General features: G+C 40.3%; 6 protein-coding genes across 10 annotated transcripts; 4 read left to right on the top strand and 2 right to left on the bottom strand.

Annotated features, from left to right (window-relative positions):
* Positions 1-19,430: 19,430 nt before the first annotated feature.
* Positions 19,431-20,111, bottom strand: LOC115764251. The gene has a single exon (XM_030707170.1). The coding sequence runs from the start codon at positions 20,109-20,111 to the stop codon at positions 19,431-19,433; it is 681 nt and encodes a 226-aa protein (XP_030563030.1).
* A 6,673-nt stretch (positions 20,112-26,784) lies between these two features.
* On the top strand, positions 26,785-129,495 carry LOC115764253. Its single transcript, XM_030707171.1, has 9 exons — positions 26,785-26,831; positions 64,958-65,000; positions 97,977-98,279; positions 98,463-98,950; positions 103,593-104,037; positions 104,127-104,422; positions 127,349-127,718; positions 127,809-128,221; positions 128,376-129,495. Exons 3-9 carry the CDS (start codon positions 98,020-98,022, stop codon positions 128,723-128,725), a joined length of 2,622 nt encoding a protein of 873 aa, XP_030563031.1. The 5' UTR covers positions 26,785-26,831; positions 64,958-65,000; positions 97,977-98,019; the 3' UTR covers positions 128,726-129,495.
* On the top strand, positions 30,595-32,402 carry LOC115764433 (exopolyphosphatase PRUNE1-like). 2 transcript variants are annotated; one of them, XM_030707434.1, is made up of 2 exons: positions 30,595-30,742; positions 30,797-32,402. In XM_030707434.1, exons 1-2 carry the CDS (start codon positions 30,676-30,678, stop codon positions 31,954-31,956), a joined length of 1,227 nt encoding a protein of 408 aa, XP_030563294.1. In that variant the 5' UTR covers positions 30,595-30,675; the 3' UTR covers positions 31,957-32,402. The 2 variants fall into 2 exon arrangements, with proteins under 2 accessions (XP_030563294.1, XP_030563295.1); XM_030707435.1 differs by having other exon boundaries at positions 30,817-32,402.
* A 7,840-nt stretch (positions 129,496-137,335) lies between the features above and the next one.
* Positions 137,336-156,105, top strand: LOC115764382 (homeobox protein 5). 4 transcript variants are annotated; one of them, XM_030707347.1, is made up of 7 exons: positions 137,336-137,824; positions 137,950-138,239; positions 149,502-150,896; positions 151,556-152,098; positions 153,155-154,027; positions 154,741-154,938; positions 155,003-156,105. In XM_030707347.1, exons 3-7 carry the CDS (start codon positions 149,503-149,505, stop codon positions 155,631-155,633), a joined length of 3,639 nt encoding a protein of 1,212 aa, XP_030563207.1. In that variant the 5' UTR covers positions 137,336-137,824; positions 137,950-138,239; position 149,502; the 3' UTR covers positions 155,634-156,105. The 4 variants fall into 4 exon arrangements, with proteins under 4 accessions (XP_030563207.1, XP_030563206.1, XP_030563208.1 ...); XM_030707346.1 differs by having other exon boundaries at positions 137,336-138,239; XM_030707345.1 differs by lacking the exons at positions 137,336-137,824; positions 137,950-138,239 and adding an exon at positions 144,144-144,223.
* Positions 156,106-167,619: 11,514 nt separating this feature from the next.
* LOC115764254 (homeobox protein cut) lies at positions 167,620-252,598 on the bottom strand. The gene is made up of 12 exons (XM_030707172.1): positions 252,403-252,598; positions 202,209-202,760; positions 201,984-202,118; positions 201,567-201,890; positions 183,040-183,587; positions 182,456-182,634; positions 182,155-182,162; positions 180,902-181,003; positions 179,932-180,715; positions 171,262-171,563; positions 171,077-171,225; positions 167,620-170,854 (listed from the first exon to the last, which is right to left on the bottom strand). Exons 1-12 carry the CDS (start codon positions 252,523-252,525, stop codon positions 167,704-167,706), a joined length of 6,357 nt encoding a protein of 2,118 aa, XP_030563032.1. The 5' UTR covers positions 252,526-252,598; the 3' UTR covers positions 167,620-167,703.
* Positions 252,599-285,451: 32,853 nt separating this feature from the next.
* LOC115764429 lies at positions 285,452-286,376 on the top strand. Its single transcript, XM_030707430.1, has 2 exons — positions 285,452-286,193; positions 286,254-286,376. Exon 1 carries the CDS (start codon positions 285,615-285,617, stop codon positions 286,173-286,175), a length of 561 nt encoding a protein of 186 aa, XP_030563290.1. The 5' UTR covers positions 285,452-285,614; the 3' UTR covers positions 286,176-286,193; positions 286,254-286,376.
* Positions 286,377-288,358: the final 1,982 nt, after the last annotated feature.

Below are 288,358 nucleotides of genomic sequence, written 5' to 3' on the forward strand. Positions count from 1 at the left end.
CACATAAGGCAATTACAGTAAATAATTCAGGCAGTGCGTTGCATATATATATCAATGTAACCCGGGCAGCAGGTAAAGCTGCTGTAGAGCAGCGTTTTTAAAATAAAAGAAAAGCTTTTATAACTTTTAAATCTAATACAGATGTACGCAATGAGTTATACCTTTAACCATACAATGGTTAGTGGTTATACACTCTTTGCTGTCATCGAATTTGAAGCTCGATTAATTACCTGCCACTGAAAGTTTGTTTTGTAATCGATTGCTAGACTGTCGGCTGCCAATCGATTGTCAGCTACAGTCGATTACGCGGCCAGTGCCAATCGAGCAACTTTTGTGGCTTTACCTGCTGCCTGGGTTATTGTCCAATTCACGCTTCATTTCGGCCAAAAGCAACGACCACAGCAACAGCGACAGCGACACAGCATCCGCAGCGAGACTCGATTAATTATGTGAGCTAAGGGCACCCCAACAGGCTGCACTCTAGCCACACACGCATACACATACACACTTATGTGGACGCACACATGTACTATGGGGAATTAGAGGCGTTGTTCTGGCAAAAACCCAATTGTTAAAAGTGCTCAAGATATATATATATATATATATCTTTTTTTCATTTTTGTAATTTGATCAGCGTAATGAGATCTTATATAATATGTGTGTTAATGTTCGCCAGGTTTGAGATTGTCTGTAAGTTAATTAATAATTGAATTTAATTTATTAAGTTAATTTTTTCTATTGAATTTTCCTATTAGGTAGGTCGGCGGTTCTGAATCTTTTCAGTCTTCTTGAGGATGGTGTTTGTAGCAGTTTTCTTGCAGCTGCGTTGGCGGGTGCTCAAGATAAAAAAAATATAAATAAATAAAACAAGCCCATTAGAACTAGGTTTGGTAAGAATCTCAATCTTTGGCAAGGGCTGCAAAAAAAAGGGGTATCATTTGGCAGACCGGAAATCATTGACATTTTAAGAGTAATCAATTGTGAATACCGGGATGGTAATATTTTTAAGCATATTGAAACCTAACTTTTTAGCCGCTAACCTAGCTTTGGGCCATGTTTGGCAAAACTGTGTTTAGCTTTATAAAATATAAAGCGGGGTGCAATGTCTATTCTCCAAAAATGCTTTATTAAAATACACTGAATTGATTTAAGAGAAAAAAAAAAATACAGTGCCCAAAAAGCAGCTCCTAGTTATAAGTTTTATCCATAAGAAAAGTTGAGATTCCCCATAGTGACATGGAGAGACTCATGTGTGTTGGCGTTGGCATAATATATGCGTTCTTATTAACAATTTCGTCGCCATCGCAGAGCGCAGATGAGTTGCGTGAGTGGGGGGCGTGTGTGTAGTGGGTTTTGTAAGGGGTTGGAAGGTTGTGGGAGACGCCATTATAACTCTCAACAACTGGAGCTTCATTTGGATGTGTAAACGTGTTATTTATTTCGAAAACTGAATGTTGCCTTTTAAGTGGCAATAAATCAAATTGAATGCCCCCAACATGGCCAAAAAGGGCGTCCATGTGGCTGACGTGGGCGCGGGCGTGGCCCTGTTAGTCAGTCAAGCAGCCAGGCAGAAGCCAAGCAGCAACAGCAACAGCAGCAGCAGCAGGCAGCGCAGTAACTTACTTTCATATTTGACTTAGTCATAAAAGCAGGGCATCCCATCAAGCGCCACAACCCGCCGTCGTATGTTAACCAAAAGAAATAAAGCTTCCAAAGCGTCAGCATAGAAAAAGCCAGCGACAAGTCAGGGTAAGAGCGCCAGAAGCAGGAACAGGAGCATGAGCAGGAGCAGGACCCGGGCCAAGACCAGTACCAGGACCAAGACCAGTACCACAAACACGAACCCCAAGTCAGTCAGCTGTAAGCCAGTTGACGACGATGACGTTGAGAGTCTCAGACTATGCCAACGCCTTCACCCGCTGCTTTCGGCTGAGCTCCTCTGCCCCTGGCTCTGAGGCGCTGCCGTCGTCGACTTCGTCGCGGATTTTGTGCGCTGCGTTGTTTGTTTAGCGCTCCTTAAGCTCTTAAGCTCATTTCGGTTGCGTTTTATTTGTAACTTGAGGCATACACATACACACACACACACACACACACACACACAGGCACATACAAAAATTCCCACACGCACACACACACATTCATAGCCAGTTGGCCTTATTTTTTTTTAAATAGAGCTGCCAAGCTGTGAAAAACATTTAGTCCAACAACTGCCAGACTACAGCTGGCAATGCAGTAGCACAAGGACTCAATCAAATAGAACCCATCTTTCACTCAGGTATAAACTGGGCTTGCACTGAGGTCTGGCTCTGAACACTTAGTCGACTAGGTTTAGCTTTAAGACAGCTGTAAAAAGGTTAGTTGATTGAATTAATATAATAAGCAAATATTAGCAAGACTTTTTTTAAGGATTCTTAAAGATAATACCCAATTCTAATGGACTCTATCACAAGGAAACGCGAAAGAATCCAAAAGGAAAGAGGAAAAAGAATCCCGAGATCAAGTTTTTATTAGAATATGATATTATTGTGATTGTTGGTAACATCGATGCAAAATAAAATCTTAATTGGCATCGATAGTTTTTGTGAAGACCCGGTGATAGGGTATATTATAGTTGCGCACTTTCGCTTAAAGCACTCTAGTTTTGATGAAGAAATTGTAGTTTTTTTTATAGCAGTTGAATTTTACGCTCTGTTGTTGTGCGTTTGAGCGAAACAATGACAGAATCCTTACTCCTTAGCTTGTATCAGATATCTTCTATCAACTATCGAGCATCTGCTCGATGTGGCTCTGTAGCTTCTTTTGTTTCTAGCTTGTCTCTTGGGTGTTCACTCTGCTGCCCTGATGTCTGACTTGCATATCAAGTTGCTGGTTCGCTTTAGCTGTTTCCTAATCGTCTGTCTAAGTGTCAGTCCGTTTTGTTTGATTGATTTTGCGTGCCCTCAGCGAAGTGCCCTCGACACCATCAACATTCCCAGCCATATTCACATCCACATCGGCATCCACATCCCGATCCACAAAACGACTTTCAGTTGGTCTCTAGCAAGATTCTTGTGTGCATTTATTGGCGTAGGAAATTCAATTTTCAATTCAAGTAAGAACGAAAGCCGATTGACAGCAGGCAACAGTGAGAACGAGTGTGCAGGGGCTGCTTGGATCATGCATATTTGCATAGTCCTTTAATCTTAAGATGTTGCCACTTCAATGCGGTTTCCAGAAGTTGCAAAATAAGCAGCCGACATGACCTTTCATCGACTCAAGCTGTCAATTCTCTTGGGGCTTAGCGGCCAAGGTTGCGGTTAATTTGTTGTTAACTTGTGAAATCCAATAAATTATAAAAACTTTCTTTCTATGCATGCTTAAACATTTCCCTTTGACTCGCTTCCTACTCGGATTCGTATGAATCGTATGAAAAGGCGATACATTGAATGAAAATGTGAGCGAGCGAATGTGCATGAGTGAAATGGAATGCAATATCAGCCTACACGTTGGCACCAAAATTATCGATTTCACTAATTAAGTCAACTGTTTCCGTGCTACTTAACGCTGCTTAAATGCACTTATCGCTTTGCAGCTGTGCGAATACTGAGTAATTCGCAACATACACATCATTTGCAGAATTAGCTAATGAACATATGACCGCGTGCTTGCGTGTGGGTGGGTGTGTGTGCATATCGCAACAGTATTCGGGTGTTTTGCCATAATTAGCATTTCATCTTATTTCACTCAAGCGCGCAGCCGTGCGTACAAAATTTCATCATCAACAAAAACAACAAGAGTGCAAGCTGCAAGCAGCGACGCGAGCAGCAGTGCCAACTGCATTCCAATTGTCCGTCCGTGCGTATCCGGTAGACAGCAAACAGGGCGCCGGGCAAGCTAACATACCATACCGCATGCCACATGCCGCATGCCCCATGACTGATGCATCGCTGGTGACTTCTTGGCTCACGCTTTGTCAGCTGCCCACCCGCTGATGATGGCGTATTAATGACCTGAATGCGGAATGTAACAGAAATTTTTTAGTTGCATTGCAAAGCCCAAGGATGACTCTGGTCGGTCGTGGGCGGCCCGGCGTGAGCGGGGCACATTCCCGACACGCTGCCGGAATGCATAATTGAATTGCGAAGGGGCCGAACGTAACGAACGAAGCGAATGGAGCGGATGGAGCAAATGTCGAATGATGCGAATGAAGCTTCGGCGGCGAGTGGTGCGGGCGGCTCTCCTTTTCGCAGGGGAGGGCCCCAGAAATATGACAAGCAGCGAGGCAGCGTGCATTCAGGCAAACCCATTGGCTGCGATTGCAACTGAAGAAAGTCAAAAAAAAATATATAAATAAAAAAACTTAGTGCGGGTTTAACATTTCCAGTTACTCATAATGGCAACAAGCTTTCGGGCTGGCTGCTCGATGCATTTTATTTAATTCGTTTAATACCAGTTTGGACCGTTAGCATTTCAATTCGAGTTGGGTAGGTCATATAGACCGATAACAGATATATTTCAGATTTGCGATTCAATGCGGGAGTTTAATGTATCTTTTAAAATAATGCGTGTAAGTCCGTTTAAAATTTGTGAAAATATTATGAAAGTGTGTTCTTATGCCCAATTTTGAATCATATTTGTACATGTATATTTTACATAAATATGAAGATATGTCTCATATTAGAGGAAAGCAATGTGGCATAGCTTTTCTTCAAACCAATTCAGAACAGGTTTGAGGGCGATTCAACCCTAGCTTTATTAAAATCATATGAAATCCAAGCAGGTTTTTGGTACAATTCATCAGCAAAGTCTTCTGACACCTATTCGCCATGCCACGAACCCGAACAAGTTCACGGCCTTGATTTTTGGCCTATTTGTAGGGGCCGGATTAAGTTGTCAAATCATTTGACCTTCATGCCGATACAAATACCAAGAAGGCACATTTTGCTCTCGCATGCCCTTACATACAAGCATATGTTGTCCGCCTTATTTTACTTAGCAGCCATCTGTATTTTAGCGTCTCTTTTTTATACATATTGCTCATACGCCGTGTTGCATGTGGCACGTTGTCGATCTAAACACTGATAAGACGCAGCAACAGCTGCTAGCTGCCAGCTGCTAGCTATGTATGTGGTATGTTATATGGTGTACGGCTGTGTGTATGTGAGTGTGCGTTTGTGTGCGTGTGCAAGTGTTTTCTCACTGATGTATATGTTTATATAATTCCCACATACCGCTGCTACACATGAGTACAAGTTTATTGGTGTTTTTGTCGCTGCTGCTGCTGCTGCTGCTGCTACTGCTGCTTTTGGCTCAATGTTTGGCTTTTATTTGCCGTGTGTACTTTAGTCCTATACGCTTGCATATACATATTGAAGGGGGTTGAAGGACGGTCCCACCTTCCAAAGGGAAAGTAAAGCAAACCGAAAACCAGGCAAAATGAAAATTATGCTCTTTTTGGCATTAAGTTTATGAATAACGAGCTGCTCCACACGAATGTCTGCGGGCTGCTGTTATGCGCTCTCCAGAAAGCTTACAGGAATTTATTCTGTGCCATAACTACACGCACACACACAAACACACGCGCACACACACACACACATATATACATATTTGAGCGCGGCTACCATCGTGTTTTGCCGCTGCCTGCCGATCAAAAGGTGTTAAGTTCTGTTGTTATAGTTAAGCGCCTGAAAAACCACAAAGACATGCACAGCAAGCAACAGCACGTTGACAGCAGCGGAGCTTTACTCCAGTGGCAGGACGAACGGACTGCCTGCCGCTTCAGCCAGGCGCCATACTTTTGGAGGGGCCGAAGATTTGCCGTCTTAATAGTACCTGATGTTGGTATTCTGTGTGTATATTCACGACAAAGTTCAAAGACTGTTGAAAGACACGAGATTCCTTAGGTTCCATTTGTTGTGCTTGTTAAAGTAATTCATAAGCCATATCTATATACATTGTAGCGAGTACTACCCGGCTTTACCCGAGGATGTCCGCTTTTCTCAAATTTTATACATAACTTATCCATCCTTATTCCACCCGTGGAAAGTTAACATTTTGTTGTTCTATTGTGCACCCTAATTACCATATAGCAATCGATGAATCACATTTTAGCGGGTTTTCATAGATTTTTTATGTGTCTAAATTATATCTAACTCTCTGAATACTCAACTAAGTCATTTAACTATACAACCACAATAGCCATTAAGTTTCCAAATGTTTATATTCTGAAAAGTATTTGAAACATTTCCAACTCATTTTCATTAAACGATATGGCCTTGTCGAAAAGTTTTGAACCCAATAAATTTTATAGATTTTCATTAGCTCAGAAAAGCATATCTATGTCTATGTCTATCTATATCTTAATATGATACATATTTAAATTCTTGAATTCTTATCTAGCATATATATACAGAAAATGTAGCTCTGTTGTCGGCTAGGGAAACCAACAACAAGCCAATATAAATTAGAGCAATTGGATCGTGTATCCATGGCCCAACAGCTGCCCGGAAACAACATCTCAGTCAAGCTTAAGGCAAATGTCCGTGGACATCACAACATTTGATAGTCTCCCGACACGAACAAGACCAACGACAGTATGAGGATATCAGACAATCGACAAAGCGACAACTAGTTTCAGCAAAGCGAAGATAAGATACTCTTACAAATATAATACTATATAGTTATACTAAACTAAAACAGCCGCAATGTTTATACTTGTAGATAGTTGAAGTGACCTCAACTTGTAGCAAGTACTGTGGTGAAGCTACTCTAGCAATACATATCGGGTAGCAACGGTGACGGCGGTTGGCAGCCAATCTTCACAAAATAATTCGGGAAGTAGTCACCGAGGCCCCTCGTGGTTGAGTTAGCATGGCAGGGCGGGATCCTCTTGTTCCCTAGCTCTTTCGGGTGGGGGGGTTCTTTTTGCCATGTCTCGACCTGCATACACAATTTTATTTTAGGATCCCTACAGAATCTAAATTGGAGACCGATACTCCGCAGAAACAAAATCTCAAACAGGCATAACTTAACGAGCACTTAAAGTGCCAATACAATGGTGATAGCTTTCATTAGGGCATATATATTCCGAAGAGGCGAAGTCTTGGATGTAAGCTGACTCTCGCGTTCGATACCCTCCCAACCATGATCTTCAGCGTTTAAGGTTTTGAAGATCCCAAAAAAAACATTCTTCTACTACATTATATCACCATGTCACCAGGAAAGAAAACTTAGCAATTCATAATCAAAATCCGTAATTAATATTTATTATAAACAAAAGCATTATTCAATGAAACTGAATCCTTCCGTTAGATAATCTGCATCTTATTACAAGTGGCATTAATGATTCAACAATAATTCAGTAACTAAAACTAGTCCGTTAATATTTTTACAATGTCTCAAAGATTCTTCAAAAATAATTCATTTTATAAACTATTCAGTTAATATTTTTTTTTCTTATTGATCAAAAAGAAACTCTCCAAATTTCGCTAAAGTGCATTTTAATAATTATAGAATATAGCTAGGTAAGAAAAAAATGACATTCGTAAATTGAACTAAAGTGTATTCGGCAAAAGCAAAAAAAAAAGTTATTATAATAGAGTCAATACAATTGTAGTTGATGGTTAATTGTATGGTCGAAAAAAATATGGGCAACAGAAGGTTAAGCTCAAAGCGCATGGGCAAATCGGAGCGCAGCGCAACCAGCTGATCGGTGAATACGATGATACATCTTTGTGTACATATATTTGATTCTGTTAAAAATCTTTTCTTTTAGGTTGCTTCTGTTTCAGCTAGTAATTGAGCGGGGTGTAGGTAGAATCAAAGATGATAAGCATTCACCAGACTGACACGGTCATAAACATATTGATCGGAGCTAAAGCGTAATGTGAAACAGAAAGTAAAAAAAACTCAGCAGGTGCGCATGTCAGTTTGGCTGTGCTTATCTGTGCCAAAATAAGAAAATATACTCAAAACAAAAGGTTAAAAACTTACATGTATTCCTCGATGAAAGGCCTTCCAGCGGAGAGTTTGCAGCAAATTTTATTTATTTTTTTTTTCATTTGTTTTCTTTTGTCTTCTGTGGGGCTTTAAATTGTTTTGATTATATTATTATGGCACAGGAGGGTTTTTAAATTGTGAGTACTAAGAAGATACTCTCCGAAAATAAGTGGGAAAAAAAAATATAAAAAAAATTCTGAAATGACTTTGGACTCTACAAGAAGGGGGATAGATTTATACTAGTATTCCTTTCTATATATATAAAGCTATGTATATAGATGTCAATTTTGCTTTTTCACTGCACTTGCACGCGGTTTTTTGAGGGCCTAATAAATGCACTTTTCACAAACTTTTGGAAGTCTCTCACAAGATTTAGTTAACAATTTTTTTACTAAAAACATTTAACAGCAATTTTCATGCATCTGCACGCTCCGGCCAACTTAATTGGCGATGTCATCTGGGCTTCTGATCAGCGGCGCGTCAATGGGGCCCAGAAGGCTACTGCCTCTTCCGGATTCCAAACTGTGGAAACGGCGCCTGCCCTTGCTGGCATGAGCAAGGGTATGGCAGCTGATCCGCCGTTGAGGCTGACGTCTATTTAATGGGGGCAGAAATGTCATTGCCGTCCCAAGAAATTACAGTGCCGTCCAATTGGCACACGTGGCGGCTGCCTCAAAATAAGTGGGTTTTTCTGTCAGAGACGGCGGCGGCAAGATTTATTCCTCCAAAAATTACTTTCGGCAGGCAAGCAAGAACTGGTTAAAACTGTGACCAGATCTTGGCACAAAGAAATATATGCCGGTGAGGTGCTGGTGGCCGGGTGGCGGAGCGAAAGGTTATCATCAAATGAACAAAAAAAATTTATTTCGCCAATCGGTTACTTTTAGGGTTTTTCTTTTTATTTTTTTGTTGTTTTTGGTTCAATTTAGTTGGAATTTAAATTAAACGAATTAAACGACTGATGCCCGAACTTGTTGCTTTTAGATTAATATTTTGGTGGGGCTATGTCCGCACCGCCGTAGCCAGACCTTCGATGGTAAAGTAACTTTTGAAAAAAAAAAGGGTTATATCCGGGACCTGCAGGCTTATATAGGGTCTCAGAGCTTTTTTCTTTCCCGGATTAGATGGAAGATAGCTGCGCTGCCAACGTGCACGCAGGCGGTTTATAGCAGCGGCTGACTCATTCGCAGCTGACCATGACAGACAAAAGCTGATCGCTATAGCGTCGTTACACAAACGCAAGCTGTTAGGATCGCTTACGCGGTTTAATTTAAATAGGAAAACTGCGACCATTACACCACCCGATAATATCCTACCGTTAGACGGGTATATTAGCGGGAATTAGACTCTAATGTCCTTGGCATGAAAAGTACCAATTTCTTTTCCTTGCTGATTTTCAAGGGAATAAAAACAATTTCCGAGTTTCTTTTTGACACGGCATTTAATAAACTGGGGAGCCAGTTTAGCATTAAAATTGTGTGAGAATTTACTAAGCGCAAAATTTCGACAGAACACCTCCTGTCCTTCACGAAAAGAAACAGGCTTGCTGCGTAAATTATATTGAGCCGCATTGCGCTCATAGGCTTTCCTGATGTTTTTCTGAATATCTGTCCTTAGCAATGCCAAATGGTCAGACCGCAACAGGGGGGCCTGCGGTTCTTCCAATAAGGACAACTCCTTCAATAATTTGTAATCGGTACCATGAGTGATCATATCCACCCCGAATAGGGCACGGTATGGAGAACACCCAATCGATTGGTGCAGAGCAGACCTTAAGGAGCATGAAATCCCTGTAATATGTTCATCCCAATGGGTCTGATCCTGTTTTAAATACGAGCGAATGGCGGCGAGTATTGAGCGGTTAACTCGTTCTGCAGCATTGCTCTGCGGTGAATATAGAGCTGTATACAGATGTTTAATGCCAAGTTCGGCTAAGAAGGCATTGAACTCACGAGCTTTGAACTGGGTGCCGTTGTCACTTATTATAGTTTGTGGCACACCAAAACAATGGAAAATTTGTTCAAGAAGAAATTTTTGTATCACAGCTGAGGTGAATTTCTTCAGGGGCTGCAACCAATGATACTTGCTAAAGTGATCTAAGACTATTAACAATCCCACATGACCGCTTTTGCTTCTAGGGTATGGCCCAAGCAGGTCAATATAAAGCCTTTGAAATGGTCTGCAAGTTGGGATGTGAGCACCCATAGGTGGCCGAAGGGTATAATTTGGAGCCTTAGTTTCTTTACATATCTCGCAATTTCGTATGTATTCACGTACATCTTTAACTAATCCTGGCCAGAACAAATGTCTGCGGATTCTCTCAATGGTTTTTTGCATGCCGGCGTGAGACGACGTTATGCTGTCATGGGCTTGTTTGAGCACATCGACTTTAAGTCGATCAGGCACCCATAGTTTCCACGAAGGACTTTCTTGTGACGAGTCTCCCCTCGAATGTTCGGTGCGTACATACAAAAACTTATCAACTATTTTTATGTCCGGAAACTGAGTAAAATTTTGGGAAAATTTGTCTTTAATTTGTACATAGCTGGCGTCCATAAATGTATCGGACTCAAGATCTATTACAGGACCCATGTCTAATTGAGCGATTTCCTTCTCAGGCAACCGAGACAAAGCGTCGGGAACAATGTGGTCTTTGCCTTTCCGATGGGAGACGGAAAATTTAAATTGTTGCAGTCTAAAAACCCATCGTGCCAGTCTACCCGATATATTTTGCTGGCGCATAAGCCATAGCAAACTAGAATGGTCGGTAACCACTTCAAATTCCTGGAGTTCCAAATAACATCGGAACTTTTCGATGGCTAATATGACTGCTAGGCATTCACGCTCGGTAACACTATAGTTTCGCTGCGCACGGTTTAATTTTTTTGACATGAAAGCTATCGGTTGTTCTTCATTATCTTCAGACATCTGTACTAAAACGGCGCCAATGCCAAAATCACTAGCGTCACAATGTAAGAAAAATTTCTTCTTAAAGTCAGCATTTTTTAAAACCGGCGAGGATGTTAGCACTGTTTTTAAGTTGTCCATTGCGGTCTGTGCTTCAGGGGTCCACTCAAACTTTTTCTTTGTCGATAATACGTCCGTTATGGGGCAAGTGAGATCGGAAAAGTTGCATATAAACCGACGATACCAACCGCAAACTCCTAGAAATCCTCGAACTTGCTTCAAGTTTTTTGGCGGCGGCCAATTTACAATACAAGCTACTTTTTCCGGATCTGTGCAAATACCTCCGCTACCAATCACGTAACCAAGATAATTGATACTTGTTACACAGAATTGACTTTTCGAAATATTTAAAGTCAAGTTGGCTTTTCTAAACTGCTCAGCGATGCGAACCAATACCGCCAGATGTGAACTGAAATCTTCGGACACAATACACAGATCATCTAAATATCCAAACACGCAATAGCGCAGGTCAGAAGGAATTATCTCGTCCATTAACCGACACATGGTAGAAGGCGCGTTACAAAGGCCAAAGGGCATGACCTTAAACTGATATAGCGGTCTTCCGGGGACCGTAAAAGCAGTGAGAGGCTTTGAATCCTCGGAAAGTTCTATTTGCCAATAGGCGTCTTTCAAATCTAGTTTGGAAATTATATTCGCCTTAGGTAGCCGCGAAAAAATGCCATCGATGCTCGGCAAAGGATAAGCATCTTTTTTTGTGGCGTCATTCAGTCTTCGAGCATCCAGACAAAGGCGAACCTTGTTGGGCTTAAGGACGAGTCGCATAGGCGAGCTCCAGGCGCTTACCGACGGCTCAATAACTCCAAGCTGCAACATGCGATCAATTTCTGCATATAACAACTTTTCTACGGCCGGACTTACAGGATAGAATCTTTGTTTCACTGGACGTGCGTCTCCTATATCTATACGGTGTTGGATCAATGTTGTGCGGCCTAATCTATCAACAGCGTTGGGGAACAACTGCTTTACTACGTGCAGCTGTTGCGTTTGCTGGCTATCTAAAGGGTATGCAATCGACTCTGTTTCCTGCTCTTTTTCCATTGATTTTAGTTCTACAGAATTTATAATGCTTGGTGCGAGCTCAAAGGCTCTCCAAAAATCATGACCCAAAATTAGATTTTGGTTTATAGAAGGAATCACATACAGTTTCAAGGACTTGGTAGCCGATTTATACTGCATTTTAACTTCAAGCACTCCGATGACTTTCTGACTATGGCCATCTGCTGTTCTGACATGCGATTTAATAGGCTTAAATTCCGGCATTACGGTAAAATCTTGTTGCGCAAGCGTAGAACCTATGCAGCTAATATTCGCGCCTGTATCCAATAGACCAAGCTCGGTAAAGGTTAAAAACGACACTTCGGCATAGCTGCGCATATCGGTGGGATTGCAAAAAACGGTCGAAACTAAAAGCTTGCTATGTTGCTTGATTTTTGAATAATAATTTTTCAAGCGCTGCGTACGCTGAGAAATACGGGGTTTTTCTTCATAAAAAATCTTATTTCGGACATGCAAATAATTAGCTAACCGTTCATGATACGGTAAAAATCGTAATTTAATAGTTTTAGCTATTTCTAAATTGTTGGAATGTGACTTTAAAGTCGGTGTAGGGACCAAGCTTTTGCTTCGGTCCACAGTTACAAAGTTCGTATGGGAATTAATTAGATTTTTGGGGGCATCCGACTGCTGCTGGATGCACCCTTCTGTTGGTTTTCCGAAGCTTTACGGATACAGTTTTGGCACTGGGGCTTATAAATGTTGGGTGCCCCGCATCCGTAACAAAATATACGGCGGTCAGCAAGGCAATTTTCCCACAGATGCCCTTGCTCTTCGCAGTTCCAACATTTAAGGTTGGTATGACATCTACGAATTGCTGCGATGTCAAAGTTTGTATCTTCTGAATTTTCTACCTCCGGTTCATTAAAAGACTCTTCTAGTCCATATACTTGGCGACGGCCAATAGTTCTGGATTTATTCATACCATCAGTGCGACAACTGAGCTCATGAACTAAATTCTCGTTCATTTGGACCAATCTACGTAGATGGCCAACTGAACTTATTGGCTGGTATAGCAGTTTATGTCGGGTTTCGGGTAATAAATTATTTTTTAAAATTTCGATTAACTCCTCCTCGTCAATTTTAATTGCAAATTTATCGATCAGTGACGCTACAGCGTCATGGAACGACACAAATGATTCCCCAGGGTTTTGCTTTCTAGCTCTTACCAGTTCTTTGCTCATAAAATCGGACCGATAATCTTTGTACTGATGGCGAAGTGCAGTACAAAATTCAGTCCAGACTATGTGGTCTACCTGCTTGTGGTACCGCCAGTACCAGTCACGGGCTTTGCCTAAAAATAGCACATGTAAGTGCTTACAGAGACCCATAAAGTCGCTGTCCAAAGTTTCATCAGTCAATGTTTTGACTCTATACAGAAATTCTTCTACCCCTAATCCTTCGGTAGACCCATCAAAATGAAGATTCCATTTTTGCATGGTGTCAGCAATTTTCCCATTTCGGAATGACGAACTACTAGGCGACACCTGGATCGGGGTTGGCAACACTCTTGGAAAGGGTGGTGCTTGTATTTGCAGTGATGACATAACGCGAGTAATTGATTGTTCGATCATCTCCTGAATTATCCTATAGTCCACTCCCAGATTTTGGCGGGTATAATTGGACTGAGTGGGTCTTCCTCTTCTTCTTACACCAGGAGCTGGTCGTGCAGGAGCGATTTCAGGTGGATTCGTGCTATTGCTAGCGTCGAGTCCTGATTGTGGTACATCACTAACATCTAATAACCTTGCTGTTGGATTCTCGCCACTCTGGGTCGGACCAGGATTAAGAGATTTTGCTAGACTGCGCGTTACCGTTCTCCCTATGTTAGTAGGTGGAGGTGGGGCAGATTGTTTTCCTCTCGGCGAGCAATCTCCAACAACTAATTTAATTGAGGCTGGATCAATCACAGCACTACAACTGGGACATTTAGCATGGTTTACCAACCAACCTTCCAAGCAAAGTTTGTGGAAAACATGCCTACAAGGGGTGCAATAGCAAGACTGTGTATTGTCCATTACTAACTGGCATAGAACACAGTGGTTATCAGCGGTCTCTGACGACGGCTGTACATTTTGTGGGCTGCGTAAAGGCAACATGCTTCATTCATATTTTCCTGATTCGTGACATTGGTTTGGTAATATAATAAAGTAGAAGTTATTTGTTTTTTTTTTTTTTTTTTTTTTTTTTTTTTTTTTTAATTACGAAATATAATCGCCTCAATGAAAGTAGGTAATTTATCTGGTTTATTGAAACTACTATAGAAAGCGGTTTGTAATATTCAACATTTTAATCTAATCAGAAATGTTCGGCAAGGATATGCAAAGCAGCATATGGCCAAGTTCCGGGCAACATTCTAACTATCTTTGATAGTATCGTTAATACAAAACCATTCAATCTAACTTTATAACTTTTGGCTCCACGAAGACTGAGATTTACTTAACCATCAACAAGCTATCAAGTAGCAATCAGTACTGATATCTTAGCAAAATATGCAGTATTCTAAAATTGCATTTGAAAGTATTTCTACCTAAGCAAACCTAATCTGTTGTTTCTCCAAAATTATAAGAAAGAAAACGAGCAAATGTATGGGACCGATTGTATAGCTGGTGTTAATAACTATAGTCGTGTTTATATATAGGCACTCAACAATATAGTAAGGTCAGATTCTCGGCATAATTCAAGCTCTGAATTGTAAGCATCGTAGTCCTAATTACTATCTTGTATACTACCAGTATCTGCGCATGCGGAAGATAGACTAAACCAGTCACATCGACGTCAGCGTGCGTGGACAATAATATAAAGACTCATTTTTTTTTTTTTTTTTTTATTTTTTTTTTTTTTTATAGACAACCTCGGGCCCCATGATTGGGCGCCAAAAATTTATGTAGCATGTACTGTGGTGAAGCTACTCTAGCAATACATATCGGGTAGCAACGGTGACGGCGGTTGGCAGCCAATCTTCACAAAATAATTCGGGAAGTAGTCACCGAGGCCCCTCGTGGTTGAGTTAGCATGGCAGGGCGGGATCCTCTTGTTCCCTAGCTCTTTCGGGTGGGGGGGTTCTTTTTGCCATGTCTCGACCTGCATACACAATTTTATTTTAGGATCCCTACAGAATCTAAATTGGAGACCGATACTCCGCAGAAACAAAATCTCAAACAGGCATAACTTAACGAGCACTTAAAGTGCCAATACAATGGTGATAGCTTTCATTAGGGCATATATATTCCGAAGAGGCGAAGTCTTGGATGTAAGCTGACTCTCGCGTTCGATACCCTCCCAACCATGATCTTCAGCGTTTAAGGTTTTGAAGATCCCAAAAAAAACATTCTTCTACTACATTATATCACCATGTCACCAGGAAAGAAAACTTAGCAATTCATAATCAAAATCCGTAATTAATATTTATTATAAACAAAAGCATTATTCAATGAAACTGAATCCTTCCGTTAGATAATCTGCATCTTATTACAAGTGGCATTAATGATTCAACAATAATTCAGTAACTAAAACTAGTCCGTTAATATTTTTACAATGTCTCAAAGATTCTTCAAAAATAATTCATTTTATAAACTATTCAGTTAATATTTTTTTTTCTTATTGATCAAAAAGAAACTCTCCAAATTTCGCTAAAGTGCATTTTAATAATTATAGAATATAGCTAGGTAAGAAAAAAATGACATTCGTAAATTGAACTAAAGTGTATTCGGCAAAAGCAAAAAAAAAAGTTATTATAATAGAGTCAATACAATTGTAGTTGATGGTTAATTGTATGGTCGAAAAAAATATGGGCAACAGAAGGTTAAGCTCAAAGCGCATGGGCAAATCGGAGCGCAGCGCAACCAGCTGATCGGTGAATACGATGATACATCTTTGTGTACATATATTTGATTCTGTTAAAAATCTTTTCTTTTAGGTTGCTTCTGTTTCAGCTAGTAATTGAGCGGGGTGTAGGTAGAATCAAAGATGATAAGCATTCACCAGACTGACACGGTCATAAACATATTGATCGGAGCTAAAGCGTAATGTGAAACAGAAAGTAAAAAAAACTCAGCAGGTGCGCATGTCAGTTTGGCTGTGCTTATCTGTGCCAAAATAAGAAAATATACTCAAAACAAAAGGTTAAAAACTTACATGTATTCCTCGATGAAAGGCCTTCCAGCGGAGAGTTTGCAGCAAATTTTATTTATTTTTTTTTTTCATTTGTTTTCTTTTGTCTTCTGTGGGGCTTTAAATTGTTTTGATTATATTATTATGGCACAGGAGGGTTTTTAAATTGTGAGTACTAAGAAGATACTCTCCGAAAATAAGTGGGAAAAAAAAATATAAAAAAAATTCTGAAATGACTTTGGACTCTACAAGAAGGGGGATAGATTTATACTAGTATTCCTTTCTATATATATAAAGCTATGTATATAGATGTCAATTTTGCTTTTTCACTGCACTTGCACGCGGTTTTTTGAGGGCCTAATAAATGCACTTTTCACAAACTTTTGGAAGTCTCTCACAAGATTTAGTTAACAATTTTTTTACTAAAAACATTTAACAGCAATTTTCATGCATCTGCACGCTCCGGCCAACTTAATTGGCGATGTCATCTGGGCTTCTGATCAGCGGCGCGTCAATGGGGCCCAGAAGGCTACTGCCTCTTCCGGATTCCAAACTGTGGAAACGGCGCCTGCCCTTGCTGGCATGAGCAAGGGTATGGCAGCTGATCCGCCGTTGAGGCTGACGTCTATTTAATGGGGGCAGAAATGTCATTGCCGTCCCAAGAAATTACAGTGCCGTCCAATTGGCACACGTGGCGGCTGCCTCAAAATAAGTGGGTTTTTCTGTCAGAGACGGCGGCGGCAAGATTTATTCCTCCAAAAATTACTTTCGGCAGGCAAGCAAGAACTGGTTAAAACTGTGACCAGATCTTGGCACAAAGAAATATATGCCGGTGAGGTGCTGGTGGCCGGGTGGCGGAGCGAAAGGTTATCATCAAATGAACAAAAAAAATTTATTTCGCCAATCGGTTACTTTTAGGGTTTTTCTTTTTATTTTTTTGTTGTTTTTGGTTCAATTTAGTTGGAATTTAAATTAAACGAATTAAACGACTGATGCCCGAACTTGTTGCTTTTAGATTAATATTTTGGTGGGGCTATGTCCGCACCGCCGTAGCCAGACCTTCGATGGTAAAGTAACTTTTGAAAAAAAAAAGGGTTATATCCGGGACCTGCAGGCTTATATAGGGTCTCAGAGCTTTTTTCTTTCCCGGATTAGATGGAAGATAGCTGCGCTGCCAACGTGCACGCAGGCGGTTTATAGCAGCGGCTGACTCATTCGCAGCTGACCATGACAGACAAAAGCTGATCGCTATAGCGTCGTTACACAAACGCAAGCTGTTAGGATCGCTTACGCGGTTTAATTTAAATAGGAAAACTGCGACCATTACAAACTCAACTCTTCTTATGTTTTTTAAATGTATTATATTATGTCGGATAAGCCCAACGAATAATCAGACAAAGGATGAGGTCGCTATACGTGCCTTCATTTACGCATTCACCGGCTGGAACTGTGGCCTATTGCCGCCACTCAGCTTGAGAGCTAGATTCGCATTTTTAAGTGCGTAGTGGCGTTCCAGAGTTCTGAGTCGCACTGTTTCCGTAATTATGCACTTGTCGGTTCAATTGAATCCCATCGAGTTTTCCAATTGAATAGCCGTGTGCGATTCGGGTATATTTTAACAAGCGCTAAATGACTGAAGTGGTTCGTCCACTGGCCGGCGTTGTCAGTTATTTCCATCTGCCATCAAAGCATGGCTTCTAACAACCCCTCACCTGGCAGCATGTGCCACTCGGCGCTCGTTCAAGTTCCATTTAGCCTTTATGTCTCGGTGTCAGACTCGATATCAGCATTGGCATTGGCATTGGCGTCGCCCCACCGAAGGGATGTTGTCGTTTTGGAGCACGCACCGACACACACATCTTTGCCAACAAAAGGCCTAGGGGATATAAATGGATAGCGAGCCAGGGTTTTTTGTGATTTCTGCTCAATGAGAACATGCCAACAGGCTTTCACATAAAACTATGCAGTAAAAGAAGCGGATACGGATGCGGATGTGAATGTGTATACATATACAAATGCATCGTAAACATGTCGCCGTGTTATATTAGTATTTCAAGTAGCGAATATGAGAATCGCTGTCAACGCTGATGTCGCATCTGCTTTTGTTGTTCTCTGCGTGGTTGTGGTCCACTAGGCATAAGCGCACGCTTGGCGATTCAGTAGGTGGGTAAAGTGTGTTTGGCTTATTGAGCGAGCTACTTGGCTTGTGAGCTTGTCAGTAGGGACATCTCATCCGATACATCCTGCCAGTCTAAAAATAACCTTAAAAAAATTACCCTGAGGGAATGTCACTAATAAAAGCTGTTTATGTTTTAATCAACTATTTAAAAATGTTTATTTAAGATATTTGGTTTTCACAAAATGTGGCTCCGTACTTTACGAAATGATTTACCAGCTCTTTTGGATTTTGAGTAGCGAAATAAATTTAAATGAACAAAGCTCGCCGTTCCATTTAAGCCATTTAAACAAGAACGATTCTACTATAAAAGAACTAGTTCACAAATTCTTTTTGAATTCACGGCAATAAAAATGGGCATATATTGAAAAACGAATATATTAAGCACGCTCTTGAGCCAGCTTGAACTTAGGCACAACACGGAACAGCTAAAACCCCTGCAGTATTGGGAAATCACTTATATTCTGTTCGGAAATCAGATCTGATTTGATCTGTGTGTGTGTGTGTTTGTATGTCTGTCTGACTGACTGCCAAGACATAAAACACCGTAATTTATGGCACATTTCCAGCTTCACGGCGTGCCATCGTCTGTTGCGCTCATAAAATGGGCCTCGGCCCGAGCCCAAAAAGAGGCAACGGGTCAAAATGGCGCAACGAGGCAAGTGGCAATAAAGTGCCAACCGAAATCAATAATGCGCGCGCCTCACAAATGTGGCAATAAACTTGCAAAATTCGTGCTTAAAAAATAAAAATGAAAACGAAAAAAAAGCATGGAAAACTAAATAAGAAGAAGCGACCGGGACTGAGCTCAAGTCAACTCCAAATTGATTTTGGCTTATTAACAGAACTAAGTGCCGTAAACTGCACTAAGCGGAAAAGTTTTGGCTCATTATGTGAGCCCAGCTGACAAGTGCCGCCCCCAACTACCCGTCCCCACACGGCCATCAGGACATCCAAAGCCAAAATCAAATGAAACTTGCTGATTACATTTCTTTTTCTTGTTTTTTGTTGTTTTCATCTTTTATAATCAAATGTAATTTGCATAAATTTACAAATATTCAAATGCGTGCAAAGCAAAAGTTTTCCAGGTTTCGCTCGTTCCATTTCGTTTCAATTCTGGCTAATAGCCGCCATCTACAATGACCACCTCAAGGAAGGAACCACCCTCGTTGGGGCTGCACATCTGATCCATCTGGCTCTCGCTCAACGTCAGATAGTGCCTATCCGCGCCCAGCAGGAACTGATTGATGTGCATGCGGGTGGCAAAATTGCGCAGCTGGCGACAAACGCGCAGCCCACATTGCAGCTCCCGGTTGAGGAAGCCTAGCGTGGCGCAGACAGGGCGCTGTGTCGCAGGTGCCACTAGCCAGAACACATACAGATAGCCCATGCTGGAGCCATCATTATCAAACTGTTCGGAATTCAAGAGCAGTCCCGGCCATGTGGTCTTGCAGACCATTACCAACACTGGCAAACAGCTGCACAATGATCGATGACACAGCGGCAGATTGAGCTGTGGCGGCGACAGATTTCGACTGCCATCACCCGTCCAGTTAAGCACTCCCAGGCAATGATCGTGGCCAGCAACCAGCTGCTGATGCACCATCAGCAGCAAGGTGCACTCCCCAGTTCGCACCTTGCGCATGCGCAGCCCGAAATTAGCCGCCATCGTAGGCGTTTCCACTAGGTGCTCGCTAAACAGGTGGCCCAGCAACTCCGACTGTCCCAGCAGAGCCTGGCAGTCGCCCAGCGGACAAACTGCTCTGCTCTGCTCACCCTGCCGCACTGCATCTCCCATCATTTTGTTGCTGTTTTTGTTGTTTTTTTTTTTTTTTTTTTTTTTTTTTTGGTTATTTTATATGTTTTCTTTTGTTTTATAAATGTAAAACTTAATCGAAATTCAAAACTGAGAGCATAGATTACTATTTCGAATACCTCTTCTTACTATTTGGAAACAGAAATCGCAAAGCAAAAAAGAACAACAAATGCTCTCCTCAGTGAAATATCTTAATGCAAACTTCACAGAAATTGACCATCAATCTGAGAACAGGTGACGAACAAGCGGAAATGCAAGCTGAGTCGTAGCGTCAGTTTATACGTATTTATAGACACGTGTATGTGAATACAAAACGCAGACCAAGTTTTCTTCTGGCTGCTTTGCATATTCTCATGAATTCAAGTAAGACTTACAGATTTACATGCTTTGATTATAAGCGATAAGTAAACAATATAGTTTTTAGGTTTCAATCTCCTTCTTTCCTTTCTTTGCTGCTCTTGTTCTCTAACACGCTCTATACTTCTTGCTTTCTTTCAGCTGTGGTAAAAAAGTCAACCTCCCTCCTACATCTTAATGGCAATAGAATAATCGGGATTATTTATGTGAATTCTTGGGTAAGTACATAACAACATATATTTTAATATACACATAAAAATATAAATATTGAGATTCAGACCTGGGCACTGTCTAATATATATCATAAATGTTTATGAAACCATCGGCTATAAAAACTATTATCTGAGCGATCGATAAGTCGTTAAATTGTCGTTGATTAGAGTGAAAAAGATAGAGCAAGCTAAAAAGATAGGAGTAGACGTGGCGATCAGTGTCCCAAATACAGATGCCGTTTATAATTGCAATGCAACGCTGCGCACACATCATTATAGTCAGTACTTGAGCGCCAAGAACCTCTACGCAGGCAGTGGGTGGACCAGGAGCTGCGGTAGGAGGAGTAACACCAGAAGGTGGACGTTCATTAAATGTGCAAATTGTGTGCACTGCCGAAAAGATTTTTAATAGATTGCAAGCGTTTGAGACGCGAACCAACTATGGGGCTATGGCATTCCAATATACAGCAGACGCGAATGGGGTAGCGAATGTGATGTGCAAGCTTGGTGCTTAAAGCGACGCATACTCTTAACTTAATGCATATTTTTGGCCTTTGGGGCAAGAGTAGGGTAAATAGGGGTGCAAGATGGTGGCCAGATGGTGGGTAAGCAGTGGGTAGGTGGATGGGCGGCAACGTCACAGTCTGTTTGCGCAACTTTTAGCCGACTTTGTGGACTAAAAGTCAAATATTTCATTTGGAAATTCCAGGCACTAAGGCGGGAATGAAATGTGAATATTTACAAATACATAGATAGAGGAACGCACACATATATATAGGCAAAGGAGAGTGTGTGTGTGTGTGTGTGTGTGTGTGTGTGTGGGTGTGTGGTGACACGCCTACAGCAACACCCAAACGATAGCAGCAAAACACATTTTTCGAGCTGCGCCCTCAACCCGGAGCACAACTCCAGCCGGCGGCTGCTTAAAAACTATAAATTAAGTTTACAACTTTTCCGCAAAAAACTTTTTTTGCAGCCGGTCATTTTTGTTGCTTTTATTGTTCCATTTGGCTGTTGCTATTGTTGTTGCTACTATTATTTTAGTGTTTTATCACAGTGTGACAAAATAGCATTGTAGCAGCAAAGACACAATAAAAAATGTGTGTCAAGTTGCTTGGCGACCGAACAACTTTGACATCCATCATTGCGGCGCTCGACACTTGTTGACCCTAAATGGGACAGACAGGACAGGATCGCTGGAGTAGCTATCGGAGTGCAAGGGGGGCAGACATTACCAGCCCTGCAGCCAACAACTGACAGCTAATCAAAATGTCGCACAAAGTTCATTAACAACATTTTCCAGTCAATTGTCTTGCCAAGGTAGCCAACAGCATATTTCTGCAAGAAGTCGCTGGCTCTGTTTGCGTTTTGCATAGACAGGCAGAAGCTGCCGAAGGTCCTTGTCGGAGGAGGTCGTTTAGGTCATGGCAGCACTTTGTTAACAACTTGGCATCAAGTTGTTTGTCTTTCACCTCAGCGTGTCGATGACACGACTCCTACTTACGGCATGCCCAGATGGGTGGGTGTGACCAATTTTATTGCCAGGCAAATCAACAAAACTTAACGAACTGTTCCCACATTGCTGCCACTTAGAAGGCATAGACCGAGCTCCAGCTTTCACTTTGGTTAGCCAATGAACTTGAAATTGGCAACAGAAGGCTAAGCAAACAGACCGTAAATTGTTTATGGCCTTATACAATTGCAACCCATACCATGCCTCAACAAATCAAAAATCATCCATTCAAATAGATACAAATCATGCTTTGGAAATTTGGTAAAATTTTAAATGCTCTTCATAGATTGCCAGCTCACATTACTTATTCGCGACTAAACCAATTACCATTAGTACTTCATTTTTGGTCACGGTTTCTTATGCACTTTGGTTGTACATTAGAGTTGTTTTAAATTTTACAATATAAGAATAAGAAATTGTCATTCTATTTGATGGTGGGTCTATTAAGCAATTAAGAATTTTAGCTTTAATTTTAACTAAAAATAATTTGATATTTATTAAAAAAGAGTAATTTTAATTGACGTTTAGTTGAATACGCAATTTACGCATTTTAATTGATTAATGCATTATGATTCGCAATTAGTATCAATCAATATTGTTAATAATAATAACAGCCCCGTTAGTCAACTAGATTAGGGTAGACTTAGACGAGCTTCCACAAAAACTTGTAAGTTTTTAAGTTTTAATTTGTGTCCACGATGTGCTTTCTGAGCTTCACGCTGCTCTTTAATTCGAATTTGTTGTGCTTCCTAATAAAAAGAAATTCTAGAGTCTAAGAAAGCAGACATTTAATTACATAAATGCTTGATTTTAATTAAAGTAAGCATAAGTTCATGGCCTGGCTTGACACTATGTTTTATATTTTGCCTTTTTCATGTCAGCTTCAACTTTAATTACTTTGGTTCTGCTTTGAGAGCGTTTAATCCGCCCTCTCATCGTGTCTTTTGCTTTAAGGAATGCTTCTGTTTTGTTTAGCTGTATTTTGCTTGCTGTGTTGTGCTTGGGCTCAGGCGAGCTTTAAGATTTCTCAATATTTATGTGAAAGTCGTTAACTGCATGGATTGTTTGCATATCAAATGGGCATAAGACCTGTGTGGGTATCCGTGGGCGTGTGTGTGTACGTGTTTTATGTAAAATATGCGAGTAGTGTGGCCCGGCTGCAGGCACGCTCTGCCTGCCAATGGCTAGGCCTTTGCCTGTTTAACTTCCTGGCACGCACAAAAGCGCAAGACACGCAAACGGGTCAAGGATATTATGCATATGAATATACAGAACGTAATCACAACAGAACCAAACCAAACCGAACCCAGCCAAATAGAACAAAACAAAGCCAAAAGCAGTTGGCAGCAATCGTAGGCAAACGTTTCATCAACCTCAAAGCAGTCGCTGCCGCCATTTTAGCTGCCATTGTCGCTGTCGCGGCGGCCATTGTAATCAAAGTGTGCGTGCGTGTGTGTAAGTGTGGGTGTGCCACTCAAAAGTCGCAAAAATGAACGCGTAATTGTTTGCACATAAATGCATTGGATAAACATGTATTACGCACACACACACGCACACACACACACAGACGTACACATTCAGACAACGCTCGTTGCTGCTGCGGCTGTTGTTGCATGCAACGCGCATTCATTTGCATGCAAGGACTAGATGAGCGTCTAGATTGCTGCACATTGCCAAGTCAAAGGCGTTTTAATCTGCTTACCTTGGCGACATTTCCTTTTCTATTTTTTTTTATTTTCCTGTGCCACAGTGAAAAATTCATTTGCATGATTACGGGCGACGATTCGGGTGCCCGAGGGTTCGAGGGCCGAGCGAGGCGACTGTCTGGGTTAGCTGCTGAGTGTGCGTTGCTGGAGCTGCAGCAGCTTTGCTTTAATTACGAGCCAGGCTTCACTTTGAGCACATAAACAAATTGAAAATTGTTTATGGCATGCAAATTAATCAAATCTCTTTCTCAATTAAGTCGCCTGCCGTGGTGGGGGGAAACTGAGCGGTTCCTGGTCTGGTTCTGGTCTGGTTAGGACAGGCAGACGGCAAAGCGCATCGAGATAAAGCACGACGGAAATTTCATCTTGTAAGCAGCAAATGCAGCCGCCCTTGAGCACAATTTACATTGTTAGGCATTAGTCCCAGGACAATAATTATTATAATTAAACTCAAAATACATACGCAAATCTTTTTGCAATTATGTTAGTTTATTTGCACTCGCCGAGGGTCGTATAACCTATTACCGAGAATGTGGAACATCATTTCATATTTTGATGAAATCAAATTTACAAAATACATATCGATATCCTAAAATCGACACATTAGAATATTATCATTGCTTGACAAGTATCAATTATATTTTACAAATCTAATTAAAAAATGCATTAATATCGATGTTGATATGATGATAAATATCGATTCGTTTAAAATCGATAAGTATCGATTTTCTTGAAACCGATTTATATCAAATTCATCAAATTAATCGAATCAAATGAAATCTCGTTTTGAGCAACTATTTTTACAATTGGCTCGATTTTAATGAGTTGTGTTAATAAGTCTTGAAAATTCTAATATCTCACCATTTCAAGAAAGCTTAAAATCAAATTAAATAATTAGTTAATAATCACAGCAGTGTGTATTGTACCTTCGAAAGATTTATAAGAACAATAACCACAAATCTGTTGTTTTCATGTGCTCCCGTTCTTGTCAGCCAATTAGCAAACTAGCGCCTTGCCTCGGTTTCTTGGACCTGCCACATACAGCTGTTTGCAGTAAGTGTCAAATTTTCGGTCACTTGTGTTGGCAAAACGTATGCTCATGCGCCGAGAATGAGTTGGCTCATTAAAAACTAAAGTGTAATTATTGTGCAGTAATGAATATAACGACAGCAAATCCATTAATCATAGCTAAATGGATTTTGATGGGGCAGCCAGTTGTAGTTAAATTTCAGACAATTGTCTGTGTTTGCCTACTCCAATAATAATGATTATTATGTCATATGGGCATTTACATATAAATATTAATAAGTAAATATATTTATATAACAGCTGCAAATTAATTTGAGTTCTTCAAGCATGCTTGCTCCGCGGTCACTAAACAAACATATTTATTTATTGTGGCTTTAATAAGTTCTCTTAAGTAAAGTTGACTTTCATATGCTTCATTTGCGGTTTATTTTAATTTTATAATCGCTTGCATAATTTGTGGTTAAACGTTATACTCAAGATAATAATTAAAAACAATGTATTTATATTATTCTTAAGCTTCCTTGTTCATATATTAATGTAATATATTCTAAATATGCAAGTGACATTTAAGTTCTAATGACAATGATAAATACTTGGCAAGTTTAACAAGTTCCATTGAAATGGGTTGCTAACTCTTATACCCTGTGATGGTCGCAAAAATGATTGCAGTTATGCCAATGTTTAGTTTTTTTTTCGTATATGCACACATTTTAAAGCAATAGGAAGGCCCTAATTTCAGATTTCAATACAAAAGGTTGCGTAGAAATTTTGCCAGAATGTTTGTTCTTAATTAGAACTGCAGTGCGATGTAATGTCGCTCGAAGCTAGCTTATGAGAGTTAAGCACTTCAATCTTTATAAAGCTTCTCAGCACCACCAATGTGACTGGAGCAGCCGCAGCGTCGAATATTCCATTTCCAGTGCCATTTGCAACAGTTGCTTTAGTATAGCATGCACAGGAGCTGCGCCTGGAAACACTCACCAAAAGTAGTGATAAGGGATACACGGGGACAGGACGTTGGACTGACACTTGCACGTGTATGCCCCGCACTGCCGCCTCTTCCCACCCTCCCGCTCTCCCTCACCATTCCTCACACCACCCACAACGCATATCAATTATGAGACAGATTCAGTGTAACCGATTCTGGCTTCAAGCTGAAGCGATTAGCGCCTCGCATCGAGGACGAAGAGAAAAGTGCTGCAAATCAACAGCTGGCAAAGAGCATGGCTTTTGCCAAGGTCGCTCTCTCGCACGCCGCCGCTCAATTCACCACACTCACGCATGGAGTGCAGGCAAGAAACTCACCACGGCGGCTGCTCCGTGCTGCTCGTCATCGCCAGCAGACAAAGCCGCCATTCAGTCTATCGTTGAACTCTGCTGCTATTTGTTGCCCCAGTGGCTGCTCTCAGTGGCTTTCCCAGTGGCAAACGGTACGTGCGTTCGACAACGGCGTCAACGGCGACGACGACAACAGCTACGCGACGCGTCTTACGCCTGCCCTGCACGGCCCGGCCCTCTCTCAACAAATAGTTGCCGCAGCACACGACATACGGCTTTCAGTATTGTTAAGTTGTAATTCAAAAACGCGCCAGCATTTTTTGTGATCATATTTTTTTTTGTCGTTTTTTGAATCTGCAAACATCTCAACGAATTTACTGAAACGTACAAAGTTGGTTTATTCAACGGCGTTCAGGCGCAGGCAACTTAGAAAAATGCCGGCACAACAGTGCGTATGAATAATGTTTGCCAGTGCTCAATAATGCAACAAATACAAGTCGAGATCCAATTCAAAAGCCATTTATTAATGCACAAGCGAGTGTGAAATATTGCATAAACTTTTTACACTTCCACGCAGGAAATAGCCAACAGTTAAATTCCAGCTGAAACGGTTAGTAAAAATATTTAATTAATTGAAAAAATCAAGGAATCTAAATTAACTTATTTGCTGGCAGCGCTAATTAATTATTGCTGTTTTCATTCAATTTGACACCATTTACATAACGCACAATTGAGCGTTATTTTTTATATTCAGATATATTGGTATATAAATTAACTAGACGAATCAAACCATTTGATTAATAATCTATTATATTTTATTCCGTCGTTAAAAGATGTGTGACCGAACACTCAGTGCAGCTGAACCACTTGGTTACGGTTAATCAGTCGGTGGAAAATTAAGAGCATGCCCCAAGACTATTTAATTTAAATTAATTATTTTACTCTCTTTTTAACGCTTTTAACACATAAATTATTAATTTTTGCATTATATCGCTGTACTTATATTGCTCGGCGCCTCCATGAACTCTTTAAAGTAGCTTTCAATTAAAATAACTTCGATTGCGGCTTAAGAAAGTTCACAATAAAAAAACTCCTTAAAGCACAGACAAGGTAAACTTAAATGTAATATGTGTTGGCTTTCAGTTTACATTTGTCTTTCATTAGAACTTTTTATTTGTTATATTTTGAAAATATTGATCAGAAAACTATTTTTGTAATTTCTTTATTTCTATATTTGATTTTAAGTCTTACTATTTAAACTATCACTTTCACTATAAACGATATCAATACAATTGATCCTACTTATCTAACTGCTTAGTGCCCCACATGTAAATAGCAGGACCAGTAAGTTACGGTCAGCCAGGTCAAGAACTTGTAAGCAAGCTTCATGGCTATTTATTTTTATTTTTTGGCAGACACAAAGTTGGCTCAGACGTAATTTCTAGTCCAATCGATGTCGCATTACGTCCGCAAAGGTTTTGCAATCAATCGCAATTTTATCAATTTTTTAATTGTTAAATTAATTAGTTGTCTGCATTGTTACTTTATTTTAATAGCCAGTGAAATATATATATATATATATATATTTGCTTTTTATTATTCAACTTTGCTCAATTTAATAGCAACTACAACGAGTCGGGCCACGTCGGTTGTCGCAGACCCGCTACAAATCGGTGCCAGTTGGTCGCACTAAACAATTATCTGCACTGACAGCTTACTAACCGACATGACAGACTCGATTCGGCAGACGTTTGTGTATCAATTTGTTAGACTAATTTTTTCCATGTTAGCGTGTCGCCAAACCAATTGTCGGTTTGTCATATTCATTTGTTCTAACAGGTTCTACCAGGTTTTACTCAGATATCACAAATCAGCCCTAGACACAAGACGTCAATGGCATAAAGATCCTGAGTAATAAACTTCTAGAAATTGAAATGCTCGAATATTTAAAAAATAAACAAGCTTATCTTATCTTAAGGCTTAGCTCAAGAACTAATTACCCCATCTTAAAATTGTCTTCTGTTTGTGCTGATTAAGTAGCACCGGATTCAACATAACATGATTAGTGCTTCATAACACTCTATGTTAGTGTTGGTAAATGCTTTGCTAGTTGTGACGCCTTGGGCAGCGTTGCCAGCTCGTTATACAGAGGACGGAGACCAGCAGTTAATCAATCTTGGGTTTGAAACCGATAAGCAGTTATAAATATGTGTGAGCATAAAACAAAACGGAGCGAAAAAAAAGAAAGGGAAATAACTGTCCCTTGAGCGAGATGATAAAGAAACTACTTGTATTTGAAAGTGCCTAAGAGCATTCAGCAAAAACTGTGACAAACACGAAACGCCAAAGCCAAGAAACGAAAGCTCAGCAAAGACGGGAAGAAAAACACGAGAGGGGAACAGTGGCCGGCAGAGGCGTTAAGCAGTTGCTGGCATTGCCGGGCAGCAGAAAAAGGATCTACATGATTTATAAGGTACATTAAATTGAATATTCAACATAATGTAGCATTTAAATGGGCAAGCATACAGCAACTATCAGCATATGTAAGTATATATACATATGTGTGTGTGTGTGTGTGTGTACACAAACGCATGCATAACATAACATATAGATACATATACATACGCACATATAATACATAAGTGCGTTGCCATCTCAAGGTCATTTGACTCGCAATAGCATTTTTGGCTCAGAGCTGCCCACTTGGCGCGGCTTGGGTTGGCTTGGCTAATGTCTAAGTGACTTTTGGCTGCGCCCGAGCCACAAAACCAAAATACTTAGCCAGCACCTAATGGCATGCCTTGTTGATCCGTGTCCTTTTGCTGCTTCCTTGTTTGCCGATTTTTTTATTAAAGTTCGCGCATCTTCAAGTTCAGCCAAAAATTGAGTTTTTCTCGATAAATGCCAAATATAATAACAGCAACAACAAATCAAGAGGAGGAAATAAAATAAAAACGCACAACTTTTAGCGTAAAAAATTATCGAAGTTCAACGTGTGCAAAAGTAATTTACCAAACCAGAACGTAGCGAGCATTATAAATCACACGTTCTGCCCCACAGCAGAGTGGCAACTATAACTGCAAATACGTACAAAGACACACGCATATTAATTCAAACGCTCACACACACTAGCAGTATGTGGGCACGCGTTACGTGTGCAGGTCAAATGTGAAGAGTCAGCCAATTTGGGCCACATTTGACAGACAAAGCGGCGTCGTGACCAGCTCTCTGGCAGCTATACGCTGCACTACACCTACTCCGCCCAAAACCCCAACCCGTTCCGCGTTTAGCAACACTTGAAAACATGCAATAACGTGATCACACACACCTTTCAAGTCGAAATTAACTTAAATATTATTGCATACGTTTTTTAACTTTATGACATCGGCAATGTTGATCAATTTTAACCAATTTCTTTTAAATTCGTAAACACTATAACGATAAGAACTATCGAACACTGTTATATTTAAAATATATTTTTATCGATTTCCCCAAAGAAACAAACTTTAATTAATTTCCTTTTCGTTCATTTTTAATGCAAACATTTTAAAGATAAAATATATAGATGCTTACATTCAGTCTAAAGTTTTCTCATTCTGCTGTGATAGTTTACGAACATGATATAATGAATTACATGGATGGAAATCCAAATTTACTCAGTCTTAGAATAACATTTAATATCTAGGTTCAAAATAACCACACGAATACCTAAGCTAAGCTATAAAGCAAATTGGTTCATGGGAAAAACTTTTTGACCGTTTAACTGGTTCCCAAAAGTACCTTCTGTGGATGCCTAAATAAAGTTTCTAATCCTTCTGATACTGATCTACATCGTTTGCTTGTATTTAGCCTTTCAAGAATCTGTAATATTCAACTTCGCCTACTTTCTAGTCTGTAGAAGTTAGTTAGATTCGTATGCAACCGACTGCGCTATATTCTATACACAGTGTGCTAAGAACTGAATACTAATATGAAAAGTTTTGACTCTAAAATTGCAATTCCCAAACAAAGGCATTCATACTGTGACGGTAGAAAATATGAATGATTGCAATATGTGGGTAGAGATAATAGTCTTGCTCTGATCTTTGAGGGAATTTGGGAATTGCAGATTATAGTGGATAGATTGGCGGACATTATTAAAATATTGATTTTAATATGAGATTCACAATTAATTAGGCAAATCAGCAAATAGCTTACCCCCCACGAGACGTTCGGTTAATAATTATGTTGTGTCAATGTGCCATTCTATGCTGTCAGTAACACCTGTGCGTAAAAGTCGTAGCTGTTAAAGTAATGAAAAAATAATAGAAAAAAAATAACAAAAACAAAACAAAAAATGAGCAAAACAAAAGGAAAACAGAACATCAAATAATAACAACAATAATATCTGACAAATATAGCAGCTGAGAAAAGAGAAAACTAGAAATCTAAAGCTATTGGGCTGTGATGAATAGATGCCGCGAGCAGTGGAGCATGGACTTCATGAGCTTTTTGGTCAACGCACAGCGGCTGACCCAGTGGGTGAGTAGATGTATATGTAGACGTTGTCGTGCCACAACATCAAGGCAACCTAAGCTGCACGGCTGCACTTACAGCGCCCCACCGGCGGTCCGGAGCTAATGTATATCGCCCTCTCACACGAGAGCTGCGATCTGGACTCGGTGGTTAGTACATTGGCCATTGCATATTTGCGCTATCGCAATCCTGGCACACTGCAGCATAACTATATGCCCGTATTAAATATGCTGCGACGCGATTATCCCAGCAAGTCGGAGGTGCGCTTTCTGCTTGACAAGCAGCACATCAAACCCGATAGGCACCTGGTCTTTCGCGATGATGTTCCCGAGGAGCTGCTGTTGCGCAGTCGCTTCATTTTGGTCAATCATCATGTCAGTCCCTTCCACTATTGCACCGAGGAGGTCTACGACTATCGGCCCTATCAATGCGAGGCCGCCCGTCTGCCAATCTACTGCCAGCGCATCATGCATCCGATGCGCTCCTGTGCCGCCCTAATAACCGAACGCTACGACAGCCCCATCTATAACTATGCGAATGTGCGCTGTTTGCGCGTCTTTGAGCTGCTCCATGCTGCACTCCTCCTGCAAAACAGCAACTATGCGCAGTACACGCCGGAGCAGCTGCCCAATGTGCGCGACTATCAGCTTTTGGTCTATCTGGAGAAGCAGCTGGGACAGCTGGATACACCGCAGCGCACCATTCTATATGACACGCTGGTCAGTGCGATGTTCGATCTAAATGAGCTGACGTTGCCGCAGATTCTGCGGCGCGAGTTCAAACTGCTGCGCGCCAACAATGGCAGCCATTTAGTACGCATTGCCCAGTGCTGCTTCCCGATGGCAGTCACACGTTTCATATCGTTCGAGTTTGCTCAGCTGGCAATCCAACAGTTTGCCGCAGAGCACAGCTGCGACTTTATAATGCTGCTGGGCACCAGCATGCAACCCAAGGGCGGACTGGTCATCAAAGAGCTCGGTCTCATACCGCTCGACTCACTGAGAGACGTGGAGGATAGACGCCTATTTGATCACATGATTATTAATCTTAGTGCAGCCGTAGAGCCCTTGCTTGCACTAGAGCCGTATCGTGGGCTCAACTTCATGCAGGGCGCTTTCTTTTTTATTAATGTCTGGAACGTTCAGTTCTACGATATGCTGTACCTTATGCAGCGCGTCATCTACAACTGGGTATCTGAGGACAAATTCTCGCCCACCTAGCCCTACTCCCTACATTTATTTCAAATAAGGCCTAACAAAATTGCACTGGCCCCATGACCCCCGCCCCACCCCCTTTCAGTTGTCCACTGTCTCATGTGCTCAAGTTGGCGCAACCAAACCAGCATCACTCGTTTCGGTGGAACCCACTTATCAATTCCTTGGCAAGCCAAACCATACGCGACTTGATTCATGCCCTACGCTTCAATTTAATTACAAAATATTCAAATCTATTTCATCAAAAACTTTCAGTTACAATTCTATTTAGCTTCGAGAAATATCCCTTGTAGGCAAACCATATAAGTGATTTTATTTTTTTTTTATTATTTTTATACATTAACTAGAAAAAAATTAAGTTCTTAGTTTGGACACCAGGCTAGATCTTAGGCGCTGTGATATCTCTTATTTTTGTACCTTAAAGAACAAATTAACCGAAAATATCAACTTTTTTTCTACTGTTGTCGCAATAATGTTTATTATATATGGAAAATATAGATAAAACCTTGGAATTTTGTAATGTATATGACCAGTTAAAAGCACATTTCATTAATACAATTAAAATCAAATTCAAAATCTTTTATAAATGTAATGTGATCTGGTTCAATGTGCTAAATTAGCATCTACCAATATGGTTTAGTTCGGGTTTTGGTTCGGCTATTTGAACTGATTAGCTTTTGGCTTACAGTCCATATAAAAAAGCTCAATTGGATTCGAAACGTAGTATTTTATTAAGTTAACTTTCAACCATCAATCCACAATTTACCCAACTTACGTTTGTTATTAGCATATATGCCGACATTATCGGAATATTTATATTCAAAAATTGTAATCAAAAATTATGATGGATGTGTAAACAGTTTATTAGGGTATGAAACATGAGTGTTTAACCCAAACGCAAGCATTGAAATTATGATTTACGCACACACACGAACACACACACGCAATAAGCGTGAGCGATTGCTTGTTCTATGCGCAGTCAATGACAGAGGGGCAGCGCTGTGGGGTGAGGGCGGACTGTTTAAACCATTACACAATGCATTAATCTAATCATACGAGAAAATGTGCCAGTTACCCGCAACGCAGCCAGTTGCCAAATTCATGAACTCTAAAATGAAGTTTTATATACGAATGTGACCCCCGTTTTTTGTGTTGTTGCTGCCATACACACCACACACGCGCACACACACCTGCAGACACACACACACACACGCACATGGGCAGGCAAAAGTATTTGCAACTTGATTTATAAGCGCGCTGATGTCAGTTACGTGCACGCACTCAATAATGGCGGTAGCAAAAGCTTGCTGCGAGCGTGGAGGGTGGGGAGGAGGCTGGGGGAGGAGGTCAGAGCGGGTGGTGTTGTTGTCTGTTGTTGTCTTTCTGCTGTGGCAACAAGAATTGGCAAAGGACTCGCCACCATTGCGCAAATTGCTTGCAACACTTTTATTTTTTTGCCGTCGCCATTTGCTGTTTGGCTTTTATAAATCGCTTAGACCCCCGGCTACACAAACCCCCCCCCCTCACTCTCCGCTACACACCTTTTCCACTGCCACCCTCCACCAACCGTAATGCTGATAACGGCGACAAGTCAAAGACGCCAAAAACAGGAAATTCTCTGACGTCAGTCGAGATTTGAGAGTCGAGAGTCGACATTATTCTCTGGCGCCACTCGAAACACATCCATCAGCGCCGCATTTATATGAAGCGCTTAATGCTCTGAGTACACCCAGAGCTGCTGCCGAGAAAAAGCATTGCTTGGGACAGGTGAAGGGGCTTTGCCTCTGAGTCTGCCCACCTAATTGTCAGACTGCACGTCTTTTTTTCATTTTCATTTGATATACACTTGCTGGGGGCAATAAAACTTCAGCACGAAATGTGTAAAGCTTTATTCGACATTTCACACGTTAAAGACCGACACATATATATGCTTGATCCTCGTGTTATTTTAACGCGCTATGGATATATTCACAAGTATAAGAAACCAATAGAAAAACTATTAACTAAATAATTTATAATTAATAACATTCTATCAACCCATTCTAATGTAACATTTTTGCATTCCAATTATTTTAATGCTAAAAGTATAAGTAGATATTTTCAATTATTTATATATATATTTAGCAGGAATCGTGCTAAATTTTTGTAAATTTTTTAATTTCATATCCTTCTTTTTCTGTATAACTATACATTGCCACAAGTTCAAGGCTTATGGCTGCAAGGATATCAAATCGTCGCTATTCCGTTGAAAGCGCGTTTATTCTGTTGTCTTCAGTTGTTTTGTCTGTTTTGTTCGTTTTATTTTTTGCGTTTCTTGTTTACCATTGCATACTTTTGTGCGCAGGGCGCGTAATGAAGATAATTGCTGTTAAGCGCATCTCTAGGCGGATTTAAGAGCCACGCCTTGCATCAGACTGCCTGCCCCACAGCCTGTACGGCATTTACTTGTCTGAATTGTCAACGAAAGTTTAAGCATTTGACTTTTATTCGTCTACCCTATGGGAAAAGGCACATTGCTTGAATGAGAATGCCAGTAGATATACCTTCTCCTATACAGGAGAAACAATTGGTAAATCTTGATACTCAAATGATAACTATTGTAAATATTTGAATCGCAATTTAAAATTTTAGTTTGCTTCACATTATTTTGCAAAAAGGGCATTTAATAGTCGACTACAACACCTTGGCCTTAATGCCTTTATTTATTAAATTTTTTAGTTGCGTTGCTTTTTACGTTTCCCTTTTTAATTTGCACTTGCCGTGGGTATGTTGGGTGTGACTGGGGCGTGGCATGGATATTATTTCAAAGAGCGCACGAGACTTGCATTAATTAAATTCTTCAGACGGCTAAAATGTGTTGCCTTGTTTGCTGTTGTTCCCGTTGTTGTTCTTATTACGCTTATTGTAGCTGCAGCAGCTGAAACGGCAGCTAATTGGCAAACTGCTTATAGCAGGTGGCACACAAGGCGTATGGGTAATGCGGCCAGATGAAGCAATCAGTGCTGCAATAACTTGACTGAAAGACAATAGTCGACTTAAGTGAAAGAATTTAAATTGCAATTAAATATCATGCGATTCTACCCGCAAATCAACCACTTGACCAAGAGAAAGAAGGAAGGGCAGACAGCGGGGGCAGCTCCATTGTCCGGCTATTCCAAGCAACTCGCCATTTGCTCAGCTCGCGCTGGCTTTGCATATTTCCGGCTTCCGTTTTGGCTGCGACATTGTCACAAAATTCTATGCCACCATTTTTGTAGCGAACTTTTCTATTTCTACATACATTTATTTTGCGGTTCTTTTTTCTTCTTTTGTCAAAAACTTGTTTACAGGCACCAAATTATTGTGACAGACGCCAACATTTATGACAAATATAATAATAATGCGAAAGAGATTGGCTTTTCCATGTAACAGGTAATTGTTTTCGTGCCTGTCGCTACGCTTCATTTGGTTTTGTTTTTCGTCTGGCTTCGTCTTTACCTTGCTTACCTATTTGTTTCGGCTTTTTTCTCCGCTGCTGTGGCATAATTTATTGTATTCTTTGCCTCGCATTTGCATAAATATTTTAATTTGCATTTTAACAAAATGGGAATTTTGTTGGGGCCTGCGCAACATTATCTATTATATACATATCAAGTTTTATCTTTATAAATATATATATGCGCTATAGAAAATTCGGCGAGGGTTTCTTTTACCCAGCTTTGGCCTAAAAATATTAAAATAATAACAACAAAATACTGAACTTCAAAGAATTGAATTTAAATGTTATTATACGAAAGCCTTAAAACATAAAAAGCTTGCAATATGCTCCGCTGATGCATAACATTTCTTAGCGTATAATTTCTTAGCCATGTACACAAATTGCAAACAGTTATTGCATATTTAAGTAAGAAAAGCATCAACTTAATTCATAAAATATCTCATGCAAACTTGTGGAGCGCAAATCAGAAATTAAATAAAAGTAATTTATAATTACAATTGCCTCCCATGTAATTTTAATTGAAAGTAATTTTCATAATATTCAATGGCAAAACAAGCTTAATGGCTGCCTAATTGAGCTTAAATTAAATATCTATAAAATAACATTGTTTTTTAACTTAACATTTATTGCGTTCGGTTTTCATGAGTATTGCATTTATATGGGGATTTTATTATGTTGCGCATACGCCACATGTACCCTTTTGTTGGCTTACTAAACAAAGAGCCCTCGCATATGCAAATATGTTGTGTTCCATGACTATAAGCAAAACTTTTTACTATAAAAAAAAAATTTCTACCATGCCACGCAATGCTCGTGCCATTTATCCTTTGCCATTGCCACTGTATAACATGAATACTTAAATTTAAACATTTTGTATAAAAACAGTTAAAGACATCTTCGATTGATGATAAAAATCAAGCTTTGAATATCCTACGCAATCTCAAATTTATAAGAACCACAATCTGCTTTTATGAACATTATTTGAAAGTGGAATCTTAAAAAAGGGTAATGGCCGCATTATAATCAACTACGCAGAACATTTCAGGCATATGTAAGCATGTTAAGTCTTGGATACAGCACATTTTTTACTCAATCCCTCTTATCCCAAGCATTCTTGTATTGTTTTGTGTTTGTAGCCTTTTGAACCTTTTATTTGTAATTTTCCAATTAAATTAGATGAAGAAAAATTTATGTATATATTAAAAAAATCTTTTCCATATTTCTTCTTTAGTTTTGCCTCAACTCAAACAATTGCCAAGTTGTGGGCGGGTAAGTGGTGGCGAATGGTATTTTGTGAGAAGTTTGATAGATGTTCAACCTTGCCTGAGGTACATCTTTTAAAGCAAATAGCAAAAAGCCTACAATCTGTGGCGTACATTAAGAGAATTACCTAATAGCCATATAAAAGATATATATGTATGTATCTGATACAGTTAAATAGCTGTATTTCTTGCTTGCATTCGAATTCTTGGCAGTTATTGGTACCCGTTCCTATAAGTGCACCCAACTTTGATTCAAATATCATTAAAAAGTATGTAAAAAAATCGATTGTATATATTTGAGGTCAACTACGGACTGTCGATTATCGATTTTTAATGTTCACTGCTATGTTACAGATATTGCTATTAAATTATAAATGATACGAGTTAAATAAAACTGAATTTGTGTGGCATCAAACGCGCATAATTTAATAAAGTCGAAGCACTCCGGGGTCGTGGCGCTGCCCAACGGCGGTTGTGCCCCAAAGTAGGCAATCACTTTATTATTAAGCCACACACACACACACACACACACACACACACACACACACACAAACACACACACATACACAAGCGCACACATGTAAATTGAGCAGACACAGTTCATAAAAAAGCAACACAATAATGGCATCAAATTTGAAGATTTGATGCGGGAAAATGCTTTTCACGTTTTCAGCATTTTGGTGGCTTTTGTGTATGTCTAGGCAGCTTATTGATAGATAATATATTTATGTTTAAATAACACTTCATCATGCTGTTGTCGCTGACGTTCTCGGGGCCGCACTGGATTGTGCTGTGCAAACGAACATCGCTGCGTATGCGTAATATTGTTTGCCTTGATGTTACGAGCTGAAGCTGGGCGTATACATGTGAACTGAAGCCAAGCGGTTGAGGCAGCCTTATAAATAAACTTGATCCATTACACACATACCATTTGACTTGGCTGCTTTCTGGAGTGCCATAAATTTGGGCTTATGATTTTATCCCTTTTATTATTGGCAACGTCCATTGGGCCTACTGGCTCAGCGGCAGCGCATCGAGTGCCTGTGGCCCACCATTTTCATCTCATTTTCATTTTCATTTGACGGCACAGTCGCATTTTCATTTTCGTTTTCATTTCCATTTTGTTTTGGCTTTTGCCTGTCCGCTCAAGCGTGAAACAACGCTCGCAAACAAAATCTCATACAATCACACACACATGAACAGCGCATTGTCAGCTTTTGGGAAGCTAAAGGCATTTGCTTGAAAATAAATAAACTAACAATATGGCAGGCAAGCAAATTAAACACACACAATGCCCTCAACTTTTTCTTTGTTCACATTTGTTTTCGACTTTCTTTTTTTTGTGATTTTTTCTTGGCCACAAAACAGCGCAGAAGTTTTTAGCTGTGTAAGTAAGGACTTGCAATCAGCCAGCACAAAATCAAACAAAATTAACACAATATAACAATGGGATACTCCCGATGAATTTCCCCGACAATGGTACTACCCATAATAAGGTCACAAAACAAATGAACCGCAAGGCTGTAAATAAAAGAAGCGAATATTGACAGCAGAACACGCAAAAAAAATGGTCGGTGGTTCGGTTCACGATTTGAACCAACTTTCTACCTTCAGGCTCCTTTTCTACAGCTGGTGTTGCGCATCCCTTAACCCAGATTTTGATTTAAACCTTAATATGTCTTATAATTTAATCTTTTTGTGAAATAATTACATTTTGTTTTTACAATCGCCCGTTGCACTGAAAATATATCAAGTTGCACATATTTCCATGTGCAAGATGCGGGCTAAATTTAATCTCTTCCCCAAAATGTCAGCTACCAAATAACGGTGTTTGAGGCCACAGTTATTTAAGCTTTGGAGCTGGGTCGCTCCCAGAGGTTTTTTCTAACCAAATATGGTATGAATCGGATTTCGGTTCGAGTATTTTTTTTTCACAGCTGGTTTGCTTGAAGGTTCGATTTATGATAAAATATATCAGATTTCTTGCCAGCAAAAAGCAATCATTTGATTCGTTTTTTGTTGGTCTTTCTAAATTGGCATACGATATGGCTTACCAGATATTTGTTATTTGATTTTTCTGTTACATTCTAATAATGCTTCCAATTTACTTTTTAAACTTTAAGCTTAAAATAAAATATTTGCAAATTTAAATATATGCATTTTGAAGTTAAATGCACAGCCAAAATCATACAAGGATATTGATACGACAAGCATCACAGCTAGTTAAATCAGTTAACAGCTGTCAATAGAATTTGTGAGTGACTACGCTTTTTTTGTGTTAACTCGAAAAATTATTTTATTGAACCATTATCTGTATGAAACTCTGTCTGTCTGCGCGTATGTTAGTGTGTGTGTGTGTGCGCTTGTGGTGCTTATGCGTGCTCATAATTATGTGCTACATCATCTTTTTATGAGCATAACAGGCATATATCGTTCGCCTTCATTTTCAAGTGTATCAAACAGGAAATGTTCGTGGCTCTCATAACGCCGCCCGCCTTGTCCGCCTCGCCCGCCTCTCGCTTGTTTGTGTTTAATCTCGTTTTAATGCCGTCGAGCATCATCGTAAAAATTATTACATTAAATGTCAACGCAAAGAGATTGCAAGCAACATCCAAGCAAAACACAACAGAGCATCACACACATAAAGAAATAAAGAAACTGAGAAAAAGAGAGGAGAGTAGAGCGGCAAATGAAAATGGAAAGTATTTGAGCAGAGAGTATAAAGGAAAGCGGTTGCGCCGTTGGTATAAGAGGCTCGTTATTATTAAATTTTACACACACACAAGCACACACACACACACGCTACACACGTACTGGGCGCAACAATAAAATGTGCGAATATATGCCCAAAAGACATGTTACTATCTCGCTTGCACTTGCACACATATACACACAAGAACTTTATGCCCAAGCCACTAAAATTCAATTTTTACAAGCATAATATGTTGCAATGGCAACACTGATGACACCCGCACACATACACAGCCACACACAATCAAGCACAAACACACACACGAGGCTGCGGCGCACCTTTTGCCGTTTTCTGTCTTCTGCCATTGCCATTGTCTTTGGTCTTTTGTCTTTGTCTTTGTTTTATCTTCTTCTACTGCTGCTGCTCATCCGCAATGATTTTGGCAACTGCCAACTGCTTTTTATGTGTCGCACGTTATTAAATGAATTCAAGCGCGGAAAATTGCCAGCCAACCAAGCAGACCGTCACCTCTCCAACCAACACACAAGCCCTTACACCATACAGCCAACAACACCTTGACACACACACACACACACACACACACACACACACACACACAAAGTGTGGCGCTGCCCGCAGCCATTGAGCTTTCAAATTGTTGGTCCTTTTGTCAATACCCGCCAAGGCCCATAAATGCCCCATCAGATGCCATTTTTCTGCTTCGCTACAAATTGAAAATTTTATAAATTCTTGCTTCTGTTTTACAGACCATTCCCCCCGCAGCACTACCCATTGAGTTCTTATCTGGCACCCGGCGACTGCTTAACGCCTCATTAGTTTAATAAATATAGCACAACAAACAATAGATCTCTTTATGTTTGCCTTTAACTGGGAGAATACAAAAATCAATAGCAATTGCATGCACAACAAAAATATTTAAGGCACATAAAAAAAATGTTCAATTGGATATTGCATTCATGAAATTACGATGAAATATTTTTTAATTTTACTTGTTACGTACATTTTACTAAACTTTCGGTAGGGTTTTAAGGATGAACATCAACTTCAATAAGCGAATTGTTTTATATAGTGAAAAAGAAACGAAATTCGGCAAATGGCTGAGATTCAAATCAGATTGGCAAAGCCAAAAATGAAACATATAAAATGCTGGCTTCGCATTCCCAACAAAGCCAAGAATTTAATTTTTTCATAACATGTTTTTTTTTATTTTTTACTTAAACAAATGTTTTCAACTTTTTATAGATTGAATTTCTGCCGAAGTTTAGCGCATGCAAATAAAATCGATAAAACATAAATCGGACTTTCTTTTGAATCTGAAACTACGAGCTCTAAGTGCGATTAAAAGTAAATTTTAATTTTAATTTAAACATTTTTTTGCTATTAAGCAGCTATAGAAAAACCTTTTTAGTTAAAGAGGAAGTTTGAGGTAAAGTTGGCAGCAGACAAAATTTCTATGTTTTATTTTATATTAAATCAATTTCTTTTGGACTACGGTTAGGTTTATTTATATTAGCAAACAGGTCAAACTACACACACTACATACATTTCCTACTTGCTAAATATAACAAAGAGTACTTTTTTAATAGCAATACGTACCCAAATACGCACACACATACACTTGAGCAGATGTATTTACTGAATGTCTATATATGCAAAACTCGCAAACTCAGGCAGCCAAACGTGGCCGACTGCAAATGGGATGTGACCAGTCATTAGGCATGCACTGCTTGAAATGTCATTACACTGCAGCGCACTGCTTGTCGGCAACTTCCGGTGTGCGATCAAAATGCTTAGCATACTTTTGTGTGGTGCCTAGTTGGTATGCCTCAAGCTGCAGTTCTTCAGTTGCTTATTAGCCACACAAGCTTTGTCATAGCCACACTCACACACACGCAATAAGCTCAGACACATATATATACATATGTGAAATGTAACTAATGAGGCGTATAATCATTGTTATGTCAACAGTTTTGCTGCCATTTGACAAACGACTCACGCTCACACAGACAGTCAAGCATGCTTAGTGCGTCTGTGTGAATGTGTGCAGAAGACATTTTGGGGCGCAAGAAATATACTTGCACATGTCAATATATATAAACAACATAGATACACGCCTGGGCTCCCCCAAACCCATATCCTCCGCACAGTATGTGTCGAAACTTTCGAGCATGAGCTGAAAAAAAAACTCCGAAAAAATAACTTCATTATTATCATCGTTATTTCCATCACTGTTCTGTGTGTCAAGTGACATAAACACCCACACCCTTCACAAACGCTTAGACACAAAGAAAACGGCCCAGGCGGGGATGTAATTGCTGGCAGCCAGCATCATGTAGGAAATAAGCAATTTGAGAGATCATTAAAAAGTTCAAGCGACAAAAAAAAGCCAAAAAAAAAATCAAGAAAAGACGATAGATAAAAAACATCCAAAATGAAGAAATAAAAACGACATCAACGGCTAAAAGACATTAAGTGTCAGGCACTCCGCACACATATAAACAAAAAAGAACACACATGCTCATGTGTTAAAGAGCTAAATTTATAGCAATTTAAAATGCGTATGTGGCAATTGATTAGTTGATGACAGCTGCACACAACTGACAGCTATGCACAGACAGGAAATTGACTCAATTTGGCACAGAAAATCTTGAGACGCACTCACACACATCCGCATACACATACAAACACAAACACACACATAGAGAACTCGACCAAGTCGGAGTCCTCGCATGCAGTTGAATGCACGCATTTTGTGCCTCACAGGCTTTTGTCGGTAAGTTTTGTGTGTCCTCCCCCATCCCCACCACACCCCTTTTCTTTTGTCCACCCTCCGCTGCTCTCTAACCTCTCCTGACGTGCAGTTCGAGTTTGCCAAGGCAAAGACCTTGCGTCAACAGCAGCCGAAAACACTTGACAAGCGACAGCAACAATGCAAAAATTTTGTTAGTGGCTTTTGCTGGCCAGCGAACAGATTCATTCTGGGACTAGGAGGGTCTACACTCAAAGAAAAACATATTTATTTAAATACTCAGATGGGGAAGCTGAAAAAATAATAATAAAAAAACTTTTTATTTCACATTTTATTGAGCAGAGGCAATAATTTAACAAAAAAGGTATTTACTAACACTGTGCAAAGTGCTATAAAAATAGGCCAAAACCATTATACTTATATAAATTGGTAAGGGAATGGTGCCAAATAATTAGATAAGATTGAAGATATATGCTAGGATAAGAATCCTTATAATTTGTATTAGAGTGTATTAAAAACCTATGGCTCTCACATTTTCTCTCTCTCTCTCTCTCTCTCTGTATCTCTCTTTGCATCTCTCTCTGCGACTTTCTTCCCTCTCGCTCTCACTCCTCTCGCTCTCACTCCTCTCTCTCTCTCTCTCTCTCTCTCTCTCTCTCTCTCTCTCTCTCTCTCTCTCTCTCGCTCTGTCTCTCTCTCTCTTTCTCTCCCTCTTTCTATCCCTCTTTCTCTCTCTCTTTCTCTTTTTCTCTCTCTCTTTTATTCTCTCTCTGGCTCTCTCTTTCTCTCTATCTCCCTCTCTCCTTATGACTATCTCTTTTCGTGTATTCTAGCTCTAATTTATTATATTAATTAACTTATTTAATTCTAAAGTAATACATATCTAAATATTTTTTGAATTATTTTAAACAATTATAATTATTGTCATCAAAAAGAATATATTCGCAATGTATGCATTTGCCGTAATGTCACAACAAATTTTCACCATTATTTTTTGTAGTGTAGTCAGGACTTGGTCAGAGGTGGGTTGGTTTGCTGCATTGTTCCGCACTTATTCTGGTTTGTAAATAGTATTTGCATTTCATTTCTGGCTGTCGTCGTTTTGGGGCAGATGTAGTTGGCTGGGCTGTGCTAGTTAGCGACTTTTCGCTGCACTTTAAATGTCATTTGTTGAGTTTGTCCGCGGCTGCCTTTAAGCAAATTAGTGTTACGTGCCAGGGGGCGGCCGAGCAGCCGAGCAGCCAGGCAGGCTGCATCTAAGGACCTCGCATTGTGTTTACCCATGCGACTTTCTTTTTGTGCAGCGAGACATTCTGCGGCTGCTGCAACACAACGTCTTCACCCCACCACGTCTACGTCTCGGGCGGCCGGCATTGTTCCACTTGGTCGCATAGTAGCTGAAATTTGTTGTAACAAGATTTGTTTTTGATTTGGATTTTCTGTTGCCGCTGCCTTTCCCATTGCCGTCCCCGTTGCCAGCATCGTCTTCTTCTTTCTACTTGAAAAGTGTGTAGCGGACGCGACGCGCAACATTTTTGCGTAAACAACTTTCTTTGTGCACCGAAATGCAAAAAACTGCAACAGTAACAACAACAACGAGTGAACTGCAAGGCGGTCAAGCTGTAGTTTAAGCTCGGGCCAGGGAGCCACTTGGGCCAATTAGGCTATATGCCACAGCGATGCAGCCTCCCTATGACTGTCCCCAGTCGTTGCCGTTGCTGGCTTGCTTTGTGCCTGTGACGTCACCAGCCCAACGAAATACTTGCACAATTGTGGCAATCAATTGATCATGAGCCAGATTAAATATGACTTCCATCTTGAAAGGGTTTCACAAGCTGATTCTTAAAGGTTCTAAAAGGTTCTTCTTTAATTTACAATATGGTTACTTTGTCAACCCTCCGCGGCATGACATCGAAGCAAAAACCAAGAGAAATCTAAAAATTAGGGACGGGAGAGGATAGTACATGTCTGCTTCACGGGCAGGACTTGAACAAATTTTCTTTCCCGTGCCTATCTCCAGACATATGAACCATATATATGTTTGGTCCAACGTATACAGTATCTCTTAATCGAACACACTCGACTTAAGCCCTCTCACTTGTTGGCTTATGAGTGTGCAGCCAATATTCCTTGTTTTAATTACACAAAAACTTGAACTTATTTTTAGTATTTTAATTAAGAAAGCATGCGAAATGATTGACGGACAACTGAGTGGCAGATGCTAATTGAAATTTGCTCAAGCTCTAGCCCTACGATAACTGAAAAGGCTTTCATTTACAGAAGATAAAACTTCTAAAAGGTAGAGACAGATTTGTAATTAAGGCTTCTCTTTACTCTATTCCATACTTATCATATCTTTTTATTCATATAGGATGGGATAGGATAGGATAGTTTAAATTATCCTGTAAATCCCGTAAAAAATAGTTTATTAAATACAATAAGTTAAATTAAGTCAGTATTTATTCAACAGAGGTTAACAGAGTGAATTAAATTATGTATATAGAAAGTTACACAAGGCACCTTCTAGAAGAAAACTTCATGCTTATTTCTCTTTGTTACTAATAATAATAATTATCTTAATAATCTTGTTTAACTAATTGATTTCAAGCAACACAGAACCTTAAAGGCACCCAAATCAAATATCGGATCAATGTAGCCGAGAGAAGGAATAACTGAATACAAATAGCATTCGTTTATTATTAAGAAGTCAGCATTGATCTCTCATTCAAATGAATTACCCACTTTCATGCGTAGATCTGCGCCCTCGACTAGGGATACTCCGCTCCGATGTTGCGTCATTATAAATCATGTAAGACCATCTGCAGCCCAGTGGAAAATTTGAATCATATATTCAGCATAAATAGATTCAGCTCTCTCTCGCTCTCTTATCCTTTCTTTTTGTACGCATAAATTCAGCAAAATATTTCAACAGCATTTTATTTTTCCTTTTCATTCTTTTACTGCTGCCGTCACTTTTATTATTGTTTGTTGTTGTTATTGTTGCTTATCTATGATGCTGCATGCGCCTGAACCGTGCAACACAGTTGCTGCCCCACGGCTCAGAGCTCGTGGCTCGCAGCCCTTTTTACAGCGAGCTACTTTATTATGCTAAACACTCCGGGCAAAAGTGTGTTATATGGCATAATCCACTAACGAAAATTGAGCAGGAATTTATTATGTTTTATATGCCTAAACAGGCGTCAGTATCAGGAAACATGCGCGCATGTGGTAAGGCGGGAAGGAGTGGAGCCGTGGAGGCGTGGCAGCAGTCAAGCGCGTTGTAGCTTTTGCAGGCAAGGGGCGTGGCATGGGCACGGAAATACATAATGAATTATGCAGGGCACTCACAACTGGAATCCTCGCAGGCCGCTAAGCACACATACACGTATACAAGACACACACATTCAGCAGACATATCAATAATTCAACAGTCCTAACGAAAAAGCCAAAACAAAATATACAAATCAAGTCAAAGAACCTTACGTCGTCTGCACGACTAAAAGATACCAAAAACAATCAGATACTTGATATTAATAGCTATATATATAAATGCATATATATAAATACATAAGGTAAGCAGATCGTGAATACCCTACTGCCAACGGCTCGCTATAGGGTTCAGAGGGACAAAGCAAATAGAAGACGCTGTCGAGTTGATGAATTATAGAACTTAATCTGAATTGAAATATAAGTGAACTTTATATATATTTTTTTATCATGTATAAGTATGTCAATACACATGTTTATATTAAAATATATTCATACATGCGTATATGCATATAGCTTAGTCTGTTTTGGCCGATTCAGTCAGACCAACGAAATTTATCGCAATTTTTTCAGTTATTATGGCCAAATGAAATACACGCCATGTGAAGTGTAATATTTCATCACAGTTAGCCAAAACAGACAGCCGGACAACCGGACAGGCAGATAGTCAGACAGTCAGTTAGGGAGGCGTGGCACAGGTAAATGCTATATATATATATATACATAAACATAAAAAGATTTATCGCCTCACTCGTTTCGTTGCGTACCGTATGTCGCTCGAGTGTAATTTATGCAGCCAAATATTGAATTAATTCACTTGGCTTTATCGATAGAAGCATATATTACGCGAGACTAAAGTACAGTTAATAATCTGCTTCTCAATTGCATCGGCTATCAGTGATGCGCGATGGGAGGAAGATAAGTAGAGAAAACAAGATAACTGTAGCTCTGATCTATACAATTCGTAAATCTTAAGCAAATATGTGCAGACTGCATGAAAACATCTCATAGGAATATTAAAAGCTATCACAAGGGCACCAATCTACAAAAAAGTGCTGCTATCGAACTATCGATAATTTTTTATTTGCCTTTCAATAACTTTTTATAGGAATTTCAAATTTTATGCTCATCGAACTACTTGAATGTTTAATTGATTAAAAAATTAAATCAATCTCTACGTTCACAATAGATTGATTCGAGGCAGTCTTTTTGTTTGTTTGTTATTTGAAAAAAAAAAATTCAATCGAACGCATATTTATTTTGAATTATTTATTTAAAAACGCCTAGAGGCAACTTATAGGGTCAAATGTAAAATGTGGAAGCTATTTATATATATCAGACTGATTGAACGGTGAGCAACGCACAGCCCAACTCGTAAGAACTACGAGCACTAAGATGGGGTTTCGGAAAATTGAAGCAGAATAACGGGGAAAATGGTGCTCAAAGTTTCTACGAAAACAACAGATACAACTTAGATAAATTATTTTGCTGTGCAAAAACGACTTCACGAGGCTTAGATGCATGGGCGTCAGGCTAGTAAGCGAGAGGTTAGCAGTTCAACTCCTCCATCCACTGGCATTTTTTTATAATTGTTATTAAATTCGTTAAATTAAAGACAAAAACAAGAAAATGGAAAATGAGTGAGACTTAACATTTTTCTTTTGTTTTGTTAACCGCATATGTATTTTTTACCTTCTTGAGGAACGTAGTTGACTTAGCTTTGGCGCATTGAGCACGAGATTGGTGGTTTTTAGCCCGCAAGAGGACGAAAGATAGAAAATAGTGACCAATAGAGCGCCGTTGCTTATATTACAATTTAACATTAATAACTTGACCGTGGCGCCGACGTGTTTTTTGTTGTATGAATGTAACATGTAAAAAATGGAAAATAGGTCCTTTGTTTGTGTTTTACTATAACGTTTTTTACAAAATGCCCAGTATTGGAACGGGTCAGCATGCGATTGTATAGATGTGTGGTAAAAACCAAAAAAAAACACGCGGACAACGTTGCGTCGAGAGTGTTGGTAAATTTATATTTTAAAAATTTATTTACACACTAAAATTGCTTAAATATTGATATGCTGCAAAATTAAATATTAAAGCTGGCGACAAACCGATTCAAATATACCAATGCAGAAGTGGGCATGCGCATCGTTGTTGGAAATGAAAAAATCCTTTTTTTTATCCATCTACACATCAATATAAAACTCTCAGTAATTGAACAATACCAATGATACTTCAAGGCCTTTGATTTCATGTTTTGTATACTGTGATTTGGGGCGAGAGATGCATTCAATATTTGAATCACACTTCATCAGTGTATGGCATATGAAGGCCAACAAACCAAATTTCAAGAGTGCAGCGGACTCTTGATACTAATAAAAAAATGTTTCTAGTTTATGGGGTATCTAGTACCTGTCTAACAGACAAAATGCACTCGAATAAGCCCACTTAACCTCACGGTATTTGATAAAATAATACCAGCCGCCAGTTGCTATGTAACAACTTTTGTCGAGTCTTTGGTGCACGTGGCCAGGGCTTAGCTAAGTGCCTGCAGTTTTTCGTTTTCTTGAATTGCTTTTAGCCCACAAAAAGCTGACGCAAGTTGGCCTCAGATCACGAGCCGCTTTGAGGCGCACTCGTGAGTGTTAAAAGTACTCGTACTTAAAGTGCATTTGTTTCTCAAGAGCGCCATGCATTTGAAGTGAACCCTGTGAGATTGCTCAAGAGATTTTGTGGACAAACAAAGGCTGACAAAAAAAAAAATAAAAATAAACTTTGCAATACTTTAAGTTTGTTCTAGAGAAAAGATAGTGTATAAATCATAAAACCTAAAGAAACATGGTATTTGCACAACGTAAAAAAAGAATTCTCGCAAAGAAAGCCGTCGTCTTGCATTTAGAAACGGCATATATATAAGCTTATATGAGAATCACAAAGAGAGTACGGCATTAAAAAAAATGTACATGAGTTTCGAAAAGAGCAAACTCCACCTATAGGTATTTAAAGTTTCTGGTTTCTTTAAACATGCCTTGTGGAATTTTATCATCAAGCTAAACTATTTAATTAAAGTGTAAAACGCTTGGCACACATTGTATGGCCCCAATTTGGATCCAATTACAAATTTTTTACGGCGCCCGCCGTGCGCCAACCGAATTAAGCTACTCACACAATAATTGACTTCAACAAACTGCATTTGTTGCGCATTTATCTCTGGGCACCGTCTCGAGCTTTGTGGCGTGCCACCCAATAGCGCGCCCTATCGACCCGCCCAACCACTGAGCTCAAGTGGCACAAAAGATAAAAAGTAAACTTTAGCAAAGTGGCAGCAGGCGGGACAAAGCTAGAGTGAGTGCAAGAGAGAGAGAGAGGGACTGAGAGAGTGAGAGAAGGTTTTGGGCATGGCGTAAGCTAGCGCTAAAGTGTCTTAGGCTTTGTTTACTCACCAGACGGCACTTCCGCTTCCTCTTGCCAGCTGCGGCTTCTGGTTTTTCGACTGCTGCTGCGTCTGCAGCTCCATCAAATTGCAATATCCGCGACAGCGACATCGACATCAAGCGCCTGCCATCGATATCCAAGGCATCCGCCTGAATACGCCCCTCTCCATCCCAGTCCTGTTCAGCTCCGTGCTCCCAACCGTATTTATCTTACTGTATTCTTTATGTGTGGGTGCAAGATTAATGCATTTTAGTCAAGTGGAGCCACACTCTGCGCGGGGTGTGAGCATCTTAATACTTTGGTTTCACTTAAAATGAACAGCCATCTTTTACCGCAACCCCACCACGTATCCTCACACTATACAATTCCTACCGCGTGCTCTTTATCAAGCAGTAGACCACGACAAGCGCTAGCTCTTTGCATATCGATAGCTCTTAAGCCAGTGACTTGTTACTGTTTAAAGAGCAGTTACCAATGATGAGCTCTAGAGCTCGGGGCTGCACTTTGATTGATGGCCACACACACATACTTCCGCCTTAAATCTTTGGCACTCTTACGAACCCAAACATAAGCAGAAAGTTGAACAGCTTTATAGGAGACAATTGTGTAGCTGCCTATTGACAAACTGTGAACTTTACGCTTCAATAGTAAATAAAAGTAACAATAGAAGTAGCTGTGTAAATAATTGACTTCTAAGGCGAGATACTATGAGCACCCAATGAGTGCAATGATTTTATTCTTGCATATCGTAATGCTATAACATTATTCTAACCTGACGCTAAAAATATAACAATAACGGCCTTCGAAAGGCGATGATCGTGCAAACAATTCAATAAGTTATTGCTAGTAGCAGTACGAGCCTATATATGTCCACAAATTTTAGCTGTTATATGCTTTTTTCAAGAACAAAATGGCAAGGCGATAAAAAACATCTAAAAGCCATCATCATATAAACCCAATCAACGTCAACACACATTTCAACACCTTTAAGCTATATAGATCAAATTAAAAAATTAAATAAAAATCGAGTGAATATTAAATTAATTTCTAATGGACTTGCGCCAAAATAGGTTTAACAATCAAAGTTGATTATTTACACCACAATGCCTGCAAATTGACGTTGAAAATTAGCGCGATAAGCAACAGAATTGAATGCCATTAATAATTAATTAAAGAGCTGTTGATGCGGTTGATGCCACTATAAAAGCAAGAGCACAACAACAAACAAACAATCAACTTCAAACAAGCAACAATAAAAATAAAAAAAAAGCCAGAAAACAAGTGTCAGCGACACAAAGTCGCAATTAATTTAACAGCCACGCATCTATAAATACAAAATGCGCACAAAAAAGAAAAAAACTGCAACAAGAAAAAATCACAAAAAATAACCTGAAAAAGTAAATGCACGCAACTAAACCATGGAAAAACTTTCAAATGCGCTTCATGTATTACAGTTGTTTCGTTTTCTACTGCAAGCCTAGCGAGGGTTGGCTTATAAATAAATTAGCTAGGTCCACGTCTCGCGTGCTAATTGTAATCGATAACTTGTATCGCTGCTGCCATCGATAAATGTACCGAGCTTGTCATCAATTGCGACATTCAACCCCACATGTTTTCTTCTAAATATTGATTCCTCAAAGATCCTGACAAAATTTGAGACATGTTAGGCGATGGAAAGATAAACGTATATCATCAAATTTCCAGAAAATTTCAGCCACATCTGAGTCCAAAACTATATATTGGTATATATATATGTATAATATAATAGAAATTATCGCGAGAACGTAAAAATATTTTAGGCACGCCGAAGATTGAATACCCGGCAGATATTTGCCTTACGTTTAAATAGGTTGAAATAGTGAAGTTCGTTTATGTGAGTTTGATGAAAATATTTTGGAAAACATAATATTTTGCGATACAAACGCCCATTTCTTGACTGATTCTTCCTATAGAACTATATAATAACGTGTCATCTTGATAAGATTTGGTTCATATATAAGCAGAAAAGATCAACTAGTAAATGGCGAGGTTGGTCTAGAAATCTTGCAAAACAAAACATTTTTCATTTAAGAACTTCATTTAAGAACTTCGTCATGTGAAAATGATTATTCGCCCTACAAGGGTATAGAAATTGGACTTTCGTACTAAGCTTATTAGGTGCCTCTCTCTCTCTCTCTCTCTCTCTTTCTCTCTCTCTCTCTCTCTCTCTCTCTCTCTCTCTCTCGCTTTCTCTCTGTCACCCTTCGCCCTCTCCTTATGCAATTTGATCTTAGTATACACAAGTAGAAAATTAAATGATGTGAATTTACTTTAAGCGACAAAGAGAATATCAGTCACGCGTAAAGTTGACGTCAGATGGCGCCACCAGCTTCAAAAGGACATTAGACTCGAAAAAGATTTCTCTCGTACTTTGTGTACACATACGTGCATGTGTTATTTTTCGTATGATGCAAGCAAAGCTAACAAAGCACGTGGATAATTTTAATTTTATGTAGTTTCTGTTGCAGACACACAGGCCAAACTTTTCAAAATTGTTTTTGCTAACAACAAACAACAACAACAACAAATAACAACAAGAGCTAGCAGTAGTTGCAGCTATAAATCTTAGCATACCGCAGGGCGCACGGCAACGGCAACCAGCCGCAGTTTCGCCAAGTGCAACAATGTGGCTTGAGCAATTTGTGCAACAGCAACTACAACAAGAGCAACAACTGCACCAACAGTAACTGCAGCAAGAGCAACTGGAACAACACTCAGTGCAGAAAGTATATACATACGTATTCATACTACTGCCGCATTAGTTTTAGTTTCCACATCACATGACGCTGGGGGTGTCATATTGAGAAAAAATTGCTTTCAAATTGGGCCAAGCCAAAGTACGAAGAATAAAAAACCAGCAGCACATAACAACAACTACGAAAATAAAAACTCAAACAAAGTGCAAAAGCTGAAACAAAATGACCGCCGGCAACTAAAAAAATGTTTGTTTCGTAACTAATTGCAGTGGTTAGAAAAAAAAAGCACAACAAAAAAAAAACAGAAAACCAAATATATCGGGCAAATCGAAGAATGCGTACCTTTGGTGACAGTTTTTTTTTCCATTACTTTTATCATGCCTGAATTGAAGCCCAAAAGTAAATGCGCACAGTGGAACAAAAGTTATTTAACACACAAATTTTGAGAAATTGTGAATGTTTACAAAAGGAAAAGAATGATAAACCTGAAAAAACTCAACATCAAGACTCGCTGCGCTCATGTTCATTGCAAAGTTAATGATGGCCTTTTAGGTAAAGGAAGATAAGCTGTGCTGCCTTTTGCTGTTTACATTGTAGTGATATTTACAAGGTAGTTACTTAGCAGCTCAAATTGTACAATTTAAGTATACATAAACTTGAGAAAAAAAAGTCAATTGCAATAGCAAGTTAAAATATATAATAAACTTACAATGCACAGAAGAAATATGCCATGGCACATGCCGAGCTATGATCCAGACCGGTTATTTTCATTTGCGAACCGAAACTTCACCAAGCCAATCGCGCAAAAATAACTGAACTGAAACATTTTTTAAAATACAAAACTTTTGAGGGTAATCCAACATTAAATTTACTTCGCATCTTTTATAGGTAAACATGAATGACCAAGGTTTGAACCAATAGTCCACAATGTAATATTCTTTTTACAGCCAGTTGGCATTGCAATGTTTCAATGTTTATGTACTGAAAATCCGTTGGCTAATACATATATGCAAATATTTTGCATTCTTAAATATTATGCTTATTGAAATCGCCGAATGTTTAATGAATTGTAAACACACAACGAGTCAGGCCAGGGCCAATGTTTATGTCCGTGTCGGTATCTGTGTGTGGATTTTAATAAGCGCTGGTGGCCCAATTAAAGCCCAAATTGCATATATATGGTTACAGTTGCAGATTTTGCAATTTTTGGGATATTTTCTCAATGTAAATTCGATGTAATATTTTTTGTAATTTGTGCGCTTATATTTAGAGCAATTTAAACGCCCGAAACGAGGCCCACAGTGCCTGCGCTACCAGGAATTTGCTCAACGAATACCAGATTTCCCTTCCGTTGTCTATTCTTTTTGATATTTTTTCATGAGTATTTTTTTAACAAATAAACTTTTATTAGCGCACAATATTTGAGAACCAACAGATATCTGGAAGTTTGTTACAATCTCTTTATTTGGCACTCCATGTTTATTTATCTTGTTAGCCACATTTCCAAACACGTCAAGGTAGCCACGCCCCCTTTGCATCATATAAATTAATCAATTGCAGACACACACCCACATACACAAATGCAGAGGGTACAATTGCCCGCAGGCAAATATTTGTCACATCTGTATATACTCCGGACAAAATGCCGAATGTGCGAGTATCTGGTCCGGCTGTGACCCCGAAACGAGTCAGTTGGCCATCAAAGCTGCAGTTCAGCTGTCAATATAAGTCTTCCCTGTCACCGCCATGACAGACAACATCGCAAATATATACACACACACACACACACATACACGATCACACAAGCACACCACATACGTGTTCTGTGGCCCGCTTGGCTGACTGATGCTCGCTGTTGGCTGTCTGTTGTGTGCTCGTCTATAAATCATGTTAATTACGTTATAGCAAATAATTTGCCTGCATTTCCACAAGCACACCCATACGAAACTTACTTGGCCAGCTCGTCAGGCCAGAGTGCCACAGACAGCCAACCCGCGCAGCACTCTTCATATGCCCAGCTTTCAGTCCAACCATCATCGGCGGCAATTGCCAGTCGACTCAAATCTGTAATGCATCGCTTATTTGCTTGTTGTCATGCGGCTCAGCAATATTTGCGGTTGGCTTGAATCAGCAAACCAATTTGTGCTGCCTATTGGTATGAAATTCTGTACTGAAACTAAAAACATTCTTAGCCAAACCCTATTTAGCTACTGATATATTTCTAGTAATTTAATGGTTGGCTGCGAACTAAAGCGAGGAGCACTTCTCTCAGGCGGTATACAACACTATAAACATATTTCAAACACGTTGTTATACATAACTTTTATTGGCCATCATATTGCAATTTTTCTAATGTTGGCTGGTTTTTTCAACACGTTCTTCATCACTGTGGCTTTAGTTGTTTTTCTTTGCACAACAGTACAGTATGATATTTCGCAATCTATAATAAATAACTGCACAAGAGACCTCATTATATACTTTCTTTGCACTTATTATCTTAGCGCACTGCAAAAATAGTGTGGAAAAAATTATCAAGCATTGCACAACACTACACAAAACACACTGATTTCGTACACGTTAGACAGCATCACAATCAGCTGTAGTGAACCGCAATTGTCAGCTCGGAATTTTGTTTGCGCTCACTCAACTCCTAATGCGGGGCCTCCGCCTGCGCTGCATGACAATGGCCGATGGCCGACCCATGGGACTGCGTGGCTGACTCGACTGAGTAATCGTGGACTAGAATAAGTAGGGAGGAGCGGGTGTTGGGTACAGTGCCCTGGTTTAATTGAGTTTGCCGCAAGCAAATAGCTCGAGTGACAGTTGAAGTTGCAACTTTAAGCACTTGCCCACAAAACCGAGTGCAAGAGCCAGTCCTTTTGGTTTCCTACACCCTGTAACCATATGATATTAATGTAATTCTGGGCTTGTAATTGGCAAAAAAAAAAAAAATAAGAGGTATCTACGGCCCATAAATAAGCAGTATTTATCATAAATCTTATTATATGCGACTGGCCAACTAAGCAGCTTTCAATTTAGAGTCTATTAAAACTTAAGCCCGCCAATAAAATATGTAGGCGTAAGGGCTTTTTTCAAATTTGCGATATTAACCTCCACAATACCCAAGATAAGCAATAAATATTCAATAAGCTTATTTAGCCATCCAACAAATCAGTTTTGAGAAATTCTTAAGAAAAAAAGCTCTTTATCATTTTTCTATACCAAAACAGGGTATTTCTAATTCGGGTAGCAAATACTAGACGATTTTACTAGTTTTTTTTATTTGTTGAACAGACAAGTGGCCATCATAAACCGGGCCATATAGAAAATGGCCTCACGTCCAGATTTCCACACTCTAACAAAAAGTGCCAAGCCAAGACAATGGCGATAGGCCATCATCATTTGGGACATCGACACTGGCTGTCCACTTACTTGGTGGCCTACATATTTAACCATGTCGCCCATTGACAAGCCTATGCTTATACACACACCAGCACACACACACACATGTATATATATTTTGTATGTGGCTTGGTCGCTGGACGTCGTTTAATGCAGTGGAAAACTGATTTGACTGGGCTGCTTCCGCTGCCCAATTTGCGGTTGAGTTTCTTTGCAAACTCTGGACCCACTTATATGAGTTCGAGTTATGGTTTGGTTGCAGTACTAACCCATCTGCAGAGATCCACTCGGATCACGTCTTTGTTGTGTGTATTTTTGTGTGCTTTAAATTTATGATTTGCCATGTGACTTTGAAAAGCAAAAAAGTTCTTTGGCGTTGCCTTTAGGGTCGGGTTTGCCTTTGCCTTTTACTCTGCCACGTCTTTCAGATTCATCTTTGTGTTTGCCTCCGTTTCGCTTGACATTTCACTTTTACCATTTTCACAATATTTTTCTTCGTTTTTTTTCCTTCATTCATTTTTTTCTGTTGCCCTTTTGCTGAAAAACATATTCTTTTTTTCTGTGCCCTGTGGTTTGCTTGTTGAGCAAAGGAGTTGTTTGTCATGCATGCACGAGATGTTCTGATGCTGGCACATAGAATTATCAGCAGAAGCCTCAGCCTCAGACACAGTGCAGCTTGGCATCTGATGGCTTAACGATATATATATTAAAATCTAATGTTGAAAAATACGGGCTAAAGCTTAAAACCGTTTAGGCTTTTGGATATGCTTACAAATACTTACCGGATAGATGACTTTGGATATATCAATATTCTAAATCTTTTTGATAAGTATTGACTGAAATGTATAATATTATATATCTATATGTAAATGATAAATACTTTATTATATATTTTTTAAATATTTTTAAAAATGCTCTAGAGATGCTTTTTCATGGAAATACCTAAATAAGTAAAATATTTATACGTAAAGAAATTCGAACTAATGCATACAAAACCAATAGAATATCTGTTAGGAACACTGTAGTATAATCTAGCTACCTACGATTTAAATTTATTATTCTACATCAGTTTTTTCTTCAGTTTTATAAATTTATCATTCATGTTATATCTGCCTGTGCAATAATTGAATCTGCGTTGCTTTCTTATGGCGCATGTCCTAGATACGACCATGCTCAAGCAATCAGTTCCTTTTATGTTTTTAATTATTTTCTTATGCCTCACTTGAATACCTTCCACTACTACTGCCTGCTGCTACTCGGCCCCTTTTACACAGCCCATTTCTTTTCAGCCCTTGAATGCTTTGTAATTTTTGCGGTTTTTAAGCCTTTGTGGGTGGTTGCCTCTCCGATTCCTGTTTCTGGCCTTGGTCCCAGCCTCTTGCCACACATATATAATAATGTGGATATCAATAATGTGGATTTTTGGGCCTGCCAGCTGCCGGCTGTCTTCCTCTTTTGTTGTTTCTGTTGCATTCTATTGTTGTTGTTGTCACGATTTAATCTTTGGCTGCTGTGGATAATTGCGGGCTTAAGCATGCGCATAAAAGTCATTACGTTGACTGCCGCAAAACGAGTAATTTAGATTTATTCTAATTAGTGGCCCAGCAGCAGCAGCAACAACATTTCAAAAGCTAATCAAAGCTTTGAATACAAACGGAAGCGTGTCTTGAAAAATGTCGCGTCTTAAGTGATGTAGTTGTCTGGAAAATCTCATTGAAATCGACAGCAGCTGTTCGCATTAAGGTTTTTATTTTTCTTTGTTTTTATTTGCATACCCTGACAATGGAGTACTAAGAATTTGTCACAAAATGTGCCATGAAAATAGCTTTTGCAAAAAATAATAGCTTCGAGTTATTTTCTTTTGTGATTCTCTCGTCGACTAACCTTGCATCCGAATAGTACACCATGTTATTGGTCCAACTTTTAAGTTTTAGGGTATACAATCTTCGGCATCTATTTCGATTATCATATTCACTTTGATACAATTTGTACTGTGCACGTAAGTACTGATTATTCGAAAAAATCTACGCACATTTCGATTAGGAATAATTTGTCGTCATTAAATTATCATTATGCTCTAATTACGTCAAGGCAGTTAACACGAATTTTTAAGATATTAAAAATTATGAAAAAAAAAATCCTCTAAGCTTTATTAAGCAGTACTAAAAAATATATTATTCTATTTTAAGTATATTTTTTTGTCAATATCGTCTCTTTAGACTCAACTTATTAAATGAGGTATGATAAGCTATACTTTACTTATTTTATTATTAAATAAAAATGTATTCTTAACGAAATTCACGAAATATCGCTGCTCGTAAAAAGCTTTAGTCTACTTTTGTGTGAGATCAAATTTATTTACGCCTGATTTCGGAATAATTTGATTATATGTGTGCTGAGGCAATCAGTTATATGTGCCTTATCTGAGATTAACTGGCTTTATACCTTGACATACAATTCTCTGTTTATATTGAGTTGGTGCTTTGGCTAATGACTCGCTGCCACGCCCCAGTTGAATTTTTCGTTTCTCACCCACGATGGCCACGCTGCGTATACGCAATGGGAGTCACTTTGTTTCAATATGCATGCCACGCCTCACCACGCCCACACATGCCGGCTAGAGGGGCTCAAAGTCACTTAACCAAATAAATTTTGCAAAAAGAATACCAAGAACGAAAAAAAGAGAGAGACAGCGCCGCTTGTGGTTCTTGTTGTTCTTTTTGTTGTTGTTGCTAAAGTATTTATTTTGCTTGAGTGCGCTACAGTTTTTAAGTTTGTTTGCGCTGTGTTTGCTGCGAAGCTCAAGGCACAACTTGCAAATATTCATGGCAAACACACAGACAAACTCACCGACAGAGCCCACCGTGACGAGTGGGGCCAAGCGAGAAGTTACCGTAATTCTATCTCACTCACACAGGCTATCTACTGGGTGAACTTAATGTGATTAAAATTGTATGGCTGTTGCCGGCTGCTGGAGTTTGTATCGCCACCTTATCGCTCTGCACTTTCACCTATGCCTTGCGCACCGCCTTACGCCCACTGCCCAACGCGGCCGCCATGTGCAGACTGGCATCTTTTAAAAACAAGAAGTTCGCGTTGCCGTTAAAAGCAGGCGGCAGCAGCAGGCAGCAGCAGCATCAGACTGCAATAAAACCAAAGTATGGTAACTCTGGCGCACTCACGCCCCTGCCATGCCCCCACACAGTCACACCAGCGACAGGAACTAGTGAGACTTGCGACGCGACAGCCACAGCTTAAAGTAGCAAATTTATTTGGCATTTCTTGATTTTATGTTGCGTTTATTTTGCGATTGCGCATACGCCACATTGTACCAGCAACAGCAGCAGCAGCAGCATTGTTAAAGCGCCGCTTAATGGATGCTTAAATAAAATTTTAAAGCATTTCAAATTTAGTGTCGAGTTTTAGTGTTTGTCATTAGTGTTTTGGCAGGCGTTAAATATTTAATGGTCGCCGCGGCACTCGAGACGATGAGTACGATAGAAGCAACGAGGGAATGAATACTTCTTGTCGCAAACAAGAAGAAGGCGAAGAAGAAACAGAACGAACAAACGAACGCGTACGTGAACGCCGTTGGTGCTTTGCAAATTTGCAACAAAGTGTTTGTCTTGTGGATAATTAATATGTCGAATGGCAGGGGCTAGTTGACTGTAGCTTCCGGCAAATTGACAAAATGTTTACGACACTTTTGACATGGCCAGCAAACGAAACAATTGTTAAACGTGATTTCAAAAGCACGTATATAACATATACATACATATATCTCCAAATAATGCCCGGCTTCGCCCGTTCTACATTTGTTTTATATTAGCATTACTTTTTGACTCAATTCCTTGGATCCCACAACTCGATTGGCAATTTACAAAGATCTTTTTTAATTCGAGCGAGTAAAAAAAAGAGTCTTCCGCACATGTAATCGCCGGTGGAGTAGACTAAATACCTTTGAGATGAGTTTCACACTTTTCGAAACATACACCCTATGTGATGGGAAATGGGACTCCAAGGTTGTAGAAGCGTACAGGGTAGTACGATGTTATTTATTTACCAGAAGACTACCGGTCATTCTTCTATCACCAAGTTCTTGCTAATGCACAACTGAATCAGAGTCCTGGCGAGCCTTGCTGTGAGATTATTAACATAATATAATGTCACACAAAAGTACAGTTGAGATATGCATATTGAAAGCCACACTCAATTGGCACTGCAAATGTGAGAAAAGTAAAGCCAAATTACAATGAGAAACAGAAGCAAAAACAGATTCAGATGCAAATGCAGATGTTGAGGCAGAAGTAGCAGCAAGCGGCACCGATGACTATGCCTGAATGGCTATTAAATACACGAGGGAAGCTACTTTTAACCCAAATCTGCGGGCATAAAAGCCAGCTAGGCAGCCAAAGGAGCAACAACAGAGAGGCCAGGCCACACATGAGCACAAATAATGCAGGGATGCACCGGCCATGATGGCCATGTGGAGCACTGCCAAAGCCGGCAACGAAGTGGCAACTAAAACGTGAGGGGCTGGCCAGAGAGATACGGAAAGAGAGAGCGAGAGAGAGAGAGAGCAACTGCGACTGAGAAAACGACACTTGTCTGACAGTGGCAGCAGCCTGGCAGGCGTCATCCGGGTGCACATACTCCTAAGCGCACACACAAGCTGGATTCCAGCTGCAGTTGAAGGCACTTTGGCAGCGCCACATTCAGATGCACATGTTTCGGGCGTGATTAAGCTGCAATTTTTATACAATATTTACACAGTGAGGGGCATTGAGAATTACACCAGAGAGTGTGGTGCTGGTTGGTGGTGTGAAATCGTAGCTGTCCGTGCCACATAATAACATTCATGCACAGTTGCAAATGCCTGCAACAAACGTTGCGCTGCGCTGTGTCGCTTTGCGTCGCCTTGGCGGCTTCCACGTAATACAGATATTACAATATGCGGATTATTAGGCATTATGCATGTGTATATCTATCTCTCTTATTTTCATCCACTCTTTTTGCCGTGTCTGTGTGCGGGTGTGTGTTATTGTACTAACAATTTCTTTTCATAAACGTGTGTGTCGCATGCAAATTTATTGTGTACTTTGCAGCGACATTTTCATTTTGACTTTGCTTCTGCCTTTACTTTGGATTTTTGATAGGGATTTCCAATTTCCATTGGCATGTGGAAGGGTGGCAGGCGGGTAGCTTTGGGGTATTGGGATTTGGGTGCCAAGGTTTCTGGGCTTCCAACTGTGTTTTGTCCATTTGTGTGTGTGTGTGTGTGTGTGATTTTAATGCCAGGGTGTCATTAGCATCACATTTGTTGTGCCCGCCCTTTGAGGTAGGCTTTAAAAATCTAAGGTATCGATTCCGCAAGCAATTCACTGTCGACATTTAACAGTATAGATCGATTTTTAGTTTGGGTAAATAAAAGAGGATAACTTATAACAGACTGTTGATTTAATTGGAATATATACTGTTTATTATTATATTACCAGATATTCGCACAATTTCATGATAACGTGTTTATCTCTTAAATAAAATATGATTTTCCACATAATCACAAGTACTAATATTGTGTCATGTATGATTTGTGGATTTCCTTTTTTTTACCAAAAACAAACAAGTTTCTATTTTATACAGAAAGCGTGCCAGCATGAGGTTTTGCCCAAAATCGTACTACATTTTTAAATCTTTCGTTAAAGCTCCATTGAGGACTGTTAATGTTCGTTATGGGACACCGAATTTCGGTCTTATTTATTTATTTTGCCAGTTAAGAATTTAAGTGCCAACAAATGCGACTATGACCAATAAATTACAATCACATAGCAAATAAATAAAGCAACAATAACAACAACTTAAATAGCAGAAAATTACCCTCAGAAATGATATCATTGAACAGATGAAAAGTGTCAGAGCAAATAAAACAGCTTAAGTGTTGATATTAATTAAGTGGCATTAACTGCCGCCCATTTGAAATCCGACGAGGACAAACTGAACCCGCAATCTGACACCACTCACCATCAGACACAATAAAATCAAAAACTACAACATGTAGCACAATTTCAATTAAAATGACATTTTATTAGATTTAATTGACAATTTTTTTCATTTCTTTTTTTGTACTTTTTTAACTGCACTTTCAGTATATATGTACAACCAAGTATGTGTTTTTTATATATATTTTTTTATACCCTGAATGCATTGAAAATGGGTAAAAAGGGTATTATGTATTTGTGCAAATGTATGTAACAGGCAGAAGGAAGCATCTCCGATCCCATAAAGTATATATATTCTCGATCAGCATCAATAACCAAATCGATCCATGTTCGTCTGTCTGTCTACCTGTCCGTCTGTCCGTATGTAAGAGCTAGAGACTGAACACTTAGCTGTGGGTCCTCCTAGTGCCTGCGCAGATCGAAGTTGTTTCCGATAATCGATAACTTACTCCGTTTCCAAGCAAACGATACAAATCGATATCGACATCCTGTTTTTTCAGCAAGTTATGTAAATATTAAGAGCTAGAGTCACCAAACTTGATATGTTTATTTTAGAATAGTATATATATATATGTATGTCAAGTATCTTTCATTCTAAAGCTATCGTAACCTCCCCGTTACCAACGCAGAGCTATAAATCAAGTTAATAACCCAACCTATATTTCCCACCAATTTAAGCCACAATTTCGATTAAATTGACTTTTTGATAATACACAAATATTCTATGGTACAATAAGATGCCTGCCCACGTGTTGAGTAGAGGCCGTGATAAGTGGTGTGATCAGTTGCGAGTTCGAACCCTGCCAAGGGAACTTTATATTTTAATTTATCTTTATTACTTCAAACGAGCTCGTTGCGCGAACTGAAATTGGTGTTGGAATAAGAGGCTTCCGGGTATGCCCTATTCGGGAGCTACCGACTAGAACATCTTACCTTTATCTTTCTATCTCACTATTTCCTCACCGGTTGCTGCATTCTCTGCCCAAGGCCCACCCCAGATGCTGTTTGTTACCATATTTTTAATTTCCGATACCAAGTAGACAATTAACTTTCTTTACACTTTAAGACTTACTTTTTGTATTACAAAAATAAGGCAAACTAATATGAAATCGAAAAGTATTTAAATAAATTCAAAAAATCTCCACTAATATATATGCTACCATAACTGTCGATAAGCCCGATAATTTGTCGCATTGCCATTTAGTTTAAAAATGTCTCAAGTTAAGTGAACGAAAGTCAACAAAGCCAAATCTTAACTAGCATGTACCGAAAATCAGGGTGGAATCTAAAGTGCAACAGCCATTTGTCATTTGTGTAATTATTGTGCCTATTCATATCGAAGCCAATTTAATTTGTGCACTCATTTTGCCTACTCTCACATTTGCTCACAACTCGTAAATTGGTCATGGGCCAAATATCGTTTTCAAACATCAATCTATTTACAATTCCAACACAATTAACACATATCATCTGTATGCGGGTGTGAGAGTGGCTGTATGTGTGTGCGTGGATGCTATGTTATTCATAAAGCAATGCTCACAAGTGCAAAGACTGATAGTCTGGTGCAAACCTTGGGCAAACATTTGTAATTTCAAACAAGCTCGTAAATAAAACAACTGGAAATGCATTGGCAGCAAATTAGCCAGTAACAGAAACAATTGAGCAGCCAAACAACTGCCATGGATCGTAATGCTGCTGTTTCAGATGGCTTTATAACTGGCACCTAGCTTAATGATTCAACACCCAAGCGGATAAGAGCACAAGTGCAAAGTGCTCTAATCGAGAGTTGTTGACTTGCATATGCTCTGTAATCAGGTCTGCAGTATCTCATGCTTCTATAAACAGATTTACTTATTAGATGTGCTTTACTTTGTTTTAGTTTTCAGTTTTCTACTCATTGAACTGGATTTTCCAGATTTTATATAACGAATTTTTTAAATGAGTCTGAAGCTCGATCGCAAATGGAAAACTGGGAAATCCAGCCTGTATATTTTATGGAAGGTCCAAAACGTACTACAAAAAATAAACTCAGCCAGATACTTCCCTCTATTTAAACTATTGTAACTATCTTCAACACTTTGCCATTTAAATTTCCGTTCTTTGAGAAAATTTTGAAAATTAGGTTTAGACATGCGATACGTATGGAGTTTAACGCTCAAAGGTCTATCTTTAATTATATTATTATTGGCACTCAGAAAAATAAGAATAAATATGTTATGCAACCTCGGACTAGGCATGTTTTAAGCATTATACACTTTGTTAGCCCTTTATGGGATTCAGGGAATTCAAAGGCCAATACGTGCACAGTTCTAAAATTCTAATAGATGGCCATAGATAGATACATATATTTTAGTGCAGCGTTCCGTCAAATAATTTCAAATCCACAAGCATATTGATACGGTCATCTAACTAAATTGGAGCCAATGTTAGTGTGTGTGTGCGTTTGTGTGTGTGTGTGTGTGGGTTGATGCCACATTCATTATACAGAATACGCGCCAGCTGGCAGGCCATTGTCGATGCGGCCTGCAGGAGAGTTGGCAGCCCGCAACTGTTATTAAACATTAATTTATGCATTACTAGACCGCTTAAATTAATCAGTAAATTGCATGCTGCACATCCGAAGCACACACACATACGCACTGTCCTTAGGGACAGTGGCCATCAATACCGAATGCTCAAAACAAATTAAATTGCCAAAAAAGCTGTTTGCTATTTGACAGTCCCTTCACTTATTTCATATTTCTGCTTTTGTTTAAGTTTTAACGTGCAAAATTTAAACCGGGTCAAATCTTATGCAGATTCCATGAAAAATTGAATACTTAAATGCAATGTGAATGCAGTGCCTGATTTTAAATATATTAAAACAATTTTCAAAGTTTATGTTTATGTGTTTTTATTAAAACTATTAAGTACATGGTTTTCTTTTTTATTTATAATATTTTAGCCAATTCAAAAGTTGTTAAGTATCTGACAATATTCTTTAGATGATGAAAAAACACTACAAATAATAGTCTTAATGAATCATTTTGAACCGAAAAGAGTTTTAGGCATGATTTACTCTTGAAAAATCGCAACACTAATACAAGCTTATTTCAAAGCTTGGCAAGGCCAAGGAACAAACTTGATTTGCCATTCGTTGTAAATGCATTTCTCCTTTATGCAATTTCTGCTTTGTGCTCTTTCTATTTAGCTTCAACAGAGTAAGAAATGAGGAGGAATATCAACATTCTTTCATTGCAATCAGCTTTTTAATGCACAACTCTGCTCCGTTACTAACCAAAATGCCTCAAGGCTTATAGGATCTTAGCCCTAAATATTCTTCAATTAAATCAATCGATCTAGCGATTGCCGACAGATTTCCCCACAATTATTACTTTTTACTGCACTCGCTCTTTTTGATAATCAATCAATGCTATCGATAATATAAGATAATTAGGGCGGGCTATTCAAATTAAAATTTCACAGCTTGCTTATAGTGTTTTTGAAAAAATATGTTTTGAGCAAACATACTTTTAGAATTTCTAGTAATAGACATATTGTAAAATGCTCTCGATATCGGGTTAATTATATATCGATACAAAGCTATCGATAGCTATAATCGGCGCTTTATTAATAGTTACTTATGATATCATTGTCGTTTCTATCAATACTTTTGGTATCGTTGTTATCGATCCCTAACGTCTTAGCTAACGATACCAGTTTAATCGCCATCCATAGTTGAACAGCACTAGAAGGTTAATCCAAAGTGTGTTCTGCCTGCACTCAGTCATAAGATCATGTATACACATTTTTTCTTTTTATCAATGTTTATTGTATTGAATCAAAAATAGTTACATTTTTATTAAAACACAGTTGGCTCAGGTGATATTTACAAATGTACAAGTGTTATTCAGCTTATTTGCCTATTACACCAAACATAATAACCAGCTAATTGTTTTTGTTCTACTTGACTCTCGTCTCGTTTCAGGCCAACATTTGAAGATAGCGGACAAATTGCATTCTCGCTTTAGGTAAGTCAAGCAAATGCGCTCACAAGTGTGCAATTTATCAAAGGGAAATTTATAGAAGAAAAAAAAAAAACAACTTTTCTAGCTGGTAAGCAATTTGAATTACCTGCTCAGAGCATAGATCAGGTTCAATCGTATTCCTAGCTCTGGTGCCTCTGATACAGTTTCGTACGGTCAATTTGGTTGTTATGCTGCCATTTTATTGTACGGCTTCTGTCAGTCTGTCGCACGTCAATCCCCCAGTCCGTCAGTCTGTCAGCTCGTCAGCTGGCCCCTGCATCCACCTGCGCCTTAGCACCCCGTTTCGGCTCGGGTGAATGATAAATGGCTGGCACTGCGGTTGTAGGCAGCATTAAGCGTTGTTGAAGCACCGCAGATTGCAATTGTTGCCCGCGCACGCCCATGACCCCTCCTCTCTCCTCCGCCTTTGTAGCCACCACCCACCCATTTACTAGCTGATTTTTTTATGCGCTTCTCTTGCACTCGTCAAAGTTTTGCGGGCTGCTTTTTGTACTGCACAAGGCTTTGGGAGCTACGTTTCTCTGTCAGACAGCAACTTGTAATTTGTAATGCTCCGAGTGGCAAGCTGTTCTTGTTGAGTTTGTTGTTGTTGTTGTTGTTGTTGTTGTTATTGTTGTTGTTGTTGTTGTTGTTGGTGGTGGTGGTGCTGTTGCAGTTACCGGTTAACAGTTACCAGCTATCAGTTACTGCTAGCCAGGTCATGATTTTGAAATGAAATGCATTTGTGAGCTCTTGCGCTGATTTAATGATGTTTTATAGAAGCGCCTCAAGGAACTTTGAATGAAGGCACACTTCAAGTGCCAGCTACGCCAAACATTTTTCTCTCGCTCCACTACTACCTATTCCATTACTTCAAATTTATTTAAGCGCGAATTTTGCCGAAATTATACCTTAGATATTTATTATTAACGAAGTTTTTTTAAGGTAAAAAGTAAATACTTTAAAGGTAAGTACCCTGCTGAAAATACGTATCAATCTATGTCGACGCTAGGCTGTCATTAAGGCAGACAGACATCTAGTACCACAAAAAGCAAAGCAAAAAGCTTTAAATCTAGTCCAACGCCAGTCAATCGTAATCATCTGGGTATCTGGACAGTTTACCTGATGGCTGTGGCCACTGGGGAACCTAGCTCTTATTTTCAAATCTGCAAGATGACCGCTCGAAAAGATTTTTCAAAGCCATTTGGCATAACCTTTGTCATGGCTCAATTTACACAACGGTTCAAGGTGTCACTCAAGATACCAAACCTGAATAAGTGTTTAAAGTAAAAATTACAACAACAAATAATGCAAATACATATTTTGAACATACTTGCACCCTGTCCCTTTTCGTCCAATCTCTTCTCTTCAAAATTGCACTTCAATGAACTTAACAAGTTATGACCAAATGTCATTTGACGTGCAACACGCACTCATTAATTTTTCCCTTTTTTATTTTATTTCATCATATTTGTTAAATTTGCTCACTTTCATTTAATTTGCGCATCTAATTAGGGCCAATTATGTGATTAAAAACAGCCTAAAAAGAAAAACATTTCGTAAAAACATAAGCCTATACAATTTGTTGTTAGTTTTTAAATGGGTATCATAATTTATGCAGGAACCAAACATTTTCCGAGCCGCATAATAAACGACAATTAATTGTAATATCAGCTACAAAAAATTATAAAACAACAAATAAGTGCTCAACTATGAAATATCCTGCAATCGAGCGTTTTGTCTCTGTAGCTTCAAACGAACTTAGCAGGTCGATATCAAAAACATTCATTGAGCATTTTAACTGCCTAAGGCAGAATTTCGACAATTGCTGACAAAGAATGTTCGGTGCTAGAAGAGTACTTATACATATTTTCCATTCCTTTCTTAAAGTCTCTTGCGTTCATACATACGGACGGACGGACGGACAGACATGGCTAGATCGACTCGGCTATTGATGCTGATCAAGAATATATATACTTTATGGGGTCAGAGAAGCTTCCTTCTGCCTGTTAAATACATTTGGATTTTGCACAAATACAATATACCTTATACCCATTTTTAATGGGTTCAGGGTATAAAAATAATATGTGACATGCCTGATGTATGTGTAGATAGGGCGTATTCAGAGTTGTCCACATTCATACATATGTATATTGAAATAATGACAGCAAAAATATTGTGATGACTTTTTAATTAAAAATAACAAAAATGTTGTCAAAGCGTCGATAGCAATTGGCGGCAACTCATAATTGCTAATGAATTTTATCAGAATAAATCTTATTAAAATTGCGGTCCAATTTTGGTCAACAATGTGTCAAACAATTTGGCATAACAAATAGTATTGGATTTTTATTGTTGTTATTTGATTAGGGCGTTTTGCACTGCCAGTTTGTTGGGGATTGCTACTCACGGGGTGTGTGCAAACGCACCATAAGGTCACATGTGGGGATCAGGGGAGCCAAATTTTTTGCCCTGCGAAAAGAGTTCTGAGTTTCCTGCATATTTGATTTATTCTGCTTCAAAGTAAGCTTCGGATAATCACGTAGAACATGCTTAACAGCTAGTAATCGCCTTAATTCGGATTTAAAAGAGCCGGATGTCTCTTAACTTGTGCAGGGACCAATAAGCTCTTTAGGGCGACTGTCATCATGTCAAACAGCATTTTTACCGCCGCACTCTTGACCCTCCATCCCTTTCAAGCTTCGGCAGCGGTACTTTCTACTATACTTTCCTTATTAGAGCTTTTGAGGACACCCAGCACGGCGCACAGAAGGTTTAATTAAAGGGCCGCGTTTTCCATAGTTTCTCAAAAATCCATTAGAGAGTTAGTCTGAGTTGTTTCGAAAGCTGTTAAATAAGTTCGAACAGTTTCACTATTTCGATCAATTGGAGATATCAAAATTACCCTTTGTGAGGAAAACGACACTGAGATAGGATTTTCATAAATTTTATAAACCTTCCTTTACCGATTTTATAAAGGCCAAAAAAAAAAAAAATGCGGATACTTTTTTGCAAAATTCATTCGAGACATTTTTCACATCTTCAGAAATCACACTATTCTGCCGACCTCTCATCCTAGGCAGATAACCAACATCATTCATGTAAAAAAATTTTGAACGTGATTTATTATTACAGAATATCCACTCCTCTAAGTGGAAATGGCGACTCAAGCTGAAATAAGAAAATCTAAATGGGCAAAGCCGGGTAATAGCCGATAGTGCCACATAAATTTGGCGCTGTGCAAATCTGCTTAGCTTTACGAAATTTGCATCATTCTGAATGTACGCTGACATATTACTCATACGTAATGTTGACAGCCGCTGGTAGCTTCAGATGATTGGCAAATATGTTGACACAATGCCGCTGTCAGGGCCATTGCCCAGTTATTAGCTGACTTTGGCTTTGGTTTTGCGCTTCTCTTTTTTATTTCTCTTGGCCAAAAACAAATGGACGTTTTAGTTTCAACCACAAACTATGCTGGCCCCAGCACAAACATATCCATACTCATACATACATATAAATGTGTATCTCTATGTATTTTTTACTGTGCTTATGTGTGTGTGTGTGTGTGTGATTTTTGGGTAGTTGCCATGAGCTCGCCATCGTTGTGCTGTTTGCTGTTGGCAAAGGTTCTAATTTTTCAAACCACAAAATAAAAAACACATTTCTTATTACAAATCGAGCAACCGGCGTGCCAAAAAAATATGCTACAATTCTCTTCTCACACAGAACTATGAACCAAACACACCCACTGCCCCGCATAAGTTACCCTATCGCTATGCTTTATATGCAAGTAGGTAATACCCTTTTCATAAGCATTCACGAAATTTGCCAGCGAGGTTACTTAACCCTGAAATTTTGTTATTGAATCTTAAATTATTCTTAGATCTAGCGAGGAAGGAATAATAAATCATTTACCCCAGATTCATTTTGAAAAGAAGCTTTATTTTGATTTCATAATTATTATAGTAGTAATTTTTTTCAAATGATCATAGGCAAATGTTAAATAAATATCATAAATGGAACCCTGGATAAGAACATGGTGTTATATAGAAAAATGTTTTATTATATATACCATACCAAAAGGAATGTGGAGAAAAACAGAGTATTCGCTGTATGCCATTAAGATGGATTGATTTTCTTGCTTGTTATTTTCATTTTGTTTTTGATTTCTTTTTTGTTTTTTTGTTGTTTTTTCATTTCATAAGTGAAATGGGCGACCTCCAAGCAACCAACTGACGCACTTATTTTGCGCTTTGAATCCAATCACGTACCAATTTCCAAATTTAACCTTTTTGAGCCGGGCCGGCGGTCGTGCAGCAATTGGTGGCAATTGAACTTGGCGCTGTGTGGCAGAAGCTGTGGCTGAGCCCTTGCCCGCTGCCTGGGCCTGGGAATATGTCTGTGGTGTGGTGCCAGTCGCTGGTGCCAATAAAAACCATTTGCCAGAGTGAAATTTATATGGCCGCGTCAATAAAAATAGAAGGAGTTGGCAAACGATACGTGGCAGGGGCAAATTGCTCAGAGGGCAAACAGTCTTTGAACCGTTTCAATTGACCAATGGCCTGCCCCTCGTCCTCTTCCAGTGCCGCACCTGCGCCGCTTTTGCCTGATTGCGGGCAGCTGTGAGTTGGGCGCTCCCTTAGAGCCTATAGTTGAATTTAGGCCACACTTTCTATGGCTACACTTTGTTGCTGCCATTTTGCTATATTAATTTCGAAAGCTGCGTTATTTGAGCGGCCGCACGAATTTGGCCTCAACTTACCCCTGACATCTACCAAATCCTCGACTGCCCTTCCATCCCAGCCTTCGAGGCACAGTTCTTTGCTGTCTATTTGGCCATTCGATGCCTGTAAGCGACACCATAAAATATTGAACGTGTTGAGCACACGCATTTACACACACATACTCGCAGAGTGCACTCCCTGACTCACTGACCTCGCCAAGCTTTGACCCCATCGATAGGCCCTCTGTTTGTCTCTTTTACGCTCTTTGTGCATCTCGCTCTGTCTACACAAATATTTTTTTTACTTTCCTGAGAGCGCGCGCCACTTTTAGCTTTTGTTGCCAATGTTGCTCATCACACCTCTTACCCTGCTCCACCTCTTCCAACCGACCACCAACCCTCAACCCCTGACTCATGCCAACCGCCCATAGCCATTTCGGGTCCAGGCGGAGGCTTCATTTTCTTCATTTTGGCTGGCAGCACGCGCATTACATTACATTACATGGCCTGAGCAGGTCGCTGCGGGTCTACATCCATGTCCTGCCATGTCTGCCTTTAAGGGCCCCTGAACGCTACCCAGTCCTCACGTATTCTTATAACACTTTATTCGCATTGTATTCCACTGTTTTTCGCTGTCTGTAGTCGAATGAATGTAATGCACTAGTACAAATGTGAGTGTTGAACTCATTGCAGTGATTGATGAAGCTACTTATGTGAGTGTAAGTGAATGCAAGTGTTAATGCTCGCTACTTAAGTTTCATTTTGTCTTTTCGACAACAATAAATCTGCAGTATAATTGGTGGTATGCCAAAACTGTCCAGATAACCCTCGCTTATTTGGAATTTCACAATGGGCTCCACTAAACCATAAGAATAAAATCGATTGTGTGGACGGCAGATCGCTTCGATAGTATAAATAAATATGTCAGCATGGGTATGGGATCAAAACCCCTATCTAGAACTATCGATACAAGTAATCAAAAGAATCGACTCATTAGCCTATAATCTAAACAAATACCAAGAATTGAAGCAGTTGTTGAATAAGGACTGAAGTTTGTTTGTGCACGGTCCGGATCCTGAAAGTTGGGCCCGCGTTCATCTCTATCTATCAACGCTACTGATAGTGAATATTACTGTCGATAATTATCGATTAGAATCGATATGTCGATAGTCAGTTCAACAACGATCGATGTCGCCTGCTTGCGACTTTTCAAATATCGACTTATTTACTCTCCATGTTTTAATTTATTAAAAACTTAGGCATATACATTGCTTTACAACACTAAAATAAACATATTTATTACCGAACATATCCTATTTAGGTTTTACCAATCATCTATTAAACTTTGAAGTACTTATCGCAGTTGTTAAGCCAACCACAAAATCGTCCCAGCGGGCGCTCACATTACAAAAGGATCAACTGACACCCCAATACCCCTTGAAAATATATCCCCACTCTAAAAGTGTTTTAGTGTTCTTTATGGATAATCATTTCGATTGCTATCCACTCTGCCTGGCGCTAGGCGCGTAATATATCTGGCGCGGTTTCAGCTTTATATTGGGCAAAAATTGATGCCATCTGTTCCGCATTTAATGCGTTTGGCCAGTGTTGGGTACTGCTGCAGCAGGCTTGGTATAAAGATGGGCTGGTGGGATACAGTACTCCTGCCTAGACGGTAGCTTCGTATATATATATATATGTATGTATTCAGTGCTTTTTGTTTTTTGTAATGCAGTGGCTGCATAATTTGAGCACACGTAAGTCGCCTGCATTATCCGGGCAATAAATCGGACAAGGCTTTCCACGGTATGCGGTCGAGCAGTTAATTTTAACCCTGGCAGCTCAATTTGCACACGATTTGCTGCCCCGTGCTGACCAGTGGTCAGTGACCAGTGGCCATTTGCACCTGAAGCTGCCTGCAACTGTAGTCAGTGCCAGAGCCACTTGAGTTGGCATTCAAATTACGTTTCATTACGTTTATTGGTACGTAACCTAGTACCCCTTGCCATCCATTTTCATCCGCTGAAACTCCGTCTAACCTTATTTTCCTGTCGGCCCGAAACTTTTGAATTCAATTTGTTTGCCAACGGGCAAGCTGCCAAACCGAAACCAGCTCAATTCAGGCGCCCGTTTAGCATTTGCCTGGCTGTCGCTCTGGCTAAAGTTATTGATTTAATTCGTATCTGGGGAATGCTTAATCAAAAAATATACCCGCTGCCAATTTGTTAGACACAAAGTGTAGTTCATGTGTGTGTGTGTGTGTGTGTGTGCGTTTGCCATTTCTCGTTTGCTGTATTCCAGCATAGTTTTCCCCATTTTCCTTTCATTTTTTGTTTTGGGTATATTATTGATTGGCTCATAATTTCCCCATGGCTAGTTGGCCATGCTTCGGCTGTCAATTGCCTGTCAGTCAGTCAATGGCATTTTCTTAGCTCTGTCCTCTAGCTCGTTCCAAAACGAAATATTATGCAACAAAAAACGCACCTATTTTTATACAAATAAAACAAGTGTACGAACGAACACTATTGACAATTATCTCTACGAATAAGACTGTTTGTCCTGTCTGATTGACTGACTGACTGGCTGCTTGATTGGCGAGGAGCACCAAACCCAAATTGTAAGGGCTAGGAAGCTGAAAGCTGACTGTTATTCAATTTGTGGAGAAGATGCACACTACTGCGGTATTTTGGGCAATTCCTTTGGCAAGTGTCGAAAAATCGTGGAAAACGGTCGCTTGTAACTTAGTTGTTTACAATCCAATCGGCTTCTTAGTCATTTTTAGAGATCTTTGTTTAAATTCATTTTGTACGTTTTTCACAGTTTTCGCTTCCTTGCTTCCTTCGCGTCTTGCGTGGAAGATGCGAGTCAAAGAAAGTTTAAGGTTGTGTTCGATCGGCTTCAATCTCGCTTCAGCGAATTTGAAAATTCCACCCTCATCTGTGGAAAATTGAGGGAAGGTTTTATGTATACCATCTGATCGGTTTTCTACTGCTGAATAATTAATTTGATACTTATTTCACATTTCCTACGCAATTCACCACCTCTTGTATCAAAAATGAGTGTAAAAGGTTGTATAAACAAAATTTATTCTTTCGGATTCAAGCTTCTCATAATGAGACTAAAATGGTCGGTAAACGTTGCTTTTAACTTTTGAAGATCAACTTGATAAGCTTCAAAATCATTTTCATATATATATGTAAGGTATTAGAATTGGGGTTCAAGATAGTATGGGAAGATTTAAGATGGAAAGATCTCTCAGATTTATCAGAACTAAATTCTAAGCAAAATTAGTCCCAGTAAGGACTTAGCTTTCAGTTATGGATATCAACCACTAAATATTTTACAATTTTAACCTGATGTACTTATACCTTTTAAACTCTACCAATCTAATGCGATATAAATTCCTTAAGATTTGGAAATTTATTGTTATCAGTATGTTCCCTAAGCTGGTTATTTCATGGCTTATAACTTAAATTTTGGCTGGGTGCCAACTAGCCGAAACTCTTTGTTTTTTCATCAGACAGGGCTCTATTGGGGATTGAATCCATTTTGTTCAGACACGCTCAGCCATTAGGCACTCCATTAAACGTACGCTTAACAAGCTGCTGTTCCAAAGTGCTTCCCCAAATGGCTTAAAACTGGCCTTAAAGCTACAACTTTGCATCGTTCACCCCGCACTTAACACTTTGCCAACAGCTTCACAAAATTTTTTGCTCCACTTTTAAAACATTTTAAATCTGAATCTATAAATTTTAAATTACTTGCATGTGGTAAAATCTTTGCAGAGCTGAGCAAAACCGCAACGGCATTTTCATTTTGTCACCCAATCCCAACGACCTAACCACTGTCTGACCATCAGCCAGCGTCCACCATCCAACTTCCAGCAGTTTCTCTCTCCATCCTGCTGTGAGTCTATTACTGTCGCCTCCCATTTTCACACTTGAAACGGAACTTGGTTTTTATGTACGTAGCATACTTTAACTTCACTTTTGCCATGGACACTACAAATGTTCTATACGACATTTGTTGTCAACGGGCCAGCCATTAGAGTCGTATAAAAAGTGATAGCCTCTAAATATATATAAGTATGTATTTCAAGCAGGACTTTAACAAGAAATAACGGTATTTGGCACGCCGAAGATTAAATATCTTTGAAGACATAGGGCTGAGTAATTCGTTAATTCCAAAGCTATCTGACCGATTCTTCTAATACCAGCCATGTTGGTAGTCCAATTTAATACAGTTAAAAACAGAAAAGTTTTCCATACAAGATATTTTTTGGTACATGTCTATCCACGTATGTATGTAGGTATTCGTATACATATGTTTTTGTGTGCAAGTGTGAATGTATGTTTTGTTATATCAAACGCTGATAAAGTTAATCTCCCTTTTCGATGCAATTGTACAAAAAAGCCCATTACTGATTTTTATACTTTGGTTATAAGTGTTAAGTGATGCTCAGTTTTGTTCTGTTACGTATGTATGTATGTATATAAGTATATATGTATGTTTGTATGTAGGTATGCTTGCTTGTATGTTCGTATATGCGTATGTTTGTTTGCAACAGAATGTATCTTATGTTCTGTTGTAGCAAAAGATGAACAAGTTTACTTCTCATTGCGATGCAATTTAAGTAAAACGAATTCTTAAACTTAGCTCTCCTCCTCGATTCTCATAATTTCAAGTTACAGATATCCATGCATTGATTATAAGTGTGAAGTGCTGGTAAGTTGTATTGTGTTGTATGTACATAGTTTAATATCTATTTAAGTTTGTATGTATTAAGGTATGTATGTATTTAAGTATGCATGTATGTATGTGTGAATGTTTATATGTATGTATGCATATAAATGTGTGTGTATGTACATATGTATGTATGCATGTATGTATGTATATATGTTTGTACGTAAGTATCCATTTATGTATGTAGGTATAAATGTATGTAGGTATGTATGTCTACATCTCTTTGTATGTAGGTATGTATGTCTGCATCCCTATGATTGTAGGTATAAATGTATGTAGGTATGTATGTCTGCATCTCTATGTATGTAGGTATGTATGTCTGCATCCCTATGTTTGTAGGTATAAATGTATGTAGGTATGTAGGTATGTATATGTGGACATGTGTTTATATTTATACTTACGAACATAAGCATGCATGAACTCTTTGATACCGATACGCTCCAAATAAACCTTATAAGCGTATAACTATATACAAATATAGATAACAGCTAGCCAAAAAAAGTGATATCAGTTGGTGAAGCATTTAACTAATTGCAACTAATTTTCGGACACTATTTTCTGTTGATATTGGTAAATGGCAACGGCTTGGTGTCTTATTAAACTTAGTTGTGATTTAAGTTTGCCCTTTTCGAAATGCCATCAGGTCTAGTTATTCCACTTGCTACTTCTTGGCACTTTTGAATACTTGCAATTGTTCAGTTTGGCTAACAAAGCAAATGCAGAGATCTCGTCCAGCATTTTGAGCTTCAGCCACTCGAAAGTGCCAGCGAATTGAGCAAGAGGCAAGAATGGAGCTAAAACAGATAACAATGGCAAGCAACTGCGATGGCCAGGATGACGAGAGTACGACGACACTTCAACCTTCAACGAACTTTCAACGTAAAAGGTGCAAAATAAGAATAGCCGAACAACAACAAAAAAATAACGAAAACGAGAAACGTTGCAACAACATAAACAACAACAAGGGGCAACCAGAGCTGTGGTAGTGGCAAACTTCTGAATAATTTATCTGGCGCTGAAAGGACGTTTTCATTAAAATTCGCCAACGTATTTAAAGTGCGAGATAACTCCCAAAGAGACGATTATTCAAGTGAGTTCATTTGCCTGCTTGGAATGCAAAATGCGATAATACAGTCTCTACATGTGTACAAATATATATATCAGTAAATAGCAACGGAAATAAAGAAAGCATCCAAATATATTCAAGGAATTTTATATCCTTAATGGGGTATACTAACAGGCTTATACTATTTTGGAATTATGGATTATTGAATCGAGCCAAATTAACCTCGTTTATTCGCTTTAATGTCCATCATAGATCACCTTTTTATAAGAGACTTTTACCGACTGCACGATATTCTATTCAGATTAATTTCGAATGAAATTAGTTAACTAGAGTCTGCTCAATTATGGACTTACTTTAACCAACAACTCAAGTCGACTTAAGAATTGAATATGGTTAAAACATAGCATCAGAACTGATATCTATATTTATATTTAAACTGAATTTTGAGTGCATCGAAAGTTCGTGCAATTTGTTTGTTGGGATTATATGCATACTCGCAGGCAATGTATTTTTCACTTGTTTAATATTTAATAGTGGCCGCAAAATGCCACGAAGCGGGCAAAAGCGTATGTGGTAGCAGGAGCAACGCGCAAAGAGGGAAGCGGGAAAGTGTTTTCTGTGTTGCGGCATGGATGGCAAGAAAATAGTTTACTTTTTAAAGGTACCAAATGTGCTGCTGGAAATTGTTTTACATTTTAATTTAATTCGATTCTTTTATTTTTGCCGCTCTCTCATCTCTCGCCCCTCTTCGCAAAACTTGTTTGACAATGTTGTGCCGTTGAGGGAGCAGGAATACGAATACGAACTCAGCGACGGGTATTATTTGTATATTGCGCATGTTTGTTATTGTTACGCCTCTTTATATGTGCAGCTATATATTTTCGTTCAGTTTTAATGCGCTTTTTGTGTTTGTCTGTGCTATCCACATACACACGCACTTGTTTTTCCCTCAGTTCATTTGTTTTTGTTACAATGAACAACTTTTCCATAAGCGTTTGTTCGTTAATTATTACCATAAAAAATGAACGAAAAAGGAAGCATAAGTCCTACTAAGAGCCCCAAGCGCTTTACAACTTTACAGATCAAAATGTGTAGCAATTTTTGTGTTGTGAGGAACATATATTTATAAAAACGTTATATATTCTTCAGTAATAAAAGCAAGGTAAAATGACGGATTTTCGATCAAAACTTTTATGTTTATTGTTGTTTTTTTAGTGGATTCTTAATATACTTTCACGCTAGCAAATAATTCAAGGCATTTAACGACCTCTACGAAATACTTATTGAAGATTGTATCGATTTTTTCTCAAATGTAAAACGGTATTTCGATACTTCAACAATCGAAAACCATTTTTAAATGGCCAGTGTTAAATAAGAGTATAAAAACATAAATTTGTACTACTGTAAATCATTTTAGTTAAAATATTTTGACAAATAAAACACGAATTCACAAGTAATTTCCATCTAGAAAACTTCTTGAATTGATATTTTTTGCCACTTTCAAACAGAAAAATTTGTAGTTTCTTGCTCTGTTTAAGCAGTCCGTGTACGAAACAAACATTATGTCATTAACTCTATCTAACTCCAACAAGTATGCTATTTATATATATAATGCAACTTTGCTTCAAAATCAGATTTGAAAGCAATATTATGGCCATTGCGCATTTGGATCTCGGAACAGTCAAGATAATCTGTTATTGTAGGTCCAATTCCATTTGTTGTAGGACCAACATGAGCAAATACATATCGCATGGTGCATGCCTCTTGCAATTTGCCATTTGCATAGTAATTGCATATTTATCTGGTGTGGTTAATGTTTATCGCTTCCATTGCTTACAGCCTATATATAGTCTGGCCCAATCATTGTATTTTCTCATCTCTTAGCCCACTTTTCGAGTTGCAATAAACATAACATAAATTTAAATCGTGGAGCTGTTCGAGCGGCCACTTTAAGTGCAAGATGCATAATTTAGTTAATTCTTTTTACGTTTACTGCTCTTGTTTTTTCTTCTATTTTGTATTATACATATACATACACATTTTTTTGTTGCTTTGTGTTCAGCTTGTTTCAAGCTGAATTATGGCGCATTTGCAGCGCAACCATTTGCTGCGTATCTCTCGTAAATATCGCGTATACGCCCTGTGCAGCAAGGCACCCAACGCCGGAACGGATGCTGCCAGTGGCAGGGATTGCCGCTGCCACGTCTGTGCGGGAGAAGAAAAAGGGGAGGGTGTTGTTAGTCGCACTGTTGTGTTACCGTGTTTGGCTACAAAAATGCATATCCATGCAGTGAGCCATTTCTTTGCTGTAGCTTTTTGCCGTCGAGTCGTTTCATCGCGCAATTTCCGCACAAGTGTTGGCAATATAAAAATAGCGACAAAATATAAAAGTAATTTATGTGCACTTTTTCCATATCATTTCTATATATGCATACATACATACATATTTACATATATGTAAATTCATGAGCTGGTTGTTTGCTGCTTGGCGTAGTTTATGAAACTGCATTCAAAAATATGAAAAATGCATGCTGATGCGCTCATTTATATGCACAAACTGCATTTAATTTATTAAAATAAATATTTTTGCTCGCAGCAGGCAGATTGCAGAGACATTGGGCCCACAAATTTGGTCACTGTGCATCAATTATGCATGTATTGAAAATATTGGCTACCAACTGAGCGTTTAATATGCCGTTACCCCAGTCAGGTGTGGACATGTGCGTGTGCGTATGTGTAAGCGTGGGCTTACCAACAACAATGCCCGAGACTGACAGCTTTCAGTAATGGCAAATTTCCGAATTGCCATAAATATTTAATTGACTGAGCAGAGCGCAACAATTTCGATTTTAATTAACCAATTTTGAACTTGATGGCCATGCAAATTACATGAAGCGGTCGCTAAACAAAGCGCCTAAATTAAATGTGTGCTCCAATCTATTTCAATAATGTACATCAATCAGCGTTAGTGGCACAATCATGTGGTCAACCACATAACCACTACTCACACATAGCCGCATACACACACACACACACACATATACAAAAACATGCATGCACATATATGCTGGAGTAGAATTTAGAAATGTTAAAGCTATACAGAAATAATATCGACACAGTTGACAAATTCTCAGGAACATTCTGATAGAGCTTAACAATGACGGTTGCTGTTTTTATTTAAATTATTTATATCATAAACAAATCAAAACTTTACTACTTATTGGAGTAATTGAACTATACTGGCTGCATAAATATTAATTTTATTGCAATATTTTAACACTTGAAAAGGAAAACAGACAGTTTACATATTTGTCAAATTAACGTTATCACCTGTTGCTGCAGCCAACAATGTTTTTTTAAGAATTTAACTTATGAAAGTTAAATTTTATATTGAAATATTCCTTTTAACGATGCATCAACACCACATGCAATATGCTTTCGCTCATAAATTCAACATATATAGAAAAAAAAAAGTAAACTTTAAATCAATCAGAAAGTGCGTATTTTAACAGCAAAATATGAAATAGTTTTCTGTATTGAAAAAATTTCTGCATACATATACGAATATGTATGTATATTATTATTATTCCGATCAGGGGAATTTAAGTTATTATTCATAATGTTAAAAAAGCTGCAGCTATTTGCGACATGCAGTGAGGAATATTTGTACAAATTATTAAGTATGCAGAGTACAAAATTATAGAGAACGAGCAGCAACAATTTAAAAGTTAACAAATAAAATAAAATTATGCAAACGTGAAAGGTGCAGAACAAATTTGCAACTGAACAACTTCGAAAAAATGCGGAATAACTGTGGAAAAAAACACGACTCCATAATGTATGAAAACTGTTGTCAGAGTGTAAAAATGTCTATTTACATAGTCATGCATCATGAACACAGACACACACTGAAAGAAAAAGAGAGAGAAGGAAAGAGCTGAAGAGTGAGAAAGTGTGTTTTGGGTGAGCGGTGAAAACGTTTAGATTTGCGCACACGTGTAGAAAAATTAAAATATATGTATATAAATACGTACGTAGGTGCATGTAAACTATGTATGTGTGTGTGTGTGTGTGTGTATAAAAGTTCATAAATTTTAAATGCGACATTCGCAGGCCAGAACGAGACACAGATTGCGGCAAACTATTTGCAAAATAAACTCTACAACGCGAGCGGCAGCTGGAGCGTACCAGGAGGCCAGTGTAAATGCAAATAAATCCCAAAAGCAAAGCCCAAAAAGTATGCAACACTAAATAACAGCAACAACTGCCACAGTTTGAGGCACGTCCGCAGACGTCGGCGCTGCCTCTTGCAGCGCTCGCTTCATGGCTCGTTTGCTTGTTAAAAGATAACTGTTACCGCAAACACACACACACACACACACACACACATACGTAACCCCATATGCAAAACATGCCCACAACTGGACAGGTGCCCCGCCCCACTCACAAGTAAACAAAATAAAAATATAAAACCTGAACATGCCGCTGAAATCACCACAAAAATATTCTTGAAAAATATGCATTGCTATAAGAAGATAAATGATAATTTACTGACATTTGTCGACTGTATTTTATCCAAAAATCCCAGGCGCATCAACATTCTCGAATTCGGATAACTGCAGAAATGCATTGTTGCCACATAAAATCCTCGCGGCTTGCCTTACAATTTCCTGCCCGAAAGCTAAGCGGAAGTGCTGGATCAAAACAAAGACATAAATATTCCAAAGTATCTAGTCGAGAGTGTTGAGCTAGGAGATAAAAAAAAGCTAACGCAAAACTGTACTTAAATTAAATAAATAATTTAATTAATTATTGCATTTTCGCTAAGTAACTAGGACATAAGAGAAAATATCGCTAAAAAATTCAAACTACAATTGAAACTTTAGCTTATTGTATTTTCCGATAGGTAACCAAAAGAGGAACCCATGAGAAATCTAATATTATTCCCAGCTGCGTGTGATCTCAGTAGGCCACACATTAATTTAGCTAACTCTTACTTTAACAATTTCCGAGAAATTACTTATAATAAAAGATACCTTATACCTTATTTAGTTAGAGGAGGCATGCCTTTGCTTGTTCTCACCTAAATCCTATTTATTGATACAACAACAGCCACTATGTGCTGCATATACCCTTCGTACAACGGAAGTCTCATATTTCACAATCGGAAATTTCTAATTTGATTGTATTTAGCGCCGATGGCGACCGCTTAATGAGCAAATTTTAGCTTGCAATTAGCAGTCGAGAATTTGAAGTGGTCAGCCAGCTGCACGGTCCCAGCTGCCTGGCTTGTGGTTTTGCACATTTCATTTCACTTTTATTATTCATTCAAAGTAAGCCAACAACAACAACTGTGCAAACTTTTTAATGCGCAGCAAACGGTCAAAAGCCTTCCAATGGGCGCTGGGCATACGCCTTGACGGCTGTCAAGTCGACTTTCGATTGCCCTACACTTGGCAAAGAGAGCCTACCAAGGCCAGTATATTTGAAATGCCTCTTGAAAGTTGTAACAAATAAATAGTTTGGCAGCCTGTCAAGTGTTTGACTAGTAAATAAAATGGTTGACACCTTGAAATGCCTTGCAGAGCATCAAATGCTATTGGTATGCATAAATAGTGGACGATTTGAATTGAATGTAACTTTATATGAAACATATTTTTACTATATTGCAAATTAGCAGGAATTACGCAGACATCTAGTTTGATTAAAATAATACTTATAAGGCTTGGCATAATATTCGCTAATTACCAGGCCTTTCAAAAGCTGCTAGTTATGACACCTTAAAGGTGTTCGAAGAACAATATAATATTGCTGTATTTCCTTGCATAAGCTTCTAGTTATGTCACCTGAAGTGCTGCAAAGAACAATATCAAAATAAAGTATACTAAGTAGCTTACAATTCGTGTAAATTAACTGTTTGGGGCACACAGACTAAATGTGTTGTAGTTTTGAATATATTTACTAATTAAAACTATTTTAAAATCTTTGCAGTTTATTATAACATATTTTACCAGTTCAAAACTACTTTAAAATATGTATATATTATAATATATTTTTGCCAATTAAAAAAAAAGTACCAATTAAAAAAAAAGTAAAAAAAGTACTTTAAAATCTATGGAATTTTCATATATTTTATACTTTATTAAAAGTAACTTTTAACTAGCCCATCATTTTAATGAGCTCTATTATTAACGTTATATTATCGCCCGACTTGTGTTGGAAATTATAAAACATATGTATATATTTAGAGCACGCTCTGTGCTCAATCTACACAGAATTTCACTTTGTGTCCTGCTCTCGCTGCTTGTTGACTGACTAAAGTTAATGGAAAATCGCAAAGTTTTTCAAGCATTTTATGGGCACAGGATACAAACCTTTGACAAGCGTGGCAGTCATAACTTTTAATGCTCTTGTTGCCTGTCATGTGACACGCCCACATCTAAAAGAACGCCTCTTAAAAGACATTTACAGCTTTACAGCTTGCCGCAATGAAACTTTGTTTCCGTTCACTCTTGTTTTTGTTTGAAGCATTTCAATGGCAGATTTCCTGCTTCCTGTTCGCGACGAAGCCCAAAGTGTTTTTTTTTTTTGTTCTATGCAGATATTAAAATGGTATAAAACTGGACAACGCCCCCACCCGAAAACCAAAATAAAAAAAAAAGAAAACAACAATACCGAGCTAATTAAAATCATTTCATAAATATACCATTCCGTTGGGTACAGCAGCAAAGTGCCCCAAAAAGTGGCCAGCAAACAACTCCAAGTCGCAGCCACGAGCCCAAGGACGCAAACAACTGGTCAAAAGAGTGAGGAAGGGGGTGGGGGGGGGAGTACGCGGGATGGGCTGGGCGGATGGACGTTGGAGCCTGCGGCTGGGACGCGACACGTGCAATGGGCGCGTCAAATAGGAATTCATTAACAAAACGCTACGCAAAATTTTAATTAAATATTAAAGCATAAAAAGTCGTGCGCAATATATTTTTATTTTTGTTGTTGTGTGACAGTTTTCGCAGGCTGCCCACGCCCAGCCATCTCCCTTTTATACTAGAAAATTATGCTCTATTTACAGCCAAAATGAAACTTTTCATTCTATTGAGGTTTTATTATATTTTATTTTCGTGTTTATGCCAACTGTCATTAACTTAATAAGTCGAATCGAGCCAATGAACGTCACAGCTTAGATAAATAAATGTGGATAAGTGCAGCAACAAAAATTAAGTATACGAGCCGAGCGCCCCTGCGAAGTCAACAACATAAAAGCTTGAAAATAACTATATGACTTGCGAGTCTACCAGAAATACACATACACACACAAGTACACAAGACTAACACACACAGACACAGCAATTCGGATCAGCATGGTCCGTTTGCCTACGGCATTTAATGTATCTTTAATTTCCCCAGAGGTTAATGTCGCACACAATCAGAGAGGTGGCGACCTCTATGTGAGCACGTCACAAGTTTCTACTTACAATGCGGATTAGCTAAATAGCTACAGATAACATACGACTTCGAAGCATATTTGCCGTAAAAGCTGCCTCGTACTTTAACGAACATATAAAAATAGCTTGGTTACGTTAACAGGGCATATTTTGAGAAATTTTTCAACCAGAGTTTCAATATTATTTATAGATTTCTCAAATTAAGCTTAAGGCCGATCGGCTAAAGAACGACAAAATTACATGCACACAGTTTCTCACGCCTTATTAAAAATATTCAATATCACGTAATCTAAACTTCCTCTAGCCGAGCTTAGTTTGTGCGTTGATCAGAAAGTTCTCATAAGTGCAACATATAAAAAACTTATACATATTAAGCTTACATATCTTTACAGAAGAAGAAGGGTATTGCAAATCCAAGCAGCGCTGTCAGTAAAACGTTAACAAATGTCACACAAAGGAGAATCGGAAAAATTCAAAACTGTCACTAAATAATTGAACAGCATTGTATGAAATACTTATGTAAATGGCTGCGAGAGTATTTGCGTGTGTGTGTGTGTGTGTGTACTTATGTATATGTGTGTGTGTGTGTCATATACACTCCCACTTACTCAGAAACAATCACACATGAGTGCACCCATCGTGTGTGCGTACTCGTATTAACGCCAGTCCCAAATCCAAAATACAAATTGGAATTGGAATTGGAATTGGGAGAGGTGCCTTTGAGTATAGTTTAGTTGCAGCTCTTTCATTTTGCGACTTGAGAGAGAACTCTGAATGCCCCAGACGATAATAATGACTTGTAGTTAATGCCGCTAAGCGTCAATGTTGCCCAATCGAAACGAAACGGCACGAAGCGAAACAGAATAGAATGGAATGGAATGGAATAAAATTAAATGATGGGCATGGTCATGATCGATGCGTTGCCGGGAAACCCTTTTCTCTTCCCGGGCTAAGGACTTACTCTTTCTCGCTGTTTCTGTTAGCAACTAATGATGCCGGTGGGACCGGAAATGCGATGCAATGCATCTAATTAACTTTGGCAAACTTTGGCCGGGCTTAGCACAAACTGCCAAGTAGCGATATCCCCACAGATTACACCCCACCCAGCTCTGGCAGCCATTGAAAAATGTTTGCAATTTTCGTTCGCTATGCTGCAGATTTTGCTGCTTCGTGTTTGGTTTTTGGTTTGTTCCATTTTTTTTTTCTGTTTTGTTTTTGTTTTTGGGAAGGTGCTGTTTAATAAACCAGGCAAACATGCAAATAAACTCGGTTGAAGGCACAGAGGCTGGTCTTGAACCTGGAACTGCATGTGGTCCTGAACCTGGCCGAGACTTTGACAGTCAATGGGAATGCTGTAGATTTTGCTATGGGTATTCATGAGGAGCGCCCGGTATGCCAATAATTTATAATGTACGAAGTATCTGTGTGTGTGTGTGTGTGTGTGTGTGTGTGTGTGGGTGAGTTGTGTGTTTTGGTCGACGGGCGTCGCCATAATTGCCTGAGTAACTTGTTAATGGCTCGACGGGCTCCTTCATTGCTGCTGCAGCTGCTGCTTGGTTCTTTTGTTGTTGTTCGAGTCCTGGCCTTTGTTTATTGCCAACGTGCTGCAGGGTAAACAAATTCGCCCAGGCTGGTCAAAATTTGATTGAACTGAACTGCGCCATGAATCATAGCAATTGAAGAGCCCAACAACAACGCTATCAAAGGGAAATAAAGAAATAATGTGGCTAACTAAATGGTAAAGAAGTAATGAACAAAAATCTTGTACATTTCCAAAATTGGAATATATATTTAGATTTTTTTGTTTGCCTGTCCATGCACATTAGGGAACAGGGTATCTCAAAGTCGAGCGCTGTTAGGCTTGAGACTTTGACTTGTGGTATAATCATGGGGCATGCAATTTGCTATAACAAGCTTCCTATATCGATTTAAAAGTTGCTTTCGTTAACATGAATTTTCTGCATTTTAAACATGAGTTTTCTGTAAATTTGTATATTGTAGTTTCTGGAAAAAAAAATATGCAGCTGTTCTTTTGTGGCAGCTTATCCTTGACTATAATAATTTTCTTTTTTAATTTACTAATGATGTTGCTGAAAATTTAAGTGTAGCACTGGGAAGCCAGGCAAAACAACTGTGGAAAAAATGAATGTCATGACGCTGCACTTTTCCTGCCTGCTAACGCGTTGACGATGGCAGCTCGAGGGCAGCCCTCACCTTACCACATTTTTTTTTTAGTCAAAACTCAACGCCTCGCACAGCGCTGCTCTAATGAATTTGCATTTTTTATAAATCCCCATTGATGTGCTCCACTTTTGCGGGCCCTTGCCGGCCAACTGCCAAGCGATTGCACATTTCTTGTATGCACAATGTAGCTGCAAGCTGTTGTTGCTGTTGTTGTTGCTGTTGCTGGGCTGTCCCGGACATTGGCATGCCCACAGCAATGTCGAGAGTGTAAGCGGATTCGGAAGTGGACACGAAAGCATGACACAAGTGAAGAATTGATAGACACGCTTGTTGCATTTGACGTGGGTTCTATGTCAATGCGTACAGGTTTGTCAGCGTGCGTGAGTTATGCTTGTATCTGTGTGCGTGGGTTAACGTGTGTCTGTAGCTGTGATCAATTGTCGATTATTCCAAGGCTAGCAAGCTAGATATACGAGAGTAGTCTATCAAATTTTGATGAAATATTCACAAGTAACTGTCAAACTTGTTCAAGCTCGACATGTTTCATCCCAGCGTTCAGTTGAAAGGATTTATGATTAGAGTGCATTAAAATCAAAATAATTAGGTTAATATTTGATAAAAAATTAACGTATCTATAGCTGGGAGGTATCTGTGAGTAGCATTTGATCCTTAATTAAAATATCTATATCCTTAATTAAAAAATATATCAAAAATAGAAATCTCGTTTTGCAAAGCTATTAAGATAACAAATGTTTGAAATTCAAGAAAATTAATTCCAAAAAAATAATTAAAGCTTAAGTGTAAGACTTCGCGTTCTATCTGCTATAAAAAGAGAACATTTCAAACTTCCTTCAAAATTTAATAATATTGTATAGAAAAAATATTCAACTTTTTGTAATAGGTTTTGCTTTTGTCAGGAAATCATGTTAGGAAGTTGATATCATAATATTCAAACCTTTTGCCTATCGATGACTGTTATCGATAATTATATTTTTATTATCAGCAAAGGATATACTATTGCTTGTATGAGCTTCCATGGCTCAGAGGCCCTATATTAAGATTACTACTATGCCTTCACTTCAAGCCCGTATCCTCGTTGTTCACCTCATGATTGAATTGTCGATAACCTAGTTTAATTTTTCAAACTAAAAAAGCCACGATTCGTTAACTGTAGGGCATTGCATAGTCAAGCATGCATTGCGCAAAATGTGTTTACTTGGCTTTCTGCCATATATGCTAAAAGTGCCGTTCAATATGGCAGATTGGCCCAGTTGCTTGCCGTTGTCGTTTTTACGAGCTGACTGCTTTATGCTGTTTTCGTGCCGTGTTTTGTTGTGTTTGTCTTTGCACACACGTCGACAGTTCGGTTCGGCATCGACTGCTCCCTCATTGGGGGCCGCTCCGATGGGGACCTGCACTGCATTTTGCACTCTGCACTTGCCATAAATCTCAGTCAGCACTTGAGGCAAAAGAGAGAAGAAAAAAAGGGCAAACTTTGCATTGTTACTGGCAATGCAAAGTGAAATTCTGAAAATCTCTTTTTCAAGTTTTTGTTACTGATTAAGCTAGAGAAAACGCTAGCCACGACCAATTGGCAGACAATTCAACAGTCATAAGTTCAATCAGCATCAAATTTAATTAAAATACTAAAAGCATCCGATAAGCCCACTAATGCAAAACAGACAGTGCCACAAACCAAATTCAAGAGTGTAAGATAAAAGCTCGAGCAAATGAAATAGTCAAGGACTGCCATGCACACTTAAACGGAAATCATTGTGGTCCAAGCACCCTGAATCGGTGAAAGGGTCTGAGAACAGCAACAGGAACCACAACAGCTGTGGGCGAATCAACATTTGCAATACTCTTGCTCCACTACTTGTAATTAAGTAGTCGAAGCGAGCTCACAGAGAAGGTTTCACAGGTCGGACAGCCACATTGGCAATATTAAATAAAAATCAATTTAAGTGCAGTGAATGCACCTGTGCGAAGTTCAGCTCAGTTAACAACAGCAGCTTCATTTTAAAAATCGATAAGCCAATTTTAACTAAAGAATAATTACTGAATCTTTGTTCAATCAACAATCCATTGAACACATATCCGCTGCATACTAATGCTTCAGGACTATTGTCAGTTAGTTGATCGAAACAGTCGAATCGATAATTGCTGTCGATACTATCTGTAACTATCTGCCTTCTTCACATGTTATCATTTTCCCATTTGTTTCAAAAAAACAAACATTTAGCTAATTATTATTAACAACATTCTAGAAAAACTAACTTTTACAAATTAACTAAAAACAATTTTAAACACATTTCGCTCTCGCTCTCATATCTCAGCGATTAAAAAATAAAATAAAACAAATGAGAAAAAAGGAATTTGACCTTTGTGTACCATGTTCACTTTCAATTTGGCTTTCATGTCAGCTGCAACAATAGAAAAGCGTAATTGTTTTTATTTTTCGTTGAAAGAGAATAAGCGAGAGAGAGAGAAAGAGAGAGAAGGACTGCGAAATGGTAGAAACATTTGCCGCTTTGCAACACTTAGACAAATGCTGGCTAAATTAAACACCTCGCGGCGCAAAAGCTTACTCGTATGCGTGTGTGTATGTCGGTGCCTGTGTGTGTGTGTGCAACTAATTTAAAAAGTAATTTTTACTTCCGGCATTTACACAGCTGCAGCACAGCAAATTGCCACGCCTCTTGCTGCTTGGCAAGTTGGTGAACTACAGTTTTATGCAATCTGGCCTCAAATTTGCGCTGCGAACGCTTCAAGCAAACACAATAGCGCAAGTTTATTTGCGCAACCAGCCAAATCAGAGTAAATAATAATAAAAGCGCCCACAGTCAGAGCAACAGCAACAGCAACAACACCAACAACAGCTGGGGCAACAGGCAAACAAGAACAACAACAGGCAAGTATGCTTATTTAACGCCACCAAAACTGAGGTGTTTGACTATCCTGTGACTGCTTCTCAGCCGCAGGTGGCAGGCACTCAAATGCCAGGTGTTACCCACCGGCTTTTCGATTCTTCCGTCTGCCAAGCTCATCCTGTCGCGCTTAATTTGGTGAACATTCAGCGAATTTCATTAAATTTATTGCCAACTTGCAATTGAATTATGGTAAATCCAATTAATTGCCATTTCGCGACCAATAAATTGTAATCAATTTCAATTGTACAGCGCTCGCCAGCCAGTCGCAATATATATATATATATATATATATATATATATATGATTATATTGTTTGCCAAATTGTGTTGCTTACTCTTATTATATTAATATGTTGTTAATCTAGGATTGAGGTTTTCGGTTGAACATAAATACAACTTAATGCCGTCCCATTCAATCAACTCGTGTTTAAGTGCTCTTTTTATCATAAATGTAATATCTTGATTAAATTTTATATTGTTCATTGGGCCAGTTATCTCAAAACAAATCATTTTTAAATTATAATTTTTTGATGTACAAGAAATTAGTCACTTTATATTTACTTGAATTTTACTCAAATTTACAACATTTGATAAGACAGCACTGCTTGAGTCTATATTTAGAAATATCTGCTCATCAAAAATTTTGTAAATGCTATCTAAGTGTGCCTTAAGTTTCATCAGTCCCCTTTTGCCAAAACCCTAACAAGACCACAAAGTTACCATTGAGTACACTTAGCGGTTGCTTGGTTAAGTAGACCACAAGTGGGATAAGAGAAGAGGTAATTGCCGAGTAAGAGCATGTGTTGTAAGTGAAATAACCATAAAAAATACAAAAGAGCTGCCAACATCATAATTGAATAAGTAAATAAGCAGAGTCTAGTGTAGTTGAATAGTGTATACCCTTTACCCAATTTGAATATATCTTTTTAGAAGTATATACATCACCGAGCTCCGAGTACTTGTCTCTGAGTACCGTTGAGTTCTGCACTCCCTTTTCAGCACAAAAAATTCGTCTGATCGGGTTACCATTGTATTGAATGTGGGCGAAATTTCGAGTACTCAGATCAAAGGGCATGGAATGAATGCGTATGCGAACTGGAATAAGGGACAGAGTGCAGCAAAGAAAAACAACAATGCACGCGCAATTTAATTGAGTTTTTTTTATTTTGTTTTTGCTAGTGTCCGTCAAAATCGGTGATTGTAGTCATTGTGTGGCCAAAAATACAGAATGTATTCAGAAAATGAACAGAAAACTAAATAATATATTCAAATTCAGAAAGTTTTAACAAAATTATATTCTGCCACGCTAATATTATTGTCCGAAACACTAAATAATATTGAGCATCATTCAAACAATTGAAATAGGAATAAGCACGAGCCATAGTCTTTTATTTAATTATTTTACCCGAAAAACTAAATAATATTATTGTATAGTTTTCAAACAATGTAAATTGGAATAAACACGAGTCTTTTATTTAATTAGTACATCCGAAACACTAAATAATATTATTGAATAATATTCAATTAAAAGGAGTAAACATGAGCCATAGTGTGTACTTTATTAGATTTCGCTAAATCAAACAAGAAGCATTCGCAATCAACAAATTACATCACAAATCCCATTCTTTTTACCACTTAATTCGCTTGTGCACTTAAAGAATGTGTACACATGCGCCAAAATATATTAGAATACGCTTTCGAGTTCATTCAATCAAATTTGAACATCAATGATTCATAATATATTTTAAATGCAGGCATGCAAAACTCAAATTTATTAATATATATTCATGCATATTACCTAAATGTAGTAATGCATCTATACAATTAATCAAGGCTGTAAGTCCAAGAAACGTTTGACGGTTTCAATGTCTCGCTCAAATTGTTAATGAATGTTTGATAATGAGCCCTACTTCGAAACCTAATTCGTCAAGTTTTACTAAGAACTAGTAGTTATAGAGTACAATAGAGTACTGCATTTATTAAGAACGCAAGAGCTTAAAAAAGGTTATTCAAAATTCAAAAAAAAAAATCTTTTGAGCCGAACCACTTTTTGCAAAGAAATAGTAAATAAGCGGTAAGCTTATTGATCTCAAAAAGTCGTAAGGCTATAATGCTAAAATTCTATTCCTATCAGCTATTTGAGTAGCATATTAAGGTTTGCCTTATAAAAGTAAGGCAAATAATAATATATCATGTCCCTTAAACAGAAATTTAAAATGAAAGATGTCATCGACAATGTGTGCATATGTACATGTAAAAACAAAAGATTAGCAAGCTGTTTTTGCGCCATATCAGGCACTCAAGTGTCAGAGGTTAAGCAGACTTAATGTAATAACAGGAATCATCTAAAGACATTCAAATAAGCGCGCGCCGTCTATCGCATCATTTACTAATTCATAAGCCTTGGCAAACACAGTGGTGGGTAGCGAGGTTGGAAGGGACGCGCAAGAATATAAAACTGAGCGAGGCAAGTGGAAGACATTTAAATATGCAGCTAATCATAAAAATAAATAAATAACAAATAAACCAAACAAACACTCGAAAATAAGCACATAAATGCCATATAAAGCAGATGAGCAAAAATGCGCCATAAAAGCCAAAAACTGAGAGTAAACACTGGCGCACACAAATGGGCCGAAAAAAAAAATAAGAAACAAGAACAAGAAGAAGGAGTTTGAGCTGCGGAAGATGCAGCACAGCAGCAACAGAAGAGGAACATTTCATTTCATAAGCTCCGGCATCTTAATCTTGGGGAAATAAACTCGTTGCCAGCGCCAGTGACTAAACGCCCCTTATACACACCCTTACAAAATGATACCCTTCCCCTTCACCGCCCACCACACAACCCCCTACACCGCTCACACACACCCCTTACCGACCCGCTTTCATGTGCCGGCGCCGCTGGCTGTGGGCGATGCGCCATGTTTGAAATTAATTTCATTCACACAAAAATTTTCTCGCGCGCATACAATTTCATTAAGCAAATATTTTCGTCGCCCAGCAGTGTGCACCCACCCAAACCACCTCCCCCCCTTCTCCCTCCCCACCTACACCGACGCCACACTTTTACACCCACTGTTATTTTCCCTGCTCGTCTATTTGTTTGTTATTTTTTTTTTTGCTTCTGTTTTTTTTTTTTTCAGCGAGTTAACGACGCGCAGCATTTATGCCATTTTAATGCCGCGAGCGTTGCTCAAATGAGCCGCTCATAAAACGACGCCGGCACAATGATAGTCGGTGCCACGCCCACATTGGGCAACAAAGGCAGATGAACAATTAATGCATTAAAAACGCGATGCGAAACATTTGCATGGCCAATAAAAATGGCATTTAATAGCAGCTGCAAATTTGCAGCCTCAAATAATCAGCATAAAAATAAAACAAGTGTGCACTAGTGGGGATACCGGATCTACCCGGCTAATAGATACCCTGGCCTCAGATCAGAGCTGCCGTTGCAAAGATTCTAGCTTTCTTCTTTCATACATAGACAAAAACAAACGCACTTTTTGCGACAGCTAGGCTTCTTCATCCCTTACCCCCACACTATGGGAAATGCTTTAATTATTAGCCTCGGTCCTTATTGTATGATCAATTTTTAGGAAATAAATTTCGCACTCAAATATCAAAGCCAAAGACTGCACCTCAAAAATGCGTTTAACTGTTTTAATGGGAGACGAGTTTCAAATGAACGAATTCTGAATTCTGAATCTAATTATATTCAAAGATATCCTACAAACCAAATTCAGTTTCTCTTTTTTATATGGTAAAAGAAAAAAACTAGCATATATATCGATTATTATCGATATCGCGAAACCGCGACAATCTATCGATTATTTACATTTTAATCGGGCTTTACAACAGGAGGTTCACTTCATCTGTATGTCATTTTTATAGTTTCTGAGATAGACAAGTTCCAACCTGCATGGAAACGGACATGGCCAGATCCATGATGATCGGACATACATGTACTTTATGAACTCGCAAACACGTTCTTCTGCCTGTAACGTACAAACGCTGAAAACCATTATACCCTCTTATTAATTTTCTATGGGTTCAGACTATAATCAAAATAAAAAAAATAAAACAGAAAAAAAATGAGGCCGAACGCAGAGGACTGGGGACAGAAGACAAAGCCAATGACAACACACAATAAGAATGTATAATTGGAAATGGGAATATTCCTCACACAGTGAAAACAACAATAAAGTTGCCCAAAAATAAATACATTGCAATGCATGCAAAACGGGTTGGCTTTCAATAACTGTGATTTCTTTTAAATAAACAAATTCTCAGTTGTGAATCTAAGGAATTCGATGAGATGAAATGAAACAAATTCAGATTTAAATGATACTGTCGCAAATTTGACAGAATGTAAAGGGAAAGCTGAAACAACTTTGAAACAATTTATCAATATGGCAAAGGTAAAGCAGAAATTAGCTAAAAGGTATCACAACAAAGTATAAAAAGCAATGTGAATGATGATATGACACAAAATGCATGGCGCAAAATGGACGCTAAATAAAAAAAATATGAATGATTAATCAAACGTTATGCCATAGTCAGAAAATTATAGATTTACTGGAACAATTTAAGGTATACTTTAATATTTAAAGCTTTAAAATTCCCCAACATCTGTGTGCCAAATACGTAAGTCCACATTCTCATATGCAACCGAAACCTTTTGCCAGTGAATGGCTATTCGAAACAAGTGGCGAAGCGAATGCACTTCGAATCGAAAGTTTTGAAGTGCACGCGCCCCAACAACAACATCAGCAACAACAACAAAAACAACAACAACAAAAAAACAAAGTTACGCTCTTTAATTGCTGTTCGGTCCAAAGTTTAACGCAACAGTTTCTGTTGCTGTTGCAAAGGCAGTAGAAGAAAAAAAGTGTGGCCAGGCCTCGGCACAACAAGTAGCACTCGCTCAAATGATCCAAAATGAACGGACGAGGCCCGGACAGGGGCTGGGGCTGGGGCTGGGGCTGGGGCTGGGGCTGGGGCTGGGCTGGGCTGGGCTGGGTCTGGGCTGGATCTGGGGCTTGGCGTGGCATGCCGCGGCGTTTGGCGCTGAAATGATTAAAGCTGGCTACGCCCAGCAGCCGCGCCCTCCACCCCGCTCCAGTACTTGCAATCAGACAGACACAAATGGATGCGGCAACCGCAGAGCCACACGGCCGAACGGCCGTAGAGACTTTGGCCAATATTTCAAACACGCGTCGAACGCATTTCCGTGCGGAAAACGGTTACAGCGGAAATGCAACTTTGGCCGTTGTTCAAGCATAACTGTTGTTTATGTTTGCGCACAGACACACACACACACACACACACTACCTCGGCAGAGGCAGTGAAACATGGCAATGGATACCGCTGGTTGGTTATCAACAAAAGTGCGACCCGTCCTGAGACACGGACGCAGCTGTGTGCCGCCAGCATAAAATCGTTGCTCACTTTTTATATACTCTTGCAAAGGTATTTTAATTTTGTCATGTAATATGTAGACGACAGCTTTAACACTACAAAGTATTTTTATTCTCGTAAAACTGTGTTGTTGTAAGATTCCCGATCGAGCCACGTTATCTCCCTTGCGAACTATCGATGAACCAACATTTTATTTCAAAGTATTTCGATCAAACACACCTGCTTCGAATAAGCCTAGAGATGAGATTAAAATATCTCAGACCATATATTCCATGCGTCTGGCAGAGCATTTAGTATTCAGTGCATCTATTTTGTCTTTGTTTTTTGCAATTTTGGGTCGACAGCAGATACAGTTACAAAGCCGGTTACAGGCCCGCTTACAGACCCAGTTAACCATTACGCTACCAGTTAGTTTTGGCCCATTGCTGGCCAGACGAGACGGCTTATATGTTTTTTTCTTGCCCCTCTTTGGAATTGCAATTTTTGACAGCAATTTTCTTGCCGTTGACAAAAGCCTCACGCAGTAAATTGAGATGGATGAAAGCCAACAGACAGACAGACAGACAGACAGATAGACGGGCCAGTTGGAAGTGAGCTCGTCTCTGACTGAGCCAATAAGCTCACTTGGTTTAAGGCAACGGAGACCCTTAAAAACGACCAAAAAAAAAAGTAAAATAAAATAATTGTTCAAGTAAAATGAAAGCCAACTAAAAGGCATTGCTGTTGGCCGGTTGCAGTATTTTGTGGACTGCTTAATTGGTTTGTCCTGGCAAAAGACGAGAAACTGAATATGAAATCCTGAATACGGCTAGCCAGCCAGCTGTTTCCTTTGGGTCAAGGAGACTTACAACTGCGCGGAAACAAGCAGCAAGAAAAAGAGAAAGAAGCGAGTAATAAAAAGTTTGCATCCCACATGGGGGGAACTATTAAATAATATTGCAATAGCTTTTAAGAGTATTTTCATATCCTATAAATAAGCATGGGTGCAAGCCAAAATAATGTTATCGCTGATTTGGTTCACGGCTCGAACCAGTTTCATGCGTAAGGTATTATTTGAGAACCTGCTTTTCATAGAAAAGAGAAAGAAGCGAGTAATAAAATCACACATGGAGATAAATTGCAATAGCTTTTAAAAGTACTTTAAATGAAAGTACTTTAAATGGACTGCAAAATATGTAGATGAAATAGGTTTTTATTGTGAGTTGGCTGCAATCCCAAAAACCAGTTGAACCAGTTCCTTGCTTAGTGTTCGATTCATGAACCTTGTTTTGCCTAAGTTTCGGTTCAAACCTAGGCTTATCATATATTTCCCAAGCTCTAATGCAACAATTTAATTTAAAATACAAATTGCGCTCGATCTACAGGAAATATTTAATAAAAATTTAATTTTTTCAGAAATTTGGATCTACCAAATATGTATAATTAGATAAATGTAATGGTTGGCGCTTCAGTTATTTTTCCTTTCTAGCTGAGTCCACAATAAGGTTAGGCTTAGGTTTAGATTTTTTGGGTGGTATTCCTGGGCTTGTAGTGAACAATTAATTGGATTTCCGAGTTCAAACCTGCTTGGATAAAAAATCCGTTTGCAAATTTTGGATATCGTTCTGTTATTGACAAAGTAATGGGTGGAGGGGCATTGATTTGGGGCTTACATGTCGAAATAGTATTTGTCATATACAATTCTCTGTAAATGAATTGACCCTAGACTTATTCTGAATATCGAGTCATAAATATTACATTTACAAATCAATAACAGAGAAATCGATATTTCTTAAAACCAGACCTTAAAAGTCTCTGATTTGTGGTAAATGTCTTGTTGTTGTCACGAACCCAATAATCGAAAATCTGTGCGATTAACTTAACCGTTAATTGTGCAGAAAGTATTTCGCAGTTGGTTACACCTGAGTGACATGTCCCTAATGCTTTTCACACGTTGTTAAAATTTGTATTTACGTGCGTGTGTGTTTTTGTGTGTGTGTTTGGTATTGATAGGATTTGCCTACGTCCTTTGAGTTTCAATCGAGCTTACTGCGAGTCATTAAGGGACATTAAACAAGACGCCACGCCCACACACCAAGCTCAGCAACAGAAGCCAGTTTTGGCCACTTTATGGTTTTGGCTTAAACGGTGCAGACATTTTCATTAATTTGCACAATTTAATGATTTTCATTAAATTGTAATTACCCGAAATTAATCGCTTTGGCAATTGGCAAACCAATTGATGAGGCGGAGCCTGCTGAGGAGTTTGCGAAGGTCGCTTTGGTGCCTAAGCGGCTTATAGCTATTGCTTTGCCCGGAACCTATTCAGCATAGACATCATTTTAGCTCAGCCTCACTCTTCCACTCTTACTCTCTCTGTCTGTGTCTAGTTGCCTCTTGCTTTGTCTCTTTCTCTCTTGGCAGCCTTAAACCGTGCTGATAAGGAAAACTTACCGAATCGATTCAATTGCATTGTTTGTGTTTGTCGACTGATTGAAATGCATGTGAGCGTGGAAGTTGTTTAGTTTTCATTAGAAAACGCATTTCGAAAATCCATTGGCAGGCAATTAGAGCAGAGAAAGGCGATGAAAAATAAAAGAAACGCAACTGCTGATTAGCCTCCAGCTATAAAAGCGCAAATGAATGCAAAGAAATGCAAAAACGAAACAAGGACAACAAAAAAACTGTTGTCTTTATCATGTCGAACATCAAATACCCTTGCAGAATGGACAGCCTTGCGATACATTTCCATAGTTAGAAACACAACGATGTCAATTTTTACGTTCTCGATAAGATATTGGGCGTAAAATGAAGTGTATAAAGTGTGTATGAAATACCATATATGCTGAAGATTCTCTTTCAATCCTTAGAAGACTTAGCTAATAACTCCAGACTTGCACACATCTAGCCACTTGCTTAAAACTTGTACATGTTGTGAATTACAGCAAGGTAAGCATAACCAGACCCTAAACTATTGTTATGCTTTATGTTATATAAGATTATAATTTATCATATGTATGTTTGGTGAGAGACATCTTTAAGCCACCACACATTTTGCGACAAAATTATAATACTCTTTTGGAAGAGTATTAAAAGGCAAACGAAAATGCAAATAAAGCAGCCAAATGTCAGGTGCAAGTGTGTAGAAGGCTGGCCAGCAAGGGCGTGCGAGTCTTGGCAATTAAGAACGCCTCTGAGCGGCAGCTGCCACTGAGTTGCTTAAGTGTGCGTTGCATATTTTAAGCTGCCGCCGCCTCCGGCCCCCCGCATCCCAAGTCCTACACGCAGCCCTCTGCCACACCCCAAGCAATGGAGCAGATGGTGCTGTTGCATCGGCAAAGCCGGTCAAAAGGCCGTCAAGGGTCGTGCCAAGTAACAATTTGCAACAACAAGTTGCAACAATGGCAATAATTCAGTTCAAGTGCACAAATGTGTTGCACATTTCGCATGCAGCTGCAAGGTAAATGTTTGGGCGCACTGCTGGGGCTTGGTCAGGTGCGAATATTGCCACAGGGCTGACAGCTCGGACAGCGCGAAGGTCTTTTCATTTCAAGAGGTTTTTCGAGTTTTTCGCAAACGACAGAGAGAAAGCAAGAAACATAGATAGGACTAAGTGCAAATCAACTCGAACTGCGAGCAAGAGCAAGCAACAGATTAACACAATAAAACTCAAATGGAATAAACATTTCAAATGGGGCCAATTGAATAAATATAAGAATAAGAATTAAGTTTTTTGCGCGAATGCTCTCTTTAAGTTACCCTGTATAATAGTGGCTGTGGCTATACAATACCTTGAAGGTCTATCGAAATGGCAACGCATAGCATATATAGCATATGCCATTGAAGAAGATGAAGCAAAGAGGCATATTGACTGGATAATCTATTCAACTGGGAACTCTTGTTGAGTACCCAATTTGATAATTCCAAATAAGTTGACGGTCACTCTCCAAATATTTGTTACTTTCAGTAAAACATGGCCACACACTTTTTACAGTGGTTCGGCTCATGAATCAAAGCAGTTCCCCATCTTATGCTACAGTTCCTAAACCTCGTTTTCCAAATTTGTCAACACAGTTTTGGGTTCGAACTTTTGATAGGCAAATTTCTTTCTGTAGGATTACTCAATTTAAAGTAATTCAATTAATATATTTCATATTATGATTCGGCTCAGATTAATTTTCGTCTATTGACGATCAACTTTTAAATTAAAGCTGATTCTTCCTGACTTTAAATAATTTTGCACATTTTGCATTCCTGAATTCCGTAATTCGTTTTTAAAAAATTCTTAAAATGAGTAAATTATTTTAAATTTTTAAATTCTGGAAATAAAAGTAATTTCTGTCGTTCTGTTTTTACTCTGGTCGAGTGTCGACAACGTATCTTAGAATATTGTAACATTGCTGGAATTTCTACCATTTACTCAGATAATTTAAGCAAGTTGTTGGAAATATTTAATATATATCACCTTGTCTTCAACAATTGATTACAGCTAACCGAACGCCTGGAGCAAATACCCGCACCACAAATGCAAAATGAATTCGGACCAAACAATGCAGATGCCATCTGGGCCGCCGCCTCCCTCGCAGAGAGTTACATGCGGCGAGTTCAGCGGAGACAGGGAGAGCTATGGGGCTGCCGCGAGTCTGGGATACGGCGGCATACCGACATCGTCCACCAGCAGTTACGGTTCGTTTGGCGTTCTCTCCAGCTTATCCAGCGGTGGGACAGGTACGCCCACGTTGCCGCTGCTGTTGTCCACGCCGCCATCGACAAGCACGTTTAAGACAACGCCGATTTCAATGCCAACATCGACGCCTTCGCCATCATCATTGATTCCGATCCCGATGTCGACGCCCGCGCCCTCCCCTCTGATCCCCATGACGAATCCGACAACGACAACCACACCGCCGCCGTCGACGCTGCTGCCCATGTCGATGTCCATGTCGCTGACGACGCCAACCCAGTTGCCGACACAGCTGCTGCCAATGCCAACGCTGGAGGACATTGAAGTAGCTACACAGCAGCAGCCGTCGGCGCCGCCACAGTCGCAGCCAACCGGCATACTCAAGTACCCAACAGCATCGAGCATTGGCTACGTCAGCGAACTGTTGGCGCCGCCAGCTCCAGCCCTGGGCAGCAGCGCCAGCAGCTCCATCAACAGCAACTGCGGCACACTGAAGAGCAACGCCAAGCTGCTGCCGCTTCAACTAGTCGCCAATACGGCCCCCACACGCAAGGAGCCGCCATCGAGCGCGCCCACAGCGCAATCACAGCAGCAGCAGCGCCAGCGGCGGCAGGGCTGGTGCGCCTGCTTCGGGTCCGGGCCGAGTGCATTGGAGGCCAAAACGCCGCACGGCTACGGCTCCAAGAACAAGAAACGCAAACAAACGGCCCAAACTGTTTGGTCTGCCCTTCTCACAAATCTAGGCATTTGCATGCTCCTTTTGGCCTACACATTGCTGGGTAAGTGTTCATATGCAACATTCCACTCATTTTCCGTGTATACAGGTGAAAAGCTGGGTATACAAAACTGATGAAAAACGGTTTAATTTGCGGTCCCATTTAATTAATTGCTTTTGGAAAAAAAACAACACAACACGTCCTACTTTGACTTTCACATTTCCACCTATATTCCTTTCATTTTCACATTTCCACCCATATTCAATGATTGTTTTAGCACTCACTCAATATAAATTCCCAACTGTAAGCCGCTTAGCTATGAAAATGGTTCATAATTTTTGAGAAATATTGCACAATTCCTAGAAGTAGACAAAAAATACAAAAGAGTTTATAGTAAATATATAATAGTAAAATAGTTTTCTTGAACGCATATTAAGAGAAATTTTAATATGAACAATGTTTAATTGAACTTAAAAATCGTTTATTTCATTTAAGCATTACAGTAAAAGCGTAATTAAGACAATTTTAATGAGTTCAGCTCAGTCGTAAAGTGTCGCTGGCATTTCGAATCTAGAGTGGATGTGCTCATTAAAATTGGACGGCTTCTGTGGAGCTTAGCTTGATTAATTGTTAGCACATAGCAACTATCAGTTGTACAAACATTGTTGTTTTTATACCCTTAAAAGCAGTATTCCAAATTTGTCACGAAATGTGTAACGCATAGAAGGAGACAACTCTGACACGATAAAGTGTATATAATATTGATCAGTACGAACAACTTTTGTCTGTTTCTATACTAATTCCTTAGTCTCAATACTATCTTTATGAAACATTGAAAACAGAACATATGTATAATCGGAATTGTTAATCCCATAGCTTCATAGAAACAGTCGGTCGCATTTAAATTTCATACAAGAACAAACTTTTTATTTTTTTTTTATATTATTAAGCTCCTATTGGAGCAATCGAGTAAAAATAAAGCTTTCGTATAAAAGGATTCTAAGCCGCAAGGGTATTTAGGTATCGGCGTGTCGGCGTACGGTTCTTAGATTTTATTTATTTTTTTTTTTTTTTCTGTTTCTGGGTTTCCCTTATGTTGACTAATTAACGCAGCATTTGCCGTCATTTCCTCTTTTGAGCATTTAGTTAGCTGTTTTGCCCTGACTGCGGGCCGCTGACTTTTTGCGGCTGCTGTGTGTCAGCTACAGATACAACTCGTATCTTAACAGTTGTAACTACAGATACCTAATGTATCCTGTCACAATTTCGACGTTTAAATTGACAACAACAACAAATATGTGATGATGAATTTAATTAATCATTTTGCCAGCCGCATATGAATGAAACAAAACACCAAAATGGCGTCGGCCGCGAGACTTGCCACACGGCCGAAACTTATCCGGCAACTGGCAACTGTGTGGCATCATCTACTTTCTGTCGTCTCTGTCATGTTCGCCAGCCATGATGTACTCGCATTAGAAACCAAAGACGGCTGCGCGAACATAACGACTACGGAAGTGACAGGCTGCGAGACAAAGTGACAAAACAGGCAGCATGCAAAAGGCAGGCAACACATGCGCCACATCAAAATACTTTAAACAAATCGAAGCGTCTACGCTTTAGAGATGCCACCTGAATGTGTTACTTGTCACGGGTAACGAATCACAACATTTGGTACAGGGCTCGAACCAACTTGGCTTGTGAACCTGATTTTTCTCTACTTAGAAGTCAGGTTCTTGTGTGAGACTTAATTTGTCAAATATTTTCAAAATTCTTATGTAACAATAAAATTTTTGATATACAGCCGCCCGCTATACTGAAAGTATATGAAGTCGTAAACATATATTTCCATATGCAAGCTGCGGGATAAATTTGATATCTACCCATAATTTGCACCCTTTAAGTGCAATGGTAGAACTTCCTCAAATGTTTTTTTCTTACACAAAAGTTTTTTAGAAAAAGAACAAAGCAGTTCACTTCCAATTTCGGCTTTGTCGTTTTTAAGTTTACGTTTTTTTTTTTAGTTTTCGTTTCGAACCGGTTTTAAGCCTTAATTTCATAATTTCCAAACAAATCAGAGGCTTTTACCATCATCTAAAACTGAAACCTGTTCAAACTAAGTAGACCTTTGATCATTACACGCAATACTTGTGTTGCCACCCTGTCTAGTACTGCAAATACGAATATCAAATACCACTTAAAGCATACTCATACAAATATGTAACTAGAATTTGAGAAAATACCATGTAATTACTTTTGTTGTCCAATTAGGCAGATGTTTCTTTAGGATTAATATAGAGCATAGAGTAGAATATTATAAAGGGAACTTAAGCTAAAGTTGGTATTGAAAACTTCTACACCTAATTGAAATATTTGTAAAGCTGTTGTCGTATTTACAGTCTGTACGGTTTTCCTAAAGAACATTGTCTTAATTCTCACTTTTGCTCATCTCCAGCACGCATGTGTGTACGTGTGTGTGTGTGTATGTGTGCGTGTGTATGTGTGCGTGTGTGTGTGTGCATGTGTGTGTGTGTGTGTGTGTGTGTGTGTGTGTGTGTGTGTGTGTGTGTGTGTGTGTGTGTGTGTGTGTGTGTGGTGTGTGTGTGTGTGTGTGTGTGTGTGTGTGTGTGTGTGTGTGTGTGTGTGTGTGTGTGTGTGTGTGTGTGTGTTTGTTTGTTTGTTTGTTGTGCGTGCGCGTGTGTGCGGCTGTATGTGACAGCTGCGCAAAAACTTAGCCGTGTTGCCTTGTTAAAGGAAATCATCAAATGACACAAACAATTATTTAACTTTCTCTAGGCCCCGGTGCGTGAGTTTGTGACGTCAGCGCACGCCCATGACAGCTCCCCAGTGCGTGTGTGTGCCTGCTCTTTTGTGTGTGCTTATGCATATGTATGTATGGGTTTGTATGTGCTCCATTTTGCGTGCATTTTAACGCTTCAACAAAAGTTTCAAGTTGGCCAAGCACAGCAACAATTGCTGCTGCCGCGCTTCTCTCTGCTGCCGGACAGCCAGCAATTCACAGTCCTCCCACACGCTCATGTATTATTTTTAACTTTGACATGTGTTGGCTTTTGCCGACGACATCGACTCATCATACCCCATAATATGATTTGCAGCCCAAAAAGAACAAAATTCGTTAAAGTTACGGCAAATGTTACAGAAAAACTTTTCCATAAACTTGACAAATGCCGCTTCGGTGACACATGTTTGCTTATGTGTGTATGTATGTGTGTACATTAGTTGATCAGCATAGACATTAAATGACTGACAAGGCTTCAGCTTAGGAATTTACACAGAATATACACAGGCTTAACATACATCATGTCAACGAACTAAATGTGACCCATTGCCCTTATGGACCCGCATTCCTAAAGGCATGCCATTCGACCACAGTGGCCTATGAGAAGCCTTAAAAATGTTTGTGTTATAACAATTTCAGCTTAATTCGGAAAAGAATTTGTTGTCGATTTTTAACCAATACCAATTTCATAGTTAAAGCTATCAGAGAGAACTGAAGTCAAGCAATAGCCGCATTTAAATACGGAAAAAGTAAGCAAAAAGCCAAAGCAGAAGCGAGAAGCTAAGGCAGAAGCGATAAGTTATAGGGGCAGCTAAGAGAGCTTAGCGAGAATATGTATATACTCTTGATCAGTATCAACAACCGAGTCGATATAGCCATGCCCGTCTGTCCGTCCGTTGGTCTGTTTCTATGCGAACTAATCTCTCAGCTTTAAAGCTATTATCATACAAATTTACAGAAGACTCTCTTTCTGTTGCACGCAGTTTTACTATGCGTCTCATATGCACACAAAATTCTATTAACATCGTATTACTATATCATATAGCTGCCATAGGAATGATCAGTCAAAAATGAAATTCAAGTACTTTTTGTTGTTCAAGATATCTTAACCATACTCGGCATTAACTATTCACTCAGCGCTTCTTGGGCAAATCATGAGCATTATGAAGAGGTTAGGTCTACAAGGGTATTAAATCTTCGGCGTGCCGAAGATAGCCCTTCTCTCTCGCTTAAACAATAAATTGAATTATCCAGGTTGAGTTCAAATTTTGTGGAAAGTTGTTTTTTGAGGCGTGTTTTAGCGATTGCGAAGTAATCGAGGTACCTTTCAGGGGAATAGGAATTCAATGTAGCTCTTCTAAGTGCGGGAAAAGTGTGTTATAAAGCTCTATGTTATACATTATGTGTACTACGAGTAGGAAAATCTTAGTAAAAGCAACTAATGCTAACTTAAACTAGCTAAACAACATGACAACATTGATATTAGCACTTATACTAGACTGACTTCTATAGAAGCCCATTGAAGCATGTAAATACAGTTTACCAAGATATTCAGCACAAAGTCCCTGAACGAATAGATTGAATGGGTAACAGGCAAAATAAAAAATGAAACACAACTGCAGTGCGGAGCTAGACATAAAAGTGGTCTATTTAACAGCTGATGATTGCTGTGCATGACTCTTGGCCAGTTTGGTGGGCCAATGGCTAAACCAAAAGCCCCAACTGACCCCAAGCGATCCGTTGGAGCGCTCTGACAAAACAAATGAGTTGCCGTCGCTTATTTGGAGGCCAACACTTTGGCATTGTTGTGTTGTTGTTGTTGTTGTTGGTATGTGTGTGTATGTGTGTGTGTCAAGTCTCATGAGCCTAATGCTGTTTGTTGTACTTTGTTGCTCTTGTTTGCAGGCTCCTTCATATTCCTAACCATCGAGAATGAGGACTCGGCGCTGCTTCATCAACAGCATACGCTGGCATCCACCAAGCGCAACATGGCCGGCAATAGCCACAGCAACACCAATGGGAACGGCAATGGCATCTATCAACAGCAAAGGTCGCCACAGACGCAGCCACAACAGCAGCGGCAGCAGCAAGGGCAACAGCAAGGACCTCACACGGACAATGACACGATGGCCGCTGCAATTGCCCAGGGCCAGGATCTGGGGCATGAGCGTAGCGTCTATGGGCAGGCATCGAATGACTTTGTTTATGGATTAGATGACTCCGACATGGAAGCGGGGCAGGCACAGTTTGCCTTATCGCCGGATACTTATGATGTACGACAGCGCACCATTGAGAATATCTGGGACATAACCGTGTCCCTAAACATACTATACAAGGAGAATTGGACAAAGTAAGGCAGCACGTCCCCCTCTCTATCTCCATCCCTCTATCGCACCTAAATTTCTCTAACTTCTTACTTCTCTTTTCACACACTCACAGATTAGCCGCACTTGAAATTGCCAAGTTTCAAGACCAATTAATCAAGAGACTGAACGAGGATGTTATGCTGCAATTATCACACGACGATGTGGCTGGCGGACATTCGGTTGCTGGCGGTGCTGCTGGTGGTGCTGGTTCAGCTGGTGGTTCAGCCAACAATCCGGCCACGGAAGCTGTTCTTCTGCACACACACTTTCATCATCATCGTCTTGCCGGCGGTGGCGTGGGTGGACCACCACATGAATGGAATTTCGCCAAAGCGTTTTTGTATTCGCTGACCGTTTTGACCACAATTGGTAAGTGCCCAGTGACCAGTGACCAGTGCTTAGCACATGTGTGACAGACAGAGAGGCAGAGACTGCGGTACAGTGAACTAGACAGGGTGGGAGAGATGGCGAGAGAGGGTATGGACAGTGGGCGCCAGTGCGAGTTGGCTGCATTGTGCCATGGCTGCCATGACTGTGGGCCATAAATTTTATATTCCACCAAACGGAAATTTGCTTTACTTCAGTGGCGAGCATCAAATGAACTTCGTGCACTCGATTTTAGATAGCGCCGCAATAGGGTCTACGACCCATTCACCTTTTGACTCCACCACAAAACCAGCTTCACTAAATGATCGATGAGCAGGCGTAATGAACTCTTGCGCTTTGACATTCAAGTTCAATTAGCCAAATGAAAAAGCGAAGCAAAAAAAATTGAGGTAGCATAGCGAAGGGCGCGTAGCGCAAAGTACACCGACGCGTTAAGAAAGGCGTATAAAAACGTAGCGAAGTAAATAAGTAGTGGTGAAAGAAGCGCAGCTCATCATAAGATTTAGTGGAAAGCTTAAAGAGAAATGTAGCAAAAACCCTTAGGAGAAGCGAAGGGAGAAGCTAATCAAGATTAGCGACAACTTAAGCGAAAAACCTGACTAGAAAAGTAGCGAGAAGTATAGCAAGACAGAGAGCGCGAAGCTGAACAAGAAGGTTAACGAGAAGCGAAGCGAGAAACATAATGAAATGTGTATCGAAAGCGTAGCGAAAGGCATATCGAGAAACATAACCAAAAATATAGCCAAAACCCAAGATATAAACAAGGAGAGAAGCTTAGCGAGAAGCTTTGCGAGAAACAAAGTGAGAAGTGTAGCGACAAGATAAATAAATAGCTTAGAGAGCTGCATAATAAGAAGCTAGGCAATACTAGGCTAGGACGGTAATCGAGAAGAGGGAGAAATTAAGTGAGAAGCGTAGCGAGAAGTTCAGCATACATACTAATTAATCGAGAAGGGTAGCGAGAAGGCTGTCGGGAAACATAGCAAGTAGGTAGCTTAGTGAGTAGCAGAGAAGCTAATCAAACCTCGTACCGACATCTTAGGCGAAGGTCTGCGCGAGAAGCGTAGATTAGGCGAGAAGCTTATCATTTAACATAGGTCAAGGAAGAGTAAAACAAGAATCGGAGCGAGAAGCGTACCGTAGCAAAAAGCGTAGCAAAAAATGAAGCTAAAAGCATAGCGAGAAGCAAAGTGAAAAGCTCAGCGTGAAGACAAATCGAAAAGCTTAGCACGAAATGAAGCAGAAAAAAAAACAAAAATCGAACATTGGAAAAGATCAAAAAAAACAAAGGGACGCAGAATAATTTTGTAGCAATGATTTTCGGTGTCAGAATTGGCACGAGAAATGAAGCAAAAGCAAAACTCTTAGGCTGAAGCAATAAATTCGTTGCCCAGTTAGAGAGGTAGATAAAATGTCAAATAAAGAGAGAAAGGGCCAAAGAGAGCGAGAGAGAGAGAGTTACCTCCGATACAAGTCTCTAGGGTCTATTTATTTATGCAGGCTTATTACAAACAATATAAATGAACACAACATAGTGAATAAAGTGAAGACAAATACACAAGTTACATACTGTTTGCTTAGCTACACATTCGATACTCAACGAAATAAATTTGGTATACATATCATTAATATATAATAATGTGGCACAGTCCCCAAACTTAAATCATGGTGTTCAATAATTAACAACAGCTTAAAGACAATTATCCACTGGAGATGCTATTTTATGCCAAGCCAATTGACCAATTGTCTTTATTTCTGTTGAAAAATTGAAAATTTGATAAAGGGCAATATGTGCTCACGCACATATGTGTGTGTGCGTGTGTGTGTCCAATTGCCCCGCATGTCTGTAAAAACTTTAAAATCTGAACAATTTCGACGAATCCTGTTATATGTATGTGACTTATCAGAGATGCTCATCTGTCATTTGTGTGCTCATGTGAGAAGAATATCTTTCAATTGGCATTGTCAAGGCGCTTCCACACACGCCCACAAACAAACCCACCTCAATTTAAAATGTGTGTGTATGTGTGTGTGCGTGTGTGTGTGTGTGCGGGGGAAATATGTAAGCAGCCTGTACTGCCAGAGTTTTGCAGTTGTCAGTATTCCCATGGGCTGTCAAGTGCTGGCGTTTGCGCTTTTCTTTTGCTTTTTTGTATTTTTTTTTGTTTTTGTTGCCTGGTAATTTTGTAGGTTCACCCACAAAAAACAAGCCGAAAGTCAAATATTGATAGAGCAAAACAACAAACGAAGCTATTTGCTTAGCCCGAATGGCCAAAACACACACACACACACACACAGACAGCTTGAGCTGGCATGAGACGCATAGACACGACTTTCCACTTGTGAAAATGCTATAAAATAAAATTTGCAAAAATTTTCTGCTGATCTTGGCAGTTCATGCAAAGGGGCCGACAAGCAAATACACCCTGCCCAACCCACCCAAAAGCCCATAAGCGCCCGACCAATCCCAATCCCAATCCGAATCCCAGACCCAATTCCCCTGCCCCCAAAACCGCCCACTGCATAAAATACTCCACATTGTGCGTTGCTAAAGGAAGAAGGGGGCAGAGGGGTTGGTGCAGCATACGGCGCCTTTTCGGAGGCGTACAGTTCGCAGTGCGGGTCGCATTGTCAGTTTGCAATTGTGTTAGTCAGCAGGCTGCTGGGACATTTGTATTAACATGACTTCCTGCCTGCCAGCCGGCTTATTATTATTATTATTATTATTGTTTTGCGGCTGCCAATGGACACGCTGACCCTACTAGCGCTAGCTGCTAACATTGTTCTTAGACGAACGCCTACAAAAACTTTGTATGCGAGCACCCAACAATATGATTATTATTATTATTGGCCAGCCCTCCACTAAGCCACTAGCCAGGACTGCAGTGTCCCAGGCACAGTTCCGCCTAGAGATGGTCGATGGCCCCATTTTAGGGATTTTAATTTTATATACATTTTCATTTAAAAATTGTAGATTTACAATATTAAAAAGTAATAACAAGTACATATATTCAATATTATAAAATAATAGTTAGCCTTTCGACATATTTGCAATATTAAAAAATTATCAAATATAAATATAAAATATTAAATGCAATAGTTAGGCTATCGAGACATTTGATTCACAGTTCACTTAATTCTCAATTGAACTTTGCATTACATTTTTTAAATAAATTTAGTAGAATAATTTAGTCAATAGAGTTCAATATTTTAATTCGGCATCTGTTCTTAAATAACGACGTTTACCTCGTGCGTATTTCTGTAAAACTAAAAATATGATTTTGCAACAAGTTTTTCATTTATTTTTCAAAAGAAAATTTACATTCCTCATAGCTAAAGGCTCAATTATTCTATGCCTCATTATAAGCACACATCTCTAATCATATTTTATTTTCTATTATCTTCTATTTTTCATGCAACATTAAGATTTCAGTTTAATACAAATGTAAAAACAAACATCATGAATATATAATCCGCTCTCAAAGCAACTGAACCGTCAGAATTGATGCTAGTATGCGAATATTTCTCGATGCTTTATTTTCACATATTCTTATTTTAATATTTTCATGAATATGATTTACAACATCCTAAATTGTAAGTTTTCTCGCACCAATTTGATGTGTCTTTAAAAACTTACAAATTCAAAATGAGTTCAAAATGTTTGATTTTGCGCAATTAAATTAAATTAAATCACAATTATCTGAACACAAAGCTTGGGGATCGAAGGTCTGTAAAGGCAAATCGCAAATGATTTTGCAATAATGCATAAACGCATGCTGGCATTTTGGGCTGCTTTGCATCTCTCTGGAGTTGGCGCAAATTAGACAAACACAATTTCTATATCAAATAGTTAGATAAAGACACGGATCTGATGCAAAGGACTTTAATCAATTTATCTACAGTTTGAAAGTCACAATGTAATATATAACAGAGTATTGGACAGTCGTTAGATTCGAACTGCAGTTTTTTTTATTTCAAGATCGTGACACGTTTGAATGCTGCACAAGCGCCCATTTCTAGTTCCATCCAAGGAACAATTCCTATATCCCTATATATTTATACATACACATAAAAACATGTTTATGTATGTATACGACAGTGTGTGTATGTGTGTGTGTGTGTGTTCATGTACATCTCGCTATGATTGTCTTGGGCATAAATGGGAATTTATAGGCGGTTTGCTGCCTCTGTCCCGATTTGGCTCCTTCTCGGGCTCTGCCACCGACTCCGGCACTGGCGCAATAAATAGCCAGACCCGGCAATCCCTGGACAGCAATAAGACAAGTAATTTAGTTGCAAAATAATTTTAAATTTCATTTTCCATTTTCACAGCACTCACTATCATCAATTGCGCATCTTGCGCGGGCCATGGGTGTGGATGTGGGTGTGGGTGTTGTTTCTAGCTGGAAAATGCGCCCAGCCGATTGCCTTTTATGCGATGCCATTTCCTGCTTTATGGCTAGCATGTGGACTTCATACTCCACCCAGGCATCGATATCAGCATATTAACAAATTGTACGTTTTATTGGGACTTGGGCGTAGTTCTGAACAACTTAAGAGCCCAGCCATGCATTTATTTATTTACAAATTTATAGCAAACTAGCAGAAAACATATTTTTTTATCTTCCATCTGCACGGGAGCTCGATCCCTAAACTATGTGTGCCTCGTCGCCAGCCCTTGCATACACATATGACATCATAAGACAAACTATTTTTTATATATACTTAGTTATCGCAGCCATATTGGGAAAGTTTTAGCCTTAGCTAGCCTGAACCTTTGTCTGGCACACATGTATATGCAACATATCAATAACTGAACTAATGCCCAAATCCCAAGTTTGTTAGTTTGAACCAAACAAACTTTGGTTTAAAAACAGGATTCTGGCTTCACTGTGCATTAATTCGCTTCAAAACTCGGGCTGCAGTCCTAGCAAATGTGCGATAGTTGTGAAATTCGCATATTTAACAGTAAAACTCTAATCGAAATGGTAAATTAAGCTACATTTTCACTAAGACTATGTTATCCAATTGCTCTATATAAGTAAAACATTTTGAGATTAGGTCTGAATTCTTTTAGGAAACTTGTAGACTTAGAAATGAACAAACTTGTCATTTCCAGTTCTATTTTGTGAAAAGCCAAGGCTGAAGCTTTCAAATAAAATGGTTTTAGCTCTTATTTTATAGTAAACGAGAAAAGTAAACTATCGATATTTATCGATAAGTTTTTAACCTTAAATATATACATTTTTTTACCATTTCTAAAACATATTTAGTCAGATTTAAGGGAGGTATATGCCAAATTTCATCTTCCTTAGTTACAGCCAAAAAACGGCGCCTTACTATCGATTTATCGACAAGTTCTTAAATTTACATATAGTTTCACGCACATTCATTATACCATTTCCAAAACATTTTTAGATAGAATTTGAATAGATATATGGCAAATATCTGAGCATAGTCCACACAATTTTAAATGAAAGTTATCAAGCTTCGACCTTTAATAATATTTTACCCACGTCCACTTTCGCTGTTCCACGCCCAAGAGCATAGAAGTTTCTAGTCTTCGTTTTCGATTATGTTCAATTGCAATTTTAAATATTGTCCGATAAAAGAACATTTATATGCTTATGCGCTGAAAATAAGCCTGGCAGACCTTTGACTGATTGATTGATTGGGAGGCACACGCCCATTATCGGCGTCCAAATAATGCATTAAACTGGGCAACCCGCTGACACACGCGCACAGCTCTTAATATGTGCGTGTGTGCGTGTCTAAATATTGAAATCTTTCAATATCTTTCAATAAAATATGTAGATGCTTCAATCAGCCCCCCACTTGCCGACAAATTGACAGCGCGCCAGCTGAGTTTTACAGCTTTGGCTTTGGTTTCGGGTCAATGCCAATATTATTAGCCTCAGTCAGCGCCCGGAACCCCACTAACCTACACAGATGAGCGCCACAGCACCCACCATAAACACACACACACACACACAGATACACACACACACATCGAGTGGGGTCCTGAGACTGTCGTCTGCTTTCTGACACATTTGACATTTTGCTATAGCTCAGATTTTGGGGCCAGACGGAGGATTTCATTTAAATTTGCTGTCAACGCAATTACATGCTGTTTGTGTGTGCGTGTGTGTGTGTTTGTGTGTGTGATTGAGACCCTTAAGCAATGTAAAATCCATGGTCTTAGGTGTTTCGCCTGGCCCTTCTGCGCTATTTCTATTGCCAGTCTCGGTACTCGACTTGGTTCATCTGATTTTATATTGATTCAATTTATTTGTGATGAGTGTTCTGGGCTGTATTTAATGTCCGGCGCCCGCAAGTAGGCAACACAAGCCGCAATCATAAAACAAGTAAGAGGTTCTAGTCGGGAGCTCCCGACTAGGGGATACCCTGAACCCTCTTCTTCCAACATCAAATGCATATATATATTCTATTTTAGAAGCCATATGTCAAGTTTGGTGACTCTAGCTCTCATTATTTACCAAAATTGCTCAAAAAACAGGATATCGATATCGATTTTTATCGATAAATTTGAAACGGAGTAAGTTATCGATTATCGGAAACAAACTCGATCTGCGCGGGAGCTAGGAGCACCTACATCTAATTTCAAGTCTCTAGCTCTTATAGGTTCTGAGATCCGTCATACATACGGACGGACAGACGGACGGACGGACAGACGAACATGGCTAGATCGACTCGGCTATTGATGCTGATCAAGAATATATATACTTTATGGGATCGGAGTTGTTTCCTTCCGCCTGTTACACATACTTGGCTTTCGCACAAATAAAATATACCCTTATACCCAATTTTAATGGGTTCAGGATATAAAAAGCCAAACTTCGTGAAAATCGGATGAGATTTGGCCGAGTTATGGGGGTGGTAAATTTTGACCCATGTCTATATACGAATCTTGGGGTAAGATTTGGACATGAATTTCGATTAACAAATCGGTGTCGAGATTTGAATGCCATATTAATCTAGAGGGAAAACCATGAAGAAAAAGCCAAACTTCGTGAAAATCGGATGAGATTTGACCGAGTTATGGGGGTGATAATTTTTGACCCATGTCCAAATACGAATCTTGGGGTAAGATTTGGACATGAATTTCGACTAAAAATCGCTGTTCAGATTTGAATGCCAGATTAATCAAGAGGGAAAACCATAAAGAAAAATCCAAACTTCGTGAAAATCGGATGAGATTTGGCCGAGTTATGGGGGTGGTACATTTTGACCCATGTCTATATACGAATCTTGGGGTAAGATTTGGACATGAATTTCGACCAAAAAATCGGTGTCGAGATTTTAATGCCACATTAATCTAGAGGGAAAACCATGAAGAAAAATCCAAACTTCGTGAAAATCGGATGAGATTTGGCCGAGATATGGGGGTGGTAATTTTTGACCCATGTCTAGATACGAATCTTGGGGTAAGATTTGGACATGAATTTCGACAAAAAAATCGGTGTCGAGATTTGAATGCCACATTAATCTAGAGGGAAAACCATGAAGAAAAATCTAAACTTCGTGAAAATCGGATGAGATTTGACCGAGTTATGGGGGTGATAATTTTTGACCCATGTCCAAATACGAATCTTGGGGTAAGATTTGGACATGAATTTCGACTAAAAATCGCTGTTCAGATTTGAATGCCAGATTAATCAAGAGGGAAAACCATGAAGAAAAATCCAAACTTCGTGAAAATCGGATGAGATATGGCCGAGTTATGGGGGTGGTACATTTTGACCCATGTCTATATACGAATCTTGGGGTAAGATTTGGACATGAATTTCGACCAAAAAATCGGTGGTCAGATTTGAATGCCAGATCTAGAGGGAAAACCATGAAGAAAAATCCAAACTTCGTGAAAATCGGATGAGATTTGGCCGAGTTATGGGGGTGGTACATTTTGACCCATGTCTATATACGAATCTTGGGGTAAGATTTGGACATTAATTTCGACCAAAAAATCGGTGTCGAGATTTAAATGCCACATTAATCTAGAGGGAAAATCATGAAGAAAAATCTAAACTTCGTGAAAATCGGATGAGATTTGGCCGAGTTATGGGGGTGGTACATTTTGACCCATGTCTATATACGAATCTTGGGGTAAGATTTGGACATGAATTTCGACCAAAAAATCGGTGTCGAGATTTGAATGCCACATTATTCTAGAGCGAAAACCATGAAGAAAAACCAAACTTCGTGAAAATCGGATGAGATTTGGCCGAGTTATGGGGGTGGTACATTTTGACCCATGTCTATATACGAATCTTGGGGTAAGATTTGGACATGAGTTTCGGCTAAAAAATCGCTATTTATATTTGAATGCCAGATTAATCTAGAGGGAAAACCATGAAGAAAAATCCAAACTTCGTGAAAATCGGATGAGATTTGGCCGAGATATGGGGGTGGTAATTTTTGACCCATGTCTAGATACGAATCTTGGGGTAAGATTTGGACATGAATTTCGACTAAAAAATCGGTGTCGAGATTTGAATGCCACATTAATCTAGAGGGAAAACCATGAAGAAAAATCTAAACTTCGTGAAAATCGGATGAGATTTGACCGAGTTATGGGGGTGATAATTTTTGACCCATGTCCAAATACGAATCTTGGGGTAAGATTTGGACATGAATTTCGACTAAAAATCGCTGTTCAGATTTGAATGCCAGATTAATCAAGAGGGAAAACCATGAAGAAAAATCCAAACTTCGTGAAAATCGGATGAGATATGGCCGAGTTATGGGGGTGGTACATTTTGACCCATGTCTATATACGAATCTTGGGGTAAGATTTGGACATGAATTTCGACCAAAAAATCGGTGTCGAGATTTGAATGCCACATTATTCTAGAGCGAAAACCATGAAGAAAAACCAAACTTCGTGAAAATCGGATGAGATTTGGCCGAGTTATGGGGGTGGTACATTTTGACCCATGTCTATATACGAATCTTGGGGTAAGATTTGGACATGAGTTTCGGCTAAAAAATCGCTATTTATATTTGAATGCCAGATTAATCTAGAGGGAAAACCATGAAGAAAAATCCAAACTTCGTGAAAATCGGATGAGATTTGGCCGAGATATGGGGGTGGTAATTTTTGACCCATGTCTAGATACGAATCTTGGGGTAAGATTTGGACATGAATTTCGACTAAAAAATCGGTGTCGAGATTTGAATGCCACATTAATCTAGAGGGAAAACCATGAAGAAAAATCCAAACTTCGTGAAAATCGGATGAGATTTGGCCGAGATATGGGGGTGGTAATTTTTGACCCATGTCTATATACGAATCTCGGGGTAAGATTTGGACATGAATTTCGACCAAAAAATCGGTGTCGAGATTTGAATGCCACATTAATCTAGAGGGAAAACCATGAAGAAAAAGCCAAACTTTGTGAAAATCGGATGAGATTTGGCCGAGTTATGGGGGTAGTACATTTTGACCCATGTCTAATTACGAATCTTGGGGGAAGATTTGGACATGAATTTCGACTAAAAGATCGTTGTTCAGATTTGGATGCCAGATGAATCTAGAGGGAAAACCATGAAGAAAAATCCAAACTTCGTGAAAATCTGATGAGATTTGGCCGAGTTATGGGGGTGGTACATTTTGACCCATGTCTATATACGAATCTCGGGGTAAGATTTGGACATGAATTTCGACCAAAAAATCGGTGTCGAGATTTGAATGCCACATTAATCTAGAGGGAAAACCATGAAGTAAAAGCCAAACTTCATGAAAATCGGATGAGATTTGACCGAGTTATGGGGGTGGTACATTTTGACCCATGTCTATATACGAATCTCGGGGTAAGATTTGGACATGAATTTCGACCAAAAAATCGGTGTCGAGATTTGAATGCCACATTAATCTAGAGGGAAAACCATGAAGAAAAAGCCAAACTTCATGAAAATCGGATGAGATTTGGCCGAGATATGGGGGTGGTAATTTTTGACCCATGTCTAGATACGAATCTTGGGGTAAGATTTGGACATGAATTTCGACCAAAAAATCGGTGGTCAGATTTGAATGCCAGATCTAGAGGGAAAACCATGAAGAAAAATCCAAACTTCGTGAAAATCGGATGAGATTTGGCCGAGATATGGGGGTGGTAATTTTTGACCCATGTCTATATACGAATCTCGGGGTAAGATTTGGACATGAATTTCGACCAAAAAATCGGTGTCGAGATTTGAATGCCACATTAATCTAGAGGGAAAACCATGAAGAAAAAGCCAAACTTCATGAAAATCGGATGAGATTTGACCGAGTTATGGGGGTGGTACATTTTGACCCATGTCTATATACGAATCTTGGGGTAAGATTTGGACATAAATTTCGACTAAAAAATCGGTGTTCAGATTTGAATGCCAAAATAATCTAGTGTGAAAACCATGAAGAAAAATCCAAACTTCGTGAAAATCGGATGAGATTTGGCCGAGTTATGGGGGTGGTACATTTTGACCCATGTCTATATACGAATCTTGGGGTAAGATTTGGACATGAATTTCGACAAAAAAATCGGTGTCGAGATTTGAATGCCACATTAATCTAGAGGGAAAACCATGAAGAAAAATCTAAACTTCGTGAAAATCGGATGAGATTTGGCCGAGTTATGGGGGTGGTACATTTTGACCCATGTCTATATACGAATCTTGGGGTAAGATTTGGACATGAATTACGACCAAAAAATCGGTGTCGAGATTTGAATGCCACATTATTCTAGAGGGAAAACCATGAAGAAAAAGCCAAACTTCGTGAGAATCGGATAAGATTTGGCCGAGTTATGGGGGTGGTACATTTTGACCCATGTCTATATACGAATCTCGGGGTAAGATTTGGACATGAATTTCGACCAAAAAATCTGTGTCGAGATTTGAATGCCACATTAATCTAGAGGGAAAACCATGAAGAAAAAGCCAAACTTTGTGAAAATCGGATGAGATTTGGCCGAGTTATGGGGGTGGTACATTTTGACCCATGTCTAATTACGAATCTTGGGGTAAGATTTGGACATGAATTTCGACTAAAAGATCGGTGTTCAGATTTGGATGCCAGATGAATCTAGAGGGAAAACCATGAAGAAAAATCCAAACTTCGTGAAAATCTGATGAGATTTGGCCCAGTTATGGGGGTGGTACATTTTGACCCATGTCTATATACGAATCTCGGGGTAAGATTTGGACATGAATTTCGACCAAAAAATCGGTGTCGAGATTTGAATGCCACATTAATCTAGAGGGAAAAGCATGAAGTAAAAGCCAAACTGCGTGAAAATCGGTTGAGATTTGGCCGAGTTATGGGGGTGGTAAATTTTGACCCATGTCTATATACGAATCTTGGGGTAAGATTTGGACATGACTTTCGACTAAAAAATCGCTATTCGTATTTGAATGCCAGATTAATCTAGAGGGAAAACCATGAAGAAAAATCTAATCTTCGTGAAAATCGGATGAGATTTGGCCGAGTTATGGGGGTGGTACATTTTGACCCATGTCTATATACGAATCTTGGGGTAAGATTTGGACATGAATTTCGACAAAAAAATCGGTGTCGAGATTTGAATGCCACATTAATCTAGAGGGAAAACCATGAAGAAAAATCTAAACTTCGTGAAAATCGGATGAGATTTGGCCGAGTTATGGGGGTGGTACATTTTGACCCATGTCTATATACGAATCTTGGGGTAAGATTTGGACATGAATTACGACCAAAAAATCGGTGTCGAGATTTGAATGCCACATTATTCTAGAGGGAAAACCATGAAGAAAAAGCCAAACTTCGTGAAAATCGGATAAGATTTGGCCGAGTTATGGGGGTGGTACATTTTGACCCATGTCTATATACGAATCTCGGGGTAAGATTTGGACATGAATTTCGACCAAAAAATCTGTGTCGAGATTTGAATGCCACATTAATCTAGAGGGAAAACCATGAAGAAAAAGCCAAACTTTGTGAAAATCGGATGAGATTTGGCCGAGTTATGGGGGTGGTACATTTTGACCCATGTCTAATTACGAATCTTGGGGTAAGATTTGGACATGAATTTCGACTAAAAGATCGGTGTTCAGATTTGGATGCCAGATGAATCTAGAGGGAAAACCATGAAGAAAAATCCAAACTTCGTGAAAATCTGATGAGATTTGGCCGAGTTATGGGGGTGGTACATTTTGACCCATGTCTATATACGAATCTCGGGGTTAGATTTGGACATGAATTTCGACCAAAAAATCGGTGTCGAGATTTGAATGCCACATTAATCTAGAGGGAAAAGCATGAAGTAAAAGCCAAACTTCGTGAAAATCGGTTGAGATTTGGCCGAGTTATGGGGGTGGTAAATTTTGACCCATGTCTATATACGAATCTTGGGGTAAGATTTGGACATGACTTTCGACTAAAAAATCGCTATTCGTATTTGAATGCCAGATTAATCTAGAGGGAAAACCATGAAGAAAAAGCCAAACTTCATGAAAATCGGATGAGATTTGACCGAGTTATGGGGGTGGTACATTTTGACCCATGTCTATATACGAATCTCGGGGTAAGATTTGGACATGAATTTCGACCAAAAAATCGGTGTCGAGATTTGAATGCCACATTAATCTAGAGGGAAAACCATGAAGAAAAAGCCAAACTTTGTGAAAATCGGATGAGATTTGGCCGAGTTATGGGGGTGGTACATTTTGACCCATGTCTAATTACGAATCTTGGGGGAAGATTTGGACATGAATTTCGACTAAAAGATCGTTGTTCAGATTTGGATGCCAGATGAATCTAGAGGGAAAACCATGAAGAAAAATCCAAACTTCGTGAAAATCTGATGAGATTTGGCCGAGTTATGGGGGTGGTACATTTTGACCCATGTCTATATACGAATCTCGGGGTAAGATTTGGACATGAATTTCGACCAAAAAATCGGTGTCGAGATTTGAATGCCACATTAATCTAGAGGGAAAACCATGAAGAAAAATCTAAACTTCGTGAAAATCGGATGAGATTTGGCCGAGTTATGGGGGTGGTACATTTTGACCCATGTCTATATACGAATCTTGGGGTAAGATTTGGACATGAATTACGACCAAAAAGTCGGTGTCGAGATTTGAATGCCACATTATTCTAGAGGGAAAACCATGAAGAAAAAGCCAAACTTCGTGAAAATCGGATAAGATTTGGCCGAGTTATGGGGGTGGTACATTTTGACCCATGTCTATATACGAATCTTGGGGTAAGATTTGGACATGAGTTTCGACCAAAAAATCGGTGTCGAGATTTGAATGCCAGATGAATCTAGAGGGAAAACCATGAAGAAAAATCCAAACTTCGTGAAAATCTGATGAGATTTGGCCGAGTTATGGGGGTGGTACATTTTGACCCATGTCTATATACGAATCTCGGGGTAAGATTTGGACATGAATTTCGACCAAAAAATCGGTGTCGAGATTTGAATGCCACATTAATCTAGAGGGAAAACCATGAAGTAAAAGCCAAACTTCGTGAAAATCGGTTGAGATTTGGCCGAGTTATGGGGGTGGTAAATTTTGACCCATGTCTATATACGAATCTTGGGGTAAGATTTGGACATGACTTTCGACTAAAAAATCGCTATTCGTATTTGAATGCCAGATTAATCTAGAGGGAAAACCATGAAGAAAAAGCCAAACTTCATGAAAATCGGATGAGATTTGACCGAGTTATGGGGGTGGTACATTTTGACCCATGTCTATATACGAATCTCGGGGTAAGATTTGGACATGAATTTCGACCAAAAAATCGGTGTCGAGATTTGAATGCCAAATTAATCTAGAGGGAAAACCATGAAGAAAAATCCAAACTTCATGAAAATCGGATGAGATTTGACCGAGTTATGGGGGTGGTACATTTTGACCCATGTCTATATACGAATCTTGGGGTAAGATTTGGACATAAATTTCGACTAAAAAATCGGTGTTCAGATTTGAATGCCAAAATAATCTAGTGTGAAAACCATGAAGAAAAATCCAAACTTCGTGAAAATCGGATGAGATTTGGCCGAGTTATGGGGGTGGTACATTTTGACCCATGTCTATATACGAATCTTGGGGTAAGATTTGGACATGAATTTCGACCAAAAAAATCGGTGTCGAGATTTGAATGCCACATTAATCTAGAGGAAAAACCATGAAGAAAAAGCCAAACTTTGTGAAAATCGGATGAGATTTGGCCGAGTTAAGGGGGTGGTACATTTTGACCCATGTCTAATTACGAATCTTGGGGGAAGATTTGGACATGAATTTCGACTAAAAGATCGTTGTTCAGATTTGGATGCCAGATGAATCTAGAGGGAAAACCATGAAGAAAAATCCAAACTTCGTGAAAATCTGATGAGATTTGGCTGAGTTATGGGGGTGGTACATTTTGACCCATGTCTATATACGAATCTCGGGGTAAGATTTGGACATGAATTTCGACCAAAAAATCGGTGTCGAGATTTGAAAGCCACATTAATCTAGAGGGAAAACCATGAAGAAAAATCTAAACTTCGTGAAAATCGGATGAGATTTGGCCGAGTTATGGGGGTGGTACATTTTGACCCATGTCTATATACGAATCTTGGGGTAAGATTTGGACATGAATTACGACCAAAAAATCGGTGTCGAGATTTGAATGCCAGATGAATCTAGAGGGAAAACCATGAAGAAAAATCCAAACTTCGTGAAAATCTGATGAGATTTGGCCGAGTTATGGGGGTGGTACATTTTGACCCATGTCTATATACGAATCTCGGGGTAAGATTTGGACATGAATTTCGACCAAAAAATCGGTGTCGAGATTTGAATGCCACATTAATCTAGAGGGAAAACCATGAAGTAAAAGCCAAACTTCGTGAAAATCGGTTGAGATTTGGCCGAGTTATGGGGGTGGTAAATTTTGACCCATGTCTATATACGAATCTTGGGGTAAGATTTGGACATGACTTTCGACTAAAAAATCGCTATTCGTATTTGAATGCCAGATTAATCTAGAGGGAAAACCATGAAGAAAAAGCCAAACTTCATGAAAATCGGATGAGATTTGTTCGAGTTATGGGGGTGGTACATTTTGACCCATGTCCATATACGAATCTTGGGGTAAGATTTGGACATAAATTTCGACTAAAAAATCGGTGTTCAGATTTGAATGCCAAAATAATCTAGTGTGAAAACCATGAAGAAAAATCCAAACTTCGTGAAAATCGGATGAGATTTGGCCGAGTTATGGGGGTGGTACATTTTGACCCATGTCTATATACGAATCTTGGGGTAAGATTTGGACATGAATTTCGACAAAAAAATCGGTGTCGAGATTTGAATGCCACATTAATCTAGAGGGAAAACCATGAAGAAAAATCTAAACTTCGTGAAAATCGGATGAGATTTGGCCGAGTAATGGGGGTGGTACATTTTGACCCATGTCTATATACGAATCTTGGGGTAAGATTTGGACATGAATTACGACCAAAAAATCGGTGTCGAGATTTGAATGCCACATTATTCTAGAGGGAAAACCATGAAGAAAAATCCAAACTTCATGAAAATCGGATGAGATTTGACCGAGTTATGGGGGTGGTACATTTTGACCCATGTCTATATACGAATCTTGGGGTAAGATTTGGACATAAATTTCGACTAAAAAATCGGTGTTCAGATTTGAATGCCAAAATAATCTAGTGTGAAAACCATGAAGAAAAATCCAAACTTCGTGAAAATCGGATGAGATTTGGCCGAGTTATGGGGGTGGTACATTTTGACCCATGTCTAATTACGAATCTCGGGGTAAGATTTGGACATGAATTTCGACCAAAAAATCGGTGTCGAGATTTGAATGCCACATTAATCTAGAGGGAAAACCATGAAGTAAAAGCCAAACTTCGTGAAAATCGGTTGAGATTTGGCCGAGTTATGGGGGTGGTACATTTTGACCCATGTCTATATACGAATCTTGGGGTAAGATTTGGACATGAGTTTCGGCTAAAAAATCGCTATTCATATTTGAATGCCAGATTAATCTAGAGGGAAAACCATGAAGAAAAATCCAAACTTCGTGAAAATCGGATGAGATTCGGCCGAGTTATGGGGGTGGTACATTTTGACCCATGTCTAATTACGAATCTCGGGGTAAGATTTGGACATGAATTTCGACCAAAAAATCGGTGTCGAGATTTGAATGCCACATTAATCTAGAGGGAAAACCATGAAGTAAAAGCCAAACTTCGTGAAAATCGGTTGAGATTTGGCCGAGTTATGGGGGTGGTAAATTTTGACCCATGTCTATATACGAATCTTGGGGTAAGATTTGGACATGACTTTCGACTAAAAAATCGCTATTCGTATTTGAATGCCAGATTAATCTAGAGGGAAAACCATGAAGAAAAAGCCAAACTTCATGAAAATCGGATGAGATTTGACCGAGTTATGGGGGTGGTACATTTTGACCCATGTCTATATACGAATCTCGGGGTAAGATTTGGACATGAATTTCGACCAAAAAATCGGTGTCGAGATTTGAATGCCACATTAATCTAGAGGGAAAACCATGAAGAAAACGCCAAACTTCATGAAAATCGGATGAGATTTGACCGAGTTATGGGGGTGGTACATTTTGACCAATGTCTATATACGAATCTCGGGGTAAGATTTGGTGTCGAGATTTGAATGCCACATTAATCTAGAGGGAAAACCATGAAGAAAAAGCCAAACTTCATGAAAATCGGATGAGATTTGGCCGAGATATGGGGGTGGTAATTTTTGACCCATGTCTAGATACGAATCTTGGGGTAACATTTGGACATGAATTTCGACTAAAAGATCGTTGTTCAGATTTGGATGCCAGATTAATCTAGAGGGAAAACCATGAAGAAAAATCCAAACTTCGTGAAAATCGGATGAGATTTGCCCGAGTTATGGGGGTGGTACATTTTGACCCATGTCTATATACGAATCTCGGGGTAAGATTTGGACATGAATTTCGATCAAAAAATCGGTGTCGAGATTTGAATGCCACATTAATCTAGAGGGAAAACCATGAAGAAAAAGCCAAACTTTGTGAAAATCGGATGAGATTTGGCCGAGTTATGGGGGTGGTACATTTTGACCCATGTCTAATTACGAATCTTGGGGTAAGATTTGGACATGAATTTCGACTAAAAGATCGTTGTTCAGATTTGGATGCCAGATGAATCTAGAGGGAAAACCATGAAGAAAAATCCAAACTTCGTGAAAACCTGATGAGATTTGGCCGAGTTATGGGGGTACATTTTGACCCATGTCTATATACGAATCTCGGGGTAAGATTTGGACATGAATTTCGACCAAAAAATCGGTGTCGAGATTTGAATGGCAGATTAATCTAGAGGGAAAACCATGAAGAAAAATCCAAACTTCGTGAAAATCGGATGGGATTTGGCCGAGTTATGGGGGTGGTACATTTTGACCCATGTCTATATACGAATCTCGGGGTAAGATTTGGACATGAATTTCGACCAAAAAATCGGTGTCGAGATTTGAATGCCAGATGAATCTAGAGGGAAAACCATGAAGAAAAATCCAAACTTCGTGAAAATCTGATGAGATTTGGCCGAGTTATGGGGGTGGTACATTTTGACCCATGTCTATATACGAATCTCGGGGTAAGATTTGGACATGAATTTCGACCAAAAAATCGGTGTCGAGATTTGAATGCCACATTAATCTAGAGGGAAAACCATGAAGTAAAAGCCAAACTTCGTGAAAATCGGTTGAGATTTGGCCGAGTTATGGGGGTGGTAAATTTTGACCCATGTCTATATACGAATCTTGGGGTAAGATTTGGACATGAATTACGACCAAAAAATCGGTGTCGAGATTTGAATGCCACATTAATCTAGAGGGAAAACCATGAAGAAAAAGCCAAACTTCATGAAAATCGGATGAGATTTGACCGAGTTATGGGGGTGGTACATTTTGACCCATGTCTATATACGAATCTTGGGGTAAGATTTGGACATAAATTTCGACTAAAAAATCGGTGTTCAGATTTGAATGCCAAAATAATCTAGTGTGAAAACCATGAAGAAATATCCAAACTTCGTGAAAATCTGATGAGATTTGGCCGAGTTATGGGGGTGGTACATTTTGACCCATGTCTATATACGAATCTTGGGGTAAGATTTGGACATGAATTTCGACAAAAAAAATCGGTGTCGAGATTTGAATGCCACATTAATCTAGAGGGAAAACCATGAAGAAAAATCCAAACTTCGTGAAAATCGGATGGGATTTGGCCGAGTTATGGGGGTGGTACATTTTGACCCATGTCTATATACGAATCTCGGGGTAAGATTTGGACATGAATTTCGACCAAAAAATCGGTGTCGAGATTTGAATGCCAGATGAATCTAGAGGGAAAACCATGAAGAAAAATCCAAACTTCGTGAAAATCTGATGAGATTTGGCCGAGTTATGGGGGTGGTACATTTTGACCCATGTCTATATACGAATCTCGGGGTAAGATTTGGACATGAATTTCGACTAAAAAATCGCTATTCGTATTTGAATGCCAGATTAATCTAGAGGGAAAACCATGAAGAAAAAGCCAAACTTCATGAAAATCGGATGAGATTTGACCGAGTTATGGGGGTGGTACATTTTGACCCATGTCTATATACGAATCTCGGGGTAAGATTTGGACATGAATTTCGACCAAAAAATCGGTGTCGAGATTTGAATGCCACATTAATCTAGAGGGAAAACCATGAAGAAAAAGCCAAACTTCATGAAAATCGGATGAGATTTGACCGAGTTATGGGGGTGGTACATTTTGACCCATGTCTATATACGAATCTTGGGGTAAGATTTGGACATAAATTTCGACTAAAAAATCGGTGTTCAGATTTGAATGCCAAAATAATCTAGTGTGAAAACCATGAAGAAATATCCAAACTTCGTGAAAATCGGATGAGATTTGGCCGAGTTATGGGGGTGGTACATTTTGACCCATGTCTATATACGAATCTTGGGGTAAGATTTGGACATGAATTTCGACCAAAAAATCGGTGTCGAGATTTGAATGCCACATTAATCTAGAGGGAAAACCATGAAGAAAAATCTAAACTTCGTGAAAATCGGATGAGATTTGGCCGAGTTATGGGGGTGGTACATTTTGACCCATGTCTATATACGAATCTTGGGGTAAGATTTGGACATGAATTACGACCAAAAAATCGGTGTCGAGATTTGAATGCCACATTATTCTAGAGAGATAACCATGAAGAAAAAGCCAAACTTCATGAAAATCGGATGAGATTTGACCGAGTTATGGGGGTGGTACATTTTGACCCATGTCTATATACGAATCTTGGGGTAAGATTTGGACATAAATTTCGACTAAAAAATCGGTGTTCAGATTTGAATGCCAAAATAATCTAGTGTGAAAACCATGAAGAAAAATCCAAACTTCGTGAAAATCGGATGAGATTTGGCCGAGTTATGGGGGTGGTACATTTTGACCCATGTCTATATACGAATCTTGGGGTAAGATTGGACATGAGTTTCGGCTAAAAAATCGCTATTCATATTTGAATGCCAGATTAATCTAGAGGGAAAACCATGAAGAAAAATCCAAACTTCGTGAAAATCGGATGAGATTTGGCCGAGTTATAGGGGTGGTACATTTTGACCCATGTCTATATACGAATCTTGGGGTAAGATTTGGACATGAATTTCGATAAAAAAATCGGTGTCGAGATTTGAATGCCACATTAATCTAGAGGGAAAACCATGAAGAAAAATCTAAACTTCGTGAAAATCGGATGAGATTTGGCCGAGTTATGGGGGTGGTACATTTTGACCCATGTCTATATACGAATCTTGGGGTAAGATTTGGACATGAATTACGACCAAAAAATCGGTGTCGAGATTTGAATGCCACATTATTCTAGAGGGAAAACCATGAAGAAAAAGCCAAACTTCATGAAAATCGGATGAGATTTGACCGAGTTATGGGGGTGGTACATTTTGACCCATGTCTATATACGAATCTTGGGGTAAGATTTGGACATGAATTTCGACCAAAAAATCGGTGTCGAGATTTGAATGCCACATTAATCTAGAGGGAAAACCATGAAGTAAAAGCCAAACTTCGTGAAAATCGGTTGAGATTTGGCCGAGTTATGGGGGTGGTAAATTTTGACCCATGTCTATATACGAATCTTGGGGTAAGATTTGGACATGACTTTCGACTAAAAAATCGCTATTCGTATTTGAATGCCAGATTAATCTAGAGGGAAAACCATGAAGAAAAAGCCAAACTTCATGAAAATCGGATGAGATTTGACCGAGTTATGGGGGTGGTACATTTTGACCCATGTCTATATACGAATCTCGGGGTAAGATTTGGACATGAATTTCGACCAAAAAATCGGTGTCGAGATTTGAATGCCACATTAATCTAGAGGGAAAACCATGAAGAAAAAGCCAAACTTTGTGAAAATCGGATGAGATTTGGCCGAGTTATGGGGGTGGTACATTTTGACCCATGTCTAATTACGAATCTTGGGGTAAGATTTGGACATGAATTTCGACTAAAAGATCGTTGTTCAGATTTGGATGCCAGATGAATCTAGAGGGAAAACCATGAAGAAAAATCCAAACTTCGTGAAAACCTGATGAGATTTGGCCGAGTTATGGGGGTACATTTTGACCCATGTCTATATACGAATCTCGGGGTAAGATTTGGACATGAATTTCGACCAAAAAATCGGTGTCGAGATTTGAATGCCACATTAATCTAGAGGGAAAACCATGAAGAAAAAGCCAAACTTCATGAAAATCGGATGAGATTTGAACGAGTTATGGGGGTGGTAAATTTTAACCCATGTCTATATACGAATCTTGGGGTAAGATTTGGACATAAATTTCGACTAAAAAATCGGTGTTCAGATTTGAATGCCAGATTAATCTAGTGGGAAAATCATGAACAAAAAGCCAAACTTCGTGAAAATCGGATGAGATTTGGCCGAGATATGGGGGTGGTAATTTTTGACCCATGTCTAGATACGAATCTTGGGGTAAGATTTGGACATGAATTTCGACTAAAAAATCGGTGGTCAGATTTGAATGCCAGATTAATCTAGAGGGAAAACCATTTAGAAAAATCCTATATCATATACATATATATATTCTATTTTAGAAGCTATACGTCAAGTTTGGTGACTCTAGTTCTTATTATTTACCAAAATTGCCCAAAAAACAGGATATCGGTATCGATTTTTATCGATATCTTGGAAACGGAGTAAGTTATCGATTATCGGAAACAAACTCGATCTGCGCGGGAGCTAGGAGCACCTACATCTAAAATTTTAAGTCTCTAGCTCTTAAAGGTTCTGAGATCCTTGCGTTCATACATACGGACGAACGGACGGACGGACGGAAGGACAGACAGACGGACATGGCTAGATCGACTCGGCTATTGATGCTGATCAAGAATATATATACTTAGTGGGGTCGGAGATGCTTCCTTCTGCCTGTTACATACATTTGGAATTTGCACAAATACAATATACCCTTATACCCATTTTTAATGGGTTCAGGGTATAAAAACAACAAAGAGAGAGCGAGACATAACAAACATGCCTGTCACGGCAGTAAACCACGCCCCCTTGGCAGCGTAACGCCCACGGTGCCTGCATAAAAATACATCAAGCGGCAACAATAAAATTAAGAAATTTTCAATTTATGCATGAGACACCTGACGACGACGCTCATATGTGCGTGCGTGTGTGTGTGATGTTTGTGTGTGTGTGTGCTGTTTGTGGCACGCCCATCAGCCATATAAATGCACATATAGCCGTGCATAACTACGTTCATATGCGGTCTACCTGGAGCTGCTTATTAGACATTTTTATTACCTCAGCCGCTTAATTATGTTTACCAATATGTGCGGCTGTAAGGCGGGAGAGGTTCCAGGAGGTGTTTGAAGGACGGGCGACGGGTATATTATGCCTAATAATATGTTCTTAGTGTCCGTCATGCCAAACAGAATTGCGCTCTTGCTGGAAACAATCAAACATCGATGGCACAGGCCTATCGATCATTTCTGCACAGCGATCGCTTTTCTACAATTCAATTGGAAATGTATTTTGTAAAGAACCAATGGGCCTTTGGATGAATGCAAAATTTTATTCTAATTTTATTTTTTGTGTTATATAAAGTATCACAAATAAAGCAAAAGCTTTAAATGGGCGCTCGATTGCCTTTGGGTAGAGCGACTTGCATAATATAAACTTTCTTAAAGCATTTGTAATATCGCCTTTCTATGCGATTTTAATGGGGCTCAGTGAGATTGATTTGTATATTTTTGGGAACAAGATTATCACTATTAAAATAAAAGCACTCGACTCCCCTCGGGCTGAGTGACCATGATATTTTACACTAACCTAAAGCATTTTGAAGATAGCCTTTCTATGCGATTTTCATGGTTTCTCAGTGTGTTTAAGTTTTGTATTTTTTCTGTGATATAGAATTTCACTTTTACCAGCATTTAGTATTTTAATATACTGATTAGTTTTTTTTGAATGTGTTTGTTAACCAAGGTATCTTCTTGACTTGATCCAATTTTATTTGTTAAAGACTCTCTGGCTTACGAATAAGCCATTTTTTAGACTCCCCTTTTCTCTTGGTCTTTCCCTACACGTGTTTATATAGACACATATGTATATGGCCTCTGAAAAGTAGAAATAAAAGAGAAATATGCAAATGACCCACTTATAAGTAACTCTCTCTGCGCGTCGCTCTCTCTCTCTCTCAGTGTCACCCTCTTTCTCAGTCTCTCTCTCTCTCAGTCTCCTTCTCTCTCTTACAGTAACCTTTATAACTAATCTATTTTTTTGACAGGCTATGGCAACATCGCACCCCGTACGGCGCTTGGAAGAATCGTAACCCTGGCCTATGCCTTTTTTGGAATACCCCTAACGCTGGTCTACCTGAGCAGCACGGGCAGCATTCTGGCCAAAGTGGCGCGCGAGGTGTTCTCGAAGGCGCTGTGCTGCTGCCTGTGCTCCAACTGCGGTTATTGCTGCTACGACGAGAAGCGGATGGCGGAGAAGGAGCGACGCATGAAGCGGAAGCGGCAGCAGGAGGAGCTGCGCAAACAGCAGGCGGTCATGCAGGAGCCCTACTATGTGCGCGATGTGTATCATGCCACGCCCGAGAAGCAAGCTGGCGGCACAGTTGGTGGAGCTGGCGGCGGAGTTGGAGGAACCGGCGCTGCCGGGGTCGGTGGCACTGGCGCACCCACTGGCGTACCCGGCCTGGGCATGCCACCGGCACCGCCATCGGGCGGTGCATCTGGCGCGGACATTGATTCGCTGAGCGCCAGCGAGTCGCGTGGCTCCATGCACGGCCTGAGCATATTGGCGCCCATTCTGCTTTGCTTCTCCATGATGATCATCTACATAGTGTTTGGGGCAGCGGTTCTGTATCGCCTGGAGAATTGGCCGATTATCGATGGCATCTATTTCTGTTTCATGAGCCTCTCGACCATTGGATTTGGCGACATGCTGCCTGGTCTAAGGCGCGATTCGAATGCCACCACCTGGTTCTGTTCGGTATATATTATGTCCGGCATGACACTGACGGCCATGTGCTTCAATGTAATCCACGAGGAGATTGTCCATCGCATACGCATTGTGGTGGAGTTCAAGAAGGCGGGCGCTGCCACAGCTGCCGGCACCGGCGGCTCAATGTTGGATGTCACACACGAGGAGGGCAATCAGTTCTATGTGCCCGCATCTTGACACTACGAGAAGCGCGGACATCTCTATCAGCGCAATCCCACCGAGGAGACACTGGTGACAGGTGAGCCACGGTCGGCTTTTATTCGCCTAACACCAGCTAATAGCTTATTGTCTTCCATTTGCAGACACGCCCACATCGCTGGTGCTCAAGGACTATGTTAACCACGAGCTGGTGCCCATTTTGACCATGGATCCGAATGGCTCACGCCTGGGCCTGGCACAGCCAGCGCCCGTTTATACGTCCGCGACCAACACGAATCCAACTGAAGTCGCCGGCGAGAGCAACGCCCTGGGCTACTCAACGCTTAACAGTCCGCTGCTCGAAGGACTCACAGCGGGTGGAAGCGGGGGCGGAGGCGGAGGCGGGGGCGGAGGAGTCCCATCACAGATCAAAGCCGGCGTCTACACGCTGGCCGAGGAGACGGAGCTCGAACTGCAGGCCGTGCACACGGACACGCACGTGGAACGCGTCTAGAGCTGAGCAGCGGACAGTATTAGGTCGTAGGTCACATAGAATTAGTCCATAGTCAGTTTAATGTGTACAATTTTTTTTTGTGGGCTATGCCCGGATAAAAACCAGAAACCAAAAGCCTAGCTCTAAGTTTGACTATCATTGTATATAAAAAAACAAAAAGAAAATCAAAGTAGCAAAAGAGAAAGAGAACACATAAAATATGAGACAGAAAGAGAAAGGGAGAGCGCGCTTCAGCAGGAGCGAGGCGAAAGGATACATTTCCATAGCTCGTAAGCAAAATAACAAAATATTGGGCAGCCCCACGGCATGCTACAGAAATTAGTCAATGTAGTAAAAACAGGAAAAAAAAACTTAAGAAAAAACAACAAAAAAATCAGTGGAAAAAAACTATTATACAATAAGCACTTAAATACTACGTTTATGCGATGAATTTCACGATTTCTCTAAAAGCAGCTGTAGATTTCTGCTTCTTAAACTTCGAGTTCGTTTTGAAGCAATCTGGCAGCACGAAATAACTGTATGTAAACATTGAGTTGGCAACGCCTGAGCATTTCATAAATTCCAGCTAGCGCGTGAACAAATATTTATTCAGCTGAATTTGTGAAAATGTCGGAAATATACAGTGAAAAATATTGTTTTAAGCTTTCGACGTAGCATAAAAGATAAAACTGTTTCGCGCTCTAAACATTTGAATACTACGTTTACGCGATGCACTTCACGATTTCCTGAAATCTTTTCCATATGGATTAGTGCTACTGATTTTTTTTTTTCAATTTCTTTAAGGCAATCTGGCAACACGTTTAATGGTATACACATGAAGCTGTTGTGTTTTTAGCATTCGTGCAGTTCATGAAATAATCATCATTTCTCAATACTTTGCTCACAAAAAGTATTTTGAAAATCAATTATTTTGAACTGAATTTGCCGTGCTTTCAGCTACATTTTTCTGCAAGCGCCACATAAAAGTTAAAAAAGAAAAAAACAAAATGAAATAAATAAATAAAGTATAAAAATTACTCGTACATATATAAATAGGTACATATGCATACATATAATAGTAAATCGAGTAAGAACTTACTGAAGCCCAGCCACATTGCAAAACTTACATATAAATGCCCGTAAAGCATAAAGCATCCCAACATTTTATACGTAAATCAAGCTTACATAGTTAATATACGAATATCAAAAAAAGTAAACAAAAAACATTGAAAAAAAAACATCAACAAAAATATGCTACTTACATATATAAAATATGATATAAATATAGATAATTGTTGTTGTTTTTTTTTTTTTTTTTTTGTATTGTAATTGTAAAACCTAACATAAAAATACGCATATTATCAATGAATTTAAATTCATAAAATTTCAATAACGTTTAAACTCAAAAACTTTGTAAATTGAATGCATGTTTGAATGTACCCAATTGTATATTTACAACACAGCGAGAAAACAAAAATGCATAAATAAAACTTAAATAAGTAAAGATGTTGAAAAGTGCCAGCGTATTATCACATTCCACAACACTGTCTAACACTAGATCTGGCAACTCTAGGCCAACAATTATTAGTAACTGGCATTTATTGTAGTTAATTCTTTTTTATAAGTTATATTGAGCTTTTCGAAACAATTTTCTCGACATTTCTTGCGAAATTTTCTAAAACTTACTCATTTTTATCTCATCATGTTTTCATCACATAAAAACTGCCATAGACGGCAAAATATTAACTTGAATTTTAGTTCAGTTTGTAACATCAGCTTTAATCATATTTGTAACATATGTATAATCATATTTGTATGCTTGCTTAAGTTCATCTTGTAACTTTAGTTTTAATCATATTTGAGTACTTGTGGATCCCCCGAGTGAGTCCAGCGCGCCACCTATTGGAAGGCAAGCGTAAGCAATTCAGCAATGCAGTTGGCGCCACCTATCGTTAGGCATATCAAACACCTCATCAAGCAAAGTTTGCAGCAAGTGATTTGCGCGCGCATTTCAAAATAATAGGAGGCGCGCCGTGAAAAGTTTGCCGAAATAATTGGATATAAATGACTGTGTGGATTTGTTGTTAACGCCGTTTAGCAACAATTATGAGTTCAGATCGGGCTAAAAGTGTTCGCACTCCAGTTTCCACTAGCAGGTAAGCCAAACAAACGACGCCATCAATTTGTTATTAACAATTTAACCTTCAGCAAATTATCATAAGTATGTGAGTGATCGCGATTTGTTTACTCGATTTCGTTTCTTAATTTTTTTTTTTTTTTTGTGTGTTTTGTTCTCCATTACAAATTTGTGATAAGCAAACGATTTCGTTTATTTCGAACTATGTAAATGAGAAAAACCCGCCGCTGCTCCAAAGCCTGATATAAATTTTTCACATTTACATACGATTCGGAAACTTTATTGAACCTTTAAGTAATATGTATTTTTATTTTGTTGTGTTTCGCTAGGGAACAACTCAGTGAAAATTAAGTTTGGGAAAGCGATGTCTACAAAACAAAAACTCATATTTTGTTTATATGTACATCTGTATGTATGTATGTGCTCACATACATTCATGACGATATTCACAATAGATCTTTAACATCTTATGGGATTATCGACGCAGCTGCTGATTACAATTGTTCATTGCAGTTGCTCCTCAAAACTAGATGGCCTTACATTTACATATGTATGTACATGCATAGGTATTTGCATATGTATGTATGTACACACAACAAACTTGTCTTTAAAAACAAAACAAAATAAAACACGCAGTCACACTGAAAAATAGTTGTCTATGTGCGTAAATACATATGTACATACAAATGTGCATATTTATGGTTATATGTATTTCATTTTTGCTTGTTCTTACACAACGCACAGTGTGACCTCTCTTCCCCAGTCATTGCCTACCCTCTCATGATCCACCGGCACACACACACTCACACTCACGCATAGGACCAACAGAACATTGTGTTTGCTCTCTCTCACATACGAAATGCGCACTAATTGAGGCAACTCGTCGCCAAATACAAAGAACAACAACTACCAAATCATTTCAAGCAGATTTTCGTAGCTTCTCTGTTTTTATTGGGTTTTCATGAGTAGCCGCGTTCAGCAGAGTATTTGTAATATTGTGAGTGAATTTCTAGTGAGGGAATATGGAGCACAACAAGACCAACGCGAATGCTAGTTACCCACAAAATATGTAAATATATAAATTTGTAAGTAACAAATCTTATTAACTATATAGTCTGAAATTTAATGACTATAGCTAAAAACGAATCAATCACTGTAAACGCTTAACAGAATATCATGCTGAACGCAGCCAATGTAAACGAGATCGGTTTTTGCGTCTGTTGACAGTGCGAAACAGCAAGAGCGCAAGAGCTGAGAGAGCCATTCAGAGAGAGAGGGAGAGAGAGCGCGTCGATGTCTTGTTTTTGTTTTTGTATACATGTGTGCGTGTGTTTGCATTGCTGTTGTTTTGTACGCTGTTGCTTTTTTATTGCTCTTTATTAATCACTTCTACATTTGTTATTCAACTATTTAGCTGGGTAGATGAAAAACAACAATACTTGGCCAATACCTGGAACGCTTGCTCGCCTGGGCGCAGCGTAGAGCAAAATTTATCACACTCAATAACGCAAACCAAAACAAAACAAAAAAAAAGCAAACGAAGAACGCTGACAAAGTAAACAACAAAAACAAAAACAAAACAACCGCGAATTACAAATAAAAAGTGTAAAATATTGTACATACATATGTATGTACATACTGAAATAACAAACTGCTTTAAAGCGGCAAATGCAACGATTGCTGCTCCGGCAGAAACGCGTTCAATAACATACAAAAAAATAAAATGTTAATTTTCTGCAATTTTTTGCCTATTTTTACACGGTTTTTTTCGTGCACACATACAAACGCATAAACAAGCACACTCTTACATTATGATATATGCATGTGTGCGTGTGTATGAACACATGTATTTAATGCAAACAAATTTAAAGTGTGCGCCCAACGCCCAGCACTCGCCCTCCGCCACCCATTTCTTGAAAAAGCCACTAAAAAAAAATACGACGTCGACCGCGCGACTTCAGCTAGCCACAGATCCCCATACAAATAAACATATTTAGCACTATGTACAGTGGGCATAGCAGTATGCAGAATTAAAAACGGTATTAAAATTATGTAAATCATCTCTTAAATAACATTAAACAAAACTATATGGTAGGTGCAAATTGCTATGTGAAATGTGAATTGGATTTACATAGCTTTTGCAGCGGCTATCAGAAATGTTGTTTAATCAGCATGTCAATTCCCATACAAATATCACACTCGCACCACTGTGCGCCGTTAGAGTCGCTTCTAACGCTTGTCAACAACTCTGTGGCGCTTTCTCTGTCGCTCTCGCTCTCTCTGTCCCATTCGCTCGCCGCTGCTAAAATTGTTTTTACAATTTTGGTTTCTTTGTTGTGCCTTTTCATTTGTTTTTGATGTGTGCGCTGGCCGAAGAAGAGGCATTTCAACTTTGTCTCGAAGTTGGCAGGCTTGTACGTATGTATGTATGTCTGTATGTACATACATTTGTATGGTAGCATACATACGCATATAGTTATATGCATAGCTAACATTCTATGCAACTGTTTAAAGATATGTATATGATAATCGATTGTCGAAAATGCAAGTAACATTAATAACTATTTAAATTAAATTTGACACATATGCATTTTTATTAATGTATATATTTTTTGAAAAAAGCATTAATTTACAAACATGCAACATATACACGTTTCAATAAATTATGTACATACATATGTTGGGTACAGCTTATTGCATATGTATATAGAGTATTTGGGCTTCGGTGCTCCAGAAAGAATTGTGTTCTGTCCGAATGTATTTACATAAATACATATGTGCATATGTATGTATTCGTAAAAAAGCTTTTCTTTGCATTCTGTTTTCATTTTCACTGAAATTTAATACAGCGGGTGTCTGAACAAATTTTATTGTGCGTATCTTTTGACTCCTTGTTTTTGTTGTTGTTGCGTGCAGCATTGACGGACGCTATTTGCATAGATTTGGGATGCCTTGCTGTAAATTGCAAATGCAACCAATAAGAAATGGGCGAGCTGTTGCTGTGCACACATACATACATATGTGCATATCAATGTAAGCATACATGCATGTTGTATGTGTGTGTGTGTGTGTTTTTTTTTCTTTATTTTTTGGCTGTTTCTTTTTCGACCATTTGCTTTATTGCTCCACTTTTGCTTGTGACTTTTTAGTGCCTTGTCGCAGTCGCTGTTATTTGATTTTCACATTTTTCTTTATTTTTGGTATCACATGATTATACAAACACACACACTCACGCACACATATGCATTAGTATTTGTGTGTGTATAGTTTAAGAAAATGCCATTTGAACATTTCGGTTAACGTTCACGTTTTGGGGTTGAGTAAGTGATCTGTTGATCTCCACATTTGTCGCTGTCTCTGCTACTCTACACAATTTGGTGACGTAAAAGATTGCCTTCGCTCGTTTGCTCGTTTTGTGTTATCTTGACAACACACGCATTTTCGTTGATATTTTTTTGTCATCACGTGTTGACGGCGCAGCGTGACTGCTTCTAGGTTCGTTACTTTTATCGCTGCTATTGGTCACACTGTGCAAGCTCAACACACACGCTGTGCGTGTGCGTGTTTGTTTGTGTTTCTTTGCATTAGTGTGTTGTAAGCTTTTGCACGCTCTCACGCAGTCGATTCATTGTTGGTATGCCTTTTTGCACCTGTTTAACTGTTTATAGTTTTCTCTCTTGCTCTCTGTCTCTCTGCACTGTGGCATGTTCTAACTGGTTTCGTGCTCATGCCACCGCTCTTGAAATTTTCATGCATTGCAATTTCCAATCAAGTAATTTTACTTGCTTATTGGATTTGAGCGGGTTGTATAACTCTATATATCAGCAGACCGAGACCCCAGAGCAGATTCATAGCAACGGCAAGGGTGACCGCATGGCGACAGTAGCGTCTATAACTGTGTGTAAACAATTTTTGGGGGCCGCTCTTATCGTGCCAATGCGCTCGCTCTATAGCGCTCGCTCTCTTTCTAGTGCGCTCAGCGTGGCCCACATAATTTTTGTTTGTTAGTTTTTCTGTTTCTTGTATGCAGTCGCTGTCGCCGTAAACGCTGCTCCGCTAATGCCGCTAACTCTCGAATCGCTGCCTCTCTTTGCTTCATTTGTTCTATTTCATATTTATACGAATACATACATACATACATATGAATATGTACATATGTACATACATCGTTAATAATTTGAACATATTTAGATATACACTTGTATATAAACTTTATCTCTGTCCGTGTGTGTGTATAATTTTGGCCAGCCACGTTAAAAAAAAATTATTTTGGCCAAAACCGGCCGGAAAACGGGCATACAACAATTCCAATTAGAGTAAAAGCCGCCCGACGCCACCGACGTTCAATTACGTGAGCATCGCAAAATGTTTTGCTGTGTGCGAAGTTGGCGTCGACGTCGGCGTAGTACGAAAATGGCAACAGCAAATCATAAAAAATTTGTATAATTGAGTGGCAAACGATAAGAATTCTAGTTGTTGTTGTTATTGTTGTTGCTTATCGGCTGACTTTCTTTTTGCTGTGGCATTGTTGTTGATGTGCTAGTTGTCGTGTCTATTCTGGCCACATGTTGTGTTTTACTCAGGTTATGCTTTGCTTTTTTGTTTTGTTTGTTTTCGCTTCGGCAATGCAAACACAAACATACTCACAAATAAAAAAGCCGCTCTCTTTGTCGCTATCTCTCTCTAATTAACACGTTCGTATTACACTTCATTTTCATTAATAGTGCGACGTGGAACAAGTGCGTCGTCGTTTGTCCCACTGTCTGCCTGCTTGCACACATACATACATGTATGTACATGCATGTGCGCCTGCTTGTGAGCGTGTGTTTTGATTCTTGATCAAAACTAGAGCGCAACACACACGCAAAAACAGTAACGGCATTTAAGTCTCCACTTTGCTTTAGTCAATGGACAGCATGCTGATCACAAATATTGTGATCAATAGAATATGCACTTCATAATTTTGTAAATATTGCCAGCATTTTTTATTTTTGACATTTATATAAATACGTACATTGTTTGTAAATTTTCTCTAAAATAATTATATTACATATGTACATATATGCATACATGCATTTGTATAAGCAAATGCATAAATATTGTTATTGGTTTTTTTTGCGAGTGCATATTTTGCTCGTGTGCTTAAGGCAGCCAAATGTTTTGTTTGTTGTTAGCATACCTAGCCTAAATCAACTAAATGCCAATACATTGTACTTAAGTATTAAACAGCTCGCGATTGCTGCGGCCGCAGCCAGTGCATGTGGGAGAATGAATGAGAGAGATAAACTAAATGTGTGAGAGAGAGAATGAGAACAGCCGACGATTGTTGTCGACGACGCTATGTTTTGTTATTTGCGGGCGGGTGTCGATGGGCAATTCAGCGTCAGACGCAGACGACAGCGTCGTCTGATATTGCAGTTGTGTTTGTGTGATTGACTTTTTTGCCTCTCTGCGTGTGACACATGTGCACACACACACACGTATGCACATACATACATACATATAACGTTTTCATGGTGTACACATACATATATACGTAATACTTATATACCAGTACCTTACTAAACATTTGTACATATGTACATACATTTTTAGAAATTTATACATACACACAAGCTTACATACATATTTATGTACATTCATATGTACCTATCGAATTTGAAACTATGGGTAAAGTAAGCGTCTATAAGGTATAGCTAGATATCGAAATCATGTTGAAATTGGAGCGAAGGTATTTTGACAATAGAACCTAAAAAATACACCACAAGACACTCGCATACATATTCGGGTATGTATGTATGCAGTTGAAGAATGTACAGCAAAATATGTACATACATACACACATATAATTATTTTTCTGACAAACAGTCACATCTTTTATAAGAAAATATATGAATAATATTCTACATATGCATATAAATAAACTGTACGCACACATTTTTGTACATTACGACATATACATATGTACATATGTATACGTTCGCGTCATAAAACTTTTACCACGCACCTTGCTCCACTGTGCAAAACAAAGTACTACACAGGCAAACACATTTATACTTAAACTAACTGTAAGCGATCCATGCTTTTGCTGCTACTTCTTTTTTGCTGCCAAAAACAAAAACCATGTGTTTGCCACGCGCTTTGATCTTGCTCTCTCGCTCTCCCTACGCTCACCAACACACATTTATGTAGGTACGTACATATATACACAAGCGGAGTGCCAAAAGAACGCTATCATTTGTATGTGTGCATATGTGTGTGTTATGTTTGCGTTGGTATATGTGCGTCAAAATCACATAAACAAAATGTTGTTTTTGTATTTAAATTGTAAATAATTGTGAGTGTCATTTGTGTTTAAGCAAATGAAATTTGCAAAAGGCGGCAACACCAAATTCCAATGCTACAAATGGAAAAAGCTGGCGATGCCGTTGTTGTCAAACTGCGTCAATGTGTTGACAAGTTGCAACAACAACGTCATCGACAGCCGATACAACAACAAACTGAAAGTCTGGCGGCGGGAGCGTCAACAATACGCACACACGTACACACACAGCCAGGCGCACACACAGTTACACAGCGGCAGAAGCAAAACCGACTGCTACGGTAGTTCTTTCAGAGGCACCGTGGGCCATATTGTTATTCGAAATAAATATAAGAAAAAAATGTTCACGGACAAGATATCAGGATGAACAATTCTAGAAAATGGCAAACTAAACAAAAAAATTACGTACAAATTTTAATAAAAACCAACAAAAAATGGTTGTGTTATATTGAACATCAAAATGTTCAATCTGTACACTGAATTGTCCCATTGTGCGTCGTAGGCGCTGCGCTGCGTTTGCCGCCTTGGACCTCTCGTTATGTGTTGTTTCGTTTCGTTTTTCGCTTCGTCGTCGTCTCAGTCGGAGTTCTCTCAATCTCATTCATTTTGCATTGTGCCTTTCAGCGCAACGGACGTGCGGTGTCGAGACAACACTAATAAAGTAACTAAAACAAATATATAAATAATAGTAAACACAAACTTTACTGCAATTTTATTAAAAGTAAATGCTGATGACTTTGATTTTAGAGAATGTGCAGATATAAAAGCAAAACATATTTTGCCTAGTTGTTTTTTTTCTTTTTGTTTGCTTCGGCTTTCGCTGTCTTTGGCACATTTTGGTGGCGCGTTCGCGTGCTGTGTTTATTAATTGCTCGATACAACTTTAAAGAAGAAGAAGAAGAAGAAGAGCAAACAAAAAGTGCGTAATAAAGGTTGGCAAGTGCCGCCCCCTTCCCCCACAACAGAAAAGGAAGGAAAGAGCAGGAGATTAAGCGAAAGAGAGCAAGCGACGGCAGCGTTGCAGCGGCAGAGGCGGACAGCGAAGCTGGCACTGACAATAACAATAACAACAAAATGTGAGTGCAAAAACAAAACAATAAATAAAATAAACGTAGCTAAATTCAATTTCATGAGTCTGTAAATGTGTATGTATGTGTGTATGCATGTGTGCATGTTTGCGTGTAAATACTAAACTTGATCACACCAACAACCAAAAAAAAAAAAAAAAAAGAACGAATGCTGCAGAGGCAGAGTGCGGGCAGAGGTGTCGCGACCCCCGCGTCTCTGCGGCTTGTTATTGTTGTTGTAGCTTTGACGCCCCCTGCTGCAGTAGCCCGCAGCAGACGCGCACGCGGCGTCGCTGCCGGCGCATAGTCAGCAACAATTGAAATTGAAATGCAACTGCAAACGATCAGCGCTTGTGGTCGGCGTGGTGTAAGGGGCGGGCAGCAGGCGGCAGCGATTATTGTCGCCCGCATTTATACTTATACTACGTATTGCTACAGTGTCGTCCACAACGATGTTCCTTTCTGAAATGGCGAGAGAGCCACGCTGAAATCTGTGGCTTATTTGTGCCGCCTTTGTTATAATTTATTTGCTGCGCATAACATTTTAGGAATATTTTTTTTTTTACACACGAATGCATTCGGAGCACATGGCGTGCCTGTGACAGCGGTGGTAAAAAAAAAATGTGCTTACGCATTGCATGTGTGTGTGTGACGTCACAAGTATTTTTATTGGTGGGTCATTTGTAACAGTTAATATACTAATATACATAGGTTTGATTTATTCCTATCATATTCACATGCTAACCAAACAGCAATTGTATAGATACCATGCATATTGATTTACAATTGATTTGCATTCAAATTCAGAGCTAAGCAATTTACAGTGGCATCCCAAACGTCTTCGGTTTCAAGTTGTTGTTGCCGTTACGCGCTCACATTTGGGAAGTGGAGAGAGAGAGGCAGTGGCCTCTCTCAACAACGTCTGCGTCAGCAGGAAAATAGAAACAGAGCGACGACGCTGCGACGTCGTCGTCTGCGTTGGCGTCCCATGACGACGTCGTTGCTTGTGCTTTGCAAACTGTTTGGTTATTTGTTATTGTTATTGTTGTTGTTTTTGCGATCAGCCTTTTATGGATTTGCATTGTTATTACACTCTGCTCTCAGTTCTGCTGTTTTTCGACGCATTTTGAATGTGTGTGTGTCTGTCTATGTAAGCAAGACCACGACAAAAAAAAAGAGAGAGAGAGAGAGAGATCACTGAGAGTCGTCATTGTAGTGTTGTGACGCTTTGACGTCGGCGTTTGAATTTTTTGATAAAACGTCGCGTCGTGAGCAAAAGCGACCGCGTCATTGTCTGGCTGTTGCCTGAGGATCGAAGCTGCGCTCGTAAGCTTCAAATGTCAGCAAGAACAAGAACAACTTTTTGTGCAATTACCAGGTACAAAAACAACAACAATCGACAGCCAAAGAGATTATGCAACCTAAAGAGAACTTAAGCTCTCTGTGCGTGTGCTGTCGATTTCGGACTTAAAAATCAATTGTAAATTTCTTCAACGCCCCCATTAAAAACTAATTGAATACATATAAAAACACACACACACACACAAGCAAGCCACAATATTTTTGACATGACGTCTTCGAAAGGAGAGTGTGTGTGTGTGAGCGAGAGAGAGAGAGAGAGAGAGAGGGGAAAGAGCATCACACGCATAGGCTGACGACTCTTTTGGTGCCCACCCACTCAGCACCCAACTAACGGCGACTCACGCGCTCTCACTCTTTGTTGACGCTTTGACTTTGCACCTCACACGAAATGCGTGCGTGTGCGTTTGGCTTGGTGTTGGTGTTGGTGTCTCTGTGCTTTTTTTGAGAACCTTGGCAGAGGGAAGCAAAAGGCAGAGGAACCAACGTTGACGCCGCCGTCGTCGTCGCCGCCGCCGCCGCATGTGGTCGCTGTTTGTTGATTACATAAAAAATGAAAATAATTATTTATGTATGTATGCATTTAGCTCGCACACTACATCCATGTATGTACATACATATATGTACATAAAATATGTATGTATGGCTTATGTACATCTCTTAGTATGTAACAGTTTGTATATACACACACACACAACAAGCGGCAGCAAAGAGAACTTTGTATTCTTAGCGCGATAAGATATACATACATACATACATACAGCAACATATACAAATGCACATATGCATGTCTGTCTGTGTCTGTGTGTGTGTGTGTGTGTGTGTATGTCGAGCAAAAACAATAACAACAAGAACGATGCGCAAAATGCAAACAAAACTAAATATTAAAAAAAAAAGTTACAGAAGCAGCAGCGGCGACCGGCGACAACTTCTCGTGTGCTCTGTTATACAACAAAAGCAACAACTGAGAGGCAGAAGAAATTTGACAACAAAGCGCACCAGCCAAAACAGTTGAGTGCATACCCTTTTTTGGTAAAGGCGACACAAATGTCGATAACAAACAAAAAAAAAAATGCATCAAATTTCATTTATTAGCCAAAGAGTCGAATTCGATTGGCTTATTGCAATTACGAATCAAATATAGTTGAAAATTAATTGATTATTTTTATGCTATGTTTCTTTTTAATAACTATTAATAAATAATAAAAATGCTAGATAATGCTTTATTTTAGATCTCATCATGTCCAGAAACTAAGTTTAGCTCCAATTTTTAAAGTAATTCAAACACACAATCTACAAAAAAATCAATGCTCCTTAAACATAAATTTAATTTCTCAGAGCTTATAAGTCTGTACTATACCTAGTTTATCTACGCATTTACCCCAACAGCAAAAATGGCTCAAAGTAAATACGCAAGTTATCAAAATAGCTCTCGCTAAGCGCGTCACAAATCGTTGTGCGTAATTTGGTCACGTTGTTGTGGATGCTGCACCGTGTTGTGCGCACCTGCACATGTTTTATGGGTATGCAGATGAGTTCAAGAGAAATTGTATTTTTTCCGCATGTGTAGCTTCTGCATGTTTAGACATGTGAATCAATTTCACATGAACGGCTCCCCGCTGGCAAGTGCCTTATTTTTGGCTCTGTCTCATGACGACTGTCGACTTTGACGATTGCTATTGCTATGCATATTTAAAGCTGTGTCCACACGATAGCTTGTATAGTTTGCAGTTTTCCTCCCTCCATTGAATAATAATTCGAATGTGCTAATTAACTGAAAACGTTTATCACGCTCTTTCGCTCTCGTGTGTATGCCAATTGGCTTGAGTTAGTCGATTGAAGAGCGCAGACAAAGGGACATTTAAAACGCTTTTAATAAAGAAAAAAAAACTCGATTTCAATGTTGAAGGTTTTCGAATTGTTGCTAACCAAAAGAATAACACATAAACGCAATTTTCTTCGCAATAAAATTTTTGTGATTTGTAGGCTAAAATGTTTTCAAACTGAAATGTATTTTACAAATAAATTCAAAATTTAATTATTGTTCAATTCATGCAAATCTACTGCCAACTAATTTGTTTAGCTTGATAAACTTTTATTTTGATAATAATAAAATTGATTTTGCGAATAACTATTGTCCTTGCACAACTTTCTGACACCTATATTTTTATATATATTATATTATATTTTTATGAATCAAATTGTGAGAATATCTAAAGCAACAAAAATTGTATGCGTATTCGATTTAAAACGCACAATTTCAAAAATTAAATCTATTTTTTTTTTGTGAAACACATTTACTCTCCCTTTCTACACTTTTGTTTAGTCCTGTATTAAATTTTGGTTTTCGTTCTTTGTAGATTTTCTTTTCTAAGCTTTAGTCGAGTTGCGTTGAAATGTCATTTGAAACTTGTGTCGGGTGCACAATTCAACTTTCTTACGGTTAAACAGGTTCTTTTGGTCAGGGGCGTGATCGGCTGCTCTGCTTTCCCCTTCTTCAGCTGCGAGGCTGATCAAGGCTCAAAAGCTCTCTCTCTCTCTCTCTCTCTCTCTCTCTCTCTCTCTCTCTCTCTCTCTCTCTCTCTCTCTCTCTCTCTCTCTCTTTTCGTACTTGTCTCTTATCAGCACATTTTGTTGTTTTTGTAGTTGCTGCAAATGCCATTTTGTCTAATTTAGTAATATTCATTGTGGTTGACCCAATTTGTTGTTGTGCCAGCAAATCGCTTGGCCAAAAAGCAGACACACACACACACACACACACGCGCGCATATGGCAAAGGTCTATTTTCAAATCAATTGAAATTGAAATTGCCCAAGAACTGTCACTTAACTCGTGTTGCGGTACTCTTAGGTGCAAGGGGGTGGCAGGGGGCAGTGCTGCACTCTTTTCGGCACCTGGCAACAGAGCAGCGACAAAAGCAAGGCAAATTCAAATTCAGCCAACGCAGCGCGCGCACTCTCACTAAATGCCAAAGCAACAAAATCAACAACAACAACAGCAACAACAATAATAACAATAACAACAAAGATGTGCTTATTTTTAGTTGACAATTTAGTTTGATGCGCTTTTTTTAGTTTTCGTCGCTGCGGCTGCAGTCCCCCCCCCCCCCCCCCCCCCTGCCTCTTCCTCTTCCATGGCACTCAAAAAAGCCGGCAAAAGCTAAATTCGCTCTTGCTCCGTGTAGTTCTCTCTATCGTGCACACACACACACACACTCTCGCTCTCTCGCTCTCTCTCTGCTTTCGTTGGCGTTGTTTTTGTGTTGTGCGTGAATAAAACAAAAGTATAATTTATTTTTAACAAAAAAAAAGCGACTGAAGAAGCAGCGCAGCAGCGGCACATAAGACAATGCCGTTTTTCAATTTTCCTTTCCGCCTGGCTAAAATTAAATATGCTAAATACAACAGCAGCAACAGCAACAACAACAAGAACAACAAGAACAAGAGCAATTAATGCTTACACTGCATTTAGAGCTTTTGCTGGCGCGCTGCTTGCCTTGTTGTTATTGTTACTGTTAGCTTTTTATAATTTCTGTTATTCGTAAGCTGTAAGCTTTTTGGCTTCTTGTATTTCCTGCTGCGTCCGCTGTCGCCGCCGTTGTTGGCGGTGGCGCTGCTTTGATGCGTTGGCAGCGCACGTGTTGACGTCGACGTCGACGTCGCATTTAGCACTCATCATTAAGTAACTTAATTATTTATTAATTAACAAAGCGCACTTGCGTTAGTTCTTGCAATTCGGAATGCAAAGGCAAAGCTTTCAGAAATAAATGAAAACAACAATGTGTGTGTGTGTGTGTGCGTGTACGTGTTTGTTTGTGTTTAACTACATGCATGCGTGTGTGCGTTGCTTTGTATTTATAAACAGTTGTAATTAACGACAACAATACGAGAGCATCCAAGTCTCATGCTGCTCTCTCAGTCTGCTCCCTTCACTCGTGCTTACGTTGCGCACTCTCTCAATTGAGTCACGCTTGTTTTAGGGCCTAACCCAAACAGCTGTTTGTTGTGCCGTTGTTGTTGCTGTGATCCTTTGAGCAAAGCGCAACACAAATCGCGTGTAAAACGCGTCCATAAGGTCGACGCTAACGTCGCTCGTTTTGTTGTTGCTGCTCGGCTTTCAATAAATGGCAATGTCATGCGCCAACGCTCCCCCCCCCCCCCCCCCCCCCCCCCCCCCACACACACACACAAACACCGACCAGGCGGCGGCACCAGCGACTATCTGTTATTGCGCTCTCCCACTCTCTCACTCTCTCTCTCTCTGGCTGTCAAATCAAGCTTTCTTGTTTACGACGCGCTTTTGACTTTGTGTGTTGCATGCCGGCTCTCTCATACATTGCAAACTTACGTGTCTTTGTTACGTTTGCTCGTGAGAGTATGTGTTCGTGGGCTTGTGTTTGTGTCTGGTTCGTTTCGGCATTTCATTTGCTGCCGCTGCCGCCGTTTCGCTTCATTCGTTTGTCTGCTCGCGTGCTTTACGGTTCGAATTGTGCGAAGCTTAAAAAAAAAACCAAATAGAAAAGATTAACTTATAAGTAAAAAAAAAAAAAATAAAATAAAAATAAAACAGAAATTCAATAATTTTTTTTGTGTGCCAAATGTTCATAAAACGTAGTGAGTTCTTCTAGTGCAAAGGTATGTGGATCATTTATAACAACAACAAATGTTGCTATACATATATGCTGATGTGCTTGTGTGTATGTGTATGCGTGTGTGTCTGTGTGTGTGTGTGCATATGAGTAGTCAAAGGAAGGTGAGCTCAACAAGAGACAGAAGCAGACCGCGAGAGCGCTCTCAAAGTGAGAGTCATGGATACGAAAAACAATAACAAAATATGCAATTGTTGCTGTAATCGGTTTTGCATTTTCTTAGCAATATTTTTTTTCTTCTCGCTGTTGGAGCGTCCTAATCTGTGCCTCGATTTCATAATCTCATGCTGAAAAAGACGAATTTCGAAAAGCACCGTAAAGTATAAAAATACATAGTAAAATAAGCAAAAACCACGTTGAAAAGTCAGCAGAGTAGTGTGCATGTGTGTGTGTGTGTGGAATAGATGGAGAGAGAGAGAGCAGAGCTGTCGCTGTCGCTGTGTGCGGAAGAGTGAAAGCTCCACTGAAAGAGAGCGGACAGCAGAGTGGGTTAGTTTTAGGCAGTCTTACACGAAAATTGAATGAAATAAATATAATTTTATTTTCAAATTTTGAATTCGGTTCAACAAAAAAGGAATATATGTTAAATAAGTTGCATATTATATACATTTTCATTTTTCATGAAAAACAGGTAATTAAATTATTTACCAAAAATCTAAAATGTATGTTTAGAAACAACAATGAAAACAATAACATGATGACACGCATACTCGCACGGCACACGCACACACACACACACACTGACACACACACACACACACTGACACACACACACACACACTGACACACACACACACACACTGACACACACACACACACGCACACACACACACACACACACACACACACACAGGCAAACAAAAACGTGAGAAGAACAAAAACATTCAAAGCGGCCTTGTCGCGTTTATCTGACGCTCAGTTTTGCTCTCTCTCTCTCTCTCTTTCTTTTTCTCTCTTTGGCTCTTTATTTGATTTACTTAAATGTATTTTTTTGAGTTTGTTGGCACACATTATTGAAAATTTATTTTTTTTTTGTAAATTATTTGTTAATATTTTTCTTGATATTTTTGCACATTTTCTTGTACTTGCAATTACTTTTCTGCCTGCCAGTTGCTTATCAGTTGCGTTGTAAAGCAGCCCCTTGTGTGTGTGTGTGTGTGTGTGAGTGAGTGTGAGTGTGAGTGTGTGTATTTTTCCCCCATTTCCTTTGCCTGCCTTCATACGAGGCGTATACGTAATGCACAAATGTGTGACCCGACTTGAAAGCATCCCAACACACACATAGACAGCAAGACATGCCTGCTCATATACGTATTTATATGTATGTGTACGCACATACATATACAGTCGTCACTCACACTCGAACAAGCGAGCTGTATGCATGGGGGGTTACGTATACGCCGGGTTGACGCCGTCAGCTTTTCGCTGCTTATTGTAGAAGCTCGAGAAAATTCTGAAATACATATGTGTGTGTGAGTGTTTGTGTGAGCAAAACGTAAACACGTTTATTTACAAACTAAAAAATTTAAAAAAAAAATATATATATATATGTATGTAAATTTTATTCAATGCAAATTTTATAAAAACTTCCAATCAAACAAAACTATTGCATATTATTATTTTGTATTATTGATTCATTCTCAATCAAAAATTTTTTTTATTAATATTAATTTAAAACATTTTTGTTTATATTTGACGAACAAGCACACACACACACACATACACAGGCAAGTACAGGCCCCACAAAGATTGGGTGATTGGGTATGGGAGAGCGGGAGCGCATGTCATTGGACGCCGTCGCCGTCGTCGTCGCCATTAAAAAGCTCTCAAAAAATGCTTGGCCAGCTGTTGTTGTTGTGTTGTTGCGGCGCTGCCGGAAATATGCAAAGCTCGCTCTCTGCCTAACGTGCTCTCTTACGTTCTCTCTCATATGGTGTCTGTGCCGTTGTTGTTACGTGAATTGTTTTGCTATTTGTTATTATTTATAAAGAGAGCGATCGAAATGACAATAGATAAACAAGGAGGAACGGCAACAAAGTGTTGAGATCTCTCTCTCTCTCTCCCTCTCTCTCTCTCTCTCTCTCTCTCTCTGGCACTCGCTTATTATTATAATTAATATGTTTGCTGTAAAAATGTGTTGTCATTGTGACAAACCCGCACCCGTTTGCCCCCATAACCCCTTTTGCTTAACCACACGTTTTTTTTGTTGTCTCTTACTCTCATTTTACTATAATTGTTATTTCATATTTAAAGAGGAAGCAGCTCATTTAACGCATATTCCTCAATATATGTTTTTTGAACAGAGCTAACAAAAACAACTGTAGTTGTTGTTTTTGTGGTCTTTACGTGATTAGCACGCGGTTAAAGTTGTTGCTGCCACTGCATATTACGTGTGTGTGTGTGTGTATTTTCATATGAATCATCTACACAACTACAAAGCGCGTTTTATAAGCGGCAGCAGGTACAGTTTAGCCAGCCAATCGTCTTTTACTGTTTTGTACTCCTGCTTTTTCAACGGGACAGACTTTTAACGCCCACATTAGCAATAGCAACAACAACAACAGCAGCTGCATAAAAAGCAGCATAGAAAGCGCCATTCAAAAGGTCCATAGGTCACACAGAAATCGGGCAGCGGACAGCGGACAGCGGGCTGCGCTGCAGCAGTTGACGTTTCTAGAACGAAAAACTGACAACTGACGCGACATGGACAGCGCGGCTGCTGGTTGTCTCGTATGCGAGAGGTGTGCAGACAGCGAGGCGTAAAAGCTTAATAACTACAAAAACAACGGCTTAAAGCAGCCCGCTTCGCTCTCTGCATCCGAGCGCTCTTGCATTCTCGCACTCTCTTGAATTTCACTGAGCTCAGCCTGAAACTGCGCCATTTGGTTTACGCTTGAAAAACAAACAAAACGCAACGTAAAAGCAGATTAACAACAGAAAAGAAACAGAGAGAGAGAGAGAGAGAGAGGCTAACAAAGCCAGTGAGCAATAAAGAAAAGAGAGAGGCATGGGAGAGACATTTCTTTTTTGTTTTTGGCACACGCTGTTGTGAACAGCGGCTCAAATGGCTTGCATTGTGTGTGCGTGTGTGTGTGTAAAATTTGCAATATTTTAGCAAGGCGTGTATGTATCTAGATACCCACACACACACAAACACACTCACATGTTTGATAGTATCTTTTTAGCTAATTAGGTAAATACAAAGGTAAATATAAACACATACTCATGCACATTGCTTAGGGGAAGCAAGCGTAACCAAAACCACGTTGTCGTTTACCCGAATGCTGGCGTCGGCGCTGGCGTCGGCGATGGCGTCGTGGGACCTCTCTCGCGACGCCACTGTGCAAATTATCGTTGTTGTATTTTGTTTATAAAAAGTTGCCAAGCAACGACGCAAACTTTCAAAATTGCGTCGTAAGCTTTATTTTTTCATTTGTTTGTGTTTTGGCCTGCCTTAAGCAGCAATAACAAAAACAACAGCTGTGAAGGGCTGCTCTGCTTTGTTTGTGTGCCCATTATTTTGGCCTGCGACTGTAGAGCGACTTTTGTGTGGCGCTTAAAATTGTTGTTATTGAGCTTTTGCTTTTGCTTTTCGTTTCGTATCGTTTGTTGTGACTCGCTCAAGTTTTTTTTTCCGTCTTTGTTGTGGCGCGCTCGTTTTACACTAGCCGCGTTACTGTTCTTCTTCTGTTGTTGTTGTTGTTGTTGTCACAGTAATTTTGTCAGTGGCCAATAAAAATCAATAAATAATACATTTACAGTGGAATGAGTCTCTCGCACCATTAGGCACGCTCACACGTGCGTAACTAAATATTTGATCTATTGATTAACTGTAAATGTTTTAAGTGCATAAACTCGTTTAATATAATTGCAAATATCGATAATTAAGTCAATATCCTTTAATGCAGCTGTACTTGAGCACCCTCTCGCACTTTGAACAACAAACATTACGGTTAAAGCAAAAGTCGCCAGCAACATGAATGCAAAATGCTGATAAGATAATTCAACAGTAAATACACACAGACACTGAGAAAGAGAGACGAGGAGCGGAAAAAACACACACACACACACACATACACACACAAAGCGACGCGTGCAACTAAATAGCCAAAAAAAAAAAACCAATAACAAAAAATCAAGCAGCCGCAGGTGAACGCAAGCTGCGCTACCGCTGCCGGCGTCGCTGCTGGCGTCGCTGCCGGCGTCGCTGCCACTCATCAAGCCATAAAAACAGCAAAAACTACACGCGTAAATTAGAAGCAATAAAAAAAATTCTGTTGGAAAAAAGAATGCAAAAATGAGAAATAACAAAAAAAAAAAAAACAACGAAAAAATAGAAACAAGCACAAAAACAAACACAAACACACATCGAAAATGGCCGCCTGGGCGGGCGGGCGGGTGGGTGGGTCGGTTGGGCGGCTGGCGATGATTGCGTAAAGCGTTTAGAATTTGACTTAAAAATGTGGCCACTGTTCAAAATGAGCCTCACAAGTGTGTGTGTGTGTGTGTGTGTGTGTGCGCGTGTGTGTGGTAATACATATTACTTATCATCAGCGGGGTAATTGAAACGGGGCGCAGAGGGTTGCGCATTGCGCATTGAGGTATGCAATAAAAAAAATTTGAAGGACGCCGACAACTTTTTAAGTATGTGTTGGCTTTTGCTAATTGATTTGATTAGAAATCGCTGATAGAAAAATAAAATTCGAAAAAAAAACGACTTTTGATTAAATATGTTTTTGTGTTATTGTGTGTAAACACAAACAGAGACGGACAAGAGAGACAGAGAGAGAGAGGGAGAGAGGGAGAGTTTTGGGCTTGCCCTTAAAGCCTGTGCTGAAAATCGATATTTATCGATTTTAGACAAACGGGTTAGTTATCGAAGAACGATCAGATGTATCGATATATTTACAAAAAAAAAAAAATTAATTGAAAAGATTTAAGTTAAAGCATATGCTGCATATATATCAGGGAGAATAAATAACACTTATGTAAGAAAATTGCATTTGAAAAATGACTGAATCAAGAGCGTTGAAATTTGTTCAAAAGTGGCAACAAATAGATGCATAATGTCCAAAAATATAACAATTTTGTTTCTTATGGTTAAACTTTAAAGTGAATGTTTCTTATTTTAATAAGAAAATAAGAACAATCAATTGTTGACAATCAGCTAAACGGATAAGTTTTAAGTTAATTGCCAAACCTTGTCACTTGATGCTTAGTAATTATATGTGCATTCTGTGTCTTTGTCTCTTTCTGTCGTACAGCATGTCAACAGATAATCCCACACAGCTGCTAACAACGCACGATTTGAGTCAATTGCGGGGGCAACTGCAAACGGCGGCGGCCACAACAAGCGCCGTGGTGGCAGCAGCGGCAGCTGCCGCTCACGGTTATCGCAGCGTAGCTGGGACAACGGCAGCCGCATCGCCAGCGAACGGACACGGTCACGGACACGGACACGGACACGGCCACATGAATTCCGGCTCAAAGTACGTATTCCTGCAGCATAACGGCGGCAGCTTTACGGCGTACGAGAGCAGCGCAGCCGCAGCGGCAGCACAAGCTGCCAATGCCACTGGCAGCGGCGGCGCTGCTCCTGCTGCAGGTGGCAACATTGTGCTGCTTGCCACAGAGCCGGTGGAGTTGAGCGCAGCGGATGCCTTGGCCACGGCAGCAGCTGCAGCCGCTGATGATGGGGAGCTGCGTCCCTTGTCCTGGCTCAATGATACCAATCTGATCAAAGGTATTGTGACCACAACAACAACAACAACAGCAGCAGCAGTCTCTGCCGCAGCCGCAGCGCACGCCAAACGCGGTGGCGCCGCAGTTTCGCTGAAAACATCACCAACAACAACAACAACAGTAACAACAACAGCTGCAGCAGCAGCAGCAGCGCCCAACAACATTTGCCTAGTGAGCGACATTATCGAAGAGCTGCCCCATGGCGATGCCCACGAGCAGCAGCAGCAGTCACCCGCCGTATACAGCACCACAACGGTGCACAAGGGACCCAGCGGCACCACCACCGTTGTGGAGTACAAAGCAGCCACCAAACCGAATGCCGTCGGTGGTGCTGTTGCCGGCGGCGTTGCCTTTTTGCCGCGTGTGGCGAGCAGCTCGTTCATGCCCACAACAACAGCAACTCTCAAGCAGCAGCAGCAGCAACAGATATTTGTGAACAGCAACGGAACGAGTGCAACAGCTGCTGTCGCCAGCTACAAATCAACTGGTAACACTACAACGCATCATCCGCACAAAAAGTATCTGCGCGAGAAGATGAACGTGCATGTGGAGCACAACAACAACACCACAACCACCAATAACAACAACAACAACGGCAGCAGCAGTCATGTGGTGGCTTCGACGGTAACTGTGGTCAGCTCGCCCGCCTCCTCAAACAACTCAACAGTCAGCTCGTGCTCCGCATCTGGCTCATCCACGGCGGCCGTCAATGGTGGCAGTAGTCCGGTGCCGAAGTCCAGCAGCTTTAACGCGGTCTTCGATGCCGTCAACTACTCAACGCCCAGCAGTAGCAGCAGCACCACCACCACCACCGTAAACACCGTCAACACCAGCGAACATCACACAACGTCATCAACTGTGGTTGGCACCACAACGTTGCCGCCGGGCTACAGTTTCGTTAGCGCACCGCATGTCATGTAAGTAAGCCGGTTGCGTTCTTTATTTACCACTGCCGTCGCTCCAAATCAAGAAACAGAAAGAGAGAAAAAGAAAGAAAGAGAGAGAGAGAGAGAGAAGAAAGAAAGAAGAAAGAAAGAAGAAAGAAAGAAAGAATGAGATATATCTAGCTCTTGCTGCAAATCAATTTGTGTTGATGCCAGAGGGGGAGAGAGACAGAGATGCAGCTGTAATTTATTCAATTTTGCTTTGTTTGCATTCGTAAACGTTTTAATACCAAATCAGATGTGCTCTTTGCATTTTCTCCTTTTTAGCTTTAGTCATGTTCGTAAACATTTTAATCGCAATTAAACCAACACAGCTTCCCAGGCAAGGCAAACTCTTATTTTAGAATGAAAGAGAAAGAGAGAACAAGAGATAGGCAGAAGAGTAATGCGTTTTGGCAATTATGCCTTGTGCGCATTCGTAAACGTGGACTACAATTGGAGAGCTGTAAAAATATAGAGCTAGTAACTCCTTAATGCTGCTCTCTCTTTCTTTCCCTCTTTCTCTCTTTCGTTTGGCCTGAATGCTTTCCATAGAGCAAATCTTGTGGACTTTCTCATTTTTGCTTTGGTCGTCGGCTGCATCAACTTTTGCAAGTCATATTAAATAATCGTTTTTCTCCTTGCCACAACAGCTCACAACAGCCCGCCAATATATCCTCACCGGAGACGCCGCCAGGTGCGGCGCTATTGCCGCCTGGCACATACTACAGTGCGGTGCAGTCGCGTTCGGGTGCGCTGCAGCTGTCGGTGACTCCGCCGCCACCGCCCATGACGCCAACAACAGTGCACAATGGCTCCGGTTCCGGTTCCGTTTCGGGTTCGGGTTCAGGTTCAGGTTCCGCCTCTGGCATTGTCAACCTACGCAGCCCCAATAGCTACGCCAGTTTTGATAACGAGGATTCGCTTAAGGAGTTCGATATGGCGCGCATACACACCAGTACGCCCCAGTATCAATCAATCACCAAAAACAGCAACAACAACCATAATAATAATAGCAACAACAACAACAGCAACAGCAACAACAACAACAATTCATCCACTTACGGCAGCTCCGGCGCTGGCAACAACAACAACAACAGCAACAGCAACAACACGCCCCAAAAGCAAAAGCATCCCAACAATGTGCCATATGATCCATTTGTGCATACCAACAACAAGCCGCCATATAGTTTTAGGTAAGAGCGAATAATCCAATTATTCAGATTAGGTCTCTTAAAAGTTGAAAAACATAAACCAAAGAAATATAAAAAAAAATGCTGATAATGTTTCGTAATGAAAATCAAATAGGATTTTCAACTATCAAAATGCAAGTCTTCCAAAAAAAAATGTTACTTGGAATGTTTCAATTTATTATATGATCCCCGACAACTACTTCTGCGCAAGCTGCATGAGGTGAGGCATAGGAATGATATATGGTCACATCTTTTCAGCACATTTCCAGCTTAATGCACAACTAGATTCAGTTCTGAATCTATCAGATCTCGGCAAGCAAAAACCCAAGGACTTCATTCAGATCAACCTGGGTCTAAGAGCATCAAGCTTAGCTATCCCCGCCTATTGCATTAACCAAACCTTATCCAAAAGCTTGGCTGTTCTTATAAAAACTCCAATATTATTCTACGTTACGTGAAGTATATTTAATTATTATTTAAACTGGATTTGGTTCAAATGATGATCAAACAGAGCTTATATATAAATCAGCCTTGTGCGATTTTACGCATTTTGTTGTATTTATATATGTATGATGGAAAAAGTTTTCTCTGCTGAGGCACATTTTATCGTAAATATAAAATACATAATATTTGTTTTTATTTTATTTATATATGTTAACCTTTCATGGTAATTGCGATTGATAATGAAAATGTTTAAAGCTCAACAAAACGTTTTAAACGGAAATTTGGACTAAGTAAGCTCGAACGTTATACGAAGTAAAGAAAAAAAAAAACCGTAAAGTATCTGCAAGTTTAAGAACGCAGCATAAGAGCAATTTTATACAAAAAGATAGTTTTCGGAAGCTTTAAAGCTTCCCGAGAGCTTGAAAGCGCGCGCTACAAACTTAAAGCTCAATTAGATGAAAAGATATTTCGTGTGCGTTTCAACCAATTCGTTTTTATGGCTTTACTGTTCCTTTCAGAAACTATAATTAAAAAACAAATGATAATTAAATAAGATACGTAAATATTGAGACTAATTTATGATTGTTTTTTTTTTTTTTTAATTTTTATTTGCAGTTCCTTGATCTTCATGGCCATTGAGGACTCGAATGAGAAGGCGCTGCCCGTTAAGGAGATTTATGCTTGGATCGTGCAACACTTTCCCTACTTTAAGTCGGCACCGAATGGCTGGAAGAACAGCGTGCGGCATAATCTGTCCCTGAACAAGAGTTTTGTCAAAGTGGAGAAGGCTCCGAATATGGGCAAGGGCTCGCTGTGGCGCGTCGAGCCGCAACAGCGTCAAAATCTCATGCAGGCCCTGAACCGTTCCCCCTACTTTCCCAACTCGGCCGTCGACAAGATTAGCCCAATGCTTAAGAGTCCCAATGGCAATGGCGCCGCCAGCGTGGGCATCGTTAGCTACGATAGCTTGGATGGTAACGCGAATGTTCCGCCGGCGCCCACAACGCCCGCGAAACCCAACGGGCTGCTGGCCAATGGCAATGGCGGCAGTCAGCCGGCCACGCCGAATGGCAGCACTGGAGCCGCTGCTTCCGCTTCTGCTGGCAGTCATGCCCGTTTCGATCCCAAGCTATTTCCCAATCTGTCCAAGGCATTTCGCAATATTGAGGAGCCTTCGCTGCAGCCGCAATTCTTGGGTGATGCTCTGGATGAGGATGTGCCTAGCGATTATGTGACCAATAACAACAATAATAGTAACAATAACAACAACAATAATAATAATAATAATAGCAACAAGTACAACTATGCCGTTGCGAATGGTACTGGCAACGGAACTGGCTCCCAATCAGCTGTTCCAGTCTGTGCCTACAATTTCGAGCGGTTGGCACGCGACTGCGGCGCCGATAGCATCGACGATGTCCATGCAGCAGCGGCGATGCTTTTCCTTAAACATGGATCAAAAGCCTTCAGTGAAACCTTTCAAAATGGGTAAGTGATAAGCGATAAATGGCCTGTGATAAAGAGATAAGCCCAAGCGCATAAATTAAATATCGATACGTAAGGAGACTTGGTATTGAGATCTGTGCATAGATTTGTGTGTTCTGAAAAATTGATCTATATGCCGTTTCGCTAATCAATTTGTATATCGATTAGTATGTCTATTTTGAAATATACTGCGTCGATTCGCTAACCGATGTTTACATCGATTTGTGAAGATCGACGTATGTCGATTCACTAAACTATTTGTATATCGATTTGTATGTCCATTTGCAAGCTGTGCAAATCTACTTGCATCCACATGTATATCGATTCGCTAAACGATTTGTATATCAATTAGTCTGTCTGCATATTTACTTGCATCGATATATGTATCGATTCACTAGCCGATTATCTTATCTGTCATACATGTATATAAAAATATTCTCCAGCGTGCCGAAAATAGCTTTTTTGTCGTTTAAATTTAGTATAGTATAGTATAGTATAGATAGTATAGATTGTATAGATAGTATTGATCCTGCATAGTATATTAAAAATGGAAAGGGAGTCCCACAAAGGAAAGGTGGAATTGCACTGCCATCTAATCAGCTATGCGTCAGAGATCTGAGTCATATGAAAAGCTGCCTGAACCCAAGATTGATTAAGCCTGGGAGAGCTTTGTGATAAACTTTAATCAATTGGATACCCTCGGCTCTTCTATTTAGCGCACCGGTGATAACCAGTTCGCCCAGCGAGGATCACACCTACTCGGCGGGCGGCAATAGCAATGCGGATAGCGGCGCCTCAACGCCGCTGACCAATGGCAACGGCCAGGCCGTCCAGCAGACGCAGGCCAGTGTTGGCCATGGTGCCGACAGCAATTGCGCCAGTTCCGATGCGGCCTACGACAGCAGCGAGGAGAAGTAAGTCGCCCTCAATATCACTTTGTGGCAGTTAGCTAATATGTTGTTGAACTCTTCTGCACAGTCATAATATAACGCCCGAGGAGCTGGCCGATCAGCAGCGACATCGTGATGGCGTTGATGCCTTGCTCTCACTATCGCGCTCCTCCATTGTTGAGTGCGGCTCGTCGACGACCACGACGCACTATCATAGCAACGGTAGCAGCGGCAGCAGTCACGGCTCACCGCATAAGCGTGCCTCCAGTCGCAGCATTGAGGAGGAGAAATGGCAGCATATGGAGCTGCAGTATCAGCATCAGCAGCCGCATCATCATCATCATCCTCATCAGCATCATCATCATCAGCAGCAGCAGCAGCAACAGCAGAACACCGGCGTCTATACCAATGGAAGCGGCAGCAAAATGGCGCTGCTTAGCAGCGCTGCTGCCAATGTGGCTGCCGCTGGAGCGCTCGTCCAGCAGCAACTGCAACAAAGGCCGCTCTACGAGGAGCTCTACAGCGCAAATGTCACCGGGAGCAATTCGGTGTCCAATTTGTATATGCCGGCCGTCAGCTGTCTACCAGCTGGAGGCGTTGCGACGGCTGGCAACGGGCAGTCCATGCTGTCGCTCAGCGCTGTGGCGACCAAGAGCAAAGTGAAGCCCTTGCGGGGATTGCGCACCAAGATCAAGAGGAAGGCCGCCTGGATGCGGTGAATATGGCGCAAAGCTGGCGGCAGACAGTAGACACTTGTAGGTCTGACTGTTTGTTGAACTGGCACACACACATACACATAATAATACACACACACACACACACTAGCACCCACAACCTCAGTCGCCATCCTGCTCGCACCACTTGTTGTCTCTTTCTAAAGCGAACTCTGTACAATGCGGCGCATTTAGTCAAATGTTTTGGTTTCCCTTCTTTTTCTATTATATATATATATAATTTTATTTTTTTTTTCAATTCTCTGTGTTTTTGTTATCGAGCGACAATTTTCTTTATTATAATATACTATTTAATATTAATATTATTATTTTTTTTTATAACTATTTTTCATAGTTTAATTTTAGCTGTTAACTTTTTATTGGACTTGATTTAGTGGCAAGCATACGTGCCTGTTAATTGTTGGCCATTATATAATTTTTTTTTTTAATAGTTGCAATTTTCTTTGTTAGCTTTTAATTTACAATTTGTGCATATATAATTTACAAAACATTTTAAAACATTTTTATCTCACATAGAAAACAAACAAAAAACTAAAACAAACAAAAAAAAAAAAAAAAAATCAACCAAAAACTAAATAACACAAAAATGTCCTAAGGTGCTAGCTGGGCACGATTTTTAAAAAATATAATTGTTTACATACGATTTATGAAGTAAGAAAAATGTACAAGAAACTTAAGAAGGAGAAGGCAAAAACTAAAAACAACAAAAAAAAAAAAAAAAAAAAAAAACAAATCAAAACAAATTGTGCTGACAAACAAACAAAACAAAAAAATGGCAAAAATGTAGAAACAAGTGAACGAGAAAATTGTTTAAAACAAAATAAGCAACAATTGCGTTATCAAAACACTTTTATATATTTGTTTGCTGTGAGTTGAAAACATATATAAGTCATATGTGCAACACACACATCAATATATACACCTCTATACATATATGTATGTAACGTACTAAAAACAACATTTAGCGCCTTATTATTGAGTCCTTAGCAAAAAAAAAAAAAAAAAGAAAAAAGAAAAACGAAAAACAAAAAGAAGCAGCTGCTGCTGTTAAAAATTTGAATTGTTTAAATCGCTACATGTTATATACTATTTACTATATTATTATTACTATTATGATTACAACTATTATTACTATTGCTATTATAATTATCATATGTTATATATTATTAACGTAAGTGCTAACAAAATCAACCAAAAGAAAAAACAAACAACAAAACTAACATGGGCCAATAAAGCGTAGCATAGCAATCCGCATACCCTATACTAAAACAAACAAACAAACAAACCAACAATACACAACATGCGACACTCAAATAAATGTTAAATCAAAGATACTTTTAGTAACATAAGCGAAAACAAATTATAACAAACAACAATAACAATTAGTTTGTAGGCATTAAACTATTGTAGTTACAAATTTATGCAAAACTTGTTAACAGTTTCTTTGTTTCCTGGCTTCAGAAAGCACAACGCAATTTGTTTTTATTTTATTTTAAATTAAATTAATTTTTTTTTGTCAACTCACAAAATAAATAACAAATTTCGAAAAATTGTTAAGTGCTGACAGTTGACAGCAAAAGCAACAAAACGTAAAATAATAAAACAAAAAAAAAAGAGTAAAACTTTAGTTAAATTAAAACTCAATTGTGTACATACAGAACGCTGTGCAAATTAAGCTGCAATTTATTTACACACACACACACACCCACACCCACATAGTTATATAGTTGCATTCATTAAAGATTCCCCTCTCCCCTAAGTGTATACACTTCAAGTACCTTTTTAGCAAAAAGCATTAAAGTAATTTAATAACAAAAAACAACAAATATTTAATAGAAAAAAAGATGCAGAAATGTGCACAACCTATTGCCAGTTGTTAAACTTTAATTTAAATTCAAATGTTAAACGTTTGCTTTTTGTTTGTGTATATGTGCATTTTATATATATACATATATATACATATTTATACATATATATGTATGCATATGAGTTGTATGATATATTTTAGTAGCTTTACAATATGAACGCCTTTTTTTTTTTTAAAGAAAAACAAATATAGTTAAGCAACAAATATGTAACAAATATATATGTACATGAAATATTGTTTCATATATATTATCAACATGTAAAATATATTATAACATATAGTATATATATATATATATATATATATATATATATATAAATATAATATATATATATATATATAATATATATAAATATAAAAAGGAACGCACGACATTCTTTTACGCTGACAATCGCCGCCACGAGTTGTCGCTGCAAAGCTATTAACTAAATATTTCTATGAACAATACGACCACACATACACACATCATATATACACAAATATATACGATATATATATATATATATATATATATATATATATATATATATATATATATAGAATTTTAATAATGTTATAGTCAATGTACATCAAGTTATATAACTGAGCAAAGCTAAAATGCGTGACTTTCGTAGCCCTAGGGCAAACGTGCATCTGTCCTATTGTGAAAGGCCCCACTCCACTCTCTCACCATCCTTATACCTCTATTGCTTAAATACATATTACGCATTAAGATACTAAAACATATAATGACGTACGATTTAATATGATATATTATATCATCGACTACTATGATCAGCAACCAGTTTGTTAATGTTTTTTTTATTACTATTAAATTTATCATACCATCATTATTATTAAATATATATATATGTATATGTATATATATATATATATATATGTATATATATATATATATGATTATAATTTCTTTGCGTACCAAATACACACAAAATGTGATTTCATTTCACTTGTATCTGTTTTTTATCTCTCTTCTATATATTTTATTTGGGTAACTGGGCATGTTGTTTCCGTTCTATTGGAGCTATATGTATATTTAGATAGAATACCAAATGTTTTTATTTTTTAAAATATTAATACGATTCGATTCGTGAGATCTCCTTACAATGTTCTTGGTTGAAATATTTTTTGTTTTGTTATTTAAAGAAGCTTCTGGAATTAGGTTTATGATATAAGTTTACATGGATTTAATCAGATATAAATTTATACACCTATCTTAAATCGATATACTCTACCAATTTTGTACATGTATACTTGAAATGAATTCAGAATAATAATATTAATCGGTTCAGCATGCGGATTTCATGTTAGTTTGACAAGAATGTTAGCCTCTATGTTAAGAGCAATGTATGAGAAATACTTAAAGTGCCTCTAAAACCAAATGTGTCCCTGTGTTTTCTATATTGTTTTGAATGTAAAGTGTTAGCTTGAGATATGTCACGAGGTCATAGTTTGCTGAAGCTTTAGTCGGTACTTTAAGAGCCGCTATTTTGTTAAACTGTTAGCTTAAAGCTCACGTTAGTTGCTGTTATTTGCCTCGACTTGTGCTGCCCAACAAACCGATACGATTCGATTCGGTCCATGGAAACGTACACAAAGTTACAGGGTATCCAAACATGTCTAACACGCCTGAAGTCTGAACCAGGGAAACACTTAAGACACACACACACACATTTATGCGTAATCGCGCCAGCCCGCCCTGTCCCGACCCAATTGACTTTGTAGATCGGAGGAATCATATAATACCCACATAAATATATATGCAATGAAAATGATATACGAGTATATATTTACATACACCTACATGCACACATATGTATGTATGTCATAACAATTGTAAATCTGTTGCCCTCCAAGGTTTCAACTAGCGCCTGTTTTTATGTCTAAGCCTGTACCAAAACAACAACAACAACAACAAGAGAAACAAAAACAAAAACAAGAACAAAAACAAAAGTAAAAAAACACGCAAACACCTTAGAATTATAAGTATCTAAAATATATTTATATATATATACATATATGTATGCAATATATATGTATACATATATATATAGCATATATTTAACGAACGAAAAGAGTTGCCCTGTATTTTTTAGAGCAATATTTTTCTACTTTTTCGAAAAGCAACAACAAATGCAGAAATTAAACATTTTAAAGTAAGTTTTCGACTTCTGTTTGTCGCTGGTAGAACAAATATAATAAAAATAATAATAATACATATAATAAATGAAAACGAAAAAAGAATTATTAACTGAATGTGCTAAAGTGCGCCGATTGTTTTTGACTGACTTCAGGTTTGATGAGCCGCAAACTGAGCGGATTGACATGCGTGTCATATAAGAATGTGGATTGTATTTGAAAAGCCTCTCGAATAGATAAATTGCATGTATTATACGATACATATACTTATACATATTCATATACATATACATATATGTACATATACATGTGTATATATTAATACCTATTAAATAAAAGCAAACTGAACAAATTTAAAACATGTTACGAGTAGAGTGCAAATAAAAGCAGAGAAAGTCAAATTTATCAATATTGTCAATATACAAATGTTTTTTCAATGTAATGGGCAGCGTTAACAATGAAAGCGTGTCTATAGGGTCAATCTTTAGACAGATTTATTGATTAATGCATGATCAGGGCGTAAGCACTCAGATTACGTTTTGATATGTTTCACCGAAACGGGTGAAAATGATGGTTTTTCTTTCTTTTTATACCCTGAACCCATTAAAAATAGGTTTAAGGGTATATTGTATTTGTGCGAAAGCCAAATGTATGTAACAGGCAGAAGGAAACAACTTCGACCCCATAAAGTATATATATTCTTGATCAGCATAAATAGCTGAGTCGATCTAGCCATGTCCGTCTGTCTGTCCGTCCGTCCGTCCGTCCGTATGTATGAACGCAAGGATCTCAGAACCTATAAGAGCTAGAGACTTGAAATTTTAGATGTAGATGCTCCTAGCTCCCGCGCAGATCGAGTTTGTTTCCGATAATCGATAACTTACTTCGTTTCCAAGATATCGATAAAAATCGATACCGATATCCTGTTTTTTGGGCAATTTTGGTAAATAATAAGAGCTAGAGTCACCAAACTTGACATATAGCTTCTAAAATAGAATATATATATTAATTTGATGTTGGAAGAAGAGGGTTCAGGGTATCCCCTAGTCGGGAGCTCCCGACTAGAACCTCTTACTTGGAACGTCGTTTTGAAACTTCATATCTCCAAGCGGAGTTATGTCGTTTTGAAACGTCATGTCTCTGCGCGGAGCTATTACCCGGGGTAGGTTCGAATATTAAAACTTTTTTGAATATTTTTTTGAAAACCTCCGGTAAATATAATCTGATTTAAAAATATTATACCTTTTTGAATTCGTACGGATCCCTACTATCATATGGCATTCAAAGAAATTAAAAATTGATAGGTTGGAAAAAGTTGTTGACCAAAAAACGTTTCGTTTGTATAATCAACCTTTTTTATTGATTTTTTTAGACTATCTCGGCCAAGTAATCTCAGAGTCGAAGCGTTCGCCAACCTATACAAGAGACCTCGCTGAGAGGTGTGAAGTCAGAAGGCTCAAGAAAAGATCCTTTAGAGAGCTCCTCCAACCACGACACAGGAGCAGCCCCAGAGCCCACCGACTACCTACGTGACGGTGCAGCCTTACTCAAAGACGTTTGTCCATGTTAAGCCTGAGGAGCCAACCAGTATTGGCGAGATACCACCTAAGTTAACGGTTTTGTAATAAAAATGTATGCTATTTTTTGATTCAATACAATAAACATATATAAGTTAAAAAAAACAAACTTTTTTGTCGATTTTTTTTTTAACTCTCGGGTAAATATATCCTGTTTTTGAAATGTTATACCTTTTTGAATTCGTACGAATCCCTACTATCATACGGTATTCAAACAAGTTAAAAATTGATGGGTTGAAATGAGTTGTTTACCAAAAAACGTTTCGTTTGTAAAATCAACCTTTTTTGATAATTTGTTTAGACTATCTCGGCCAAATAATCTCAGATTTTGGAATCAGATAAATAAAAATCTAAATCTAAACTCCGCGCGGAGTTATGTCGTTTTGGAACGTCATATCTCCAAGCGGAGTTATGTCGTTTTGGAACGTCATATCTCCAAGCGGAGTTATGTCGTTTTGGAACGTCATATCTCCAAGCGGAGTTATGTCGTTTTGGAACGTCATATCTCCGGCTTGGCTGAAAACTTAAGCTGGCCGACGCTAGATGGCGCTTGGCTAGTGAAGTGCATACTTATATGCCATAGATGGCGCCTGCTGGCCGAACGCCTGTAAGCTGGCAACCCCCAATGTGAAAAGTTTGGACTTTGGGGTTGTGGCCTTCAGTATTTACGCTTAATGCTTACTTGTGTTGTGCTTGAAAAGCTTTAATTTTCAAGCTCTATTATAGGCTCTATGTGTAACTTTGCGCACTACGATGGTGTAAGCCCTGCTGCAGTGTTGGAAAATTATAGGGTATCATAATGTTGAGTGCAAAATGTGGAGAAAAGAGATATACCCTAAGATATATAAACATATATAGAACAATGCTTTATGCAGGCACTATAGATGTATGTCGTAGTCAGCCGATTTCAGACACTTTTACATTTACTTCATTAGAAAAATCGGTCAACAATCGATCTTTGAAGATAATTGTTTTTTCTTGTATTAAATATAAGAAATATATCAACATAATATACTAGGATATGTATAAATGGATCTCGCTACGTCAATAACAAGAACAGAAGCAGAAAAATATCCACTATATTAACCCCAAGTTTTTATATATTTGCCATCCCCAGGAAAATCAAGATATGCAACATTGTTTGGAATACAGTATATTCGTCTTTATTGAATTTGATTTCTCTGTTCAGTTTTACATGCTATATAAACTATTTATTATTTATATTATTTAAATATTTTATTTAAATATATTATTTTGAAGTATTTGCAATATTTTCTTGTTCTTGTTGCTGTTGTTGGTTTTCTCTTCGATTTATTTAAATTTATTATTTATTTGTTTTTAATAAATGCCATTGCATTGTAGCGCAAACTCCTAAAAATCGCCTTTTTCATTGTTTTCTTTTCGCCTTTTCTGAATGAAAATGTTAATTTACAAATTAACATAATGTAGATATATGTATATATATATAATATGATATATATAATATATATATATATATAAAACAGGTTCTTAAGATAACAAAAAAAAAATGTTTATTATATAAGTGCAACAATTTTTACAAGAAATGCAAAAAAAAAATTGTTGCTTTTATCAATTACGTAATGAAATTGTTGTTGTTGTTGTTTCTTGTTATGTATATCTAGTTATTTATGTTTTCTTTTAATTGCTTAAATTTAAAAAATTGTATCGAGTCGAATGTTTTCTCTTTTTGCCAAAGTGTCGAGTGCTTAAATATAGGCCACTAAGTTAAGATGCCATTTCAATCAGTTATATATACACACATATATATCTATATATGTATATGTATATGTACATATATATGCATATATATATAGAGCTAAAATTTTTGATATTTTTGCTGCATTATAAATGTATTCATTTAAATGGATTTTTCATTTTATTTATTTGTTATTATTTTCTTTATTGGGCACATTTGCTGTGGTTAAGTTAGGTTAACCTAACCTAACATTTGCTTAATAATTTATTTTTGTTTTTGGTTAATTGTGTTTTTTTTTTATTTTTATTTTTTTTTTGTATTTTTTTGTTTTGTTTTTATTGCTGGGCGGATTTGAAACTGAAAACGGTGTTGGTTTCTTAGCTTCTGTTGTATATCTGAAATATCTGAAAACTGAGGAGATTCTTTTTGTTACACTTACAAGTGCGCTTGTTGGTGTGTGTGCGTGTGTGTGCGTGTGTTAACTGCGGCTTTTGGTTCAATTTGAATATTTCTGTTGGATTCAGACTCGTTTGTGTGTGCTACATATGCATGTATATATATACTTTGCATGTGTGTGTGTGCATGTGTGTGTGTATGTCTGTGTGTAACTGCATTGTAAATCCATAATACTATATGTATGCATGTGTCTGTATGTGTATAGCTAAAATAACTGTAAATAACTACACAATACCATTATATATATATGTATATAATGTTGATATGGTCTGTTTTAAGATGTGAACTTTTATGTATCTATATATATATTTGTTAATTGTTTAATTTACTGTCATTTCCACTATTTTATGTACATTTTTATTTAATTTCTCTTCCTTTCTAAACAAAATCTTGGCGGAATCTAAAAAACTTTTTTTTGGTTTATTGTTAATAATTATGTGCGTGTTTGTGTTTCGGTGTGTGTGTGTGTGCATGTGTGTGTGATTGACTGTATATCACCGTGGGCTTAAATTCATTTCTATTCATACAGCTATTCATATATGCATATTATATTATTAATTGATGCACATTCCGCAAAGTTGTTCAGAGACAACAAAAAAAAAAAAATTGTTTCTATGTATTTTTTCTTAATTGTTTTTTGTTTTTTTTTTGTTCTTCTGTAATTGATATTGTGTAAGTACGGTGTATAAAAAAGCATATGTACTGACGTCTGCTTTTCGTCTTGAATTGGAAGGATAATTTTTTATGCAATTTGTATTTGATTTCGTTTTCGGTTTGCTTCGTTAAATACAAGTTCCTTATGTTTCATATTTACAGTTATCGATATAGATATAAAGATATATTTTTGATTTTAAATTATATATATATATATACGATAATCCTTATGCGCTTGCTCGCTTGCAATTTTAAAATTAATTACGTATCATTTTTGTCTTTTCAATATTTGTTGTTCTGGAATTTTGTATTTCTTATTTTCATATCGATTACGTTTTGCATTGAAATTTTCGTATTATTTGCGTTATGTCTATAAGTATTTCTATATGTCTCAATGCTACAGGATCTATGCAAAAAATTTCACTGCCTACTTAACTAGTTTTTTTAACTAGTGTACTATAACTGTAACTGTATCCTTTAGCTTGTATCTGCATCTTGTGTCTCGTTTTCCGTTTATTGTTTATGTAAACTTGGCTAGCACCGCATATTGTTATTATATACCGTAATGTAACTCTACATATTACTATTTCTTTGCGTCTGTGTATGTGGGTTTGTGTATATACTACGTATAAAATTATAGATCATGCATGCATATATATGTCCATTTCTCACAAATTCTAACGCTAGCTCATTTGCGTTATTGGATTCCTTTGGCCCATACAGCGAACCCTTGGGTGTGCCCATGTGTGTGTGTGTGTGTGTGTGTGCCTGTGTGTGGGTGGGGTGTGAGTTAAATTAGTTTGCGAGTACTTAGTTCCTCTGCAGCATTTCATTTGCATATCGCATGCTCCTCGTAGGGGGGGCATTGGGCACATCAGAACATGGAAATCATAAGGCCCTATATTATATATATGTATTTAATGTACATATACATATGGAATGGTGAAAAATTAAAAAAGGAATTTCGATGGGGTGTTTTGTTTTTTTTTTTTGTTTAAGAAAACATTTTTATTTGATAAAGTTTCATTTATGTTCATGTATTATTGGTATGTTTTTTGTTTGTTTTTATCGTTATTACAATAATAATCATAATATAATAATAATAATAAAAAAAAAATTGATCATAATTATTACAATACGAAAAAAAAAATAGTCGATCTAAAAAATAATTAGAACTAAATGTTGCCATCATACGTTTTTTTTTTTGAATTCCCCTCTTTCTCTTAACACCCTCAACTTAAACATAGCTCATTATATATATATATATATGTATAAATATATATATACAAAATATATATATATATATGTATGTAAATATTATGCATAAATATTTGTTTAATTATATATGTAATTATTATTTAGCTAAAGCGTATGAAAATGCAAAGTATTTAACACGTTAAGAAACTAAATACATTTCAAATTAAAAAAAAGTATATATATGTATATATATATATATATTTATGTTTATATTAAATTAAATTTAAATAATGTTTCAACAAACTGCTGACAGCGGCAAAAATTTGTCTTGCATATTTTTCTTTTCTTTGAAAAAAACTTGTTTCTTTTCTCTTTACTATATTTTGTAAACTTTTTTTTTTAATTTTGTTTTGTTTTGTTTTTTATTTGAAGACGCAAATTGTATTTTTAAGGTATTGAAATGTGTTTGGTATATGTTTTTTTATTTAAAATTTTGTTTAATTTTTTTTTTAATTTTATTATATATATAATAATAACGCGGCAAAGTTGGGGCCTATGCAAAAAAGTTTGATGTGTTATTTTTTGTGGGTGTGTTGGGGATTTCTTCTTGTTCTTATTTTCGCGATTTTTTTTATTTTATAAAGATTTTGTTTAGCGTAAGCTTTAACCTAGCGAAAAAAATGTGTATATTATTATTTAAATTTAAATTTTTTTTCATTCACTTTTTTTATATGTATAGGAAAACAGCTTATTTTTTTGCGTTTACTGTTACGATTTTAACTTATGTTTTAGGCAAAAAAAATTGGCTCACTTAAAAATACTATTTTATTTTAAGTTATTTTTAATTTTACGCTTTAATTTGTGAAATTTCTTTAGTACGATATGCGGTTGTCTACTTTTTATTTTCTTTTGTTTTTTTTTCTGCTTTTTTGTTTTTGTATTTTCCAATATTTTAGTTCACAAAAAAAATTATGCTATTTGTAATGCAAATTTAAATTACTTTTAGATTATGTTAATAAACGGCATAATGCTTACTGTATAATCTATGTATATATATATATATATATATATATATATATATATATATATATATATATATATATATATATGTATATATATATATATATATATATGTATATATTTATATATATTAATATATTTTTATTATTATTATAAATAATAATTTAGTGCATTTTGCATTTATTTTGCTATATTGTTTATAAAGTTTACATTGTGTTTTACATAATATTTAATTTGCATTATCATTTTTTTTTTGTTTTACGTAAATTTAAAATTTACAAAATTTATTGTGTTTAGTTATTCATTGAATATTTGTTTTTTTATTTTTTGTTTTTTTTTTTTGGAGGGTGGTTTGTTTCTTATGCAAAGGAAAACAAGAAAACAAAATTGATGCAAAAAAAAACGCGCTTTTAGATTTAAAAGGTTAATTTCTTAACTATCTTTTACTTTGGGTTCGCCTTGTTGTTGTTCGTTTCTTCAGTTTTCAGGTGTTTTGTTTAAAGTTATGTATTTTTTTGTTTTTACAGTTGTGTGTGTGTATGTGTGAGTTGGTGCTGCTTGAGATCAAAAGATAGTTAAAACTTTTGTGTGCAACAAAAAAAAAAAAGTAATATTATAATAATATAGTTTTCTTGCTATGTTTTTGTTTTGTTTTTTGGAAAATAAAAGAACTTTTGTCTTGCCGTCAACATCTACATTTTGCTATTTACAGAACGGCCATGAGTTTCTAGATTTATATTGTATATTTATTGTTTATCTATTTACACTTAACAATGCGAAAAAAATTGGTAATTTTCATTATCATAATAAGTTTAATAATAATAATAATAAAATTCTACCGCCATTTGCTTACAGTCTTCAAGTCGTAAAGAAATCAAAAAAATCTTTTGCAAAATCTGCGCCTCAACAGAGTTTGCTTTTGGTAGAGTTTTTAGGTAGAGGTGTTGGTTGTGGCGAAGATTAAAAGGGGCGGGGATCGGGGGGCATTATATTTTGTATGGGTCTCGAGGGAAATGTTGGGATCGTGGCTGGGGGCTGGGGGGGCAAGTTTAAAGCCAACAATTTAATACTTTTGCGCTGCTCTCAATCGCACCTGCGCTTCGCATAGCGTCTCTAAACTTTTTTAGCTACAACTACGATAAAAAAAAAAAAAAAATGTAGAGCTTTATCAACTAGTTATATATGATGTGTATGTTATGTGCTATGTATATATCGTTATATATATATATTTGTCTCTATATATATGTATATAAATATATATATATATGCAAGGATACATATATATATATATATATATATATATATATATATATATCGAATTAGCCAGTGGCTAAACATTTTGTGGGGCCGCTGCCAAACTTAATCACAAGTAAACGTCATCTGCATTGCACTCTCCGGAGTTGCTGGTTCCTCTGCCAGTTCGCTGGCTTAGTAGTTCCACGCTGCTGTTGCCGGCGCCGCAGCTGCTGCTGCTGCTGTCGCCTGCTGCGCTGCGGCGCAGTGCTCGTCGGCGTCACCATTACTGCTCAGCCGACGCACGCGCACCAGTCGCAGCTTCTCCTCGTTGATTACCTTCAGCTGCTTTTCCGCATCGCTGGCGAGGCGCAAGGCATCCTCGTCCGGCTGCTGCAGCTGCGCCAGCGACGACTGTTCGTCATCGTCGTTCTCCTCCTGCTTGATGTGAACCTCGGGCTCCATGAAGCGCTGATCAATCTCCAGCTGCGCATGATCCTCGTGCTCCGCATCTGCATTGGAGTCGCCGCCCTTGACGCTGTCGGTCTCATCGCGACCGTAATCGGAGGCCTGCATGACGCAGACGCCGTTTATGATGCGCTCGCTGTTGCTGCTGGTGTCGCCGGCAGCGACGCCGCCAACAGCGGCGATAGCTGCGCCAGCTGCTGCGGGCGTGCCAGCGGCCGCCGGATTGACCCACTGTGGTGCCGCCGGCTTGCGACGCGAGCTGCGCGCCGCATTGCTCATGTAGGCGGCAGCGGCGGCGGCTGAGGCGAGCGCGGACTTCTGCAGCGCCTTTTCATAGTCAGATATGGGCGTGCTCTCCGGCTCGTGGCTGCCCTCAATGGACTCGTTGTCGCTCATATTGTGAGCGCTGGCATCCAGCTCCAGTTCATCCTGATAATCATCGGTGCGCTCGCGCTTCAGCGTTGGCATCGACAAATCCAGCCCGCTCATCTGCTCCTTGAAGGCCTGATTCAGTGCCTGCAGCTCATCACCGCCGGCGGCGCCGACCGCAGCAGCCGCAGCTGCCGCCGCACCAGCAGCCGCTGCAGCGCCCGGTATGCCAGCCAGGCTGCGTCCAAGCAGCGCGGCGGCGGCAAAGTACGGTGGGTATGGTATGGGCGCACCACTCAGACCCATGCGCTCCTTATGTAGCTCGACGAGACGCTGCTGCAGCAGTATGCGAAACTGGACGGGATCGAAGGGCGTGGCATTGGTGTTCTCGCGACTGGGTATGGGATTGTCCTGGCCAGGCTGGCCGTGGGGTACCTGCTGCTTGAGCCGCATGCGATGATTGTGGAACCAGTTGGTGATGGTGCGCGTGGCCAGGCTCAGCTCGTTGGCCAGAAACTCGATGGTGCCCACATTTGGATACGGATCGAGGGCAAAGGCCAAGCGCAGCGCCTCCTTTTGCTCCTCGGAGAAGAGCACACGCTGCTTCTTGCTGGGCGGTGCACCGCCCACCGATGAACCCACCGAACCCGGACCCGGGCTGCTTGTATAGAAATCGTTCGTATCATTGCTCGACGTATCGCTGCTGTTGTCCTGTTGATTGGGCCCGGTGCTGCGTCGGCGCTTGCTCGCCTCCCGTCGCTCGTTCTTCAGCAGCTGTAAACGCTCCACATTGTTGGCATCGCTCAGCCAAAGTTGCATGCGGATGAACGGCTCGCGACCCTTGATGGAGAGCATGTGCCAGGGCTTCGGTTTGCTAAGCAGCTCCGAAACAGAGCCCTGCGATAGCCCCAACACCGCCTCGCCAAAGATCTTCTGGCCAATGTTGTTGGCGAGCAGTGCCTCCTTAATCTTGGTGGTTATATCGTGCGTGTCCAGATCCTGTGTCAATGCGGCCATCTCATATACGGTTGGCGACATATGCTGATGCAGACTGCGCATGGCATTTGGCGCGTGTGCTCCACCATGCACCGGCATCATCATCGGCTTCTTCTCGCCGCTGACCGGCGTGGAGGCTGCAGCCGGATTACCAACGGGCTGGCCACCGGGCGTGCTGGCCGCTGGCAGACTGATTGCATGCTGTGGCGGCAAGCCCGGCGATGTCAGCAGCATATTCTGATGATGCAGTAGCTGTGCCTGCTGCTGTGCCTGCTGCTGGGCCTGCTGCTGCTGCTGGCTCTGCTGTGCCTGGGCTTGGGCCTGGGCCTGCTGCACGGCGGCGGCTTGGGCAGCAGCTGCCTGTTGCTGCTGTTGCATGGCCGCTGACATCGCGGCCGCTGCGTGCATCTGTTGCATGATGTGCTGCGCTTGGGCTGGCTCCTGTAGCTTCAGTTCGTTCATCATCTTCTGCATGGGTAGCGTGGCCTGCATCTTGTTGGCCAGTCCCTGCGGCATCTGAGGGCTGCCGCTGTAGCTGCCCGTGCGCATCAGCTTTTCGGGCGCTATCTTGTACTGACTGGCGACCAGCTTGTGCACTGCATTCTCATCCTCGAGAAACATTTTCATGCGTATGAACGGCTCACGTCCCTTCTGGGTGAGCATGTGCCAGGGCTTGGGCCTGGCAAGCAGATCGGATACGGAACCCTGCGACAGACCCAACACGGATTCGCCGAATAGCCGCTGTGAGATGCTGTACTGAGACAATGCCTCCTTGACGCGCCGCACAATGTCCTCCGTGTTCAGATTGTTGAACATATCGAACTGTTGCTGGGTAATGGGTGGCAGCACCGCCTTTGTGGGCCGCTGTGGCTGTGCATGATGCGGCGTAACCGGCGGCTGTGTGATCAACGAATTGGTTATGGATGCCATCCGTTGCAGGGGACTGGCTGTCGCCGCAAACTCCTCGCCCTGGCTGCTCAGAGCCGGTGGCAGTATCGAGTTGCTCAATGGACTGGGTGCCGCCGAGTTGCTGCCATGGCCGCTGGCAACCGCTGCGGCTGTCGCGACATTCGGATTGCTGCTGCTGACTGCGGCGGGCGGTGCTGGTGGTGCTGGCGGTGCAGGCGTATTGCCGCCTTCGGATTTGCGAACATGCGGCAGTGCAGGGAAACTGCGCTCAGCATCGTCGCCGCGTTCGCCATCCTTGGAGCTGCTGCTGCCGCTGTGCTGCTCCAGGGACGAGCGCTGTCCGTTCAATTTAATATCCTTGCCGGCCAGCGACAAATCCTGCGCACCGTTCAGCACCTGCTGCTGCAGTGCTATCAAACTGGAAAAGTTGGGAAAACTGGCGGCCTGCGCCTGCTGTTGCTGCTGCTGCTGCTGTTGCAGCTTAACGATCTCACGCTCGAATGCATGACGCATATTCTCATCGGCGGCCATTGCCGCGGGGAATGGATTGCCAGCTGCTCCAGGCATGGCCGCGGCTCCGCCAAAGAACGGCGACAACAAAAAGCTGCAACAAGCAACAAAAAAGATTAATACTCAAATCTATAGATTCGAATTTGTATATTAGATAGCATCTGCACGTTCATGATGCGGACGCAGCAATTGACTTTCCATACAAATCGTTCAATCAAGCCTCAAATTGACTTTCGTGCCGATTCTTTATGTCAAGCCAATCGGTTTAGCTTGCCACTATGAACCGGTTCAGACTTGAACTCTAAGCGACACTCACCTGGGGAAGGCTGCTTCGCGTGGAGTACGCGCCATTAGCTCCTGATAGAGACGCGCCATTTTGTCCTGTGCCAGATCCTCGTGACGCAAACGCTGCTGCTGTTCACGCTGCGCGGCTTCACGCTGTTCGCGCTGCTCGCGTTGCTGCTGCTGCTGGTGCACGGCAACGGCGGCGGCGGCAGCGGCCGCTTCGCGCTGCTCACGCTGCGCATGCTCGGAGACATGCAGCTGCTGTTGCTGCTGCTGCTTGATCTGATGCTCCACCTTGAAGAAGGGCGAGCTGCAGCTCTGTGGCGGCGATTTGCTGTCCTCATTGCTGTGCGTATCGTCGCCGGCATGGCGACGCTGATGCTCCTGCTGCTGCTGGGCGGCAACCACGTTGCTCTTCATCAGGGACGAGGCCTCGCTGAGTATGTGTGCGAGGCGATCCTCAGACATGGAATCATCGCCGCCAGCGCCGCGACCAGCATACTGTGGCAGTCCGGAATCTGTGCGAAAAAAGCGACAGCAAGGTTAAGTTAGGAAATTGGAGTGAGTTAATGTTGTATGTTGTATATTGATCGTAAAGTGGCATCGCCCATTAAACGTTATAAAGTTTATGCGCATTCGGTTTTTGCTCATTTATTGAAGCCCAATTGATAGCAGCTACGAGCCAAACCACACCAAACCGAAGTGGCCTGGCCAACGGGCCAATTAAGCCATAAAGCGTTCAAAAAGCCAGCGCAAATTTGTGGTCATAAAGCGGCGCAGCATTTGAAAAGCCACTCTGCTGCACTTTTGATTTCTGGCCACGCACTGAGCGAAAAACCCTTGACCAAAATATAAATATAAATGATATATTATAAGTCCAAAACTTCAGAAGTATGTTGAAAAAGTGAGTGGTTTAGCTAAAAATTATCAACCCTATGCAACAATATGCATAAATTGAACTGCACCTCAAACCCCGGTCTAAATAGAATGCATTGCGCCCCAACTTTGTTGTGCAGTGTACATAAATTTGATAAACATTTTGTGCATTATAAATTCCAAGGCAGCCACAGCAAATCCATGCCACCAAGCCGCCACATGAGCTGCATGCAGCTACTCTCCAGCCACCCGCTGCACCCCAACCCCAAAAAGCTCAATTATAACACCATTTGATTTTCAATCAACAAAACCGCGACCACAGACAAAGCGAACCGTGAACCGGAGCAACAAAAACATCAATGGAACAAAAATATAAAATCTAGGAAAGAGTTCAGTCACAAAAACAGAACGAAAAAAAGGAGCTGGATGGACCCTCAAATAGTTCAATGCAAGCGGCGCGCTAATTTGGCACGCGCCATGAAACCAAAAGGTGGACTGAGAAATAGCTGGCAGTTGGGGCTGGGGAGAACATGGAGCTGGGCAGGCCAAAGGCTCATCGAAGCGAGCGAGCAATGGCGTGTATGGTCCAGGCTGAATAAACGAAACACGAGTCGAAATGAATAAATGAATGTGAATTCAATTGCAATTGAAAGAGTACATGGCGTACAACAACAACAACAGCAACAGCAACAACAACAAAAACCATAAAAAAAGATGAAAATGCTTTGCACAAATTCAATTGAAATGAAGCTTTTTGGTTCCACTCGTTAAATGTCGCTGCAAGAGAACAAACGAAATAAAAATCGGAAAAAAATCGGAAAAAAATCGAAAAAAAGAATCGGGAAAAATAAAAACATCGACTGCTAAATTGTAAAATAATCGCACAAGTGGTTGAGCTATATGCCGCGTGCTCTTTGTGTCCTGCGGTATTTTTGTGGCTGCGAGCCAACAAACATCAATCAGCGCAATTGGGCGCTGGGAGTTGGGGGGCGTGGCAGCGCAACGAAATAACTGAAAATCGCTTTACAATTGCCAAAAGCATAATCGATGCCCCAAAGGAGCAAACACTTGTCCAGCGCAAACAGCTAGCGCAGGATATTGGGTTGGGTGAGGGGAGGGCAGGGTTGGACCAGCACAGGAAACGGAAATCAACACATGAATGACAAATGTTTGGTCGCCCGTTGTCAATTGAAGCGAACGATTTTGGGCGAATTGAAAAGTGTTTGCCATTGAAATACAATAAAGCTAGAAGAGCGACTGCCTCGGAGATGGACAAAAGGCGATAAAAGGGCCAACTACAATAGATCGTAACGTTTCGCAGAGTGACGACACATGCCCCACCGCTTGCCGAATGCCACATGCCACATGCCGCAGCCACAGCGTTTTGGATTTTACATTTCATCTATTTTTTTTTGGAAATTTTTTTTCTTAATTTTTTCCATTTTTTCATTTAAGTGCTTTTTTTTTGTTACTTTAGCTCTTGGTCATCGTCATCGTCGTCGCTTCATTTGGGGATTACAAAGTGTTTTTGTGTTATAAAGTCGAAGATGACATTGATGACACCTGGCTGACCCCACGCCAGGACAGACACAGTGGCCACATAGGATATGGGATACAGACACAGACAGCTTAAGCGCTCTTTAGCCGGAGACGGAGATGGTCTATGGCAAGTGGAACTGAAAATGAAACTGAAAAATGGAAATGGAAACGGAAACGGATCTGGGGTTGGAGTTGGAGATGGAGATGGACACAGGGCAGGGCAATGCACTGTCAACTGTCACACATAACCTCAACAATCAATAAGCGGCTGGCTAACACTTGGCTTGGGCTTTAAGAAAGGCTTTAAAGAAATATTTGTAAAGGACACATTGAACTGACATTTTATTGGAATGAATTTAACCAATTAGACGAATAACAAGTTTGGCAAATTCTGGCAAGGTCTTAATGGTGGCATAATTTAGAATGTTTTCTTCTAGCTGAAACTCTACAAAATTTCGTATAAACTATTTCAAAATTTTAAAATTATTTTGTATACTATTTAAAAGAGTTTTAAATTGTAGCTCAAATTTTAAACCCCATGAATGCCTATTGAAAGGTGAGTTTTTAAAATCTTTTAAACAACTGACAAAAAAAACAACAACTTTTTAAGCAGCTCAGCATGGGGCTTGCTGGATTTGCAGACAGACGCGACTTTTAAATAACGCAATGCCCCAACCTATAGATATATAAATATGTACATTTGAATATTTGTCGTTCTTTTTTTTTTGTGTGTTACCGTTGGCCATTTTTTTGTCTGTGTTTTTTTTATTTGTGTGTGTTTCTCTATGTGTGTGTGTGTGTGTTGTTTGTAATTTATTAGAGAGGAACATGTTGACCAAATTGTCATTCAAAAGGATATGGATTTTACGCGAAAAAATATAGATATGAGCTATCATATTCCATATATATATTTTTATATATATATATCTATATATGTATATATATTTGTTGTAGTCCGCACCAGCATTAGCCACCACCTGTGCCACAATTTGCTTGATGAATATTTGCCTTTTATAACAAATCAGACGAATATTCTCGCCAGACACGATGAGTGCTCACAGCAGTCCCCCCAGCCCAGCCCAGCCCCCGCAACGAGCCCTATCCCCGACCCTGCTCATTCAACTGTATATTTTGTCATTTTTTTTGTAAATATTTTTTTTTGTTTTGCTTTTGTTGAGTTTTTCCTGTGGAGTTTTTCCTAATACAATAAATATTTGCCAGCACACAAATATGTAATCATACTTCAGTCGCAAAAAAGGGCTTATAGTTGTCTGGTTGGGGCTGTGTGGGGTATAGGGGCGGGTTTGCTGCCACAATTGAACTGGCGCATTGAAATTGGCACACGCACGCAATTTGCATTAATTGCAAGAAAAATTTTCTAATTAAAATGCCAGTCAGCTGTGTGTGTGTGTGTGTGTGTGTGTTTGTTGTCCTGGCCGGATCAGAGGCAGGAGCAAGGCCGATGGCAGCTCTGGGGGGCGGTATTAGCAGAAGTGTCAATTAAAAACGAAGGCAGAAGCCCAGACAGTGAGATACACCTACTTGAGCGTGGATTGAGCTGCTTCAGTGGCTTTCTTCTAACTGAGCTGTTGGCAAACGTAGCATGCCAAATGAAGTGGCTGCTGTGGTAGGGGGCAGCAGCAAAGGGGTTGCCGCGGGGGCCTTCAAGTGGTAAGAGCTGCTTCATCAACAACAACGGCGCGCAACATCAAACGGCAAAGCGCCAATTTCTCAATTCCAATTGCTGGCAAATCATTCAAGAGGGAGTTGAAATTAGATTTGGGGCGCTTGGGTTGGGGCTTATGAGTATTTTTATTTGCAATTAAGCGCAAAAATATGACAAGAAATGTGCCCCTGCAACATGCGCTGGCTGGCTCAAGGTAATTTGCAAGTTTTATTTTCATTTTGATTTGCTGTGTATTCATTTTATTTTATTTGTTTTTTTTTTTCATTGTATTATTGTTGTCAAAGTTCATTACAAAGTAATTAGCCCAAGCAACACACGAAATTATAAATGAAAAACTGGCAAAATGAAAAGGGGAAATAAAAGTTCAGCAAGTGCAACACGAGCGCGCTAGACATGTGCAACATTTTGCGGCATAATGGCAAAATGTCGAAGACAAACTTTTGCCTTGTCTATCTACGCGGCGCAAAGGGCGTGGCATCAACTGGCTGCACATAACGTGTAGAAGCCACATTTGTGTACAAGCCATTTTTTTTTTGATATTATATATATTTTATAAATTATTAAAATGTATATTTATCAATTTGTTGACTTGCTGCAGCTTATTCATTTGCCAATTGAATGATTAGTATGGGACGTTTATATTTATTCGTTATGCACCTTTGATTCACTTTATGAATACAACTAAGCACGCAGCCAGTCAATGTCATTTTGATTTAATTCAAATGTATCACGAATTATTCATTTGCACTAACTGCTCTGACTCATTGACTGAGCTAACAACGAATTCGTATACCCTACTTCTATACACCTTGGGCGAAATCAAAAATTTGAATATTCATATAAATATTTTGTACACATATTTAATAGCATTTATAAAAATTGTTGAACGAGCTTTATGCTAATTTATGTTTATTAGATTTTCTGTTGCCACCACCCCCAATCCGCCACCCCACGCATGTGAGCCACGCCCCATTGTTATGCTAAGCACATTCCGCGCAAAGCAGCCGCTCCTGTTGCCCCGCCCCTCCCACCGAACAGTTCGCATAAAGCAATTTTCATAAAATCAAATAAAATAAATTACAATCAAAGCGAAAAATAGAAAATGTATAAAAGAAAAATACTTAAATTTGAGGCCAAAAAGCGCAGGAATTGATACGGCCCGTTGGCCACTTAGTCAGGCTGTGCAAGTGTGTGTGTGCGAGTGTGTGCGAGTGTGTGTGTGAGGCACATATTTCGCTTTATGGCTGGTGACAAATAATTTGTGAAACGGCGGCAAATAAAAGTGCCAGGCAGCGTTTCGTCGTCTGTCTGTTTGGCATTTGGAATGCTTTTGTCTTTAGCTCCTCGATCCGTTAGAGGCCCACACCCGGGTCTGTCCCGTCCCCCCCCACACACACACACAACAACTACTATTAATGCTCCCTTGCCACACTGCGCTTGCCACAATGCCGCTTGCTCTGTGCGCTAGCTGTTTTCTTTTGTCTTCTATGCCGCGTGCTTTTCTATTTTGGGCCACGCACTTTTCGCCCGACTTTTCGACTTTCGGCTGCTGATGGTTGGCTAAAACAAATAGACGACGTCTGCTAAAATTATGTGTTAATATGCTAGTATTATTAGCTGCCATAACGAGTTGCGTTGGCCACATTTGCTGCTGCTGCTGCCGACAAATACAAATATTTGCCATTACGTATACGACTTGTCTGACGGGGTTAAAATGACGTCGGGCTTTTTTTTCATTAATTCCCTGCCCACTTTTAAATTGTTGCCATGCTAAATGCAGTTTGAATTGAGCACTCAAACTAGTCTATTGTAAACTCAACCTATAGCGCTCTTTACCATCTCCTCTTCTTGCTACTTGTGTGCATATTTGTTGTGGCAAAGCCACATTGCAACGCACTGTGCTAACGCAGGACTGCCTATTGTGACTATCGATAACATATTGATACTGGTTGGGCATATTAAATACGGATTTCATTGCATATCACTTCAAATTGTTATGTTCCTTTAATCATCGATAGCGTTAATCGGTAGTACAGTCATAAATCGATCACATTTATCGATATTATATACATAAATCGATCATATTTGTCAGTTATACGTTTTTTTTTTCGCAACTAGCGTAAACTTTACTTGATTTTGCCTAATAAATGGCATTCCTAACTTTGTTTTATAACTTTTTCAATAGTTTTTTGCTCTTGAGCTTTTTTTGCTAAAATTTTCCACTCGCTTTGCCCGTGCGCCGTTTAATATGCAACAATTGTCGTCAAATGTTTAACAAAAACAAAACCAACAAAAAACAAGCAAAAAACAAGAAAATATTTAACGGCAGAGCAAACCAAAAACGCGAAAAGTTTTGCGTCAACCAGGCGGGCGGCGGTACTCCTGCCCTGGAGCTAACCCTACCACTACCCCAACCGCTACCCCTAGATGGGGCAACACTGGTTTACCAATCGTTAGGTAGCCGCCCTTGGCGTAACTCCGCATTGCAACTCGCAACTCGCAGCTCGCAACGCCCCCGGCCCCCGGCTGCTACTCAGCTGCTGCCGCACTTTGTCCAGCACAAAGACGACTTCAAACGCGCGGCACGTCAACGTTTTGCATGCCTCGTTGAAGGCAGCCGTTGCATTGCGTTTTTGTTGTTGTTGTTATTGTTGTTGTTATTATTATTGTTGTTGTTGTTGTTGTTGTTGTTTACATTTAATTCTACTTTTCGTTTGCTGTTGTTGTTGTGTTTTTAATTGTTGTTTTTATTTTTATTTGTATTATTATTTTTTTTAAATGTATTTTGTTTCAAGCCTTTCACAGACCAATTGTCACGGCAGTCGTCGCGTCGCCCCATTCCATTTCATTCCATTCCATTCCCACTCGTTCCACTGCGCTCGCTGGCGCTTTAAACAATTACAATTCAAAAATCATTGACGCGCTGCGCTCGCTCAACTTTTCAGTCCACAAACTGACTTCAAAGTATTGCAGCATGTTGATTCCAAGCATTATTATTATTATGAAAATATTAATTATTGTTATTTGATATTTTAACGATTTAACTCAAATTGTATGCAATTTGCGCCCTTATGCTAGGCAATAGTTTCATGCAACTGCAACTGCTTTAAGCCCCGACAGAGTATCGGCCTGTGGCATGCAGCTAAATGTCTATTTGCTTATAATTAACTGACAGCAGCGGGCTGGAGCGGATGGGAATGGCGAAGGGGGGGGGGGTGGGTCTAGGGGCACGGGGGTCACTAAACACATTCAATAGCTGAAGGAAAAAAAAAGAGTATGCAGCGCCGGCGTTCCATATGCATAAATATATAAACAGTTAGTTTAGCTGTCATGAGTAATCGTCATAAATTAATTGTCAACATTTGCATGCACTTAGACACACACACACACACACACTCACACACACGCACACACATGTGCATTGGGCAAACAGAGGGCCACAGGAAAAACTTTGATTAACTTTACCAAGCCGCAAGTCGCTTCGGTTAGAGAGGGGTTTGTGGCGGGCGGCTGTTTGGGGTAGGTGCGTGTTTGTGCCACACAGTTCGTACTTTAAAAATACTTTTGCATTGACATATTTGTAGCACCGCAACCCACCGCACTTTCCGCCCGCGGTTTGCACGTCTGGCATAGTTCTGTTGTGCAGGCCCATAAAATTGATGACTAATCAATAAAACTTAACCAAGACAACTACAAACAAACAAATCGAAAGGAGAAAGGAGAACAATCGAAAGGAACGGAGAGTTAGATATACGATTATACAGAAATTTATGGTACGTAATCGTTGAGCAAAGATCAGACTTCACCATTCGATTGTTGGTTGCCCAGGTCCGCGGTTCGAGTTGTAAACAAAAATTGTTACGCCTAATGTGCAAATTTGCCAAAATTTATGGCGACAGGCGAAATGGTTGCATGAAATGCATCCAGTCGTCGCCATCGTTGTTGCCCGTTGGCACGTTGATTATACGCAAAAATCAAAAATAATTAAAATTTCACATTTTAATGTTTTGGCCGCAAGCCAAGAAAATTCAAATGAAAACAAAATAACAAAAACACGCGCGAAACAAGCAAATATGGCAGGAAAGGGGGGAATGAAATGCGCAGTGTTTTAATTTAACTGCTTGAATTTCAAATTATTTACTTAAACTAAGCCAACCATATGAAACACATGAGCTTAGATCAGTTGCCTAATTTCAACAAAGAAGCAACTATATGGAAGAGGCAAGAAAGGTTTATATGAAATGGAATGAAGGAATAACAAATTGTGTTTCAAGTCAATTGTTTCAAACTAATGGAACGAAACGGAAATGAGTCATGGGCATTGGCCCAGACTGGGCAAAGAATGCCGAACAATTATTTAATGAAATAATGCAAAACAGTTAAGTGGATAGTTAAAGGACAAAACCTTATATTAAGATTTGGTTTAATCTAATCCATCTATTCGAATTGAATATTTTATATATATTTAAAGAGGGAAGAATGGAGCTGACAATTAATCGTAAGAAATTGTCAAGTATTCTTTAAATTTTCCCTGTCTCAACATGGAATTTATATCAGCTCGCAACAAACGAAGCTCGTAGCAAGCAGCAACTGTCAGCTGTCAAAACTGTTTTGCAACAGTCTGGCCCCGCTGTGTGCGACAACCTGTCAACTAATTAAGTTGTGCTGCGTGTCCGCTGATAAAAGCTAAAAACTAACTAAATCTAGTAGCTGCGACTAATTAGCTAAGCAACACAAAAACAAAAAAAATAAATAAAAATGACTAAAAACGGTTTGGCACTCACCTTTCTTGGGTATGAGGGATTTGAGCAGCATGACGGCATTATCATCACAGGCCCAGGCATGCATCTTGCGGTAGCTGTCACGACCTTTCTCGGTCAGCTTATCCCAGGGCTTTGGCTTGCTCAGCAGCTCGGAGACGGTGCCCTGGGACAGGCCCAATATGTATTTGGCAAACAGACGCTGCCCGATGTTGTGCACGGAGAGCAGCTCGCGTACGCGCCTCGAGATGTGTAGCGTGTCGAGCGCTTGGTTCGCATATTTGTCCATGTTGTAGCGCAGCATCTCCTGCAGCTTGGCCTCCATGGGATCACCTTTGGGTATCAGGGATTCACCCAGTCGGCCGGCCATCGATACGCCCGGCTGCAGTTGCAGCTCAGCATCCGCAAACCGAAAATGCGCACGGGCATCCTGGCCAGCGGCTGCTGCGGCCGCAAACTGGAATGCCGGCAGGCTGGGCAGATTGGGCAGAAAATTGGGTGCACCCAGTGCGGCGGCATGCTGTGCATGTGCAGCCATCGCCGCGGCGGCAACTGCCGCATTCGCGTTCGGCGTCAGACTGTTATTGTTGTCCTCGGCAACGACATTGGCAGCGGCCGCTGCCTGCAACAGCGACTTATTGCCGTTCAGCGTACTGGCAATGCTGGCTGCCAGTTGGGCGGTGCTATTTGGCGTGCTGTTGGCGCTAGATGAGTTCGAGTCGGCGCCATGATGCAGATGGTGTCCCGCATGCAAAAGCTGTCCATGCGAATGGCCATGGTGGTGGCCATGATGATGATGATTTAGTGGATCGCTGCCGGCTGCGCTGCTGTTGCTGCTATTGCTGCTGTTGTGGAGATGTTGCTGTTGATGCAGTTGTGGCTGTTGCTGCTGCTGCTGCTGCTGCTGGAGCTGGTGCTGTGATGCGGCATCTAGGCGTGCGGATTTAGAATTGGAACAAGAGGAGTGATTGGCATGTGAGAAAGTTGAGTTAACCAATTGACTGAGCAGCACAGTGGACGAGGGTCCATGTTGTTGCTGTTGATAGTGTTGTTGTTGTTGCTGTTGTTGTTGTTGTTGTTGCTGCTGTTGTTGCTGCTGTGGCGGCGGAGGCGGCGGCGGCGGCGGCAACAGTTGCTGCTGCACCGCATTGGCATTTTGATAAATTGTTGGCGTTTTGCTCCCTGTTGCAGCTGCTGCTGTTGCTGAGCTCGTTTCAAAGCCACGCCTCCAATAGCTATTGACCAGCTGCTCTTCCAGCGTTTGGCCAGCTGCGGTCTCAGTGGCTCCCTCATCTGCATCTAAGATTTCGATTTTGGGTTGCAAATTGGTCTCGGCCAATGTTTCATTCTCAGGCGTTTCCACAATGTTTTTGTTTGTTTCTGGATTGGCAGTAGCTGTAGCTGTAGCTGCTGCTCCTGTAGCTGCTGCTGCTGCTGCTGTTGTTGCTGCTGCTACTGCTGCTTCTTCTACTGCCACATGATCAGCTGTTGCTGCGTCTACGGCTTGTTGTTGTTGCGGCATTTCTGCGGGAAACAACAAAAAAGTTGTGCCTTTTGTTGTTGCTACTTATTTGCAATGATCTATCATAAAATACTTTTGTTTGTTTTTTTTTTTTGTTTTTTGGTTTTTTATTTTATTTTGTTTATTTTTGTTTTTAATATTTAGTATTTGTTTGGTATACTGATTTCAACAACATCCATGGAACAAAACGCCAAAAATTAATCAAAAGTTTTTTTTTTAGATTTCTTTTCAATATTTTTTTTGTTTGCCAACAACTTTTCGCTTGCCAATTCGTACAACAAAACAACAAAGAAACTGTATGTGTGTATGTGTAATTAGAGGCTCATAAATATATATTGATATATATGTGTATATGTATGTAGTACAAGAGAGATAGAGAGAGAGAGAGAGAGAGAGAGAGAGAGAGAAATAGATAGCACTGAAGCGTGTTGTTGTTGATAAACACAAAACAATAATAACAATAAAAATAATAATAATTGTAATAATTATAATAATAATAATAATAATGATGATTGTCAACTGTTGTGTGTGGCTTTCATATATGTATGTCAATATGATCGATAAACATGCAGAGCAACTCAAAGTGTATAAAACAACAATTAACAACAACAACAACGACAACAATGACAACATACGCAGACGTTTCGATGCAAATATTGTAAAAATTAAAAAAAAAAAAAATTACCACAAAGAATATAAATAAAGTAAGAGAGAAAGGAAGAGACGAATGCGTCTGCCTCAACTGATCGTCGCTCAGTTTTGTTCGCTTGTTGACAGCCATAAAAATTGGCGCCGCAGTCTGTTGGCGCCGATAAGAAAGTTACGAACGGTACGATGTCCCGTTAGTTAAATAAGCAAGAGCAATAATATGGCCCCCGCCTGGGCGCCGTTCGGCGGTAGAAATCAAAGCGAACGCTTGCAACAAGCGACAAAACAGCAGCGCGCATGTGAAACGCTGTGGAACGCGAACGAACGGAATGGAACTGTACCGTTTGCTGGTACAGTTATGGCATTTGTTATACTCACCATCGCTGGCTGGATCGCTGGTGCCATTCTTGAGCGCCTCGGCGGCCAGTGCCTTGGTGCGTTCCAGGAGCAGAGCTTGGAATTTGTTGGGATCGTTGGCGCAGGCAGCGGCTGCTGCGGCCGCCGCGGCTGTGGCAATGGCCGACTGTGGACTGAGTACATTCAGGTCCAGTGGACTGCTGCGGAAAAGAAAATCAAATGGAAATTTAATGTTAAATTGTTTCTAAGCGGGCGCAGTTTGGGATTGTCTATGAAATGGAAATGAAACAGTTATAGGTTAGTTTTGCGTTGAAAATGAAACAAGGTAGTTTGCTTTTTACGATTGTAATCGCAACTATACAAATTACATCTTTAGCTTAGGTGAAGTTTGAGGTTAGGCATGAGTTGGAAATGAAACGAGTTAGTTTGCTTTCAATCGCAGTTTGTTTAGGTTGCGATTGTACTTGCAGTCATTTTAGTTGCACTTCTAGCTTAGGTTAAGTTAGTGGTTAGGTATGAGTTGGAAATGAAACAGATTAGTTTAGTTTTTTAGGGTATGCTTAGGGTATGCGCGACTTGAGTGAGTGCCTATGATGTTTACTTACTGCTGCTCTTTTTTGATTTTCAGCTCATTGCTTTCCGCTGTGGCTGTGGCATTGGACATTTCGGCATCCTGCTCCTCGGCATCATCCTTATCGGTTGCATCGTCGATCCGATTGTTTACCATGGCGGCATGTTGCTGCTCGCTGTTGTCCATATCCTCATCATCGTCCGCATCGCGCAGCTCATTATCATGATCATTGTCATCGTCATCGTCATCATCGTCGTTGTGCTGATGGGTCGATGTTAGTTTTGTTTTGAATGCGTTGTTATTGTCGCTGCTCTGGCTACTGTGATTGTTGTTATTGTTGCTGTTATTATTGTTGTTGCTGTTGCTATTGTTGTTATTATTTGTTGCGGCTGCGTTAACAGCGGCCGCCAATGCAGTAGCCTCGGCGAGTGCCTCATTTATCTGTTGCTTATCCAAGCGCGCTTCCAAACGCATAATATGCTGTCGCTTCACCTCCAAATGCTCTTCGAGCCTCTGGATTTGTATCAGGTGAGTTTGTTCAAGAGCGCGCAGCCGTTGCAACTCATCCAAAAGTGCTTTAATCTGCAATAGATGAAAAGAAAATGCAACAATTCATTATTCTGTGAACTTAAGTGGAGTGGGCATATCTATAATTCGTATTTCGCATTATTGTCTTTTCTTGCTCTACCGATCACAGCGCTGCCAGTGCATCGTTTGAGAATACCGCATAAAGCGGAATCAAAAAAAGAAGAGCATATATTGGGATAAATAATTTAGTAGGAACTTTTATTCAGTTAGGAGAGATTAAAAATGAGACATGACGAAGGGTTTTCTTTTTTTTGTGCTAATTTTCAGAGCTTTTCGTTTGAGTTGACAATCAGTAGTTGATAGACATTTGAACTTTGAGGCAAGGGAAAGCTGCGAACTTTTTGCTTGCATATTTTGCGGCAACACCGCAAAGGTTCTTCTTTTATTTTTTTAAATGCATTTTTTTTTTAATTTGCACACATCAATACTTATATGCGTGCAAGCAGCTAGAAGGCAGGGCGGGTCTGATACAGAGGAAATCGCGTCGCGTCGCATCGCATCGCATCGCAACGGAACGCAACGCAACGCGTCGTGTATGTGCAAAAGTTCGAGAGTTATAAAATAATTTTTAATAAAATTAACAACGAGTACGTCGACGGCGACGTCGCTGATTGCCTGTGACTCAAGTGAAGCTGCTGGCAACAGGCCACAGATACAGCCACAGGTGTACAGGTAAAGGGCGGCAGAGCGAGTTAAGGGGTAAGAGGGGATGGTGGTGGCAAAGGTACACAAGTACATTGCAGACTGGGGGCTGGGTACGGTTGAATGCGCCTCCAGCGAGCGTTTGAGTTTTTGGAACTTTGTTTGTTTGATGAAAATATGATAATTGGCAAATTTGACAAGGGAATTTTTCTTAAGTGCGTCAACGACAGCAACGTGAGAGACGTGTGCGCGACGTGTGCTGTGCCAGGAGGGGCGTGTGTAACTGCAGGAGGCGTGGCGCCGCAACAAAGTTGACAAGATAAAGTTTTGCGCCGTGCGGTATGCAACAAAATTTTTTAATGACAGCCATCTGGCTTGTGTGTGTGCGTGCCTGTGTACGCATGCGTGTGTGTATTTCTTATTATGTGATTAAAATTAATTTAATGGCGCGGTTTTTAATTGACGCATATGCCAAAGGCAGCCTCTACACACAAACTTGTACAGCGACTTTTTGCGTTAACTGTACACCAGGAGTTGCGATACGAGAGAAGAAGAAGCAACGGAAATAACAGTAGACAGGACTCAAATCAACATAATGCCAATTGGTAATTTGCGTGTCATTGCGTTATTTGTGTGCCACATTAATTTATAGACATATGACAAAAAAGTTGATTGGCAAAACTTTTGCTTTATTTATGTATTTTATCAATAAAATAACGCAAATGTGCCAGATTATGATTATTGACGGCAATAGAGGGCAATAGAGGGCGGCCACCGAAACACATATGCAATAACACATAATTGGCATTAAAAACGCATCAGCATAAATATATATGTATATAGATATGCATGTTAATGCGCATCGAAACATGTGTCCTTTAGCTGGTTTTGTAGAACATGTCATGCCTAGAAATGCTAAGCAGTTAATTTCATTATCAATCAAAAGGCAGCTCACATACCCTGCCCTCTATCCAACTAATTGCGGGGTCTGGGGTTGCGTGTTCGATTTTTCATTAGCATACAAGACATGTGAGAGCTGCTAAGGACAACAACCCCACTGTTAAAAGAGGAAGTAGCATATGACACAAGACGACAGCGAGGACAACAACGACAATGACGATGACAACGACGATGACGATGACGACGACGACGACGAAGACTCAAATTAATTGCATAAAAATGTTGTATACCCCATATAGACCTATTCAAAAAATCCCTTCTGGCTGGCATCTAATTGCCAACTCAATTGAGTCGCCCCACCTTTAAAAACTGGGAAATGTAAAAAATTTGTTTTGTTAAATAAACGCAATTAGCATGCGGCGCAAGTGTACGGGTATGCCAAGGGTTGTGCGTGGGTGCGTGTGAGTGAGTGTGTGTGTCTCTGTCTTAGTGTGTCTTACACACACACACACACACACACACACGAGCTCATTAATAATCAACTGCCATACACACACTCACACACACACACACACATACACACAAGCGAACGCCTTCAAACTACAGTCTAAAAGGTTTAAAAATTGAAATCTGGCAACAGCGCCTGCTGAAATGCGGCAACGCTGCACAGTACTTAGGTAAATATTAATAGATGAGTGCATCTACATATTTTTGTCATTTCGATTTGATTTTGTTTTATATTTTGAAGAGCAGCACGATTCGGCGGCCAGCGGCAGCCGGCAGGCGGGCGGAGGCAGAAGCTGGAGTTTTCAGGCACTGTTGAAGAATTATTAAAACGATAAATCAACTTTTTGGGGATTTTCGACACAACTCAAAAATCATTTGCAACCCTTTGCGCCAAAAACTTTTGCCTGTCCAATTCGTTGGCTGCCTGTGGCTTTGGCTCTGCGGCTCACTGGATGCCCATATATACGAAACGAAAGTAGAAGTCGGTGGTTAAGAGGTGGTTGGGTGGGAGGGGTTGCAACAACTACGTAGCAATCAAACAAAAACTATGAGATGAATGCTGTGAAGGGACGCAGCGCGGGGGGTTGCTATACACAAAGTATTGACTATAAAATTATGAAAATTTACATTTTTCCAACAATGGGAATAGTTGAATATTTTGGTAAGGGACTTTTGGACATTGACTGACAGTTCAGGCTGCTGCTGCCTACATGCGTGTGCGTGCGTGTGTGTGTGTGTGTGTGTGTGTGTGAGTGGCAGAGTGTGTGCCCAGCTGTTAATTGGCGTTGGTTTGTTACTTGCCCAAGAAGTGCATGTTGTGTGTAAAATAGACAGCGATATTCAGCTGATAGTCTATAACTGTATACATATATGCATATATTTATGTATATATATATATATATAAAATATAATAGAACAACAACCCTTGTGTTGTTTTTTTTTTTGTTGTGCAAAGGGTTGGGGCTTTTGCTGGCGGTGGGGTAGCTGTCAGAATTGTAAAAAGTTGCGTAAGTTATGCAAAAATAGACACAGACACACACTCACACACACACATATGACAGTCAAGCGGGCCAAGTGGTTGGGGAGCTGCCTTGGGTTTGGGGCTACGGATGGAGCTGGGGGATTGGTGTCCCAGGCAGAGACATTAGCATAGAGCCAAAAGCAAACGATTTGTAATTAACAAAATTGCCAGGCAGCCAGCGCGACGACAAGCAGGCAGCCAGGCAGGCTGCCAGCAGCCCCAAACAATTGACAAAGCAGTCAATACACATACGCAGACACACACGCACATGCACGCACACACACACAAAAGCACAAGACAACAGCAACAACAATAATAATAACAAACACTCGAAGGCAAAAGACGTTGATGGGCGAACACACACACACACACACTTGCACACACTCGTAGGCACAACAAAATGTGGCAGCAGGTGGGCGAATTGCTTGGGTCGATGCATAAAACGCCAAAAGGAATTAAGATGCTCTATGTATGTGCTGTGTGTGTGTGATTGCCACATTCATTCATATGGACTAGGGTAAAAAAGGGTTTAATCAGCGAACAGCAGCAGCAAAAACATCTCAGAGCTCACATATACAAGCGACCAATATACAAATACAAATTAACAATAAGCAATCAAAGACACAAGCACACACACATTCAGAGAAGAAGCTGCATGTGCGTGTATTATACATATATAAAAATTGTTGTAGCAGCCTTTTAGGCACGCCAGCTGCCAATGCCAAAAGCAACCGTCAAAGGAATTAAAACTCATTCGGGCATAAAAATTTAAAAATATATATGCATATATATGTATATATATATATATATAGAGATATGTATGTAAATAAAGCGAGGCATAGAGACAGCACACAATACAAAGAGCGTGCGAGAGAGAGAGAGAGAGCGATGCAGAGCGAGTAAAGGAAGCTAGCTTGGGCGCTATAAAAAAGGGGTTACTTTTCAAGCAGTCAGCTAAAGAGGCTTCGACTGCTGCTGCGACAGACAGTGGGCGGAGGTGTGTGTATGTGTGTGTGAGTGTGGGGGGGGGGGGGGGTTTGCTGTTAATTTCCAAAAAGCCAAAAGACAAATGAGTAAAGAGCAGCAGCAGCAGCCGCAGCGTCGTTTTTGCCATCTCAATGTCGTGTTTTTTCAATGTTTTTTTTTTTCTGCTGTTCGTTTGTCATTGATTTTTGATTGTTTCAAGTGTTGCCAGCAAAAGGGGTAGGAAAGAGGCCGGTGGTGGAGGGGGCGGGGGGTGTGAGCTGTTGCTGCGGCTTAAAGTCTGCCAAGTGCACCCCAGAGCTTTGACGCCAAAAGCTTTTGTCGTAGTCTTTATGATTGTTGTTGGTGCTGGCAGCTGGCAATGCCCAAGTTGGCAATTTGCAACAAAAGACAACAATGCAACAACAAAAAAAACGCGGAGTAAAAAGAAGAAGAGACGCAAAGGCAGCTATTATATAAATGTGTTTGAGTGTGTGTGTGAGTGCATTCGTGCAATGTCTTGGCATTTGCATTTGGTTCGATTTGCGTTTGTGGTGTGCTAATCAGACAGCTTGAGATTCATGAGTGTATTCATGGATGCATTCATGAATAAATGCAACGATTTGGTATTATTAGCAGCGCTAACAAATGTATTTATGAGTGCATTCACAGGTTATCAGTATTAATTGATGTCATTCACTGGCAGCTTTGTTAGATGTATTTGTGAGTATATTCATGGAAATATGCATGAGTGTATGCAGAGGTGGCGTTGATCAGGCATGTGAATAAATGTATTTGTGTGTGCATTTATTAGTTTATTTAATATTCGCACTTTAACTGCTTTATAGTGTGTCACGAATCATTCACAACATTTTTGAATATATATTCAATAGTGTATTTATGAGTATGTGCCTACATGTACATGAGTACATTGATCAATGTATGCATGCATGTTTTTTATGTTAACATGTTAAACGCTCTGGTATGTATTTATGTGAGTATTCATGAATGTATTGATGAGTGTTTTTCTTTTAACAATTAGCATGTTTAACTATCAATCTGGATGGCTTCCACTTTATTCAAATGTAGCGGATATGCGTGCGATTGTTGGTATTCACACAGCTTAAAGCCTCCTAAGTGGCAGGTAATTTTGTATTTTTCATTATTTGTCAATTGCTCGCGGCATGAAGACAGGGAGTCGCAAAATGGGGCGGAGGGAAGCAGTTACATTGCCATAGGAGGGGCGACAGAACCTTGCCAATTTATAACATTTCAAAGGTATAAATCAAACAATTTCGAACTGAACTTGGCACGAAACGACGCCGAAACGCGTTTCATCAGTCAGTTAGGCATTCAGATAGATAGACAGACAGACTGGCAGGCTGGCAGCCTTTCAGGCAGACAGTTGTACAGTTTGTCATTCATTCAGTGATTCAGTGATTCAGTCAGTCAAATAGTCATTCATTTACGCACACACGCACATAACGCCACGGTTATTGAATTGATTTGGGAGCAAAACGACAGGAACAGTTGAACGATTCAATGGCAGGTGAGTAGGCGTTGCGAGCGGGGTGGCGGTAGTTAAGAAGGCGCCACCCACCCCCAAAAACCCTCCACAGCGCAACGCACAGCGCGTTTGTGCGTCTTCAGCATGTTGTTGTATTTTTTGGATTATAAAGTTTTGTAATTAAAATTTGACAGCTTTACAATTCCCAGGCGCAGGACGCAAACGAATACGTTCTTGCCGCAGAAAGCGCAGAGCGGCCGTCAGACATTCGGTGTATTTGTGGCAAAACCCCTTTTTGGGGCAGCAATTTCTTATGCGAATTTTACAATTTTCGATTTATGTGTTTCGATTTTATTGTCAAAAATTTTGTGCGTGCTGCGTGCTGCCTGCCGAACGAGGAGCGGAGGGCGGGGAGCGGGCAGTTTTAATTGAAGTTTGGTTCTGGCCGAGACAGACACACAAACGAGCTCACACACACACACACACACACACGTACTCACATTTATGTGTGTGCAAGCCCAGCATCAAGTTTTACATTTTAATCAAAGCTCTTCCTTTAACCCACTTCCGAATGATCCACTCACTCGACCGTTTTGTTTCTAATTCGTTAAACTTTTGCTTAATAATTGTCTGGCCAAGCCGAACCCAGTTCCTGTGCGCCCCCTTAGCCCACTTGCTCCACGCACACGCCCACATGCTCAAATACTCGCACCAGCCCAACGCGAGCTTGACTTTTATTCATATTTCTGCCTCAATTTCATAAAAATATATATCACAAAAATAAAAAACATAAATGTGATTTTTTTTGCGACTACCCTCGCCTTATGAAGGGGGGAGGGGGGGGGGGGGGGAGAGGGGCGCAGGCACGCAGCGACTGGTCCAGTCACATGTCTAATCCTTTTGCTTATTGATATGATATCTACACGCAGCAACCAGCAAACAAACCAAACCAACCTAAACAGAGGTAGAGGTGGGTGGGGAGAGGGAGGCGTCCAGCTAAAAAGGTTATGCCAGCGATTTTTATTTTATATATTGCGCTATACAATAACCTTTTTTCTGTGTGGCCCGTTAGAGACTGGGTCTCTACTTGTTTTTTGGCTTTCATAATCAAAAAACGTTAAAATCATAGTCTAGACAATAATTTATGAGTACAGCATTGCTCTTCTGCTGCTGCTTGTTGTACTTGTTGTTGTTGTTGTTGTTGTTGTTGTTGCTGTTGTCTTTTTTGTCGGTTTTTGTCTCTTTGCCCGCATCATCAATATGAGAAAAGCAGACAACGGCCAGCAGACCGCACCCGTACATGACCAACCCAACGCCCCCAGTGCCCTGCTCAAACGTAATGCCAATCAACATCTCTAGCAAACATTCGTAAGGCATCATATCCTCGTGCTCGTCCTTGTGTTTTTTGTCATTGTTGTTGTGCTGCCATTTTTGTTGTTCTTGTTGTCTTTTTTCGCCAATAGATATAAAAATATGAATATGCCGGCTTGTCGGTTGTGCCAATGGGGAAGGGGTGGGTGGTGGTGGGGATAGGAAAAAAAAACCCAATGCCACAACACCTTAATATCAAGCTGGCTCACGTTAAGGACTTGCCGGCCGAGCTGTGGCAAGGGTGTGGGCAGGGGCGTGACGCGTGCTGCGGCAGGACGCGAACATTGTGCCACTTGCCTCATATGCTGGCTCGTTGTGGCTTTGTTTGTGCAATAGACGGGCCAGCTCGTTGGCATTTTCTAATGGTTTCAACTTCCTTCCTCTTGCAGTTGTCCTTTTCACATTTTTTTTACGACTCAACTGCTAGACCTGGCCCGGCAACAGACTGGCTTTTATGAAATGTTGCATTTGTTTTTTTTTTTATAAATTTCTTTTTTTGGCACTTAAAGTCGTCACACGTGACGTATGCGCATTGATAATCGAGCTGAAGTATTTGCCTTGTCTCCCAGCGTATTGGCATGCACTTCCGGCATTCCCTTTATGCTCCCTCCCCCCTGGGCACAGCTGCAGTTCATGGGCACAAACATTCACGAATCTTAAGCAAATAAAATATGTGATTATAAAATATCAGTTTGTCATTTTTTTATTGATTTGTGTCTCAGAAGATTGCCGACAAAGTGAAATGCCGACGAAATGAAACAGTTAAGGATAGATAGACAGAGAGAGAGAGAGAGAGAGAGAGTGAGGGAGAGCGACAGCTGAACAGTTGTATTCTAATTTGATTTAAGCGTCAACTTCTAATTGGATTTGCTGCAGGCACTGCGTCTGCGGCTAAGCTCAATCTTCATTTGATGACAATTTCATTTTCTATTAACGAGAAATTGTAATGCCAATTGCTGGCCAAATGGACAGGGATAGCGACTGGCAGCATGGGGCATGCATAAAAAACAGTTCTGTCACAAGCGCTGCTATTCGCAGCCAAAAAGTGGGGGGGATGGGGGCTATCAACTATACCAAAAAATTATATATATGTATATAAGTATGTACGTATAGATAGCTAGCTGATTTTAATTGCCCGCCTGCTTGGCTTGCTGATTATGGACAGCCGCACAGTGGGCCGCAAATATAAAAAGTATCGATTTTTGAAGCATGATAAATGATTTGAAAGTCTGCCTAATTCATTTAATGTCTGACTGCAATACTTTCTCATAGTCTTAATTTAAAGTAATTGAAATATATTATTTTCTGAGCATATCGATAAGTGTATCGATAACCCAATTATGCGATTGACATCACTTGGTTTCCCAATTAGCATTTCGATAAGTATATCGATAACTGTCATTTAAAACTACTTTTGAACTATTGCCAGACCGTCTGGCCCATAGTGCATCTGTGTGTAAGGACTGACCAACTGGCTGCATGGCTGCCTGCCCGGCTGGCTGGCCTAGGTTGATGGGGCTGACTGGTCGCATTTGAGCGACCCACGGCAATTATTTTGACGACGCGTAATTTGCGTTGACGATGCGGATGATGAAGAAGATGACGACGTGGACGAAGACGTCGCGGTTTTTTTCTGCGTCAAAATTGAAGCGACAGCGTAGCAAACTAATTAAAGCCAGCCAACCTAGCCCCCCCTTTTTACATACACACACACACACCACAAAATCGCAGACGCCCCAATTGCAGTTTGCGAGCCGAAAATGAACGATTTTAACGCTGAGCCTTTTTTAATTGTCCAAACGTTGGATTGAAAGACGCAGCCCGTGGGGGGATTGAAGATGTGAGTGGGGGAAGGTGGGATGTACTGTAGCCTGATCTTGATGGTTACAGCCGCAACTTAAATGCATGGCGTCAATAATTATATCCATTTCCATTTCCTTTTTATTGGGCTTTTGTCTCTCAAAGCATTTCATCAAATTGCCCAGCAGTGGCGGGGTTGGTTTTTAATTAGAAATCAATTGTGTATGTAATTGCGTGAGGTTTTTTATTCAAATTTTATTATTCTTTAATGTGTGCCATATTCTTAGGTTCTGCTTTTCCCCCATTTCCCTGTTAGTTAACGCACAAAGTTTGTGCCTCACGTGATCACGATTATGTTGATAAAAACATTACGTTAATCAGTCAGTTTGAGCTTATCATGAGCTTGCATCGTTTTAAACGTGTCGCACGTAGAAGGTCGCCAAAGAGAGAAAAACGCTAATCAGACAAATGTGCAACTGCAACAAGCAGCATGTTGCTGATTGCTGTTGCCAAGCTGGACCGCAGCAATAAATAAAAATGCATGTTTAATTAATTGTTTATGCATTTTCTTCAAGTTGTTAATGTTGATGATTTGCCAGATTCCGTGGGAGCCGCGCTTGCAGTATGCCGTTGCATGTGGCAACCACTGTGGCTGTCTACAGGCATTTTCTCAATTTAAAGCTAAATTAATTAATGCAATTTGATTTATTGACAGGCAAAAGTTGTCTTCGTTTTCTCAAATTAAAATCTTAAATTTCCGCTCAAGCTTGTAATTGACTTGAGTAGAAAAATGCAAAAATCAAGCTGCAAGTTGGCAGTGCTCGAAAACACCCTGTAATATGTTAAACAATTACCAAAGTATGAAAATTAGTAAAGTTTATTGCGTGAAAGTTATGCGAAATAATTGTCACAGAAATTCGCAAATTCATTTTTATTTACATGCTACATAATACAGTTGCCAATTTTTTGTAAATTTATGCTAATAAACTAGCCAGGTTGAGTTTTATTTATTTCATAAACTACACCAAAAAAAATTTTTTTTTTAGCTGTGACTAAAACTTGTTGCTGGGCATTACACAGTTAATCTTATGTGTGCTTTTCTACTAGGTAACTTGAGAACTCCCAACGAAACTCTGTTACAGACAAATTTCTTGTGCAGGGTGCAAAAATCGAAGTTGACAATTTTATATGTCCAACGACATCGCCTCATGTGCGTGTGTGCGTGTGTGTGTGTGTGGGTATGTGTCTGCTTGGTTGTCTGTAAGTGTGTGCGTGTGCTTACTTGGCCAGCTGACAAGGCGTCCAAAATTGATGGTCACATGTTTTGGGACAGTGTTGTGTAATTATTCATATTCACCCACAACCCAGACAGGAGGAAAAAGGGGCAAGCCGAAAAAAATGAGACAGAAAAATTGGTTGACAAGTTGGCTGCAAAGTTGCCAACTTATTTGTTAGCCATAAATCAGGCGTTGCCGTTTCGATGGCAAAATCTTTGCCCTATTTGCAGTTGGGGGTTGCCACAAATTTAATGGCCTCCAATTAGACAAACGCAATTGCAGCCTACGGCAATTTATGAAGTGCCAAATGGATATTTAAGCAGCCAAATGAGATGCTGCGCTGCCAACTTGTGGCCAGTCATGGCAACAAAAAAAAAAGAGTATAGGGCCTATAAATAATGAAGGTTGCTTACGCTAGTCAGCAAAGGATTTCGAATGATTAGCTGCAAGATAGACAGGGAATAGCAGAGGGTTAAAAACTGTTGGGCATATGAATTCTAGTTAATGCAAAGTGAAAGTCAATTGCAATTGCAGAAATCAACGAGCCGTAAACATGAGACCCATTATACACACATATGTATATATATGTATACAGACTGTTTTTTTTTTTTTTTTTGCAGTTCGCAATGAGATCAGAGAATTGTATTAGCAAAGACAACAACCAATTGCTGATGACACAAATCAGCACACAAATTGCATGTAAATCACATGGTAAACAATCAAAACAAAAGCAAACCGAAACGAAACGAAGCAAACTAGCGCACGCCACAACAACAACTACAATAAGAACGACAGCAACTGCAACAACAACAGCAGCAGCAGCAGCAGCAGCAGCAGCAATTGGTACACGAAAATAAGGAAATAATCAATTTAAAAAAATCAAAATCGCCATTTACCATACAAGCGAACAGCAGCTACTAAGCTATAGCTATATGCGCTGACAAATACTTAAAAAAAAAAAGAACACTACAAAAAAAAAATATTGTAAGCAATCAACAATCAGTCAATGTGTCCAGCGACAGCGCAGACAATAGATAAGAGCGTGCGCAAGTGAGATGGCTGGCAGTGTGTGCGAGCGGGAGAGCCTGCGCCCACTATTGCCAGCCCGCTTGCGCTTAGCGTTGGTGTGCCTGGGTAGCGGGGTGTGCGGGCAGTGCGGGGAGTGCTTCTGATCAAAATCCATATGCGATAAATAAATTGAATTTATCCGCAATTGGTCGAACAGCGAAGCGGCGACAACTGCAGCAACTCAATGGACAGCACATGTGCGTGTGTGTGTGTGTAATTGAGCATGATAATGACTGTTTTTTTTTTTTTTTTTTTTTTTACTTTAATCAGCAGCAAAACCAAAAGCAACAACAGCAGCAGCAGCTACGATAACGACTGCAAACAGCAGCAACTTAAATCATTGCAGGCAGTTTTAACTAAGCTCAATGTATGTGTGTGTGTGTGTGTGCTTGTGTGTGGGTGGGTGTGCGATTTGTTGCTGATTGATTTGAATTGAATAATTGCAATTGTGTGTGCTGCTGTCGCGATAGCGTATGCTGCGTTAACAAAAAAACGTAAATTTTGTGTTGAATTGAAATTCATAATAAATAAAGTTTGCCTGTTGCTTTGCTTTGAAGTGCAGCAGCCAGAGTGCAGCAACCAGGTGAAGCTTTAAGCTGCTAATGTGATTAAGGCAAGCTTTAAGTAGCTTTTAGCAAGCTGTAGTGTTGGCAAACAGTGTTGTGAAACAAACTCAAAGTAGGAGAAGAGATGAAGCAGCAAACCAGCAGTAGGTCGGGCTTTAAGGGAAAATGCTTGACTGCATTGAAACAAGCTTTAAGCAACTTTCTGCCTGAAATGCGCCTATAGTATGGTAGAGCAGTGTTAAAAGCTGCAACTAGTTAAGCAAAATGACTTAAAAAGTACACCAAAGAGCTTTCTTTAGTTGTGCCCATTGAAAAGGATATAGAAAATAGACGCTTACCCGCGATAGCTGATACATTACTATACTATAAAATTATATATTGTTATTGTTATTTAACACACAAATGAATTGCTAGATTGTTGAATTGTCGAACTTTAGCTTAAATTGGAAAAAATCATACTAAATTATAATAATCGCCAATAATTTGAAAGAGCCCAAACACAAAAATTTGAAATCATTTAAATGCTGGGGCAATCATTTCAAATTGTTTAGTACATAATTTGGTGTGCATGTGTGTGTGCGTGTGGTGATTATGAATTATGAATTATGATGAATATTAATACAAATCAAATAGAAGAATATAACAATAATAAACAATTCGAATTGAGCTGCCTTGACACTGCCTAATCAAATTTATTTCGGCTGTCTCCTCCGTTGCTGCCACTTGTACTTATTATTAATATTGATGATTGCCACGCCTATGCACGTGTATTAGTGCGTATCTGTGTGTGTGTATCTGGGCACAGATCAGTGACGTTACGGCCCCGACTTTGGCTTTGCTAGATTAGCGCCCAATTCCAACAAGTTTATTGATCAGTTGTTTGCACAGTTGCTGTCGATTTGGGGCTAATTTGGTTTAATTTTAGCCAACTGCCGTTGGCCTCGCTATGGGTTTTCCGCATGATCTTAAATTTGAATTTTTTAAAAATAAACTCAATTGTCTCACAGCACACAGACAGACACACGCACATATACACAACGCGTGCACAAATATTTGCACTTAAAATAAACTCTTATAGTGAATAGTCCAACCAACCGTTAATATCATATAATAGATAATAACAATGGCGTTGGGTATTTCAAATTCGGCCCAAGTGCGTCAGAATTATTCAAAAAAATTTTAATGAAAAATGCAAACTCTACAAAAAAAAATGTATCTGCGGGTCGCACAAGCGGCATAGATATTCATATGCATACACATACGCCTCTGTGTGCTTAATTTCTAATTAGTTGAAAACCCATCCGTCAACTCGAGCAATATAATTTTGATAGCTCATCATAGAGCTCACCCCCAACAATCGCTGTTCGTTTCACATTTCCTCAGTTCCTCAGTTCCCCAGTTCATCCGTTTCCAGAAGCTGTGCGGCACAACACAGTCGTCGCCTCGCCTCGCCTCGCGTCGCGTCACGCGATGATAAGCATAAATCGAATTTGTGCATGAAAATTATTATTACGATTATCTATATACAATATATTCAGTACGCATTATGCTGGTCAGCTGGTGGTGGTAGGCGCAGGAGGAGGGGCTTGGCAGGGGTTTCGGTTAGTTCAAGTCCACGTCCGTGTCCGTGCTCAAGTCCGAGTCACAGTCAGAGTCAGAGTCAGTGGGCAGGCCAAATGCGGGAAGATTCGTTTGATTGATAGTAAAACGAACTTGAAATATTTGTATTATATGCAAGAATCTTGTTGAGTATAAGCCGTTTTTGGAGCGTAATGCATTCATTTTTGGAATATGTCACACTATTAGATAAGGCAAAACTCTCACCTTGTAACTCTCACATACTAAACACATTCTTGTCCAGAATTGCTCGATGTATTGAAAATATTGAAAGTGGAAAATATTTGCATATACACGATGCGGGCTACATTTATTTTCTACCCACAATTGCTATCTACCAAATATGTTTGGGTATCTTTCATGCGTGGGGTCAAAGTTATTTGTACTTTGGAGCTAGGCTAATCTCAAAAATGTTTCTAATTTGAACCAAGTTATTTTTGCAATAAATATAGTTCTTTTTGGGACCTTAGTTCTAACTATTATCAAGCCTTATTATTTGGTTCGAGTCTTGCCGCAATGCAACTAATCCGTTTTAAGTTCAGTTAGCGGTCAAAATAAAATTAGTACGACGAACTAAACTTTGTTTGGCTCGAATCTGGTCGCACCCTTGATTGATACGCATAGCTCAGCACTTGCAGACAATGCTCGCAATGCTGCAAGTCGACTACAAGTGTTATTTGAGGCTTCAAGACACTTAGCACAGCATCGAAGAGCTGTTCAGCTGCCACCTGCCATTTGCAACAGATAAAACAGAACTCTTCCCAGGCTGGGGCTGTGCGCATTCCACGCCATTTCCGATTTAATAACATGAATTTTCTCAGCTGATAGTCGACACTGACGATATATATATTTTTATGAATTTGTCTGTTGTTGTTTTGGTTGTTATTTTTTATATGCTTGTGCACGACAAGTGTTCGGATAAATATTAACAGCAATAACAACTGACCGACTAACCGCAGTAATAAAAAAATTGATTTCGGTTTGTCGGCGACATAACAAATACAACATTCGTTGTTGTTGCATTTTGTTTGTTTGCTCGATAAACATTTTTTTCTGGTGTTTTTATTTTTTATAATTTATCTATACATAAATAAATATATATATAAAAATATATATATATATTTTTTTTTGACCACCAGCGATAAAAAACGCGCGATGCCGCGGAACAAACCACACACACACATAATGCGGTTCGTTATATTTTGTGTGACTTTTCTTTTAGTTTCTGGGCCCTTGAAGAGGGTATTACAGTTTTGTCAAGAACTGTGCAGTCGAAGCCAAAAAGATTCGCCATTAAATGATAAGCTTAAATATATGCATGGTTTAATAAATATATAGTATTTAATATATATCATAGTTCATAGTGTATTTAACTCTTCTGCGTGCAAAAAAAGACACAAAAAAGAGAATTCTTATTTTTTTTGTGGGCAACACTCGCCATGTTCTATATAAGTTATTATTATTATAATTTTTGTCGTTGTTTGGCTAAGCTATTTGTTTTTGTTTATTGCGTGATAAAAAAAAAACGAACGTGTCATTTCTTTTTCCCTTTAATATATACATACAGCATATATAGATAAAATATAAACTAAATCAAAACGGAAGTGTTTTAGATTTTATTATTTGTGGTTTGGCATATTTATTTTTGTGGAGCTGCTAATTTGCTAGCCACTTTTATCGCATAAACATATATATATATGATTTTTTCTTCTTCTTTTTTATAACATACATATATTTGTTGTTGTTTGTGGCATGTTTAACCCATGGCTGGCCCGCTGCTATTTTTACACGCTCTTCGTGCACTTTGTCTATAAAAATGCACTTCTGCGAAAAAATAAACACGCGCTTCGCCAAGACAAACAAATGCGCTAAAGAAGAGCGAAGCCAAGTGCCTGGGTGGAGGAAGTGTGTCGGGGTAGGTGTTGGAGGGTGCTTCTATTAGAAGTCCAGAGACCATAGACCAGATCAGAGCCAACAAGACACTCTCTAACAACAAACAACTGTTGCAATTCCATTTAACATAATTTTTGCACAACTGTCGATCACACTTGCTTGCTTTCTATACGCTATACAGAGGGTATTTGCGTTTTGTTATGAGACTTGCAGATGAAAAAGGACATATCTTCGCTACCAAATAAATACCATATATATACACACAAATAAGCTGTGTATTCGGCTTCGACTACAAATACTTTATAGACAACTCACATTATCAAACAGCTTGAAAATTGAGTTGTAATAGTAAAACTGTTGTTTGAACAATATCAGCAAGGGTATTTCATCTTCGGCATGTCTGAAATAACTATTCTTGCTGGTGTTTTTTTTTTTCCTTTTTGAAAAGTTTTTTTTGTGTTGTTTTTTTGGGGCCTGTTGCCCGACGGCGTCTAAAAAATATTGTCGCATATTTATGAACATGTGTAACAGATAAATCTGAATCTTTGGGCGCACACGTAAGTGATTTAGTTGTCAGGCGAGTGCATTTATTACAGCTGTGCATGGGCTGTCTCTCTGGAGCTGCTCAGCATATGGCCGGTCGTCCATGAGTGTTAAGTGTGTGTGCGCGCCGCCAGGGGGCGCTAGTAATCAAACAAATGAGCTAAACAAAACTCCGGCGTGGAGAATTTGCGGGAAATCGTTTTTAGAGCCGCGTAGCATTTGGCGAAAATAGCATTTAATGGATTTCAAATAAAAAGAAAATATGAAATGAAATGAAAATAAAAGAAAAGAAAAGAAGAGCAAATGTAAGCAAAAGCCTAGCTATAAGTGGCAGGTAAGCAAGCGAAAAGCAAGCAAGAGAGAGGGAGAGGGAAAAGGGCATGGGCTAAGAGATTGTGTCTGCTGTGTGCCAAGTGAAGTGATAACACATTAAAGAAATGCAACGAGGGGTGCGGTGCGGTGCGGTTCGTTTCAATTCTCTTTTTAATATTTGTGTTGCAGCGACACCTAGGGGTTGCTAATGGCAGTTACAAGCTGCGAAAGATGTCCCGAATGCCTGGCAAGATGCTGCGCTGCACTTAATGGCAAATGATAATGATTGATGCTTAAATGCAACCAGCCCCTAACCAACCAACCCCCTCCCAGTCAACGAATTCGCACGCAAAACTTGCAGCAGGTTTTTATGCTTGGGTTCTAGATTGGGGCTGCGGCTTTTGGGGGATTGGGAAATTGACGCTGGCTGGCAATAAGCAATCATTCAATGTGGGCACAATGGAGACGCGGTTTGCATTAAAGAAATTGGAAAATAAGGAGCGAAGGGGCAGAGGAGATGCATCGAGCGAAATGATGTGGAAGTGATCAAGAGTGTGAGGCAAAGAGAAATATAGAGATAAATGGTAACAGAGATAGAGAGAGAGAGAGAGAGAGAGAGAGAGTGGGAGAGCGAGAGAGAGAGAGAGTGAAAGAAAGGGAGACAGATGGAGAGAAAGAGTATAAAGAGAGAGAGAAAGATAGGGAGAAGGAGAGAGTGTGAGAAGAAGAGAGAGAGGGAGGAATAGAGAGCACACAAGGAATGAAAGACAGGCACTATGATCAGCTGAAACTGAGCACGAAAGTCGTATTTTCTTGAGCTCCTCTTTGTATCGTATCCTTAAACTTTTGAGCAACAGCTCAGAAAATGTTGAATGAACGGCATTTAAAGTTGGCGTAGACGAAAAGAACAAATAGAAAAATCACAAATACGATACCAGCCACTTGAATAGCTTACAAATGCTGAAGCTTGTGTTTTTTTTTTGGGAAGGGTCCTTTCCATGGGCAAGGCCTGCCTTCAAGGACAGCCAAAGACAAACGCAGATGATAGCAAATGTAAACAAAGGCAGACAACAAATTTTAGGCGTTAAAATTGTCATGTCAATATTTTAATGATATCACTTAACACCAAACCAACCAGCCGCCCGCCCGCTGCCTCGCCTCAGCCAGTTAGTCTATAGTCTGCAGTTCAACTCCACCCAATCAAAGTGTCTTGCGCAAAGTTTCATTTTAACTTTTTCTGCACAAAAAAAAAATATACATTTTTTCAGAGCTCTTTTTATTTTGGGAACTTTCCTCGTGGCTTTCGAGTCAAATCCCTTGCATATTTTTTTATCATATTTTTTTTTTGTAGCTGCTGCGTTGCCCTTTCTTGTAGCGTCCTGTAAAGAAGAAGTCAAAAGTCCTTTTATTTTTTTCTGCCTTTTATCGTTGTTGTTGTTGTTGTTGTTGTTGTTGTTGTTGTGCCGGGACGCTCATTTGTTTGCCTTGTATTTCCTTCTGTTTTTTTTTCCCTGTTATTTTTTTTGCACTTGTGTTTGGCTAGAAAATTACAAGAAAAGTGCGCTAAACTGGCTGCGAGGCTGGCCGGCTAGGCGGCTGGGGGCGTGGCGCTGTGGCGCTGTGGGTGTTTTGTTTACTTATGCAAGTGTTTTCTCAATTGTGCGTGCGGACAGTCAGGACATGCGCAAGGGGGCGTGTGGGGAGGGGCTGGTCAGTCGTGCGTCGACGTCGTCGCCATCGTCTGCGGTTGAAATTTTTTCCTTTTTTGGAGGGGTTCAGGGTTGCAACTTAACTCCTTTATTTTATGCTTTGGGGTGGCAACATTTGTCTAATCTTAACGGTTTTACATTTCATTGCGCTGGGTAATTGTCTGGGGTCTGAGGGGCGGTACATGGTGTGGTTTTCATAGACAGTTTATTAAATTAAGTGGAGGAATTTCTAAAAATAAGCAAACAAAACTCTTAGGCGGAGTATGCAAAAACTTACCTCTTTGTCTTTGGCAGCTAATAGAACAGCGGGCTGGTTGTTGTTGTTGTTATTATTGTTGTTGCTGGTGTTGCGCTTTTTGCGCTTCTCATTGTTGTTGTTGTTGTTTGTGTTAGTATTGTTATTGGTGCAATCGTCGTCCTCGGCGCTATGTGCCACATGTTGCTCATTTACATTATTATCACGCAGTGCAACATGTTGCGTTTCACTGTTGTTGTTGTTGTTCTTGTTCTTTCGACTACAGCTATTGTTGCTATCAGTATTGGTGTTGTTGTTGTTGTGATTTTTGCTAACATTTAAACTAGCTTCGACCTCATCCTCTTGCTCATCGGCAGCTACATCGGCAACATCCTCATCATCAGCAGCAGGATGATGCAGATGCGTTGCATTCGCATCGCCAATATTATCAGTTCTTACCAATGGCTCAGCGGCAGCAGCACTGCCCGACTCAGCCACATGGTCCGGCTCTAGCTCCATATCATCGTCATCTAGATCACCATCGGCATGCGCCACATTCGATTGCATGGATGCATCCTCCTCTTCGTCGTCGTCCTCGTCATCGTCGATGCAGTTGCTGCTGGCTGTTGCCTCGGCAACATCTCGTGCTGATTGCTGTTGTGTTGCTGCTACTGCTGCTGCTGCTGCTGCAGCTGCTGCTGCGGCTGTTGTTGTGGTTGTTGCATTTGCTGCAATTGTGTTGTTGGCTACAGCAACGGGCGAGTGCATGGGCGATTGTTGCTGCTGTTGCTGTTGGGCTGCCGCTGCCGCCGCTGCAGCAGCTGCTGCCGCTTCCATCATCATTTGCTTTGCGTGATTGAAGAAGAGCTTGGGATTTAAGCAGGCGCCGCCGACGCCGTTCTGCAGGCTGCTCTGCAACTGTTGCTGCTGCTCAGCGCTCAGCAACGGCGGCGATGGCGACGGTGTGTTTGTGTTGGCCAGCAGATTGCCGCCGTTCTGTTGCAGCGTTATGGCCGCTGCAACAATCGAGCTATTCAGCAGCTTGTCGCTGTCGCTTTCGCTGTTGCCAGTGGCTTCCTCTTCGCCGCTGGCCAATGATGATGCTGCTGCTGCTGCTACTGCTGCTGATTCTGCTGTGTTGTTGTTGTCGCTGTTGCTGTCGCTGTTGCTGCCGGGCGTGCCAGTCGAAAGTTGCTCCTTGAGGGTGTTCACTTCCTTCTCGGCTAGTGTAGCGCGCTGTAGAAAGAGATAGAGAAAGAGAGGGAGAGAGTCTGTGAGAGAGAGAGATCATAAACGACTCGCCTTGCCCCATCGCATTGTTTGGCTGCCCCTGTCAGGCGCATATGTTTTGGGCGCAAACTTTGCTGCCCCTACCCAAAGCCAAAAGGCAACTATCGACCCTCATTAATTTTACTTTTAAAGTCATTACGGGTTAAATTTAGCCAAATTAATACGTTGCAAAACTTTTGCTCCAGCCAACACACACACACACACACACACACACACACATATACTCAGTCTCGCAAAAAACGGCTTAAAAAACATAGGAATTTGCTGGGGTTGGGCCTGCAGGGCCGTCTGCAATGCCCATTCGCATTAGCAACAGCAACAGCAACCAACAGCAGCAACAAACAGCCGACAAATTTATAGTTTATCGTTGGTATCGATAAGCCAACTTGGAATTTTAGTGCTATTAGCGTTGACCTTCGCTAGGGGGTTGCCCCGGGGGTGGTGGTGGTGGGCCACAGACAGACGACGACTTGCTTGAAATCAAATGCCAAATGAGAAATTAAAACAACAACAGCAGCAGCAGCAGCAGCGACAAAAAAGGTTACAAAAATATGCGGTGCAAACTTTTTTGGCAAATTAGTCTGGGCCCAGAACCGAGAGCCTGCCCCACAGCCAAAGCCGAAGCCAGCCAGAGCTCAGCCTGGCCTAAAACTCAAACCCAAACCCAAACCCAAAGCAACTAAACCCAAACCGTAACCCAACCCACAGACCTAAGTCCAGGTCCGGCGCAGTGCCGCAGTGTCCTCTCCTTAGTTCTAGTAAGCGATTCCTACGACTTCTCCTCCGCCTCGGATGGCAATGACTTTTGGGGCACTTTGGCTTCGATTTTCTGTTGATTTGTACTTGTTTTGGTTTTTGAGTTTTGTGCAATTTTATTTGTATAAATACCGGAAGCCAATGGAGCCAGCAGAGGGGGACTGGGCCAGAAAAGCCGGGGCGTTGCAGGCAATAAAGAACTTTGGAAATTAGTCGATGGGCATATCGTTCTTTCTATTGCCAACAGGACTTTCTGGTATGAGCTACAGTTTTCAGCCTTTGCAGCCTTCTTATACCAGTTTTTCCCTCAAATCGATGAGACGACGACGATGACGACGACGTCGGCGGCGGCTACCCCCTGCCTCAAAACTTTTTAAGCAGGAAGTCGTTATAAGGGTCGGGTTAAGGTTGAATTGCAATGCAGTTGCTGTGGACTGGTGAAACGTAAACGATTAGGAAAAGTCCTTTAGGACTTAACTATCTTGGGCTGGGAAAACTTGGTAGGTCAGGAAAATAGTTTGGCTAGGTTCTCTCGGATAGCACAGCTCGAGAGGGTGGAGAACCAACTAGATTGTTGAGACAAGAGTGCTCGATCCGGATCGCTTGTGAAGCTAGACACATGAATTCTAAGATTGGGCGTTACAAATTGGAAGACGTGTTTGTTGGCTGAGATCTAGAGGCTCCAAGTGATATGGACGAGATGAACACAGGTGGGCAGAAATTGAAGAGCTCCAATGCCAAATAGCTCAATGCTTAAGTGTATGATACACGGAAAGATTAAATGGGTTGGATGTGGTTGGATTCTTTATTATGGGCTCATCTGGAGCATAGTTGTTTATGTCAATTAAAGAAAGTGAAGACCAAATAATCTCGATCAGTTGTATAAAAATCAGGTGGGGCACAGGTGTTAAGTGTTCAAGATTAGACGAGTTTGTGTTATCCATGAAAGAAATCCATTAAAGTCAAAGTATTTTAAAACCAAGGCCAAGTTTAATGAGTCCGATTTTATATTTTAAGTCAGCATAATATTGGCTAAAGCTCTTGCTAACTTTATAAAGGTGAAATTTAGCTTGCTTCAGCCTTGAAGAGTTAGGCACCTAGCATATTGTGTATTGGTTTCAAATGCAGCTAAAAGACAAGAGACTGTTTTGTCGAGCCGCAGGAATTTACTGTATTTGTTGTTGTTGTGTTTGTTGTGTTTATCTTTTTTCTTGTAGATGAATGGCCCTCGAGGCATATTTGTCAACATCATCAGCAAACCAAGCGAACCCAAACCCAAACCCAAACCCAAAACCGAACCTGAACCCGCAGCCAAATGTAACGTAAGCAAAAGCCTGAGGCACGGGCGGAATTGGACGGGGACGCAGTCTCAGTCTCGGTCTCGGGCTCGACTCGTCGCATAGATATATATTTATGATATTTAAAAGCTCTTAAGTACAAACAACAGACAAGCGGCTGTTGTGCGCGGCAAGGGAGGCAAGGCAAGGGCTGCGGCATGAGCTCGGGTGGCAAAAGAAGCTGCAGTTTTGTCCTTGCCGCTTGCTGGGGACTTAAAATGCCAGACAGCCTTCAAAAGCGCGCTGGCGCTTAGAACTGGGCCCGACTGCGGCTGGAGCTGGAGGCACTGTGATTTTCATGCTGACTGTTTGTGGCAATGTCTGTGGCACGTTGCTGTTGCTGTTGTTGCTGCTCTGCTGAGCTGCTTAAGCCTGAAAATTGTTTTCATAATGCCAGGCAGTCGATACACAAAAAAAGAAAGAAAAACACACACAACACAAAACAACGTTGAATTTCTTGTTGACTTTTTGCTTGAAAATCAATCAGTGGCTGTCCAACTGTGCTCTGCTCAAACTGTGCGGGGGCGAGCAGTTACCAGGTTTTTGTTTCTTGGCGCGCTTGAAATGGAATCCCCGTGAGAATGGCGACACTTGCCAGCAAAACTAGTTTGGTCAGCAACAGAAACGAACTGCTCTGGCAACGTCAAAGCCTTCAGAGCAAATCAATTAATGTACCGAATGGCAACTGGGAATAGAATCAGAAGCTGGAGCTGGCAAGGACCTGTCTGTGTGTGCGTGTGTGTGCTCAGTGCCCAGCCTTTTGTGGCCCAGTTCGAGCGGCTTAGCAGCAGTTGCCAACCAAATGAGTTAATTAACTAAAATGCGGGTGGCTTTGCTCGTATTATACTTCTTTTTTATTTTTTTGGGTTTTTACTTACACACACATACACACATTAGTTGTAAACTGTAGGTGTGGCAACGGGCAGTTCTATGGGCTCGTTGCACACTTCAAATGGTTCGCCGCCCGCTTTCTACTTCTCTGTGTGCGTGTGTGTGTTTGTGTGTGTGTGTGTGTGTGTGTGTGTGTGTGTGTGCCCCGTCTGTGTGTGTGGTCAGCTTATGGCAGAAAAGGCTTTAGTATTGAGCACCCTTTTAGCGTTTTTTTTTATTTTTATTTTTGGGTACTCTTTTTTTTGGTTTTATTTTTTGATGGGTTGCACAGCGAGTTTCATTTAATATTTTTGCATGTGCCGGCGCCACCACTTCAAAGAAGCTACGAAAAATAGCTAAAAAAAAAAGACAAAAATATAGAAAAAAAAACTGGTCAACACAAAACGCAATGCGCGCCAAAAATGTTAAGTGAAATGTTAATAGCTGGGCCAATGTGCGATGCTGTTAACATTTCTATTAGCCCAAAACGAGCGGGCGCCCAACTGTTTCAAGGGGATTTTGTGAGGAGGGGCTGCACATTTCACTTCAATTGAGCTACATGGAGTCAGCTTGTTAGGGGCGGGCCCCATCTTTGAAAGAGTCTACAAAAATTGAATTAAAAGCTCAAGCTAATGAAATATCTATTCAAGATTCAATTTATTAAAAATCAACATTAAAACTCTAATTGATTTATGCACCTAATTGGATGAAAAGCTCAAGCTCATGTTATCTCTGTTCAAGATGCATAATATCTATGGCATTTTAAATGTTTTAATTGGGTTTGCCAAGTGCAAGCCCCTGAAAACACTAAAAGCTCGCTGTATCTTGTCTTACTTGGAAGAAAGCTATACCTAAAACTAGCAGGAGGAATAAGATTAAGCTTAGCAAGCATCTGAAAGCTTAATTCTTGCTTATTTTAGGCTTAAGCTTAACTAAAACTGCTTTAACGCTACATATTAAGTCAAGCTTTAGGCAGGTATTAGTTTTTCAAGGCTTAAAAACCTTCTTAAAGCTCAAAATGTTCTTAATCTTAATCTTAATATGATCAAGCTTGAAAGCTACGTTTTAAGCTAAGCTTAAAGCACACAGTAGTTGGGTTAGCAAAGAGCTTGGAAAGCTCCTTAAAATTCAAAGCTTGCTTTATCTTAACTGCTTTATCTTAGTCTGCAGCATGCCTTATTGGATCTTAGCTATGCATTACAAATAATATTTTAATTAATTTTAAATTTATTTTTCATGTTGATTGTGGGATCAGTTCTCAAAGGCTTTTTTCAAGGATCAGCCGTTGGGCAATTGAACCCTTGTTTCTTTATTTTTATTTTCTGCACGCTCTCTTCAGCAATTGTTGCAACTATCGCAGGCACATAAGCACTTCAGTGCTTTACAATGCACAACCAAGTCAAATACCACACTCCAGCTACCCCCAAGACCCGCTCTGCACCGCTCAAACCACACTGAGCAACGCTCTCCGTCGCTGTGAGTGCGAGTCGTGCGCGCGGCACATGTCAAAAAGCGCGCACTTTCGAACAGAAACAGATTCCAGCCCTGGGGCTGCAGGGCGTGTGTGTGTGTGTGTGTGTGTGTGTATTATAATGCATAAATACTCGTACTCCTTTGGTTGTCGTGAAGAATTTTTGCATGCGGCATTGTCTCAAGCTGTTTTCTGAAGTGAGTCGAACGGTCGACGCGTTTTTTTTTGTCGCATGGCAGCTGTCTAAGAGAGAGAGAGAGAGAGAGAGAGAGAGAGAGAGTGAGGGGCAGCAGCAGCTGAGCGGGGGGTCAGCAGTCAAAGCGGGGGGAAGGCAGCACTTTTTGTAATTAGTACGAAAGCAAAGTTATGAATTGTGCTTGAAGCTCAGCTCGAGTGCAAGTTGTTGTTGTTGTTGCTATTGCTGCTGTTGTTGTAGGCAGCCGCAACCCCTCAGCGGCAGCAGCAGCAACATCAGCTTGAGCCGGGTCTGGGCAACGTCGCTGCATTGTTTGGCAGCACAATAAATCAAAGCAAATCAATGCGACGTCCGCTGGCGCGTAAGTGGGAGTCGCAACAGGCAAGGGGGGGGGGGGGGGGGAGAATATGTTGTTGGAGGGGGTTGCGAATTCGGTTGGGAACTTTGATTTAGGGGCGGCTGTCAGTTGTTGTCTTGACATTTTCCGCGGCACAGCTACGGGGCGAGGTGAAATGCAAAACCTCAGAGGCATCCGCTGCCGCCGTGCTGCCACTGCCACTTAAACGCCTATATGACATGACAAGCAGTGCGCGGGGCAGGGGTAGCTGCTGCCGCTGTTGCTGCTTAGCTACACAAGAAAAATGAAGGCAAAGCGTTTTCACAATTACACACACATTAAACAGCAGGCAGCAGGCAAAATACTTGTAAAAAGTTAAAAAGTTCTGTGCGCAGGTGAGGGCAGGCAGCAAAGGGGTTGCCAGTGTGTGTGTGTTTGTGTGTGTGTGCTTATATCAATTGAAAAAAGCAGCAAAGCAGTATATAAAAAACTGTAGCGTGACATTAGGCGCAGACAAAGACGCTACGCTTATGTCTTGACAGCTGTAAATGCAAGAGATGGAAATGCCACACATGCACAGATGCTGCCTACCTATGTATATGTATATATATAACATGTGTGTGTGTGTGTGTGTGTGTGTGTGTGTGTGTGTGTGTGTGTGTTTTGTACATAAGCCTGTCAATGTGCCAAGTGGTTTGTGGCCTGTGGCATTTGAATAAATGCATAGAATAAGCTAACAAAAAAGGCAAAGATTCAGGGAGAAAGAGGTGGAAAGAGAAAGACCATTATATATAGAGCTATATAATAGAAAAATAAAGCACAAGCTTCTGTCTATTAAGCAACAATTAATAAACAAACAAAATATTCACTAGGAGTAAGCAAAAAATAGGCGCAAATAAATAATAAATTGCTTCAATTAGCTAAACTAAAGAATGATCGATTGTACGTCTATTATGTATAATGCGCTTGTGTTTCACTTGTTATTGTTTCCAGTGTGCCCACACTTTTCGCATATTGCGATAATGTTAACTTAATCGATAACAGTTATCGATGTTTAAGCCTTCGAACTAGCAACTTGAAACATTTTATGGTTACTTTTTCTCTCTGATTTCTAGCTTTTAAGCTGCTTTTGAACCTTTACTTTACCATCCATTAACTTGGCATTGTGCGATGCAGCTGCTTTTGTTTACATGCTACACTCCTTTTACAGTTATTTGAGTAACCCCGGCCCTCTACAGCACAGCTCCATCCATTTGCTGCGTTTTTATTTTTGGGACATGCCTTTGCATTTGCTTTACAATTTCAAACATCATTAGCAACGCACACACACACACGCGAACACACACGCACACACACTTGGGGAGAGAACATACACAGAGCTTACAAACACAAATACATACTGACGTACATATCCCTTTTTGCTAATTATTTATTTAAATATTAAACAAAAAATACCCAAACACACACAAAAAGAAACACAGAGAGCACGCTCTAGAGAGAGGCAGTGAGAGGGAGCGAGAGACGTAGAGCAATTGCTGGTGTGAGCGAGATGGCGCGCCTTAAAAAATGCAACAAAAAATACCAAAAAAAAAAAGCAAAAATAAACACACACACACTAACAAAAAACGAAGTGAAAAGAGTAGCATAAAATCAACACAAACACACGCTGAGAGAAGACGAAAATGATGTATTGATGTTTTCGTGAGAGATTGAGGCAGGCTGGGGTGTTCGGGGGGGGGGGGGGGGGGGGCATACATATGAATGTATGTGCTGTCTGTGCAGCAAAGACGCACGCAGCAAATGCGAAAAACAAAAACAAGAAGAGAGAAAGAAAAAAAAAACATTAAACAAGCAACAAACATCGACGACGACGAAGAAAAAGTACAGTACGAGAGCAAGAGCAGAAGAGAAAAGGATGAACGGAAGCCAATGAGATAGAGTGGGTAGACGTGGAGGAGGGGGCGGGCTGTGTGCATGTGAGCAAGCTAGCAGGTGTATATGTGTGAACGAGATGCACATATCCATATCAAATACCCGCACATAACTGTACACAGACTCTGCTCTGTCTGTTCAGTTATGTTCCGTCTGCCCAGCTAACTAATATTTTCTAATTTAAAATTCTGTTTCTTTTTTATTACTGACACACGCAGCCACACACACTCACACACACAGACACACATGTGTATGTAAATTTATAAAATTTCTATTTACTTATCAAAAATCAGGCAGCGACGAGCCATTGAAAAAACAAAGAGTTGTATTTATTATTACCCCCCGTTCGAAATGGCATCCCCCGCCAGCCCCTGTGCTGCCCTCGCAATTGGCACAGCAGGCAATGAAAAACATGACGTTAAAACTGAAGAAGAAGCAAAAGATGATGAAGGAGCAGCTGCTGTAGAGACGCTGCGTCGGGGTGAGGCGAGTTGAACTGGTAACGGGAAGCCTCTGCTGCCGCTGCCGCTGCCGCTGTGCACGCCCAAATGTATGCTATACAAAATATAAATTAGCTTTGATATGCGAAGCCGCTGGGCGTTTGGGCGGGGTTGGAGCTTGCCAGAGTGGGCTGGACTGTAAAAAAGGATTATATACACGCGTGCGTCATGTGTGTGCGTGCGTGTGTGAAAAGATGCTGAAAAAAGGATTAATGCGCGCGCCAAGCAAGAAGACAGCAACTGGGCAATGGGGCTGCGCGGGGAGTGGGCTGCGAGTGGAAGCCAGCTATATGCTTCGATTTTTAATGCGTCATATGACAAGGCAGCCAAAAGTTATGTGTGCGTGTGTGTGTGGACGGGTGTGTGGGTAATTGTCTGTCCCGGTCTGACAAGAGGCAAGCAAAATCCAAAGTTGCGAGTTCAGCGAACGAAAGGGGTATCGGGGGCTAGGGGTGTTTAGCTTTTGGGGGCTGTAAAGTGTCAAAGAAAAATGTGCGCCACTTTCTTTTCAATGGCTGCAGTTGTGTGTGTGTGTGTGTGTGTGCGTGCATCAAATTAGACGATTTCTAATTGCTGTCTGTATAGAACGGAGCGGCAGGGATTAAAAGTGACACATTTGAAGGCTCCAGGGGCTGGAGTAGGATATGAAATATGATAGATATGCGAGATCAAAGCGTAAATAAGGCTTTAAAAACCAAGTGGGTTAAAGCTAAGAGCGAGCAAAAACACACAAGTCGGAAGAGAGTGGAATCTCTTCAAAGCGAACACAGCTTGACAGAGGATGAATTGAGAGACACAGACAATGAGAGAGAGAGAGAGAGTAAGAGATAGTAAGCATAGCTGAAAGTTGTATCTTGGTAGAACTCAAAGAGAGTTTGCAAGCTAAGCACATGCTGATCACTCTCTTTGGTATTCTTGCCTGAGAGCAGCAACTGAGAGCGGGCACTTACTGCCGCAGCTCACTTCACGTCAGACTCTTTTTGTCAGTCAAATCGTAATGCTGCTTCCTTGCGGCTTATGCTCATTAACAATCAAAGCCCATACAGTGTGTGCGTGTGTGTGTTCGTGTGTGTGTGTGTGTGTGTGCGTGTGTGGACAACCCTTTGGCAAATGCTGCATGGCCGTGAGCCTGTGTGTTATGGCAAGTCCACACCCCCTGCACATGCAAAGTAATAATAATTTTTTGGCTTATCCTTATTATTACATAACGTATGCATACCTTTTTGTATCTTACTCACACACTGACCAATCGTACATCAAAAATTAACCCACACGCACACACATAAAGAGAGATGTGTGACCCTTTTTGTGTGTGTGTGTGTGTGTGTGTGTGTGTGTGTGTGTGTGTGTGTTCGAACCATTGTTGTGGCCCCCTACCCCACCACATCGTACGCTCCTTTGGTCACTTTGTTCGTAGGCCTTTTTTGGCAACATTTTTGAACACACAGCAACAACAAAAAAGTAAATAATTAAGCATTACACTGGCCAAATAGCACACAAGCTTAAAAAACGGGCGGGTGCGGGTGTTGAGGGGTGGCGGGGGCTGGGGGTGTCGGTCAGTTCAAGTCAAGGCACACACGGTCCAGACAAATACAAATAAATATATATAACTCATATATGTGGGAAGTGCGGGGCCGTACAAATAATGATTAGAAGTCCCTTCTCACACCCTCTATATAAGCCCGCCCCGCCCCAACCCCCTTGCGTAATTTGTGTGTGTGTGTTGGCTTTTACTTTGTTTTTCATGCTTATATGTGTGTGTAATTTTTGACATTTTTATGCGGGCCTCAAACTAAAAGCAGGCCGCCCAAAAAATAAAAAGCTTCTCAAAGCTAATGTGCCTAAAAGGGTGACCGGGTATAAGGGCGGGGGTTGGACTGGCCTGCACGAGTGTGTGTTCGTGTGTTTGTTACATAAATTTGACACTGTAAAATTGTAAAATCTAACAGAAATTAATGATTTTTATTTAGCTGCAGGTACAGTTGCGCACAAAAATAGCAAATGCTCTAATAACCAGTGTTAATAATAAGCCAAAACCCCGAACGCCTCCCGCCCACCCACTGTAGTTCTGCCCGTAGATATGTGAATTCTTTTTGAGCCCTAACAAAAGGCACACAATGCATAAAATATACTTCATAGCCTAGCCCAAGGCGCCTTTTATTCTGTGGCCGTTTCAATTTTTGTGTGTTTTGCAGCACTGAAATGAGGCCTAATTAAATAAGCATGAAGAAATGCCAACATATTATATGTCTGATTTTGGAAATGGCAAGATTAACCTTTAAGCAGTCACAATAACCAGAGGTAGGGGAAGGGCTAGGACCTGAAGAGGGCGGTGGGGAACCTTGTGCTGTTGTGCTATCTATCAAATCTTTAATTAAGCCGAAAATTAAGCAATTTATTTTGTTGCTTAGAAGCTGTAGACACACACAAGCACACGCACAGACACACAGAAGGAAGAAAAAGCCCTTTGGCGTTGCCATCCTTTAGCATTTTACAATTTCAATCAAAATTTCCAATCAATGTCAATTCATTATGCGCCCAGGCAGGCAGCAAGGAGCAGGGACAGCCGCAAAAGTTGGGCCCTACCCCCTAACCCCACCTTCACCGCCCCAGCAGTACCACCACCTCCGCCGCAAAGGCACCAAGGCAACGGCGTCTGATGGAAACGCTTGAAAAAGCAACCCTGAGCAAGCGATGGAAACACGGCACTGGCATTTTTAATGAAAGCCACGCACAAAGTTCCCTGTCAAGTTTTGCCTAATCAAAATCGACAACATTTTATAGTTTGGCCGGAAAGACAGAGAGACAGAGCGACTGAGAGGCGGTTGGCGCGACTGCCAGACAAACATAGAGACAGTCCGACTGTTCGAGAGATAGCTGCCTGTGGGCGTGGCAGCAAGTGTGTGACAAACAAATATTTGAAAACGTAAATCAGAAATCTTTCACTTTTATTTGGCAATCCTTTTATGCCCTTTTACTGATGTGGCTGTCGGTGAGGTGGAGGACGGTGGAGGATAGTGGGAGGGGCTGTTTGGGGCGCAAGGGTTGGCAGCTAGTAGCTTGTCTCGGGCCTGGGACAAAATCGAAAAACATTTCGTGTATTAAAACCGAAACGAATTAATTTAATTAATTACAATCATGTCTTATTAGAGACGTATGAAGATGACGACGACGTTGAAGACGATGCGGGGCCTGGCGGCTGAGGGCTGGGGGCTGAGGGGAGGCTTATACAGCTGAAAGACAATTTTGTTGTTGCCAAAGAGTTGCGAGCTGTGAGCGACTTTGAGCGCAAAATGCTTTTGTTTCAAGTGCTGTTCTGGGCATAGCATTGGTTTTTGCCAGTGGGCCGGGCGGTTGCTGCCTTAGGGTTGGGCTCTCAGTAGTTGTGGGTGTTGGCAGGGGGGGGGGGTTGGTGTGTGTTGCTGTTCTGGCTCGATGCGTAATAGCGTATATTTTATGCTCACATCATTTATAAATGCCTGATTTGTTATTTACAAAACGAGACAACTTGCGGCATTTTGGATTGTATGGGATTTCGCTTGGGGACTGAGCCAACTTTGTGTTGTCTAGCTGGGATCTGTGTGTGTGTGTGTTTTTGTGTTTGTGTGTGTATGTGTGTGCGTGTGTATGTGTGTTGCCACTTAATTTGAATTTGAGTAATTGCCAAGATGCTGGCGTGTCTTGTGGCAAATAACATTGCTCTAACAGCCACGCGGCTTACATAGTTTGTCTGACAGTGGGCTACCATATAGCTAAGCATAGGCATCTAGTTTACAGAGAGATAACAGTGTTTTAAACTGTTAAGTTGTAATCGTTATTTGGATTTGGTTAACCATAATAATTTAATATAACTAAATATACTTTATGTCAATAATTACTTGAGCATGAACAGCAACAGCTTGTTAACATAAAATTAACTGCTGCTGTGCTTAAAAGAATGTGTTAAGCAGTTATTTGATTTGACAGTAAACTAACCGTTTCTTAACACTGTCTGAACAGTGTTGTTAGCTATCATACGAAACTTTTATAAGCGCTCTCTTTACTCCACAGGCAATCACAGTCCGCAGTGCGCGGCTCACATGACGCATACGCAATATTTATTGGCAACAGCAATAAATAGGGTATTTAAAAGAAGAGACAAACAAAACTTCACACGAGTGCAGCGTCTGCAGTGTGTGTGCCTGTCTATATGTCAGACACGCTGCATACTTCTTATTACACTTTGTTGCCATTGTTTTTGCTGTAGTTGTTGTTGTTGTTGTTGTTGTTAATTAATTTCTGTAAAAATATTTATTATTATTAGTCGGCCAGCGACTGCAAAGCGGCAATGTACTCATCAGCACCCAGACAGACAAAGACAGAGCGAGAGAAAGAGAGGGAAAGAGAGACAGAGAGAAAAGTAGATTTTGCATGCCCGCGATCCGTGCTCTTCGCCGCTCCTCGTCACCTCCCTCAGCTCCATCACCTGCCGCGCTCCGCTCTCAACGACTTGACTGTCACTAAACGGCTCATCTAACTGCAATGCTTCATAGAAATTTCGTTTGTGTGGTGCTGCTCGGGAACGTGCATGGTAAGGGGATTGGGATTGGGAATGGTACTGGGACTGGGAATAGGAATGGGGTCTGGCTGGCTGGCAGACTTATTTTTACAACAACAATGAGCGCTCAGACGGACGCAAATCACAAAATGAAAATCGAAAAGTGCATGGTTCTATATATTGTGCGATATATATCTATATAAGTATGCAGATGCATATATATATTTATATATACACATGTCTATATGAATATGCAGATATATATATATATATATATATATATATATGTATAAATTTAAGCGTATATAGATTTGTATTTGGCTTATAGCAACAACAAATTTACACTCCAACAGACGTTGATGTCGTCGTTGTCGTTGTCGCTGTTGCTGTTGCTGTCGTTGTCGATGTTGTTGTTGTCGTCGTCGTCGTCGTGTCCGTCAGTCAGTCAGCCGCGTCGGCCGCTGCCCCATGCCAGAGAGCATCCCCCCCACACGCCGTGTCACCCCTTTGTGCGACTATAAAAATAGGCAAATAATTATTTAAGAATTTCTTGATTAATTGGCAGCGTTGTTGTTCTTGTTGTTGTTGTTGTTGCTGTTGTTGCTGTTGTTGATGCATGCAAATTTTGCGTTGCCGTTGGCAGCAACAGAGCCATTTTAGCCAACACTTGATTGCATTTTCAATTGTTTGCCGTTATGCATTTTTGCCAATAATTTACATAAATGGCATCCTCGCATAGTTTTTGGCATACACAGCATGGCCAGAAACAACAACAACAACAACAACAACTGATACAAAAACAGCAACAACAATCGTTAGAGCAGCATCAACAGCAACATTGTTGCCGTGAGTCATTGATGGAAGCTGCAGCAATCAAAGTTGCAACAAATGAAGTGAAATTGAAAAAAAAAATCTTAAAAAAATTTAACCGAAATGCGACCCAAAATTCGGAAGGGGTGACTTTGAGGAGAGCTTTTTACCAGAGAACTATGCCTGTGAGAGAAAGAGAGAGAGTTTAAGGCGTCTGAGTGGAATTTGAATTAAATGTTAAGCTTTTGAGAAAGCAGAATCAAGCGCAATATCAAGCAAGAGTTTTAAGACAAGGCAAAACCTTTGGGTTGCTTTAACCACTTTGATGAACGTGAATGAAAGTGAAAGACTGCCTAGAGTATAGTTATAATAGAGCTTTAAGTTTAACACAGGCAGTTTAAACTGAGTTTTGAACGTTTTACTTATAGCTTTAAGTTCACTCAAACTTTAATGTGTGACTACTGATTGATCACAAACAAGTATAAACTTTAAGTAGAGCTTTTTAACTTAGAGAACTGTTTGAGAACAAACAAGTGTAAGCTTTAAGATATGCATTATAATTTTTGAGCACATACATTCTTAAGATTTCAGTTGTGACTAAGAGAGTTGTTGATTGCAGCTGAGCTTTTCCTCGAATTTCATTTAAGATGATCAGTAGGGGCTTGCGCACTTTTCAGCGCCTTGCAACACTAGTGAAGTAGACTTGACTAACCTGTCGCATTCAGCAGCAGCACTCAACACTTCTCACTCCAAATACGCACACACACACACAGACCACACTACACTGCACTACACACACGTGGAGCAGTCCGCACTCCATAGTCTATGCACCAATTAGCATATTTTATATCAATTCCTGTCATACATTCCACACCTTGCCAACGCACGTTGTTGCCGCCCAAACAATTCGCAAGGCAACCGGCACAAAGGCTTCCACTCACATATTCTACCCCTCTTCACCTAGCGCTCTCTCTCTCTCTCCCTGTCGCTCTATGTATATGTACATATGTGTCTCGTTTATTTTTATCAACTTTAGTTTGGGCTTTTTGCGTTACACACACACACGCACACACAATCAGCAATTGCCACAGTCACATCCACAGATTCATCTTGTCGTTCCGCATAAATAACTGTCGCAGTGTATTCCCCCAACTAACGCCCCTCCAATGTCTGGTAGTTTGTCTATATGTCTGCGTGCATGCATTATTTCATTAAAGTATTACAATATTAATTCGATTTTCACTAATTGACAAGAAGAAGCAGCAGCCGCAGAAGCAGCAACAGTCCCAGTATCCAGTTCTCAGTTCCAGTCTCTCCTCATCACTTTGTCTGCCTGTCGCTACTCTCTTTGTGTGTGTGCATGTGTGTGTGTGTTGATCATCATCATGCTGCTCATCAACATTTGTCGCTGGCTTTTGCTCTTCCTTTTATTCCTATTCCTCGCCTCATATTTAGCTTTGTTGTCCGGAACATTTTGCTCTGGCCCGAGCCCAAGTAAGCTGTTGACCCGATTCCGGCCCTGTGCATGTGGCCCACTGAGTCGCCTTAACGGCTGCAAGTCTTTGCTGTAGGTGCATTGTGCCACCCAGTGGCTCAGCTGCCCCGCCCCGCCCATTCGCAGTTGTGCCCCAGCCCCAGTCAGCCTACCCCTTTTTATTTTTGACGTAACAAAAACAAACACGCCCACACACAAAAAACTGGGCAACTGGCGAAAAACGCGCGCGCGAAAAATAATAATAACAATAAAAAAATAAATAAAAAAAACAAATATAACCAGCAACAACAATAAGAACAACAACGAAATTTTCGCGCGCCGCCAAATGGCGGGTCGCTGCTGCTGCTGCTGCTGCTGCATGGGCAGACAGTGGTGCGGCTTGGGGGCGTGCCGGGCGGTGGGTGAGCGCGTAAGAGTGTGTGAGTTTGTGAGTGTGTGAGCGTGTGTGTGGGGGTTGGGGTTTGTGTCTGTTGCGGTTTTCATGTTGTGCGTAGCTGTCGTTCTCCCGGCAAACTGTTGCTGTGTGACCCAGTAGGACCCAAGTACATGCCAGAAGCACATGCCACAAGCTGTGGATACAGCACTGGGTTCACGTTGTGTAAGTTTAAAGGAATCGAACCAAGCTTAAACCATAATTTGCACTTGCAGAGAATTGAAGTAAGGATTCAGTCTGCCTGGCATGCCAGCAGCACTGCTCTCGGATGTGAGAAACGCATGACATGCATAGACTTATGCTTACAATGTGGTGCTAGGGCCTATGCAAAGCCTAAAGTACAATTGTGCTGCAATCGCCTCAAGCTTAAGTTGCCACAAAAGTCCAACTGGGTCGGTTTTGCTGCGACATGCCGAGGCATGTGCGTTGTTGGCATGTTTGGCATTCTGTTGCTGCTGCTGCTTGTTGTTGTTGTTGTTGTTGTTGCTGTTGTTGCTGTTGTTGCTGGCTGACCCCAAAGTACAAATCAATTGCATGTGTGTTGTTGTGTGGCCCGCGAGTGTATCATCATCGTCGTCATCATCATCATCATCATCATCTGCACATCACACACAGCGCCGGCCACGTGCGGCCTGGTCAATGCCAGCCGGCCGGCCTTGTCGTCTGTCTGAAAATTGTGTCAATTGCAGTGCCCAGTGGTCTGTCTGCGCCCGTATTTACCACCCCCAACAACAGCCAGCCATCCCAGTGCCCCCCAAACGCCCCTGCCCTGCACCTGACAGTGTCAACAACATGCGCAGGCCGCGCAAAAATGTTGCACGCATTTTGATGGGCAACAAACGTAGCCAAACCTCAGGCCCCAAAAACTCTACCCCGTTCTGGACTTTGAGTTTTCAATGTCATATAGGAGTGACAAACATCTATGCAGCTTCGAGTACAGTTGGCCACAATAGCTGACAAGTTAAGTAAGGACTCGAGATTAGAAATGAGAAGAGTATAAGTTTCTGCTTTTTAGTCTTAATTTTAAGATACATAAACGCATTTGATGCATGTTACTAAATATGGAATAGCGACTAATGTTAGGATAGTCTTTACTTGCTCTCGTTCCTTATATAATCTCGAGTCCATTTCCAAAAATGCGTCTAACCTTCCAATGAGAAAAATTGTTTCTCTATATAAGTCAACAAATATGTTGCCAATTTTGAGCCTGATATTAAAGCTGCAAAGCTATTAAAGCTTGCCTTAGCTTTCTTCTAACAATTTAATCTACAGATCTTTGGAGCTCGACTTTTTCCTGTGTATAAAATATTTATCTGAAGAGCTTAAGATCCGTGTTTCCCTATGCCTGTACATAAATGCGAAATCCAGCAAACTAAGAGCCTTATTTTTCTTCCTTCCTTTCCGCGTTTCCCTTTACCTGCATACAAAAATTTAGTCTGAAGAACTTAAGATCTGTGTTTACCTATACATATATATAAAAATCTAATCTGAATAAGTTAAGATATGCGTTTCTCTATGCCTCTATACAGAAGTTTAATCTAAATAACTTAAGATCTGTTTCCAACTGTTTTAGATATTTTTTACCATACCTAATTCATAAGCTTTATTAAACCCCTTATAATGGCACATGTCCACATGTGTTGTTATATTTCCTCCCTTCCCCTCCCCTCACTTGGACCTTGCCGCGCCGTTTTGTGCTCGTCATGCGCTGCCTTGTCATGGACGAACCACACGAGGCCCCTACCAAAAGTTTGTGTCAACAAAACTGTCATCAGTTGCAGCTAACCCACTGGGACACCCACCTCAACCCCGGCCCCCTCTCAGCCACTCAATTGTTGCGATTGTTGCAATTTGTCAGCGTATATGTGTGTGTGTGTGTGTGTGCGTGTGTGTGCAAACTTCTAACTGCGAACTCTCTTTTGGAGGCACATAAGGCTTGCGGCTTCTGGTTCCGGCAGGCCAAGCAGCATTGCTGTTGCTGTCTGCAGCAGCAATTGCTGATGTATGTCTGTGTGTGTTTGTGTGTGTGTGTGTGTGTCTTAAGCCGCGCGTCGCCTCTGACCTTCAGCATAAATCAAATCAAAATCGATGCTCCCACGCATGCTGCCTGTTAATGCGGTTGATCAGCGAAACAATAAAAAATACCACAGAAATAAAAGAGAAAGGAAAAAAACAAAAAGCGAGACAAGCGCTTAATTTAATTTCCTCCCAACACACACACACACACACACACACACAGAGCCAGAATCGGGGCCACAATTTTTGTGAAATTCGATCGAAAGAATTATGTCGAAAGCGAACAGCAATAACAACAACAACAACAACAACAACAAAGGCCACGAATCAGTCAAAGCTCTACGCTTTTTGCATATCGGCCGGCAACAGGAAATCCATGTTTATGTTTAAATTAATAATAAAAGAGCAAAAAAAAAAGAACTAAAGTTATATACATATATATATATATATATATATATACATACACAAGCGACTTGTGTGTGTATGTAAAAGTTTGAGTTGGTTTTCGGCTATTGGGATATCAATGAAATGAGAAATTGAAATGTAAGCAGCCGCTGCTGCTGCCCTGCTGCTGCCTCGCTGCTGATGCTGGCGTCGCTGTCGACGTCTTGACAACGCGTCGGGGCAATATTATGCGGGGCATGCGACGCATTAATACAATAAATTATATTATGGCTCTTCCTGTTTGCCCGATAAACGACGGCAGAGCCACAGAAAATTGAATTGAACGTTTGTCGTTTTGCCTGCTGATCGTCAATGGGGCAACTTGCGTGGCACGGGGCCAGGGGACAGGGGAGAGGGGACAGGGGCACGGGCATTGCCATAATGAAGTCGATGATGATAATAATGCGTCGTTGTCGTCTTTGTCGTTGTTGTTGCTGTTGTTGGGTAGATCTTGTGCGTCTGATTTGTGCAAATAATTGAAATTTGCATATAATGAATGCAGGCTGGCAGCGCGGGGGCGTCTCAAAATGAGCGAGAAAGAAGAAGCAACCGCAGCAGCAGCAGCAGCAGCGGCAGCGGCAGCGACTCTGCAGCATGTCCGCGTGTGCTGCACAGTAGCTGCAATCAGAGTTGCACGGAAAGGTAGCTGCTCGTCTATTGTCAACTGGCACATAAATTACATTTAAGGCGACGCTTGTGAGACGCCAAAAAAAAAGAGTTAAAAGCGTTAAGTTCATTCAAAAAAAAGAATAAGAAAAAAAAGGAAGAAATCTTTTGCAGCAGCCTTGAAAATGCCTTAAACTAAAAGTCTGATGATCTTGATCATCAGCTTGGCATATTATCATAATCAAAATCATGATGATGTTGCGCCTACTTTGGCGTGGGCGTGGGCGTGCTGTCTGCCTGTTGTTGTCAAGGGCTGGCCGCAGTTGTTGTTGTTGTCCTCGTTGCTGTTGTTGTTGTTGCTGCTAATGGCAGGCAGACGAGACAAGTTTTGACATATTTTTTGTGGTGCCTCTACGTGTGTGTGTGCGTGTGTGTGTGTGGCTGTGTGTGCCGCATTGATGAGGAGGACATGAATGAAACGCAAATGAATGAATGCACAGGCACAAGCGTCACAGACAGAGGCAGAGGCTGGCGCAGACAGTGCCTGGCTAACCGCTAACCAGGCACCGTGTAGTTATCATTATGTGCCACAAATAAAACCCAAACAGACTCCAAGCTGACAAACATCTTTAGTAATATTTTGCCCGTGACTAAAAGCTACACACAAATATAAGAAAAGCAACTTACGTGTCGCTAACCCAGTTGCCGAAAGCCCAAATTATGTGTTTGTTGTAATTACCTGCAAAGAGTCCAAAGAAGAAAAAACGCAATGCATTAATATACTCCATAATACCAGATTATATACTATAAAATACCAAATAGCTGGCTGCAAAAACACAGCCTTGCAAATATAGTTGAATAAAGACTAGTTTTAAGCTCAAGTGGGCTCAATTAAAGACCATGTCAGTTGAATTCCCAGGCAAGCTTTAGCATCATTTAAGTCTTGGCGGTCTTAAATTTGTGCTTAGTTTAAATTGATAATGTAAGGTGCTCATCCAGCACGAGCATGTGCTGAATTCGGCCAAAAAGCATATCTAACAACAATTGTTTAAAGTGTTTTCGTACTTAAAAAGTCTTACTTACAATAGGACTTACTTAAATAATACTAGATTTGTGTAAGTAAATCTTATCTTAAGCATAAACTTTATTTAATTTGATGTGAACATTTCTCAATTGTGCAATATTTAAATAATACATAATAATGTATGACTTTTATTGAATTTCAAGTATTATAATACTTTAATTTAAAGTAAGAATTTCTTACTTGATTCAAGTTAAGCTTAAGTTTCTGGCCTATGTTTTGCTTAGCTACCCCGTCAGAGTACTTCAAAGCAAGCTTATTTAAAGCTGCGAACTTACTACGACTAAAACACAGCAGAAAATACCATGCATATACATATAAATATATATATATATATATTTACGTATATCTATATCGCATATAGCTGGCTTTGGCAATGGGATTTTCTGGCAAGGCTGTTGCTCTTTGCGAGTTTGCGGTAGCGCGCGTTTTGAATACCGAGCACGGGACACGTCGGTAGCTGATTAAAACGCGTCAAATAACAATTAACAACTGATGCAGATAATCAGTGTACAAAAAATTCTGAACGCAAAAACTTCTACACACACACACACTCCCACACAGAGAGAGAGAGAGAAATACATGCACACGCATGTCAGCAGCATTTGTGATAAACGACAAAATGGAATCAAATCTAAAGCTCCAAAAAAAAAAAAAAAAGAAAAAGATTTATATACTTTATAAGTATATGTATAATATGTGTACATATAATAGCAGCAGCTACTGTCTGTAAGTGTGTGAGTCTGTGTGTGTGTGTCCGTGTGTGTGTGTGTGTAGATTTTAGTTAACACCATAGTGCTTTATACAATAACAAAAGAGAACAAATAACAAATACATCATCATCATCATAATTATAAAATTAAATGCTTCTTGCTCGAATATTTTTTTTCCTCTTTTTATTTTATTTATTTTTTTTTTCTTGTTCTACACAAATTTTATCAATTTTATTTGTGGCAGCAGCCGAAGGGGCACTGGGCCAAGGGGGCCGGTTACCAGGGGCTTAGCTCTGTCTTTGGTATGACTTGTCAGGTGTTATAAGCGCCATAAATTGTTTGGAGTCGACGTTTATACGTAGTATTACGCGTACTTAGTGCTGCATTTCGGCAGTGTGTGGCAACGTTTAAATATTGCTAAAGTGGGCGGGAGAGAGAGAGACAGAGAGTGGGAGGGAGAGCGCACAGAATACGGAATAATACAGAATACACAGTCGAATGTGTGCTTAAGATATCGCCCCAGAAAATAGCTGCCATATTTATATAGAGACGTAATCAAGTCAGTCAAGTCAAGTCAACCAACCAAACAAACCAAAGCCCAGTGATTACTGTCTATTGGTCGCCAAGAACGTCAGGCCGCGACGACATTTCAACAGATACAGCTACATATACAGCTATAGATACAGCTACAGATACAGATACAGATACAGATACAGTTACAGATACAGTTGAGTATAGTATATAAAGATAAGATTCTGTTATCTCTATATGGAATGAGTGCTTAGTGTTCAAACAAATAGGTGTATAAATAAACGGACGATACAGATAAGGCGTTCCCCCCGAAAATACACCTCAGTATTTCAAGAAGTGGAAGTCATAGCATGCAGCTAGATATAGATACCCGGCTATAGACATATACACATAGATATATGGGCATAGGTATACCCAAAGCTATAGCTCGCTATAACAGTTAATCGCACACACACACACACACACTCACACACATGATTGTCATAAATTGTTTAGTTGTTGTCTAAACATGTTGAAAGATTTATGTGCCATATAAAAGAGGCGCTGTGTGTATAATCATATAATGATTTGTAAGAAATCGGCCAGCTATATTAGTATATATATATACTATACTATGTGTGTGTGTGTACACAGGCTATAGATACGGTTAGGCAATGGCGTCGGTTAGTTAGTTATTAAGTGCTGATGGGTGTGACAAACCTTGAGCTACTTTGCGGATATACCAAAGTATCTGTATTTGTATCTGTCTACGCCATAGTGCGTAGTTTCTGTGTAGAGATTATTGTTTTATGGGCACATGGGCAATTTGTGGATCAGTGCCATGATGCATTTATATGGTCAATGATTAAAGGTTATGTGTGTGTGTGTGTGTGTGTAGAAAACAAATGTAATTTTCAGGCAGCCCAGCCGAGTGTAGAAGAAGACTCTCAGCTGAAGAGCTGTACAAATACTTTTCAAGCAGGGCACAAACTGTACTTTTGAGAGTGACGCCTGTAGACAAGTGGAGACTAGCAGAAAACTGATCGAATTGCATGTTATGTGCTGTGTAGAGAGCGTCGCTTCATGGAGACGAGGGTCATTTGTGTAGAATGGAGAAAAGTCACACGCTCGACTATCAAAAGTGACAAGTGGAGCCTGGTGTAGACCCGTGGAGACCAGCAGCAATGCAATGGCAATGCATATTAGGTGCAAATATAGGCAGTTAGTTAGTGGAGAGTTCACATGGTGCAGCATATAAAGTCGATTAAGCAACGGGAAACATTCCGTCACATTTGTAGTATATAGCAGCTAACATAAGCTACACCAAAAAGCGCTCAATTTAGTAAAGCTCTAAACCAATACGAACTGACAGCTCTCGATACCACACACACACACACACACACACACACACACACACACTCATACAGACACTTACTCACACAAGAAGGTAGCAGGGTTCGGGTTCGGGCACTGGCCAGCGCCCAATACCAAAAAACGAAGTGCAAAAAAAAAATGAAATGGAAGAAGAGAAGAAATATATATAATATATATACATATATGTTTATATATATGTAGAAATGCGATGGGTACATATCTATACACACAATATATATTGAGCGCATGTTTATGTATAGCATGTGTATAGATACATATGTATTTATATAGATATCTTTACATATATATATAAAGCAAAATCCCTACAATAAAACGGGGCGGAGCACAAGTGGCAGCAGCAGCAGCAGCAAAAAAAAAACATCAGTAAAATAAGCAGAAAGCACAAAAAAAACGAAGCGAGAAATGAAAAGCAAAAGAAAAATCTGCCAAGTGAAAAGAAATTGGAGTCGCAGTCAGCAGCAGCAGAAGCAGAAGCAGAAGCAGAGGGGGTGGGCAACTGAATGGAAGGCAGCAGCAGAAGCAGCAGCAGCAAATCCTGATGCTCCAAGCGTAGCTCTATCTCTCAATGTGTGTGTCTGTGTATGAGTGTATGAGTGTGCCAGCACTCGAATAAAATCGAATAAGCATAAAAACGCATGCCATAAGATATGTGTGTATTTGTGTGAGTGTGTGTGTGTGTGTGTGTGATGCTCTCTGTCGCTTTAGCTGTAAGTATATAAGCTAAAGCTTTTGCTGCTGCCGGAACTCAACTGTATGTGTGTGTGTGTGTGTGTGTGTGTGTCTTCGTATGGGATACACATGTCTAAGCTGTTGGCTTTGGCTCTGTTGGCATCTCTGGCTCTGGATTTGGGTTGGCTGCGCCTCGAACGCATATTCAATAATGACATAAATAACAAGAGACACACACACACCCACCCCCTCCCCCCTACCCCACACACACACATATACAGTCCGACTGAGATCAAGTCGCGAGTCCTTTTCCTGCCGAGCAGCACCTAAAAGCAGGCAACTATTTTGATACCCTTCTCTTTTATTTGCAGTGTATACGCGTGCACTTGATAAGATTTCTTGTTTTTTTTTTAGGTTTTTCGCTTCCTTTTCCCCTCACTCATTTTTATTGTAATTTTATTCCCTTCACATGTACATAATATATATTGACGCCTGAACTACCACGCCGCTGCCCCCCTCTGCGCCCCCTGCTGTACGCCTGGTGCTACTCAACGCTGGTTGGGCGCAAAAAACTTGTCAACCTTTAGCCAAACCCGAATCGGGCCGCCGCTGCCGCTGCCGCTGCCGCAGCCGCCCTTCAATTCGAAGCCCCCCCAAAAAACGCCAGAAAAAAAGCAGCAACAACAACAAAAAGGCAGCCAAAACTCGACGAAGGGCGCTGAGCGTATATATGTATGCATGTGAGCACAGGAAAGAGAGAGAGAGAGAGAGAAAGAGAGCGGCAGGCAACACGACGACATGATATGAAACGCACGAAGCGGCGCCTCAGTCCTGGAGCTTTACTGTTGTTGTTGCTGCTGCTGCTGCTGCTGCTGGCGTTGGCGTCGGCGCTGCTGCCGTTGATGGCTTCCCAATCGAAATCGATGTTGGTATGTATTGCGTCTCTGCTTCTTCTATTTTTTTGTTATTTCGTTTTTGTTGTTGGTTTTTTTTTGGCAACCACCCGTAGCAGAAAAAATTCGTTCGCTTTGGCGGTCGCGAGCTCACTCTCACGCTCTCTTCTACTCACTCTACTCTCTCTCTCTTTAGTTGTGCTCAATAAGAAGAACCGTAAAAGAAAACACAGTTCCTTGACAGCTTTAAGACAACGCTTTAAGGCGCTGTCGACGCTGCTCTCAGCGACGACGGCGGCGCTGGCGGCGGCGGCTGCAGCCGTTGCTGCTGCATTGAGCCGAGTGAAAGTGGCGCTGGCGTTTTTATGGCAGTCTGGCTGCTGATTTTCTGTTCCCCACTCATTTTTATAAAAATTCAATACGTGTGCTCGCTCGGCTGCTGCCGCCGCTGAAGGGAGAAAAGGACGACAACTGCGCCCAGAGAGAGCGACGCGACGGCAAAAAAAAGTCAAGTAAAACGAAAACGAAAAAAAAAAGAAGCAATGTACACACATACATACATATATCAAATTGGATTGGATTGGTTTTGGGTTCGGTGGGGTAAAGTGGCGTCGATGATTATTGGGTGGTTCTTTCTTTTTTTGCTTTGCCGATTGGCTTGGCCGGGGGACAATGGGGGAGTGTGCTTCATTTAACATATTGGCAGCCATTGGGCGCAATTTTTCAGGTGACGGATGTTGTTGTTGTTGTTGTTTTTTCTTGCCTTTTTTTTTTGCTTTTCCTCTTTGTTCTCAGCACATAAAAATTGAGCGTCAATTGAATTCGATTGGGCGAACGCATCGCACGAGTGAGCGTGCGTTTGTGAGCGTGTATGTGTGTATGTGTGCCTGTGCCTGTGTCTGTGTGGGTGTGTGCGTGTAGGGGGCCAATGCGAAAAAAAGAAGCAGCAGCAGTTGTTGTAGCTGTAACTGTGACGGTGGGTAGAAAATGCTGTTAACCTTTAGCACATAGCCATACATACAAGCACACACACACACACACACACACACGCACGCACTTTGCTCGTATGTGTGTGCATGTATTTTCTATTTACTTGCTGGAGTACATGTGTATGGATTGCTTTCAATATTATTGGCAACGCCTTTTCGCCTCGTTATGTACAGGCAGGCGAAAGGCAACAGAGGACGGACGCACTTGTATTGGTATTATTGGAACGACTTGCGATTGGTTTTCGCTGCGTGTGCGTGTGTGCTTATGTATGTGTGTGTGTGTGTGTGTATGAGAGGTGTAGATGTTCGGGCAATGAGTTGCCCTGTGACCATTGGCACGCATTCACCTGAAGTAACTCAGCTGCTGGTTAAGCTGCAACATTTAAATCAATTGTTCGAGTTGCTCTAATTGTTCTAATCATAAATACAACAAATTTGCAATTAATAACTATAACATATTTTATATTTGATAGGAGCTTCACAAACAATCTTGCATGACTCAACTGGCGCTATATGACATTCCGCTTATCTTAAGCAAGCACAGAAATGATTCAGATATTGCCAAATGATTTATGCATAGCTTGTGATTCATTGATTTCAGAATTCCACATTATTATCCGTTAAATAAATGCCAACAAGGCCTAAGAGCCAAGCAATGCACAAAACATGCATGAAAAATGAAATTTTCATAAAATATGATAAAAATATGTGTACGAATGAGTCCATAAAAATGACTTGATTCTATATATTTGCCGGCAAACAAGCGAGTCATTCAAAATAACTTTATCCTGCACTTCGACAGCATTAGGGAATGTAGGGAAAGTACTTGAAAGCACTCTTTGTTTTTTATTTTTATAAGACTGGGTTATTTTACATCGTTAATAATCGCAATATTACAATGAATATTACCATTTTAATCATTTATATGAACTTATGCTTGTGAACCTATAATAGATAACAAGGAAAATCCTCAACCTCATCTTAAACACACACAAATTATTACTATAAACTAAAGCAAACGGTGTATACATACATATAATTTACAGAACCTCTTAACTTTGTATTCATGCCTTATTATATGAATGTGATTTACTTAATTATGTCTGAAACACATTTTATTAGCGAATAAGTTCGCATCGCTACTTGGCCCGCAATCCTGGCTAAAACTAAGAATATACAGACGAGAACATGCACATACATATGTATACATACATACATATATAAATTTGTATATATAAGCACGTGTTGTGTCCATTGGTGCCGCCCGAAACACTCCCCACAGTCCCCTCCCAACAGAATCTGACACACACAGCAAACGATCGACCACATTCCGTTCGGTCGTTTTGGTCGCGAGCTGCAAGTCAATATTTAACAGGCAAAGGCTGCCAATGTATGCTTCACACACACACACAAGCACACACTCTCGTGCACGCAGCCACACATACGCTGACATACACATACAAACACACACACACATAAACGGACACGCATGCATGTGTTTGGGCAGGCGAACGAATCAGCCAGTACAAGTGGTCGTGTGTGTGTGTGTGCGCCAGTCAATAACATCCAATCAGGTTTGTTAAAAATCTATCTATATATGATGTTCATGATGACGGCGACGCAGTCGATGTCCGCACACACACACACACATACAGGCAAGCACTCAGCACGCTCAGACACAAGAGAGAGCGTCGCTCATCGACATCGACATCGACATCGACAACGGCAACGACGTCGACCCCTCGCCAAAGAACGGTCTCAGCCAGCTGAGCGCAGCTCAGAGTGCAGGGTACTGTCGAACCTGCAGCGCTGCTGGCAGCTATACTGTTAGCCACCCTGCCGCGCAACGCTCCGCCCCGCCCCGCACCCAAGCGTCGAGTGTGTGTGTGTGTGCGCCTCTTTCATTCATTTGCTCTGGTTCTACGTATCGAACATACATTGAACGTACACACGCTTACACATACACACACACACACACACACATACACTCAGAGACGTATGTGTCTTATCAGCTGCAGCAAAGCAGGGCCCGCTCTCTCACTCTCTTCGAAACACACAGACTGTTGCCGCGAGAGCGCAAGCAATACCTGCTCGCTCACTCACGCGCTTGCTGTGGCTCAACAGAGGCGCGCTCGTTTGCTCTCTCTCTCTCGCTCTCTCTCACTCTCAGACACACACGCGCTCACCGCACATTCCACTCAATGGCCCGTTTTGTATTGAGCTTCATTTTCGAGTGCATTGCTCAGTAGCCACTAAAATTTTATTTTCTTTTATTTGGTGCTGTTTTTGTTCTTGTTGTTGTTTTTGTTGTAGGTTGCAGTTTCTTGGCCAAAACTTGCAAGCCAAGTGCAGTGCGAGCGAGAGCCACAGTCAGAGCAGGCGCCTGAGAGCCGCAGCGTCGCAGCGTTGTCGCGGCATGAGTTTGAGTTAGTTTTATTATTATTTTGTATTTTTACTTTTTTGCTTGTTGTTGTTGCTGTTGTTTTTATTGTTGCTGCTGATTGATTTTCCATAATGTGAGCGCGAGCGAGCGCCGAGAATGCTGCCAAGCCCCAAATGCGGCGCTCTCCCGAGTGTATGTGCGTGCGTGTGTGTGTGCTTGTGTGTGAGTTGGCAGTGTGCATGGGTGTGAGTGTATCGAACGCACAGCCAATAGCAAAAATTTCCAATTGCGTGCGATTTTCCAATCAAAATTGCACAGGAAAAAAAGCAAACGACAGCTGCGGCGTCGCTGTCAGCGTTGGCAGCGGCAGCAGCGCAAAGGGGCGTACGAGACAACGTACATGTGTGTGTGTGTGTGCGAGGGATGCAAGCTCACTCAAACACATGTGCGTATAAAAAAAAAATGTATAAAAAAGAAAATAGCAGAAACTCCAAGCTGCGTCCCAACACTCAAAAACGAATCGATGCGCACCGACCGTCGAACGAGCGGCCGACCAACGACCATGCCCTACCCTGTTAACCACCCAGCTGGCTCCTCCCGTCCCGCCAATGAGGCATAGACCCTGGAGCCGAGCTGTGGCACTGTGGCCATAGCTGTCAGGGCTACGGCTAGGGCGACGTTGGGTTAAGGGTTGGTGGAGGGGGCGCCCGTTAGAGCGGGGTCCGAGCGCAGCGACTGCCGGCGCCTTGTGCGCATCTCTGACATATTTCCAATATCATTGGTCGATAAATACCGAAGCAAACGAATCGAAACGAAACGAAACGTACGAAATGACAGCAGCAGGAGCATATAGACCCCTACACACATACGCGCGCACACATGCACACATACACACATACACACATACAGACAAGGACATTGGGGCGCGTCAGTAAAGCAAAAAAAGATATAAAATAAACGTAAAAGTCACATCGAGGTCTCCTGCTGCTGCTGCTGCTTCTTCCTGCCCGTTCCACTTAATAAATGTATGTATAAGTGCTATACATGTGTACGTGTGTGTACGTGTGTGTGTATGTGTGTGTGTGTGGGGGGGGGTGGTACAAGTATGTGTGTGAAGCAGTAGTTTCTGGGCGTGTATGCGTAGGCTTGTGATCATGATGTTTCTGTTTAGCGACCTCTCTATTCGATTCTCAATTGATTTTTATATTAAGCATCTGCTTAAATTAGGCTCCAACTCACGCAGTAGCTTATGCAAAGTAGAGCAACTGAAGTTTTGGCATTTAAATTATTATATTTATAATAAAGCAATCAAATCTCATAAAACTACATTAAGTGTACGTATCAAAAGTGGCTCAATCTCAATTAATTAATTTATATTATTTTCGACTAAGATGGATTCTCTAAGCACGGAAGTAAATGTCAAAATATTTTCAGTTCTTTCGAAACTAAATTTAGCTGAAATATAACTATCAACTGATATTTCAACTGATTGATATTGTTCGACTTTTGATCTATGGCGTTCATCGAAAAACGTATCGATAAAAGTAAGAGCTATCGATAACTGCAAAAAATCGATTGAATGCAGCGTGTTGCACAAATGCTTAAAAAGTTCAGCTTGGCAAAGCTGCCTGACCTGAGGAGCAATGGAAAGGCAAGGGCAGGACAGTGCAGGGCAGGGCAGGGCAGGACAGGGTTGGCCTGGGCAGGGCTTGGGTTCGGCTGCCAACAAGTTAGGAGCCGGTGTCGACGCACTCAGAGCGTCGAATGCGATGGCAGCGCCAGCTAGCTGAGGTTTATACCTAGTAAATGAATGTAACTTCGTCGTCGTCGTCGTCGTCGTCGTCGTCGTCATAACGAGCAAAAGTCTGTGGCAGGACGAAGGATGACGATGACGACGACAATGTCCTTTCACATTTGTCGTTTTAGCCGAGACGATGGCAGCAGTAGCAACAGCAGCAGCAGCCACAGCAGCAGCAGCAGCAGCTATCAGCCAACCCCTCCAGCGTGCGTCCCTCCATGCGCCTTAAGCCCCCCTTGCTGTCTGCTGTGTCTGTGTGTGTGTGCGCCTCGGAGAGCGCCGAACGCTGGGCGGTACAGCAGGGCATTCTGGTCGTTGGTGGGTCTTGGGCGGGGGCTTGAGGGGCTGGGGGCTGGTGGCTGGGGAAGAGGGGTTTCGCTTGTCTGCTACGCTGTCTGCCCAGGCCCGGGTACCCAAACTGCTGCCAATTTTTATGCGCTCCCTATTTTTATCCGAGTTTCGTTTCGTTCGGGTTTCCTTTTTGTTTGTGCCTCCACTTCGCTTCTTTATTTTCTTCTTTTTTTTTTTCTTGTATGTCTTTGCTCCCTAGTGAAGGCCCCCATCCCCCCTCCCCGCCTGGCAGGGCCGCGCTGCTGGTCCTATCTGTGTGATTCCCATTCAGCTGCTGCTTTATTTTATTTCATCTTCACTTTCGGGTTTCGTCTCCTGTTTTTCTTTTATTTTTTATGACCGGCTGCTGTTTCTTTCTGACGCTCGTCGAATGTGTATAGATTTTCTGTGTGCTGGCGGAATGGTTGGGCTGGCGGGTTGGTTGGTTGGCTGGTTGGCTGGTTGGGTGGTTGGGTGGTTGGGCAGTGGGAGGAGCCGTATATTTCGATTCAAGGATATTTCTCGATATGTGTAAAAAGAAACGGCAAAAAAGAAATATATATGTATATATATATATGTGTGTGTGTGTATGTATAAAAATACCCAAGCGAAATAAAGAAGTGAAAGAAAAGACAGGAAAAATGGCGAAAAGCTCTCAAGAGCTGCTGGCTGGGTGGTTGGGCGGTTGGGTGGCACGCTTTAGGGGCACTGTTAGGGAGCTTCGAGCTGCTCTCCGTGCCTGTCTGTGTGTGTGTGTGTGTGTGTGTGTGTGTGTGCGGGCTGGGGGCTGCTGCCTGTACTTGATTGCGCGCGTTAGCAAAAATGAAAATCGAGCAGCAGCAGCAACAGAAAAAGAAAAAGAAGAAAATCGCGGCATATAAGAAAAATTTATTTCTTTTTCGAGCGCGCAGGATTTCTACCATTTGTATATATAGAGAGGAGGCGGTCACACACACATACACACACACACACACACACACAACACATATACGATTGGGTGGGGGTTTCTATATGGGGATTGCTATGTGTCTAGAATACCACTAGCAATAAATTGCCTTTGCTTCTTCCTGCTGCTTCTTCCTTTTCTAGTTAATAAATGTTATCTGCCCTCCTTTACTATCCATACTATATCTGTCTCGCTTTAGACGCTTTTCCTTTTTGCTCGTAACGACATTCCCTTTTTCCACTCAATACACCAGCTAGCATTTCCCATAAACATATACGATTGACTGCAATGCAATTGAAGTGTATCAAGTACACTGCGCGAAATAGTGCACTGCACGAAGCTGAAAATGTTTAAATGTATGCTTGGAAATGTGATTAAAAATATTAATTGAATTTAATTTAATTGCAGTGCCTAAGTTTTCCTTTGCTGCACTTGGGCACTTTTGTTTTTGTCAGTGTCGTCTAGCTTGGAGAGAACAAGTTTCAGCGAATCTTACGCATACACAATATAGTATAAATATTTCAATTGAAATGTAAATATTCTTTTTTGGCATTTTCCACGGTCTAAGTTAGTTACATAACTGAAAGATCAGTTGTGTAGAGTGCGAACAAGGGGGGAGGTGTTACTGGGGTATTTGATTTTTTAGCTTTTGCCTTTGTGTGCTCATCTGTGATCTTAGCTAAACATCCGGTGTTTAACAATCGCACAATGAGAAGCTCACGAGCTAAGTTGACTTAAATCATCAAGATGCTCTCTCTTTCGCACTCTCTCTCGCTCTGTCTTAGTCGTTAGTCAGCGTCGTTTCGGTCAGATAATAATCATTAGTATGATCAATTGCCTAGCCAAAAACAAGAAGAGTCGCAGTCTGTGTCTGTGGCATGGTTGCTACGGAAGGGAGGGCGTGCGGCAGAGGAAGAGGCGGAAAAAGTGTTGCGTTTAACTGGTAAATCAGTTTGGGTAGTTAGCCGCAGCGGACGTGGCAGCGGAAAGCCACTTAATTGAATTCGATTTGTAGCCGCGATGAACGCGACTTTGGCATGTCAATGTAGAACAAACGGAAGTCCAAAATAAATTGAAAGCAATCCACAAGTCCGAGCCGAACACAGTGCCGAGAGTCGAGAGTCGGAGACAGAGCCGGAGTCAAAGTCAGAGCCAAATCAAAGCAATCAACGCGTTGGAAACAAAGGCAACAAACAGTCAGCTACAGCTATAGATACAGATACTTGCGTCTACAGATACAGATTTTTATAGTTGTTGTGTGTGGGTAGCCCCCGACGATGACGACGACGACGACGACGACGTCGTCATCATCTCGTCTCGCTTCCTGTCTTCATCATAAAAAATCAAAGTAATAATGCGTGTACTTGCGTTTGCCACTTTATAGATTTATTAGGCACACACACACACACACACACAATGCCCGCCACATGAGATTTTTATGCTCAACGGAAATTCAAATTAAAAATGCTCCGTAGGGGGATCCTCCTCTATGTGGCATGGAGGCGGAAGGCAGAAGGCGGCCGAGGCCAGGCCCAGGCCCAGTCCCAGGCCCAGGCCCAGGCCAGGCAGGGGGCTGGGGTTTCACTTTATAAGGGCTGCCCCTGGCTGACAATGAAGCTGAGCATTGCAAATGATGCATTGACTTCTTTTTAATTTGATTTCTCAGTTCAGCTCAGTTTGAGAATTTGCATAAAGCACGCCGAGTTTTTAGGAAAAAACAACAAAAATAATAATAAAAATATGAAAAACTGTACCAAATCGAAGACTTGAACAGAAAAGATGCGCGGGCGTGCATATAAATCAAAATGTGGACTTACTGCAGAGCATTATGATACATGCCTGCTTGTGTGTGTGTGCGTGCGTGTGTGTGTGTATCTGTGTTCGTTCTGCTCTCAGTCGATCGCGTTTCCCGATCGACTTCCTTTTCAGGGGTTGCACATTGCGCAGACGCGGCCGTTGCCTAATTAAATGCAGCATTTTGTGCTTGTTGTTGTCGTTGTTGTTGTTGTTGTTGTTGTTGTTGTTGTTGTGACACGATCATCATCATCAACAGAAACATGCAACTTCACAGCCAGAGACTTCTATTTTTGGTGGAATTCGAATGTGTGTTCATTTCTTTTCTTCATTTCGTTTACGGTTTCGGTTTCGGTGATGTCAAAGGTGTGCGGAAATTGTATCTGTCAATAGGCCCATGAGAACTCATGCGCAGGGCGCATGTTTGTGGCCTATCGATAACCAGCAACTGGTAATCGGTTGATTGCTTATATTTGGCTGATATGGTTGTCAATGTAATGCTGTCTAAAATTTGAATGTGAAGCATACACATTTTCATCGATCGATAATTTTAAAATTTCACAAATATGACGAATTTGTTAACTATCGATAGACACATGTTGCTTTTATCGATACATTTTTGATATCATAAAGGAAATATACTTATATATAAACTTTTGCGGCTTCTACTTACGATTAGACTTAAACGTGTCACAGACGGAGATAGTTAACATACCTGCAAAAAGAAAAGGAAAGAGCGCATTAGATTTTGTTTAAACGCAGATTAATCGATTGTTAAATAAGCATATCAACGGATTTTTAAAGCGAAAGCAACCCCGCTTCACGGCTGCACTTGAATTCCAACGCTTTTTCGCATATTTTGTGGCACATTTTTTTGGTCGGGTGCCGGACGCGCGCTTGACTTCTGCCCGTGTGTGCGTGTGTGTGTGTGTGTGTGTGTGTGTGTGTGTGCGTGCTGGCATTTTTGGTTTGGCTTGTGAAATTTAAGTCAACACAAGCACGGCGCGAAATTAACCCTCTAAGCCCCATGCAGCGCGATGCTCAAGCCTTAAACACAGGGGTTAGTCCTAAAAAGGCAGATGCCGCTAGACTTTCAATGCGATTATAAAAGCAACAAGAGGGACGGGTTGGGGGAACTTGCCGGGCCTTGAAGTTGTTTTATTTGGGTTAAAGCTGCCCAACTGTTGCCCCAAAAACAAGCAGCAGCAGCAGCAGCAGCAGCAACAACAACACAGACTGGCGCACAGACTGTCAGCAGTCAGTGTGCAAAATGTTCTAATTAAAGCCGGCAGTAAAAAGGCGGCGCACAGCCGAAGAATTGTGCCAAAAGGCGACGTCTGCGTCGGCGTCGGCGTTGGCGTCGGCATCGGCAGTGAAAAACTAACCTCAGACAACAAACAATAATGAAAATTCTAAGCAGCCGAGACAGCAAAGTGCGGGGAGCGAAAAGGAAAACTAGCAAAAAGAAATTCAATTTAAAGAAAAGCGACGTCAAGTTTTGTGTAGCAGAGCGTCAGGCGCGCGCACATACACACACACACACACACACACACACAGACATACTGAGAAGTAAATTAAGCACACAGCTGTGGGCGGCCAAAAACCCTTACAGCGCCCCGCCCAGCTGGCTACCCTCGCCCGTGCTGGCAGCAAAAGTAGCAAAATTAGTAGCAAAAACTGCCTGCCACAGAGTGGAGCAGCGAGCGTTGCAGGCTGCTTAGCTGCCAAGCTGGCAAAAAGTGCTGTAATCACACACACACACACACAAGCACACACATAGACGGTTGTGCTGTTTGTGCCACATTTAAACATATTTTTAAGGCATTTTGCGGCGTTGGCTTAAACTTAGCCAATGGCAGGCAGTTGGCCAAAAGACTGCCAACAAACGTGACCCACGTCCTTGAGCTTCAAAAATGGCGACAGACTCGAGTCGCTCTCGCTCACTAGCTCTCTCCCCCCTCTATCTCTCTCTCTCTCTCTCTCTCTCTCTCTCTCTCTCTCTCTCTCTCTCTCTCTCTCTCTCTCACTCGCTCACTACGCCTACGCTGTTGGCCTGGCTGGCGGCTTTAAGTCAACAAGCAACAGTTTAAAACGCGCCAGCTACAAATATTCATAGCATACATTTGGGCCAAGTATGTTTGTGTGTGTGTGTGCTCGTGTGTGTGCATAGTTTAAAGACTTAAACAGCAGCTGTTGTCTAACACTAAAACACACACACACACACACATACGCACTTTTAATTACGCACGTTTTGCGGCGGCGACAAAACAAAAATCACAGCAGCAACTTAGGCGCAATGCGTCTCTCTCTCTCTCTCCCTCCCACTGTCACAATCTTTCTGTCTCGCTCTCGCTCTCGCTCTGTTTGTGCGTCTCAAAAAAGCCGCAAAACGCATGTGTTGGCTGCTGCGTGTGTGCTGCACATGTCCTTGAAAGTTTTTGGCATAGTTTTTGGCCAACAAAGCGGCAGCGGCAGCAGCAGCAGCAGCAGCCACAATGTTAATGTGCCTATAACTGTAACTGCCTGTGTATTAGTCTGTCTGTCTGCTCGCATGTGTGCGCGCGTTTGTGTGTGTGTGAGGGTTAATGACTTGTGCATAGTGTGGCTGCTGCAGCTGACAGTCTGGCAACGCTGTATCAAATTAAACACTTGAACTATGTGCCTTGACAGCCACTCAAGTGGCTCTCGCTCCTTGCCTCTCTATTTGTATTTGTTGTTGTTTCTGTTGTTGTTATTGCTCGTGTTGTTGTTGCTGTTTGATTCCTGTTAAAAACCAGGCCCGGCTTATCAACAGCCACCGATCGGCAGCGGGACGCGTCCGCAATGATATGACAGAAATTATGACTTCATAATGGTTGCGAGTTGCCCATCAGCTCGTTAAATGAGCCGAACCCCCGCCCCTCTACCACACAGCAGCGACCCTTGGCAAAGCGAAAATTCTATAGAAATCAGCTGAGATAACTAGCCAGAACAGGCCAAAAACTAACACACACACACACACACACACACATGCCAAAAATTGTAGGCAATTAAAAGTGCGCAAAGTTTTGCTTTGACTGAGCGCAAAGTGTGGGTGCGGCATGGGCAAGGGCGCAAGGGGGCAAGGGGGCAAGAGGGAAAGAAGGGTGGGGGGGAGATGGAGATGTGCTTAGGCGTTTAGACAACGTTTTTGACATTATTTCATAATTAAAGGGGAGTGCGCGGGGCTGTTGGCGGAGGGTTGCATTATCAGTGCTTGCAAATTATGATTGGGGCACATTAAGCACCCAGTCAAGAGGTGTTGCTGAGGCCTATAAATCTGTATGTGTGCGAACGTGTGTGTGTGTGTGTGTGTGTGGGTACTGATAAAAGCCATTAATGTATTTGATGGCCTATTAAACGTTTAATGGAACTCAAATGACAATAGTAAGCAGTAAATATAAGTAGTTATGGCAAAAAAGAAGAAGCAAAATGCTTGGGCAGCTAATTGTAAGGCCATGTGGCAACCCTAGATAAATAAATGAATGAACTGAATTGTACGCAGAATATATGTAGCATATATGAATCTAAGATCTAATTATGATCTATTATGAAATTATGAAAATGTTCACATTTGATTTGCAAAGTGGCAACTCTAGCAGTGGCAACTCTAGCTATAAAATATATAGCTATATATAAAAGATATATATTTGGCAATAGTCAAGACTTGATCTACTTTGCGTTTTTTTCCAATTACTTCAATGCAAAGCAAAGCCAAGTACATGCCCAACATGTTGAATATAACAATGTGGCAACGCTTGCCAAATAGTTGAGCACAAGAACAAAGCTTACAGCAATACGTGGCTGAGTTATAAATTTGACAAGATGTGGCAACATCTATATACGCGCGGGGATTACCGATTCAAAGACAATGAACGTCCACACATAAAATACGATCAAAGCGGCGGTGGGTGGTGAGGGACGGGCTGCACATTTGCCAATAGGCAATCGAAGAGCAGCTGATAGCCAGCATCTATGTTGCATATATACCATAATACCATATATATATAGTCGGATTATTTATGTAGCATATAAACTGGGCAATTTGCTAGGGGGCCAAAAGCAATACGAAATCGTGCATGCTTATAAAATTTTATGACAACGTTGCGTTCTTTTGTTTCGCGCCGCGTCTCATGGCAGATTTTCAATAAATTTTTATTTTCGGCCAAAAAAAATAAATAAATAAATAAAAATTAAGAAAAACGAATAAAATAAAACCAAATTTATGTGGTAAAATTTATTTTCTTGGTCGATCGAAATATTGTGAAATCAAAAAAACAAATAAATTAAAAGCCACACAATATAAGTATACACAAATATATATTTATATTAGGCATGTCTCCCTCTGTGTGTGTGTGTGTGCGTGTGTGAAAAGACACACACACACAATGGCAGCAATGCGCTCTAGTTCCCAGCGCGACCGCAGCACAACACAATGGGGCCCTCCCCCCTCCCCCCTACCAGCCCATCCGCCCGCAGCCCGCCGCCCGCCGCCCACCTAACCGAAACTATGCCAAATTGAACTGAGAACTGAGAACTTGGTTTTAAATTTATTTTCATTTTCAAATTCAAATTCTATCGATGTGTGTTGGATATTTTTGATCGAACTGTGGGATTGTCTTGCTTGTCTGTCGCACCAGTTCACTTTTTGTCAAATCTATCTGTATCTCGCATTTTGTATCTCACTTGCCCGCGTCGAGACTGCTCCCTCTCTCGCTCTCTCGCACTCTCCCTCTCCCTCTCTCTCTCTCTCCTCCTTTCTCCGTTTATATATGTATATTTAGTACTATATAATACCTTTTAATTTAATATGCAGCTGACGTGCGCTCTATGATGTGGCAGTCGGCTATCGGGCGAGCTATCGAGCGATACACACACTCACACACACACACACACACACACACCTCACACTACCCCCTCGCACCGCCCCTGATCCATAGTGCTTCTTTTGTCTCTGGCTCATTCGGGTTTTTGTGTGTGTCGTTGTTGTGTTCGAAAATAAAATAAAATAAATCGAAATGACAGATCATTAAAATTTACAACAACACCAAAAAGCAAAGCAAAACTCAGACAGACAGCAAGTTGTGGACATTATTTTGTGCCGCCCGGCAGCCCAAAAAAAAAAAAATAATAATAATAATAATAACACAAAAACAAAAATAATAAGAAAATAAGAGCCCCAAGCCCCCCGTCCCGCCCACTCTACCCCGTCGACGCTGTCGCCGAGTTATATTTGTCGTTGTCGATCAGTTTTTATGTCGTTCGATATGGCAGCAGCGAAAATTTTTATTAGCCTTCTGTTCCACAATGCCCCCAGTAGCAGTCGCAGTCGCAGTCGCAGTCGCAGTGGCAGTGGCAGTGGCAGTTGCAACAGTCCCAAGTGGACGCTGATGGCTGCCAAGCAAGTGCAATTTGTGGCTATGCATATTTACAGAGTATACACATGTGTTGGAATTGTGCTTCAATGCACTTTGTTTTTCGCTAGTGTAGAGTTTGTGGAGTTTCCGACAGAAGTGTGTCTCTTCATTTACATAGTATTGTGTTACTTTGCAGTCCATAACTATTGTAGAGTTTTGCGTAGAGTTTGTAGACTTTGCACAGTTGCAGTTAATAATCTGAAAGAAGTGGCTTGGAGCGTGTAACAGACTCAAGAATCTACTCTGACTTCTTTGAGGACTTTTGTAGAGTTTGTAGACTTAGTAAAATTATTGTAAATACTGTGAAATACGCGTTTTGGAGCATGTAACTAAACCAATCGGCTGTGACTCTTTTCACGACTTGTGTAGAGTTCTGTGTAGCGCTTGTAGCTTGTAGACTTTGTACAGTTAAGGTAACTCCCATCGAACAAGTATTGTAGAGTATTTGCTGAACTCAAATATCAGCTGCGACTCTTTTGTAGAGTTGTGTAGACTTTGCAGTTAATCAAATGCATTTGTAGACTTTGAAATATGCCAGTCACAGATTGGCCAAATACTATTATTATTTAACTCTTGGATATGCGTATCTGTATTTAGATTTATGCATGTCCGCATTTGCCCCCAGCTCTCCGAGAATTGCCCGATTTTTCCCGCCTTGTCGAGCTCATAAATTAATAATGGAGGCGCTTGAGAGCCGCCTGTCGCACCAACACAAAACACATTAAAAGCAAATGTGTGAGTGTGTGTGATGCCTTCTTTTTTCTTCCAATGCGCTCCCCAACGAGAAAAACATACACACAGGCACACACAGGCACAGAAAAAAAATGCATAATATTTACGCCTATAATATTTTCTAATATTTTCAACAGCTGACATCAAGTAACACCAAAAACTCACTAACAGACTGGGTGGGTGCGGGTGTGAGTGTGTGTGTGTGCGTATAATTGACACTCAATTATTTTGGGGGTGGGGCGGAGGGGGAACTACGCGCTGCCATTATCTGAGCTACTTAGCGGCGTTCAACTGCCACTTGTTGGAGGACGCCCGCACACACCCGCAACCAAAAATTGAACTAGCTAATAATACAACAACAACAACAATAACGAGAGGCACCACTTGAGCCACACACACAAAAGATTTCCGCTGACAAAACCAGCAGCAGCAACAGCAGCCGCAGTTGAAGATGAAAACAACAAAAAACAAAAAAAAAAACCGAAACGACAAAACAGAAATACCAAAATCAAAAACAAAAAAAAAAAAAGATGTATAAAAAGAAAAAACTTTTAAGAAACCCATCCACAAGAGATCTGTGAGCAGCAGCAAGAAAAATTGAAGCGCGATTGATCACATTGATCGCTCGACAGTTGTTTGCCCGAGCAGCTAAACAGCAAAGTATTTAGTAAATGACAAGAGGCAGAGGCAGAGGCAGAGGCCGAGACGGAGGTGGAGCGCTGGGTAGGGAGGACAAGCGTTTTGTTCAAGTTGCCTCAAGTAGCTGCCACTGCCGCTGCCGCTGTCGCTGCTGATCTGTCGTCTATGCAGCGGATCTATATAATAATTCATATATGTTTTAAGCATCATTTTCGGAACGAAATGCCATTGAATACAAGAGCTGAGCGTCAAAGAACTTGTCGTCCATACTTCAAAAAGCAGCGTCAGCAGTTTATCATGATCACGATCGTGCTGATGATCAGTCGAGGGATCATCATCATCAGCTTGATCATGATGATGAACAACAACGAAAATTGTGTGGAAAGCAAAGCGATCCGTTTACTGGGCTTTTCTGTTGCCTGCTGCTGCTTGGCGTTGTGTGAGAATTTCTTGTTTTGTGCATACACATATGTAGGCGTTATTATCTGAATTGCCCCTCAACCGATCCATTCCATTCCGATCCGAACTGAACCGATCTGATCTGATCTGATCTAATCTGATTTGATCAATCCAGACTGCGCCAAAGAACGCTTCTAACTATTCTCTGGTCAGTTTTTCTTTGCCTTAAATCGAACACTTCATATGTTTGTGGTGCGATCTCTTGAGAAGAGATCTTGAGTTGCCAAACGATCGATAGCTTGAGCTTTGTGAGTAGGCAGCATATTCAAAATACACTTGAAGCTCTAAAGAGCTTTGGGCCTGCAGCTAGTGCTGATCATATGGAAGAGATTAGCTGTGATCAGCTTGAAGATCATGTTTGAGGCTGGGAATAAAACTCAATGTTAAAGAAGATAAATGATCAGATTGAGGATCACTTAAACTGATTTCAATTGCAATTTTATAAATTATTTCTAGTTATTGATCAGATGGCGGATCATTTTAAAAGACCTCATTGGCGATCGAGTGACAATTCCAATTTGTAAGTTTAAAGTCAATTGTTAAAGAAAACTAAGACCCTGCACAATATCAATAGATCTTACATACAGAAGATCACATGTCTCAGAATTGCTGATCATTTGAGAACTGCAAACAGTATGTTTACCAAGAATTCTATAAGTCTTAAGTGCAAATAACTGATGATACTTATAAGATCAATAGTGTTGCATGTCACACACACTCACACACACATGCACACACTTGTTCAAGACAGACAGTTGGAAATGGAGATGGGAGATGGGATGGATGCCAAAGACTGGATATGACATCGAGACATGGCGACTCCACACGAGTTCCGCACAAGTTGATGTTGATATGCGATGCAAAGTTGTGTTGTTGTCGTTTTTTAATGCATGTATATGTACTAAGTATTGCTTGGGCTGCTTGTGTGCGCCTTTGTGTGTGTGTGTGTGTGTGTGATTTTAGTCAAGCTGCCGCCAAATGCCGTACGGTAATAATTAAAAACATAAAAGGGGGAAAAATGCCACAACAACGGGAATGGGAATCGGAATGGTTATGGGAATGGGCACAGGGAGCAACAGACAGAGGCAGAGCGATAGAGAGAGAGAGAGAGAGAGAGAGAGAGAGAGAGAGAGAGAGAGAGAGAGAGAGACAGAAGTGTTGTGTGTAGGCGCGGGGTAAGTAGCGCATTTTGCCTACTTAATCATTGTCTGAGCGTTGCCGTCGAACGGCTGTGCGTGCAACATGCAGCAAGAGGCAAGAGGCAAGCGGCAAGCGGCAACTGTTGCTGTTGCCGCTGTCTTGGTTGCTGTTGCATTGCTACTTGATTTGATTTACGCCTGCCAATGCTTTATGATTGAGTGGGGCGCACACACACTCGCTGGCAGGCAGGCAGAGGCAGGAACAAACAGCACACATAAATATGTTTTTATTTTACATGCCCCCCCCCCCCCCCCCTCTGGCCTTGCTGCTGCCACCTCTCGATGTGCCCGCGCCCTGTCAATGATCGCGCATATGCCGCAGATATATTTTAGATTTATATAGTTGTTTTTTTGTTGTTGTTTGTTTGTTCCTTATTTTTTCATTTCCACCCATTTTAATATTTTTACGTCTGTTGCCTCGCAATGAGCCGTGGCAGCGATTTGCTTTGTGGCATGCAGCAAGCGGCGACAAAAACCTCGTACTGTCGAATCCCTAAACGAAAAACTATCGAACATTTTAACGCCGCCAGCTGTACAGATATATAGACATATATATATCTAGACACCGGCTACAATTACCAGCAAAAAAAAAAAAAATTGAAAAAAGGGTCGCGATTTTTTTAATTTTCCAAATAAAAAAAGGGGCAGCAGCAAAAAAATATAAAGTAAGGAAAAAATTAGATATATATATATGTATGAATGCTGGGCTAATGGGCATAAAATAAAATTGTGCGCAGCTCATTGAATAAATCAAACTCATTTGCATACAACTGATAAATTATAGCGCACATCGGGCGCGCCCGACTGACAATTGACAAACTGGCTGGGCACAAAACTAAAGCCGTAACCAAAACCAATGCAACCCCAAACCAACAAAATTATAGAATCAAAATTAGGAGGAGGAAGAGGAGCAGAAGCCCGTAAAGCGAACCCTTTGAAGCGTCCAGATCAACCCTAGACCGAGCATCGGCAACGACCCCTGGTCAATGAGCAGGATGCGTGTTCCTTCCTCTCTCTGCCCTTCGTCTTCTCCTGGCAGCAAATTAATAGTACCTGAAATCGAACGCGCTTTTTATGTGAGATTGACGAAACAGATAGAAACAAGTTTGTTTGTTTTTTGGTTTTTTGTTTTTTTTTACTTCTGTTGTTCTCTTCATTTTTTAGCTGAGACATGAGATATTCTTCGGCAAACCAAAAATTTGACACTCGCCGCGATGATCACAATAAAGCCCAGGTGCCCAAATGGGCAACATCAACAAATTGCATGCCCCAAATGTGTGATATAGCCAGCTGCAAATTGGCTTACTTGGCGCAAAGTTCTAAATTTGCTGCTTCTTTTCTTTTTCAATGCCAACCAATTGAAACCCAAGTAACGGTAGGAAAAACTACTTGAAATCAAGCTGAAAACTTCTATTACTTCAAGCAATTCTATAATATGCTAGCTACCTGTGATCGACCAGTTCCACCTAGCTAGCCCATATTCAGATAGGTAGACGACCTGGAAATTTGCTGAACATTTGTATGTGCAGTGTTTAATAGACAATATGCGGCTCCTAACTAAAGCCAAACAGTTAAATACTATCTACATGCAATTTATTGGTTAGAGAGCAATACGTAGACTGAAAGGAACATCAAATGTTTGAATAACATGAAATACAACATTAAAATGCTCGCAGCACTTGGCCGCAAAGGCAACAAATTAAGGAAAACAAACAAACTGAAAAAAAAATAAGAAACCAAACTGAGAATAACAAAAAAATTGTATCTGAAGAAAAAACAACTATTGCAAATCGCAACAAGCACTCAAAGTCAAAGCAAATTAATTTCTAAACTAATTTTCATGTCGTGCCAAAAATAATAAAAACAACAACAGTCACAAAGTGTGAGAGCGAGAGAGAGAGAGAGAGAGAGAGAGAGGTCGTGATGGTTAGCGGAGCCGGGCAAGGGGGAGCTGTAGGCTAGTGCTGAGGCTTGCATACAAAAATTAACACATTTACATGCAAGAAACATGAACATATATGCATATATATACACATATACAAGTATTGCACATTTTTTGGGGGCGTGTGGGTGTGGGAGCGGGGGAGGAGGGGCCTGAAAAGCCAACAACTTAATTAAAACATCAATAAAAAATTGTAAAAACACGACAACGCACAGAGGCGGCTGTAAAACTGTGCGCAAATAATTTTCATGCAAAATTGAAAACGAGAAAAACTGAAAATAGCTAAATTGCAAAAAGAAAAACAAGATGCAGAAGAAGAAACGCATTTAAAAGAAAAATAATAAGCAAACGGAACGGTTTGGTATAATTTGGTATGGTATGAAATGGAATGGAATGCAGAAACGGGCAGACACAGACAGATAAGGAGACAGTGGGACGGACAGACAGACAGACAGACAGACGGACACAGTCAGTGCCAGATATTTGTGTACAGTGTTGCCTTAATGGCTGCATATATATATACATATACATATATATACATACATATAATCCTTGATCCCCCCACCGAACTGCCAATAATGATGATTCCTTTTTAATGTGCGCTCCTCAGGCGTTGGTCATTACTCAACGGGCTGCAGCAGCGCCAAAACGTTGGGGCACAGCGGCATTGGCGGTGGGTAGGCAACGGCGGAGTGGTGTTAGGGGCGGGGGGGGGGGCGGTTGTCTGTGTGGCTGAAACTTTTGCATCGTGTATCGATCACAAAAGTTGCCAATACGCAACGCAACAACGTCTTGGCCCCAGCCAACAGAGCTCAAAACTCATCATCATCAACTCAACAGCGACGTCTTGAGGTTCTTTATTTTTATTTTTTTTTATTATTTTATTTTGTTTTTTTTTTTTATTTTTGTAGTTTTTTTCAGTGCTTCTCTTTAAAGGGGCGTGCACAAAATGATATTTTATTCAATATCCTCAGCCCGAGCTGAGTTGAACGATTTGTCCTTTTCAGGCAGCTGGAAAAACTGTGTAGGAAATCAAATTGATGGGCCAGCACGGTACTGCGTACACGTACAGTCGCTGAGAGAGAGCGGGAGCGAGGGAGAGAGAGAGAGAGAGGGGGGAGAGAGGGGGAGAGTGGGAGAGCAGCCTGAAATTAAAAACTCATAAGATATCGACTGATATATTGAGCTGCACAAATTACTGACAACTGTAGATGAAAGACGTACGTAAGTTGTTCGTTTGGGGTCCCACTCTGAAGATCTGGACTCTGAAAAATTGTTAAGAATGGGGCACAGGCGGCAGCTAAAAAGATTTTCAAGACAGGTTTTGCAGTTGCACACACACACACACATACAAACTCACTAATACACACACACATGGCATGCATATAAAAAGACAATTAGTAGTTATTAAGTTGTACACACAAAAGCCGTTGAATCTCCTTTTCATCTATATGACTATATGAGCATTCCGTCACTCTCACCCTCTCCTACATTTGGGGGCTGCCTTTGTGTGGCTCTTTTTTTTTTTTGGTAGGGAGGGGGGCTTTTAGTCACAGATGTGAAAATAATTATGGCCAGGCAATGACAATGAGCTGTTGCCAAACATTTGACTTGGGCTTAACTGGGCATCAGCTTTGTGAATAGCTCGCTGTTATCGATAACATGTTGTTATCGATTGGAAGCGATATGCAAAATTCTTACATTTGATCTATTGATGATCGTGCAATAAAAACAACTCAACAAATCGATTTGAATATTCGTCGATATTTTATGTTTTCTGGACAATAAAGAGTTTACATTAAATATAAAATGTATCCTAGTCAAATTTTCGATAATAATCGATTTTATTCTCATACTAATCGATTGGCCTTTATTTTTAATCGATTTTATGGATCGATATTATGTTTTCTATGCATAAATAAATTATCAAATTATAACATATGGCCAAAATATCGATAATAATCGAATGATCTATTGAAACATTAATCGACTAATTGATTGGCATGCATATATGCAATTTAATCGATTTTGTGGATCGATATAGTGTTTTTTTTAAACATTAAATCGATTATTTATTTAACATGTAGTTAAACTATCGATAATAATCAAATGATATAACAATGGTCGACTAACCGATTGATCTACAAATATGCAATACATACATATATGTTGCTCGTCATCGATTGATCGATTTTTGGTTTTGTCTCTTCCACATGCCAGATATGCAGAACCAGATATGATCACATCGAGCTGTCATAGAAAACATATCATATTGGATTGACCGGACAAGCAAATGCTTCAATTAGCCGGGCAGCTATTAATAATTAATAGCAGAGCGTCTAGCTAACCGGAAAAGCAACAAATACAACACTGCACAATAATGGTAATAATCATAATAATAAAAATTGATCAAGAGTCAGGCAAGTTATCGCACACACACACGCCACACACACACACGCCACACACACATGCATACAGTTCATGAACTCAATTTTTAATAATAATTTTTTGTTCAAATGATTTTTTATTTCACATTATTAGTGGCATGCCAAAGTTTTTCCCTCGCCCCCGCGTTACCCAGTTTAATTGTTCGATTTTCAGTTTTTGTGTCGTTTTCGTCGTCATTTGTTGTTGTTGTTGTTGTTGTCGTTGCTGCGGCTGCCTGTTATAGATACACATACTTACTCGTTGTGAGAGGCTGCGTGGTTTTTAATTTCCGTGCTGACAAATTAATTTAATTATATTAACATATCTCCAGCGATCGAGCGATTGACTCGCACATTGGACCGTTTCGGAATATAACAAAAAAACACACACACACACACACAGACAACAAAAACAATTTTAGCTTCGCTTCGTTTGGATTCGATTTGTGTCAGCTAATGTATGTGTGTGTGAGTGTAAGTGTGTGTGTGTGTGTGTGTGTGGGTGGTTTTTTGTGATTTTTAACCCTTGGGCTGACTCATTAGCTGCTCGCCGGCTGCTTGGCCCGGCCCCAGTAAATTGCACTTAAAACGCTAAAAATTATATGACACACGCCGCCGCTGCTGATCTCTATCTGTATCTATGTATCTGTATCTATGTATCTGTATCTGTGTATCTGCAGCGCTTGCGGCGTGTGTGTATCTAACAGCTTAAGCATTCAGGACAACCCTCGTACCCAGGGGCTGCTGCTCATTTCGGGCATATGCAAATGGCTTTAGGAAACTTATCCACAGAGCGACCGCCATTTTTGAAATAAACTTTTAAACTATCAAACGCCGCTGCTGCTGTTGTTGGTGGTGCTGCTGTTGGTGGTGCTGGTGGTGGTGGTGGCTGCCACAGGAACTCTCGAACCGGTTTCGATTTGATTAATGCCGCGAGTAGCCCAAAAAACAAAAAAAAAAAAAATTAAATTTAAAAAAAAAAAAGGCAAAAAACAACAACAAAAATTGAGCCGAAAATGCTCGTTTCTAGTATCTTTGACTCGAATGCATTTTGGCAATTAAAATGTTCTTGTTGTCAGGGGGTATCGAAAACCTTAAACCACTTTAAAGTGCACAAAAAAAGGTTTGTTCACGTGAGTAACAGACATTGGCAGACATATACGAACATATGGAGCATTTACCTGAGGGAAAAGGTATTTCTACATTCGTATTCCCAGCTCTTTTTGTCGCGGCATATATACAGCAATATCATATGCAGACATAACTGAAGAACTATAGTGTATTTCTAATTCCACATTAGGTACACTAGCATCTAAGCAACTCCTGGCTCTTATTCCAAAATTTCAGCCCAATCGTTTAGTAAACACCCGAGTTATGCCATGTATAAACTTTGTATTACAGCGTATCTGTTAGTCGATCAGACGCGGCCAGTGCATTTTTACAAGTCCGTCAGCGAAAATCAACAACAGTTTTTGCTTAGTCAAATGAGAGCAGCTTCTTTTTACCAAATTAATGGGTCAAGTTTATAGATTGCATTGCGACCGGGTTTTTGTTTAGTTTTGTCTCTCTATATATATGTATATATATATATATATTTTTTTTTGTTTTCTTTTGTTGCTTTGCAATCGAAAATACGGAAATAATTTTTGGTGCTTGAGCTTGCGCTAGTTCTATTTGGATGCATATATAACTATATGCTTGATTTTGTATGGGTATATGGTATAATAATTTCTGTTAATCTGGCAATTTGCGGTCAGAGTTGTTGTTAAGAATTGGTGCCAATTTTTATATGGCGCACGTACTTGAAAGCCAAACTGTGATGAAAAGAGCAACACCAGTTAAGAGAGAGAGAGAGAGAGAGAGAGAGTGAGAAAGAGAGAGGGAGCCAGTGTGAGACATAGAGAAAGGGTGGGGTAGCGCAATTTGGACAGCTGTCGATGTTGTTGTTGTTGTTGCTGTTGTTGCTGTTGCTGTTAACTTGGTTTTATTTGCTTTCGGCCGTCTGTTAATTATTTAATGAACTTCTATATTTGGCCTTACAAATGAATATGTTTAAATGATGTCTCTGGTTACTCGCGTTCAGCGCGTTATTTATGATTACACAATTTGGCTTGTCAATGGCATTTATGGGCCCAGATTTTCGTCTACTTTTGGCAACTTATCGCCGATAAGCCCAATTTATATAAAGATGTATCTCTTGAATACACGATGAGATCACTCGACGGCGCACTTCAAATTCAATTTCGAGTCCGACTCCGACTCCGACTCCGACTCGGACTCGACATCATTATAGATCAGAACTGAAATCGATCTGTGTCTAATTGCCATACACATCATAATTTGTTCTCTTTTCAGCGAAGACGCTTCAGACAATTTGCCAGGTTACTTAGTTGGCTTGTTATTTGGAGTTTTTATTTTACACTCGCCTCCCATTAATAACAAATCAAATGCTCGTTAAGAGCGCGCTTCGCTCCAAAATTCTGCGAATCGATCTCCAAACGAAAAACTAACGAAAACGCAAACGTTTTCAAAAACTTTTGTATACTCTTCGAGCACTTTGCAGCTACAAAGTATTTTATTTGTTTAATATCTAGCTTTGTATTTTGACTTAATCATTCCACAATTGGATAAGCTCTTTCTGTGTACTCCATTCAGAGGTAAGTTGACAATCTGGGGCCTTGTTTCTATATCTATTTCTATATCTGTTTATGTATCTTATCATATGGCTAACTTTTCTAAGATACATCAGACTGCTGGAAATTCTGCTGATGAGATCTTCTAATTTATTTCAGCTCATTTTAAATGTTTCTGAAGTCGCTTCAAGATTATGTTCGCATATTAAAAGAACGACTCCTTGATGAAATATTCTAATTAAAAAATCTAAACAATAAATAGAAGTTATTATGTGCATTATATATACTATCAATGTCTTTTTATATCTTTTAGAACTTGAGTAATCTTTTATACGAAATTCAACCTGAAACTCTGAAGCTCGGTCTAGGGTATTACTTATTGTTACACTAATTTTTGTTCTTCTTTTGCTTAGGCTCGTTTGCTTGCTCCTTAATACACACAATTACAATTGGAGAGTAACTGCCAGTCAATAGATGTACTAGTTTGTGTATCTGTGTGTTGCTCTTTCGATTTTGTGGCCATATTTGCTTGTGGCATGCCGCAAACGGGGCGTGGCCGCAAATTGGTTTTGCTTATTTAAGTTTTATTGATTGCCTCGCTGCTGCTGGCTGCACTTTGCACTAATTGCAGATCCACAGATCAACAGATCTGTTAAACTCCAATCCCAGATGTAGCTGGCCACATACATACATCAGCTGTGTGTGTATGCATATGTGTGTGTGTGTGTGCATCTGTATTTACATAAATATTTTTGTTTGTATTGAATTTCATGCATGCATGCAAAAAATGTTCCGACGGCAAAACCAAGAAAAACATCTAGGAATAAATTCTACTACATGATATAAATATATATATATATATATATATATATATATACATATATATTTATAGGCAGAATATAATAGATAACTAACGAGATATATCTACTAATTGTATATCCAATATATACAAATAAATAAATATACATTTTTATATTTGTTTTGTGGATTTATGTTTGTGGATTTAGTTGCCGTCAATGTTAATTAATTGCAAAGATATTTTCTAAGAATTTCTTTTGATGCTTCTTCTTGCAATCGCTTTTGTTGTTTTATTGTTGCATTCTGCGAATGTTCTGTAGCATGAGGATAACGTAAGGGAGGTGGGGGGTACAACATTTGCGAGCTGCAGCTGGCTAAAGATTTTTATTCGATTTGTTGCTGCATCCAATTAGAAGGCAGACAAACTCCAATTAAGATATAGATATAGATATAGTTACAGTTATAGATAGATAGATATATAGATGGTTGGCTGGATGGATGGATGGATGTCTGCTGTGTCTGCTGTGTCTGCTACTTGTTGTTGGGCTAGCGGAGTTGCAAGTTTGGCATTTGGCCAAAATTGTCGTCTGGCTGTGGCGATTCATAATCATCATGTTCTTGATGACGATGATGACGATGCTGATGTTGAGGAGGACTCTGGGCCAGAGCTGAGCGCAAATATGTGTGCTGATCTGGTGTGCGTGCTGCCCATTAAGTTGTAGCACAACGATCAGCTAAAGTTCGACAAATGCTAAAATAGGCTAAAGACGCGGCCCAGAAGCAATTCTTCAAAACAATTTGAAAGCAATTCAAGCTTCAAATCGCACGGCTATTAGTTATTATTATGTTTGCAGTTGTTGCAGTTGTTGTTGTTGTTACATTTTGTAAACAAATTTTCAGAAATCAATAAAAACAATTGGCACAGACACGCAAACTCAATTAGTTGCAAATGAATTACACAAAAACACACAAAAACCAACATCAAAATGAAGAAGAAAAAAAAATTGCATTGCATATCATTTTCATATTGTTGTTTGTTTACAGTTAAGTGTGGGAGCTTTTTACGTGTTTTCCTTTTATTTTCATTTATTTAGCTTTTAATATTGTTTGGCCAATTTAGCTGGGAAACTGCTGAAATTATGTCACAGCGGCTTAAGAGCTGACTTTTTCAGTAGAAACAAAAGCCAAATGCGACAAAGTCAAGATTTGCATATCGGAAAAGTAGCTAATATTTTTCAGGAATATTATTATAATATAATAATAATCTCTATAATATACAAAGAACTAAACGAGTTAATACTGTTATGCAAATGATAAAAAAAACTTTGAGCTAGTTTTCTTAGTTTTTTCTTTTCAAATAATATAATCAGTGAGCAGAGGCAGAATTCTTTAAGACTAGATCTCGGATGCAAGAGCTTTTCCAATCAATCCGACTTGAGTCTCGAATTGTTTTTAATCATACAATTATATGAATCATAATTTTGTATTAAACAACTTTTACAATATGTTCATATTCAAACGCTTTGATATGTAGATGTCGTATAAAAATACGATCCATGCCTTTTCCAATCGAAATACAACTGAATACTACATGGAAAAGCCTTAAGCTTGATTGTTCTTAGATAGACTCTATGTTCATGTAGGATTATTCCGAATAGTTATCTACCAAGTGACCAAGTGTATTCTGGGAAACTGGCATTAAACTGACTCAAATTGGTTCTAGGAAAATCAAATAGAATGCAAAACAGAATTTATCAAAAGAAGCACATACTTTATATATATATATATATATATAGATATATGTGTTGCTTTCTCTCTCTCTCTCTCCTTGCATCTTCCTTATGCAAATGGGGAAATAATATATATAGATAGGCACATATATGACTTTTACAACACTCTCACACTGTGCCGGCCAATAAGCATGTTTCTTAAAACGTTTTGCAACACTGCTTGCAGCAATCGCTTTGATGTGCACTATAAATTTGTTGCTGCTCGAACTGAGCTCTGACTGTTTTGCACTTTCTTTTCAAGGGGAATATTTGTTCGGTGAACTCTTGACACTTGTGTAGACTGATGGGGCTTACCTGTTGCCAAAATTGTGCCAATAAATAAATTTGCTCCTTTTTGAAAAACCAATCGTTGATTGATTGAACAGCCGTCAGATCCATATCGGCTGTCCCAGCGGCTTGTGGCAATGTTGGCTGCATTCGTGGGCTGTCTTTGGATTTGTGCGATTCTCTTGAGTTGTTTGTTTTTTGTTGTTTGTTGTTGTTGTTGTTGTTGTTGTTGTTGTTGTTGTTATCGCTGCTGCTGCTGCTGCTGCTGCGCCGTGTGCTGCGGCATTTGTTGAGGCATTGAGAACAGCCTCGCAACAACAAACAAAAACAATTGTTTTGGCCCTCTTTTTTTTAGTAAAATTAACTTTTTGCTCTTTTGTTAGTTTTAGTTAATTATTTGCAGCAATAAGACACACGCACACATACACAGTTAAACACACGGACACACAATGCAAACACTCTCTTGTTGTTGTTGTTGTTTTGTTGCAATGCTGCTTCTTGTTTTGCTTAGATGCTTTTTTACGTGCTCAAAAAAATTCATCAAATTTTCGAAAATTTTTCTCTTGATTTTTGTTTGGTTTTGGCCAATTTGTTGTTATCGCTGTTGTTGTTAATATTTGTTGTATTTAACTGATTTATCACACACACAAGCACGCACACATTTTGATTATGTTTGTTGTCGTTGTTGTCGTTGTTGTTGTTGTTGTTGTTTTGGCTGCAACAATTGCGACGGCTTCGTAAGCTGTTGCCATTTGTTGTGTGTGTGTGTGTGAGAGTGTGTGTGTGTGTGTGCAAATGTTAAAGCCAAGTCAAATTCTGATTGGATTTGTTTCGGCCATGAGCCGCGCTTTTAAGCCATTTCTTTGCTTGCTTTTTTTCTGTTGTTTTGATTATTGTTGCAAGTTGTTGTTGCCACTGTTGTCACTGTTGTTGTTGTTGTTGTTGTTGTTGTGGTTGTGGTTGCTGCACTGCTGCTTTATCTTGTTTACACTGGACACACGCGCACACTTCGATTTTTATTTTCATATATATATTATAATATATTTTGTGTATATTTTTTTTGTAGTTGTATTATTTTGTCAAAAAACAATTGTGAAAAAAAATAGCTCAAAAAAAATGTAGTAAAAACAACAGAAAGATAGTTAAATTGATGCTGAATGCATTTGTTGTTTATAAATAATTTAACTTGATTTGTTGTAACTGTTTCGCTTGGTGCTGTTGTTATTGTTGTTGTTGTTGTTGTTGCTGCTGTTGTTATTGTTGCTGTGGCTGATGTGTGATTCGTGATTCGCTATTCGTTCAATTGGTTCGACTCCAGCACGGAAGAGCGTAGACACAGATCTGAGTTACAACAGTCAACAGTCAGTTCACAAACAACACACACACTCGGACACTGGCGGCGGCACACACAGGCGACGTTGCCAGTCACGAATTCAGTTGATGACTGAACAACACTGAACAAGTCGCAGCGTCGACAACCCCAAAAAAAACACACACAGCAAAACAACAAAAAATAATGCACGTCGTATGTCGGTACGCAACGAGCACGAACCGCACACGAACCGAGCGAACGAGCAAACGAGCGAACGAGCGTACGAACGAGCGTGCTTGGCATTGTTTTGCACTCGAACAGACAGACAGAGAGAGAGCGAGGGAGTGAGAGAGCGACACAGAGCGTGAGTAAGCGAGTGAGCGAGCGAGCGAGTGAGCGAGCGTGAGAACGAGAGAGGGCGAGCGCAGAGAGTGAGAGAGTCACTCAATTGGTGACTGCCTCCCGCCTGGCAGTCTGCACGATTTTGATTCTTTCAATAGGTTTTTGATTTTCGTTTGTCTTGCTTGGTTGGGGCTGAGCATTTTTGTGCGCCGTCGCCGGCGTCGACGCTCACATACGACGTATTACAACAACTTGTGCTCAGCTTGTGTTCGTTCTGTTTACTTTTTGCTTGACTTTTTTTTCATTTTATTATTTTTTTTTTTTTGCTGCTGCCTTCAGATAACTTCTGTCAGTTGCATGTATTGAAATTCATTCATTCAAACCAACGGCCCGTTTGTCTCACTCTCTCGCTCTCACTCACTCTCTCACGCTATCTCGCTCAGTCGCTCTAACGTGCTGCATATGTGGCTGTGGCTTGGCATTCAATTTGTAGCTGCGGCGTCGACGTCGCTGTCGCTGCCGCTGCCGTTGCTGTTGCTGTTGCTGCTGCTGCTGCTCCTGGTGCTTGTACCTCTGTCGCCTTTTTTCTGATTGGGAAAAACTTATAGGAAAATGTTGCGCTCACATTTCGTTTCTCGTGCTTGTTTATTGAGCCGCAGATTGAGTGCAAACTCTTTCTGACCGAGTGAGTGTGCTCGAGCGAGCGAGAGCGCGAGTCAGGGGAAATCTTTGAAGCTGTTGCCGGTTGCGTTTATATTATTTCTCTTGTTCTTGTTCTTGTTCTTGTTCTTGTTCTTGCTTATGAATTAAGTTGCCATTTCTTTTCTTCAACATTTGTTATTATTTATTTCTCTTTGTGTCTATTTTTTTTGTCTCTTTGTTTTTGTCTTGTCTTGTTGCAAGCTTATGTCCAAGGTGCTAGCCAGGAGTAGGTGCGCAGGCTGCTCAGGACGAGGCCGAGGTGGACTGGCTGGGCTGCGGATCCTGGCGGATTTTTCGTGTGGCTCATATAATTATTGTGTCTGGTCTTGGCTTTGCGTGTGCGTGTGTGTGTGTGTGTGTGTGTGTGTGTATCTTCGCTTGAAGTGGCCTGCCAAAGGTCAACCTGCTGTGTGGCTGGGGCTAACGATGGTGGGCGGCGGGGCAGGGCGGGGCTATGCTAAGCTCAGCTTTAAGGCAGGTTTAAGCTGCCAGGTAAATATAGAGTGAGTGGGTTGAGGGGGAGGGGGCAAAGCTTACTCAAGATAAAACTCGGGGAATCTATCCGATTCTTTAATGGGGTTTACTTAGCAAAATAAGCTTAATTTAAATTCAATTCTCAGTTGTTAACAGGGTTAAATCTTTGTAATTTGTAATATAAACATAACCTACAATATATATAGAGAATAATACAAAGATTCTCTTTTTCGAATTGAAGTTTCAATCCTGAATATTCTCATTTCTCGGAAAAACAATTTCCAAACGTATAAACCAATATAATGCATATATGTATAATATACATATTTATATTAAAACTTTTAACATTGAAACTTAACAATATTCTCATTATATCTGATGATGTGATGTTTAAAGAAAACCTGATCCTTATCAAAAATAAATGAATTGTCAATTACAACTGTAAATTCTGTTTTAAACTAAGTAAATCCAATGGTCCGTTAGTTAGAGTTCTTACTGTACTTGCATGTTCAGACAATATTCAATATGATATTGCAAATGTCAATGTGAGTTTCTTTATTCGAAATATCGTAAGGTTTGACCTGTGACCCAGCCCAATAAGACGCTCGAACAGGCCGTACTCAGCCCCATCGCCCGCCCACTCACAAGCGTACAATCCGTTAGGGTTTGAAGCGAACCGCTGCTCGGTTCGACTTGCACATAAAGAAAAAGTTCAAATTGTATCGAAGTGCAATGCAGCAGCAGCAGCAGCAGCAGCAGCAGCAGAGGATGCAGCAGCCGAGCAGCCAACGACGACGATGGCAACCTTAACCCAGCGCTCAATGGATGGCGATTGTGCAAGAGGGGGGAATGGAGGCAGGGTGAATGCGCACCTAATGCAAAACAGAGAGCCAGAAGCAGAGGCAGCGGCAGCGGCAGCCGCAGCAGCCGCTAAATGCGTTGCAGCGTACGAGAGACGCGTCGTGCACACAGGCTGAGCCGAGAGGCGCAAGCAGGCAGTCGGTCGAGCGCGGTAGATGAGGCTGCGGGCGAAAGAGTGCGAGAGAGAGAGAGCGAGAGCAGGAGAGAGTGAGAGACAGAGAGGAGAGTTAGGGCAGGCTGCAGCCACCTACACGAAAGCTTCGTACCCGCTGTTCGTGCTAGCGTTGGCGTCGCTGCCGCTGCTGCTGCTGCTGCTGCTGCTGCCGAAACTCATTTCATTTCATTTCATTGCTGTTAGATTTTTTTCCCAACGCTTTGGTTTTTCTTGCTTTCAGCCAACCATTTCTTTTACAGTTGGTCATGTGTGTGTGCGTGCGTGTGTGTGTGTGTGTGTGTGTGTGTGTGGGTATAAAAAGCACACGCGATTGCCAGGCGCGCAGCTTTCTTTCTTTTTGTCGTTCCCTCTCATTTGTGCACATAAGAGCCAAACGCTGATTGACAATCGATGGATGAATGGTTGGGCTGAGTTCGGCTGGGCTGAGTTGGGCTGGGCTGGACTGAGTTGCAACCGAACTGACACCTAGAGCCGCAGCAGCGACGGGGAAACGCCAATGCCACTACTTGCTTCTGCATGCCGCAAACGGCAAACAAAACAAACAAGTGTTTGTTGCAGCAACAGCAACTGCACTACACTCTCGCTCAACAGCGCGCAACTCACTCAAGAGTCGACACACTCAATGTTTGAGTCAATGCCGCTTCCACTCGCACCGCGTCGGAGAAGTTTGAGTTGCAGTTGCAATCGAGCGCAGGGGTCCGCTTGGATGTTCGAAATGTTTTTCGAACTCATTCGAATTGAGTTAATATGTCAAGCCGTATTACCGTGAGAAAGTTGTTATATATTAATTTGATGAAGAATATTTGTTGTTTGAAATAATTGTCGATAATCCTGTTACCGGAAAATTGTTACCCACAAATACATTAACATATGCAAAGGACTCTGTAAATTCAAATTTGAAAACAAAAAAGAAGACCTATTTAATCAAATATCTACATATATAAAGTGCAACCATTTTTATAAAGGAAATGCGTAACAAAATTATGTACTTGAAATAAATAAATTTACACATTGATATTAAAAAATTGTATAATATTTTGAATATATTCAGCAGAACTATTCGAATATACCAAAGAAGTTAACGAAATAATATACTTTTAATAAATTCAGTTGGAAGTCCGAAGACGTTTAAGGATGTCGTGAAAGAGTGCGAGAGAGAGAGAGAGAGAGAGAGAGAGAATGAACGCTTAGAAGAGCGCGGAATGAGAGTGAGGCACGCAAGAGGCGTGACAGAAGGAGAAGTAGATCAATATTGGGCTTATGATAGATCTTATGTATCACCCGGAGCCTCAACTTGGGTTTCAGTTGAATACCGTAAAAACAACAAATTTATTGGGTACTCACGGTTCAGAATTGGGCGTTTGAAGGTTATTTGAGGCAAATTGATTTGTTCGTAATTTGTGATTTTCTTTAAGATTTATTAGTTCGAACGATATAAAATTATCGATTGATTTCTCATCGACTACTTGTTGTTTATTATTTTCTCCATTATAGCCATGCATTGTGAAATGTGCGAAGGGCAGGCGGGGAACTTGAAGTCCAGCAAATTGTCGTAGTTTTAATGCCAACTAGCAAGAAAGAAAGAAAGCAAGAAAGGAAGAGTTACTCACTCAGGGAAGGTGAGTGGGAAATGCAGCGACTCGAAAGTCTGCTCGCACACGTATGACGCGAGCGTCGCTCAATTTTCGATAATTCGCATAATAAAAACCAAAACCAAACAAAAACCCACACACACGCGCGCACATAAACGAGCGACACTTACACAGGCGCAAGTGTCACACGGCAGCAGCAGCAGCAGCAGCGACAGCGACAGCGGCAGCGGCAGCGGCAGCAGCATCAGAAAAAAGAAGCAAAACACAAAAAAATGTATATGTACATATACATATATAGCATTTAAGCCCCGCCCCATTTGATTGGCGAGCTAAAGCAGACGACGACGACGACGACGTCAATGGACACACACGTGAGACATATGTGCGTGTTCGTGTGTGCATGTGTGTGTGCGCTCGTTGCGCTGCGCAGGTAGCAGCGGGCAGCGGCAGCGCCAACATCATTCATCGAACGAAGACAACGACAACGACGACGACGACAAAGACAACGACAACGGCAGCAGCAGCAGCAGCAGCAGACGCAGCATCGCAGCGCCAACAAATTTGCCGTACTGTTGTTGTAATAAGTTAAGAAAGGAAAAAAGCAGCAGCAGCAGCAGCAGCAGCAATGGGCAGCAGTGGCATTTTATTTTATGGCAGCTCACTCGCTCGCACCAAACGCCATTGAATTGAGCTTAAGTTGGCGCTCCGTCTCTCAGTATGTGTGCATGTGCGATGTCTCTCCAACAGTTTGCATGTGTGTGTGTTGCTTTTTTTCAACAGCTTTTGGCTTTGATTTCTTTTGCCTTCAAGTATTTTTTTTCTTTTTGGTTCTTTTGGGCTTTGACTTACTCTCTGCCTGCGTGTCTCTGGCCCGCTCTCCGCTGCGCACGCGCTCAGCCCACGGCTTGAGCTACGACTGAGACTGAGACTGAGACCGAGACCGAGACCGAAGCTGTGGCTGAGCGCTGCTCGTTTTTGCCATTGAGTGCGGCGCTTGATTTCTGCTCAGTATTTATTTTTTGTTTTTATTTTTTTTCCACTGCTGCTGCTGCTGCTGTCCGCAGTGACGGCGGGCCGACTGAATGGCCCGACTGCCGACTGCCCGGCACCGATTGCATAGGTGTAAAAGAGCGCGCGCTATGCAGGTGCCGATGCGTAGTCGTCGTCGTCGTCTGCCGTTGCCGTTGCCGTTGCTGCTGCTGCTGCTGCTGCTGTCGCCTGTTTAGCTGCCTATTGCTGTTGCTGTTATTGTTGTTGCTGTTGCCTTTGATTGAAATTATGATTTTTTATTATTAGTTGTGCGTGTGTGTGTGTGTGCGAGCCGAATCAAGTGTGAGTGAGTCGACTCGACTCGAGTCGTGTGTTATATGCCTGCCTGCCTGAGTGTGAGTATGTATGTGTGTGTGTGTGTTGGCCTAACTGTTAAAGTGTCATATTAGTGTTGTTTTTTGGTTGGTTGATTCGATGTTGGCTCGGCGGTGTGTTGGTTTGCGCGCGCGTGTATGTGTGTGTGTGTGTGTGTGCTTGTGCATGCAGCAAATTGATTTGATTTGTGTGGCATTTTTGCGCTGCTTGATGAGGCGGCAACAATAACATCAACAACAACAAAAACAATTAGCAATTACAATCAACTGGCGGTAATTAAGTTATAACTATGAGCTTTGAGTTATTTTAATGCCTCGTGTGTGCACACTCGTACACTCCACGCGGGCACACATACATATGAGTTAAGCAATTGGCCAATCTTATGCATTGATTACATGTATAATACGGTCACACTGATTGCATTAAACTACCTAACTAGCTAATTGATGAAATTCTTGAAAACAAGCTTAAGGGAATCATAAAAATAATTTAAATAAGTGAATACATTTTTAATAAAAAATCTATTTAAAGTCGTTTCAAAAAATATGAAGTCTACCCTATGGTAATCCGTGCCCAAATGGACCTTGGATCGTACTTAATGTAAATGAGCCTCATTTTCTTTTTGGTTAAATAGATAAAATGGGGTAAAAACGTCTTGGGTTGCGGCCATTTCGATAAGTTTGCACCGACTAAATGTATCTAAATTAATCGATAGGCATATTGGACAAGTGTGGCAACTCTGCTGTTCGCACTTTCACTTATGTATGTACCTGCGACACTTGCACACACGCCCCTTTAATGCGTTAATTACTGTTAATTAGACGTAAACATGAGAGCAAAAAAACAAAAACACACAGCACATATACCAGCATACACTCACATCAAATTTTGCTAGCCAAAAAAAATGGCTTTCCCTTTCAAAAAGACCTTCAACAACAACAACAACAACAAGGAGCAGAGCAACAAAAAGATTGACAGCAATTACAGCAGCCGCCGCTGACGTCGCCACAGGACATCAGCAGGCAGCGTCCTGGCAGCGGCAGCGGCAGCAGCAGCAGCCGCCTTTTGACCTTTGCCGAAAAACGTTGTCAGCAACAACAACAGCAAATTGCATAACAACAACAACAACAACAACAACAACAACAACAAAGCAACAGTTGAGAAACTCACACGCGCAACAAATTTGCCTTTGTTGTTGTTGGGCAACTGGACCAGCGTATTGTTGTTGTTGCTGTTGTTGCTGCTGCTGCTGCTGCTACCGTTACAATATTTGCATTGTTTTGCAATAAACGCGTGATAATTGCAGACACACACACACGCACACACACACACACGGCAAAGGTGTTGCGCCAAGTGCAAGAGCCTGCTGCAGGCAGCGCCTGGTTGGCTGGAAGGGGGTTGCGGGCACAATGTACGCAGCCAGCCGAAGGGTTAAGGGTTGCTGGACGCATTGGCTAGGTGGAAGGGGGGGGGAGGGAGGGGTTGCGGCCAGCGCGCAATGCGTGCGTTGCCAATTGTTGTACTCTTCTTTTTTTGCACTGGCGAAAAAGAATGAAAAAATTCGCTATTGTTGTTGTGGTGCAAATTTGAACGGCACAGGGACTGTGAGAGGGGCGGGGAGGGGATGGGAGGCAGGGAAGTGTGTGGCATGCAACAGGCGAATCAGTTGTGTGCGTGTGTGTGAGTGTCAGTAATTGCGTAATAGATTAATGATTCGAGTTTTAGAGTTGTTTACACGGCCACAGGCCAAAATGCAACTGAAAAGGGTTAGAACAATCCGTCGAGTGAGACGGAGCTGGAGAAAGCGGGGGGAGATAGCGCGATTGGGAGAGGGGCTAGCTGCAAATAGGAATGGGGCTAGGCCGACCTCAAAAGCTGCACAACTTAACACTTGAATTAAAAAAGTATTTGCTGTGCCTTAACAAACAGTTCAGAAAGTTTTAAATATCGCAAGCGAAGAGTGTTGGAAAATGGCGCGAATGTATGCACAAACGAGAGGAACATGTCATAACTTTTAGAAATAGATATATGGGCTAAAAGAAGTAATATAAAAACATTGAAAGTTATTGTCAGTGTAAAAATAATAATATTAAAAAAATGTAAAATTACAATATTTATATTAATAAGAATAATGATAATAATATATATCATAAGAATTATGATATTCAAATTAAGATAATTCATATAAATATTTAAAATTTTAACAATAATAATAATAATAAACTAATATATAAAAAAATATGAATAAATAAAAAATAGGCTTTTCCAAAATAATTTTAATAAAAAGGAACTGAGCGAAAAAAGACAAAGTTGATATTTTGTTTTCTAAAACCTGCATTAAAATCTATAAAAATGTATTGCTATACAAATGAGAAATGATTAGTATATCAATTATTTGTATTCGTTAATTATTTTCAATTCGTATAGAGTAAATGCATTGCCGTCTTATAACTCGTTCGTGCACTTTGAATGCGGAATATATGCATCAATTATATTTCTTATCGCTCTGCCCACTTGCCGCGGCCGCGGCTGTGGCAGCTGCGCCTGCTGCTCGCAGCCCTCGGGAGGGAGCTGGCGCTGAAACTGAAACGAAACATGAACTCGAACAGTTCCTCAATAGCCGTTGGACAATTAAACACCTTTGCTCATTACTGAGCCTTGGAGAGGGTTGTCGATGTCGTTGTCCTGCTGCCTGCTGCCTGATGCCGGCTGCCATTCGGCTCGTGCTCATTTGCATATTGCACCAGGATCGATGCGAAAGGAAACTGAGCACTGGGTGCCGTCCCACTTCCCAACTACCCAACTACCCAACTATCCAACTTAGCTACTTCGCAGTGCCAAGGCGCAGGCGAAGCCGGCAAAGAAATTTCCTTGCGTAAATTATTATAATCAAGCCCAGGCCAAGAAGGGGTGTAGCTAGCCTATAAGCTATATACATGCATATATATGTATAAAGGAGTATGGGTGCATGAATATATATGTTTTGTTCGGCAGCTGTCGCCCAAGTTTCGATTGGAAGTGTGAAACTTGGCAACGCCGCCAAGACGTTCGATCCTCACGATGTAGGCGCTTTCTAAACGAGTGTATTTTTTCTTAAGGACGACAACATCCATAGGCCCAAAGATCGCATTCTGCGCATGTAACACAAGCGTATATATTTCAAATTTCAAGGTAGTTTTCAAGATCACGTAGACGGACAGGCGGAGAGACGGACAGAGGGGCATGGCAAGAACGACTCGACTCGTTATCCTGCTCAGGAATACATATGTACTTGATGGGATCAAAGTTGTGTCCTTCTGCCTGTTACATAGATCTGCACAAAAGCATTATGCACTCATTTTATAGATTTTCAATGAGTACAGCATATACAAATGAAGTGCACTTAGCTTTCGGCACACCGCAGATGAATGTTGTTTTACTTTAGAGTGTTTTTATTTAGTATTATTTTTTTTTTCGATTCACTCACATTTCGCTTTGGTAAACACATCCTTTAACGGCTGGGTAAGCGCCGGACTTGTTGCAGTTTAATTGGAATTCAGCAGATGCATTTCAGTTGCATTTCAGTTGCCGGCGTTCTAATTACTCTCAATGTGCCACATATACCCGATACCTGTTAATATATATATTATATATACATATGTATATGCATCTATATGTATTTATATAAATGTGCTGTTGCTGCCATTGGGCTATTGGATAGCACCACGCCACAGCGCGCAACACAATAGCCAGCTACAGATACAGATACAGATACAGATACTCAGATACTCAGATACTTTTGATACTGTACAGATTTGTGGCTATAGCTAATGGCTGCTGCTGCTGCTGCTGGTTTTTCTCGTCACAGACGTCAGCTTATGGTTTTGGCTTTTGGTTTTAGTTTTGGTTTCGGTTTTGAATTACCGACTTGGCATTCGTTTCGATCGTGTTTTGGAATTGTAAGAAGAAACATGCGCGTGATCCATTGGACAGTGGACGGATGGACGGATGGACGGAATATGCCTTGGACATGTCTTTGCATCGCATTTTGCATTTTGCATTTCGCATTTTGCATTTGCATTTCAATTAAAAGCCGGAGAACAACAACTCAGCTCAGCGATTTGCATAGAAAACTTATAGCTCATCATCAGCTCGAGTGTCGAATCTCGATGCCTGCTGAGCGCGAGGGCGCGAGAGGGCTGTGGGCAGAGGGCGCACTCAGATTTATGGCCGTTGCATATGCCACCAGCGACAGGCAAAAGCGATACAATTACCAATAACAGCAACAGCTATAGCAGCTACAGCTTTAGATACATTTACCAACTCCAGATACTTTTCGCATTATGAATAATGCCCGTTTTGAAGTGCAATTACGATGCGTTGACTGCGCCCCGTGTGTCCTGCGGGACCACAAATGCCAAATGTTTGCTTTTGCCAGCTAGTTCTGACCTTTTATAATTATGTGCCACCCCAGCCAAAGCGTCTGATACTCTATAGATTGCCGTGGGTTGCGTGCACTTTCTCAAACGGCACTTCAATATGCTCAAATCGCACTTAAGCTCTCGTTCTGTTGTCCTCCGTGCTCACTTTATACTTAGCTCAGCAGAAAAGCACAAGGCATTCATTTACTTCTCTATATATGCTTAGTATTGATGTATTAAAGACAAGGATTTTATTTTCTTTTCGATATACGGTTAATCTTGGTGTCTTCCATGGTCACTTTATACGGTCAGAAGAAACGGACATGTCATATATTTTCTTCTCTCTGTATGTTTAGTTTTTATCTCCTCCATGGTCACTTTAACTCCAATTATAAACACTTCATCTATAAGATTCTCGTTTTAGCTAAAATACACATGCGTCCTCCATGGTCACTTTGGTTGTATTTCCGTTTACAAGTTTAACTTTATTCCTTATTCGTTTAAAAGCTTTGCGTTTTCTTTTGGTCCTTTTAGATATAAACTAAGGTTGCAAGAAAAAAACGAAATATGTGTCCTCCATAGTCACTTTTATACGCCTATTAACTTATTCTTGTCTTTAATATAAGAGCAAATTAATTAATTAGAATTAAGTATTGTTCTTATTGAGCTGTGCGAGCTGCACTTACTCGCCCTCGCCAGTTAATTCTTTGGCCCTTTTTGTAAGGGTATTTTCGGTTCGGTGCGAGAGCATGCTGTATATCTGATTTGTGCTCTTGTCATATGCAAATGATTCGAGTTGGCGATCTATTGAAAACCTCCCTCACGGCCGTAGCCAAGCTGTTAGCTTTTTTCTTCTAACGCAATTTTGTATTTCATTTTTGTCGTTTTGGTTTTGGTTTTTGTTTTGGTTTTTGTTTTTGCCAGAGACGGGCTTGAGATATTCCCACAGCTTTCTAAGTATATAGAGAGGCGCAGTTGGAAATTGTTATGGCTGAACTATAATTTCTGGGGCAGTGCTTGACTGCCTTTCACTGATTGAGGGGCTGTGTGCTTGGCGGGCTGCAGCGGGGCAAAGGGGTTGGGGTGAGCAGCCTGGGGCATGGGCGTGTTACCATTTGAAACAAAAAAATTGTAAACTGTGTCGTTTGCTACGCATTGACACGCCGCTGCATGCCAAAAGATACAAACGTATCTAATAGATACATGTGAAAATCACGCATTTGCCGTGCCGCGTCTGGGAAAGCCAATGAATTGTGCTATTGGCCCTGCGCTCGCATGTGCATCCATGAGATACAAAGCCGCAAATTCAACTCGACGCTACGTGTTATGACAATGGACAGCTCTGCCCCCGCCCTTGCCGCCGCCCTCGCCCCCGCCTCGCTTACCTGGAAGGCTGCTGCTGCTGCTTGGCATTCTTTGTGTTCTGGTCTATTAAGCAATGCGCCGCCGCGTATCTTAAAGATACAAGTTAACTAATAATTAGCTAGCTGGCAAAATTGCAAGCTCTTGTTTTTTCTTATTTATTTGTCGTTACGAAATGCGTGTGTGAGTGTGTGTGTGTGTGTGTGTGTGTGTGGGTAATTGTTGTTGTTGCCTGGGAACTTTTGATATGCATTGAATTCGATTGTTCGGTTATATGGCCATAACTATAGGTAGATAACTACTATATAGTGGCTTGTGGAGTCACGAATACAACCCCTATACCCCTATACCCCTCCCCCTGCCCGCCCCTTAACCCACTCTGCTGCTCCTCCGCGCTTGTCGCCAACTTTCAAACTTATTGTTTTCATTTGGCATTTTTTTGTGTTGTTCGCTTTTCGTTTATGGTTGCTTTGTACTTTGAGTTTTTGAGTTTTGTTTTCGGCGTTTATTGCCGGCCTGTGATTTTTTCTGTCGGTTTTTGTATCTTTTTTTTTCTTACTTATAGCCATTCGTACTTATTACGAGTATCTCAACTTTTGGCCCCACTCGCAGCTCTATTAAATTACACGTTTGGCAATCGCTCGTCGCTGGTTTTTTTTTTTTGGCTTTTCAGCTGCAATTTTCGGTAGTGTATAATGGACCACAATTTTATTGACATTATTTTAATTAGCAGTTTGTTCAGTTTGCCTGTTTGCCAGTTTGCCAGTTTGTCAGAGTGTGAGACTCGGAGAGTCGTCGCATTGTTCATACGCAAGTCACTAATTGAGGTTAATGGGGTTTCTTGAAATCGTTCAAGCCACGTTCGTTATATGGCCATGCCACAAGGCTCCTCTCCATAACGTGCCCGCTCTCGGCGTAATTTGTTAGCTAGACTTTGATGCCAATAGCCAAAAGCAAAAAATTATTAAAAATAAAAATTACTTGTATACAATACATAATAGTCATATTTAATAATACACAAACACAATGGCAATTACAATCATATCGTATTTATGCATATTTCTTCTGTTTGTTTATTTGTTTTTGTTCACTTTCATGATTGTTGAAATCTCTTGGCAATATTGGGTATATTTTTTCTTTTTCTGGAAAAAAAACTAAGTGTTTTGTTATGTAATTTCATTATATATATACCTGACTAGCTGATTGGCTTCAAAATAATTACCAAGCTTGAGAGGCTTTTCACGCCTTTCGCAAATTCTACTTCGTTTTGTTGAAAATGTTGCAAGACTTCATGAGCGACGTTTCGGGCTTAAACTCATAATCGAGGATCCTTATGAAAATGCATTTGGGAGGTGTTTCCACTTCAAGGGCTTTATGATAACTCATTTGAGAAGTGCTCACACTCCTCCTGGGCGGAAAATGAAGCTGAAACGTTTTTTAGTATTTGTAGAACATGTGAACATATAGCACATGCATAACATGTAGTCGTTGGGTAGGGAATATTTTAAAAATAAATATTAATACTATTATATTAATATTAATATTTGAACTGATGTGCAGCTGAATATGAACTTATTCACAGTTCAAAGTCAGCCGGATTACGAGTAATTTGTTACAAAACTTATACCAAATATCAGTTAAATTATAATTTTCTAATATTTTTAATAAGTTTAGATAACTAGGAAAATGCACAGAATATGTTTCAGATTTAGGCTTGAATGAAAGACTGTGGCATGCAACATTTTCAAGATGAAATGGATTAAGTGCGCACACATTTTACTATGCGTGGTTTTTTGGATGGAACGAAAAACCCGAAAAGCATTAAAAAACTATTTGCCAGTTGTTGTTTTTTATATGGAAAAAGACAGAAAGAGAGCGATAGAGGGGGGGGGGGGGGGGGGGCAGTTGTATCTGTAGCCAGAGGCAAGCGGCTGCCTACTTCAGGCATCGTTGCCAGTTTGCATCATTAATTTGCATTAATTCCGAATCAAGAAATGTGCGCAACGCTTTTCATTTCGTTTCCTTGAATCGAATTACAACAATCGAGCATATGTGTGACAGACAGCAAGGGCAAAGCAACAGAAACCGGAACACGCACAACCAAACACACATGCACACACACACACACACACACACACACATACACAGCCAGGACCTGAAAGGAGCACGTCTTGTCAGGCGTTGCCTAATGACATTTTTGAGGTTGACAGCAAAGGGTTTTACTCTGTTTGGTTTTTATTTTGTTTTTATACAATATACATTCCTTCTATATATGCGTGCATATGTATATAAATGTTGAGAAAACGCATATGACATTTGTTTATTTGCATCATTTACCTTATTTTTTTTTTTGGGAATAACTGGAACGAGTTGCAGACGCTGCAAAGTATGCTACGGAAAAGTAAAGGATTATTAATGATGCCGCTGACAAGTGAAGTGGCAAAGTCGCAGGCAACAAAAATCCAAAAAAAAAAAATAACAAAAATAAAAAAACCAGCCTGCCACACAGTCACATTTCCCAGCCACAGACTGTGTCCTCTGCCCCGCACCTCGCCTCTGTCCAGCTCATGTTTTCCTGTGATTTATTGGCATTTGAGGCATTTAGCGTGCGTTGCCCCGCTGCCTCCGACTCGTCTGCTGCCATGGTCTTCAGCTGGAGATTAGCATAAACCAAAGTCATTTCATTTGGCTACACAATTTGTAATATTGATTAATGCGTTGAGCGCAATCGGCGGGCGTCTGGGAAAATGTTGCAAGGTCCAACAAGTGCGTGAGGCAGCCAACGTGTTGGTGCCTACGGCATCCAATTTACCCTGCCTGCCGCCGCTCTTTGCAGTTTCATGCAACAGATACAAAACTAATGCGCACTCAATGCAGTTCATTGTGTGCCCCCTTTTGTGGCACATTTGCATATGTATTACATTCATAGAGCGCACCTTTCCGCAGCTATTCGGTGGCAAGCCTGGCCGGCGTGAGAAGCGCCGTGTCCTTGAAGCGCTCGATAATATCGCATTATGCACGGCCCCTGCACTCGCCCCGTCCCGCGCGTTAGGATACCGCACAGCAGTTCGCATTTGGCCGGCTGTAGGGGCTGCTTATGCGCAGCTACGCATCGCCGTTGCCATCGATAGGGGCAACAAGTGCAAAGAGACGCAATCCTATGCAACGTGAAGGCAAACAAATGCCGGGCCCAGTGTACGGCCTGTGATTCGACTGGCATATACCACGTAAAAGTTTTTTCATCTCTTCATCTTTAAATAATTTCCTAATATTGTTGGGCTACAAAAATGTTAAGCAAAAGATAGGTACCTAAGTATCTGTGCGATGCACAAGTAATTGGAATCATCTATCCGATTTGCAACACAAATTTAATACCTGTGACATAAACGTATCTGAAAGATACAAAAGTACCTATAATAGACAATAGTACATCTAACTTTCAGATGAAAATATTTATATAAAAAGAAAAAAACTCTCAACTGAAATAATTCGCAACAAAAATTAAATACTTGTGCCATAACTATTACTGGGAGATAAAAAGTATCTGTAAGATACAATAGTATTATCAACTCTCAAATGAATATATTTTCAACAAAAATTGAATTACTAAGACATATACAAAAGTTTCAATGAGATAGAAAACTATCTGTAATATACAAAAGTATCTTTAAATTGAATACTTGAGACATAAATAAAAATAAGAGATACAAATGTATGTCTTATAAGCAAAGCGTCTGTCAAATAGAAAAGCAGCAGTGGTTGCATTGAAATATCTTCGAAATCCTAAGTACGAATTAAAACTAAATTCAAATTCTTGAAACACATAAACATACAAAGAGTCGGAAATAAATAATTAGCTAAAGATATCAGAAGTCTGCCTTGCAGGTCATAAAGAATTTCGCAAGCCTTTCGAAATGAAATACTTTGAAGATACCCGCTCGCGAAAAATTTCGGCTCTACGGCATTGGCAAAACAAACAACGGCAGGTTCAACATGCTCATTATTAACTACTAAATAACAGAGGCAAACAGAGCTCGAGCCGGAGTCGGAGTTGGAGTTGGAGTCGGAATCGGAGTTGGAGACGTTGTAGCTGCAGCCGAAGTTGTTGGCAACTGTTGCAAACGGCCGGCATATGCACACGCTTCAACATTTGTATCTCATAGATACGCAGCGGCAGCACACGTAGGCCAGCTAACTGCTTGTGGTGCGGGTGCGGTGGGCAGAGAATTGGTAGCTCGACTAACGGTGCATTTTGCTATGCAGCGCGCAAACTTTTGCCCAACAACAATGTCGGCGGCGACCTTTTCAAGCCCGAAGCGCCTCGCTTTATCAGCGCTTGGCAAATCTGCTGCGTCGCACCGAGTCCCAGTAACAGGCAGCCCCCCCCATCCTAACGACAGCTGCCTGCAACAGCTGCACTTTGCATTTTGCCATTGCACTTGCCGTTGGAAATTAATTTTCGTGCAACAGCCGGAGCTCTAGAACAATAGGCAAACAGCCGCGGCCAATGCTTCAACAACGACTACAACTTGTAGATAAATGCACCCGCTCCCGCTCTTAGCGCTCCCTGCCCCACACAAGAGCCAGTGGCAAAGCAAAGCAATGCATAGTTTTTGGGGCCTACTTGCAGATACACACACACACAAACACACACACAGACTCGTAGAGTGCTCAATAAAACTCGATGCGAAATTCACACACGTGTTAAAGTGCGCGTGCTCGTTGCTTGTGGTTTGCTTTTGTTGTCTTGTATTGTTTTTTTTGTTTTTGTTTTTTTTTTGGAATTTTTACTGGTTAGCCAAATAAAACAGCCAACTGGTTGTGCATGGCTACAAGAGGTTGTCGGAGGTCTAGCTCTTATCTGGCTCGATCTTGATCTCAGTCTCGATCTAAGGTCTCAGTTCCGTCTAACTGTAATTGGCTGGTCTAGCCTGATCTGGCTTTTTTTGTATATAATTTTGGATGGGTGTGTATTAGTAGAGATCATATTTCTATGCCGACTGTAAGCTAAACTCAAAGTTCGAGAGAGATATAAAAGTATTTGCTAGATACAAATGTATTTCTGAGATACAGTAATAACCACAACAGTATGTCATAAATTATTTTTTTGTTTTTCAGCCAACTCACATATAATTTTTTTATATTTCTTGGTAAAAATAAATAATAAACTAATTACTTTTGGATTTTTTATAACTTTTGGATCTTTTAAGCGTATTATTTAACTGACACTTTTTAGATGTGATAATGTATTACGTTGTCTCAAGCAGCACATCTCTAGTTTATGCAATAAAAAAAGTTAGTTAGCATTTTCACAGATTTGGTTGAGCATTGAGGAGCTACAATTGATTTCACATTCATAATCATAACAAGCAGTCTGTCTGTTGCTAAAGATGCAGGGCTTTGTTTTCGGCAAACAAATGGCAAGGACTACAGCTGCCTTTGGCCAAGATTAACATATGAAAACGAGTTGATGAAACTGGTCCAAAACACAGGCTCGCCCATTAACCATTGCGCATTCGGTAGCTGAAGATCAATCAATAAAACCAGGCGTCGCTTCGGTTCGGCTTGGTATGTAAATGATGTGAGCTGAGAGCTGAGATCCGGGAATGCCAGCGATCACAGACTCGATCTGTGCCTGTCAGTACGTTATTGAGACCTTTGAGTTATGAAAAGTAACTCCACGCCGTGTCGCCCAGTGCCTGCATTTATAATTATGAGAAAATTGCTGGCCAGCAAAATTCTGTGCAGTCGATCCATTGAATGAGGGCCAGACATCTGCACCTATTAGGCCAATGCTGCAGCTTTGCATGAAATTTTCGTTTCATTTGAAATGAACGAAAATAATGAAAATAAATAATATCCGTTGCATTGATATGCAAATATATCGGTCGCGGCAAGGTGAAGACGCGCACCACGGAAATGAAATATATTGAAAGCAAGAGCGAAAGGTGGAACAAGGTAAGCAGCCATAGGTAAGAAAAGGGAAATCAACCCTCAGGCAATTCAGATTATGATTATGCAAATTCGCTACAACTGGCGGCTGCAAGATCCTCAAATCGTCAGTTTGTCGCAGCGATCTCTACAGAACTCGCAAAGGGTTGCTTCAGTCAGCCTGAAAGGGTTTTCTTTAACCCAAATTTGCCAAAAATTGAATCGATTGTGCGCTTTGTGCGATTTGCGACATTTGAAGTGGCATTTGCGGTAATTGATAGGAGTTGTGAAACTCTCTCCCTCTCTCATATATACAAGTATCTGTGACTCGCATCGATTTGCCAGCGATCGATTGCAGTGGCTCTAATAAAAGGCATTTTCGCCCATTGTCCTTGCCAGCGATTTGTGCGAAAATATGCCAGGCAAAATAATACATAGTTGGCAAAACAACAAAATTTTAATACTCTCGCTTGGGGAAAGGGGTGAAAGTTGAGCCCTGTCGCGAGGTCAAATTGCAGCTGCAAAACTCGCACGTGCTTTACTTAAAGAAAGGATCAAAGAAAGGATTCAACTCTTCCTGATACATGCTTTGTTTCCATCTGTTAACGTTTCTTAAGCTTATTGTTCATATATTGTTCACAGCAAGAGATCGGGGCATATATGCCATACTTAGAGGTTGACCGCGACTAAGGGGGAGGGATCTATTGTTAGGTAACTATGAAATATTCGTTTAGCCTATATTACTATTCTATTTATATCTATATTTATATCGATATCTTTATCTACATCTATATTTATATATAGATAGATATAGATATAGGTATCTATATATCTATATATATGTATCTATATTTCCATATCTATTAAAAATTAATGGTTTATTTAAATTTTCGAGTGTCCTATAATACTTAAGTTATACTTATTAATGCAAGCAGCCGATATACTAATTAAAGTCACCCCAAAATGTAAGTCTGCATAAAAAACCGCCACCAAGTCATTTAGTTGCCACACTTGACCACGTCAAGTCAGCAGAAGGCTAATACAAACACACGCTAACACACACACGCACACACAACTCTGCTTATATAAAATGCTAATTTATAACTAAAACCGATCTATTAACTTGAATGTCAAAATAAACGCGAGCAACCCTCGAGAACGAAATTCATGGCCAGTTGCCAGTTGCCAGTTGGTAGTTGGTAATAGCCAAGAGTCCAGTGAGAGTTCTAGGCAATTGGCGGGTTGGCTGTGTGTGTGTGTATTGGTGTGTATATGCCACCATTGGGTGTCATTTGATTAGCATAATGCAACTATAAACGTGCCATAGCTTGTTTTTACCAATAGCGAGCCTATGCGAGAGGCATGGGGCAGGGGCTCGCGACTTCGGCTGGGGGGCAGCGGGTGGTGTAAGGCGACTCGCTTCAGTTGGCAGTTGACATTGCCTGATATACACATTAAGCGTATTTTATTAGTGTAAATGTTGACGTTCGGTTATTTGTTTGAGCCATGAACTGGCCGCTCGGCCGGGCCGAGCCAGAGCCAGGTGAAAATGCCAATAGAAATTGAAATGGAAATGGTTATGGAAATGGAAATGGGCAATGGAAATGGCTGCTGGCGACGTCACTAGCAGGGCGCATAAAGAACTATAATTTGAATATTTATTACATTATTAGAGCACGTTCTGTTTTATTTTACATACACATATGTAGTATTAGGGCGGATTTTCATTAATGTAAAAACCTGCGAGCCCGAAAACCAATCCCAATTCCTTGTAGACATGGTCATGCCCATTGGCTTTATTGAGCCCCGTATTAGGCGCTGGTCATTAAGGCCAAAAACAACTTGGCCGTTAATTGCGGCCCGGGGCTTGGCTTGACTGTGCGACGCCCCCCTCCCCCCTGCCCACCACACACACGTACCCCAGGCAGCCCCTCAGTTACCCTCAGCTGCCTACCCCCGCCGACTGGCTTATCACTCGCCTTGCATCTTTGTCATCTTTTCAGCTGCGTCTGCGCCAGTTGCTGCTGTTGTTATAGTTGTTGTTGTTGTTGTTGTTGTTTTTGTCATCAGATCATTTGTTGTGCTCTTCTAGAGAAATTTATTGGCTGCTCGACTGCTCGACTGGCTTGTTCGCCAGCTACGTGATCACCCATAAAGGTGTAATAATTTTTATTAAGTTCACTTTACTGCCCTCTCTCTGTCTCTCTCTCTCTCTCTATCTCTCTCTCTCTCTCGCTCTCTCCCATCGAAAACTATGTCGCATTCAGTCCCAGCTCGGACCCCTTATGACTTATGCGTGCGCTGCATTCGTACAGATGACGATGGGAATCTTTACGCAGAATTTCTGTCTTTTCTGGCTTTAACTTCAACTTCAATTTCAGCTTTAGCTGATGCTGCTGCTGCTGCTGCTGCTGCTGCTGCTGCTGTTGGTGGTTCACGAGCTTTGGCGATGATACAAGTCAAGACGTTGGCACGTGTCGGCATTTTGTTGGCCTTTGTCAACGTCTCGATCCACACAATTGTTTGGCTATCGATTTGACTTCATGTGCCCAGCCAAGTTGCGATCAACGTGCCGCCGATAACGTCAGCTTGCTCAACTTTTGCTCCACAAGCAACACAATAATCATTTGTTTACTCTGTAATGCCTTGAGTAACAGGGCATGTTCGTCGTACGCACTAAAGTTAGCCCAGCAAATGTCCGCGACTCCAAAAATCTCTGCCAAAATCTCTGCATAGCAAACAATTTCCAAGCACACTTTCAAACAATCTTGCCACTCCCATTACGCCCCAAATATATTTATATTTTCTAACACAATAAAAAAGCAAATGTCAATTTTAATTGATTGACTAATTCATTGATTGATTAATTGACAGTAGAAGGTTGTTCTTCGTTTATTTTTTTTTTAAGATACAAATATCATATCAATTACTCGTTCCTATATATATATATATATATTTATATATATATATTTTATCAAAAAACAAATAAAAAGGAGCACAGCGTTCCCAAGTAGCTAGTTAAATCAAAAATCTCTACTAAAATGGATTAATTCGAGGCAAAGAATTTCGCAAATTTTCCCTTTTCCGGGTCAGACGGTGTTCAAATTTGTAGACACGCTCACTAGCGACTGTCACAGACAGAAATATATCTCATATATTCTTCAAGCGAGAGTCTCCAAAGTCGGCGAGTAAGCGACTCTTGATCACATTCAACAATCGAGCCAAGTATATGCCAGCCACGCCCAACGTAGTCTTCAAAAGTGAAAATTTCATATATACAATTTTGAAATCCTAAACATATTTTAGACTGTCGTCTAACTACTTATTTTAGATAGCCCATGAACTAAAGCTATTCTATTTGTTATGTATTCTTTTTTAAGGCCGGCTTTTTTGTGCTTATATCAAGTATACCCCCTTACACCTTTGCACGCATTCAAGGCACTAAATAGATAAAGTTAACTGGCATTCAAAATTCTTGACATGAGTCGAACAGCAACAGCAACAACAATAAACACCAATTGGCAACATGAACAACGCACCTTTAAGTTAACCCCATTTAACACTTGTGGCCAGCACACAGCGCACCCCGCCCCGGCACGTCGGCCTGGGCAAAAGGGGGTTGCTTGTTATCACCTTTCAATAGCAAAAGGCACATTACCAATTGGTGGTAACGGCCAGTGTGGAGTTGGCCAAGTCAAGTAGATGGCCAAACGAGCGCTAGAAAAATGACTTCAATTAACTGTTTGGCTGACCAGTGACTAACCAAAATGGTTGGCAGCTCGAACGGGACACGGGACACGCACACAGAGGTCGCCGGTCGCCGGTCGTGACCGGGGGTTGAAGGGTTGATCGCTCGAAGGGTTGACACACAAGGCGAAATCGAAGCGATGGCGCCATCTAGCGGCCACTCAAGCAACTAGGGTGTACTAAAACTAAATGCTCACACCACAAGCGCTATGTGTGTGTGCGTGTGTGTGTGAGGCCTTATCGATTCGCATAAATTAATTTTCATTTAAAACGAATACGAATGCGAATACAACGAATAAAGTCAACGACGGTTGTGCCGCATTTTTATACTAACAATAACAACAACAAATGCTAACGATAATGGGCAGGTACATAGCTACATACACACACACACACGCACACACACACACACGCACACACATATGTTTGCATATAGCGCCAATATATGACGAAAGAGCCGCCGTCGCCGTTGCCCGTCGCACATTGCATGTGAAAACTCATTCGTTACCTTTGTTAAAAAGGCCAAATTTAGCGGCGACGGGCAACGACAACGACAACAACAAGAAGAAGAACGGCAACAATAACAACGACAACAACCACAGCGGCAACTTTAGCGAAGCTGCTTGCCACAGTGGCGCATCCGTCGACAACAAACCGCAGAAAAACAATCTTGAAATTACTTGAAGTAGAAACTGAGCAACGGTTGAAAGTGTTATCGATATTACTATCGATTATATCGGTTGCTGTGCTGTCAATCGATAAAGCTAATAATAGTATGGAGATTAACATAAATAAAGTAATCGGCAATATTGCGATAATTATCAATGATATCGCTAATTGCTCTCAAATAACCCATTTGAAGGATGAGTGGAATTGTCCGTAGGAGGATAGAGTATGATAGGATAGAGAGGAGCTTACAAATAGCATTCATGATGACAAGCTGTTAATGGATAATGTATGTAACTTAGCAAAAGTATGAATTTGAATAATATCCCATGGTCGATCAATAATGTTATCGATTTCACAATAATAATAAGTAAACGATTAAAGTCTAAAGTTAATCGGTTGAACTGTTAATGGCAGGCATCGATTGTTATATGAGTCTTTCCTCTTAAACTCTCAAATGAAATGGGTTATTGATATTCTTATACCAACCGATAGATATATCGACTATATCATTAACCGCTTGAGGCTGATTTTTTCTTATTGATAAACATCGTAATTTGCCCACAGTGCGACGCTGGGCAACGGCATGTGAAACGCATACAATTCATATGCAAAGCTACACAGACACTCATGGGACACACATATACATATGAACATTTATATGTATATATGTATGACTTTGTATATGGTATAAACTTGACTAAAAGGACTCGAGGGAGATATTAATCTACTTTTTTTTTCCTTCGGTACGCCCCAGCAAACAGCCAACGCCAAAGCCAAAGCCAAAGCCAAAGCCAAAAACGTTTCATTCGCTTCGTTCATTATTATTACCAACTATTCGCGGTTTTTGTTGTTGTTGTTATTGTCGTTTTAACCTGATACCGAAACCGAAAACTGAACGGAACCCAAACCCACACACACATACACACACACACACATACGCACACACACACCAGTAGCCAACCGTCGTCATTTTCACTAGTTTTCAGCTGCTTTTCATTTTCATGGCACGAGCTTTTCTCAGTTTTGCCTTTTGTTTTCAGGCAGCGCTCTTAACTTTTATTGTTAACATGCAATTCATTTATTAATAATATTCATATGTCAGTGGTGCATGTGTACAGCCACTGCGACCACCACCAGCACCACCCAACCCAACACCTCCCTATTCTATCTTAACTAATATATAGAAGTGTGTGCATTCTGGGGGTTGCCTTTGACTACCTTTGTAAGAAGTTATAGGAGAATGCCATGGCTTTATAAGTACAATACTATGTGCATATAATAGGAAACAGGCACAATCTTTGTCATGCGAACATGTTTTTACAGCGTTTCTTTCCTTGATGATATATGTATAAGATTCAGCTTCGAGCATGCGTACCCAAGAAACTCATCCCCCCGCCGTAGACCATGCGGAATGCATTTTTAGAATAACTTCGATTTGATGCGAGAACCCACATACCCAGTTGGGAATCTCTGGCTCATATAATTCTCGAGAATCGAGATCGATATGGTATTTGTTCATGTTATGGCAGTTGAGCGAGTTATTGAATGAAATACAAGGTCTAAAGGTCTCTAGTCCCTGAGATCATACAGACTGACAGACATATCAACTTGACTGACGAAGAATATATATAAGCCTCAACAATATTTCTGTATGAACACTTCTTCTAATTTATTCGTTGTGCCGAAAAATCGGACAAATGCCATTTAAACTTTTTGTTAAGGTTTTTAAGTTTTGGTTATAAGTACAAAGTTTCGGTCTCTTGGTCCGTGTGAACAAATATTATATTTTGTAATAAACGTGTACTGAGATTTAATTAACTTCACACGTTATATATGCAATGGCCCCAAAAAAGCGCAGGCCCTATAGAGAAGTCAGCCCCCACCCCCCGTGCTGGCCATAGCTGTGAACGGTGCTTGGGCTGTCGCCGTCCCGCTTCAACACACAACATTAATAATTTAACGAGTTTAATTTGAAAAACCTTTAAAGGTAATTAACGTATATTTTTGGCAGTTTTATTGCATGTATTGTTGTTTTTCCTTTTTTTGTTATTTTTGTATTTGCCGTCTCTCTCTCTCTCTCTCCCTCTCTGTGTTTTCTTGCCTTGCATTGGTTGAGTAATAAGACAGGTAAGTACATATAGGTACACGTGTGTGTGTGTGTGTGTGCGTGGTATATAGACGTGTACATAAGATTCATATTTAGCGGCTGTATTTGCTTTATTTCGTGTGTTGCCAAGCATTAGTCAGTCAGCTCGGAGAGTATTTAAAAAATTACTTAATTGTTGTCATAAACTGTCGACGACGACGACGAGCAAGTTAAAGCTAAAGCGGCTAAGCGCACTTAGTACAGTCAGTACGAAAAGTAAGCAGTCAGTGAACATGAATGCATATAAAAATAGGTCCAACTTAATTTCGTTCAAATTGAAACCCAATGTGGTTAAAATTGGAAACAACGTTAGCTCCGGAAACTAGAATAAAAAACTCAGAAGAAACTCAAAAAAAAAAACCCAGTATTTCATATCTTACAATGAAAACCCAGATAGAGTTTGAGAAAGTATATGAATATATTCACATTCATTTTTGCCCCATATTCCTAAAATTTCTTAAGGATCAATAAAAATTGAAAACTTGTACGAAATCTTCTGGCATAGAATGTCATTTTTAGATTATACATTTTAGTTCAAATCTCAGGCGCACAGAGAAAGAAACATAAACAAAGAAAGAGAAAAAGAAGAAGAAGGAAAATACCAAAAGAAAAAAAAAACAAACAACATCAACTCAAAAGTTGACAGCTAACAAAACAGTAATCATAATAATAACTGAAAACTGGTTGTTAATAATAATATTTTATTATTATTGCATTACTTGGTAATGATTAATTTAAAGACTTGCTTTAGTTTCACACACTCACACAGAGCGCCAGACAAGGGGGCCAAGGGGAAATGAGAAGACACCGCTTATCGTTTATATATTAAGACTAGGCACTATAAATTTCGGGATGATAAATATGTACACTTACTTGGATGGATGTACACACGAGCTTTCTAAATATCTCCCTGCGAGCATAAGAGCTTGTGCATGTCTATAGGCGAAAGGAAGTAGCTGGTTCAAACTTAAATGCTTCAAAGCGAGCACCTTTGGTGAGTATATACGTTTGCATCATATATTACATAGATGTATTTGTGAAATTTATGCTTATATTTGCTTTGTTTATCTTTGAATTCGTTTTCATTAGAAATTATGATGGTATATTTATCTGGACAAATCGATGTTTCTTAGACGAAAGAAATGTTTTGTGTTATGGTGGTACGATCTCTAGAAGATCGCACAAGCCTTGAAGGCAAATTGAATACTATCGATAGGTTCTTGTAATTTTGTAACTGATAATTAGTTAAATTCGTATATCGAAGATCATTTTAGAGTTTCTGACTTTCATGCATATGGCTTGTGGCTTGGCTTTAGTTACGCTTCATCAGATCAAGTCTTAACCTAGTTTCTTTTTATGGTTGTTTTATCCGATAATACTTATCATGCCACATTGCTCATTTGTGGCGCTGCACAACATTCAGCGTAGTTTCAATTGGTTGCTGCCGTTGCAGGAATGCGGGATTCTGGATGCAGTTAGTCGCGTTATTTCTGTGTCGTTTTATTGTATATTTATATATTTTCTGTTAAGTAGGGGACAGGGATTGGGACAGGGACAGGGGGTGGGTTGGGCACTTTAAATTGCATCATAAATTCAATTCAAATGAAGTTGAATTCACATACACTTACACTTACTCAGCCAGCTGGTCGAGTCGTGCTTGGGCTGATCTTAATAAAAATTTTGTGATCTTGCCTTTCAAAAATGATTATCGTATGTGTATTCGAAACAATTCCGTGCGGTTCGGTTCTGTTTGTTTTGCGTTTTAATCAGGAAGTTTTTAATTGCGTCGTATATTTCAACTGGCAGCTAACCATATCATCAAGACTACAATCCGCCCCGTTGCCCCGTCGCCCCTCCACCCCCGGCAAAACCTCCAACCCACCCCATAATCGACACAAATGGCAAAACCCGAAACCCGAGAGGCAACCCATTCCGTTTCGTTCCGACCTCTGCGTGTGGCGTCATTTAATTGAATTATTTCGAACGACTATAATAATAACGACAACGACAACAACAACAACAACAACAATAACAACAGCGACAACAACAACAACAACAAGAAAAGGCAATGGAAAAAAGTCGTCAAAAAATCAAAAGATTTTTTGCTCAGTGTTTGTTTTTGTTGTATTGTTGCTGCCTGTCGTGTATATAATTAATTTTTAATTTGACTCGCAGAAATTGGGTAATAAAAATTGTAAATTGTAGCAGCAGCCCACGCCTCCACCGCCCCTTCCATGCCCTCCAGAACTACCCCTCCGCCAAGTCGATTCCCTGGTCAGCCACAAGGCAAAGAAAGCACACTCACACAAGCAAAAAGAAAAAAAAAAAGAAAAAGAGAAAAAGGCCAAAAAAAAAAAACAGTTGCCGTCTTTGTTTGATTTGTCTTTTGCACCCTTTTCTCCCGTGCTGTTCTGCATTGTTGCGCTCTCACTCGCACACACACACACACACACACGTATTGTAACTCCTTCTGTTCAATTTTACCGTTTCGCCTTCTTCGATTTCTTTGCCTTGGCAATTTTTCTTTTGTCGCCCGTTTTGCATTATTAAAAAAAGTAAACAAGGCAATGCCCCGCCTCCCGCCTTTAGAGCTTTGGACAAACGCCAGCTGCTGCTGTCCAGCACGCAAAAATTATTATAATTTCCCTTTGGCTGTTACCCGGTTCGAATCCGGGCTCGGCTTCGGCTTCGGGCTTATTTATATGCATACACATACATACACACACATATATATATATCTGTGTGTATTTTTTTCGCGTTCGCCTCTTGTTGCTTACGCCTTTGACTTAGCTGGGTAATCGCGTTCGATATGCCTCGACTTCGACTTCGACTTCGACTTCGACTTTGGCGGAAACGGAAACGTAGCCAAAATGCGACGCCCTGCAGCCGTCATCGCCGCCGTTGACTGCGTCTACCCCTGCCTCTGCCTCCGCCTCTGCCTCTGGGCCAGACCTGTCCCTGCGTCAGTCCTCAAGCTGTTGTTATTTTTCTGGTGTAACAATAAAATTTTTGTATCCTTTTTTTCTTTTCTGCAAGACGTAACGAAAATCAAAGGCTGCCACATGCCGCCCAACAATGTTGACGCCGCCGTCCGATACACCCTTTCTCCCCCCGGGCCCACCTCTGCTTTGCGACTGTTGCTGTTGTTAAAAACTGCGGCCGCAGCCAAACACCGGCAACCATTTACTGTAATTCCTTTTATTGTTGCTGCCTCGTGTTTTTATTTTCATAAACTTTCAATAATTTTGTACGTTTACCCATTGGCTGCGGCGCTACAATATTAAACGCACGGCATATGCGTTCGCATGAAAGAATCTCTGTGAGCTCATGGAGATTTACGTCTCTGTTCTACAATTTGGAAATATTAATAATAGGAATCATCATCAGATTTTCAAAACTGTGGAACTTTTCTACAGCCAAGCCAAGGGTCTGGGAAAATATTGAAAGGATTTGATCGACTTCTAGATTCAAAATGTATATATTTTAAGCAGATTCTGAAGAATCATATTTACTTTGTCGCAATACCAAGAATCTTAACTTATAAGCCCCGAAAGTAATTATTCTTCGACGATTTTTTTCAAAATTAAGCCAAATTTTATACGGACACACGCTTTAAACAAAGTTTTCTCATTGGCTAAGGTTATTTGGGGATTTGGTCCTTAAAGATCTTTTACTCTGTAAACTTATATAACTTATTAAGTCTAATAAATTTTTTCCACTTATGGATCTTACTTCCTGATTGTAGGGCTCTACGAAGTCGCCCTAATCTGTGTTCAATATTGTCTTAGATTTTCTTGCTCACGTCTTCGCATTTTTTTCTTTATTAATTTTGGTGCAATTTTCCGCCCCTTTCGCTGGCTTTCTTTGGGACTTTTGCTGCTGCTGCTGCTGCTGCTGCCACCACTTGCCCCTTGGTCCTAACCAACTGACGCCATTGTGGTCCGCCTTTGCTGTCGTTGTTGTTGTTGTTGTTTATTACTGTTGCTGACTGCAGCTTATCGTAATTCATTTGGCGTTTTTCCTTTCTTATTTGATTTTTCCTTTGCATATCTGTGGGGCCTGCATTAATTTCTATATTGAATCCTTCTATAGACTGTGCGGCATTGCCATCTGCTGGCCGAAGCTTCGGTTGTGAAGATATATTAAAAGAAATTACCCGGCGTCGCTGGGGTCAAATGAATAATGTTGCAATTGCATGTAGTATCGCAATTGTTTTCCATGCGTTCTTACCAAAATTGTTTAAAAATATGTTGACTTTCCTCTACTCGGGCTCTTAAGCCCAAAACTTAATGCTAGTTGTGTTTTTGCTGGAAGCACCGTGCTACTTAAGAGACACTTTGGAGACTGCTGAAGAATACCTATGACAGCACTCTGTTTGAAAAAACAAACAAACCAACAACAAAAATCTCATTTATTATTGAATCATTTAGTTAAAGTAATTGTTTAACGTTGCTTGTTCTATGTGCTTTATAACAAATGAAATAAAAAATTATATAAATTAACAATAAATGTCGAGTTTGAACTGGCAACTTGCTGCTGGTTAGTTCGAAGCTTTGTCTGCATTGTTCTTCCACCTGGAGGTTAGATGTTTAAGCTCCTATTTTTGATCCAAAGGGAAGCTTTAACAAACATTTCAGCCTCGTAGCTCATGGTCATCGAACTATCAGTCAGGACCAACCTTTTTTATATATCTACCTCGAAATCTACAAGTATTAATTCATGTTATTTTCTGCGATGTCTGGTTGGATTATGGTAGGGGGGCAGAGGAAAAAGTCGTTGCAACTTGAAGCCGGCTGCATTGCGTGCTGGCTTTTTAGCTTTGTTTTCTTTAAGTGTTTTTCGCTGCTGGTTCCTCTAAAATTGTCAGTTAAGCAACATACGAATTACTCGAACAATACAAAAACGAGCTTCGGTTCCCAGAAACAAACTGCAACTTAAAAAAAGAAAACAAAAAAAAAAAAATGCTAAAAAGTAATTATATGCCACGCATATTGAATCTTTCTATCGTGCCCTTTTCTTCAAATCCCCTGCCATAGCATATATTGAACAAATCACAGATCCGTAGGCTACAGAAAGAAAGAAGAAGCGCTCCGGAAGTTGACATTAAACGGACTGAAAAACTGAAAAGAAAACAATGCTAGACAAACAAACGGCAAGACGCGGTCAAAGTGGCGAGAAAATAAGTTAAACACATGAAAATTATAACAGCAGCAGCAAATAAATAAATAAAATTAAATAAGTTGAGTCAAATAAGAAAGCAATGCCATGAAGACGAAGAAGAAACAAGAGAAATGTGACGAAGATAAAATGCTCTCATAGGTACAAGGCAAATATATAATGTATATGCATATAATATAATATCTGATGTATAAAATAATAAATAATATAATAAATAAAATAATATAATAAATAAATATAAGAAAATAATATTATATGACATATTGTAGATAATAATTAAATAGTTTTGGCTAAGATATTTCGATTAAAATAAGAGTTTCTCAGCCGATAGTTCCGTACTTTCACATATATACTGCCTGACGATATATATATACATATACGATATACGTGTTACAGCTTACATCACGAGACCTTCACATGCTCTGAAAGAGTATCACAAATAAAAAGCGTATTCATTGCACCATCTCAAGAGTATAATATTCTGCTCGGAGTCCATGTCAAGCTCGGCATACCAAGCCATATCGATGCAGAGCTCACGCCTTTTTAATTGTGACACAAATGTTGTTATGATGGGCTAAGTTTGGATACCCAAAACCCAGTTGTCCATGTTGGCTTCGGCTGCGTCTACCACATTGGGCATTCGGAAGTGGGCATTTTTTACTTAGTATTTTATACCATTATTGTTATTATTTTAGTGCTGTCGCCGCTGCGGCGGCGGTCTTAAACAAACAGAAAGTTGCACGTTTGAACAGCAATGGGGCAAGCGGCGAGGTGGAGGGACGTAAGGCTTCTGTGGCCATGCCAAAGGTAGCTTGGAGCCACCTTTCTACGCAACCACATCCGGCATTTGTGTGAGTGCAAGACTTGCGCTCCCACACACGAAAATGCTTCAAAAAAAAAAAAAATAGTAGCAGACTTTGACTCTGACTAGGGCCGAGGCACTAACCGAGGCTGAGAGAGCGCGAGAAAGTTCAGTGGGTCAACTTGGTAGCTGTGACTGTGGGCTCGGCTCGGCTCCAGCTCCGGCTCCGGCTCCAGCTCCAGCTCCGGCTGTCCTGTGCTTGCGTTGATGTTCATCTGTCAAAAGCTGAAAGGGTTCCAGCTCAAGTAGCTGAAAATAATAACGAAACTTGCAACATTCACCTGCCACTTACCGCTGCGTGGGCTGCACATAATTTGAATTAAAATACCATTGGCCACACAGACCTTTTCTTGGGTCTCCAATTCTTCCCATCTGTGTTCACCTGTCATAGTCATCCAGCGACGATTGCTCCACTCACGTGTTTTCATTTGACTTTTGCTGCGATTTACGTACCACGTATCAATGCCGTCGTCGTCCTCCATGGCCACTTTTTGTATTCCTGCCGCAAGACACACATGTCTGCATTTTTTTCTACTGGGGTAGCTTTCACCTCTCCTCGCTCAATTTCTGTTGTTACTATTAAAATTTGCATGTCGCCGGATTTGACGTACGCCTGTCAGGCCCTGGAAATTACTTTTTTTTTGTTTCTTATTCGGCTCTTAGCTGAATTAGTCGGTCCTAATAAGAATAGAACACATTTTTATTCGCCTCGCTTGCATAACATTCACGTATCAGTTCTTTTCAGAATTTTTTTCTTTTTGGCTGCGTTTTTTTAATATTTTTTTTGTGTTAGCACCTTGGCGAAAGAGAGTTCGAGGGTCACGCTGGCTGCCCACCGGAACAGGGTACATTGAACAGGGCAGGGCGCCGAGGGTTGAGGGAGCAACTGTGACTTGGTCTTAAGACCATCAATCATCAGTCACATTCCGAGCAGCGCTGCCAGCGTCGCGCACTCAACGTAACATTCAAATCAATCAAAATGACGACGAGCCAGCGACGACGACTTCTAACTGCTAAAACGAATTGGCAGCCCAACCAGCCGATGGGACTGCCCATTCCACATATGCAAAGCAAAACAACAGAAAAACATAGAAAAAAAAAAACACCAAACATATAAATAATTTTTCATCGAATATGTGAAAATAGCAAAAATGTGGTGCATGCTGATGAAGTTGTTCGGGCACAAACTTCCCCCTCTGCAGCTCTCCGCCCAGCTGTTGTATGATGAATAATGTGCAGGATCGCTGCCGCTCGCAGGGGGTGGGCAGTGGGGAATGGGGCATGGTGGAATAATGTTCATATGGCGTGCCAGCAGGCACGAACAATTCCGCACTGACCCATATGGCTGAAACTCCACTAAATGATCAATAATACATTTCGGAATCTCGTTAATTGGATTATATAGAGAGCAAAACAAGCATATGCAATATGTAGAACAAGCGGAAATTTAATGGGTCTGCCTTGGCTAATTGTTTTCATACTTTTTCCAAGACCTTAAACTGTGCCCTATGGAAAGAGTTTATAGCCAATCGGGTGAAAAAAGATACTTTTGACCTTATAATCCTATCCGTTTATCCCTATTTTTACACCTATTTTCTAGTCAGAAAACTTTCAAAAACATTTCTTATGATATTTTGTAGCCCTTTTTCCTTCTAATGAATTTACTTTATACATCTAGATTATTGCATGAAAAATACGGATTTTTTTGTGTTCCACCCATGTTTCACGCCTGGGCCTGAAACCTAATGTCTTTACATCTACATCATTCAGTTAATCAATCAATCAGCATATAGAAATACTTTATATAGTAGGCCATGCGATTCACCAAATACTATCTGAAAATTGAACTTTTTGTTCAATGCAGCAGGCCTTGGATTTCGATTTTAGCAGGCCATGGAATTCGAAAAGTTTTCCTTTTGAGTAGACCCAGACATATTTTCAGTTCGTCGGCTACACTTAGTATGAATCGTAACTCCTCATTTCAACGTGTATAAAATATTTATTAGTTTTTTTTGTTCGTGTTTTTGTTTTTTTTTTGTGTTTTCTTTCGAAATTTGATGTGCATTGTTTTTATACATTGATCGTCTTGAGTTGAGCTACAAAATTTCACTTGGTTTCAAGATGATATCGGCCATTAAATTTCTGCAGTCCTGGGTGCAACCAATGCGTCTTACTTACAAGGTGGCGACACGTGTCCCCGTGCGTCGGTACAGTGAACGCGACGATGAGGCACCGTCCAGAAAGCCAAAGAGCTCGGCATCAGCACAGCTGGCCCAGGCCATGGAGTGTGACACCAAGCTGGAGTCGCCGGAACCAGTGCAGCGCATGGTCGAACTGGAGAATGTGCGCTCTAGGATAAACGAGTTGGATCAACGGAAGCTGCGCCACAAGGAATATGTACAGATGCTGAAGCAGCTGATCATCAAGCCGACGAACTATGCCCTCGAGCCGAAGTTGCCCTTCAAGCAACCAATGCCAGCCAATAACATGCGCCAGTCACTCCGCAACTGCTCCAGCATGGAGGAGGTACTGCAGCTGACAAACAATCCCGAGCAGCTGGCCAGCGAGCTGGTCCGGCTGTCCTGGGAGCTGGCCACCGAGAAGCGCAAAAACGATGTCGTTTTGGAAAGCTATCTGGAATTGAAGCAGGAAATGCTAAACACCAAGATCAAGGCCAACTAGGGGTTATGCCCGCCCGGGGTATTATATATTGATCCATACTGGAGGCAATCTATATATTAACCCAATCGCATTTCACAGGTGTAAGTTGGCGAATTTGACGGGCTGGCGACTTGTAACACATACCAATTCCCGGCGATCATCATTCATGGACTCGTCTGTTCAAATGTTATATATTATATTGATTTCTTATTTGGAAAATATGTGAGTTATATGGAAATTAGAATTGAGATTGTTTTCTTTGCCAAGTGGGAATAGAGTCCGAAATTGGAATGCGGCTCGTAATACTTCTTCTATAGCTGCAGGTTTCCGAGAAAGGCCTCGAATAGTTGAAATTGCATTTATTTATTTCCAGTCGGCTTTGCCAATCAGCGCATATTCAATTCTAGACCAATCTGTGAGTAGCCTCGAGCTGGACTTTACTTGTAACAGGATGTCATCAATAAGGCATAAGATCAGCACAATAACAAGCTCTGCTGCATTCTCATCATTATCACGATCATCATGATCATTATTATCATGATAGAGCGCCGTGTGCTTTTTTTTATTTTTTTTGTTTTATTTTTTATTCTGTGTAAGCAATAAAATTTAGTTTTATTAAAGAAAAACGAAACAGATTCAAAAGAATTTTTCGCGAGTTGTTTCGGTGTCGGCGACAACGACGACATAAATTTAAAACCACCTACACATAAATTTTTGTACGAGCAACAAAAAAAAAAATATACAAAAAATGAACTGCAATAATCACAACAACCACAAGAGCAACAGCAACAAGCAGCAAGTGCAACTGTCAACTATTAAATGACATTTAACATGCCTACGAGGGAGCTGCACGGTCTGAAGGAGGCGTAGGACGCCAGAGGGGGCACATGGCAGCGTCGTCTGTCGTCGAGCTATGGCTGCATTAGTTTCTTAAAATATCATTTCAAATTTCAAATCAAGTCATCAGCAGTGCGCCAGGCGGCAACGGATCCAGCCCAAGACACCAGATCGTCGGACCAAGAGACCGGCAGATCGGGAGATCGGGAGATCGGCAGACCGAGTGACTAGAGGAGAACATTCTCTCTGTATCTCTGACGGAATTTCATTTATCAGTTGTTGTTGTTTTTGTTTTTGTTGTTCTCGCCGAGATTGCATGCACAAGTACACATATATGGATATTTTCAATTATAATTTATATGCGATCATATTCGTATTTTTAGACAAATTAAATCTGTTGTGAGCGCGTCTTGACTATACTTAAGAGCAGCCAGTGCTGCCAGCCAGTGCTGCCAAGTACCAAGTGACTGCAACTAGCTCGAATCGATATAGATTAACAAATATATATATATACATATATATCCTAAACAAGCAGCAGGTCTGCAACAATTCAGTTTAATTCATTTCAGTTAATTTCTAGGTTGTTCATTAAATTTGATAAAATAATCACTTTTTTACATTTTTATACAATTTAAAGTTAATATATCAGAGGTTTGATATTTTTATGTCCTAAATTTGTCTTCTCAGACAACAAAAATTTCCTTCAACGAAAGGAAATTCTTTCAGAGGTTTGTTTTTTTTTTTTAATAGGAAATAAGGATGCTATAATAACATATATATATATATATATATATATATATAAATGGTATATATGTAGAGCTCTGCAATAATTTAGTTGCTTAATTTCAATAAATTTTAGTATTTTATCCTTTTTTCAATATAAATAGTTGTAATAACAGTTTACTCATATATCAGGGCTTAGTATTGTCTATCTGGTATATGTCCTCCTCTTTTTTACAAAATAAAATTTCTAAAAACTAAGTGAAAACTTTCCCTAAAAAAAAGAACTCTTCTTTGTATAACCCGAGAAAACGAGCTGTTATGTCTTAACAATGGAAAGGTACGCATGAAAAAATAAATTTATGACATTTTTTTTAAATATATATAATATTAAATTAAATATATATATATATATATATATATATATATATATATATATTTATAAAATATATAAAATTATATTTAAAAAGTTTTTTCTAGCATTAATATTGCTTGTTTTATAATAATTTTATAGACATATCGCTAAGTACAATTAAAATGCAATTCAATTTACTTTTAGCATTCCTCTAACTTGTTTTAGGCTGAGCTGGTAACACGCAGTTGCCACGCTGCTGGTCACACTGTTTTCTGGCTTTTTTCTGAACTGG

Source organism: Drosophila novamexicana, unplaced genomic scaffold, assembly GCF_003285875.2.
Source record: "Drosophila novamexicana strain 15010-1031.04,08,12 unplaced genomic scaffold, DnovRS2.1 tig00000820-arrow-pilon, whole genome shotgun sequence".
Taxonomy (NCBI): domain Eukaryota; kingdom Metazoa; phylum Arthropoda; class Insecta; order Diptera; family Drosophilidae; genus Drosophila; species Drosophila novamexicana.

Bases quoted from the DNA above. Each gene is read 5' to 3' on its own strand.
- LOC115764251 (XM_030707170.1), bottom strand. From the start codon at position 20,111: ATGATGGGAGATGCAGTGCGGCAGGGTGAGCAGAGCAGAGCAGTTTGT.
- LOC115764433 (XM_030707434.1), top strand. From the start codon at position 30,676: ATGCCGCGAGCAGTGGAGCATGGACTTCATGAGCTTTTTGGTCAACGC. The intron at 30,743-30,796 runs GTGAGTAGATGT...AGGCAACCTAAG, and splicing joins CACAGCGGCTGACCCAGTGG to CTGCACGGCTGCACTTACAG.
- LOC115764253 (XM_030707171.1), top strand. From the start codon at position 98,020: ATGAATTCGGACCAAACAATGCAGATGCCATCTGGGCCGCCGCCTCCC. The intron at 104,038-104,126 runs GTAAGGCAGCAC...ACACACTCACAG, and splicing joins TACAAGGAGAATTGGACAAA to ATTAGCCGCACTTGAAATTG. The intron at 127,719-127,808 runs CGCTGCCGGGGT...TGCATCTGGCGC, and splicing joins GGCGGAGTTGGAGGAACCGG to GGACATTGATTCGCTGAGCG.
- LOC115764382 (XM_030707346.1), top strand. From the start codon at position 149,503: ATGTCAACAGATAATCCCACACAGCTGCTAACAACGCACGATTTGAGT. The intron at 150,897-151,555 runs GTAAGTAAGCCG...TTGCCACAACAG, and splicing joins GTTAGCGCACCGCATGTCAT to CTCACAACAGCCCGCCAATA. The intron at 154,939-155,002 runs GTAAGTCGCCCT...TCTTCTGCACAG, and splicing joins TACGACAGCAGCGAGGAGAA to TCATAATATAACGCCCGAGG.
- LOC115764254 (XM_030707172.1), bottom strand. From the start codon at position 252,525: ATGCAGCCAACATTGCCACAAGCCGCTGGGACAGCCGATATGGATCTG. The intron at 201,891-201,983 runs GTAAGAACTGAT...GCTGCCGATGAG, and splicing joins CTGCTGCCGCTGAGCCATTG to CAAGAGGATGAGGTCGAAGC. The intron at 180,716-180,901 runs GTTAACTCAACT...GCCGGCAGCGAT, and splicing joins CTGTGCTGCTCAGTCAATTG to CCACTAAATCATCATCATCA.
- LOC115764429 (XM_030707430.1), top strand. From the start codon at position 285,615: ATGATATCGGCCATTAAATTTCTGCAGTCCTGGGTGCAACCAATGCGT.